Source organism: Aulonocara sp. 'chitande type north' Nkhata Bay, linkage group LG5 (assembly GCF_057382095.1).
Source record: "Aulonocara sp. 'chitande type north' Nkhata Bay isolate Kocher_YH1m ecotype deep benthic linkage group LG5, A_spYH_male_GT1.1, whole genome shotgun sequence".
NCBI classification, from domain to species: domain Eukaryota; kingdom Metazoa; phylum Chordata; class Actinopteri; order Cichliformes; family Cichlidae; genus Aulonocara; species Aulonocara sp. 'chitande type north' Nkhata Bay.
Genome location: NC_141348.1, coordinates 39,917,809 through 40,206,166, shown reverse-complemented (window position 1 = coordinate 40,206,166; position 288,358 = coordinate 39,917,809). Strand labels below are relative to the sequence as shown.

At 40.4% G+C, this 288,358-nt stretch overlaps 14 protein-coding genes across 28 annotated transcripts in view; 8 read left to right on the top strand and 6 right to left on the bottom strand.

Annotated features, from left to right (window-relative positions):
- Window positions 1-11,819: 11,819 nt before the first annotated feature.
- LOC147331299 (uncharacterized) lies at window positions 11,820-20,501 on the bottom strand. Of its 4 annotated transcripts, none has more exons than XM_086293535.1 (6): window positions 20,323-20,501; window positions 19,588-19,660; window positions 15,553-15,729; window positions 15,315-15,470; window positions 14,196-14,288; window positions 11,820-13,187 (listed from the first exon to the last, which is right to left on the bottom strand). In XM_086293535.1, exons 1-6 carry the CDS (start codon window positions 20,406-20,408, stop codon window positions 12,870-12,872), a joined length of 903 nt encoding a protein of 300 aa, XP_086149661.1. In that variant the 5' UTR covers window positions 20,409-20,501; the 3' UTR covers window positions 11,820-12,869. The 4 variants fall into 4 exon arrangements, with proteins under 4 accessions (XP_086149661.1, XP_086149660.1, XP_086149658.1 ...); XM_086293532.1 differs by having other exon boundaries at window positions 11,821-13,187; window positions 15,553-16,613; window positions 20,323-20,382; XM_086293534.1 differs by lacking the exon at window positions 14,196-14,288 and having other exon boundaries at window positions 15,553-16,613; window positions 20,323-20,382.
- Window positions 20,502-27,258: 6,757 nt separating this feature from the next.
- On the top strand, window positions 27,259-52,295 carry LOC147331298 (rho GTPase-activating protein 40-like). 4 transcript variants are annotated; one of them, XM_086293528.1, is made up of 17 exons: window positions 27,259-27,453; window positions 29,994-30,074; window positions 30,770-32,409; window positions 37,219-37,445; window positions 38,355-38,560; window positions 39,161-39,239; window positions 40,000-40,148; window positions 41,179-41,344; window positions 41,843-41,934; window positions 42,227-42,304; window positions 43,595-43,754; window positions 44,554-44,636; window positions 47,141-47,347; window positions 48,116-48,256; window positions 48,660-48,811; window positions 48,949-49,004; window positions 49,501-52,295. In XM_086293528.1, exons 3-17 carry the CDS (start codon window positions 32,336-32,338, stop codon window positions 49,605-49,607), a joined length of 1,977 nt encoding a protein of 658 aa, XP_086149654.1. In that variant the 5' UTR covers window positions 27,259-27,453; window positions 29,994-30,074; window positions 30,770-32,335; the 3' UTR covers window positions 49,608-52,295. The 4 variants fall into 4 exon arrangements, with proteins under 4 accessions (XP_086149654.1, XP_086149653.1, XP_086149657.1 ...); XM_086293527.1 differs by lacking the exons at window positions 29,994-30,074; window positions 30,770-32,409 and adding an exon at window positions 34,495-34,659; XM_086293531.1 differs by lacking the exon at window positions 30,770-32,409.
- Window positions 52,296-79,731: 27,436 nt separating this feature from the next.
- LOC147331297 (vesicular inhibitory amino acid transporter) lies at window positions 79,732-84,521 on the top strand. Its single transcript, XM_086293525.1, has 2 exons — window positions 79,732-80,700; window positions 81,850-84,521. The coding sequence occupies exons 1-2, from the start codon at window positions 80,308-80,310 to the stop codon at window positions 83,035-83,037; spliced, it is 1,581 nt and encodes a 526-aa protein (XP_086149651.1). The 5' UTR covers window positions 79,732-80,307; the 3' UTR covers window positions 83,038-84,521.
- Window positions 84,522-87,730: 3,209 nt separating this feature from the next.
- On the bottom strand, window positions 87,731-94,231 carry LOC147331296 (aurora kinase C-like). Its single transcript, XM_086293526.1, has 9 exons — window positions 93,648-94,231; window positions 93,142-93,207; window positions 91,574-91,913; window positions 91,445-91,487; window positions 91,153-91,344; window positions 88,974-89,112; window positions 88,642-88,790; window positions 88,338-88,512; window positions 87,731-88,251 (listed from the first exon to the last, which is right to left on the bottom strand). Exons 2-9 carry the CDS (start codon window positions 93,202-93,204, stop codon window positions 88,069-88,071), a joined length of 1,284 nt encoding a protein of 427 aa, XP_086149652.1. The 5' UTR covers window positions 93,205-93,207; window positions 93,648-94,231; the 3' UTR covers window positions 87,731-88,068.
- Window positions 94,232-96,353: 2,122 nt separating this feature from the next.
- On the top strand, window positions 96,354-152,543 carry LOC147331293 (guanine nucleotide-binding protein G(s) subunit alpha-like). Of its 4 annotated transcripts, XM_086293521.1 has the most exons (13): window positions 96,354-96,468; window positions 96,984-97,093; window positions 117,535-117,607; window positions 124,150-124,204; window positions 124,841-124,960; window positions 132,275-132,372; window positions 144,790-144,844; window positions 146,130-146,203; window positions 146,331-146,389; window positions 146,632-146,752; window positions 147,618-147,748; window positions 150,231-150,298; window positions 150,921-152,543. In XM_086293521.1, exons 2-13 carry the CDS (start codon window positions 97,021-97,023, stop codon window positions 151,065-151,067), a joined length of 1,074 nt encoding a protein of 357 aa, XP_086149647.1. In that variant the 5' UTR covers window positions 96,354-96,468; window positions 96,984-97,020; the 3' UTR covers window positions 151,068-152,543. The 4 variants fall into 4 exon arrangements, with proteins under 4 accessions (XP_086149647.1, XP_086149648.1, XP_086149646.1 ...); XM_086293522.1 differs by lacking the exon at window positions 96,984-97,093 and having other exon boundaries at window positions 96,385-96,468; XM_086293520.1 differs by lacking the exons at window positions 96,354-96,468; window positions 96,984-97,093 and adding an exon at window positions 113,814-115,562.
- LOC147331295 (PRELI domain containing protein 3B-like) lies at window positions 97,041-102,711 on the bottom strand. Its single transcript, XM_086293524.1, has 6 exons — window positions 102,536-102,711; window positions 101,259-101,427; window positions 100,045-100,134; window positions 99,251-99,321; window positions 99,039-99,141; window positions 97,041-98,640 (listed from the first exon to the last, which is right to left on the bottom strand). Exons 1-6 carry the CDS (start codon window positions 102,565-102,567, stop codon window positions 98,524-98,526), a joined length of 582 nt encoding a protein of 193 aa, XP_086149650.1. The 5' UTR covers window positions 102,568-102,711; the 3' UTR covers window positions 97,041-98,523.
- Window positions 104,236-108,040, bottom strand: LOC147331294 (tubulin beta-6 chain). The gene is made up of 4 exons (XM_086293519.1): window positions 107,907-108,040; window positions 106,462-106,570; window positions 106,211-106,321; window positions 104,236-105,739 (listed from the first exon to the last, which is right to left on the bottom strand). The coding sequence occupies exons 1-4, from the start codon at window positions 107,961-107,963 to the stop codon at window positions 104,592-104,594; spliced, it is 1,425 nt and encodes a 474-aa protein (XP_086149645.1). The 5' UTR covers window positions 107,964-108,040; the 3' UTR covers window positions 104,236-104,591.
- Window positions 152,544-155,902: 3,359 nt separating the features above from the next.
- LOC147331292 (importin-9) lies at window positions 155,903-171,828 on the top strand. The gene is made up of 24 exons (XM_086293518.1): window positions 155,903-156,213; window positions 157,878-157,939; window positions 158,050-158,136; window positions 158,731-158,932; window positions 159,166-159,254; window positions 159,442-159,528; window positions 159,688-159,807; window positions 159,949-160,049; window positions 160,457-160,515; window positions 160,606-160,757; window positions 160,850-160,948; window positions 163,610-163,716; window positions 163,799-163,938; window positions 164,216-164,378; window positions 166,491-166,717; window positions 166,878-167,026; window positions 167,436-167,564; window positions 167,680-167,955; window positions 168,076-168,242; window positions 168,599-168,732; window positions 168,824-168,943; window positions 169,227-169,340; window positions 169,454-169,530; window positions 171,014-171,828. Exons 1-24 carry the CDS (start codon window positions 156,066-156,068, stop codon window positions 171,122-171,124), a joined length of 3,120 nt encoding a protein of 1,039 aa, XP_086149644.1. The 5' UTR covers window positions 155,903-156,065; the 3' UTR covers window positions 171,125-171,828.
- A 2,137-nt stretch (window positions 171,829-173,965) lies between these two features.
- Window positions 173,966-181,899, top strand: LOC147331291 (protein shisa-4-like). The gene is made up of 5 exons (XM_086293511.1): window positions 173,966-174,280; window positions 177,396-177,573; window positions 180,011-180,147; window positions 180,240-180,431; window positions 181,240-181,899. The coding sequence occupies exons 1-5, from the start codon at window positions 174,202-174,204 to the stop codon at window positions 181,278-181,280; spliced, it is 627 nt and encodes a 208-aa protein (XP_086149637.1). The 5' UTR covers window positions 173,966-174,201; the 3' UTR covers window positions 181,281-181,899.
- Window positions 181,900-182,047: 148 nt separating this feature from the next.
- On the top strand, window positions 182,048-194,463 carry LOC147331290 (uncharacterized). 2 transcript variants are annotated; one of them, XM_086293509.1, is made up of 4 exons: window positions 182,048-187,924; window positions 188,017-188,292; window positions 189,612-191,300; window positions 191,379-194,463. In XM_086293509.1, the coding sequence occupies exons 2-4, from the start codon at window positions 188,017-188,019 to the stop codon at window positions 191,403-191,405; spliced, it is 1,992 nt and encodes a 663-aa protein (XP_086149635.1). In that variant the 5' UTR covers window positions 182,048-187,924; the 3' UTR covers window positions 191,406-194,463. The 2 variants fall into 2 exon arrangements, with proteins under 2 accessions (XP_086149635.1, XP_086149636.1); XM_086293510.1 differs by having other exon boundaries at window positions 182,048-188,292.
- An 82-nt stretch (window positions 194,464-194,545) lies between these two features.
- Window positions 194,546-199,843, top strand: LOC147331289 (mitochondrial import inner membrane translocase subunit Tim17-A). Its single transcript, XM_086293516.1, has 6 exons — window positions 194,546-194,635; window positions 196,570-196,669; window positions 196,950-197,013; window positions 197,368-197,496; window positions 198,163-198,273; window positions 198,961-199,843. The coding sequence occupies exons 1-6, from the start codon at window positions 194,610-194,612 to the stop codon at window positions 199,035-199,037; spliced, it is 507 nt and encodes a 168-aa protein (XP_086149642.1). The 5' UTR covers window positions 194,546-194,609; the 3' UTR covers window positions 199,038-199,843.
- A 1,082-nt stretch (window positions 199,844-200,925) lies between these two features.
- LOC147331288 (ras-related protein Rap-1A-like) lies at window positions 200,926-222,484 on the top strand. 4 transcript variants are annotated; one of them, XM_086293512.1, is made up of 8 exons: window positions 200,926-201,057; window positions 208,209-208,297; window positions 210,334-210,402; window positions 210,714-210,770; window positions 211,910-212,050; window positions 216,196-216,339; window positions 216,665-216,795; window positions 221,411-222,484. In XM_086293512.1, the coding sequence occupies exons 2-7, from the start codon at window positions 208,241-208,243 to the stop codon at window positions 216,752-216,754; spliced, it is 558 nt and encodes a 185-aa protein (XP_086149638.1). In that variant the 5' UTR covers window positions 200,926-201,057; window positions 208,209-208,240; the 3' UTR covers window positions 216,755-216,795; window positions 221,411-222,484. The 4 variants fall into 4 exon arrangements, with proteins under 4 accessions (XP_086149638.1, XP_086149639.1, XP_086149641.1 ...); XM_086293513.1 differs by having other exon boundaries at window positions 200,994-201,057; window positions 208,204-208,297; XM_086293515.1 differs by lacking the exon at window positions 200,926-201,057 and adding an exon at window positions 201,118-201,294.
- Window positions 222,485-261,399: 38,915 nt separating this feature from the next.
- Window positions 261,400-275,070, bottom strand: LOC147331287 (PAK4-inhibitor INKA2-like). Of its 2 annotated transcripts, none has more exons than XM_086293506.1 (2): window positions 274,653-275,070; window positions 261,400-264,620 (listed from the first exon to the last, which is right to left on the bottom strand). In XM_086293506.1, exons 1-2 carry the CDS (start codon window positions 274,722-274,724, stop codon window positions 263,367-263,369), a joined length of 1,326 nt encoding a protein of 441 aa, XP_086149632.1. In that variant the 5' UTR covers window positions 274,725-275,070; the 3' UTR covers window positions 261,400-263,366. The 2 variants fall into 2 exon arrangements, with proteins under 2 accessions (XP_086149632.1, XP_086149633.1); XM_086293507.1 differs by lacking the exon at window positions 274,653-275,070 and adding an exon at window positions 265,640-265,695.
- Window positions 275,071-283,528: 8,458 nt separating this feature from the next.
- The window catches only part of LOC147331286 (A-type voltage-gated potassium channel KCND3-like), a 110,793-nt gene continuing 105,963 nt past the window's right edge, over window positions 283,529-288,358 (bottom strand). The window contains exon 9 of the mRNA XM_086293505.1: window positions 283,529-287,797. Coding sequence (XP_086149631.1) covers window positions 287,560-287,797 — 238 coding nt within the window. The 3' untranslated portion in view covers window positions 283,529-287,559. The remainder of the gene's footprint in view (window positions 287,798-288,358) is intronic.

Sequence of the window (288,358 nt, the reverse complement as noted above, 5' to 3'; positions counted from 1 at the left end):
GTGAGGGATTTCAGGAGTTTCAGAGTTCAATCAGAACGCAAGGGAACACTGCAAAGGCTGCAAAAGCAAGGAGAGAGGGCTGGCAGAAAGTTGCTGACAAATTAAACTCGTAAGTAATTTAATAATAACAATAATAATGGATTGGGTTTATATAGCGCTTTTCAAGGCACCCAAAGCGCTTTACAATGCCACTATTCAGTCACTCTCACATTCACACACTGGTGGAGGCAGCTACAGTTGTAGCCACAGCTGCCCTGGGGCAGACTGACAGAAGCCAGGCTGCCATATCGCGCCATCGGCCCCTCTGGCCAACACCAGTAGGCGGTAGGGTAAATTTATCATATCACACTATATTATCCAATATTATATTACATTATATTATATTATAATATGTTATATTATATCCCCTTTCACATTAGAGCCACAACAGGACCCACTAGAACATGGGAACAGGTAAAAGTGACATATAAGAATATTCTACAGAATGGTAATATTTATCACTTATATTGCTTTTCGTCTCTTGGAAAGAGACCCTGAAATAATCTGTTTGTTTCTAACAGCAACCAAGAAAAGGGCAGAGCAAAAAAAAGACAGGTGGTGGTCCTGCACCCCCTCGTCAACAAGTTGGTTAAGTAAATAATATCCTCACGGGATAATCGATATCTCTCTATGAGCACACTGTCGCGCTGAGCTAAAGGATCCTGTCTGTCCCGCAATATACGCTGAATTCTGAAAACTCTCCTTATCAATCTTGCACCTTCCGCAATGGGTGGCTCGCGTATACGGACAGGACATGGCTGCGACAGACTTCCCAAATCCACCTTCGCTTTTATAGCCGTGGTCTCTCATCTTGATTACACAAAGTAATTTGCAATTGCTACTCTGAAATATGAATTAAATCTGTAATAATCACATACATGTAATAGAATGTTAATAGTACATTTCCCTTTTTAAGGAAATGACCTGTATGTATCTGTGTGAAATCAATAAATGGATCAGGTGCTGCATTGTCTTTAGTTACATTGATGTTATTTATTTATGGTGAAACAGTGGTGCAATATCGCTGTTGCTTTCGTATGAATGACGCGGGCATACCTGCGTGGCCGCGATCTAATCCTGTTTACATAAAGTAAACCTGCTCCCCAGCAGGTTTACGCTTACGGCTCTGTTGCTATGACAGCAAGTCCCGGATGGGCTTCGGGGAACCGAACGATCCAGGATCACGCGAAATCGTCAACAATCTCATCCAGCTAACTCACTTAGCGCGGTACGAAGAACAGGCCCCAGATCTGTGAGTGATGATAATTTGTGCACCAATTCCTCTGACATCGTCTTATTAATCGTTAGCTTACTATGCAAACATGACAAGTGAAATCTCCCGCAGCTTAAACATGTGAGAGGTTGATCGCGCAGAGAATCGCTGAGCTTATGTGAGTCCGTGTGTAAAAGCATTTCAGTTCTGCTGAGCCAAATAAGACAGGTCAGGGAGAAGAAGTGACAGCCAAAGAAAAGCTTACCACAAAACGGAGAAGTTATGACAAATCAGACTATAAGGCAAAAAGAAAGTGCAGCTTTATGGTTTCATGGACAAAAGAATTTCTGTGGCTGCAATATGACGAGCTAAATAACCAGGGCTGCACATAAGTGGTCCGCAGGTGCGCATTCGCTGTCAAAATAAAAAACACGCACAAGGGTTAGGGTTAAATTTAAAAACTGTACTTTTGAGTTAAAATATATATTTATAATTTTAATAAATGCCAAATTAAAAAGGCATGAACATTTTTTTTGTATCGAAAAAATATCGAACCGTGACACCAAAGTATCGAACCGAACCGAACCGTGAATTTTGTGTATCGTTGCACCCCTAATATATATATATATATATATATATATATATATATATATATATATATATATATATATATATATATTAGATAGATAGATAGATAGATAGATAGATAGATAGATCACTCTTTTCCAGGCAAATGTAGAGTGCACAGTAGGTGTATAGCACGTTAATGCAAATATCTAACCAGCCAATCAAATTTCAGGAACCCAGTGCATCTAGGCATGTAGACATGGTCAAGATGACCTGCTGAATGGACTCAAAGGCAGAGCTCACAAAGGCAGACTGAAGTTTTTATTTACAGGTAGATCAGTATAATGAAAATGCACAGAGTGGCGTGGGGGATATCCAGGAAGGGGAAGGCTCCAAGGGGACTCAGGGGTGTCCACACAGGAGGGAGTCCAACTTGCAAACCAAGCCAGCAGCCATTCCACACAATCCAGATCAATGTTCCAGTGATGATTGGCCGTCTACCCACGCCTTAAGTAGGAGCCCCTAATTGCTCATCTTCCACATGTGGGGAACCAGCCACAGGTGAGTTGGGTGGAGACTCAAGAGGAGCCCTGCCTATGGACAATCTTGAACACAAAGCACAGAGAGACACACACACACACACACACACACACGCACACACACACAGAAACAGAGAATGCACTGGGGTGCCCGGGTCCTGACATGTTGAATTATGTCATGTTTTAGATTTGTTTGATCGCCCTCTCCTAGTGATGAATTCTATTTTCTTTAATTACCCGTTTTTCCTTTTTTCTCCCTTTTGTCTTTTTGTCACGCCAGAATTTCTATACCTTATTTATTGTTTCACTTTGATCTCTTAAATGTTTCATTTATTGTTTGTTTCTGATCTTGTCCTGTGAAGCATCATCATCATCATTATTATTATTATTATTATTATTATTATTATTATAATTATCATCATTATACCCAATAAACCCACCACACACTAAGACAGTTGACTACAGTTATTCGACTATTCGACTTTACACATGTGGTTCTATAAAAATGGGACAGTCTTCATACAGGAAGTTGCAAGCGTGACGTCAATGATGTGTTAGTAACAGCTGGAAACTGTAGACTGTTGTGAGTTCCATTTATGTAAATGCTGACAGGCAACAATTTAATCACAACACAAGTGTGTTCAAAGGTGGATTCCGAAGAACTAAATCTTTCACAAGCCAAGCTGCTGTGATAATTCATGTAAAATATGCTTTTCTTTTTTTTTTTAACTTCTTTCTTTAAGGGCCATTCTTAGATTGGAGATGTGTTTAATCACATAAATGGACACAAAATCCAAAAACATATATCTACATACAGATAATCAGTAGTATTCATCTTCATATACTGAATATTTATTTGGTGGGTGGCTGACAGACAGACAGACCAACTGAACTGAATTGAACTATATTGCTTCCTGTTCACAATAGCAGGTGGCACGATGGTCCCCGCAGAGCTCAAAATTGGACACATTTAAAGTGCTAGTAGCTTAAATTATCTCGTGATTCGATGTGACGTAAAACAATGTAACACTCTGCAGTCTGACACAGCCCTCTGGTTGCCTGTTGACTCAAACGTCTCACACATATGCCTAACAGGTTTTTGTTTTTTGTTTTAATTTTTTTAATGAGACCAGAGACGTTTTTTACCACACGATTTCATGCGTTGATTTAGGCCTTTAGAAAAGGCTTCTAATGAGTGTCCCAGATTTCAGCCTGAGCTTTCCCACATTAAGAACTGTGCACCATCTTTTAGCACTATGGCTGCAATTTCTTCTCTGTGTGTCTGCGCATCTGCTTTTTCAGATATGATTAGAGAAAAACCTCAAAGATTTCAGAATGGTCTTGGGTGCAGATTATGTTATAGGCTATTTACTTTTCTCTATGACATTAAATCACTACATTTAGAGGTACGCATAAAATTATGTTATCTATATTCTTGGATTCACTCATTTGCACTACTTTTGCAGCCTGTAAACCTGAAATAACTACATGAAAGCTACTTTTGGTGGCTTTGCTCCCTTATTCACAGGAGTCACCACAGCGAGTATCATACCATACAACTCTAATTATAAAGCACTTTAAAACAGCCACAGGAATACCCTTTTTCTGTACAAAGAAAGGGAATAAATACATTGAAAATGATAAAAAAAAAATAAAATAAAAACAACACTGATAGAAAGAACTACAATATAAAAATAACAAGTAAGATCAGTGCCTGTGTCACGGTCTCGCTGGCAGACCGTGGGGATGTGGGGAAAGGAGGACCCAAAATGCAGGACTCTACAGTGCAACAGTGTTTATTTACAGTGGTGACAATCCGAACAACAATAAATCCCCCCGTGCGATCCCAACTCCTGTTCCGTGTCTTCTCCTTTATCCCGTGCTCCGTGCTCTGTCTCCGTTCCCTGTGTACTCTCCGTGTGCTGCCTCCTGGTCGCCACAATTCCTCCTGAGGAAACACGTATACCAAAGGCAGCCGTGAGTACAAAACCTAACAGTAGACTTGCACTAACCTTGCACAATACACTTAAGACTGACGGGAAGTCGCTCAACGATCCAGCGTCGAGGAGCTCTCAGCCACACTGTTTTGAAGCTCCTCTGACGAGGCTTGATCGGCGCCAGGTGTGTGTGGATTCCTGGGTGGGACCGGTCAGCTGGCAGGGCCACACCCACCAGGCCTAAAAGTGCCTGCCACGACCGCACCCTCACACACACACAAGCACACACCCCTAAACACCTGACAGTACACCAACACGGAAAAACAGGACAGCAGACACAACCATAATAACAACAACCACAATAATAATAATAATAATAATAATAATAATAACTACAATAGTAGTCCACACTGCTCACGGACCCCGAATCCCTGGAACTGGGTCCGTGACAGCCTGATTCTGGATCAAAAGCCCAAGAGTATAAATGCATTTTAAGATGAGTTTTCAAAATGGACATTGTAGACCGATGTCTAACATTTAAACAAAATTAATCCACAACTTAGGGACAACCATGGAGAATGCTCTGTGGTTTTTGTATATGTAGGAGCAACTGGTCAGACGTCCTGAGAGCTCAGACAGTTCAATTCAGTTGAATGCAATTCTATTTATATAAAACCAAATCACAACAACAGTCGCCTGAAGCAGCTTTACCCAATAAGAGTGTAGGGGTAACGCAGCAGAGGTAAGCCTTTTCAGCGCTGCATTACCCTTCCTACCCTTCCTCATGTAACCCCAGAGAGATTTGTATTTCTTCCTGGGATTAAACTGAGGATGTTTCATTTATTAGGTGAATGTGTAAACCACTACTGGTCTTTATCTTTATTGCAGTCAAAAAATTTGACCAATAAAGCTGTTTCTAATTCTAGCTTTTCCCCCCCTACACATCAGCCTTGTTGCTCTAATAACACTGTTTGTTTTCCAGCTACGTTTAATTTAAATTTAAACCTTTTATCCCAATGAGAGAATATTTATTGTAAGCTTTACATTACATTTATTAATTGCCAGTATTCTTACTCATCTTAAGGCTCAGGAGTTGTCAGTAACAGTCTGAAGCTGAATAGGAAATTGACTTTGTCTTCGCCACCTCGTCTCTCTACTCAAAAAGTCGACCTTGGATCAGATGTGATGCATATGAAAAAGGAAACGAGCCACTGTGATTCCTGTATCACTCTTTTTATTTCTGTATCTTCGATTCTTGCACATATCTTTTCTCTCTCCTCTGTCTCATATCTATCTCTGGTTATACACCTCAAACAATCTCTCGCAGACTGAAGTGGGTTTTCAAATTTTTAACGTCTTTCATGGAAATATGTGTATATAAAAGCAACAATATAACCAAACAGGACGCTACACTGTATGATTTACTTACCAGCACACTTGTAATTAGAAAACACTTAAATGTCACATTTGAAATGCTCAGCATCCATCACTAAATCCATGGCAAACCATTTTTTTAATCATTATGCAGCCACATTAAATTGATTGCAGCTTCATCGAACTGCATTGCTAGGATAAGCTGTACTTAAAATTTACTGAGAAACGTGGCCTGTGCTTCGCTGAGGCTCCTTTTTCATTCTCAGTGGCAGGGGGGCAACTGCAGCGATCACTCTTTTCCAGGCAAAGTCTAAATGGTTTATTTTTTTATGAGTGTCGTTGCACAAAATGAGGCCTTCCACAAATATGTGAAGCCATTCTTCACCCATGCTTCTCTGTGCAATCTGAAAGGGAAAATTAAAAAAAAATGGTGATAATTTTACTATTCTTTTACTATTGCTACCCAACTGGCTTCTATGGACAGTACTGTCAAACAAGTTGTATTATTTCAGCGAGATGTTTCACCTGATGAAAAATGAAATGATCTCAGTATTACGGTAAGAACTTCTAACAAGCAGTTACATATATAATGTGAAATTAATTTGCATCTTCGCAATCATGATAATCTAAAGACTTTATTGATACATCTGTGCCTAAAGATGTAAACTGTAAAAGTGTTAACACCACACACCCTAGCTGAGAATCTGGGTCAGCAACGGCTGATGGAGTTAAGTATTTGCTCATACCTATGTGCCCCCCTTTTGCCTCTTAACCCCAATCTTCCAGGTCCCATGGTGGCTGTAAATGGTGTGCAAGCTTAAGACTTTACATATTTAATGGATTTGCACTTGGCCCACTTCTCCCAAGGAACAGAAAGGGGTAGTTGTTTTGTTGATAACTCAAAAAACAAAGCCCACAAGTATCAGCAGAGAAAGAGGTTTCGTTCCCCCCTGTTTTAAGCGTCCGTGCTAAGCTAGGCTCACCATCTTCTGGCTCCAGCTTTAAGTTCAGTGGACAGACATGAAAGTCATGTGGAGCTGATTTCTTTAACCTTGTTCAGGAGAGCATGGAGCTGCTTATGGTGACGTGTTTAAAAATGATTAATCTGATCATTAAGCAATGGAACTGAAAGTAAGTTTGCACTCAGAAGCGCTCCATCGTCATTGGTTTCATAGTTTAAAAAAGCAGGCAGAGGACAAAAAAGACAAACTGCTTGACTGATGAAACCAGAAGACAGACAGATAATACCCAATGCTATGGCTGAACTCTTCTTGGAAGAGCAACTCGGGCAAGATCATTTTTCTTTGTGTGATGCTATTAAAAATGTATTATAAATCAGCACACAGCACGTCTTTCTGCCCCGCAGTGATCCACCCTCTCTTTTATGCATCTCCATATCTTTGTCTTCTCGCTCTGTTGTGAAGACTGGATTGGCGCCAAGAAGCTGCCACGAGCAATGAGTCCATATTGTTAACTCCCACATTAAGATATTAATACATCAGTGAGGATCGAGTGTGCTCTTATTATCAACCACTTAATTTTTTTCAATCAATTGTATATGAATCAGACTGTTATTAATCATAATGTAATGTATACAGTCACATACTTTCTTGCGGAGCGCTGCTGCATATATTATCGAGCTGCTTCGTGTGGTTTACAACAGAGTGAAGGACTGTCAGTGTCATAATGGGCTTTACACTAAGTATTGAAGTGAATGTAATATTTCTGAAAGTGTTCTCAAGGTACTGCTTTTCTCTACCGGAGCCTGTCCCAGCTATCATAGGCTGAGAGGCAGGGCAAACCATGGACAGGCTGATGGCCAACCATTTACACTCACACCTACAGCCAATTTAGAATGACTAAACCTAACGACATGCATGTGTCTGGACTGTGGGAGGAAGCTGGAGTAGTGGAGAGAACATACAAGTTCTTAGACCAGGAACCCAGGACCTTTCTGCTGTCCGGCCGAAGGCGCTAACCACTGTGCCACCCAAAAGATTATTACACATAATGGCACTGTTACGGCCGGGACCGTTTCAGACGCGTGACAGGACTCAAACGCAAGACGCCGAACAGCTCGTAAATATATTTTAAGAATAATGTTTAATGTGCACACAAAATATTCATAAACAAAAGGTGAGCGTAGACGTTAACTAAATAATGATCTGGTCCGGGTCCGGGGATTGGACTGGAAAGCAAGTCACAAAAGGTCCAGGAAAAGGTCGGGGTCACTGTAACAGAATGCAAATGTTCAAAACATAGATAAGGAGGCATATGAATATGTTGTTTGGCTCAAAATCCTCCTTCGTACTGTGTACTTGCCAACGGAGGTCGGAGATGACATAGAGGGGGAGTAATCCGGGTGTGTAAATCCAAAAACTCCTGGCGTGGAGGCAGAGAGGCAGGTAGGTAGTTTTGGTAGTAGCCTGAGGGACTGCCAGAAGGTCCAGCATCCAAGTAGAAGCTCTTCGCCAGGGGTTTAACAGTTAGGTGTAGTGATGTTTAGCAGAGAATCTGGCGAAGAGAGATTGAGAACGCTGGCCTTATGAGTCCCCCGGCTAATTACCCACAGATGTCAACGATCAGCAAAAACACTGAGGCCCCTCCCAGGGGTGGAGACGCCGGCTCGGAGGGAGACACACTGGCACACACCCGGACCATGACAGGCACAACATATCAAATTCTTACTTTGTATTTGTATGTACATCCATCCATTTTCTTCCACTTGTCCAATTCAGAGTTGGAGAGTGTGCTGGAACCTATCACAGCTGTCACAGCTGGTGAGAGGCAGGCTACACCCTGGACAGGTTGTCAGTGTGTCTCTGGGAGAACACACAAAGACAGGCAACCTTTCAAGCTCACATTTACTCCTACAGCCAACTCAGAATCTCCAATTAACCTACCCCAATGTACGTCTCTTGGTCTGCGAGAGGAAGCTGAAGTACTCAGAGAGAACGCGCACTGACTCCACACAGAAAAGCCTCAGTTTGGATTTGAACCCAGGACCTTCTTGTTGTGAGGTAACAGTGTGCACCACTGCCCCACCCTGGTACCCTACGCTTGTGTTCTTCTGTTTAAGTAAGATTTTGATTGCACATATCGCAGCATGAACATCTCTATGCTTCTTGCATCTTTGGAAGAAGGTACATTTTGGCTATAATTGTCATAATTGACCTGATTATCCTTTATAAAATAAGATAACTTTTGAAAGATCCTTTGGAAGAACATAACCTAGCAAGGTCAATAAAGACTTCTTTTTTTGACCCAGCTACATTGCTTGATCCATATCCAAGTATCAACCGTGCTAATTATTTTTGCAACTTAAACTAATGTAATCTCTTTGTAAATATATTTGTAGCTGAAAGAGAGTTTTCATCAACATTCGATTCTTGCTTATTTTGTGATCTTAAACTGATAAATAATGAGGGGAAACACATTAAGAAAGACATGTAAAGCCAAGGTGGTTTTTAAAACAATTTTTAAACAACATTTCAGACAGTAAATATCATCCCATGCTGAGGTTTAAATGTACCATCATTAAGCATGACTGCAGAGGTGGAGTGCAAAAAGTACTTGTTGTCGTTCTCTTCTTTCTGTATTGTCTTGAGTAAAATTACAAATCCAGAATCGGTGTCTGAGTGCTGCCAGCTTTAATGTAGCATGTGTCTGAGCTGTGTGAGTATGATTGAATCACCCCAAACCACCCCTCACCCAGATTCAGCCACCCCTCATCTCTGTCATGATAAGTGTGCTTATGAGAATGTCATCTAATCTCTGTCTGCTACCTGATCAATAACTTCAGCATACAAAGTGTTTTGTTAACGCTATTAGTCACAGGCTTTAAAATCATACTATAGTTTTTTACAGTTTAAATATGCAACAATACTTTAGGCAAGACATCTTCTTCTTCACTGACAAGTTAGATTTCCAAACTAGTCATTATGTCACAAAATTATGCTCATATACACATTTTGAAATTCAGATTCAGCGTCTGGTGTCAAACTCTGCACATGCATCATTCTGCACATTGAAGCTAAAACATCGAGATGAAGTAACAGTATGCAAAGCACTTAAAAAAATCTAAGAGGGGACTTCTACAGCCTGCATAGAGTCTCAAAGCAAAAGCAAGAGTGTGTGAGTGACAGCTGCAAATGACACATGTTGTCCCTTAGCGCCAAAGGAGGGGAACATCTCCTGCAGGCAGAGACTTTTAAAGGTGAAATGAACTGTGAATGCACCAAATTAAGCTATGGATGGAGATTAATGAACAGAGAAATGACTGCACACAATTGACCTTATATTTATGGTTACTTTCACAAACTTTTTTATTACCGCTCAAGTACAGACAAACAGGACTTTAATATCACCAACCATTCCTATGTTATTACGGTGTATCCATATAAATGGCCCACCCTGTAGAAAAATTACAACTCGTACACCCATGACTTTTTTCTTTTTTTGTTAGAAATACCAGGACTTTTTTTCTGCAGAAATTATGCTGTACCAGCGATTCTTCTGAGTACAGAAAACAGTGTCATTATTATGGCCCCAGGAAAGAGAATTCACACAAGACTGTATTTCCTGAGTGCACTTATACTATGGCTATTTGCATATTGCTGATGTGTAACATCGACTTAAGCAAACAAAACAAAGACTTCCAAGCACAAGGAAAGTGGTGCATTGGTTTTGGATAGATAGCTTTTTTTTTATCTGGTTTTGTTGTTTTTGCTGTTGTTGTAATATACTGTAAGACCTTATTGTCATCCACAGATTTAGAATGGCTTAAAATTTGTTCATTAAGTTCCAATATAGTTAAAAAATGACAATCATATCAAACTGCAGGATTTTGCATTCGGAGACATAGTTCATTCCTCGACCTCCCCACCCTTCCATGCACAAATGTGGAAAGCATGAGTTCAGGAGGTGAGCAGCAAGACCCCTGTATCAGTGCAATCAGTGATAACAGACGTGACACTGATTTAAGTAGACACAATATGAAAGGTGGAGGTGCTGTTGAGGTCGAGTTCCAAAGTGGCTTGGAGATATATGTATCTAATGTGCACTATGTGCGATGTATGATAAGGTGAGCTAAGACCAACCTTTATTAGTCCCACACGTGGGAAATTTTTTGGTCACGGCAGAAAGTACAAGATGAGAGCAGTAAAAATTAAGAAAAGGAAAAAACCCAATAGAATGGAATAGTATGGAAAGGACGCTTAGCAGGACCAGTGCTGAGAGCAGCTGATCTACTGGGAACTGCCAGTGAGAAATTAGACAGGTTGTGAGCTGATTGAGCTGATTAATGATGTATGAAAAGAGAAAAAAAATGAGATCGCCAATGCCTAAAAATTTACTTTGAAGGGTCTCTTTGGTAGTACTGCTAAGAACACACAGACAAGTGAAATATAACAACAGACCTCAATGAAAAAGTGTTTTTATAAGGAATTGAGGCGGAGAGGCCCAGGATTGTTCTTTAACAACATTTTACACTTTATTGGCTCAGGATGGGGCTTTTCAATGTAAAACCATGATGTTAACTATATCTAGTAGCCATGATTGTTAGATAAATGTAGTAGGGGTAAAATGTATGATATTTCACCCTTTAATATAGTGAAGTAGAGGTGGTGGCATAAAATTAAGATAAGTGAAGTACTTGCTGCCCACCACTGGCTGCAGGCTCCATCTTCACTCTGTGTTAGATTCTGGCACTTGAACTGAATATTGAGCTCCTCTCCACCCTGCCAATGCAATCAGTGATCATCACGCACACACTCAAAAAAAATAAAACATTAGATTTACTTAAAAAAGTTATGTCAAGTGGTTCCACACAACTGCTTTAAGTAACTTTTAAGAAATGTTGTTACTTAGTTTGAACTCAATACTGTTAAGTTAGATTTACGTAAGTGTATTGGCTAAATGTAACTTAATTGCAATGCTTAGCTGATACTTATCTTTGTTGCTTTAAGCCTACATAACTTGTTTAGGCAATATCTTTGTAATACTGTTACTTAGCTGGTACATAACTTTTCTGCTTTAGAAGGACATAACCTGGTTAGGTAGTATCTTTGTAAAACTGTTATGTAGCTGCTACATAACTTTGTTACTTTTGAATTATATAAAATTGTTAAGTAATTTCTATTCAATACAATTACAAATAAATCATTTACACTGGTTACTTCCATACAAAATAGCAAAGTTTCTTAAAAGTTACTTAAAGCAGTTATGTGGAACCACTTGACATAACATTTTTAAGTAAATCTTAGGGAGATCTTTTAGGAAGAAATGAAGACAGCACCCAAATTATCAAACACAATCCTGCCTTTAATAAGCACATTCAGTGCATATAAAATACTTTTTTCCAAGCACAACAGCTTAACACAAAGTGCAATCAATGCAACTTGTTACAAATTCCAAGTGAATATTTTGTGCAGAAAATGTAGATCAGTATAAAGTGCTAACCAACTTGTCGTCAAACTAAAATGATTTAAAAAAAATGATCCAACAAAGTCCTGTCTTTACTAAGCACATTCAGTGCATATTAAATACTTGTTGACAGACCGAAAAGACTGTAGAGCCGTAGCTTAACACAAAGTGCAATCAATGCAGACAACTTGTTACAACTTTAACTAAATACTTTGTGCATAAAACAATATTTTACTTCAAAGATCAGTGAAGTGCTAACCAACTTGTCTTTCAACTGGTCCAGAAAGCATCCAAATTATCAAAAAAAATCCTACATTTTACAGGACGTTTCAGGAATTATTTTCAAACACTGATAAGCATGAAAGAGCAAACTAAACTCATTTAAAACAGTGAAAATTGGCTGTTTTGTTCAAAAACTGTACTGTAAAACAGTGCTACTCAGTTTTTCAAGTTATGGTTACATCCCAAGTTGCAGACAGCTGCCAAATGTCACATTCTTTGAAATATCAAATCACAGCGGCCTAACCGCTAGAACTTTTTAAAATGTCTGTCATTTTCTGTATGTTGTCAAGTAGCAGTAGAAGAAGTGCAACACCAATTTTTTAAGTAACAATATTTTGCTAAAATGCAAATGAACATATTGTTCTCTAAAACTGGTGAATGTTCCCAAGAAACAGTACTGACAATGAAAAAAAGTGTTTATGAACAACTTAACTATACCTGAACGTAAAGCATTCAAACTAAGTTAAGCAATAAGGGCCTCCCGCTTCCTCCTCTTTATTCAAGGAGTTTGTTTCTGAGCACTTGAACTTTGTTTGATAGCTTCTTAGCATCAAGTCCCATCAGTACTTTCTGAAAAAACTCAAAAGTGTACCTGAGGTTGGATGGGTAGCTCATGTTTAAAGTGTAGATCAGGCCGAACAACAACACAACAGCAGTGGCAACATCAGGAAGATCTCTGAGCACAGCGACACCCTCAATTATGATACCAATGTCTTCTGCCGGGTCAAGGTCACGCTCTCCTTCTGGTTTGATGACGTAGATGCCAATGAGCGTCTTCTCCATTTCACTTTCGGCCTCATGGAAGTCCACATCCTAAAAAAATTAACAAGTAAATAAACATAATAATACAAGTTGCAGGGTTTCATATCAATTAAAGGGATATTCCACCCAAAGTGGAAATTTGTCTATTACCATAAATTGCCAAGAGTTAGATAAGTGAGAAAAAAGCATTTTGTAACCAGCACAGTACATTTCTGATCTTATACCCATTGTTCCTGGTGAGCTCAATAATCATGTCGACTGCAAATGAAAAGTAAAAAGTAACACGACGGATTTGCAGGAGGAGGCGATTTAGACTTGGGCCTACATTACGGTTACGCCAAAGCACCCTGTAACCCGCCATGGCATAGCACTTGGATACAACAACAGTGGTTGAAAAAGCCTCTGGTTTCCATAAATAAACACATATTCGAATATCCATGCACCATGCAGCGGCGGCTTACAGTGTTGTATGTGGTAACCATAATGTATTCCCAAGTCTAAATCTACTCCTCCAAATCCTTCAAGTTACTTATTACTTTTCATTTAAAGTCGACATGATTATTGAGCTCACCAGGAATAATTCGTACCATTAAAGAGTCATTTGCAACCAAAATGCTTATAGTTCCCATTCACTCTATTTTTTAAATGCTAGGCAAAAGCAAATAGACTGCTGCCGGATCAGGAGAATTATTGCACTGGTTACAAAATTATTTTTTCTCACTTATCTTACTCTGGGTAATATGGTAATAGACCAATTTTCACTTTGGGGTGGAATATCCCTTTAAGCTGCAAAACAGTAGACAGCTCAGAGCGAGATGAGAGGTGTTGGTCCATCATCTAGATTACACGGCAGAACAACAAAGCAGAAAGACAGTACACTCAGCCCACATTACACCCCAACTGTAATGGCAAGGGTCACTCCCGCATAAGCTTGTGCTTTTATATCTCCAATAATGTTCTAATTTTAACTTTTTGTTATAATCTAATGAATGTGTGTGAGGAAAAATTACCGTCAGTTAAATTTTTATTACTGGAAATTGTTTCTATTTGATTACTTGCCTGATATTCTTTGATCAAGCTGTTCGGATCTTCATTGAGGTAGACTGCAAGTCCTTTCAGCGTACACACTCTTCTCATTGCAACTGTGTCGTTCTGTAAAACATAAAAGCAAATTTTACTTAGCTGAACTTTAAAGACATTTTCAGTTAACTTCAGCAAAATAAATGTATATAATGCTTTGAGAAGAAAAGTCCATGACACACTACAGAAGAACAACAAAATTTAAAATAAAAAAAATTAAGGAAAGAAGGAACATTATCATTTGAAAAAATGTGACGAGCAAAAAAAGGTAACCACAGGATCCCAAAAAAAAAAAAACAGAAACCCGACCAAAAACAGCAGCATGAAGAATCCAGTGAGGAAGAGGATGAACAAGAGGTCACACCAAAGCCAGCCTGAACAGAGGATTTTTTTTTTAAAGTAAACCACTGAGTCCACTGATCTAAGGCTTAGGAGGAGAGTTCCAGAGTTTGGGGGCCACAGCAGCAATGATCTGTCACTTTTGGTCTTTAGACTGTTGTGCACTACCAGGCTTTGATCACTGGACCTCAGGGACCTGCTGGGGGTGTTGGGACTGAGAAGATCTCCATTGTATGATGGTGCTTGTCCATGTAAGGCCCTAAGGACCAGAACCAGGATCTTGAAATGAACCTTGAAGTTGACCAGCAGCCAGTGACGCTGGAAGAGAAGCGGGGTGACGTGGGTGTGTTTGGAGGACTTGAACAGGAGGTTTTGCAAGGACAAATGAAAAAACAGTTGTAGTACTAAGCTCAGAGACCTCCCTTTATCCCGTCTTGGTTTGAAAGGTGCCTGATGGCAGTTTATTCTAGCTTCAGCTTTTCTACTGTAAATGCCAAAATTCTCCCCAGGGAGCCGCGGCAAATCCCGTTTTGGAAACGCTACTGTCCTGTAAAAACAGCTTTTAATTCTGGCAATTTTTTTTATAAAGTATCCAAATCAACTTAAAACTTTATTACTGTGACAACACTATCATGAAAAGGACAAAGAATAAACAATCCCATAATACCAACATTAAACTTTACCTTACAATAGAAGGAGACAACAAAATCATATGTATTAAAAGAGGGAATGAAGCATTGAAAAAAATTAATTCCAAACCTCATCAATTGCAGCCATGATTTCTGTGATCTTGCGTCCAGATGTTCCTCCCTTGTTTCTGAAGACTTTGGTCAGTTTGGTTGTGTTGTTGTCCAGCTGTGCCATAAATGTGGATGTTAGCGGGATCGTAGTGATGCGCTGGAATTCAGCATTTATCTGTAAAATAAACAAATGTTTAGCGTGATGGGTTTAAAATATTGCATGTGGAGTGCATTTGCAGATCAACTGATTCAGTTACCTCACGTGGAGAAAAAAGAGCTGGCCATCGGCTTTTAAAGTCAGCTACGAAGGGCATGTCCTGAAGAATTTCTTGCCTCCGGTGAGGAAAGGTTTGGGCCATTTTTGCTTTGATGGTTTCATTGTTGTTCTTCTTCTTGAACTCTGAAAGCAGCACCAACCTTTCTTCTTCCTGACTCTCTCGGGTTTCTCCAGCTGGATAATCAGGGCAGAAATTCACCTCTGCTCTCCTGGGTTTCTTGACTTGGTTGGGATGCACATTACTGTTCCCTCTTCTTTTGAGAGAATTGATGACCAACTCACTACACCCTAAGTTCTTCAGTTTTCCACGATAGTTTGACATTTTATACTTCAAACTGATCTTCCATGCAGAAAATCCAGTTTCTGAACCCTTCTCTTTCAAGCATGGATGCTTTACAACCAAAGCTTGGCAAACATCACTAAGATTGCTGTCTGAAGGGTAAGCTTTGTACTTCATAATTTCTGAAGACAAGCTCTCTAAAATGTCAGACTTGAGCTTTGGTTTTAGGGTTAAAAGTGTTCCATTGGCTTGGAATTCCTGGTTGCCTTTTGTCAATTGCAGCTCTACATCGAAGCTAAACTCAGGTATGCGAAAGTCCAGTGGCCAGGCTTCTGATCGCAGCGTGGAGTTTGCTGAGCTCGAGGAGCTTGATGACCTGGATTCTGGCGATGACAGTATATCTGTGTCATAATCAGGGTTGTGGCCAGAGCAGGGGCTACCCAAGTTAAATGAGGACACACTGCTTTCATTACTACCAGTGGATGTTTCTGGAACACCTGTTTTAATCACTTTTATTTTGTCCATGTCTTTTAGATCAAATGTGGATGTCATGTTAAGGAACTGATTAAAATCTGTGTCCATGTACTGCAATCTGAACTGTTCAGAAACTCCGCACTGATTTTCAATCTCCGCTTTGAGCTCGTTAACATTCTTTGGTATCCCCAAAGGAAGGGTTAACTTGAGTGCGTTGTTCTCCCCCAGGATTATCAGAAGCTTTGTTGGGGCTGTCATTTCTGATGTCCCAATCTCCAACTGTTACTCTAAAAAATAAGTGCAAGAACATGAGCAGGTGGTTCCCAAACTTCAGTACATGTTACATTTTTTTAGTGGTATTCAGAATTTTGCAGCACAATTTTTTTTCTAGTATTTTTACAAGGCTTGAAACATATCCGAGTAGATTTAAGTTCTGGTCCAACTATTTTTAAGAACCAAACTTTGAGAAGAACTGCTATACAGCACAAAAATTAAATCGGCAACATGGACATTAAAATTACCTGAACAGTGTATGTATCTCTTTAATGTAACCATGCGAGAAGCTCCGACTTGGTAGTCACAAAGTGGATAACAATCCATGCAACAAGAACCAAGAACATATATAACTGCACAAACGTGTAACATAACTGATGCCTAGTTCTGAGTTTTATGTAATAAATAATGCAAAAGTATTGGGCTGTTCACATTTAAAAAATCTTCCATGAGAGATTTTTATTGTAATTATGCACATTTTTGGTTTCAATGTGCAACAAGAGAAATTTCCTTTGGAGATGGGTCAATTTTGAAGGATCCATAGTGTTCAGTGTACCACGAGCTCAGTTTTTTTACTATAAACACCAACGAATCTGCCAAAATACACATCTGCAGGATTTCAGCAAACTCTGGCAGACCCCCCAGTGATCCATGTACTATTAACATGCCCTTCCTGTAGTAGATGCCTGCAACAGACACACTCTGGGCAAGGCTAACTACAGCTGTGTCAGGGTACTTTTCAGCAAGACAATGTGCAATTTCACGTTTGAGAAGTTCTACTGGGACTGCCGAGACTCGTGAAACCTCAAAAGTGGCTTTGCTACAGCCTGATGAATGCATGTAATGGCCAATCATGAGCTGGTGTTTGGTTGACAAAGACAGGGTTATGTTTTTGAAGCAGTTTGTGTGTCTAGCAACTTTTTTAAAAAATGTGTGCTTTGCCTCGAATCTGATTGTCCATAATAAGGCAAGTGGACCAAAATGGCGAATTATTGAGGGATAATGAGCCAGAAAGTGATGTTTTGGCAATGGTCTTCTATCTGGGCATACTTCTTTGTACCTTTGATGGTGGTCTAAAATCTTACTCTCCAGGTATGCAACTGAGTCACTGTTATGAACAGGACACACAACAAGCTCAACAATATCCTTCAAATCTAGTAGAAGTTCCCAAGCTGGTTCGTTTTCAGGTATGTGTTGTCCAATAATAAGTGGCAGAAGTCTTAGTAAACACCAATTTTCATGTGCATTGCCACCAACAGTTTTTTTACTAAGAAAATTGTGAGGCAATTTCTGAGGGCGATTAGTCTGATCCCCTCCTTTGTAGGGAAATGACTGAACAAGTCTATTTAGATTTTCAAAAGTGATGTACTTCTTGCCTATTAGTATTCGAAGGCACTCAGCTATCTCAAAAGGCACAATACCTTCAAAAAGGTCATGTGCAAGATCAGGGGGGAATCCTGTAGTGACCTTGAAGAAAGACAGACTGTCTGCTAAGACACACGAGCTTTTCACACCACAACAAGCTACCCCTGTCTCACGTGCAGTTGCTATGTACACGATGGAGCTCCTCAGTTCTCAGAGAAAAGTCACTATTTGTAGCTTTTGATTCAATTTCTGAGCGTGTAGCAGTACAAAACCTGCAAAAGTAATCTCCAGAAAAACTTTCCACAAAACCGGCCAATCCATGAGCTCCGAGGCTGTCTGCCACTACATATTGGACAGTGCCTTTAAAGTTGACCCCTAAATTGTCAATGAACACTCCCTGCTGCTCTAAAATGACAAGGTCTTGCAAAAGTGGCTCAAATATTTTTGAATAGCCAAAGGTCCTAAGGTCCTCACTTTTGCACAAGAGAGCCAAATAAATAGAAGAGAGGGATGAATGACTACCTGGTGGCAAGTTACCTAAAATCCAGTAAACTGAGCAAAGTTTATGCTTTTTCCGTGATGTCCCCAATGGATTGCAAATTTCGAAATCATCAACATAAAGACAAATAGAGATTCTTAGTTCACCGCCTGAGAAAAACTCATTATTTTTGAAAATGTAGACCATCTTTATATGATGTATACTTTTCCTTATTTACAAAAGGATTCTGATTGTGGCTAGTGACAAATTTGTTCAGTATGTTTTCTTGTTTAAATATCTGCTGTAATGATTTTAGAATAGGAATATACTGAAAGGTCCTCTTGCTTTGGGAGTCGAGAATGTATTCAATTGGATCAATTACTTCAAAATGTTTTCTGTAATACTGTCTGCGTTTGAAGGCAGTGGCAAGTGTGCCGTCCTTTTCTATGGCTTTTAACAAAGGGTTAAAAGAAACTGCCTTTGTCAGTTCTTCAATAACAGGCTGGTCTAGACAAAGGTTATGATTCTTGAGTATGTCTACAATTACTTGATTTGTCAAAGGCACTGATGCACAGCTTATCAGGTAGTGCAATTCTGAAAGCAACTCGTCAATTGCTATGCTGGGAACATGAAAATAGTTTTCCAACTTAAGTAAAAGAGATGCAAAATTAAGTTCTATTACATTTGCCAAATCTTCAGTCTCACTTGTAGTTGTATCGTGATCAATATTTGCACTTATGTCCTCTTCTACAATAGTGTCTGTACTGTCATCAGCTGATGTTTGGCCTACAATAGTGTTAGCAATACCGATTTTAAAGTCTTTTAAGGTATAAGGATTGTGTTTCCTATTTCGATGAGACTTGAATGTACCATAGATATTTGTTTTGAAAGAACAACCCTCAAACATGCAATGCACAGTCTCGTTACATTTTAGATGGTTGTTAATGTGAGAAAAATACTCCTGCTCCGAAGCTATGTTGCAGCAGGAACACAAATGGCAGTTAAATGTTGCCAAACTCACAGACTTGTCTAGAGTTCTTTGGGTATGTGATCTGCTTAAGTGGCTATGTAGAGCATTCCATGTTTTGAAAACACAGACACAATCAGAATAGGCACATGGATACTGCTGTCTACTATGAACTAACCTGTAGTGTTTTAATAACAGAGCTCGTGATGACACCACTTTTTTGCACAATTTGCACTGCCACATCAACGTATCTGGGGGAGAAGCACAAAAGACATTTTCATTACACTGTCCCTGAAAAAACTAAATAATTTGCACATTGTTAATGTTTCATATTAATCAGTTTTATTTTTAATATTGTATGCTACAACAATGAATTTATTGATCTACATCATCACCACTGCATATTGTGTAAATGTGTGTGTAATCTGACATTAAAAGTCGAGTGAGAAATCCCATGGACATTGTACAACATTAATGCAGTTCATCTTACACCAGCTTACTAAATGCTTTCTGCAAGCTACATCAAAACGTAAGCTGAAATATTAGACAGAAAATACACCCTAACCTGTCTGCTAGCGAGGAGCGCTTCTCCACTGTTGTTGGCTAAAGTGCAACGCAGTCAGGCGTCCGAGTATAAACTTGGCGCGAAAGTGCGTGCCGGACCGAATGCGCTGCCTGTACCGACGCATACCGACGCTAGCGCTACACTACATTTGGGCTGAAAACAGAGCTTTGCTATTGCAATGGAGTCCCCTCCAAAATCATTTGGAAACTCACGTGCAGCAAGTCCACGTTAGCAAACCTTTACCGGGCAAAACCCTGCCTGTAGTCTTTTCTTAGTAGCACTTGCGACATTAACTGACGTGTGAACATATATATGTAGACGGGCTTTACAAGAAAAATGACTTCTTACCTGATTTTTGGACAAAAATGCGGCTGAACCAGTCCACATGGCGAAGAAATAGCAAGCTTGAGAAAGAGGGTGGTGCGCATGCGCATTGGCCCTTATTTAGGCGGGCTCTGCACGCAGCAGTATGTGCAGAGGGACAAACCTGTGAATTTACTCAACAATGTTACGTTGACACAGTTCAATGACTTTGTGTAACAACAAAAAGTAACAACATTTCATTAAATTTGCACAAACACTTTAAGGATTTTTGCAAAATCGAGTTTATTAAGAACAAACAACAAAATCTACTTTAGTAAAAGCAGAGATAGGCTGAGTTCATTTTTTTGAGTGCATGCTGAGAGGAACAATATTCCGTCTCTGAAGAAAGATCTGAAGGTCTAAGCATTCTTTTGGCAGATTTGACACTTAACCAGATTATGTTGTGATTCAACATTGTGTCATTCTCTCTCATCTGCATTGGCAACAATAAAAACAATTTCTCCTCTGGCTTCTTTTTCTTCTCGGCTTTGTATTGCTGTTCCTTGTAGGCTATGCCAGTAACTGTTAAAGCTTTAAATGTAAACCTATGTTTAGAATTTGGCCGAGACGTCCTTTCATTTCTGGCAATGACTGTACGAAAGCTGCTCTTCCTGTTTGAACAGGCACAAAAATGACATAGCACCTTTCCAAATCTTAAAACACATAACAGCAATAACAGCAGAGGGGTAATTTTCTCTCAGCTGGAGCCGTGCTGCTGTCCGCCCTGCAGTAAAGCTTTCTTTGGAGATTCTGACTGAAATTTAACACCTGTGAACACAGTTAACCGGATCATATACAAAGGTTACAAAGTAAAAGTGTGCAGTAAAAGAAAGAATCCCTGCTTATTCCCTGGACAACTGACTCTTCAACCAAAACAGATACTCTGCTCCTTTGCTTTACATATATTACTGCTATTCACAGCTCAATAGTGACAGTTCTTCAGGGAACTGCCAGCAATTAGTAAAAAGGAATGATGAAAGCGTTCCTTTCACCCTCAATTGCTCTTTGATTGCAGCCTGCGGCTTTATGTAGAGATACAGAAAGGTAAGGGCTCCTTCTAGTGGCTTGTTCAAGAAGTTACATGTAGAAGCAATTCAATAATTATTGTCACGCTGCTAAAAGAAGCACAAAAATACTCATGTTACCAATATGTGAGAAATGGAATATAACTTTCACACGCTGTGTATCTGTATGCCCTCGGAGAACCTTTTAAGTGTAGAAGGATATCACATTTTAATTATGATTCAACTGTAGTGCCCACATTGTGACACAGAGGGGTGCTGGTGTGGTGTTGCACTGCATTTCCCGAACGGCAAAGTGATGCTGATGGAAGCAATGCCTCCCTACACTTTCTACTTACCTCAGCAACTGCGCAATAGTTTTACAAGCTTCTGAATAAGTAGTTGGTGTAGGAATGAGATGGCGCTGCAGTAATGCATTAAAATTTGCGTGTATACTAACTGAAGATTGAAACGTGAACATAAATAACACTTTATCATTCCATTTGTGAACAAAGTGGGGAAAAGAGATGCTAAAGTTACAAGCAGACGACTTAATATTGATCTTGTGGTCTCGTGACTGAATAGCATAAAACCTACAAAATAATTTTATTAGTTAATTATGATTATTACCATCATCGTTATTATTAGCAACTGCTATTTAATCAGTAAATCACGTGGCAGCAGTTGAAATGCCTCCATGTGATGCTGTACTCACAATGCATTTAGGCACGTAGACATTGTCAAACTGACCTGCTGAAGTTCCAACTGAGCCAGAATAGATTAGAATAGAACAGCCCTTTATTGTCATTGTACATGTACAGCAACAATTGTGGGAGTTAAGTTAAATGACTTTGAAAATGGCATGGTTGTTGGTGCCAGGCAGGCTGGTCTGAGTACTTCAGGTCTGTTGATAGGTGCCACTGCTGTTGAATATGAATGGAAAATTTGTAGAGTCGGATTTTGGCATGAACAACATGGAAGAACGAAGCCAGAGTGCCGTGTAGCATCAGTTCAGGCTGATGGCGGTGGTGTAATGGTGTGGGCGATGTTTTCTCAGCACACTTTGTGGCCCAAGTTGAGCACTGTTAAACACCAAAGCCTACCTGAGTATTCTTGCTCACCGTGTCCTTCCAATGTCACGAAGCTCAAATCATTTCAAAGTTGTGTCTTGAACATGAAAATGGGTTCACTCCATAATCACCAGATTTCAGTCTAATAAAACATCTTTGGAATACGGGAGATTCACATCGTAGATCTACAGCCAACAAATTTACAGTAAGTGAATGATGCTATCATGTCAGTGTCAACAAAATCTCTGAGGAATGTTTCCAGCACTTTGTTGAACCCATGCCAGAAAGAATAACATGGGTCTAAAGGTAAAAGAAGATCCAGCTGAACACTAATAAAGTGTAAATAATAAAGTGATAAGAGAGAATATGTACTTTTTACTAAATATTTTTGAATCATCTAAGTGTCTATTCATGAGGTCAATGTGTGAAAAGGAGAGCAACAGACAGACTGGTCATCACTTTTCCCATTCCACTGAATTTCCACTGAGTTCATTCTGAGCTGTAACTTCAGAAGAACAAAGCACACTTTTATTTGCTTGTTATTTCCTCTCCCCATCCCCTTTGACATATTTAATTCCCCTGTCAAATTACACTGCAACTTGCTGCTGAGCTCACATTTCACCAAGGCTACTTTGTTCAAAGTGTTCAAGTGAGGGTTAATCCCAAAGCAGGATATTAATCTGAATGAAAGGCGAGTTGGTTAAATATATCAAGTGCAGCCCAGCTTGAATAGTTTCTATTGTCTGAAAATTTATGTAATCTCCACACTCCTGCTAAATCTCTCACTTGTAAAGTAACAACAGAAAAAGTCCATAATTTTATGCAAATGAAAGTCTGATATGTCTGAGCACATTAAACCACGTTCATGACATTAAAGCATGACTGTGATAAATAAAGTGAGAAATTGATGAATTACTTTAAATTTTTTTGGCATAACATTATTATTTTCCTAAAAAAGCACACTGCATTAGATTTGGCAAAGAGAAATTTGTTATTAAAGATCATTTCATTACTTCAATATTAATATGCAATGTGAAAACCAAGTTCATACACTTGATAAAAATCCACAAATTGTCCCTTCACACCAAGAATCAGGAGATTTTGCAAGTCATTCACACGAAAATCCATTGTACAGCATACCACATAAGAAGGGCAGGCTTCACGTGCTTGACGTGAGCTAGGCAGCAGATGTCTGGCCCTTTTCCCAGGTCTACTACGGTAAAGCTGAAGGCCCGAGGGATTTAGCAATCCAGCTTAATGCACACATGTCAGTGTAAGCTAATGAAAATCCCGTGCATCAACAGTTTCCCTATCAATAAGTCTTTTTTGTTAGCATAAACCAAGTAACAACATCGAATGTGACGCATGGCTCAGTGAAGGAAATTTGGCAGCTAAAGAATGCAAACCTGATCGTCAGCACAGGTAGAGTTCCTCACTCCAGATCGAGTTTCAGTCGTTGGCCTTGCTTGTTATGAGGTCATGGGTGCATACACCCAACAAGAAAGGGAATTTAAACGTGCAAAGTAATAAAAATGCACACTTCTGGAGTTCTAACATGTAAATGAGCTTTCACTCCCTCACACACAGACACATCAATGCACACACAACCCTGATGCAGTGTATTAGCAGATCTGCAGGGCTTTAGTTAGTCAGCTCAAGCAAATGGAAGCATGCTTAAAGAATTAGCCCAATATTTTTTCTAATTTTGTATGATTTTTAAATGTATTAATAAATGTTTACCAATCGTCAGTGAAACAGTAAAGTCAAAGGGTTTGTTTTACAGTTTTATCTGTGACTTTTACAGTTCACTTTCCAAATGGAAGGACAATTTGTTTGCATCTCAAATGGAAAAGAAAAACTTCTAAATCAGAAGTGCTTGACTCCCTGGTGTAACCCAAAAATGCGCATGGCTGCCCATTCCTAAGCCTGGTTCTGCCAGAGGTTGCTTCCTGTTAAAAGAGAGTTTTTCCTTCCCCCTATTGCCAAGTGTTTGCTCACAGGAGTTGTCTTATTTTTGGGGTTTCTCTATATTATTGTAGGAGCTTTACCTTACAGTCCAAAACACCTTGAGGGGATTTGGTTCTATATTAATGAAATGAAATTGAAATATATAATAGGCCATAATGTTTTTTGAGTCCATGCTCACAACACTTGCTCCCTGATGTGTTGCACCACTGAACCTGGTGAGATTGTTGTAATTTATGAGCAAAGATATTGAACAAATGCCATATTTTTAATTAATCATAGTGAAAAGTCAAAAAACCCAAAGTGTTGCTATGGATCAAATGCTAATTTAATCTTAGTTCATACATGACATATTGGCCTGAAATATATTTAATGTTATGGATATGAGAAAATGTAACATATTTAGGATCCATCCTCTGGGCACCATAGATGCCTATATGCATTTCTAGGAAATCCATATGTAGTTATATGCAATTTGTATGCTGAGATATTTCAGTTTGGACACAGAGGAGGACAAGAAGGAGGAGATGGAAGGAAACTACAATTACCATACCCATGTGATTATCACAGCTAAAAACAAACACGGAAACAAACAAAAACCCTCAGTATTATCAAATAAATCACATAAATGCATTTCTTTTTATGAGTTGCCACTGACGTTTTCTTGTGTTTTTTTAATGGGCAGATTTTAAATTTCAGGTTAGATTATTGTTTATTACTGTCTGCAATTTGCCTTTCAGCAGGTGATGCAGTCATCTGCAGCCAAATTCTCAATCTCCATGGAAACGCACAGCAGCCGTAGGAGGAGCGTGCCAACAGGAGGGTTAGCAAGCTGATGTCCAGGAGGCGTAACCTTGCATAGTCTCATCTGGGTCCTTGAAACAATAGCAGGAAGAGAGCAGACAGCTCTACTGGCCCTCCGTGCCCTCTGTTGCTGTGGGGCGCTCTCTGCCAGCTTTTTTTCCTCAGTATATCTGAAATACACGCACACACAAGCAGAAAAACAAAGAGAGGGAGACTTGCAATGATCCAGACTGTCTGTAGGAAAGCTGAGAGGTCAGTAAAAACAATAACAGGATGTCACAAGGAATTTATCTGTCCAGGAGGATGGATCCTTTCCACCTAAATGCTGTGAGCAGACTGCTGCAGGGTTGGAGTGAATGAGTCATACCGGGCTTCACAGTATGTTTGAAATGAGATATCTGCAAGTAAGTCATTCCTTGTGCCTTAGTGTGTGCACGAAGCATGATGCATTTCACATAAGATTGCAGTGAGAGGGCAGAATGAAAGATAGGCTTAGTCACAGTGGTGCTTTGAGCTAAACAAAAGCAGATCAGTTAGCACCCAAAACCCAGGTGAGAAAGATGGAAATGTCATTAGTCCAATGGGTGCTTGCTCATAAACCAGTCATCCTTCGGGCAGTATGGATGCCTGTACAAATTTTCATCTCAGCTCACGCAGCAGGTGTTCAGATATTACAGTCTTGACCAGCTGAAGCTGAAAATAACCCATAATGTAGCATTTTCACACAGCTGTGAATGTATCTCAGGAAGTAGTGGTCAAACTTTTAGACAGATGGGACTTTGGATGTGAACGTGCCATTTTACACAGCTGATTCATTGTTTAATGTGAGCATGAAGGTTGGTTATTGACCTCGCAAATGGCAGTCTGGCAAAAACTGGTGGCATAAGTAACACTTACCGGAAATGCTTATATTTTTAGCTGCATCTTATGGCCTTCAACAGGGAAAGAGGGCTGAAATGTCCAGTAAGCGGATGCTTGTGAGATTTATTTCAACATTGCTTTGTTGCTTAGTCATTCAGAGTCAGGCTCTTCATATTCAATGCTGCTATTCATTGTGACAGCTGCAGAAGTTCAGCTGTTTACAATCTTATGAGACTTATTTTTTGTGAGTACTATAGCCATGTGGGTATGGTACACTGACAAGTAAAAAGGATTTATTGTAAATCTGAAAATATGATATACTTTATCTATGCAGAGTTTGCATATAGTCACACAACTTTTCATAGTCAGAGGGGCCAGTATAGTCATCTTTATGGGTTGCTTTTTACCCTAGAGACTAATAATAAACTATTAGAGGTTAGGCTGCTCTCCAAACGTACTGCATCATAAAAGCTTAGACAAATGGTGCCTTAGCTATAAAAGCCCTATATTCTTTTTAATAGCTAAGGTCATTTGGGCGGATACCAGCAGAATCTCCCCTCCAGAGCTTAATAAAAGTTGAACCAAGGTGACAGAAACAATATATTTATTTTATAATATGATACAGTTTTACAAAGAAACACTACACTATTGTAAGAATCCACATGAATAAAGGGGATGAAAGAGCAAAAGGTTACTTTACATAAAAACATATATATCCTTTATCTGATAAGCTTCATTATTTGGAGAGAGTTAAATAAAAAGATGGGAAAAGCTGAAATCTAACATTCATTGTTGTAATAATTAAAACAATGACTGGACAACATTTTTTTTCCTGGTAGTCAGGAGGCTATCTGTCTACTATGCGATATAAAATCTTGAAGTTTCCTCACGTGTGAGCAATCAGTAAAGAAAATATTTGTTTTCTTAATATAAATTTATATTTTATATGTATGTCAAGTACGCAAATGGTTATATGTATAAATATTTTTCCCCTAACTTGTTTATCTTGATATTCATGCTAACATTTCACTTAAAATAATAATAATTATTATTATTATCATCCTTTTACAGAGAAACAGCAAAAAACTGCACCTTTCCCTGGTGTTTTTGATGTTAACGCTAGGTTTTGAGGTTTAAGCTAAAAAGCGCCAGAGGAGCAGATTGAGGTACAACTGCACATCATGTGGTTGCTGCTGATGAGCCCGGCGGAGTGACGTCAGCCGCAAGGTGAGAAGGATAACGTGGACTGAAAGCGGAGGAGAGTGTAGCCTCGGTCATCTCATCCCGTCCCATCTGCTTGTTGTCATTATCACTCACAGAAAGACTCGCTGCTGCTGCTGGACTACATGGAAACACATTCTTTCCACGCTCGGTCGAGCCTTCGGACACCGGGGGCGTCGACAGCATTTTCACAGGTAAGGAAACCGGTTTTATTTGTTGGACGCGACGCTTTGTTTCCACTTAGCCACCTACCCTCCTTTTTTCTAGTTTGGCAAGCACGGTGATATTTTTTTTCTGGTTAAAACACAAGTCTTATCCTACACAAAAAGGCTGTCTTTATTGAAAATATTTCTAGAGCTTTGTGCAATTTTTCTATTGCATTCGCTTATAAAGGTTTCTGGTTGCTAGGGTCTCTGAACCTGTTACTATGGGCGTTTTCCGCCTCACGTGCAGCTGAGAGCCTGAGCCTATACAAAGCGTTGATTCCCCTAATTTTAATCGCTGCATATTATGGTAGCAGTATGCATTTGTTCATGTTTTAAGCCTATACTCTTTTTAGACAGTTTATAAAATCTAATATTGGAATATATTGATATGTGTTGAGGAGGATATTTTAGGCTTCATCTAAAAACTGCAGGTTCTGTGTTCAGTTATAGATAAACTATGTAGACACTTTCCAAATCACCTCAAACACATCCTTGGTGCTTCAGTAGTATTTGTTTATTTATTATGAGCCCGATTAGTAGTCCCATAAACCTGTCCTAGTTTTCCTGGATTTTAGTTAAAACAGCATTACATTACTTTAGGACACAACAAACCACAACAACATGAGCAGTTCCAGCAAAAACAATTTTTAAAAAGTTACTTGTTTACATTTTAAATATTGATTTCAGTGTTAATTTAGTCATTAAGGGTGGATCAGTGTTTTCATTGCTTTACACAGTATTACTTTGGCTCTACTTAATGCAGCTGCATTGTAAATGTTTGTAGTGATAGGCCATTTAATAACAAGCCTAACAAGTTCTTTTTTGGGGGGCGGGGTAGTAGAGTCTATCCCCCTTCAAAAAAAGGACATAGTTGGTTAATTACCTGTTCCGTGAATTCCCTTGTTGTAGCAGTTAGCAATTATGTTAAGCATTCCCTATCACAAAATACCTTAAATAAGTAGAATACAGCTCAGTAAAGTGTAACACAATATGTTAAAACAAGTATGTAGAAACTAATTTGAAATCAGTACAGTGAAATATATTAAATTTAACAAACCAAAATAAAACAGGATTAATGCTTTTTGCTGTTGGTTTTCAAGTTAAGAAAAAAAAAATCTCTTTCAATCCATTGCTTTAGACTGGCATGTGTCTACAGTTTTGTGTACTGTAGTGGTAGACCCTTTAATATCCTGGGTTTTATGATTGCTATTCACATGGATAAAAAGATGTGGCCACTGTGAATGTTCTCTGTAAACAGGAACAATTTTTGCTGCACTGGTAAGAGATAATACCTGCAAAAGCTTGGCCAGTCGGTGTTTGCTTCCAGGTCCAAAGGGTAAGGGTAAGAGTCAGTGCAAAATACCTCTGTCTTGTAATCCACTTTAGCTCCATATGGCAGAGGAGAACGTATTCTAGCTTTCATTGCCATTAGACTAAGCCCTGCTCTGCTCAGCGAACACATCTATGTTCTGGCAGCCTGTCTGTTTTCAATAGAGAGAATATAATGATGTCAACGACTTGATATAGCTCAGTAGGTAGAGTGGTGGCCCCATGATCGGAAGGTGGGGGGTTCGATTCCCCTGAACAGCTACCCTGAGGTACCCCTGAGCAAGGTACCGTCCCTACACACTGCTCCCCGGGCGCCCAATGGCTGCCCACTGCCTCACTGAGTGAATGGGTTAAATGCAGAGAGGGATTTTCCCCACGGGGACCAATAAAGTACACTTTCTTTCTTTCTTAAATATTAAGACTTAACCTGTGACATCTCATCGCTTCAGTCGTTGCCCTTTTCCAGCACCAGAGATGACAGTGTGTGTTTGTGAAAATGCTCAGTGAACGAAATGCAGTCACTGAAATTGTTTTTCTTTTTTAACCTGGTCAGAAGAGATCTGGTTACATGCTGCAGATCATGTTCCTGATCATTTATTGTGGTTATGATCGTGTAAGTGTAGGGTTTCAGGAAAACAATATCATTGTATGCTTTGTTGCCCTTTCACTGCCAATTTATGAAGTAGAACTGAAAGTCAACAATGAAATACCTTGAGCCTGATCTTCTGTGTAGGGTGGGGAAAGAAGGAATCTTTTCTAAGAATGCAAGCTGTTATCATAAGCCTTAAGGTGATTATTATTTCTTATGAACCAACCGGGCTTGTGCGTCTTTCATGCCAAGCATAGTCTCTTGAAGTTGTAAACACAGCAGAACTCGCCATAGTTAGTCCATGTAAGCCCAGCTTGCCTAAAATAAATCTTTCTAAAACCTCAATGAGCCAAATTGGAAATGCTTTACTAATTAACTGAAGCTGAACTGTTTCAGGTAACCTACTTTGAGTTCAATCATGTCATGAGAAGCAAAATAGAACAGCAAAGTAGTGCATGAGCCTCTGTACAGTTTTAGTCGGACTTTTAAGGTTTTTACATTTGGTTCAGTCTCAGAGCTTCACCCAGGGACGCTGAGTGATGCATCGCTATGTTCATATGAGCAGATAATGAAAGCTTTTCCCCAACTCACTTCCCGTCTGTGCTTTCAGAAGGTCAACCACACGGCCCCGATGACTTAGTGTGCCGAGCTAGTGTGGAATTCGATTGCTGCAGCTCAATTCTGCCCGTCTGTATGTATACAGTGAAAAAAGCATGTGCATGACTCATTTTTTTCCCCATCCAAGAAAGTGTTTTGTACATGTTCACCAAATGTTTGCCTCAGTGGTTTCTGTGGAATTGTACTGGTTATGGTTGCTCTAATAAAAACATGCTAGCATGGGCTGCATGGTTATTTGATGATGCAGTTCACCACATCGCTTTGTTTCTGTGAGCTTCTGTGTCAGTAAATAAGCGAGCATGCATCTGATACACGGCCAGGTTTTTGACTGTGTGTGAATATGAGCTGTTGCCACTCACACTGTGTCATCATTTGCTTGGATCTGGAGGTGTGGATGAGTCTGCCTCAGTCTGAGCTGCATGGCTATTTTAGTTTACATTTTTTAGAATCTCTTAGCGAGACAGTTTCCTTTAAGAGAATCTGAGCAGGACTTTGAAACTGATGTATTTTAATGGGAAAAGTCTTCTTAAATGGTCCAAATTCTTCCCTTGTATATTAATTGATGAGACCAGTCTGCTGAAAATTTGTGTTCAGGATATGAAAACTTTTGTCCAGAAACACAAAACTGTGGAAACTGTGAGGCTTTGTGGCTCTATAACCACATTTTATCCTAATCTGTCATCTTTTATCTTTGAATGTTTTTCTTCCCCACCTGTTTTCTCCTTCACTTCCCTGTCTTACTCCTCCCTTTCCCTCCGCTCCGCAAAGGCTCAGTGGTCTGTTTGCCAAGAGTAGAAGAGAGCAGGGCATGAGGCTGAGCTGGCTGTCACATGCCATCTGCGGGGTCACATGAAGACACGCCATCACGTTCTCTACTCTCCTTTTTTCCCTGGCGTATCTCTGAGCCAAGGAGGATTGGCAGATAAGGTGTGAAAGGGGCTTGAGTTCAGAGGAAAGCCAGTCAGCAGTCAAAGTCAAAGAAGACAGCCTGATTCTAACTTGCAATTTAGTGTCTACATAATTTTATTATTGCCTTACAATATAAAGCGCCTTGAGATGACTGTTGTTGTGATTTAGTGTTATATTGTTATTGAATTGAATTTAAATAGTTTAGGAAATCAAATACAGAAACAGGGACCTCAGAGACTTCAGGTTGGTGTATTAAAATAAACAAAGAAAAATAAGGAGTGTGTTAGTGTCAGCACAGAGCGGATGAGAAAGCTAGAATCTGAAGAGGTGTCCCTGCGGCCTTCAATTTGTTTTTGTCTTGTTAAACACAAATTGAGTTTTGAGAGTCACTGGGACCACTGCCAAGCGCTGAGATGCCAGTAACACAGAACGTGTATCAGGCTCGCCAGGTAAACTGTCAACAGGAGGACGCCGTGTGTTGAGTGACTGCCGTGACTTGACATGTTTATTGGAGTAGACACGGAAGCTGTTCGGTGGGGGAACATTCTTGTACAGGAACTAAAATAAGATTTACAAACAGAGTTTTTTTCATTGCGTTAGTTTTGATACTCTTTCTTTTTACAAAAATCTAAATGAGCACCTATTTCATTATTTTTACACCACACCTCACTTTTATGTAGGCTAAATGTTGATGGATGGGACAGTGATGTAGTGGTTAGCACTGTCCACTCACAGCATAACAATTGCAAGTCCAAAGAAATGCATGTTAGTTAGATATGCAGGAAGTTAGTTTTCTGGAAGATTCTTCTATGTTTAACATAACTGAAGCATATAGGAGTCCCACGTTATGTCATAGCCGTCTCTACGTTTCTCAGAAGACACCATTAAATGACGAGCATCTATGTCTCTAATTGTTTTTCGTGCTCAGGGCTAAAGGACAAGTTAAAGACACAGTTTTGCAGATTCCTATGCTTGGGTTTAAGTAAATCAGTAAGTGAATATTGTAAAGGATGTTTCACATTTTTCTTTGTTCCAGTAAATGATGTATCTCCAGCACAAGTTAATCCAAAACTTAATTCCAGCCATAGGGCTATTAAGACAAACATGTTACTTTCTGTGCTCCATCCATTTGTTCAGCCCACCAGCTCGAGTGCCGTCCCTAAAAACCATTCATATGGTATCTCTCCTCTGTTTGTCCCAGCCTCGTCAGCTATTCAACCAGTCAGCTTCTAGCCTTGCCGAGCCCCCCATGGCGACCTCCTTTCCTGCCTCAGGATGCGAAGTAGTGACGTTTCTGCCAGCACAGTCAGACTGTCCTTGTTCTAATGTGTTTGTGCATTGAGGAGATTACAAGGAAACAGCTTGCCAGGGGCAGGCAGCTGCTGTTTCCTACAGCTTGCAGCAGTTTCGGGGGACAACAGCAGGATGCCATGGGGGAGAAGCGGCTCGGCGGCCCTGCTGCTGTTCTCTGGCAGGGTTATTGGACGATACAAGGCCAGGTAGGATTAGGCTGTCGGGGTCTGCTGAGGCTTGCGGCTCAACTCTAAGCCAGCTGAAATGTGGTGTCACTTTTGTTTGTGTGTCTTTGATTGAAAATTTTGTTTTGCTTTTCTTTATTTTTCCCTTTTTGAAGAAGTTAAAACATATAACTTTATTGATGGATTCATATTTATTATTTGGACGAATAATATATAAAAATTTGTTTCTTTATGCTCTTCTCTGTGCACCTTGGTGGTAGGTGAATCTCTATTCTGGTGCGCTTTTTTGTAAGATTTCGGTGCTTTATAGATCTGCTACATGCGTTTGTGATTTTCCATGTCACAGATCTTACATGCTGGGATGACTTAGGAAAAAAAGCATTTGCTCAAGGCTGTGTGAGCTAATTGTCGCATTCTCTGTACTCTAAGAGGCTTTCAGTAGAATTCAGCTATAAGGAAGAAACGCTGTGTTACTACACAGACCTCTTTTTCAGTGGATTGCAGTATTCCTTCACCAGAGTTGTTGATGGGGTTACTTTGTGTTTCCCACCGTGCTGAGCATGAAGGTAGACAACAGGGTCACGTTTTGTCCATTCTTCTCTCAGAGTGGATGGCTTCCTGTTGATACTCTGTCTTAATAGGAGGTCTATTCAACAAAGAACAATTACAGCTGCATGACATTTTCAGTATTCCTTTTTTAGCATTAGTATGAAGCATGTTCTTTGTTTTGTGGCCAAGCTACGTGGCTTGCTGGCAAGCTGAGGAGTATTATTACCCGATTTAAAATTAAACAATGATTCTTTTCCTCCTGGTTCTTGAGTCAGCGTGGGAGAAAATTCAAAGCTAGCTTTATTCCTCTTTATAATCCCTCATCTGAGGGGAGTTAGAGGTATTTTTAGCTTGAGTCCTGCAGTATTTTCAGTTTGTATGAGTCTTTGCACAAATTCAGAACACAGCAGGCATGCCACCTTTAATGTATGAGGATATTTCTTCAAGATTTTATTAAAACAAACAAATATATAATCTATCAGTAGACAATATAAAAATGTTTTAGGCCCCTTCCCCCTCATTTACCAGGTGTTTGTGTATTCACGTCCCCAGCTGATATGTAGGACATCAGCATGACAATAGAGTATTGAGAGAGCGAGGATGAGTCACTGATTGAGTGAGGCCTTTGGGGGTTACATACTCACAGGCAATGTTGACAGACCTGTTGCACTTGAGAAACTTTCACTTTATGTTCCTCTTACTCTGTTGTGCGCACATACAGCACACACATCATATCCTCTGGTCACATTACAGTCATTCTTTTTCTAATCTTTACCCGTGCCCAAGTATGCAGTTGAACGAATGCGTCTTTCTTCTACATATAAGGTATGATTTGATGCAACCTACTGCATCATTAGCTGTCTGACCGCACGTTTGTGCAATTTGTCAACACTTTAAAGCTGGGTTTTTTGTTGTTGTTTTTTTAAAAGGGGGAAAAACTCATCATTAGAAACATTTGATTTAATTATTTCTGGTCACATACATTGAAGAGGGGATTAAAGTGCTTCATCTGGCCATCTAAGAATCCTTGATTAATGAGCTTAACAAATGTCGTCAGGCTCATGCTCAAAGGTCAGTAAAGTGTCTGAAGTGCTATAAACATGTGATACAACATAAAACAAGTAAGCTTTTGCTCAAGGGTTCATTGTTTCTGTCCACTTAGGCTACTACTGTCCTAAAACAATGACTGTTTTGTGTTTCAGGGTAAGCATTTTAAGCCAGGTTTTGAAATGTGACAGGTCATAGATGTCAGTTTGAACCAGTAGGGAAGAAGATGGCAGTCAGGCGTATAAGGCAGGGCGCGTCACCTCGGAGTAACATGGGAGGGGACAGGTGTGAGTGATGTCTAGATGCTCACGGAAGTCGTCACTCCCTCTTGCATTCCTGCTCGAGCTTAGAAACATGCCACACAGCCTGAGCCACACTAAAGACGCTTCCTGTCACCTTACAAGAAACTAGAGCTGCGGACAGATTCGCTTCGCTCTCACACAGTGTTCATCAACCGGGACTGGATAAAGCTAGATTTTGTGCAAGACTCTAATTCCTGGATTTCTTTAGGAATGTGGATATGGGAGGTAGAGCGGAGGTAGTGGTGAACACGCTCATGTCCAGCATGCCCAGTACGCATTTTTCACGCTCCACACCGAGCCGCTTAAGGCTCCGTCCACAGACTCAATGGAAGGGCAAGCGCGTGAAGATATCCTTTCACAAGATGAAAGCCAGGTAGGTGTGAGAGTTAGAGACGGAGCTGGCTCACAAGAGCTTTGGTGAAGGTTTGGAGTGCTTTCTGTTCTTGAAGAGAAGTGGTGCAAATGACAGGTTCTGCGGTAAAAAGAACAAAAGGTTCTGCGAGGTTACGGTAGATTTACTTTTCGTTGAGAAGTCTGTACTTACAGAAGAGTTTTAAAAGGGTGACTCTCTTTAGATTTTTATCCCAACATTTATCACATGTGCTAACTGTCTCACAGTTTACAGACAGTCATTGGTGAGATATAAAAGAGTTTCACCTGGGTCACATATGAACTGCCAGGTTCGTATGTGATGGTTTTCATAGCTGCATGTGAGTAATATAATGAAGCAGCTTTTGTGTGAACAATAGCCTTTATTACATCACTGATTATTTATTTCATGGATGTATCATTATTCGCTTTATGGTCAAACTAACATTCATACTCCTATTGGCTGGAGAGTTTTGATCAGCTTCTATAAAGTATCTTTAATTATTAATTTATTCATTTAAATCTGAGTGGAGCTGGTAGAGGTAGGTGTTACCAAGATGGTGTTTATTATATAACTCTCGAACAACTGAAAATTAGTCATCAGAGGAGACGGGAATATGTAACTGTCAAAGTTAACACATATGCCAGACATCTGCTTCTCAAGCACTTGCAAACTGCATAAAACAGTTGGTCTCTGGCATGCCTTGTGGTATTTTCCATTGTTTTCTGATCGTTATCAGCAGACAAACGCATTATTGAAGGCTTGTTGCCAGGATCATTGCAACTATAAAACTGTTGGGTTAGGGGCGATCGTTGCTCAAGAGTTGGCAGTTCGACTTGTAATCGGAAGGTTGCCGGTTCGAGCCCCGGCTCCGACAGTCTCGATCGTTGTGTCCTTGGGCAAGACACTTCACCCGTTGCCTACTGGTGGTGGTCAGAGGGCCCGGTGGCACTGGTGTCCGGCAGCCTCGCCTCTGTCAGTGCGCCCCAGGGCAGCTGTGGCTACAATGTAGCTGCCATCACCAGTGTGTGAATGTGTGGATGACTGGATGTGTAAAGCACTTTGGGGTCCATAGGGACTAAGAAAAGGGCTATACAAATACAGGCCATTTTACCATTTACTATCAATCTGTGAAGGTGGATTTATGCATCATTTTTTGCAGTTAATTTAATGTCTGTTGTAAATAATTCATGATCTGGATTCTTCACGGTTGTGATATATTTTGGGAAGAAACATTGTTTGAAATGTTCCTAAAATTGCTGAAATATTTGAGATTTTCCATTGAAATTCATTGGATTGGGGTAGGTACTGTCAGCTAGTCTGTATCCTAGAGTACTGCATGTGTGTTGGAATGTAGCCTCACTAGTTTCGAGATCAGAAAACAAATGGCAAGAGGCCATTTGGTTCACAAATCTCTGTGGAGCTGTTACTTAATACAATTTGACAGTTACGAAAAATAATTTTTATTTTAATTCAGTAGAACCACTTCTATTGTTAATAATAATCTGTTTTAATAATCTGGTAACTGATGTATTCATGTTTAATGGTGATGGATCTTGGAGTACAAAGTGCAATATCAGTGAAGAACAAACTTATATAAACTTTTGTGTCTCTGTTTCTCCGTGCTGTTACTTTGCAAGAAAAGAACCGATCATTGAAAATCTGTTGAAACTCACACCTCTGCCACCACCACCCGTGCCCCGCCTCCTCTGAAACTGGTTAGGAACACTACAGCACAATATGGAATAAAACTAACCAGACCTTGCTTTTGTTGACTGGTGGCTGATGTGGGCATCTGTGAGGAACATTTCGATAAGCTCACCAGAATTACAGCTGAAAGTATGACGAGTATTTTCTGATAAATATTACTTAATGATAAGCCACCAGGCATTCCACAGAAATTCCCCAGCATGCTTTGGTATGAGTTTTAACATTTGGTGACTTGGAGAATGTGACCAGGCTGCACACCAATGGAGTGAATCATTGATGTGCAGTCAGGCTACTTCCTGTGTCTGAGATCGCTGGGTCACATTTAATACTGGAGGGTGCAAGTGCATCTGCCAGCGGAGTGTGTCCTATTGTTGGCACAGAGCAGAAACCCTTGTTTTTCAGTTCTGTGCAGGAAATACAGGCTGCTTTTCCTTGCATGTGTACGGAAAGGAGACTCCGATCAGATTTATTCATTATAGAGCTGCATATTTTGTCTTCCATTGTTAGTATGTGACATTCACAGAAGGGCGTAACCCTGAGGAAAACAGATTTCACATTGTTACAGTGACATCTAGTGGATTTGTGGGGTACTTTGCCTCCGGGCCACATTTCACAAGAACAATAGAGACCCCCCTTTGTGTCCATTTGCGCCGTCTCTCTCCACACTCCTGCCCTCCCTCCATCCCACTCCTTTTGTCTCTCCATCTCTCTGGGCTCTTCCGGAGGATTCACCCTCCCTGCACCACCCCAGTCTTTGCCATTCATCCTGCGTTTGTATGTGCCTTTGTGTTTCTATCCATTTGTTTGCATGCATGCGTGTGATTTCTTTACGTGTGTATATGTCTGCACCAGAGATCCCAGCCCCACCGAGATGAGCGTGGAGCCTTGGGCCAGCCCGCAGGACCAGGCAGCCGCTGAACTCTCTCACAGCGAACACACGGACACGCCGCCCTCTCAGGATCAGGAGCAGCACCCTGATAAACTCTGCCTGGACTCGTTCTGGAGTGAGGTTGAGAATATCCAACAGGGGAGTGGCTACGCAGACGACTGCAGCAGGAGAGATTCGAAACACTCCGAAGGTAAATACTGCAGATCCTGCACTGATTGAGGAGTAATGTAAAGAAAGAGCTGAAAAAGACACTCGCTTTAGTTTATGTGATAGCATTATAAACATTTAGTGCTTAAAGCAGCTGCTAGTGAAGAGTCTCCATGAAATGATGCATTAGCCATGGCAACATATCAGGTTTCTCTCATGCAGCAAAGTAGTGCTTGTCACCATGACAACACCATCAAACAGTCTGTGGCAGAGACTGTTTTATATGCAGGAGCCAAATAGCCATTCATGAATACTGACTTCTAATAGGAGTGCTTTTTTGTTATGCCCATTCAGATGATCTGATTGTGTTAATTCAGTGGATCCTTTTCATGTCACTTTGTAACAGGGGTGCTCTTTTAATTTTGCTACTAATGAATAGTGAGTGAGTGAGTGTTCAGTTTTATGTTTCTTATGGCTGAACATTCACTAACTGCTGTATTAAGTGTTGAAGAGCAATTGTTTTAAACTTCGCACTCAGCCCAAGTTATCATTTTAAAGCCTTTGGACCACCTACAGTTGTTTATACTTCAAGTTTAGTTATTATAGATCACTTAGACTGCAGCCAACTGAGTGAACTGTTGGCCTTGTAATATGTTCCCTATTTAGAATTATGGATATAAAGAGAAGTTTCATTAAAGGTTTTTTTTTTAATCTATTGGATTGGTTTCCTGGTTCCCAATTTACATGTTACTTTACATTTTTAAGCAAATATTACCAAATAGTGTTCTAGTAAAGCTACATAGTTAGTTGTAGTAATTTAGTATTATTTGAAATACACAAAACTACTTCAGAGTTAATAGGGTTGAGTCATTCTGCATGTTTAAATGCATTTTATACAGATCATGTCGTTGTTGGTGTTTTTACATCCCAGCGTTATATTTATGTGTTTCAGAAGGAGAGCAGGAGGAACAGTGGTTGGCCGATGCTGGCTTGTCAACCCTCATCAGTGAGGACACTGAGACAGTAGACAAAACTGCCCTGCTGTCCACTCTGACCAAGACGCAGGCTGAAGCCGTTAAGCGTCGAGTAGAGACCTACACGCTCCGCAAACGGAACAAACCGCCACCGCGTGACGTTCGCGACATATTCAGCTCACAGGTCAGGATGCTCAAATACTGAACCCTTGACTGTATCTGAAGAAGGAAATTGTGCAGTAATGATTGTTTTACATTGTAGAATATCAGCCACTAATTAAAGGAAAGCAGGTAATTTGTATGCAGCTTTTCTTGATACACGCACATCAGCTGGTTTCCCGGGTTTCCGGTTTCAGCACTGCTGCAGAAACTGTGTGAAGGTTAACGCAAGTGCAGAATATCTGTTTCTCATGCGTTAGATTATACAGTAAAATGTAAGAGACTCAGTTCCCAGGTAACTGTCGTGACACATTCAGGGTCTTCTATTGTTCCAGCGATGCTGTCTTGTTTGATGGAAGAACTGATCTGTCACAATGAAGGCAAATCACATGTAAAGGCCATGCTTTGTCCTCAGAGACAGCCTTAGAGGGGAACAGAGACACTGTTCTTCTGATCCTAATCAGTGCTGTATCAAAGGAAACACCCTGCACAGACCATGTCCCTTCACTTAGTGGACACAGTTAAACACACACTTAATTCCCAGGGGTAGAGAACACACATAAAGCTGATATTTATTAGTGTGACTTATTGTGGAAACTAACATGTCCGTGATCTTCCTCTACAGACCCTCGTGTCCGAGTCTCAGCATAGTGAAGACCCAGCACAAAACAGCATGGCATCGGTAGCCAAGTCACCTTTATCAGGTAAGAGCTGCTCACCTTACTTAAAAAAATTACTAAAGGGAATAATAAGTGGTGGAGGCACTTTTTAGTCTATTCTAAAACACTGGCTGAAGTCATTTCAGTAAAATAATTTAATCAAACTTTTCTTTGAGTACCTGACTCAAACCAACCCTTTGTTTGGATTTTCCATCACTATTGTGTCATTTTGATAATGACTCACATGTTTAACTGCAGTAGATGATGAAATCAGGTGAGCTTCGGATTTCTGGGGGCCTGATGAAGGTAGCTCAGGCCATGGCTGCGTCATCTGTTTTCTCATTGGTTCATATTAATCCCTGGATAACCACTGGCCTCTGCTTAATGCTGCCTGTGTGTATTTTTTTTGCCAACTTGACAATCCTGTTTCTCATTTTCATTTTTTCAAAAGTATTGAACACATGCAGACATCTGATAGCGAGGAACAGTCATGATTAACACAATAGCATACTTGTCTTACAGATGAACTTTTGGCACAGTTAAAGGTGTTGTGACGTCAGTATTCTTGTTTTTATGTGCTTATGCAATGATTTGTTTCCCTGATTTAGCAGATAAGACACAAAGTCTGTTCACAGAAAATTTCCTCATATCAGGGCTTCCTGTACATTTTTGTCCTTATCGTTCTTTTCTTCATATTATACATTCCCTTTTTATTTTGGAGGTTAGTTTTGTGACATTTCTACAGTAGTCTTGCCTGATTGAACTAATAGGCCGGTGTTTGTTTATGGAAATGTTTTCTGCTCAGCTGTGACCCCAGAGCATCAGCGAGGTACTCCCAAAGATGAATACTTCATCACTGATGTGGCTTATTGTGAACAGGCCGTCATCCTCATCAAACAAGCCAAACTGCCACAGAATAACAGCCAGCGCAGGAAGGAGGACGGCACCCTGCCCGTAAGCACCCAAACAGTTTTCACCTCTCACACTCATTTTCTAGGACAGCTGCAGCTTTCAGAAGACTTCTGGGGTTTAAATATGTTGCTTTCTGCTTTATAAATGTTCTGGTGATAAAATATATCTACTTGTACATTTATTTCTTTTGTTAAGAAAAACTGTTGGCAGAAAAGATTTCAAAAGAATAAGAGAGTGCTAGTAACAGCGTGATTTGCGCATCAAGTGGGCAGTTTAGTTCAATTTAAGCTTAGCTGTAAAAGAACTTACTGTCACTGCGCTGATGAGCGGCTTGTTTCACTCAAACCTTCATGAAGATAAATGACAAGAACAGATTTTTTCTAAATGTTACAGCATGTTTTGCCGAAAGCTTTTAAGTCTTACAACATCTTGAGGCCTCAAATATTCAACAGCATCACCAACCGGCAGGCTGTTATCAGAAAAAAAACAGTAATTACAGCTATATAAGGAAAAAAATCAAGGGGTGAGGGCCACACTAACAGAAACCAGTGTACGTTTCAGTCGCTGATTGGATTAAGACTTTCATGTAAAACCACATGCGCACAAACACACACACACATAAATGTTATTATAAGCCATTTGCAACAATCAGCGCTCTGCTGTTGCTTAGATAACAGGGTTAAGGAGATAAGGAATGATGGAATTAGCCAGAAACAAAAGGAGAGTTGTTGTGTCACAGAGTCCAGCAGCTTTATTTTTCTATTTCAGGCTGAATAAGTTTGCTCTGAAAAAGGGCAGAATTAGTGGTTTTAATTAGTGAGGTTACATGTACTAACACACTACATAGAGATAAACTTATGTAAAGTACATTATAATTACTTTATTATTTACAGAAATTAATTTGCATGTCATGCTTGTTCTTTTTCTTTTTCCACTTTCCTTTTCTTTCATTCTTTTTTCTCCCTCTTTGTACATTTTCTGTATTCTCTCCCTCTTCACCTCCACTTTCTAACTTTCAACTGCACTCTGGCCCCCTTCTGCTTTTCCTCTCCTTCCACTATCGCCTCCCCAGCGGGTCATCTGCCCCAAGTGCCGTCTTGGAGTGACTCGTATTCAAGATCTCTCCCACGCTGACATGAAGAAGGTGCGTCAGTTGGCTCTCATCGACATGACGGCGCTGTGCGACCTCCTAGAGCTGGAGGTCAAAAGGCACAAAACTGGCAAGAGGAAAAACCCAGGTGTGATTTCATTCACCATCAGGTCGTTACAGGAAAAGCACACATAGAAATGTTTGAGGCATACTGTGAGGGTAGTAGCTTTAAAAATAAACACACTGGAGAGAAAATGATGATTTTAACTGTATGTTGTGTGTTTAGATTTTGCCATCTATATAAACCTGACAGCTTTTTCACTTCCGCCAACTATTCCTGTTGTTTAACCGATAGTTAACTAGTTTAACAGTGGTCATGTCCGGTGTACAGACGAGTTGAGTATATTCAAAATCTTTTTTACATGCGTATTCTCCACACAGAATAGCACGAAAAACTAGACTAAACTGTGGTTACATATTCTTTAGAAACAATCAGTCATAAATAACCTTCAAAAATGTGGGTTAGCAACAGTATAGCAAAAGCAGTGACCCGTCTCACACAAAACATTGAGACTTTGCCCCGTATTCTGTTCGGGCCAGATGTTTATATGAGGGCAGGCATGACTGACTCTTTGGTCTTTCACAGAGAGCCCGCTCTTTGGAGTCCCACTGGCCACGCTGCTGGAGAACGATCAGAAACTGAAGCCCAGCGCTTCGATTCCTCTCTTGCTGCAGGAAGTAAGAACTCTGAAAAATATCTGTGTCATGTGTCCTAAACAACATACATACTGTTTGTGCATATTGTGTTCTATATATGATGTTTATGATTCAAATCTGTTGATCGCACAAACTTCACAAACGTCTTCGAATCAAAATCAGAAAACAGGCCCCGTGTCCTCTGCATCTGAAACACTTTGACCACACCCTGTTTGTAGCAGCAGTTACTGAGTATAACCAGCAGAGGTGATCGAGAGATTCTTATCTAACGATGCTCAACTCTGCTGACGTCTTTCTCTCTCTCTCTCTGCAGTTGTTGTCATTTCTGGAGAAAAAGGGAATCGATTCGGAGGGGATCCTGCGTGTCCCAGGATCTCAGTCCAGAATCAAGGTACAAGAGCAGGGTCTACACACCTCATTACTGTAATAAATAACTGGATGTTTAAAGCAAAAAAAAATAAAAAAAATTTCAAACCAGCCAAAATATTGACACTGTAAAATGTCAGAAATTCCAGATCAATACAGAGGAAAATCAAATGGCTTCTGCCAACTTTAACTACAGCTGACATTTAGAAAAACAAGGTCCAATGAGACAAAATCAATACAGCTTTTGCAGCTGCTGGTGTAAAGCAGCGCTCACGATAAAGTATTTAATTTCTTACACACTCAGGTGACGGTGAATCAATTAAATATCAGCAGCCACTAGAGGGTGCCAGTTAGCTCTAAAGAAGGAAAAACAGCTAGAACAGATGCTGGGGTTGATGACAGCAATTACACAGAGAGATGTAACTGGATTGGTATTTGTTGAGTTTATTGTTTTGACAGCAAATCAAACAGTTAAAATTTATTAATGCATTTAATGCTTACACAGCGTGACCCACCGGCATCCACTGGCATTTGGTGTTTTGATTTCTGCTCAGGAAGACTGAAATGCTAACACATGAGTCCAAAATGCAAAAAGTACAGGAACAAAGACCATCTGACTAAGATGAAGAGAGGAATATATACTTGATGACTGGAAACAAGGCACAGGTGGGAATGATTAAACAGGTGAAACTAATGAGGGCGAAGCAGACAGTCATAAAGGAGGAACAGGAACAAAAACAGAAATGAGAAACCTTCAGAGTAGAACAGGAAGTAACCAAAAAGAGTAACTTACAGTGAAACATGAAGACAGAGACGGGGAACACAGATTAAGATGAACAAAATGAGCACAAACATTATTCTATGAAAGTTTAACAAAATTAATTTGATTGAAACTATAAATAGATTTTAGTTTAAGTCTAGTCATCCAGTTGGTCCTGTTACATATTTTCTGCATGACTTTTCAAACACAATTAGAGCTAATAATAGAAAAATGTTTGCAGCCTTACACAAGGCACAAATAAAGACTGTTGTCAGTTAAATTTGCACATATACAGATGCACTTGAGATGAAGTATGTGAAAGTACATGAAACACCTTTGATACCTTTGTCCTGAGGTCCATCATCATGAATACATAATTTATTACTGTAAAGGTTTTAAATGCATACAGGTCAATGTGCTTTCAAATTGTCAACGCTGAGTTATGCTGAAAATTTTAAACGATGACTGATCCTTGACATTATCTGTGCCGGGTCGATAGTTTGAATCAACATTTATGTCACGTAGCTCTTAAACCGCCATCTTTTGTGTCTGCAGCTGCTGCAGCAGAACTTGGAGGCCAACTTCTACTCACGGCATGTCAGATGGGATGAAGTGAGTCCGAACGACGCCGCTGCACTGCTCAAGAAGTTCATCCGTGAGCTGCCCGCTCCTCTGCTCACCGCGGAGTACCTCAACAACTTTAGCGCCGTCAGGGGTCAGTCAAGACTAAGTGACAGCTCTTGCTGGATAAAACATCTTTTGTATTTGTGTTATATTTGTGGCACAGTGTTGTAGCACACTGTTGTATAACTAAGTATTTTGGATTGGACGAGAACTGTGTCTGATGTTTGTATTAATCCTTAAAGGTTTTCATTTTTAGGACAAGGCTTTATATTTACAGTGCAGCCATACAGTCAATCAGCATTTCACCGCTAAAGTACCCGAGTATAACTTTGGATCATTCATTCATTGTTGCCAGGTTGTATCAAATTACTGTACAGAGCATCAGCTCTTCTTCCCCTCCTCTTCGCACTAATCTGCTGCCCACTTTCACAGACAGCTCAGCAGGATTCACATCATAATTATAATTATATTAATTATAATAAGTCTCTTCACCTCGACGGCAGCGCCGTGTGACACTTATCTATTCTACTCTGGCTGAAAAATTAAAATTAAGATGAACAAGTTGATACCATTTTAAGAAGTATCCCTGCACTGCCACAAATACATGTGCAGTGACACAGCTGTACTGTAGATCAGTGCATTTACATTAGTTTCACTTTAATAAAAATACAGATTGATATTAATAGAATCTAGCTGGTGTGTAGCTTGCGAGGAGGATCACTGCGATGATGAATGATGTGCGACCGCAGAGACATAAGCTAACAAAGCTAATGGCCACCTGTCACACTGTCATTAATCCTTAGACATACCATTATTCTTTGTCAAACAGAGGAAATGAATTATGTGTGCGTGTGTGTGTGTTTGTCTTACCTAGTTGTTTCTTCTTTTAGAAATCACAGAGCTGAAACAGAAACTCCACATGCTGAACCTGCTCATCCTGCTGCTGCCCGAGCCCAACAGAAACACACTAAAGGTAAAGACAACACAACACAGACACAAACAGTGAGTCGTGCTCTCAGACGCAGTAAAGCCTTTTTGTTCTGGCAGAAATCCGTGCAGCTCCTTATTGTGGGCTTGTTCGATAATGGAATATGACTTTTCTGTTCACATACCACCTTTGTGCTTTTTATTTACTATATTTACTCACTTTAATTTGTTATGATTTCGTTTAGGAGCACAGCTAAAACAGGTCATTTTAATACATGTTAAGTCAAAGTCAAACGTTGTCTTTACTCAAAAACAAGAAAAGTTCTTTTGACGGCATAAATATTAATAACTTTATATTGTTTTGTGCTAAAGGACTCACATACTTTTAATGCTTTAGTCACATTTTTTTTAATACTTGCAAAAAGTTGTAATGCTGCCTAACATGTAAATAAAATAACAGCAACAATGATTTAATCATTTCGTACTATATTTTAAACAGAAAATGTTCATCACAGCAAATTTCATCAAAGCATTTAGAGATTCAGTGGCTTTCTTTAAAGAAAATAAAATGCTGTAATCTTCATGCAGTACTGCATTAAAAACAGACACAAGTCTGTCCTGGAAGTCGGTGCGTGGGCTCAGGAATACTTAGTAAGTGAACGCTGTCTGATAACTTGATATCCAACAAGTCCAGTTAAACCTCTGGATCAGAGCTCATGTAAGATGTGCTTTGGAAGAACATCAGGAAGAACACTAGCTTATTATTAGCACTCAGTTCAAAGGCCAGAATGTGTGAAAGCTTCACATCTGTCTCATTAATGCTGAACAGTAGTGTTGGTCAAGTTACTTGAAAAAAGCAATCTTCCCCAAAAAAGTAATCTTGTTACTCTACTGATTGCTTATTTTCAAAAGTAATTAGTTACTTAGTTACTTTAAAAAAAAATTACAACCTGAATAGGTGATAAAGCGATAGATCTTTCAGCCCAATTCTATTTTTTCTGCATAATCCATCATATAAAATGTAATGAAAGTCTCTTTTTGAAACTAGTTTTATTAGTTTTAATCTTTTAAATTTACGCATGAAGCAAACATTAAATTATATGCAACATTCTCTGACTGGAAGAAATTTGTTTAACATTTACATTAACTTTTTTCTGCATATTCCAGCATATAAAATAAAATAGTTTTTTGTGTTTACACTCTTTCAAATAAATGCACGTAAAACACAGCAGAAAAGAAATAAAATCAAACACTCAGCAGTCCTGTTGCTCTATTTTCACCTGTATAGCAGGAGTGGGGCAGGCGGAGGTTTGTCCTGGTGCAGGTGTGTCCTAGCGGTCAGTGGAAGGATCTGGGAGTTTCATATTCCCGTGGCAGCGTACTGTCGGTGCTTGAGCGGAAGTTTAGGGGTTTTTTCGCTGTAAAAAGAAGTTTCCTTCCCACGCAGTGAGCAGCGAAATCTTTACTTTTTACGAAATCAAACTTAAAGTAAGGTCAGTACTTCCACGCTTTAAACGCTGCACGTCATACTCTCTGCCGCATTTGTTACCGTATATTATCCGTTGTTGATCTGCACACAGCTGTTGCCACGAACGTCGCACTCGCTTACGTCATTGTCATGAGACACTCGCAAAAAACTCCAGTTTTTAGTAACGCGGCGTGCTTACAGGAAAGTAACAGTAATCTAATTAGCTTTTTTGCAATAGTAATCCCTTCTTTTACTCGTTACTTGATAAAAGTAATTGGATTACAGTAACGCGTTACTTGTAACCCGTTACTGCCCATCTCTACTGAACAGTAAATACATTTAAGGATTCTCTCTTTCTCGGGAAAAGCCTTTTTTATTTATTTTTTATCAAGATGATACTAAACCACCTTCTGCATTGTATTAATCTTTCAATGTTAATTTAATGTCAAATTTCTAGTATTTTGTAGTGTTACATTGTTCCTTTCACTTGCATGCACATGAAGAAAATCTCCAAGTTTCAGAGCCAAGTTCAAAGTGTAAAACGCTACATGAATGTTACAGAATGTGTGAATGACCCCACGTGTTAAAACTGTACTTGTGAACAACAGGCTCTGCCACGTTTGATGTCACACTCTACAGACTCTACTTAGATTTTCCACAAATGTATCCAGGATGACACTTGACCAAAAGCACTGTTTCATAACACATTACTGTATTGCTCTGCTCCTATTCCACATTTTAAACACTCTGCTCTGTTATATAACCGCTTGCATTAACCATGACTCATTTTCACTAAACACAAGTATGCAGTCATCTCCATTTATAGCAACCAGGAGCTTAAAAGCCACCTGAACTAATTACTTTGACTCCAGCGTCACAGCTGAAACTTTCTGTGCATTAGCATACTTCTCAGCAGAGGTGTTGCAGATGATTCATTCACTGTAATTATTCACTTCATCGTATTTTGTCCTGCATCTAAGTGCTCTCTTTTCTTTTTGAAAGACATTTAGCTATAGATCAGTGCATTAAAGCTCCAAGCTTTAACAAAAGGAAACCTGTATCTGCATCCGTGTTTGCTTTAGGCTCTGCTGGAGTTCCTCAGTAAGGTGGTCTCCAAGGAAAAGAAGAACAGGATGAACTTGTGGGCCGTCGCAACCATCATGGCTCCCAACCTGTTCCTGCATAAGGCTGTCCCAAGCAGACTAACTGAGGGTGGAGAGAAAGGACAGGCGGAGAAGGCGGCGGATGTTATGAGGCTCCTCATCCGCTACCAGGACCTGCTCTGGACGGTAGGACAGAGATCTGAACCTGCAGCTCCTGAGCCACATGCAACTCCTTTTGTCGATCTCCATAAACATTTACATTTTTGATTTATTGTTGTTGCACGTGATTCTTTACATTCTCAAAATGTAGTAATATGCAGCCTATACACCAATAAGCTAATAGTATCGTAATAAACTAGTATTCTGCAAACTAAAATGTGCATCAAAGCTTAGGTTACTGCTGGCCTACTGGCCTGCTTGGTCTGCTGCTGGAGTGGAGTCCGAATCAACCAAAAATCTGATTTTGCAGCTGGTACACTTCTAAAGTGTTGTATTCATTATCATTGTGGGCTAATTTTAATTTAAATCACTGCACAAACACAGGCAGGACTCAGAGCCGACGTAACTTTCTAGCTGGTCAGTTTTAAGCAGTAGCTATTTTTCCTCAACTTCTAAAGAAAATTATTGTATTTTGTATTTTCACCCCCTGCAGAGTAGTCATGTGGTAAAATAGTTTAATTATTTGCCCCTTTTGGGCTCATTTGTACCTAATAGACGTGTTACGTCCCTTTATAAGTCCCAAATGTATTTTGAAGCTCCACGCAGATATTTTTGTAGGGATAGGTTGCCAACTCCTGCTGTATTTACTTCACAAGTTTAATTGGTTTGACAAGGTCACTATAGAAACTTCCAGAGTGAGGCTGTGTTTTTGTTTTTGTTTTTTTTCCTGCCAAACAGTGTGTGAACATTTCTTGGCATGAGACAAACATTGTGTCATGTTGCTCCTCTCTCCAGATCCCTAATTTCCTCATGAGCCAGGTGCGTAGGCTGAACGAGAACAGTAACCGGCGTTACCAGTTATACGATCGTCGCTTCAAGAACCTGCTGAGAAAGATTCACACGGACAGCAGGGAAAAACCGGAGAAAAACTCCGAGGTGAGCTGGTGTCACAACACTGTACTGCTTCTTTCACTAGAGACGCTGCATGCCAGGCCCGAAGGACCATTTTATTAGAGTATTAGAAACTTTCAGTTGGTTTTTAAGACAACACAGTAGGTTTCAGCTGGTGGTGGAGCCGGACAGATTTCTGACATAAGCCGGTTAGGGATGAACAAGTGCACCATGTTTGTGGGAACTTCTACAGTGAACTGTTTTAGCAGTTCCCTAAATTCCCTTTGTAGAAAGAAAGGCATAAGTGTTCAGCTACCGAGAAATCAATTTCAAATACAATAACTGTGAGATTTTATACTATATAAGTATCGATGCGTTTGATATTCAAAGTTATTCCAGATGATGACCAAACAGGAAGAATAAATTGTGCTCTTTTTGTGTCCTGCAGCCACATCGTACAGTGAAAATCCAGGTTGGAGAACTGGAAAGCAGCACGATGGATTATCAGCTTAACTTAAATTCAAGAGCCTCCGACCTTCTCGCCCAGTTTTACCGCCAGTTCCTCAGAAGCCCTGAAAATGGAAAGGGCAAAATGCGGAGGTACGATATCACAATATTAAAAAAAATGTTTTTAATGCATCCAGCTGTGTTGCACGAATCTGTCTGCTCATACATGTGATTAGTTAAAAACAAAAACAGACCCTCATGCATGGTGTCGCGTGCGTGTCTCTCAACAGGAACGGCTCGGTGGCGTATTCGGACTGCGCCCTGTACGAAGTGGGCGGGAATATCGGTGAGTGAAAGTGTTCTCCGACCGGTGCAGCACTGACATTTGCGTGTCTTTCTGCTCACTGAGCCCACGAGTGTAGCAAGGTCTTACATAATGAAGTGTACAAGCGCCAAAGAGACACGAGCAGTGCATCTGCAGTTATCAGAGCAGACAAATGCTTATTACACACATGTCTGCGCGCTCACATGAGAGCTGACACAGTACAACCGAAACTTTTTGTAATCTGCACTACTTTTGTGGTCGAAAAACTCTAATCTTTATGCTTTAATACAAGTACAAGGATTAGAATTGATTAACAGTCAGCACATTCATAATCAGCTGACAGAAAAATGGGTAGAAACCATAGAGATGATATAAACAAGTTCATATTCTTTTATTGTTAAAGGAAAAACAAAATCATTATGAACATTTTTGTAATGATCCTTGCCATAATTGTTTGATCCATAAATTAATTAATTGATATGTCTTGAAGTTCACTTTTTGTGTGTTATTTCTGCAGGTGAGCACTGCCTAGATCCAGACACACACCTTCTAGATTTGTACAACAGCAATCCTGGAGGAGAGTGGATCATCAAAAGGAGACCCAGCGGCAGCAGGGGGCTGTGATGGATGGACTGAACGAAAACTCAGTTTCAGACTAAACATAAAGGCATCAAGGTCTACGGAAAAATCAAATCCACACAGCCATCACTTCTTCATATCCTGTTCATCCCGTGAGCAACAAGCGAGAGGGAGACAGATGGAGGAAGCGGGAATGGATAGATGGAGAATCTGCCTGGAGCAGAGCCTAAAAACTGTCTGCGATCACACGAACACACACTACCCTCTGTCTTTCTCTTCCTGCCTCTCTCCATCTTCTTCTTTTCCCTTCACTACATCATTTCTCTCCTGCGTTGCAACGCTGAGAGCCTAAAGCTGCCGACGCGACTCATTACTTCCAACAGAGAACCTGCTGCACAGAAAAGAGGAGAGCGACCGGCTGGACAGTTTGCTTCGCCATCTTTTCTCTCAAGCAATCGTATCCAACCATGAGCGAGCAGATGGGGATGCAGAGCACCTCTGGCTATAGAGAGCTCACGCCCTCTGTCAGGCCAGCATCTGCTCCACAAAATTTTTTTTCTATCATGATTTATCAGGGCTTTGTAAAAAGCTCAAACGTGATACAAGAGTTTTATGTGCATATTTGAAGAAAATTTATTGTCTAATGCTAAAAGTCAGCAGAATACAAGATTTCATTTGTAAATATTTGCCCGCCTGCATCTCCAGTGATTAAGCTATTATTACATCATCAGTCTCCAGTGTTACCACTGCTCAGTCACTTATACAGCCAGTTCATACAGATAACCCTGGATATTCAAGTATTCAGTGAACAAGGACACATGTAGCAGGTCAACTTTCAGTCTTATTATGAAATTCTGGATTTCTCAACTTTTGTCAGAAAAAAATAGTTGACCATGAAGTAATACATGAGGTGCTCCATACCTTGATTTCTTTGTTCACCCACCAGTGTTACTTTACCATAAATCAGGAGAAACACAGCTTTTAAAAGCTGATTTCTTTATTCTTCTATCCTGACTTAAGCAGCAAGTTTTCCTATTTACACATTCTCTTTACATCTAGAGCTACTCGTAACCTCGTGTAAACAAATTTGAACATAAAACCCTTGGATCATTTTTTTGAAACAAAAATAATGAGAAAACAGCAGCATGACAGAAGACACTGGGCACTTAAGCTGCTGGAGCAGAAGCTAACCTGGAAACAGACAGTTGATCCAGATCGATCCAGATTGATTTTGCAGCTTTGATGACTTAAGTAAACAAAGACTGGGGTTTGTCAGTGTCAACTCCCTTCTTCACCTGTGCCATTCAATGAGGGAAAGAGACCCTGATGAACTGATATCCCTTTATCTGTGAAACCCTGCGATCTCCTGGGCATTAAAATAAAAAAAAAATCCTCGGACTTCCTGAGCTGCACAGAGCAGCGCTCAAAGAGACTCTCTTGGACACCACGAGATTTGGTGTTGTGACCTCAAGGACAGTGACTGTACCTCTAAAGGGAGTTGTAAAGGACACACAGTGAAGCTGGTCTTCTCGTCTTTTTTTAAAAAACACACGAATGAAGGCGAAAACGAGCAAAGTGACTCATGGGGTGTACTGGGATTATTATTATTATTATTATTGTTATTATTTATATGAATGTAATACCGTTGTTGCTTCTTATTCAGTGAGTATTGTGTAGGATAGCGAGACTCAGTGTAACAGTATGATGTGTTAAGCTGCCCATACTCGGTGTGGGAGTTTGCAGTGTTTGTGTTCATAATTGTTCGTATGCTGGCATTTTTTTAATGGATCTCTTTACATCTGTTAGTAGGAGAAGTTGTATAAATATGGCTCATTCATACACACTTTAAGGATAACCCTCTGCAGTAGGACTGTTTGTTGTGAGGCTACTCAAAGCTTTTTCCGAACGCAGTCGAGCAGCAGATGAATGTATTTAATATTTTGTACCGATCGCCAGATGTGAATCGTTTGCTCCTCGCAGACGGAGCCATGTTGGTGCGCCGCGGCCATTTTGTGGGAAGCGTTTCACACACTCCACTCGATAGACGGGGTAATGACAGCCGGCCCGCACCCGACATCTATCAACACCCTCCCCTCCATCTCTGTCACTTCCCTGTAATGGACCATAATGGCAGCGCAGCATCAGAAATGCACACGGAGGAATCGCATTTCTTTGATAAAGCAGAACGTAATAAATGGGCGTTATAAATTCTGCTGCCCTGGACCTGATGACAGCAGTGTGTGTGTGTGTGTGAGTGTGTGTGCATGCACGTGTGTGATCAGCTTCATTACACAAGTCCAATTGGCCCGTCCCAGGGTCCCAGGCACAGTTCAGTGCCTTGGCACAAAGCGAGCTGATGAAACTGCCTTCTGCTGACAATCAGGAGAACTAGGTCACCTCTGAAGCAGCATCCCGGAGGGCGAGCACCCTGAGGAGCAGAGCACGTGGACACGCATTGTCTAAACCCACACGCTGAACAACAGCGTAAACAGGGGCACAGGTTCACACTGCAGCAGCTTTCTATGATCTATGTTTGTATGTGAATGTATTTGTGTGTGTGTGTGAGTGTGAGAGAGAGAGAGGACGTTTCCTCTCTGAAACAGTGTTATCTGTGTGATTACCCAGGGACTCTCACACAACTACATGAAGGACATTTACAGTTTTTAATATATCTGTGAAAATATTTCTTTTCTGTAGAAAGAAAAACTTTTGAAAAATGTTCCTTTTTTTTTGTCAATAAATGTGAATCTCATGTTGTGTGAAGCATGATTTATTTTTTCAATATGAGTTAATGGCTGTTGGAAAGATTGCATCAACAAACGCATCATTCATCAGCACTACAGTTACAACTGCCACCTCTCATCCATTCCCTGTGTGCTTATGCACCAGCAGAAAACGGAAACCATAGACACGTGTGTGAAAACAGAGAAAATCTGGTGGTGAAGCATTAGTTTAATCTGCTGCAATAATCAATAGAGAGATTAACCTGGTAATGTGGGCGCGCGAAGAGGCCAGAGCTGCTCTGTTCCTTGATTAATCATCACCAACTCGCCTAGAAAAACCATTTACAACTAAGTGCCTCATCAACTTCAATTATTCAAGGTCTCAGCGTGTCCAAAAGGGCGCTTGGAAGACAAAAAGAGCAAAACTGATGTATCATATACTGTTCGATCATTCATTCTTTCAGTTTTGGTTTGCAGAAAATTTGATTTTAGAGATGCATTTGATATTTTTGGAGTTAAATATTAAGCTTCCGCAACAGCAGATGGAGTTCGTTGTCTTATTACTGTATAAGTTTGTAATGCCAATGTAAGTGTGTAGAATATATCTTGACAATTGTGATTTTTAAAACAAAATCTAAAAGAAAATGACAAATATTTCACACATAATCCCAGATTCCCCTTCAGACCCTACTTTTCTGAGAATGTGCTGTGTGTTTGGTTCCTTTTCAAGCCCCATTCACTCATTTCTGACAACAAGAAGAAAAAAAATCAGACACAGCAGCCAGCCTGCCAGACGTAGGCCCCTTTGGCCTGCTCCAGATCTAAATTACTGTAATCAGCGGATGAATAGCAATCAGCAGCCTTGTATGAGCTGCTGGCAGAACGCCTGACCCCCGGCTCTCTGCACCAATCAGACCGCCACATCCCATTCACATCTAATCATGACGTGCGCTCAGAGCTCGCCACTTCCCTCACAGTTGATGGAGGAAGCACTCTTCTCCTCCTTTTTATCTTTTTGTGTCAGGTTGACCGGATTGAAGAGGGGATGACAGTTTTAAATGAAGCTCCTTCCTGTGCTTACGTGGTGGCAGCCACGGTTTCCCTCCTGGCACTGGCTGTAGAGGAGCCACCACCAATGACAGCTGACAATTTGCACAAAAAAGTAAAAGTTTTTTTCAAATTCCTGCTAATGATGAGTTCAAGTGAAGCAGGAAACAGCATTGCTCTAAAATTAACAGGTTTACGGGACTGCAGCTCGTCCTGATTGGAACAGGATGAGCGAGCGGAGAGTTTGAGCCAGAAGAAAACCTCACGGTCCTGATTACAGGTTTAAACCGGCTGAGTTAGAGTCAAGTATTGCTCGCTGTGAGTCAGGGCCTTAAACACCACTGTGTTGCCTTCGGTAATGCGGGGGCTTTATTGAATTGAGGAGGACGTTTTATGTGACAAATTACACATTTAAAAAACGCAGCTGAAAGATTTCTGGAGCTCAAATTAAGGCCTTTTAATCATTTCTATATTTAAACAAACAAAAGCAAAGAACAGATGTTACTCAAATGCCTCCCAAAGAGAAAAGCAAATATTATTATTATATTGAAGCCAGTATTTCTCTTATATGTCATATATTTGCATGGCAGCATGTTTAGCCTTCAACAGCAGAGCTTTTTTTCAAAAAATGACTGAACAAATTTTATTTTGGTAAAACCAGAACCACAATAATCAGACTTCACTTCATTTTACAGCTCTGAAAAATTCAGCATGTGCAACAAGGCACTCAGATGAAGGTTTTAAAGTCAAGATCGCCTTCATTAACTCCAGTAGTTTAGACCTGATACAACAGTTACTTCAGTTGGATGTTTGAGCTTTGATGTCCAATATGACGTGTGCAGAGTCTAGTTTGTTGACTTGTGCTGTGTAGTTGAGCATTAAAAAGCTTTTTCTTTTTAAAAAAAGGTTTGAAATACATATTTTTTAAAACATTTTTCTTCATAGGGGCTTATGCCACTTAGATCAAATGCCTAAAACAAGTGTTCTAAACAGGATTTGCCAAACTGCTGGGTGACGTCATAGTGTTCAAGCTTGCATTAATACAAAGTGCAGTGTACAAGTTAGGTGCAGCAGGACCAGGTCGGGTATTTGGCTCTGCAGTGAGCACCTGAAGGCTCCCTCGAGAGGTGCTGCTACATTATTGCACTAAAACTCTATGGGAAATAAATGCTGAGTAATGGAGACTAAATTAAATATTTGAAACAATGAATTTGCTGATTTAAAGATTCTGAGTTTTTTTAATAAGGAAGATGGAGTAGATACAATATGTTTTTTGGGGAGGAAAACTGTATCTGGCACAGACGATTAGGTTTCTAGGTGTCTGAGTGGAGGGGATGAGTTTTTACTGATTAACAAACAAGAAGACAAGAAAACAAGAGAGGTAATAAAGGGGGGTAATGGAGGGAGAACAGGGAAGCTTATCTGCCGTGAACAAAAATGCCTCTGTCTCTATCACACGACTCACACCCTCCACTCTCTCTTTCTTACCCTCTGCCTCCCCCGACTCTATCCCACCCCTCCGCTTGCTGCCAGGGGTGGATCCAAGCGTTTATCTCCACCATCCAGCCCCGATGTTTCCTAGCAACAGAGCATGGATCATTTAACTGCCCCTGCATCCTGTGTTTCATCCATCCAGTTGTTACATGCAGTATGCCAACTGCCTTTATTCACATTTTCTCTGCTTTTCTTTCCACCTCTGAGGCCTTTAAACTCTCATCAGGTTCTTGGTGGGCTTTTTCCCCCCCTACTACGTCTCTCAGGTTTGCAGCACTCGAACAATATCAGTGCCACACTTGAGGCAGACAGACAGGCAGGAGAGGCTTTTCTGTCAGGATGTGTCACTCCAGGATCCAGCAGGTGCACACACACACACACACACACACACACACACACACACACACACACACACACACACACACACATGCACAATCAATGTGAGAAGACAGGGCTTGGCCCTCGGTCTGAAAGGCCCTCGCAGAATCAATTAGCATTTAAATTAATGAAGCGCGTAATGAAGAGAGTGCTATCACTCCTGCAGACAGCCGACAGACAGGCGGAAGGCTGATTGTGAATCTGCATCAGGAAGACGCACTGAAAGGAACATCAAAGATATTCAAATGGACACTTTGGCCCTTATTTTTTGAAGGAAATGTGCCAAATTAAAAGAAGAGCGGCTTTAAATAAACCTGCACTATGTATGCAGTGGTAATATAATCGCATTTCCATATAAAAAGTGCCATTAATAAAACACATAATTAAAGATGAAATGATTACATGGAAAAGCCCATTTTTATCTTTCAATATTCATCAGTGCAAATATGCTTAAAGGAGGCTGCCTCCGGTGAAGATAATGCTGACTGATTTATTCAGGCAGACAGGAATGTGAGTTCATTCTGTTTGAAACGTGTTCTTCTATGGGAATATATTCAAGTTTTAAAAAATTTAAAATAAAAACCCCACAATATTAATAGAATAACAGGTGAGGCACTACAAAATAGCAAAAGGTTAGAAAATAGGCCAAGATTATGATTTTCAAATTACATTCACATAAAAAATAATACATTTAATTAAACAAAGGAAGCTTTTCCAAGATCTCTGTTCAGATAGAGAAGAAAAATGTGGTTTGCAGAGAAACCTCTGAAAACTGCAGTTCCTCTACTGGCCTCTTGAGGCTGGCTCCAAAAGGGAGTAAATCCCCATAGACTGTCCAACTTTATAGCATTGAAGCGCATATTTCCACCCTGGCACTAAAAACATTTTTAGACTTGATGCATAGATTTTCCCTATATAACAACTCTGAGTGGGGTCAGATGTTTTCATCTTTGCACCATAAGTAATGCAAAAGCACAGACCCAAAACTAAGTAAATACATAAGCCTGCAATGTGCCATGTTGCAGTTGTTGAGCCTTTGTACTGATGAGTCAGATTCAGAGTTTCAAGCCGATTTGGGACATAAAAGTCTTCCAGCTTTAAGTCACAGAACATGGCCCACAAAGAAAATAAATGGGAGTTTTATTAGCAGAAACAGGGGCACAATAAATCTTCCCTCCCACTTTGCAACTATATGTGAAAGCAAGGAAACGTTGTGAGGTAAATGGGGGAAAATAATTACATGCTAAGGAAAATGAACCAAGAAGAATTTGACTTGAAAAATAAAACAAATAGAGTTGAATTATTTACATCAGCTGAATGTTTATCGCTCATATAGCCTGTGATCAGTGTTGGGAAGGTTACTTTTAAAATGTATTCCATTACAGAATACAGAATACATGCCCCAAAATGTATTCTGTAACGTATTCCGTTACGTTACTCAATGACAGTAACGTATTCTGAATACTTTGGATTACTTAATATATTATCATGCTTTTTACAACAACGTGAATGTGCTATTGCTGTGTGATTTATTACTATTACTGAAGGTCCGCGACTCCGAACTGTAGTAAAGGGACCTCTGACTAATACGGCGGGGTCCCTGTCGGCTCGTAGCCGAAAAATAGCTTTACTTTGTTGTGTGGGTCAACTTTTATTGCGAGAGACAGAGAGAGGCGTTGAAAGGCTGCTCCAACGGAACTTATTGTTTCGGAGGAAAACACGAACACGGTGTACAGTCGAGTCTTAATAGCTTACTTACAACTGGGCTCGTCAGGCACTCTTCTTGGCTGAAGTGGTTATTATTATATTTACATGCTTCCAGCTCCCGTTTTTCCTCGATGACAGCTCGTACCTTTCCACTCCCCTTTTTCTCTCTCCCTCCTCGCGCTCACAGACCCATAACGTGTATGGCAGTCCATTCTCCCTGCAACACGGACTACACTGCCCATGATGCTACATTCTTTAGAGCTATGCTTGTAGCATTCTGCCTGTTAGCTTAGCACAACAACAACAACGAAAAGGCGCTCTCTCACCCAGGAAACACACAGTCGCAGAGAGAGAGAGAGAGCGTCGCCCTGTAACCATGGAAACCGTAGCGCTGCCGCCTGGAACAACAGAACGTAGCTGTCAAACAAAACCCAAACAGTCCTGACCCGCGACAAATTGAAACAGGAAAGTACCGCAGTGTAATCCATTTATTTCAACAAAGTAACTATATTCTGAATACCACCTTTTTAAACAGTAACTGTAACGGAATACAGTTACTCATATTTTGTATTTTAAATACGTAACGGCGGTACATGTATTCCGTTACTCCCCAACACTGCCTGTGATTCATAGATGCCATTATTACCTCCATTAGCTGTTTGTTTAACCTGGAGCTTGGCTCATCTTTTGAAGTCAATCCCAGATCTATGAATTTTTTGTAGGAGGTTTTTTTTTCTAGACCAAGACTGGACAATTTGAGTCTTTGCAAATGCCACAATACCATCAACATGTCCAGTTAAAATTATCCAGAAGACTCCAAAGCAAGTAAAATAGTTTGGAGAAGAGTCAGCACATCACTCCGGGCTCCCCAGCGTGTGTGTTAAATAAAGATAAACAGACTGGTACTTACATAGCGCTTTTCTACTCTGAGCACCCAAAGTGCTTTCTTACTACAACCCTCATTCACCCACTCACACACACATTCACATAAGCGCTTTTTTTCACGATGTCTAAGTGCTTTTAGCTTAACATTCACAAATTCCCACTCAGATGGATGCACAAACTCAGAGTTGAGTATTAAGTATCTTTGATATGCAGATTAGAGGAGCCGGGGATGGACCCACTCCAACCCATTCTACCATCTTGAGCCGTAGAAAGGACAAGAGTACACTGGGATGAATTGATTGAAGTCCCAGGTCTAAAAAAAGTGTGTTGAACAGACAATTTTTTTTGAATAGAGGTTAATGCCTCATATATCTGTTTTCACATTACAGCTCATCTGTGTTAAAATTGCCAAAACATAAAAAGGGGTTTATAAAACAGCTTAATTTACAGATCAGTGTGTTTCAGTTTGTGGCCTTTACTGGGGTTACTGGGGCCATTTTTACACATCTGATAACCTTTCACTGCCTCCAATGGACACACACACAAACACATGTACACCACAAACCACATTTTTAGCCTCAAAAATGCCTTCAAACTCGTGGGGACGGGCATTTTGTCCCTATAAGTGACTGCTGGTCTGGTAAAGTAGCATGCTAATTTTCTGTCCTCACAAAGATGTCTAAACATGTACACACCACACACACACACACACCACACACGCACAGGGAGACACACAGTGACACTTCAGACTGGCAGCACTTCTCAATCTGAACAAATCGTACTGTATGTATACATGAGCTCATGCATTCACACTTCAAAGAATAAAAGGAGGGCTTCTGCATGTCTTTGCATAGGCTGGCACACACACACACACACACACACACACACACACACACACACACACACACACACACCTTATCGGTACAGCACAGTAACAATAGAGAGCTTTCACCCTGAAGCATGATGTTGGTGCATCGTTCCTCATTTCCAAAACCCCACGAGAGAGGAGGGGGGGCTGTGCTTCTCCTCCTCAACATGACTCATGACTCATGACCACCACACCCTCCACCCCCGACACACACACACACACAATGTGTCACTACCATCACATATAAATATACACATCAAATGCCCCCACACTTCAAATACTGTACCCTTGACATTGAAAGGAAAGGAAAGGAAAGGAAAGGAAAGAGCGTTTAGGAAAATGGATGAATAGACTGTAGAAATGAAAGAAAATACAAGTTTTAAAAGCAAGCAGAAGTGGAACAGCTGAACATGCAGCTCTGTCCTTCAGGTTTGCCCTCAAATGTCCAGCACCTCCTTGCACCACAGTCGTGATCGTGCAACGCAAATCCGTCATCCAGTGAAAAACCACAACCTCAACACGCACCTACCACGTCATCGCCTCATTGTCCCGGCTGTCACTTCACTTTATGCTGCATGTGTAGAGTAGAGAAGCACCCACGCTGCACGACTCCCTCCAGGGGGCTTTTCCTGGCCACGGCATGGGGAAGGAGGGGAGAGGGGAAGACATGTGGGTGGACAGTAGTAATGATGACAGCTGGATGCCGGAGGTTAACAAACCAGTCTCAAATATGTGTGTGTGTGTGTGGGGGGGGGGGGAAACACCCCTGTGATGACAGTGTGTGAGAGGATGATGTTGTGCTGTTCTGTTATGACAGAGAGACGGGACAGAGCGCTTCATTCAGCTGCAGACTGACTGTGGCAAGCCTGATAACAGCCATACAGAGAGGGTTACACACAATGCTGAGAGGCACAGCCAGAAAACACAGCTGGAGGATTTCAGTTTTTACACAATCTCAAGCTAACGCAAAAGTAGCGAGAGGCCAAAACACCAATGAGGACTTGGAGCACACATATTTAAAAATATGATGTTTATACACCAGATACAGACACCAATAAAGAATACAGGGCCCGAGGGTGGGTGTAACGTCTGGGCTCTATACTCTCTACTCATGGGTCAGACTCCACGCCTCTTTGGTTTCAACCTTCATGCTGGTCTCATCCACAATCCAAAGGTTTTAACTTGCACTACTGGGTTAACCAAATCAGACAGACAGACATATAAACACCTGTCAACAAAGCTGTTTGTGGCAGCTCCTGTAGCAGCAGGCATCCTCAGGACCACATTGTAGTGCGATGTTTCACACACACTGGAAGAAACTTAGACAACAAAAAAAAATCAGCCACCGTTTCAAAGATATTTTAGCTTCAGAGTCAGGCAGCTCAAGACATATGTGTATTAATGTTCAGCTTATACACATTGTGGCAGCATCAGTCTCTACTCCACAGCTCTGTGGGAGCATCAGCAAGGAGGTCCTGGGAGACTTTTGGTTTTCAGGTGGTACAAGGGTGGAGTGTTTCTGCATGGAGTTGGCGTGTTCTTTCCAGGTCCTCCAGTTTCTGTTAGGCTAACTGGCAATTTCAAATTGGCTGAGGATTTAAGGTAGATAAAGTGCTTGAAATGTATTTAATAAAGTGTTTTTTAAATGCTATTAAAATGTGACTTGTCAAAGGTGATTGTGATGAGATTCGAAAAGCACCACATAAATGTGAGAACACTGTATCCCAGTGAGCAGTATTAAAACATGTAATCTTTTAATATTCTTATCATACACAGTTTTAAAAACTGACGTAACCATTGTGAGACTGAAAACAATTTTTTTTGCTATTTCCATATTTAAATTTTAGCTTAATAACTCCAGCTGTCCATTTTTCTTCATTTCTCTTATTCACAGTGGCAGAAGAACTAGAGCCTATCCCAGCTGCCATAGTGTTGGAGTCAGAGTACACCCAGACAGGTCACCAGTCTGTTGCCGAGGACTAACACAGAGAGACCCACGCAGACAAAGGAAGAACATGTAAAAGAAACACACAGCCTGGCCAGATGCTGGATTTTAATCCAGGACCTTCTTGCTGTGAGGCAACAGTGCTAACCACCACGCCACCATGCTGTGCTTAGTAGTGAAAAAAAATTGTCACAATTGCTAATTTTGTGTCATTTTTTCAGCATTTTGTGTTAAATTTTAAAAAGATTAACCTAAAGTTTTGACTTACGGGGATTAAGAAACAAGCATCCGTACATCGAGCTGGATATATGTGTTAAATTTAGAGTCAGACTCATTGGGTGAAGGGCGTGGTCTATTTGATGCATTTACATGACATCATCACCATGAGGCCAAATTAATATTTAAACTTTCCAGTTCTTGGCCTAAATGTGAATTTTCTGGCTCGTTCCTGCTTATTTTGAGGCAAAAAACAATAATTATTAATAGATACAAGATTCACAGGTTTCTAATCTTTTTGGGATTTGAACTTTAATCAGTTCTAATATCAACATAGACAGGACTTGAAAACCAACAGCACATTTTTAAATCTTTTTGAAGTTTGTCATCTTTCTGGCTGTCAGGGCAGATTTAGGCTATAACCGGTGGACTTCTACTGAATTACAATACAATTATATTGTATTGTATAACTGTACAGTGTGTCTTTATCAGCACTCATCAGCAGCTAATGTAGTACCATGTCTTGCTGCTAGTCTGCAGTGTTGCCTCAAGCCTCTTTTTCTTAAAGTCAATTGTTGTCACTCTCTTTTTTTTTCTTTGTCTTTCCCTCTGTCTGAAGACATAACGAAAACATCACACACACACACACACACACACACACACACACACACACACACACACACACACACACACACACGGTCCTCTCTCTCATTGCTCTGCTTCCCAATTATTGTGACCATGGCAACTATCTTGGAATATGGCCTGTGGATACATTCACTATTACCAGGTCACTGCCTTGCAGCCTATCTGCCGTCCTATTGACACACACACACACACACACACACACACACACACACACACACACACACACACACACACACACACACACAAACTCCTTCTAGCTGCTGTCGGCTCCAATCATTGGCCACCGAGGAGGCACAAAGCTTAAAAGAGAGAGGAGAGAAAAATAACCATGGCAACAAATTTGAGGCAATTTCAGTAATAATATGAATTAGACGCCAGGCTGAATTATGTCGGGGAGGAAAGAAAAAGCTCTCAGCTCTTCTTTTGAAGCAATAGGAATAAGAAGATGCTGCAGAGGCCGTGTTTGTACGGTTGCAGCTTTATTTGAGAAAACGAGTTTTAATTTGTTTTCAGAGACGGTCTGATGATAACGCTCTGCTGTGATGATGACACTGTTTCTATTTTAATCTGGATGCTACATTATACTGGCCAAAATAGGACACACACACACACACACATGAACGCACACACACACTGTCACTCATACAGAATGAATGTCTGAACATAAATGGCAGCTGGCAAAACAGGCTTAGCCAAGCATGAAAATCAACATGAATTCCCACTCGGCTGGAGCTCGATGCCCTGATGTGGTGCTGCCTGCGACCCGTGTCCACGTCCCCAGACACCCCTTCACACAGTGGAGTGGAGAGCCACGCCACTTCATGGGGCGGAAATAATCTCAGATTGTTTGAGAACAGAACAGATCTCAGATGATGCAAAGAGCAGCACGGCAGTGTAACTGAGATAAATTATACTTAACCAGACATGGAAGTTATTTATTAATCTTAAAAAAGCATTTTGGTTTGGGGTTTTTCATGGTACGTGATTCCTTTGTGGGGAAAAAAAGAAAAGTTCAGAATTCTGGGAATATTGGAGAGTGAGATTCAAAAAAATTCAAAAAATTGAAGGCTGCAAGGGAATTTTTTTGTGCGTATTTGTCTGACATGGTTTCAAAGACATGCTGCCTTTATTAGTTCAGGTTCAGGTTACTTACAGCAAGCCTCTGTAACTGGATTCAGCTGTGACTCACCAATCAGCCTGTTCGACCTTTTAACAATTCTATTAACTGATTTTTCTGTGCTTTACACATAAATATCCAAACCACAACACAGAAAAAGGATAAACTCAGCACAGATTGCTTCAAGATATCAGGCTGAACCACCATCTGACCATTAATGCATGTGATGTCTTGTGTATGACTTCATTTCCTAAAATCAATGTCATCAAATCAATTTATGAGGCCGAGTTATATTTTTGCAACTTTCTGTCAAGGGAAAATCTCAGTTAGCTTTGTATCTTAAAATTGGGCAGCAACTGTTTTTTTTTTTTCTCATTTATGAAACCAAACCTGTGAAATAAATCTGCCACACTGACTCAGTTTCTGTGACTGAGTGAGAAGAGAATAACTGGCAGCTTTAGACTGTGTGCACGCTGCAAACAGACCTCATTCACACCTCCTTCCGCTCTCTTGTTGAGTGATGCAGGTGCAATATGGAGGGCAAACTGATTCCCATGAGCACGAATTCAACCATCAGATGTTACACATTTAGTCAGGAGCAGAAGAAAATCACACAACAGTTGTGTAATCATTTCACATCAGTGAGTCATCTGCTGTTCCCCCCCCCCCCCCCCCCCCCTCTGACTGCAGACAGGAGCGACAGCACTGTAATCTGAACACAATGAGAGGCACTGTGTTGTTGGATGGGGACTGACACATTTAACGTACTTTGAGGAGAAAAGCAAAAAACTGCGGGGCATATGCTACACAGACCATTATTCAATTATTAGTTGAATAAATAATTAGCCTACACACAGAGAGAATAATCAGCACCTACATTTTAAGACTAAAATCTTACAATTTTTTGCTTCTTGAATATAACTTTTATCTGGTTTATTTCATAAGTAAATATCTGTTTGTATCCTTTCAGTATCCAAATCACAAGGAGCTTTACAGACATAAGACCAAGATTTAAATGACACCAGGACAGCAAAATACAGGTGAAATAAGACAGAAACAAAATAAAATGCTACATGAATCTGAGTTTGAAAAGGTGAGTCTTCCACTGAGATTTCACACTGAAGGCCAGAGAGCAAATATGTTTTGAATTTTGGGATCTGAACATCTAAGATTCCTGCTGATGGCATAATGCAGCAAAAGTTCACTGATGTAGGCATGTGATTCACCATGCAGACTGTGATCTGAAAACTTTAAATTGAATTTTCTATTTAGTGGGAAGCTGGTTCAGTGAGATCAACAGAGATGTGAGGCAGGAAATATTTGCAGCAGCATTTTTTAACAGTTGTAGATGATGTAGGGCGGGATTACTGAGCCAGGCGAAGACTGAGTTACAACAGCCCAGGTGAGATGAGATAAAAGCCTGAACAAAAATGTCCAGATGAGATTTTACTGATTTTTCTCAACTGATGAAAACAGAACAGAAGCAGTTCTTTGATATGCAAAACAGAGTAACAGTTCCCCCGTGAAGTTTCTCTCCCAGGTTTCTAAAAGTTGTTTTGATATAGAAGAGCGCAAACCCAGATTTGAAGCGGGCTGGGACACAAATAAGGACTTCAGCTTTATCCACTTTCAACCAGAGAAAGTTATCTGAAAACAAGGATTTTATGCAGTCCAGTTTTGTAGAATCAAACATTTAGAAACCCACTAAGGTTAAAAGCAATCATTTGATGGCGGATTTGGAGAAGGAACTCCATTTAAACAGGAAGAAGCCATCATTCAAACGGTCTCGGTGAGGAGCAACAACACTGATTAATTATTAGTTTCATTTTTGAGTAAAGAGGGTCTTTAAGCATGTACACTTAGGACAGGAGAATAAAATGAATTTATTTAAATTTTCCTAAAAGGAAAAGATTGAGGTACAACGTAACACACTGATGGCAGATTTTCATCAGGGTGCTGCGATTTTCGTATACCAAGCTTTGGCAAAAAATAAATACGTTTTTAAAGAAATTTGCATTGTTTTTAGGGTTTAGAAGAGGAAAAATCAAAAAGATGAAGCTCCAGTATGACGTTTATAGAAAAGGACAGGGAGTCAGTGCAGGTTGTAGCCCGGATCTGTTCCGTCTCCCCTCTCGTCTCAGCCGCAGCAAAGTGTTTTTGTTCAACCTGCCAGTGTGCCATTTACACAGAGCTCTGCAAACCACTCCTCCCCTCTGCCATTTAAATCACACTGGGCTATGCTGCCTTGGGTCAAAATTGTCCTTTTTCTAATTGCAAGAGCAAACGAGTCTTTTAATAGCACCTCCCTTCTCCCTCCATCATTTAAACTGGCTTTGATGATAAGTCACTTTAATTTCCCTGTAAACAAACTTATTTAAACTAAATAGTTAATAGAAGTTAAAATGTTATGAAATGTGTTCCTATATGTAAAAAACGAGGAGGGGATATTTCTACTTTCATAATGTGCAACTTCATGTGTGACATGATCATCATCTCCTCCTACAAAAGCCCATAATTTACAGCTGCTGTGCAGCAAATTCAAAATGGGGCATTCAAATGAAGCTGGGTCTTTTCACCCTTCAGAAAGCACCAGCTGTAGGAGAAAGCACTGACTGAAAGTGGAGGAAAGGAGGGGGAAAAAGGGAGAGATGGAGAGAGTGAGGGGGTGCTATTAATCTCTGTCATTCACAATTCTACAATGAATTGCAGCTGTGGCTGCAGATAAAAACTGAGCTTTTCTCTTTCTTCTTCTTGGGTGATTATCTGCAGTCAGGTGCCTGGATGGAGGTATGATCACAACAAAGAAAGAGAAAGAGAGCGCTTGCACGAAGGGAGGAGAGGGACAGGAGCAAGGGCAAGTGAGGGATAAGGGAGGATAAAGATGAAATAATAAGACAATGAACGAGGAAAACGAAAGGCTTGTAGAGAGGAAAGCAGGAGATATGAAGGAAACAAAGAGAAGGCAGAACTGTTAATGACGACCAATAACAAAGAGACAGACACAGTCAAACATACTCAACAATTTCAGAGCTTTAAACAATTATTATTGTGTTAGTGGCTAATAAGAAACCCAATTTCCAAATGAACCACCAAACAATTTGGTCCAAAAACATCAGCTAAATTTGAAAGTGATGATTTGAACTTTCATATAACCAGAGAGCATTAGACATTTTGAGTCAAAGATTCAATTATAATGCTCCAATGTTACAAGTAATTATAATACTTTTATTACTATTGAGGACAAGACGTGGGAGAATATTGACCCTATATCTTGATACATTTACTTCAAAGGTAGCACCTTGTGATGCAGTCTGTGACTCCTCTAATTAAATGGAATTTGAATGTATTGAATTATATGTACCTTTAAATTCTTAAAGGTATGCACACGAGGAAGTAACAAGTCATTTTTACACGACACGAAGAAATAATTATACTGTAACTTTTGTTTTAGAGAAAAAGAGACACAAATGATACTGTAGTTTATCTGGGAGCATTTTATAATAAACAAATTGTGCAGAACTGAAGGACTGAAGTTTGTCCCAGGTGCCATAGGTGAGAGGCAGGGTACACCGTGTCCAGTTCAGAGTCCCTAGCTGTGACTCACCAATCAGCCTGTTCGACCTTTTAACAATTCTATTAACTGAGTTTTCTGTGCTTTACGCATAAATATAATAAAGGATAAACTCAGCACAGATTGCTTCAATCACGGATTGCCCTGTGTGTTGGGCTGCACCCCATCAACGTGTTAGCACAGTTAGCTCGTTAATGTGTTAGCGCCATCAAGCCCCACGCATGGGGCGATCCGCCCTAACTTGCTAACAGAGATTTGCCGCGTTAATGCGGTTATGGCGTTAACGTCATTTTAACAACATTTTAACGCAGACAGCACTACTATTTATATATTTCACTTACCAGACCAAGGTGTTAAAGCCGCTACAGAAGATCTGGAAACAGGCTGAACACACAACCATTGAGCATAGTGCTAATCCAGCCAGGCCATGAAGTGAAGTTCAACCACAATCCTGGCAGATCAGCTGATTTCAGGTCTAGTCCACTTTAGCTGATGGCTGAGCTGACACCCTTTTGTATATAAAGTGAGTAAATGTCATAAAGGACTGACTACATTACATAAGCTGCTTAAGCCTGCTCACAGTTGTTTCATATTTGCAAGCCTCTTTGCAACCCACCTTCACATAGTTCCTCCTTCTCCACTGTTTCTCTCTTAAACGGGGCCATTTCTGTTGATATTGATGTCCGTTTCTCTTCTGCATCCAGTCTACATATGTACACAGAAAGGCATGCAGGTCTCCCAGCAAAGCCATAACATCTAACATAAATAAGTGCAGACACAAATGGCAATCTTCTTTTGACTATAAGTGGTCCTGGCTCAACTACACTAATGGTGGTGGTGTTGAGACTAATACATTCAGAAGAGGTGGGGGTGAGGGGGCATTAGAGGACAATACAGAGAGTGGTGAGATTGAAATGCAATAAGTCAGCAGTGAGAGTCATATCTGGATCGTGTGAGAAGAGGGAACGGGTAAGGAGGAGATATGGAGCTGTTTAATATTGTTTGCTGTTTATCTCAACTAAACAGAAGCGCACGATCGAGATGGTATCACGTCCACCTGAGGGTGAAAAACGGTGGAACCGTGATATGCCACATTCAAGATTGAATTAGGGAGAGGTGGATGCTGATAGTCTGAATTCTGTTGCTGCATAAATGGCCAGATCTTGTTTTTATAGGAATGTAAACCACAGGATTAAATAATGTGGGAGCATCAGGTCCTTGTGGTTATGCAAATGGATTCAACTTTCCAGTCCTGTGACTGAATATGTGGTTACCTCAGATAATGTCTGCTACTTTTTTAGTAGCTATTTTGGCCGCATGAAGTGTGTCACGGAAGTGGGATAGGGACCAAAAATGGCAAGACATAGAGTCAGGACAATGCACAACAAGCAAAATAACCAAGAAAGAAAACGATCATGTCACTAAAACAAAACAAGAATCCAAATATTTAAGCACCGGAAATGTGAGGAACCATGGGATTAGGGTTTGGAGTACAATTGGAGCACAATTGGATAATGCTCACACTGGCTGATGAAACTAACAAGGGAGAGACAAAAAGCCACAAATGAGGGGAAAAGAAGCAAAGCAGGAAGTAAGAACACAACAAAACACATGAGAACATTACCCTTGAAAGTAAAAACCTAACACTGCCACATGAACAGTGTCTGTCATGGAAATGAAGACAACTGGACTTCTTGAAGATATTTCACATCTCATTGAAGAGGCTTCTTCTAAAATCTGATATTTAAACCCAGTGACATTTTCCTCTTGGGTCACATGCTGAGGTAACCTGGGCTCATGTCACCCTGTAATCATGTAGGTCAATAACTTTGCAGTACCTCGAACATCGGTTTTTAGAATCTCTAATTTCCTGGTTAGAAATAAAATTGAGGTTATTTTACTCTATCTTAAAAATCTTTGACTACATGCTTAATCTGGATGGTATTACCTTTGCCTCCAGTAGCATCTTGGAGTCTAGGGCATGTCTTTCAGTGAGACCATGAACAAATATGTAGGACTGCCTTCATTCATTTACGCAATATCCCTAAAATTAGAAGCATCCTATTTCAGAGTGATGGTGAAAAACTAGTTCATGCATTTATTACTTCTAGGCTGGACTTAAATGGACTCCTCACATAGAAAATCCTGAGTAATCAGACCCCATCGTATCTTAAAGGCCTCATAGTATCATCCCAGTAGAGCACTTCACTCTCAGACTGGTTTATCAGTGGTTCTTAGAGTGTTTAAAAGTAGAATGGGAGGCTGAGCCTTCAGCTTTCGGGCCCCTCTTCTGTGGAACCAGCTCAAGGGTTTGGATTGGGGGAACAAACACATTCGCTTCTTTTAAGATTAAACTTAAAACTTTCCTTTTTAAAAAAAAAAATAGTTAGGGCTAGATCAGGTGACCCTGTATCCTCTCTTAGTTACGTTGGCTGCTCGGGGTTTCCCATGATCCATTGAGTGTTTCTTCTTCAATCACCTCTTTTCACTCACTATGTGTTTAATAATAATTAGTTATTAATAATCTCTGGCTCTCTTCCAGACGGTGTCTTTTGTCCTGTCTCCTTCCTCTCACCTTCTCACAGCAGATGGTCGCCCCTCCCCAAGCCTGGTTCTGCTGGTCGTTTCTTCCTGTTAAAAGGGAGTTTTTCCTTCCCGCTGTTGCCTAGTGGTTCATAGAGGGTCCTGTGATTTTTGGGGTATCTTTCAATGTAAAGCACCTTAAGGTGACTCCTGTTGTAAATCCATCCATTCGCTTCCCCTTGTCCTTTTCAAGGCCGCGGGGGGCGCTGGAGCCTATCCCAGCTATCATAAGGCGAGAGGTGGGGTACACCCTGGACAAGTCGCCAGTCTGTTGCAGGGCTAACACACAGGGGCAGACAACCATTCGCGCTCACACTCACACTCACACCAATGGACAATTTGGATTAATCAATTAACCTATCCCCACAAACTGCATGTCTTTGGACGGTGGGAGGAAGCCGGAGTAACCGGAGGGAACCCACGCAAACACAGGGAGAACATGCAAACTCCACACAGAAAGACCCCAGAATGATGAACTCAGGGCCTTCTTGCTGTGCGGCAACAGTGCTAACCACCATGCCACCGTGCTGCCCCTGTTGTAAATCGGTGCTATATAAATGAATAGGACAGAGAAGCCTTTGGTATGAGAGCTGAAATGTCTTCACGGACCAAAAAGGAAGTCTAGTTTGGCTCCAATCTAGTCTAGTTAGCCTTCACATGAAGGCTAACCTTAAAAATGACAACAGAGACGGGATTATCCAGAATGCTGGAGAAACTAGATATACAAAGACACACAACGTCAACAAATTTGGGATTAACCCTTTAAAGCCTAAACCATTAAATAATCACCATAAAATTCAATTTCTTTGAAAATTTAGTGTTTATTGAAATTGTCCAAGCGCTCCAGCGCCCCCCGTGACCCTGAAAAGGATAAGCAGAAGCGAATGGATGTGTAGCCGGATGGGCTATTTGCTTACATTTGCTTACAGTTTGTTGCTTTAAAATGTATTGTGCTATTTATTGATGTTTTTCAGGTGGGGGAAAAAATCACACTGATGATGTAGCGCTCTTAAAAACTCTAATATCTGAAATATGATACACTGGGCATTAAAGGGTTCAGATGCAAAACATACACAACAAAAACCTGGGATTGTAACATCGTGTTTGTTAGACATGAACAAAATGTCCACTTCACATGAAAACAAGAAGCCGTGGTCAGACGGCAGGGAGAGAGACTGCTGACAGGACCTGATTTGTGTTGCTGTCAAAACACAAAGGTTAATGAATTTGGGAATGTAAACCAACCAAAGAGAAAAGATAGTATTACATGCACGACTGCAGAGGGCAAATAGACACAGAACAAGCACACAATTTCACATATTATAGGCTTTTCAATACCTTAGAATGGTTCTCCACGTTCTGTGTCTATTTGCCCTCTGCAGTCGTGCATGTGCTCCTTTATGTTCTGCTCAAACAGGACAAGAGGGAGATCAAAAAGCAATCGGCGGTGAAATGTAGAGACACAGGACGAGGGAGCCTGAGGGTCAGCGTGAAGCGGGGTCGGAGAAGTTGGGCTTATTGACAGGTTTGTATGAGATGTGTTACTGCAGTCACCCTCGGGGATGCAGCTCACTATAGAACAAGTAAGGCAGAAACCAACTGGAGAGATTAACCTCTGTGTGTCGATGAAAGTGAATGAAAGATGGACTCGAGGGAATAATAGAAACATACTTGAGTGACTTGCGGATCGGTACCGTTTTTACAGTCTTTTGATTGCACTCTCAGTCAGCTGCTTACATTAAATGATGTTTAAATCGATAAATCAACGTTTTTTACGTTATTTTTGCACTGCCTTGACTGCTTTGGTCACTGTCACATTTAAAATCTGATCGGATGACACCCAAAGAGTCATGAAGAGCAGATTATCTGAATCATCTTAAATCCTGCCCAATCACAGCTATTTTTTTTACTTTAAGAACTTTGATTTAAAGCCACTTTTTAGGACTCAGAGACAGCTTGTATACTGGATTATTATGTTTGAATAAACAAACCTTTGGTTTTATATATTTCAGTTGCTTACTGACAGAAAATACCACAAAAACACTAAACAAGTGTTAGATTAGACAGTTGTGCACGGTAATTTTTTGCAAATGTTACTGAATTTTTCGAGGCTAGCATCAACTGGAAATTAGTAGATATTTAACATATCAAAAATGTTCATTCCTACTAGACTCTACTTGTGTAGCTTAGCATAATTCACAACAATCCTTATTCAATTTCGGCAGGCCCGAAATTCATCCTCTGTTTGAAACAAGATGCTTTATCTCCACCTTAAACCAACTTTCTCCTCATTGGCTGACCTTTGCAAACAGAAGGTTTAAATAGCAGAGGGGTGGGGCTGGTGTGTTCCCATCCACAGATGGCCATATTAAGCATGGCCGCTCTCACTGACATGATACAGATCCAAGGGTAGAAAACTAAATTTAGAGCAGTCTGAACTCTGGGCTATTTGGAGCTTTCTTGAATTTGCGATTGTTTTTTAAAAATATTTAAGCTGCCACTTATCTCTATAAGAAGGTGAAAGTGGCTGAGATCGGACTGAAGATTGAAGCAGTCCACAGCTTTACTGACCTAAAGTCTAAACATAGCTCAGTCATTGGCCTGGTGTCGCAGAACAATCATAGCTCTCGAAAGACAAAACACCTTTTGTAGCCCGGCCTCAGTATTTGTGCGATGTCTCGCACATCAGCGCAGAAATCAATAGTAACACCCATTCTCCTGCTGTGTGTTGTGCATTTTTGTGTGTTCCTGTATGTGCGTGACTCCTGTGGCTGAGCTCATGATAAGTGCTGGAGTATTTTTTTTTTTTTTTTGCTCCTGCACTTGATTGTGCTGCTGACAATAGCAGTTAATGACAGCCCAGAGTGGCTGCACGGTTCGACTGCTGGGGGAGGGGAGGACACGGAGGGGAAAAACCCATTTTCAAAAGCATACATGGTTTTTGTTCCTAAACCTGTATGCAACATGGCCAGCGGTTGCCTCTATTAGACTGCAAGCACTCTCCACGAGCACGGCGAGTTTCAATTAAATCAAAGCTGTTTGAAGGCCTGCCGACATCACAGGGGCTGAACAAAAAGCTTTCAGCAGGTTGTGAATGTAGTCAATTGCAAACAAGATGTGCATTTCAATGACTCATTCAGAGTGGATGGGAGAGGAAATGGAGGGGTTACGCTAATAAAAACACTGGGATGCATTAGAATAAACAAAGCATCGCTGCTAATTTAAAAATAAGGGATTCCCTGTATCACTCACCTGAATTTGTTTCATCTAATCTTTTGATCCAGTCTCTTGTTAAAAGAAATATAGCAATTTACGCTATCAGAAGAAGCACTTGGCATATTTTTTTTAAAACATAAAGGTTAGCAAATGCAAATAACTTCAGGACAAAAGAAATAACAAAATATTCCAGTGGGGTTTTTTTGTTCGTTTTTTTTGCTTATGGATACAAAACCTACAATTCATGTTTTTCTTCTGTACAATCTTAGCTGATTTTAAGATGCTTCTGTACTGAATAAACTATGGTTACATTAATTACTAGAAGAGATCACATCCTCTGTTAGATGGACAGTGTTTCTTGAATGGCAGATGGAGTAAAGTTAGCTTTTTGCCTGCGACTACGGTTTAGTGAAAGGCCTAGCAGCAGCTCTTGAGCTCGGCAAAGCCCTGGGTACTAATGAGAGGCTTGAAAACTGAAAAAGGTGGAAGGTAGGGTACAAAAATGAGAAAGAAAACCTATGTCTCAGGAAGTCAAATCTAGTCATGGAACCAGAAGAAGGTATATGGGTTGTGAAAATCTGATTGAAGTACACCTTGAATAAACATTTTGAGTCCATCTGGGTCCAACGACTTTTTAGCGATAATGTTTAACTAAAATAACATACGGTACATGACTTTAGAGAATGTTAATCAAAAATAGCATTATTGGGAAGGAAATATTATCTGCTGACAAAAAAAAAGTCTTTGTCTGACTAGACGGTCACAATGATTTGTCAGCTACAGCCTTACTTGTGCTTTTTTGTGTGTGTAACATATTTTGATAACGAAATCAAAATCTGAAAAGTACTCTTATGATTTCTGTACCCACAGTTAAACAAGTGACCTGGTGATGCTGTCTGTGTGATAAACAGGAATCTGTAGTTAGCATATCTTAGCTTAGTTTAGCATAAATATTGACATCAGAGAAACTATCAAAAGCTTCCTGCGCATACTTGATAAGGGAACCTATGAGCAAACTATCTGTTAATTTACAGCTGGTTTAAAAGTAGCGTGTACTCTATGCTGTCACAAGTGACTTCACAGCTGCTGGCACGACTGTGTTGCACTTTCCCGCCATTTCAGTGACGATTATACAGCGGGAGATGCTAACAGTTTTTAAAGATGAGGCTTTCAAGAGAAAACTCGGAGATGTCCTGTGACATGATAGTTGTCGCCACTCAGTTAGAACTTCCACATCAGTGCTGGTGTGAGTTTGTGTTGTTTGTTTGTTTGTGTGGGGTTTTTGCAGTTTCTTTAGAAAGTCTCTTCTTTTCACATCATTGCAGCATCTCCCTCTGTATAATTTGGAAATATCTGAACTTGTGTTCTTCTGGCAGACGGTACAGAAGCCTGCAGACCAGGACCAACCGACATAGGAACAGTTTCTTTCCCCTCGCCATCTCCCTTCTAAGAACCAAATTCCTTGTATGTGTCTGCACATATACTTGGCCAATAAACACGATTCCGATTCTGATATATGATTAAAATGGAAGAAAACTTTTTGTACAATTGCATCTTCTACCCAGCAACCCCACCTAAGCCACCTTAGCCAGGTTACAAGCTGAACCAAATCAAAGCCTGGCTAGCACCAGGAGTAGTGACATCACTTTTGCTGTGTGCTGCTGTTGGTGAAGGTAGCATCGGGTATAAACAGGCCTTTGTGGGACTGTGGTGATGATACAGTCACCACACACAATAACCAACTATAATCTATGCCTTAACATTCAGGTATTGGCTATTTGGAGGAATTTCTGTTATAGCGAGTAATCATTTATGGAAGAAGGTATGTTTTAAAATTCTAATAAAAAAATAAAGACTGTCTCCAGCCAATAAATTTAATTTAATTTCTGTTTTCTTCTCCATATAAAGTGTTGAACCTGCACACGACCAAAGCTTGCTCAGATATGATTTGTATTTTTATATGCCAATATTTGTTTAGATTGGTTCACACCTAAAGTTCACTGAGTACATAACTAAGTAACAAAGTTTAGAGGGTTGGTTGGACATTCAGACTGTGTTTAAATAGTGTTTATGCTAAGGTAGCCATGCTATAGTTCATATTTAATGTATGTTTATATAATAATGTGACGATTTCAATAAAAAGCCAACATAAAGTGTCTTAGTAAACCACCAGAACAGCTATAATTATTTACGTTTCTACAAATCAAAGGAAGAAGTGAACACCAATCTTGCTACAGATGTTCCCTGATTTGGTCTTTTGGTGATGATGGTTGAGACGACTAATACGCTTATCAATAAGTGTTTAGCTGAGTTGAGATCTGGTGATACGCTTCACATATTTTTTACTCATCAAACCATTCAGTGACCACTTTTTTATATAAACAGAGACCATGGGATAAAAATGATCATTTAGAATAACTATTGATTGTGAGTGAATCTTTCCTCCAGTAAGACAAGTGGACACCAGCTGTATCCCTCCAAGCCACCAGATCCCATCTCTGACATCAGAAGGTGAGACTCTTAAACCAGATACCCTGTTTTTCTATAAGGTGGCTACATGAAGCCATGTACATTATAAGTGCTTTAAAAGATGAACAGAAAGCTTGACATGCACTGAGCTTATCAGGCTCTCACTCAGGGAGTGTGTTGTGCTTCAGTATGAAACACGTGTGAGCCTTTCAGCTCTCTCAGTCAAAGTGCAGCCTGATTCAAGCGTGGGAATCCCTGTGAGAGCGACAAGACGTCGCTGCTTTCATGGCATAAAACTTTAATGAGAACAAAACTGTTACACATCCGTTAAGCAGCCACTGAGGTCTGCTCCTTTATTGACTTGACTCTGGGTGACAAGACCACACACACACACACTGTTAGACAACAAACACACACGAGTAGGAGTTCTAACTGTGTTGGAGGTTGGAGATTAGGTGAGATAGATATTTATGGTTCTTGCTGTGCTATTCACCTTCATACAAACATTATGTCTGACAAAAATGGAAATGAATGGCTAGAATCATTTTTAACTGATTAATGGAGCATTTTAAAATAATAATTAGCTCTGTTAATAGACTACTCATGTATTTTACCCGAGGGCAAAATACATGATCTCAAGTGTCAGATATACACCAGATACCCTACATCATTTGAGCTGAGAGAAAAACACGCATGCCCAGGTCAGAACTGTGTCTGGTGATGGCTGAGATTTTTTTTTTTTTTTTTTTTTTTTTTTTTTTTTTATGCTGGCAGTGTGTGAAAAATCGATGGTATAGCTTTGTGCCAGCCCCGGGCCGTGCAGGTCCCAGCGGATTGGCTCCGTTTATTGTGCTCAAAAAAAGGCAATTACAATGTTAATGTGTCACAGCAGGAGAGTGAACCCGAGCCGATCCAGCAAGGGGGACGTCAGAAGGTGATGGAGAGAGCGGAGTCACTGTGGGTTAACAGCAAAACAGCGTCTGGGGAGCGTTTTATATCAAATACACAAGCAGGAGGAGAAGGAGTACACTCACCAATGCTTTCAGTTTATATTAATGATATAATATAATATAATATAATAGATAGATAGATAGATAGATAGATAGATAGATAGATAGATAGATAGATAGATAGATAGATAGATAGATAGATAGATAGATAGATAGATAGATAGATAGATAGATAGATAGATAGATAGATAGATAGATAGATAGAGTAGAAGAATTCCTCTTGCTATTTGTCATTGTTGTCGTGCAGACAGAAGCCACCAAGCAGGACTAATACAAACCCATCAATGTGGAAGTCTCACGGGAGCCCATAATAAGCCATTAAACAGGCGCATTAGGAGTAATGAAAAGGCTCTTAGTGGTTTACCACTGCAGGCCACCTGGATTACTCTTCGTGGAAGTGGGCGGCGGCTGTGGTTGTCTAACGGCTCGGCTGCAGCACAGTGAGGTCAGAAAAAATATGATAATGTGAGCTCTACTCTGCATATCTATACAAGCTTTAAATGCTTGATTTGTAATTAAAATGTTTAAACTAGGGAAATTACGCACAGACGACGTGGCTGATACGGCAAAATTACGCATTCATATGAACACATTTTGACGAGGACCTCCTCCTACAGAAGGCACCGGTAGCCCACTTTGAGGGACACCTGTCTCAGCTGTGCTGACTGCTGGTGTCAGTTTGACTTAAGTGTTTTTTTGTAATGCGAGGTTTAAGCGGTAATACCCATAAAGTTAATCTCACGCTTTTTTCTGGCCTAATCTAAAGTTTAGATTTCAGGTATAACTTATAATAAAGTTCCCTGAACCCAAATCCTGCAGGAATATATATAAAAAAGACAAAAACACTCGGCTGAAAGTGATGCGTGGTTCACGTGGCACAGAGAAATATTCTTTTCTCTCTGCTTTCCAAACGATTCACAGCAGACAACACACAATCCAGTCGATAGCACAGGCAAAGCGCTACCTGTGATTGTGATGCAAATGTTAATGGACTCTGAGGTCCTCTGATTAGCCTGATGTGGGCTAATTTCCCTGCTCTAATCCCCAGAGAGCGAAGAGTGCCATTTCACCGTCCCTTATTAATTGAGGAGTGTTGGGGTGGTATTTTCTGCCTCGCTGAGCAGGCGCAGCAGCCGGACAGTCGTGGGTTAAATGGAAGGTAATATGGCACAGGATCCAGAAATCTTAACCAAAAACCCCCACATTAAAACGGCCGCATGTGCGCGTTTTGTTGGCATCGCTGTCTCGTGTCGGCTCGGCTTGGTTCGTGCGCCAAACACACAAACACACAAATAGTGGCACAGTGCCATATCTTTCTATTGTTTCATTGAAAACATTCATGGCTGAACTGCAGACGCTGCAAAAGCAAAAGTTGACTATAATTGTATTCAGCGATGCCATGGTAACATAAAACCACTGTTAATCTTTGACACTGCACCGGCGTAAAGACGTCAGAAGCCCAACATTAGCCTAAGTATAATTTTCCTTTTGATCCAATAGTCTGGTTTATGGTGGCCAACAAAAGCAAACTGCCGCCCCGGTTTATTGGTTATTTATTTGTTCGGCCTTGTTCTCGGAATGATCTTTCTGAGAGAAAATGTTTCCTGCAATTGAAAATTATTTTATGAATCGAGAAATGGGGAGGGGCGGGGTGGGTGGGGGTCTTGTGCCAGCTCACCCATGTGTGTAATGCGAAATTTTTAAAGAAAAAAAAAATGTAGGGCCGGGAGGGGGCTGAGACACTGAGGAGAGAGATGGGAGGGAGGGAAAGCTGTGCATGCGGTGGGGGTGCGTGGGCTGAAATACTGAAATAAAATGAATCTGAGGACAAACTGAGATCACGATGCAATTTTGGATTCTTCCACCACAAAAAAGGCCGAATGGCAACGTAGATGACTCGAACATGTGAGTCAACATACAAAAGCAGCGCAAACTAGACAAAGAGCTTTGATCGGCCATATCTGTGTCGACAGAGATGTGGATCCTCCTGGGACGTGGCACCCTGACCCTCTGACGACTCTCGGGATGGGTGATAAACTGGGGGGTGGGGGGGGGGGATCACTTTCTTGCAAGGATATCACAGCAGCGTGCTCGGATACAAACACAACGAATACTAGCTCATTCTGCCAGTTTATCATTTTATTATTAATAATAATAACAATAATAACAATAATAACAATAATAACAATAATAACAATAATAACAATAATAACAACAACAACAACAATAATAATAATAATAATAATAATAATAATAATAATAACAATAATAATAATGTGACATGACAGAAAAAGGGCTCTTATTTGTTTGAAAGTTGTTTGTTATCCTTGTGCACGATTTTGCGTCCCCATGCATGTGTGGGACTCATCACATGACCATAAAACCAAACTTTTACTGCAGAGTCAGACCAAATATCCACAAATTTATTATTATTATTATTATTATTATTATTATTATTATTATTATTATTATTATTATTATTATTATTATTATTATTATTATTATGTGTACAGCAGGTCGTGAGGAGGTCTGCAGCCGCTGTAACCTGCTGGCTGGTGGTGTCACGGCTGCTCTTTTCATCTCGCAGCACACTTCATCAGACAGTGCGGAGCGCAGATCAGAGGAGGGCTGCAGCCCGCTGATAACAGCCTCTGTCATTAACTCCTTCATTCAGGCCAAGGGAAAGCGGCCATTTTCGTTCCCACAGCTGGAAGTTTAAAGGGAAAAAAGGCACACAAAGGCGCGTTTGCCTCGTATTTTCTGATTCAAACGCACTGATTTAAGCTTTTAATGCTGATGCACAGGCCCGATAAAGAGCAGGCCTGCACTCCAGTCTGAGCCAGTCAGCGCGATCGTCGTGATGCAGTTTGGCTCCGGGGTGGATTTGGCTTGACACCGTTCAATTCTGCTACAGAGAGAAGAAAAATACATCTTTCTAGCTATTTTGCTAAAAGGTTTACATCACGCGTTTCATTTGAAGCAAAATGGTTAATTATAGTTTAATATAATGGCTCTTAATAGTTATGGAGTGTTAAAAAATACTGGGAAAAAACAGTTTGATATTGTCTGATTTTGTGGTTGCTGTTTGCTGATGGCCAACTGGAGATGAGTCAGCTGTATTTCTAGGGAGATGCATTTCTGGTCTTATCGGGTTACAAGCTATTGAAGAACCCAACGTGAAAGCTTTTAATAGGCCGCATTATTTATTCTCAGGTCCAAGTAAATACTCTCCCAATGGAACTCACACAGACAGCAATGCAGCACACTGTCTGTTAGTTCAGGCTTCTTTTTGCTTTTTTCTCGTACCGAGCAAGGCCCCGGCTTTGTGTTACGGCGATGAACTCTGATACTGCAGCCTGGGGAAACACTGAGCATGGTGTGCACATCGCACAAAGTGCTAGTGACAAGGCAATGTCAACAAACCGTTTACAGCAATTTGAGCCTTTGTTACCGCCTCACTTAACCTACATTTACAAAAACAAATAAAAGCCGAAGGATTTCAAGCATTTTTTGTAAAGATGAGGAGAACTCAGATCAGCCAAAAGTTAAAATAAGGATATTTATTAATTCTACTTACGGTATGTTTAGAAGATAGTTTGTTGGCACCCAAATAAAATATCAGACCCAATCATCTGGGTTTAATTCAGGCTGACATATCACTAATCCCCTGTCACGTTTTTTATGTTCAAACTACGTATTTTATTTTCTTAATGAATAAATCTCGCAGCGAAATATAGTTTTCTTAAAGGGAGCATCGCCACGGGTCAGACTGTAACATCACAGATGCAAAATCATGAATGAGTGAATGTGAGTGAATGAATGAGTATGCTGAATGAAGGCTTCAGCCTGCAATAGAGCCACTAAATGAGCTGCGGGTTTCAAACACAAGCTCAAATTCTACGTCTTACCACCTTTTAGCAAAGACAAAACGCGCGAGATCACATCCCCTGATCAATTAATCAACCCCAAAGCGATGTTTGAAACCCCGATCCAGGTAATCCCAGAAACAATTAAGTTAACTATTACGCTGCTCCGCGTCCTCTTCTTCTTAAAAAGAAATGACATTTGATAAAAGAAGAAATAATTACACCTTTTATTCCTACATCATACAATCTGGTCCGGAGAGCTTGGGGTTTCGTCAAATTTCAGCTTCCTTTTATATGGGTAAAGTTATGCAAGGTTTGAGGCCCCCGGAATGCCATTGGTTGTTGGGATGAGGTATTATAGATTATGGGTTGGGGGTGGTGGGGGTACTGCAAGCACCTCCCCTAGAAATGCAGCAAATCTCTCCCGTTTTCTCCTGGTGGGGCACTGGGAGGGCTGGAGACGTGCTTTGCATTGGCAGGCTGGTGAGGACACGTGTCTCCTCCCTGCCTCCCCCCCGGGCTCCACGGTACCGCATTGGCATCAGTAAAGGCACCTGAAAGACGAGAAGTAACTCCTGGAAGCGCTGCCTGCCACCTTATAACCCAAAAGAAAGCGATCTTACAGGCCTGCAATAACCTGTGGCTCGCCTTTTGTCGTGCGTAAAGCTTTTGCGCACGCCGCTGAACTGCCTCAGAGACTGAGAAGGTGCGCTACGCGTCGAGCATCAGAGCGCAGTGCCAAGATGCAGAAACGGAGCAGCGACGTCTGAAGGTGACATGAACCTGGGGATAACGACAGGCTGCAGACGAGCAGTGACTAAAAAGTGGAGATAGCAACTGAAAACCGACGGTGTCTTCAACCAACATTTGCGCTTTCCTTCGTGGCTTTATCTAATGCAGAGAATCAAGAGCTGCAATCCAAAGTAGCCTCATTTTTTTTACTGACTGGAGGAGACAAACACTAATTAAGCTGCAGACAGTTCGGAATCCGGAGAGGTTCGAAAAATGGCGACGTTAATCAGAAGCAAGCTTTCCAATAAACTGACAAATGCAGCCACGGCTGTGTCCAACAAATCCCAGGCAAAGGTGAGCGGGATGTTCGCCAGGATGGGGTTTCAGGCCGCCACCGACGAAGAGGCTCTGGGTTTCGCCGCCTGCGATGACCTGGACTACGACCACCGGCAAGGCATGCAGATGGACATTTTAACATCCGATGAAATGGGGGGAGAGGGGAGCGGAGATGGAGGCGCACTGGATGGGGACAGCCACTACCAGAGGGACGGCACCGGTCCACCGCACTCTGCCTCAAAGGACGGAGATCCGACGAACGAGTTGACCGAAGTCAGACCAAAAATCACCGCTTGGGAGGCGGGCTGGAACGTCACGAACGCAATCCAGGTAAAAACGCACCCCCTCCACGGATTGTTCTGGGTTCCAAATGGTTGAGCCGCTTCCGAAGCATCCGAGAAATTCGAGATAAATAAATATCTACGAACACATCAAAATAATTATACACAAAGAAAAAAAATCAGCAGGCTTTTCCCTTTGAAGCAACTTTGTGAAGTGGCTGGTTTTTAAATTAAAGTCTGGCAAATATCCACTTTCTTTAAACCTTTTAAGTGCGTTCTCATGATCTCTGATCACAACAGTGCAGAGATTTTTTAGACGTTTATGCGCTATAAAGGGGGGGGATAGTTGATGCCCTGGCCCCCTCCTTTTCTCGACATGCACATTCTTTGTCTGGAGTAATGTGCTGTGTAGCTGATGCACGTCCCCGATAAATGCTCTCACAATACTCCGCGTGGGAATAAATAAGTGGATGGAGGAATTTTTGTGTAGACTCTAGAATAAAAAGAAAACCAAAACCTGCATTTTAAAAATGTTTTATAATTTTGTTTATATTAAAATCTAAATCCAGCTAAGTTAAAAGTAAGAATAACACTGTAGTTATGCAGGAAAATTGGTTTTATGATCAAGTCCAAGTGACATTTTAGACTAAAACCATAAAGACGCGGCTGAAAAATATGAAATTTCAAATTACAGAGATCAGTGTGTGTGCAAAAAGCTGCATTTCGAAAAAGTATTTATTTTTTATTTTATCTTTTCATGTGGGGAAAAAAAATCCCCACTTTAAAGTGGAGCATTTACTCGAGAGAGCCTGTGTGTACGCGTGCGCGCGTGTGTGTGTGTGGAGGCTATGCGACAAAAATCCCTCTAGACGCAATCCTTTTTATGCTTTATCGGGGCTGTGGTCGCGGCAGTCACCCTGACGTCAGAGTGTGTCTCCTCCAGCTCGTGATGACGTCAGAAGCGGGCAGATGCGCTCAAAGCCAAGTGGAAAACCCACAACATGAAAAGGGGAGTGAGATTCACTGAAGGGTCGGGCAGAGCAGCCTCAAAGCACACATTAAAACATCATCTAGTTACACGAATAAAAAATACTATGATAAGAAAAATAATTAATGATTAAATTAATACTTTTCATTTAACAACTTAATATAGCGCACAGCCTAATATTAGCGATGCTTTATTTGTCTGTGTTTGTAGGGGATGTTCGTTCTGGGCCTGCCCTACGCCATCCTGCACGGAGGATACCTCGGACTCTTTCTCATTATTTTCGCCGCTGTGGTGTGCTGCTACACGGGGAAAATCCTCATTGCCTGCCTGTACGAGGAGGACGAAGACGGACAGCTCGTCCGTGTGAGGGATTCTTATGTGGACATTGCCAACGCTTGCTGCGCGCCCAGATTCCCGTCTCTAGGTGGCCATATCGTGAATGTAGCCCAAATCATAGAGCTAGTGATGACTTGCATCCTGTACGTGGTGGTCAGCGGTAATCTCATGTACAACAGCTTCCCCAACATGCCAATTTCCCAGAAGTCCTGGGCCATCATCGCCACCGCTGCTCTCCTCCCCTGCGCCTTTCTCAAGAACCTGAAAGCCGTCTCCAAGTTCAGCTTGCTTTGCACGTTAGCCCACTTTGTCATTAACGTCCTCGTTATAGCGTACTGCCTCTCCAGAGCGAGGGACTGGGCCTGGGACAAGGTGAAGTTTTACATCGATGTCAAGAAATTCCCCATCTCCATTGGGATTATTGTGTTCAGCTACACCTCGCAGATCTTCCTGCCGTCTCTGGAGGGGAACATGCAGAAACCGAGCGAGTTTCACTGCATGATGAACTGGACTCACATCGCTGCCTGCATCCTCAAGGGTCTATTCGCCCTGGTGGCCTACCTGACCTGGGCTGATGAAACCAAGGAGGTCATCACAGACAACCTGCCCCCAACCATCCGAGCTGTCGTCAACCTCTTCCTCGTGTCCAAAGCTTTGCTGTCGTATCCGCTGCCGTTTTTCGCTGCTGTCGAGGTATTAGAGAAAACATTTTTCAACGAAGGGGGACGCGCCTACTTTCCAGATTGCTACGGAGGCGATGGACGCCTAAAGTCCTGGGGACTCACTCTCCGATGTAGCCTTGTTGTGTTCACCCTGCTCATGGCGATCTATGTGCCACATTTCGCCCTCCTCATGGGCCTCACCGGCAGCCTGACGGGCGCAGGCCTTTGCTTTCTGCTTCCCAGTCTCTTCCACCTCAAGCTTTTATGGAGAAAGCTGCTATGGCACCAGGTTTTCTTTGATGTCGCCATCTTTGTAATAGGAGGTATATGCAGCATATCTGGTTTCATCCACTCAATGGAGGGGCTCATAGAGGCTTTTAGATATAACATACAAGAATAATTGCAAGCCATTGCTGGAACTAGATGTTAACTGCAAGTCTCCATTTAGTGAAAAAAATAAAATAAAATAAAATAAAATTTAAAAAACACATGACTTCCTGGCGAGCGCAGTCCCTTCTGCTTAATTCATGCGTAAAAGTGCGCACAGAGCACACGCGGACATTTTCGCACTCATACAGTGCTTGCATCAGTCCACCCACACACACACACACACACACACACACACACACACACACACACACACACACACACACACACACACACACACACACACACACACACAGTTGGTGGCAGTGAGGGAATCTAATGCATCCACGACACACTTTAGCCTACGGACAATACATGTTGTATAAATATGCCAACAAGAGTACATATACATATTTTCCAGTGGAGTGAACGTTTACAATATCGACCTTAAAACAAAATTGCAAAAAGGGCAGTTCGCCTTTTCGTCGCTCTTGTGGTGCTTCCCCACACGAGACTTCACTTCATGTAACGCTCGAGTTTGTGATGGACGGACTTGTTGTGATTTAATGATGTTTAAGATGTTTTAAAGGGATTAAAACACACGCGCGCGCACACACGCAACACCACTTCTTTTTTTTTAGGTGATTCGCAATTTGACTGCGGGCTTTGAGTGTGGCATTAAACCCAAAATCGAACGCCTGTGCATCTAAAAGATAAAATAAGACAACGGCAATAAGAGATAGAAACACACGACGGCGTAAAGACGATAAAAAGTAATTGTGAAGTTTCCTGAGAAATACGCAAAAATTGACTTTCCCCGATTATTTAATATTCTGGCAATGCAAAATATCAGAGAGTACACAGCAGCTAAACAAACTATGCATTGAATGTATGATATTTTAGACACAAATACATTGAAACTGGGAAGTGGAAATTTAAGAATCCTTTAATTTTCGGTTCATCCTCGTGTAATAGTAACGCTTTGTTGATAGGCCTGGTTTGTTTTTTTTCTTCGATATTTACTTTAATTCACTTTTCAATCGGCAATAACGTCCAGCCCCACAGATCTCAGCAACACGGGGAGTATTAAATGAAATAATACACACACATAAGAAATAGAACGAAAACACGCACATGCACGCACACACACGCGGCCTGTTCGTTTTTTATTTCTAATTAATTTTGAAAATCTCATGTCTCGGAAAAAAAAATTCGGTGTCTGAAAATCTAAAAGAGAAAGATCGTTAAAGAGGAAAATGTGCATACAGACATTTTTCATTCTGTGCAATCCAATGGGTCCTGTGGAAATGTTATAAAACCGTATGTGTAGTGTGTTATTGTGGTTTCAAAAAGATGGAATGTATATCTCAAAGTCGTTATCATATATCGTGAAAATTAATATTAAAGAATAAAGAAATAAGTGAAATTATATTGTAAAAATGTGTGTGGTTTTATGTAAAACGAGAATCGGTCAGAACATGTATTTTTTTTCTCTATAATAAAAGATAGAAAACGATGGTTAGTCGCATTCATATTTGTTAAATTCAAACTGAGGTTCAACGCGCAGAGTTAAGACTGCGCAGGCCCGTGACTTAGAAAAATAACCATATAATGTGTGTGCGAGTGAGTGAGAGGAGGGTATGTGGTCATACTACTACTACTACACAATCCGATTACCGTTTCAGCTCCACCCGTCATAGACCTGAGTCTGCAGAGACATCCACAGCGCGCACGTTTTCTACCAGGCCTCACATTCCTGCGTGTTCACATAAAATGTCGACAGATTTTCTGCTGCAGGCACTCATCAGGGCCTCATGGCCGACCTGTTTATCCACTCTGTTGATTTTATCCCGCCTCCTCTCAAGCTGTCAAGTTTCAACTTTACCAAGTGCGCCATACTAGTCAGTCAGGTATGGATTTTCCTTATAGCGCGGAACCCATCAAAATGAGTGCGCATTTAAAGGCGGGGTTACTGCAGAAAACAGGTTTTACAAAGCTCACTAGCTTGAATGTGATTTACGGCTCTCAAAAGGTGGAGATGCTTCACAGGTTTAACTGCAGACAAAAACAAAAATGAAAAAAAAAAGGCTTAGTTTGGTTTCAAGGTGTAATAGAAAACAAACAAAACTCCATCACGCATCAGTATTTTAAGTGAGCCACCCTAGAGAGCATGACATTATAGAACCAGAATTTACGGAATGTATGGGTTGAAAATATTAACGAAAACAACGAATTTTGTTACTAAAAATGAGTCTGATCGTCCCGTGATGATCTCAGTGACACATGGCAGGGGAGCCCCCTAGTGGACACAAACTGAAAATACTAGCTGGAAGCAGAGAGACTTATTGACGCCATTTCTTAAAATCTTTTCACAATAGCACGAGTTCTTTCGTGACCATTCCGGGACAAAACTACATTATTTTTACTGTAAACATTAAAAGACAGCAGGTCACAGTTGTTCTTGATGCTTTATTAAATACAACTTTGAAATAAGCTGTATAACCATGCTGAGGCACTCCATCCACAGCTGTGGCTCAGGAGGCAAATTATCTACAGATTCAGTCCCAGCTCTTACATTATGCTTGTCAGATGGTCTTTGGCCAAAAGTACAGTGGGGCAAAAAAGTATTTAGTCAGCCACCGATTGTGCAAGTTCCCCCCACCTAAAATGATGACAGAGGTCAGTAATTTGCACCAGAGGTACACTTCAACTGTGAGAGACAGAATGTGAAAAAAAAAAATCCATGAATCCACATGGTAGGATTTGTAAAGAATTTATTCGTAAATCAGGGTGGAAAATAAGTATTTGGTCAATAACAAAAATACAACTCAATACTTTGTAACATAACCTTTGTTGGCAATAACAGAGGTCAAATGTTTACTATAGGTCTTTACCAGGTTTGCACACACAGTAGCTGGTATTTTGGCCCATTCCTCCATGCAGATCTTCTCGAGAGCAGTCGCCGAGCAACACGGACTTTCAACTCCCGCCACAGATTTTCTATGGGGTTGAGGTCTGGAGACTGGCTAGGCCACTCCAGGACTTTCAAATGCTTCTTACGGAGCCACTCCTTTGTTGCCCGGGCGGTGTGTTTTGGATCATTGTCATGTTGGAAGACCCAGCCTCGTTTCATCTTCAAAGTTCTCACTGATGGAAGGAGGTTTTGGCTCAAAATCTCATGATACATGGCCCCATTCATTCTGTCCTTAACACGGATCAGTCATCCTGTCCCCTTGGCAGAAAAACAGCCCCATAGCATGATGTTTCCACCCCCATGCTTCACAGTAGGTATGGTGTTCTTGGGATGCAACTCCGTATTCTTCTTCCTCCAAACACGACGAGTTGAGTTTATACCACAAAGTTCTACTTTGGTTTCATCTGACCACATGACATTCTCCCAATCCTCTGCTGTATCATCCATGTGCTCTCTGGCAAACTTCAGACGGGCCTGGACATGCACTGGCTTCAGCAGCGGAACACGTCTGGCACTGCGGGATTTGATTCCCTGCCGTTGTAGTGTGTTACTGATGGTGACCTTTGTTACTTTGGTCCCAGCTCTCTGCAGGTCATTCACCAGGTCCCCCCGTGTGGTTCTGGGATCTTTGCTCACCGTTCTCATGATCATTTTGACCCCACGGGATGAGATCTTGCGTGGAGCCCCAGATCGAGGGAGATTATCAGTGGTCTTGTATGTCTTCCATTTTCTGATGATTGCTCCCACAGTTGATTTTTTCACACCAAGCTGCTTGCCTATTGTAGATTCACTCTTCCCAGTCTGGTGCAGGTCTACAATACTTTTCCTGGTGTCCTTCGAAAGCTCTTTGGTCTTGGCCATGGCGGAGTTTGGAGTCTGACTGTTTGAGGCTGTGGACAGGTGTCTTTTATACAGATGATGAGTTCAAACAGGTGCCATTCATACAGGTAACGAGTGGGGGACAGAAAAGCTTCTTACAGAAGACGTTACAGGTCTGTGAGAGCCAGAGATTTTCCATGTTTGAGGTGACCAAATACTTATTTTCCACCCTGATTTACGAATAAATTCTTTACAAATCCTACCATGTGAATTCATGGATTTTTTTTTTTTCCACATTCTGTCTCTCACAGTTGAAGTGTACCTCTGGTGCAAATTACTGACCTCTGTCATCATTTTAGGTGGGGGGAACTTGCACAATCGGTGGCTGACTAAATACTTTTTTGCCCCACTGTATAACTGAATTCCAAATTGCTTGCAGGCCCACTGAAGGCAGCATGTAGTAAAAAGTTGGTTGCTTATTGAGTAGAAAAGCTCTACAGACTGTGTCAGAGAATCCTAAATAAAAGTGTGAATTTCACAACAGGAAAGAACAAAACATCATGGTCAAGACAGGTCAGCAAACCTTTAACATGTTTTTCATATTTGGCACATGCAGTTTTAATCTGTGACTTATTGAAATTAAAGTCAATTCCACTTATTTAGGACTCACACACACTCCCTCAAAACAAATATCTAACCAATCCAGTTACCACAGACCCACAAGTCACACTTACATTACAAATAAATGAAACAGGAACTTTTCATAAATGACAAATTCTTCTACCAGCTCCCTGTGCAGCCTGGACACAGCTGGAGGTGTATGAAGTCGATGAGAGCGCCTCACTCAAACGTCAGTGTGAAGACAGGTTACTGAGTAAAATAACTGAGCCTGAAACACAAAAACTGTTAAATACACACTGGACAAATTCCAGAGTGAGAGTCTTTGATGATAATTTATTTTTCAATTTCAAGTAACGACGTTTTAGAAAAGCTCAGTAAAACTCTCATAATTCTGCAGACAGTAAAATATTTACAGGAAACAGAATGCCACAGAAAGAAAGTTCAGGTAAGACAGAAAACATTAAGTTTAAAAAAAAAAAAAAAAAAAGATAACAAATATAGCTAAGTGGCTCAAAATATTTGCAAACCAAAATACTGTTCCACCAAGTGGTTTTAAAGTCAGAGATAGAAGCAGATTTTCATACATCAGCTACACCCTCGTGTTTATCTTGTACAGTCTCCATCAGACGTGCGGTCGTACATAGAGACCAGTCACTGGCTGGGCTCTTCACTGTTTAAGGTTGTTGGCTTCTTGGTCGAGTACTCGACCACCCAGGGGTGGGACAGGACTCCCTGGATGGGCAGTCTGTGCATAGGGTTGTGCTTCAGCAGCCTGGCAACCAAGTCTTTAGCTCCAGCACTGATAGTGGCCTGTGGTGGGTAAGAGTACTCCACCTGGAGGTCAAAGACAGAAAATGGGAATAAATATTCAACTTTTGAGAGAAGCCGTAGAGCATTTCTGTACTGTGGTGGTGTCATACCCTTGAAATCCTGCGGTAGGTCTCCTCGTGGGTTTTTGCTTCAAATGGGGGTTTTCCAACCAGGAACTCGTAGCAAAGGACCCCGAGACTCCACAGGTCCACTTTCTCGTCATGAGTTTTCCCCTCAATCATCTCTGGAGGTAAGTAGTCCAGTGTCCCACACAGAGTGGACCTCCTGAAGAAAAGAGAAAAAAAAAATGTTTGTTCTCTTTAATGATATACAATTTCTTACCTGTGTAGGCTAAATCATTTCCATAGTTTCACCTTCAACATGATTAAAAGCGAAAAAGTTGCATGAACATACCTGGAGGACGGGGTGTGAACAGACCAGCCGAAATCCGCGATCTTGAGCTCCCCATTGGCCCCCAGTAACAGGTTCTCTGGTTTGATGTCCCTGTGGATCACCTTTTTGGTGTGGCAATAGTTGAGGGCATCTGCTAACTCCATGATGTACTAGAACAACACATTAAGCACACAAGTATTAAGCACACAACACGCATCACAGAAGAGATGCTTTAAGTGAACGTAAAACATCCTGGAAACAGGATTCTCTACAAATAAAGGGTAAAACTAGGGAAGCTCCTTAGATTATAGAACAACAAGAGTGCCGAAAAGGTCTTAACTCTGCACTCTTACCGTGGCGCTTATGTTCTCGGGAAAATGCCCACAGCGCTGGAGCTCGCTGTACAGCTCTCCCCTGGGTGCAAACTCCAGGATGAGGTACACACGAGAGGCATCGTGGAAGTAGCCATAGAGTCGCAGGATGTTCGGATGCCTGTAGGAAAATCAGGACCATTAGATATTTTGACAATCATCATTTCCAATATGTATGGACTCCCCAAACTAAACTGCTATTCATTACTATGGTAAGGGGTAATTTTACTGAAGGGAATGTGTAGTTGGCATATTTTAGTGCCATTTTTCTGTAAATGAATCCATGTGGTCATATTAAAAAAAAAAGTTGGGCATATGGAAGTCCACAGAGTCTCACACTCGCCGTCTGATGATCAGATTTGTTGAGATTCAGAAACCATAGCGTGCCTGTGACGTTCTCCATATCTGAAGTAAAAGCCAATCACTGAGGGAAAAGGTTTTAAACCTGACAGTGTTAACATTTAGATAAACGTGAAAACCCCACAGCATCTGAACATTTGTCTGACAGTGACATGAAGAAGAGTCTGATTTCCACAGATTAAAATAAATAAAAAATATATAATAATCAAAAAAATAAGTTATCATACTAACACAGGTCTTCCCAGCCGTACAGCAGGAGCATACCAACACAGCCAAACAGAACACAAACCACATTTACACACTTTCATATGTGATGAGCCACATTAAAGCGATGGACCCATTCATACAAGAGACAAAAGGCATTCACAGGTTAAACTCTAAAACCATACGCTGTTGCTCGTAAAGACTTAAAATCATCAATCAGCAACATAAAACCAAGCAGATATTAGTTATGGGCTAATAATGTTTACTTTGAGGTGTTCACCTCATCTGCCCACTTCTTCTGGGCTCACTTATTTGCATTTTTACCAGTCGTAAAAAAAATAAAAAAAAAATTCCTGCAATTGAGATTCAAACGACATTTTAATACTTTATTTTCCCAAATTTAAAATTTAAAGGTCTGAATATTTGAGCAAGAACCCCACAGACACATTTACAGTCATTACAATTACGAAGAAACTAATTCAATGCAGTTATATCTAATATGAACAATGAGCACAAGCCACAGATAATCTTCCATTTTGGAACAGACTTTATTATTTTTGACCCAAAACGAGTGTCTGAGCCCGTGCACAAACTCAGAAGCAGCATTTAAAGAGTTGGAGTCAGAAAGCTGTTTTTCCATAGACTTCTAAAGGACTTTTTGCAACCACATCCATCACAGTCTGCTGGCCTTCAGGAGTGCAGGGTTTGTAGGTACTTCTACATCTGCTTAATTTTTCTGACCTGGAATCTATGACTGTTTTATACCATTTGTATGAGACTCAAGACCAGGACTGGGCATCGTCACCAACATCTACAACTGATTCTATTCTGATTCGCAAGGTCCCGACTCCATTCAATTCAATTCAACTTAGAGTCAGAAATATTATAATCATTTATCTTTGATTCGTACTGTCCAAAGAATGCTCTAAAAATGGTAAATTAAAAATATTTCATTTCAAATTACTTGAAAATATCTCTGCAATTACAAACTCAGTGTAAATTATCTAGGCATAAAAACAAAGCTGACACCTGTGAAACTTCATCAGAAGTGCAAGCCTCACAGCTGATGCCTTTGTGTCAAAGTAGCTAATGATTAATCACAGAAAAATATGAAGGAGAATTTCCTGGCCTGGCTTTTTATAGCAGAAAGCCACTGCTGGCTGATTTTGTGGTGTGATTTTGTTGTGGTGGAAGCAAAACAGCCAAAGTAAGAGGGAACATATTAAAATATATTGGACCAGAAAATAGATTTTTTTAAAACTCACTCCTACTCAAGACAGTTTTGAAAAATCAGACAAGGATCCAAGATAATTTGAGTAGAATAATGCTGTTGTGCTGACTACCAAAGTCATTTTTGCTTACTTTCCCTACAACAATCAGTCACTTCAGTTTGACCCCATCTCTTTTCCCTCATCTGTAGCTCGCCTGCAGTGGGTCTATTCAATTTTCTCAATTCAATTTTATTTATATAGCGCCAAATCACAACAAAAGTCACCTCAAGGCGCTTTATATTGTCTACTCACCACAGTTTGAGAAACGCTAGTCTGGGGAGTAGTTAATTACAATTAACAGTAAAATATAATTCGACAGATGTTACCTGAGGTGAGACTGGATCTCCACTTCTCTCCTCAGCTGGTGCTCCACCCCAGCCTTCTCCAGCTGCTTTTTGAAGAGCACCTTCAGGGCCAGGATGAACTTAGTCTGTCGCTCCCTGGCGAGGTAGACATTCCCGAACTTCCCCTTTCCCAAAGGACGACCAATGTCAAAATTTTCCAGACTCCATCGTGTCCTGTGTGAGCAAACCAGCACACGGTTACAGCAAGAGCGACATAAACTTTAACCTGTCATAAAAGTATATGGATGAGACAAGGAACTACTCTTAAACGTACTTTGATGTAGAGGTTTGTGCATGATCGTTCTTGGCAGGTTTGTCTGGACAAAGAAAGAGGAGGATACATTTTAGCACCCAAAACACAGACACAAACACCATTGTTTTCCCAGTTTAGTATTACACTTACCCTGTGGCTTCTCTGGCTTTTGTGGTTCCAACTGGGGTTTGGTCAGGTTTGGTTTAGGAGCTTGTGTTTTCAGCTGCTTTTGCTGGGTGCTGGGTTTGAGCTGTGTTGCTGCATTTACATTCTGAGTAGCGGGGTTCACATTCTGATCAGCAGGGTGTGTCGACTTGACAGTAGCGGGCAGGTTTGACACTGGTTTCTGGTGACTCATAGGCCTCTGAACGCGCTGAGGTCCATTTGATACACCTAGAACTCGCTGATGCGGGGTTGGTGTGACTACAGCCTTCTGAATGGGCTGTGACTGCTGCAATACAGGAATCCGCTTGGGCCCATCACTGGTTGACTGCAAACAAACAAGATAAACAATAATAATAATTGAAAAAAGCTTCAAGCTTTTTACTTTTTTTTTAAAAGTATTATAAATTAGCTTTACCTTGAAAAAAAAAAATAAACCATCTATTCAACCTAGTCTCTCACTGAGCACATCCTGGACAGGTCGCTGGTGTGTCACATGGCTAACAGAGACGGAGACAACCATATGCTCTTGCCAACGTCCAATTTAAGGTCATCAATTCTGCTCATATTATCAAGATTAACAATGCTTTTTGTGGTGTAGTCAATATGGTCAGTTTAGTTTATTTATAAGCTCATTTAAAAAAAATAACTGCTGGCTACCATCCCGTACAACTGGACGGGTAAAATACATAGGTAATAAAAAGAAAATAGATTTTAAAAAGAAAAAATGAGAACATGAGTAAAGCAAGATTGAGAAAAAGTAATCCAATTAGAGTTAAAAGCCAATGATGAAAACAGGTTTTGAAAATGTCTAATGCTGGAGGGGTCCAGATGTGCAGATGCAGTTTGTTCCACTATTTAGGAGCAAAAACCCTGATCAGCTGTTTTAATCTAGGAGAACCTGCTAAGCAGATCTCAGTGATTTAATGGAAGTAGGCAAAGTTATATGGAAGCAAGAAGGTGCAAACGCATGCAATGCCTTAAAAATGATATGTGGTCTGTCTTGCACATGCCAGTTAAAAGTCAAGCTGCAGCATTTTGGACCAGTTGCAGTCAGGGTAATAGTGACAGACTGTCACCTGAAAAGTCAGGACTCTAAAAATCTGAAACTTTGAAATCTGTTTACCTTTGTGAGTTCCCTAATCTGAAGAAAAAAAAAACCCCCAAACAAACAAGTTTTAACAACAGCATTTATCTTTTACCTCAAAAGACAAGGTTATCTAAATTAACAAACACCAATTCTATTTTAATCAGTGGATCAATACTCCTATGATCACATACAAGTGCTTAGTTCTGGCCATGTTCATTTTCACCCATCCAGCTTTGTGGGTAAATTCTCTCTTAGGTCCGTTTTTGGTGATGCATATGCCGAGTCTCTATATACACTAGATCTTCTTAATAAGCCATATAGAAAAGTGTCCAAAGACACTGGTATGCTTGGAAGCGCAAATCTAATGCCATACACAGTAATCAAGGATATTTAGCAAAACAAAACAAGAAACAAAAACACACATTTAATAAAATTTTTAACCAGCCCCGGGTTTATGATGAGTTACCTTAATTTCAGGCCTTTGAAGTTTCGTGCCTTTTGGCATCTTGTGCATAGCAGTAGAGTCCATAATCTAATAAAGAAGTAAACGGAGACAGGTTTTATTCAAAGAAATTGTTAAAAACGTGATTGGAATTAAGAAAAACATGCAGTTTGTTTAACTCTTTAGTCTGTCACATTTCTTCTAGCTAAGGAGGTTGGAAGAGACGCTTTTCTTTTCAACCTCCTTAGACTACGATGACCGAGAACCTTCAAGACATTTCTTCTAGCTTAAAAAAAACCAAACAAACCCAATAACAATCCTGTTTGGATATAGACGCTCTTGTATTCATGTCTGAAATAACTGTTTAAAAATGTATATACAATTTACAATGTTTATTCTGTCAGGAAGATTAACAGTAGCCATCATCGTCACGTTGTTGCCGATCAGGTAAAGTTAAATTAGCATCCACACCATAACACCACGTTAAACATCACCTTTTTGCAACAAGCTAGTTGTATAAAACCACTTACCTAAATATATTATTGCAATGACCCGATTCAGCGCTAAACGATAATTTTTCTAGAACATAAACAGGTCGAAAACAGCTCCAAGGGAGGCTAGCTAACAGCTACATCGGCCAGTAGACCACAGCTGGCGTTTGTGGCTCGCTACAAACATAAGGACTATCCACGAAGACGTTACGACGAGTCTACCTTAGTATCACTTCTTTTTTCTGAAAAATACTACATGAGTGCTAATAAAACAATAAAGTCGAAACACAAAGCTGTAGCAGTACAGAGACTGACTGAGATTGGCTAACTCTCCGAACACTGCTCGTTTAATTTCAAACGGCCCTCGGTTTAAAACCTTTAAATACAACACAGGCTGCTATTGGCTGAGGGAATGCTCAGTACTCACTCTCCATTGGCTGAGGCTATCGCGGCGGCCGGTGGAGAGTGACGTACTAACGTCGAAGTGAATCTTCCAAAACACTAGGGGGCAGTCCACAGACACTGTCAGTACAGGAACTCTTCCATACCACATGCTATTACACTTAATGATTTTATTATTACTTCAGCTGCTTGAAAAAAAAGTTTCTTCCCAAATATAAACTCAGAAAAACAAGAGTTAATCATAGTTTCATAGTATTTTCTTTCTTTTTATTACTATCAATGATATCGCTTTTGAAATCTATTTAAATTTATTATTTTTGATTCCCAGTAGATCAGAAATTACAAAACGCATTTATTTGTCTTTATATTATTATAATTATTATTGGACGACTTTCTTTAAAAAGAAAAAAAGTTAAATCAGCAACAAATATAAGGAATAAATGCAATGCTTAAGTAAATAAAAAATGCAAATTACATAATCAACTGCAAATTATAAAGCGAGTTTAGAGCCCTCCTTTTATTTGTTTGTGTTGTCTAAATAACACAAACAAATAAAGCCTTTTATTTATTTTATGTTTCTTTTTGTTTTTGCTAGTTTTAAAACTTTGGCTGGAAAATGTAAGAAAAACAACTTCTGACCCCCTCACAGATAATTATTACACAAACTAAAGGCTTATATAACCGAAAGGCTTATATAACCGAACAGCAAATGATTTATTAGAAAACTACGTGGAATTTTTTTTAATTACATGTCTTCAAACCTTTGCTAAGATGTGTATTACTAATATATGAGAAACTACATCCAGGGAGAAATAAACATTAATTAAGTGATTTCCTTTGCAAGATATCTTTGGGCATCTCTTGGTGGGTAATTAATCTAATTACGTGGTGATGAATCCAGTTTTATCAGTACCGTAGGGTCAGATATATCCAGCAAAACAGGCTTCCAAGAGATTCAGAATAATCATAGGATACTGTTATGATTTTTGTGGATTAAGAAAAGAACTTATATCCCATTTGTGGTGTTTTATTGAATTGTGCTAATGACTCAGACACAGACGATAAGGACATTTTCTCTGTTTTCAAAGATACTATGAGAATTTTATGTTGTGCAAGGGCAGCTTACATTCTTCAATATCACTGTTGCACTTCAGTGACCATTAACTATCTAACCATTAGCAGCTAACTGGCCAGAAAATGTATTGAAAGAAATCTCATTATGTCCCTGGAAGTATATGTAAATAAGAGAGCAGGGGCATGCAGATGTGATGGGTGTGAGGTTAGATCAGCCGAGGTTAAATATGATTTATTGCAGTAATCGGGGCTGCAAGACAAGTGACACCAAAGTGCACCATGCACCTGCAGTGGTGATGCCATTTTTGGTGTGCATCACCTTTTGTAAGGATAACACTGAGAATAAACTGTTTATTCCGTTTGAACTGAAGAGCTTTTTATATGCTATTTATGTATTTATATGCTTAATTAGAATAAAAAGTAATACATTATAAAAGAAGAACAACTACAAGAAAACAATGTATACTGAAAAATAATATGTAAAAATCTATCAAAAAAATTGCACCATGTTGAGAAAAAAATACTAAAAACGTAATAAAACAGTACTTAATTAAACAATTTCAGTGACTTGCATACGTTTCCATTCACACTGTTCAAACTGGTTTGGTATAAAAATGTGTGTATGATGGTGTAAAACTGTTCCTTAGAACAGTATTTCTCAAACCACATGAGTGTGTGACCCATAGCCAAGGGGAGCTCAAGTAATTTTTGAAAATTTCAACACCTGTAAGAGATCTCAGCTAAGTTTGAGAGCAGGTGTTCTGGGAATCCATCCTACCTGGCAAACCATAAGGCCCATGCTTCTTTGAAGTGTATTTGCTTTTTTATTATTGTGTACTTTTTCCATACCAGATATACAGTGTTGGAAGGGGAGTAACGGAATACATGTACCGCCGTTACGTATTTAAAATACAAAATATGAGTAACTGTATTCCGTTACAGTTACCGTTTAAAAAGGTGGTATTTAGAATACAGATACTGTGTTGAAATAAATGGATTACACGGTGGTATTTGCCTGATTCATATTGTCACGGGTCAGGACGGTTTTGTTTGACAGCTATGTTCTGTTGTTCCAGCGTTATGGTGGCAGCGTTACGGTTGCCATGGTTACAGGGTGTCGCTCTCTCTGCGACTGTGTGTTTCCTGGGTGAGAGAGCGCCTTTTTGTTGTTGTTGTTGTGCTAAGCTGAATGCTACAGAATGTAGCCTCATGGGCAGTGTAGTCCGTGCTGCGGGGAGAATGGACTGCCATATCCGTTATGTGTCTGTGAGCGCGAGGAGGGAGAAAAAAAGTGCGAGCTGTCACCGAGCAGAAACGGGAGCTGGAAGCATGTTAATATAATAATAACCACTGCAGCCAAGAAGAGTGCCTGATGAGCCCAGTTGTAAGTAAGCGATTAAGACTCGACTGTACACTGTGTTCGTGTTTTCCTCTGAAACAATAAGTTCCTTGGAGCAGCCTTTCTCGGTCTCTCGCTAGCAAACCTGACCCAGACAACAAAGTAAAGCTAGTTTTCGGCTATGAGCCGCGGACCTTCAGTAATAGTAATAAATCACATTCATGTAGTTATAAGCAGCATGATAATATATTAAGTAATCCAAAGTATTCAGAATGCGTTACTCACGGAATACGTTACAAAATACATTTTGGGGCATGTATTCTGTAATGGAATACATTTTAAAAGTAACCTTCCCAACACTGCAGATATGTAACACAGCTGCTCATACACTGGTTCAAAATAAATAAGTCTGACTTGGGGTTCAGTATTTTTAAAATTTCAATAGTCCTGTAGAAATATGTCACCCAAAATATATAAAATATGAATCATTTCCTCTTCCACAAACATTTTAAATAATTCTTTTTAATTAGCATCATTTCATTTCCTTCATTTTTTCCCAGAAATTGTAACTGTGACATTTGTCCACTACGTGGCAGCATGTGGCGCCTGCATGATGAAGTCAGAACTTCAATCATCCTGTCAAATGTGCAGCGTTTCCCGTTTATGTCAGGTAACTCCCTCTGTGTTTAAAATATACAACCATTGCCTCCAGCAAGAAACCAGAAAACAAGAAAGAATATCTGACAAAAGCTCTTAAATAAAAAGGGTTCAAATATTTTATTCACACATTCTGCATTTGGTGAGAATCTTTTACACAATAACCCATTCAGAAAACAAAAATTATTACGTGAACATGTTGTTTTCCTTTAAAAATCAACCAAACTCATAGTTTGCTCTTCCAAATTGTTCTTTTTCCAAAAATAAATATCCCTGACATAGATAAAAAATATTTATAAATATGTTATAGACAGAAAGTTGTGCGTTTACCATCGCCACACAGATTCCCACTATGAGACTATCTCAAACACAGAGTATCCACTGAAACAGTTTTATCAAAAAGCTTGCTTAGCACATGTAGCAGCTTTTACTGGTAATAATTGTGAAGCTTTCGGCCCCGGCATTCAGTGATCATGCTTACAGGATTATGCACGTGCTGATAAAACTACTTCAGTTGAAACGACCTCATGTTTAGTATGTAAAAAGAAGTCTGACCCTTGTTTCTACACAGTAAACAGATTCATGTTTATGTTACATTAAAGCAGCATTTGAGAAGGTCTACTATACCTTTTTAAAAGTATAAATATGGCAAGTACTTTGATCCCTTCATTTCACTTAAATACCTCAATGACATAAGTTATTACATTACATCAGTACAGTTTAGTATCAGGCTTGCATTCGTACCTAGTACAGTCTGTTGTTGTAACTGAGGTCCCATACGAAAACACTGTTGAGGTGGCTCTCTTACACAAATAAACCTTACTGTGGTCACTGTGGATAACCCAAACCGTTTAATCTGACCTGCTTGCATGCATTTGTGACATTCAGTGCGCTTGACATGCCGCCTCCATGGCTAATATCAGCCATCATTTCTCAGTGTACGCATTTGTTACAGTCACTCCTATACGTCTCACCATGACCTGTTTTTCTGCTGTAAACGTGAAGCTCGGACCAGAGACGATATGCTGGCATTCTGACACATTTCTGCCAGATGAATACACACCTGGAGAAGGCATTTGTAAAGACAAACAGCAGCGTCTGCATTGGCACATTTCTTGTGTTTCCAGTCCTTCCACATTGCACCTTTTTTCAAAGACACAAATGGCAGTAGTGTTTAAATGTCCCTGAGTGAGCCACCAACTTTTCAGCGCCCTATCAAAGCAGTCCCGCCAGGCCGCATCACTAGAAACCACTCAGACCTCCTTTAGGCAGCAGTCTCCGGCTTAGAATATAACTGGTAAAAGTACACAACATGCCAAATTGTACCCTTAAATAATACAAAAATCCCCAAAGCACCAAACAGGACCAGAGTATCATAGAAGGAGGCTGGCTGTTCTGCTGTGCAGTCCAATCTGAAACTTAGCTGAACACCAGAGTTGGGTGTCATTTCTCTGTGACTGCAGCAGCCATCGGGGTGCGTATGGTCCCACGTGCTGTGGCTGCCAGCTCCTCGATTTCTGTATTCAGTCGCCTGATAACCCACTCCACGGCCTCACGGCCCTGTTCGAGAACAAAGTGAAATGTTAGTTCACGGGAAAATGAGTTGCATCAAGTAGAATACAAGAACAGAAGAGACGGCGTGCCTGAAACACGTAAACCCACTTCATGCAGCGACTGGTCTGGAGAGAACGTTAAACTGTTGACTAGTCATCTCGTAGTTTTTAAAGATTTTTCCACACAAGTACTTTTGGACGTACAAGTGAAATGCCACAAACCTGCTGCTACTGCCCCAGCATAACAGTTATCATCTCCCTTCTTTTCTTGCGATTTGCAATGGCTATAAACACTTCTGCCTATATGTAATTACAGCTAGGTTTTAGTTATTTAACCAACACTAGTCACATGCAAAACTACTTAAAACTTTACCAATCTCAGTACAGTTTGAAGGAACCTCTTACCTTTCCAGCATTAGTAGAGATGGTGCTGGCCATAACTCCCTCCAGGTAGCTGCTGAGACTGACCCCTTTCACAGAGATGATAGCCTCCTGGGTCAATATTGTTCTAAAAAAATCGTGAAATCAAAGTTATGGTGTGCATTGAACAATCTGACACTTCAAGCTCAGAGTGTTTATAACACATGTTACATCAGTGTAACAGTGTTAAAACTTACTTTTCTGGATCTTCAGGGTGTGGTTTATATGTTAATTTTTCATCCACAGATACCATGTTTGTGAATGTGATCTGGAGAGAGGGAAATGCAAATTGTGAGATTATGGAGAGATCATGCCTTACAGCAATAGGACAATAACCATAAGTCAATTGTTAAAACACCAGAAAAGGCATTAACAAAAAGAAAAAAAGAAAGAACTCAAATTCTTCCATTATTGCAGGTGCGGTGAAGCAAGTTCACAACAGACTAGTTACAAATCAGAATACTTATTAATCCATTAAAAAAAATTATGTGCAGATTATATGGTGTCTCCAAGACAATAAGAACAGTAAGAGACTGAACTAAATCAAAAACGTATCAGACTTGAAGATTTTCATGCTCTTAACGAGTTGATTGAATCACAAAGTTGAAGTTCTTTTTTAGTTCCAAAATACTCTACATGTGCCTCTAAAGTTAAAATGCACTCTGCTAAGAAGTGACTTCTCACGCAGTTTAACAAGTTGGACTTGATTCCAGGATTAAGTCACAGAAACTCTTCAGATGTGTGCATGTCAAACAGGTCTCATAAGAACATGTAAGAAAAATTCTCCCATTCTTAGCAGTCAGAAATGAAATCAGATTTGCTCCTGCTTGCCAGCATCATGGTCTATATTCAGCTGGCAGCACAACGAGGTACGACTGTAAAAGTGTGCTTTGATCCGTGCTCGGTAATCTGGTTTTTCACCCACTGTGAGCCAAAAAACAGGAGGTGTTTATACAATATTTGTAATTTTTTAAAACTTTTTAGTACTCACATTTGAAGACTGAAGTTCAAAAGTCTGCTCTTTGGGATCAATAACTGATTGTTCCTGAACATAAGTGTATGTTCGTGCGTTACCAACGAGCTGAGGACAAAGAGAGAGATACATTTTACACAAACCTTAAAAGATATTTCAGAAATGGAGCAGATAATTCAAAGATAATTCAAAAAAGTGAGGTTAGAAATCATAATTGACCTTCTAATGACTCTAAAGTTCATGTGAAGAAGTGTTACTTAATCTGTGTTTTAAGTAGAAACATGAAGGCTGCAGCTGAGTAAACACTTTGTGTTTTCACTAAATTACTACTTCCATGGATTACTTCCAAAAGAGGCTTTTTGATACCACGACACCTTAATGCGAGTTAAATTATCACATGGTGCAAATGTTAACTTCTTGTAACTCATATGCCATATTTTCCAGAGTACAAGAGGCAAAATAGACTGCAGTAAGAAAAGGCTGATTCCACTTGCTTGAGCTTCAAATTGATGATTTAGTTTGCCACAACTACAACTCTCCTAGGAGACCTTTGTCACAGGGCATTATCCATAAGATGGATCTAGTTCATACGCAGAGACTGAGGCAATCTGATTAAAGATTACATTAATACACTATCAATCACCGGGTCATAGTCTGTCCTTGGAATTACAGAGGCTAGTCATAGATGTAGTGAGTGAGCATTCCTTCACCCGAAGAAATCCAAGCAAAGGTCAGTGCTGACGAACAGCACCTGATTTCCTAATATTTAAACAGTTAAACAGTATGTAGCATATCAGCTTTCTGCAGTCTTATCATTACTGGCTTCAAAAAGTGAGGGTCAGAAGGAAAAGTTCAATGACATGACAGATATTCAGAGGCTTCCGTCACTGCTCCGATTCAGGAGACTGCTAGTTTTAACTGGGCTGACATACAAAGACGGAAAGTTACATCACATGGCGTAAAGGGTTACATCTGAGCAATGACAGAAATGTCACTACGGTGTCCTGTACAGCACGAGTCATGGCACGCAGCCATGAACCCGCCTGGGCAGACAGGTCAGCTGTTGCTACTATTCCTGGACAGAAATAGCCTGATAACCTGTTAGGTTATTGCTGCACTTGTTGAACGGAAAGCCTTAACCTCTCACCATTGCCACGCTTCTATCTGCTTTTTCTATCATTTGATAAGATTGTGCGTTTGTCAGTGATGCACAGCTGGGTTTTGATACTCACAGATTTCACTATAGATGGAAGCCCCCACTCTGTGCTGAGCAGTCTTTTACTGTGGAGGCATCCTTGTGTGTCAATTTTTCTGTCCAGAACATCCACCCCAACCACACTGGGGTTCATGGGGTTTGGGTACTTCTGCATAGCAGCTTTAATCACCATCTCCCAAGGGTGGCTGTTGAAGCAAAGAAAAATATTAATATTGTAACAAATAAAAACTGCCAAATACACATTTTTATGTCTTATACATTATATTTACACAAACTGAATACAGAGCTAAAATAATTCTTTATAAATCACCATTTTATGTTGGCTATCAACATTAAATCCAATATCAGCACTCATTTTATCTCACATCTATTAATTTATTCTCTTTCCTTTGTATAATATCTCAAACTAGTCCTTTGCGTTACATTTTGGTAGCTATTCTATTTCATTTAAGCAATTTGTGTCATGTTTTTCTTCTTTTTTGGCTGTATGAATATATTTTCCAACACTGCTAAAGCGAGTTTGCTAACAATACACACATTTAACAATTAAATGACTAGTGAATTAACCACTACTTAGTAACAAAAAAATGTTTTGTTATGTGATCATTTAAAAAAAAAAAAAAGATTCGAACTTGTGTTTAAAGCATTTAATGTGTCAAAATATTTTAATGAGTCTAAACAATTTCCCACTTTCCAATTTTTCAAAATATCCATCCAAAGTTAGTTAAGTAGATATATAATGTTTGAACAAAACATCAGTAAAGAGCGCTCATTGAGTAAAAATGTTGTTTTGAGTGGTTGCCATGCACTGGCCCGTTGCGTAGTGACGCACACGGAGATGTAGGGGAAAGGTTACGCACCAAGGGCTTGACCTGGCTGGCTGATTATGCAATGACAAAAGCATCTGTAACCAGAAACCGGCAGTTCCGCACACACCATGGCTATGTTAATACTTTTACAATCACCTATGAACTTGCGTGACTTCTTTTAAGCATTACATTGTTTTTAAAATTACACACAGACTGACAACGAATAGAATACGTCTGGTACTTCTCCTTAGCATGTCATTTTAGCATACAAGCTAGCGACAGTAAAGTTATACCGTAGACAGGTTATATTTCACTTACATAGTCCGTTAGTTATAGTTAGGAACATCGTCTGGTTACAGTTTTGTGTTATAAACCCTACGTGTGTTGTTCAGCGGATTAAAACTAGCGTTACTTAAGTGCTGAACCACACACCGAGCTCCTGCAGGCCGGACATAAAAACGCTTTGCAGGGGTAATTTACTCACTTGAATATGTGCTCTGAGGTCCAGATCTTCATGGTTTAGGTAGCTGATCGCTGCTGGTGAAAGGGGGGTAATTTAAAGAGCCGGTAGACTGGCACAGACGCACTGACAGACCGGGGTGAACCACGTTCAAAGACAACCGCATGTCTCCTCCCTTCATACCAGAGCAAGTCACGGGTGCGTGACGCACTTCCGCTACTGTGGCACATGCCGTACAAGTCCGCTGACCCTGGAATAGAAGGATAAGAAATAGTTTATCGTAAATGTCCATGGACAATTCACTTAACCGATGTAACAAAAGCGTGATTATAACATATCACCTTAAGTATGCATAATACGTTTTTTCCCATCAGGCTTGGCAGGCTCTGTGAATATCGCCCTTGTCTGTTACACAACTCAGCTGAAGGTTAAGACCTACTCAGCTGATGCAACAGGACGGAGTCACAGATCAAATCTTCATGTAATGGTCCAGCACTTGGTTATAAGTGTGCAGGCTCTGTAGATCCCGAGTCTTTATTACGTTCTTAATTTTCTCTGCGCAATTATGAAGTGACAGACTTGTTTTACTGAGTGAAAACAGGATTTATTTTCACTTTCCCCCCCTTTTGCTCAGTTTTCAGTTAGGTTTAGTTTAGTTTATATAGCAAAAAAAAGTTACCCCCACCCCTCAAAAAACAAATCTTTATTGACAGATCTTTAAAAAAATTGTTTTAATATATATACAACTGTGGGCGGTATTTTTCAGGAGCAATATTTTAGAAAATTTGCAATATGCGTTACAAAGAAAACAGCAATACTCACATTTCCTTTAAAAAATATATTTTAGTTTTTTTGTGTGCAGTGTTTTTTCAGTCAAGTTTTGCTTCTTCAAAAGTGTTCTTTGAAAGTGTTTTGTCATACCTAGTTCTGGCTCAGAGTAACAACCTTGGGGTAAATGGTCGTCCTTGTCAATGGGAAGATGAGCTACTGGACGAGTTTGGGAACTGCTAGTACTGTGAGTGCTGTGTCAAGTAAAAACTGGTGTCCTTATCTCTTCCAGTGCAAGACAGTTCCAAGTAATTTTTTCAAGCTGAGTGTGATATCTTGTGGTTAATTACATAATTATTCAATAAAATTACAATAAATGTTAATGCTGCTGGACAGGATTATGTGAAATAAAGTTATTTTTTTAACATTTACATAGCTTTTGAGTTATTACTGAATACTCAAACTATTGAGAATGAGAAGTAATATCTCTCTTTAGTCAGTCCTTTTCTTTTTTGAGTGATATTAACCCTGCTTGCTTTTTGGTAAACATGACAGCTGTTTTTCCTTCCTAGCTTTGTTGCTACATTGTAGAATTTGTCCTCTGTGGGGCAATACTGCACTTGTCACCATAACCTATACCCCCGTGTGATTTACAGGCTTTTCTTTAATCCCAGTGCAGTGTGGCTTTATTGCGGTTGAACTTGGACATCTTGGCAGCATGTGTACTTATCTCAGAGTGCAGCTAGTTTGTTCGAGTTATGAGTAATCTCTATACCCCAGGCTCGTGAAAGTGGGAGGAAACTGTGCGACAGCCTTAGCCGGTATCAGTGTCAGTGTGCTGTCAGAGGAACGTCCATCAGTAGAGCTGAGTTTAGTCCAGTTTAGCTTAAAATTGTGTCACTGAATTAAAAGTAAAAATATGGTTTTCCTTTTTCATTGTTGGAACAAAATTTCACTCTTGTTTTACTGTTTTTAATTGCTATCACAACTTATGCAAAATGCAAACGATACTGGTCAAGCAGTGTAAAGGTGACACTTCATGTTTAAAGCTGATGGATATATATTGCTGCCAAAACATTACTTTTCATATATACATGCAAAAATAGTATTTAACAAATTTACTGTGAAATTAAAAAAAAATTGAAAACGCACATTCAAGCACATGATCAGTTTAAGAATACAAAGCAGACAATCACCATTATTGTTGCAAATATGTTGCAGCACCTTTTATCACTTACACCAACAACAGATGCGACAAACTACAGAGTAAGAGTTCATTTTAATACCAATATTCCAACATTTCTTCTATCTTCTACTCATCTTTGGCTTCTTTGCTCATTTCAGTCACTGTTTCCAACGTAACCTCCACCTTAGACTGTGCCTTTCTTGTTGCTGATGGTGAGGGTCCTTCCTCCTCTTCTTCCTCTTCTGGTTCCCAATCTAGATCAGCAGTGGCATCTTGGTACTGCTGGTACTCTGAGACCAGATCATTGAGGTTGCTCTCTGCCTCCGTAAACTCCAATTCATCCATACCTTCCCCCGTATACCAGTGGAGAAACGCCTTCCGTCTGAACATCATGACGAACTGCTCGCCCACTCTTCGAAACACTTCCTGAATGGCTGTGTTGTTGCCAATGAACGTGGAGGCCATTCTGAGGCCTCTAGGTGGGATGTCACACACGGCGACCTTCACGTTATGGGGGATCCAATCCACAAAGTAGTTGCTGTTTTTCTGCTGGATGGCAAGCATTTGCTCATCCACTTCTTTGGTGGACATCCTACCACGGAAGACGCCAGCGACCGTGAGGTAGCGGCCTCTCCTCGGGTCGCACGCTGTCATCATGTTGCGGGCGTCAAACATCTGCTGGGTGAGCTCCGGTACAGTGAGAGCTCTGTACTGTTGGCTGCCACGTGGCGTCAGAGGGGCAAAGCCTGGCATGAAGAAATGAAGGCGAGGGAAGGGCACCATGTTGACGGCGAGCTTCCTCAAGTCGGCGTTGAGCTGTCCAGGGAATCTCAGAGAAGTCGTGACCCCGCTCATGGTCATGGAAACCAAGTGGTTGAGGTCCCCGTAAGTCGGCGTGGTCAGTTTTAACGTGCGGAAACAGATGTCATAGAGGGCCTCGTTGTCAATGCAGAAGGTCTCGTCAGTGTTCTCCAGAAGTTGGTGGACTGACAGCGTAGCGTTGTAGGGCTCCACCACCGTGTCAGAGACTTTAGGCGACGGCATGACACTGAAGCTGTTCATGATGCGGTCGGGGTACTCCTCACGGATTTTGTTGATGATGAGGGTTCCCATTCCAGAACCAGTGCCGCCCCCGAGTGAGTGAACCAGCTGGAATCCCTGCAGGCAGTCGCAGCTTTCACTCTCGTGCCTCACCCTGTCGATCACCTGCTCCACCAGCTCTGCGCCCTCTGTATAGTGGCCTTTTGCCCAGTTGTTCCCAGCTCCTGAGTTTCCTGTAATGCCAGAATAAATGTATGTAGGTCAAGGATACTGATAACATGCATCACAATTTTAAAAAGAAAAGAAATTGTGACATTTTTCAGTTCTAGGGCAGTAAATGTATCAACTTTTCACAGGTTAAATGCTTAGCACAGCTATTTTGCAATAATTTTTTATCAGTTTTACCAGTTTTACTTTCTGAAATTCAATAAGTCAAATTCAGTTGGGTTTTTTTTTTTTTAATAAAGCCAAGATGGAAACCTTATTATTTTCTTACTGCAAGGCTAATATTATAAAAATAATATAGCATTTACACTGTACAACTCTATCCAAGAGCTTTCTAAATCCAAAGCACAACATGTAGTGTATAATATAGTAAACTGCATATAGCCTCCTTTCTCAAAAAGTCATGAAAATCAAAAGCAGTGAAATGTGAGACAGAAAGTTTCAGAGTTTCAGAGTTTGCATATTATTGATTATCTCACCATGGATGAAGTTGTCTGGTCTAAAAAGGGCCCCAATGCGGCTTCCTCTTACACTGTCCATGGTGCCAGGCTCCAGGTCCACCAGTAGGGCCCTGGGGACATATTTACCACCTGCAAACACAGTTGAAGTTTTAAAAAAGACTTAATAAATTTTAATATTGTTTATTTGTAAATTTGTAAACAGCTGGAATTTATAAATAAAAATTTGAAATTTATCAAGCCAGATAAAGCAGCTCAAGTTAATAACGCACCGTGCGCCTCGTTGAAGTAGACGTTGACCCTCTCCAGTTGGATGTTGCTGTCTCCTTCATAAATGCCTGTTGCGTTGATCCCATGTTCTTCACTTATCACTTCCCAAAACTGCCAAGAAATAAAAGCATCAGTATAACATAAGCAGAAGCAAAAATGTTTGCAGATGCAGAAAATTAATACTTCATTTAACACTTTTGATGTTAAGGTCTTTAAATGGTTTCTTTAAAAATATATTTTGATCACTGTTTGCAGTATTTACAACCCTAATGACCATTAAAACAAAAAGGTGTAGGCTAAAATATCAGGCTGTTAAATCTACTGTTTTTTTCTAAATAACAAGAAATTTATAACATCTCACCAAATTAATAGATAATAAAAAAAATGAAAACCATACATCAGCACTAAAGTTGGTTACCACATTACTTTTAAACATTTATTTTACATTTTCATATTGAATGTTCCACCAGTTAATCCCTCAATATTTGTCCGGACCCCTACTTTTCCGCCCTGAGTTCAAACTGTTACTCTCTAATTTCAAACAGCCTCTGAATACACTTTAGATTTAGATTATTTTGTGCTTTGTGTTTTGTGAGTATAGCATTAAGATTAATAAAAAAATTTAGGGTGTGTAGTTTAACAAATAAGGAAGTGGTTGGTTCATTTATGATTTTTAAAGCTTTCTTCTGTTGCATGTAAATTGGATTAAACTGGAGTTTATTTACACACACGATGTGCAGAATTTGCTATTGGACATAAAATTAGATTTTTTTTAAAAATTGTCTCAACTGCAAAAATCAACAAGTTTGTTTAACTTCCCACGTATGCAATATATTCGAAATGACTTTAATTAAGTTGCGCTGACTGCTACAATAATTGACTTTATCTTTTAACATTTTTTTAGTTTTACGTATTAGACACATCAGGTTGTACAAATGGAAATCTTTACATAAACAATACAGAATTAATAACAGATTCCTCAAGCTCAGATCTCGAGTTGTACAAATGGTAAAGTTATTTAAAGTCAGCATCTTGAGTCAACTTTAAAAGTATCTAAAAGTGTTATGTTTTCAGCTTTATTATCTTGTAGTTTCACTCTCTTTTTTGTGTCAGCGACGATAAAAATGTCACACCCAGTGCTCGCACTGCAGTTCTCATTTTAGCTCTTATCTTTAGCCTGAATGCCTGACAGGGAACACCCTGTGTCACTCAAAACTGTTTTTGATATGCAAAGAAAAATTGCATGTGACAATATACACCGAAATAGAAAAAAGCAAAATAATGCGGCCAGTAAAGAAAAGTATTTTCTGTCATTTTATCTCAACCACAATTAGAGTAAAAAGTGGTTTATAGTCAAACTGACACATCTTTAAATAATCTTTTTAAGAATTACATAGGAAGTTTTAACGATGCTAATGCATTTGTCTATATATTTTATTTATTTTACCTTTGAGCCGATCTGGTTGCCACACTGTCCAATTTGCAGATGTACAATTTCACGCATGATGGTCGGGCTACAGTACGCAGAACAGCTGGTGGTCTGTGATAGTCTTCAGTCCTCCTGTCAGCTTTTATAGTACAAGAAATGATGTCACCAGCAGTGTCGGGGAGTCACCCCTGCTGATAATATGTGAGAGACCCATGATACACAATGGAAACTGTGCACAGAATAGCAGCGTTTACCATTCATTGTTTATGCTTCCATTAGTAAGTAGACATAGCATGTCTGCTTTAGATTTGTTTTTATATCTGTATGTTTCACATATGCAAATATAAATAGCTAATTATGAAAAAGGCATGGCATATTTCCTTTTGTATAAAACTTTGTAGACTTGCAAAACACCTCTACACTGAAAAAAGGCCAAGTTGGATTTATTTATTTCAATAGTGGACATTGGCAGAAACTTAAACAACTGAGTTAAATCAACACAACTTATTCATATTCAATAAACCTGTGCATTTTGTGTTGATAAAAGGCAATTGAAACATGTTTAGATGAAGTAAGGTGAGCTCTTGGAATATTTTAATACTTTGCAATATTGTCGTACTAATGCAAAACACGACATTTTATTGGATATAAAAAGAACATCTGAGCTGTGCAGCTGGGCAAAAGAAGGAAGGAAGTGAACCAGAAATTAATGGAAGCTGATGTGTTTCTCTGGTCAGCGTCAGATAACACTCAATAAGCATGCTCGTTTATATATAAGAAGAAAATAATGTTAACACTGTAGATACATCTGTTTGCAGTGAATGTTATATGTGTGAGAGATGCTACCATCTAGAGGATTTATGTAAGTATAACATGATATAACTGAATAAAGTTATGTCACCCAAATGCAAATGTGGGTGACAAATTGGTTTAAACAGAATTAAACCATCATTATTGTTACTATAGTTGAGAGAAGTGATTTAGAGATAACAAAAAGGACAAATGTTATTCTCCTGTCATAGCTTTTAACTTACTTTATTAGTTAGTGTGCACAGAAAATATCATAATTATTTAAGTGTAAGTTTTCTCCTTGACTGTACCTTCAGTACAGGTCAGCATAAGGACAAAGGCTCTATTGCTCACACCTACAGAAATGCCACATATGGTCAAATCATTTGCGTTTGTTGAGATTTTTACTGTCATAGTTCATGCTACCACCCACTTTGACAGTTAGCAGATGACTGTACAAAGTTCCTGTCAGTATACTGGCAAAACCTTATAAGCGAAGTGCACGTGGTTTGCGACGACAAAAACGCCGTTGAACTGAGAAAAGTTTTGTTTACAGAGATTTTGCATTTATATTGCTTCTGAAATTGAAGTTATTAGTCTTTTTTCACTCGTCTGTGGGCATTCATTAGTGAGCCACAGCAGCATTTAGTTGTCATTGATGACCTTTATGTGTTTTGCCCTGAGCTTGTTTCTCTTGCTGTTTGACACATTTATGGAGGGAGGTGTGTGTGTGTGTGTGTGTGTTTTACATGCATCCGTCTGTGATCTAAAGGCCAAAGAGCCACTTGCATATCTAAATCGCCAGGAGGTGAGTGAAGATGACAGGACGTCCTTTTTTTGAATGGCTCTCAGTGTCTGTTTAATTACTTTAAATAATTGTTTTTATTGCTTTTTGCAGCTCGTCAGTAAGTTTAGGGTAGAACCATTATGAAGTGTTATGTTTTTCCAGATTTTCTGTCACATATATGCTCTTACAATGGTAAATGTACATAGTAAAGACGGCAAAAAATGGATGTTAATAAGGTCACCGGATGTATAAGGAATAAGTCCAAAGTTCAGGCTTCAGACTGCTCTTAATACTCTGTTAAGACTGTTAAGACTCCAGGATCTGTACGACGTCAGTGATATAGCCCTCAAAGCAAACACAGTGTGATCTCACCCACTAGCTACTGACGACCTGTTACCTCAAAATTTCTGATGTACCTTTTACCTCATGTTTAGCATTATTGTTGTCATCATTTTGGTGTTTTGAAACCAGATGTGATGAGCGAGGGGGTGGGATGGGGGTGACTGTGAAACCACACACTCACGGATGGTCATTAGCTAGTGAGCGTATCTCGGATAATCCTTTTGAACTCTAATAATGAGCAAAATTTACCAAATAAAGTATTTGGTAAATTAAATATTAAAGTATTTATTACAAGTACATGTCCATGCAACAGTAATGTTAGGCTTGTTAATGCTGCTGGCAAACCTATATACTTAATCAGAGTGAGAAAAGTGAATAAATAAATAAAACATATGTGTGGTAGATGCTATTTATATGCTAGGTGTAAAATATCACGCATATTTAAACTTTTGTGGATATAAATGATAAATTGTTGTCCAACAATAAAATGATACTGAGCTTTTTAAAGGTTGTTTTGCATGAATAACAACTAAAAACTGGTCATTTTAGCACGTTGCTAGGTGGTTCCTTGGCAACATGATGACATTGTAATATCTGATATAGATAAGAACCTCCGGGGGCCTATGATGTACCTGTGTGCCAAGATTGGTTGTTTAGCTCCTGATGCTCTAGGAGGATAAACAAATAATCATGCAAACAGAGATTTTGTGTGTTATTATAGAAGTTTGTTTCCAGCAGTGGAAAAAAAACAATCAAACATACAAACAATTTTTTCAGCCATATGTGGCTATATCAGAATTTTGACTAACTCAAACATCTGAGGAAAAAAAGGCTTGAATTTCTGAAATAATAATTCCAATTTTGACTTATAGATGACAAAAATAATTGTTCTTTCATTTGAAATAAACTTCCGTTATATCAAAGTAAAGATGGCATGGAACTATTTATTGAGTACCTAACGTCGAGGTGGAGACTTCTAAGTTTCGCTCATGACTAACAATGACAGCACAATATTCATTGTTAGAAAGACAAAATTTTTAATATTATTACATCTTGTTTTTGCTGGATGCTAAATTCACATTTCAGCTTCATGATTTTTTTGTATTTTTTATAGACATAAGATATATATATATATATATATATATATATATATATATATATATATATATATATATATATATATATATATATATATAAAGGTCTATCCTAGTCTTAGCATTAACCATAGCATACCCTAAAAAGTGTTGGTAGTCTCTCAATGCCAGATTAATAAAAACCATGAGTTACTAAAGCAATGTGACCTCAGTGGTCTTTGGCAAAGCCCTGTAAACGCTGTTTCAGAAGCTCCATTAGGTGTTGAATTGGTTTGCAGACTGTGAAAGGCAGGACATGATTTATAGATATCCTTCTCCTCCTGAAGTCCTCTATCAGAGTCTCAGCATTTGTTTTGCATTCACTGTTGTAGTCTTTTGTAATTTAATGAAAGTTTCTTCGCAGCTTTTAAAATGCGATTCCAACAGGGCATCGCTACTTTCTTTTTCGTTCTCAAATAACTGACAGCGCTAATTTGACTTTTATAATCACCGTTTAGTTTGGAATGAAGTGACAATAATAATGTTATAAACGGAGAGCTTACGTTTACTTTTTCTATCAGATGTGACAACATGCCATTAAAGTAGTAATTTGTAACAAACCATGTGATACATTTGCTTTGAAAGGCTGCAAGTTTTATCACTTACTTTTTACACGGACTTTTTTTTTCCATTTTTGCCACCAGAAGAATTTGGTAAACAAGATTGTTGCCCTTCACTTATTAACTGTTGATAGTCGTATTAGCATATTCCTGTTATTAGTAACCTAGCGGTGTTACTGCGATTGAATGTATATGGAAGCATTAATCTCTTTATGAGCCGATATTTGAATAACTTGATGTAAAGTTTGTCAGAGGTGTTGAATGAGGCGGCGGACAGGATAATAATCATTTTGCTTCAAAGAGGGCGCCTCTCCCCTTCTGTACCTCTGCTTCATGACGCTCCGGGCAATCATGTGATCCGACCCTGCTTCATTCCAGATGCGTCAAGTGGCATGCAGGCGGAAACGAGCGTTACTCTCACATTACCCTCAAAATAAAAGCCAAAAGTACCTTCTCGGCCTTAAGATTTGGTGGGTGGGTTAAATGTATTGATGTTTGTTCTGTTTTCGCAGTTCAGGTGAAACGTTATACTTTAACACACACACACACACACACACACACACACACACACACACACACACACACACACACACACACACACACACACACACACTAAAAAAATTAATGTATTTACTAAATATATTTTAAAAATAATTAAAACTCCACTTGTGTGGCTGTAAGTTTTGTGCAGTTCAGAGAGAGGATTTTAAAGCCAGTTTTAGAAGAACTGCAAAAATCTGTGAAAAGAATAAATGTTTCACATAGCAAAAGTTTCAAAGGCTGTTGTTTTTTTTTTTCTTCAATTAATGCTTGGATGCCTGATTTTTATTTTAAGCTTTTTCTGGGATTTTCTGTTGCTGCAGGGCTATATTTATCAGGAACCCTTTGCCCTGAGCTCCACATAGATTTGCATTAGTGAATCAATGTCAAATGTCACATGTTAAATAAGTAAATAAAATAAAATATTGAAAATATTTCCCCTTTTTCTTACACTTATAGGAGTACTGGGGTTTCGTTGGGACCTCTGGTCAAATTAGCCAAGGCTCAAATCTAAGCCTGTTGACGTTCCCTTTTATTAAATGCATGGTTTAGAATTCTAAAAGACCCCGACCCCTGTATATTTAATGGTTAAACAAAACAACATAAATTGTCTTAGTAAGGTCTTATACCACCATGTGCCACCAGATAATCCCTCAAAACCCAGATGTTCAAAAGATTTTCTTGGATTTGGTGGTAACAGTGGTGGAAAGTGCTGTCTAAAATTGGAAGTCTAAAATTCCAGTGTTGGATGGGGCTGAGAGCACATTACTGTGGAGGCCATTTATGACACATCACTGTGAGGACCTTTGCTATCAAAACAAATCACAAGCTATTTGCATTTTTTAACCCAAAAAATTATGACGGCTGATGTGATTTTTGTACTCAAATCATTTAATGACTCATTGCTACCTATAAATGGGGACATTGTAGAGCACCATCATTGAGGTAGAAATGTATAATCATAGGATAAAGGTCATCATTCAGCCCAACTTCCTATTTGTGCCACTTCCCTCAAAGGCAACTGTTCTGAAATGTCAGGTGCAGCCGGTGTATGATGGTGAAGTTTAAAAATATAAGGTGAAAAAAAAATTATGACCTTTTTTTTCCTTTTGCAGGGGAAATAACCCCTATCACTATTACGTTACCTCCATTGTAATTACCGTTTTATGTTATTATTACTGATTATACACATCAGTCCACAAGTTTTTTGTGTCTGAAGAAGGCCACAACAGAGAGATTTTGTAAATTATTATGGAAGCTTGTTTTCAGGCCACGGAAAGAAATAAACAAAACAACCAAAACTATTTTATTTTTGCCAGCCATAGGCCAAACATGTGGGATAATATGTAATTTTCAACTTACTCAAACTTTTGGAAAAAGAAGTTTCAAGTTATGAAGTCTAAAATTTGAAATGAGAACCAGTAATTTTGACTTGGATGGCATCTTTTTTATTTATTTATTTATTTTTCAGTCAAAATAAACTCTCATATATAATAGTAAGAAATGACCTCGAATTAGTGAACTGTGAACTGAGGGATTGCACAAAGGTCCAGTATACAATCAGGCAATGTCTTGTAGAGTGCAAGAATACAAATAAAATGAAAACACAGAAAAACATTAAATCAAAGACGTGTGACCTAACTGTATACACACCCTGTATTTGTTTTTGTGTGTGTCAGCAAAAAATACTTAAAAAGGACGAAAACATCTATTTTTAAGAGATTAGTTCCGCTTATGCGTCCTTTCGGCTTTTATTGTGAAAGCTTCCAGCGGAAGTCGAGTTTCTCCGTCCCGGAAAACTTGACCACGGTTCTTCGTTCCCAGGGTTCCGTGAGAGCCGTTTGCCCCACCCCGCCTCTACAACGCTATCTATCTCAATGTTCAATTCTCAGAGAAAAAAAAAGGTGGGCAAAAATAATTCAGGGTAACACAGCAAAGAAACGAGTCTCACCTCCCCGACCGGTTCATCGGAGCAACCGCGGCCTGTCGGCGGTTAAAAATGACAGCGTCGCCGTTGGACCAGTGATTGAAAACACCGCGGTATGTTCATGTATCATGCACATGTAACCATAATCTACCATACGGATTCAAAGGGAATACAAAAATCCGAGAGACTTGACAGCGCCTTGTACCTGCGCCAAACGGGAAAATAACGGAGGATTTTCCACGAATATCACCTGGATATCGCGCTATATTCAAGGACATCCAGCTGCCAAACACCGCCTTAGCTCGGCCCCGGAGAAGCTTTCTGATGTGAGGAGAAATATAAATTGACGTTACGGAGAGAAAAAGGACGGAGAAGGGGCCTTGTTTCTTTCCCCCCCTTTTTTTCTTTTCTTTTTTCCTTTTTTCTTTTCTTTGGGGGGTGGGGGGGTTCTCGTGAAACCTCAGGAAAAAAAAGCCAAGCACCAGCATCTACTTACGGGGGAGAGGAAATAATTTGGACATCGGCTAAAAACGGGATCTTATTGATAAGGCTCCTATATATAATGTGACTGTTGTGGTGGAGACAGAAGCCCGGGTTGTAGCCTGATGATTCACATGCCGTCATTTTAAGAGGAAATATTAATTTTTTAATTTCTCCCCATCCGCCCTGTTAATGTGCTTTTTTTCCTGGCCAGCCTGAGATAGGATTTCAAATAATAACCTGAAATTATATTTAAAGGGAGAGTCGATGGAAAAAAAGAAAACGGGGCTCTTTTTGGTTGTGAGTGGAAATGAATTGAACGGCAGAGTAGTGAGGCATCTGCCAAAGATGGGCTCCGGAGGAGACATTTGCTGAGGAAGATTTAACATCAAAGCTTGAGAAAATATACATACGTGTATATTTAAAACAAAGGAGGAAAAGAAGGGGGGGTAAAAAAAAATACACCTTTAAGGAATCTGGACCCCACCACCAGCACCATCGCCATCCCTAGACACTCATTCATGTGCAGCCAGAAGCTGGAAATTTTACATCCACTCTCATATCAATGTTGATGACTTCATTGCGGATTTACAGTGGGGGAAAAAACTACAGGAATCAAGCATCTGAGAAGGGCGGCATCGTAGCTCTGCTCCTTTCTGACTGATCTGTTGCTGATAAATTGCCAGTAAATATCCACACCCCCCACCCCATCCCCTCCTCCACACATACACATTTTGCCAAAGCCTGGTGAAGCTCACTGTCTACTACCTGGCGTCTACTTCTTCTGCATCTGGCAAGATACATGTCACCCATTTGGAGCCAGGTGTTCCTCTCTTGGGCCAGTCTAGGAATTTGGGATTGATTTAAAAAAAGATCCTCTCTTTTCTGACCATCACCCTCTTCTTTCACCCACCTACCCCAACCATATCAACCGCCCTGCCTCCAAACCCTGAACCTGCAACTGGGTTTTTGGGAAGATGGGCTGCCTTGGCAATAGTAAGACTGAAGACCAACGAAATGAGGAGAAGGCACAGAGGGAAGCCAACAAAAAGATTGAGAAGCAGCTCCAAAAAGACAAACAGATATACCGGGCAACTCACCGGCTACTGCTGTTGGGTAGGTTTTGTGAAATTTAACATTACTGTTTCCATTTTGTTCCTACAAAACAGCATTTTCACCTGTTTAACTCATGTTGGTGCCACTGTAGCAGACTGTACCCATGAAAAGTGTGTAAGGACCACTGTTACAGCAAGGCATCAAGAACTGATGCAACGCCATGAAGTCCCGACTAATTCGCTTCAAGCGTCTTGGCACAGGACAGTTGAAAAAGCAGGCCTGTCTGCATTCATGGGATATTATGGAGCATGATTGCAGAACATGTGAGAGAGAGGGGGGCAGACAGACACCACCATCTGTGTGAGGGAACCACACACACACACACACACACACACACACACACACACACACACACACACACACACACACACACACACACACACACACACACAGGCACCACGCAGAGGCCGGGAGGCCACTCGCGGGCGTTTGTGCATGGCTCTTTCTCACCTCCACACATGTAAAAAAAACCAAAAAAAACCAAACTTGTGATCTGGTTCATTTGTGGCTGCTGCGTACATCCTGGTTGAGCCTAGTTTTCATACTGCATATGACATACTTTTTTTTTTTCTCTCTCTCTCTTTTTGCATAATCCGTCCACACCACCCACTCTGGAAATTAATATCCTCTAATTAGCCATTATTTGGTAAAGCTATTTTTGGCCTCATCACGAGAGCCTTCCTGACATGATGCAGTGTGAACCTTAAGGCCAGCCCTTGTGCTGGACTACAGAGTGCAAATTAGGATTACTAGTTTGCCTTGAATGCCTGTTTCTCTCGCTCTACGCCTTCTCTGAAAAGCAGGCCTGTAGCCTGGCTGGCTCCTGGTGCTTGGGGATGGAGATGTGATGGCCGGGCTCCTTTCACACTCAGTTTTGCAAGGACACGTTGAAGGCTGTTCTTATCCAGAAATTTATTTTCTTAATTATTAACATCAGGGTTCAGGGTCTAGCAGTTTTTCTCCTGAATGACATGCTCGGGGAGAGAATAGTTGTCTACATGTTGGAGCTTTTTTTTTTTTTTCCTTGGTCCTTGTCGCCTCTGGAAGAAGGGGCAGACTTTGGTGAAAGTGCACGTGTCGTGCATCAGCCTCCCTATGTAAAACTACACAAGCTAAATGTATTTACGATTCAGTGTTGCATAAAATGCGTAGTACAAGTTAAAAGTAGTATCCTAGTGTTTAGTGCTTTGCCAAGGTGAGGTAGAACAATTCATGAAGTTACCTGTGGTTCCCAAGATAAGGGTTTGGGTCACAGGAGAAATCTAAGGGGTCATGAGGTTTGCTTTTCTGGTCTGTGTGTGTTGCTTTGTGACATAATGGGTCTCAAAATTGTTCTTTAAATGAGACGTTTAAAGGGGAAATCTCTCTTTGGAGGAACTGCCTTTGGAAGAGGTCACTAGCCAGAAGTGGCAGGAACCACCGGTTTAATCTTTAACAATGCAGTGTGTATAATACGCTGACCTTTTTGTTTTTTTTAATGTAAAATCAGAAACTGCAAAGTAACAAATACATGAAGTAATGTTTTAAAAAAGGATATTTCCTTCTTAAACACAGTGAAGTAAAATGCACTGTTGAAATGGGAATACTCAAGTAAAACTCAAGTTTCTTCATACATAAGATAAGAGCAGTCAATGATAAGAGCAGTAAAAAGAGATAAGAAAAGTAAAAGGTTCTTGACTCTTAGGTTGGGTACATCGAGGTCTCGCCTTTTGGCTTTTGTGTAACATGCACTGTTTAAAAGTAGGTAAGGCCTGTGACAGGGCAATGTCTGTGCACAATGGACAGGACTTCTCTGCTAAGGTGCAACATTGTTGTAGTTCAAATCATTAAAGGCATCGCTGTTTAGTGCTTCCAGGACTCGTCTAACCTTGGAACATCAAAATGCCTTCCATCTCTGCTCCTTCCTGGATATTTTAGTTGCTTGTACAACTTCATGAAACTCTTGTCTGACTTGTTGTTTCTCTGCTTTCAGGGGCTGGTGAATCCGGGAAAAGTACGATAGTCAAACAGATGCGAATATTGCACGTTAATGGCTTCAACGCAGAGTAAGTTTCGCTGGTTCCCCCTCAGTTCACTATTCACTAAACACTCCCACAGTTTCTCTTTAGAGTAAAGGAACCCATTTAGATGGATATCTGCTCAGGTACTGACATATTTGTTGACCAAATACCTAAATTATGTAATGATGTTTTGGAGAGGAGTAATGGGGCATTAAGAAGATACCACTGATACAAAATACCTTTCCCACCAGTCTTCAAGTTTTCAGGTAGAGCAGGAGACTTGGTTAGTTATTACTTTTAAAATCACCTTAAATACAGAAGTAAAAAGAAGCATTGGATGTTACTGTTCTTGCCTATAAATAATTTCTTTAACCATATATTTAGAAGTGATGAATTAGCAGCTGTTTCCAGCTTGTTTTTATATTATAGCTAATAGAAATACTGTATTTGAAGTGTTAGTTGGACAATGAAAGAAAAAACAAAATGTTATTGGATTCATTGTGAAAATGGTAAATCAGATTGAAAGCCTTTTATGCTAACTGTTTAAAAAAATATTCTATACATGTCTATACACCAACAAATTCCATATATATATCTTAGTATTTTATCATAGTGGGTTAAACAATATGCATCAAGTGCAGTATTTTAAGAGGCATTTACCTTTTTATAAAACCTCGTAATGCAGCGAGTGTAAACTGTTTTTAGATTGCAGAAGCACTGCTGCAGTAGTTCCTTACTTTGTATTAACTTCATGCACAGCAGGATCTTCTGGTTTTTACCTTTTCTAAAATCAGTAGGGATGCATGCTGGTTAAATATACTCCACATTGTTTATAAGAATTAAAACAGACTTCCAGGTCCTTATGTCACAGCCCGGCTCGACGCAACATAAAGTGTAGACTGAGTCCAGAGTTTGCAGAAACATTGGTTTTATTTTAAATTACTTAACCTCAGCTAAAGACGACAGCCCGGAGAGCATGAAGGTAAGAAGTGGCATCTTTCCCTGAGCCAACCTGAGGCATGCCTTTATCCACGCCTCGTCAGGTGTAGACAATTGGGAATTAAGCCTCTGCAACACCCAGAGACTCTTTCTTCCAGAAAACCATTGTTAGTAATGACACCTGTCGTTAAGTGCACTGAAGTCAACGTGACGTCGGCAGAGCACGTACTCGCGTTCTATCTACAATTAGCATCAACCAAATCAGTGAGGAGACAAACTCCAGTTTGTCCTGACCTGTTATGCTTGTCATTTATATGCAGTCTACAGTGGCTGAAAGATAAATGTACACCTTGGTGTCAGTATAAGGATAAAAAAGTTTATTTAATAAGACTACCAATGCCGGATGAATATTTGCTAGCCGAGTTGCATCAGACGGTCTTTCTTCTGGCTAATGTTAGCTAACATTAGCCTAACTGCTGGTATGGACTGATTACTGCCCAACATAACAGGTGGACATCCTTCTAACCAACCACTTCCTGTCTAACTTTGTCACTGGTACAATAGAGCTTGATTTAAACATTTCCATGGTAACACTGATCTCCTGTCAATCACACTGGTAGAAGATCGCTGCCATTTGATTGGTTATAGTTTTTTTTTCTGCAACATGGTGAATATAATGTCTTTAAGGAAGGTTGATATCATACCATCGTTTCACAATATCAAACCTCGTATTATGTTCACTTTGGATCGCTACAGTATTATGGCTCATAATCAAAATCCCTATGGAGAACTCTGCTGAACTGTGTACCATCTGAAGTAACATGAGTTTGTCTTTTTTTGTACTTACTGCAAGTTTGCGTTGGTGTCTGGGTTGTGCTGTGAGCCAGCTGTTTGTTAACATTACTGATAAATAGACGCAGTGACTGAAAAAGGTTGCTTAGAGAAAGTTTAAGCAGCAAAATGCCTTTTAAAGGTAATTACACAGCTTTAGATGTGCTTTATGTTGTCTCGCATTTATAACAAAGAAGTAAAAGGTTTTTCCTTTTGGTAAACTGTAAAATTTACTAAACATATTCTCACTTTTTCAACCCGATGTTCTTAACAGAGGGGAGGAGCTCCTGTCATTCCTGTGAGTCAGGAAAATAAAGTTGTTGGGGCTTTTTTGTATTGTTGTGGAGCAAATTAGTGAAAAGTTGTGTGGCACAGGAGGAAGGCTTTGTCCTTGTCAGCTTTTCATGTGGAAACATGGCTTTGGGTGCTTTTAGCCACCCTGTCTTGTGAATTTCCTAAAACTCCTTCCCAACTTGATGCAGTGGAAATAAAAGTCACATTTTTCTATTCTTAATCATCAGTTTCCTTGAAAGGGGTTTTGGGCTAGAAGAATCATCATGTGCTTATTTTTGGGTCGCATCAAACAGACGCTTCTCACAGACCCAGGCGCCCCGGTGCAGTGATGAATTCCCAGTCTTTGTTAGGGTTCCTTTTCACTCTGTGGGTTTCCCCCTCTGCATGCAAGGCTTTGCCATTCAAGGTAAGGTCAGGCACAGGTATTTGTAAGGAGCCGGTAGTGGGATGATGATGATGGTGGTGTTTAGTGACACACCAGGAAATGGGTGGGGGACACGAGAGATGACTGAGCAGGACAGCTCCTTTTAATAGAGGTGATCTGTTATTTACTTATTTATCTTGTGGAGGTCCTAGTGTGAGGAATATAGCATTTGAGTGAGTTTCATTACATTCACATGGAGCCTCAATTCCCTCACTCATGTTGCTTCCTCACATCCTGGCTCCTCCCAGCTAGGATGGAGGTGAAGCTGCCGTGTGCTGCGTTGTTTGCTGCTTTCTTGTATACTTTTGATTGGCTGGGATTTCTTTATGGGTAGGGTTATATCACCACATGCTACTTTGGCATGTTCTTAACAATGCTTTCAATCACTTTGTTGTATTTTCAGGCGAGTGGGAGTGTTCACATAGATGTAGCCAAAAAGCATCAGGACAATATTTTTTTATTTTATTTTATTATTTGTTTTTTTAGACAGGCTACAACTGTTGAGTCAACCAATAAGCCAACTGGAAGAAAATATAAACAAGTTAGACAAAGAGAATGAAACACATGACAAGGTTGGGTCGCCAGGTAAACCTATAGACTAACATCAAATTGAGTATTTGTGCCATCACCATTTTATTTGTTTTTTTAAAATAAATCGAGACATTATGAGTGAGAGATGGATCTGACTGTGAAGCAGAGGGACGCGAGTCATAGGCTAGCAACTTGCTTTTTAAGCTCACTTTAAAGCATACCGTGGTAATATAGAATGATGTTAATAATTTGATATAAAAGCTGTAGCCTTATGAATTACAGCCTGTTATCTAGGAGATTTGATTTAAAGCAGCTGAGTTTAGAAACTCACATCATTTCTTTTAGATTAATGACAGTTTAACTGGGAGAAAGGACTGACTCTGTTGGACTTGGTAGGTCAACAGTGGTCAACAGAGTGCACTCATGGTTGTACTCGAGTGTTACCTGAGCAAAGCTTCCTTTAGACCAGGGGTGTCAAACTCAAATACACAGTGGGCCAAAATTCAAAACTGGAACAAAGTCGTGGGCTAACATTAATATTTATTGAAAAAAAAAATCTTCCTCCAGATATGAGAATGAATCTTTTCTTATGGACTCAAACAAGTTTTGCTGAAAAACTGAATATGGAACAAGCAAAGCTTAATACTAAACAATATATATATTAGCTGTATAATACCAGTAGGCCAGCTCTAATAGTAATTTGGTGTGGCTTCGCGGGCCAAATGTAATTAGGCTGCGGGCCAGAGTTTGACACTTATGCTTTAGACCGTAGAGAGATCACAAACTCAAACACAGTCAGGTTTTATTTGACCTTTTATCAAGTTATTCACAGACTTGCTGTTAGTTAGTGATTACTGACTGTGACACATATGTTCATAGCAGGAAAAGTACCTGAAGCTGCTTACTGCATGTGTTTTGGTGAATTTTGTCACATAGAGTCAGCGACTGGTTTGACCAGCAATCAGAAAGGAATCGATTAATATTTGCCTTGAAAAAACAAAACAGGGATGTGTGCAAAAATCCTGTGAAAGCAATTTTCTGAATGGATTTTTGTACTTGGGGTGGATTTCTCTTTTTAGCCTGATTGCGTTTCATGTCATTAGGTCAGTTGCAGTGCGTGTTCAGGTCTTCTGTGCTTTTTTGACTTGTTTTTTTTCACCAGTCAGGAATATATCCTACTGCCATGAATTTAAATGGCAATTATTTAGAGAAATTGGGTGCTTTTTAAAAATATTTGTAAATATGCAGACGAAAGAAATCTGTACAGCTGTGTTGGTCTCTGTATGGAGAAATAGTCATAGGTGAGAATGAGGATCACTGCAAAAATTCACATCTGGAATAAGGCAGAAAGTGCTCAGAATAAGTGACACGGGGTTGTTTTGGAGAATTTGTGCTGCTGTTGTGTTGCCTGTTCTGATATAATTGTTCTTAATCCACCTTATTATCAACAACGCTTTAAAAGATTCGAATATCAATTAGAAATGACCAGCATTCATCCCAGAAATATTATATTTTTGGTTAAAATATTGACATATTTTACTATTTCAGTGCCAGCTAGCGATGGTAGCTGATTAAAATGCCCACATGTGCTTTTATATTAACATGTGAAGTGGCTACAACTGGGAAGTATTGTTTACATTTTACATAGGACGCATGAGCGAGAGATATCCACCCATGCCTTTAATTTAAAATCTTTCCCCTCAGCACAAGTTGTATACGCTTAATTTTAGGGTTTGTATTCTTGCTGTAAGGTTAAGTAGCCCATTGTTGAGATATTTGTGGAATTCATTATCAAATCTGAATTTCAACAACCAGACTTTTGTGTTTTGTCAGGACACATTTGAAGGAATCCAGCACTTATGTTTCTGTGTGACGTCAGTGCTTCGCGATATCAGCAAAGCTCACAGATTGCATGAACTGCCATGTTGTGAAATTCTGTTTATCTCTACAACGACAAGGAAGGACAAAATGTGGACCGTATTATTTAATTTAGCAGTACTTTGGGCTCCTTGGTGTTCATGACTTCTCAAACTATAGTACAAAAATGTACTATAACAATCAACTAGCTGTGTGGTTTAGTGCTTAATGAATAGGGATGGGTATCGTTTAGGTTTTATCCAATACTAGTACCAAACCGGTACTTTTGAAACGGTGCCGGTGCTCAAACGGTGCTCAAACGGGTGCTTAAAGAATGGAGAACACAAAATTGGTCCAAAAACCTCTCATGGTCAGCTTGTTTTTTGTAAAAAGATAACAATGTTAGCCTTTTCTGCAGCTATAGGGCATATATGGTATCACTCTTGGCTGGAAGCAGTGCTTAAACACTGGAAAAAAACACAAACTTTGTCCAAAAACCTCTCATGTTTAACTGTTTCCCTCTTTTTCTTTGGTCATTTTAGCCTTTTTGGCCAGGGTGAAGGGAGTATCTGCCATCAAACAAGAAGACAGCCGCATGTAACTACGACGGTGTTTGCTAGTTCACCTTACGTGCATTAATGTAATAACGTGGTTAGCCTACTCAACGTAAATCACACACGAACAACATTAAGTTACTCACGCAGAGAAGAATGGCTGCTGCTGCCATCATCATCCGTCATCATTTCTGCTACACTGGCAGGGCTAGGGGCCAGGACGCTCCTCTCCGGGTTTTTGGGGGATGTTGCATAACAGGCAACCCACCCGCAGTAGATGTGCTCGGTGTGAGGTCTCGCAGCAAGCTATCAAATACGGCGCATTTCTGGGCTTTTAAAAAAAACGCTATGCGTCGCCAGGTGTTTCATCGGATTCAAGGTGTTACTTCCTTTGACAGTATCACAGTATCAGCTTAAAGCACTTGTTGCTGCTGAGTTTGCATATTTTGCTGTGAAGTACAGCCAGACTTTTGACCGCTTCGCCTTGGGCATTTTTAATCTGTAGCTCTGCTCTAAAAGAACGTACCTACCTGGACCCGCCTACTATCCTCGGAAACGTAAAATGATTGGCTAGAAGTGTATCTCAGCTCAGGAAAAAAAAGCACCGAAATAAAGCACCGAAATGTGCGCTGCTTTTCGGTCTGGTTACTACCGTTTATGTCAGAACCGGTGCCATCATGGCACCGGATACCGGTACCCATCCCTATTAATGAATGTCTTTGTCAAAATTAAGACAAGCTGTTCTGTTCTTCTTTGGTATCAGCAAAATTCAGTGGTTGCACTTGGTCAGCAAATAAACAAAATATCTGTGTATGTGGGGCAGTCGTAATACTGATGTCAGATATAATTTAGCTCTAGGCTGACAAATACATCCTGGAGAAGTTAATATTACACAGCACATTTCCACTGGAATCCACTGGGACTGACACTGAAGAAACAAAACATCTCTGTGTAATTACAGTTTTTATTTAAAAATATTGTTTCCTGTCCCTGTTGCACTGCGATGGCCATATTTGGATTTATAGCTGTACATGAATATTTCTTTAAATGTCATCATTCACTGTTAACCTTTGTAGCTTAGGTCAATTAAAGCTAGTTGCCATCTATGCTTTTAAGTGATAAATAAATAAAGCACATGCGAACTCTTCTCTTCACAGGGAGAAAAAACAGAAAATTCATGATATTAAAAACAACATTAAAGAAGCTATAGAGGTAAGACACTGTTCTTTTTTCCTTTGATAGATGAATGATGTTTCTTTGTAATGTTCTGTCTGATATGCAGGTTTTTGGCTAAAAGAGGAAAAAACATGGATTATAGCTTCTTAAAAAAATAAATAAAAAAATCCAAAACTCAATGCTGTATTCTAAGCGAGGAGGCTTTCAGTCACACATTGCTTCAGACCGGTCAGCGACCCCATGTGCGCTCCCAACCAGCTGGGAGTCGTTACAAAAATTTGCTGCACCACAACTCTCCTTGCTGTTACTTTGGGCAGTACCACATTGTCACAGTCACTTGTAGTTTGCATCATCTCGTCTACAAACACCCACTACCCACTCGCTGGGTGGTGGAGAAATTTCAAAAAGTGCAGAAGCAACCTGCTAGCGACCAAAGCAATCAGATGGAGGCTTGCGGTGCAGTCTCGAATACCTCCAACCACATGGGGAATACAGATTTATCACTAGCAGGTGGTGGTTGTTGGCGATGGCTAAACAGCCTCTAGGCGTGGGTGACTGAGGGGCTAAGATGATGAAAATTTGTATCTAAAGCCGTTTTGAGGCAGTGTAAACACATTTATGAATAATATTAATGAATGAGGCTTTTTGTGTTTGTGTGTTCTTTTCATACAGACGATTGTGGCGGCCATGAATACGCTCACACCTCCTTGCCAGTTAGCCTGTCCTGAGAACCAGTCTCGGATTGATTATGTCCTGAACCTAGTAAACCAGAAGGATTTTGATTTTCCTACAGTAAGTTCAACTGTACTTCATCTCAGATCTCTGACTTTTAAATGCAGTTTGTTTCCTTCTGCTTTCATTCGAACCTCTTGATCTGTGTGTAAAGAAAATAATGAATGTCGTGACACAATGAAACATGTGATCAGACAATAAAACAAAATTGAACAGCACAATTTTTGAAGAGCAATTTGGTTTTAAACAAAGCTGCTGCAAGTTAATAAATCAAATCTCTTTTTCCCCAGTGGGTGTTTTTTGTTGTAAAATCGCTCCTGCTATTTTGCACTAACAGGTGTAAATGTGTCAGATTCTCATTACTAGCCTGCTGAATCTTACAGGTGTTCTGGCTAGTTGTGCTAGAGGTGAGTAAGGTATCACGCGACAGCCTGTATGAGTCCGCCTGGTGTGTTTGCGTGGTGATTCAGTAATTAGCAAGTGTGCTTCCGCTTCGGAGGTTGTCAATTGAATGAGCCTCTCACCTGAGAGTACCACACCGCCGATTAACTCTAATTGTCTGTAATAAACCTAAATGTGTCCAGAGGGACATGTCTTCCATAAACGCGTAGACCAGTCTGCTCCCAGCGGCCTGGGAGGAAGTCGATGAAGGTCCCACCACTGATCTGGAGATTGATTCATTGATTTATTTGCTCATGTCTTTCTGTTATTAAGACTGGTGTTCCAGATTAGTTGATCAATCATATTTTACAAAGTAATGTTCACCCTTCACTTGACGCCCCTTGGGGTTGAAATCTGCGGCCACAGAATCAGTTTGTGTGTTAAGTATTCTGGCTTTAAATTTGTGTTTCGCTACTGAACAATCTCCAATATTTCAGTAAGTACACAATGACCGCAAAATTCAAGCTTTTTTTTGTTAACTATCTAACAGTGGGCAGTTAATTAAATTTTAATTTCAATTACAATTTTGCATCCAATGATTATTTAAAAAAATAGATTTTTTTTAAATTACATTGATCTTTAATTGAATGTGGCACATTGATTACTTTTTTGCATTTTTACTATAGCGAATCAGATGTTGAATGTGTTTCCTCCACCCTAAAAGCCCAATCGCTTACTTTAGCTTAGCTAGAGCCAAGATCATGCAAAAGAAGCAAAAGTTGAAAATGTTTCAATAGATGAGCTTATGTTGGGAACAGTTTGTTGCAGCTATGGATGAGGTGGTCTCTCACCTGGTCCACTTTTGGGGACAGAGGGGTCAGGAGATGTTGGCTCTCCGTTTCTCTGTGCGTCGCTGCGATGCCGGTGTTCTGTCCAGTCAGCTTACGTTCTCAAATCAGCATACACTTTATGACACCCTGACTTGCCAATTTACAGTTTGGCATACAGACCTTTTGTCGTCTGTATGCCGAACTGACGGCTCCTGTTCACATGGTGGAATTATGTATGTATGCTACTCTGATTTGTCTGCTGAGATGATGGAACGACCGGTTTCCTGAGGTGGGTTAGTGTATGAAGGTGCGCTAATACTGAAAAACACACCATTATCTCTACACCAGATCAGCCTGTGTCCTGCCCTGCATCCATCTCCCTTTCTTCATTTATCTGGTTGTTTTTCATTTAAATTATGTACTAATTTAAAATTTAAGGAAATCATACATTCAAAAAAAGTGTTGTTGTTTTTTTTGTTTTTGTTTTTAACACATTCAGTAAATGCATGTTTAAAGTGAATGAATATTTTGTTTTGGCCCTATAACTATCCCCATTATCTGCTGACAAATCTGACAATAAGATTATGATCATGCAACCACACACAGTGAAAAACACGTCCTTTGCGTTTGGGACGCCATCTGTGAGAAGCTGACAATCACTGTTAAAGCAGGGATTCAAACAACCGGGTCTTTAATAGTGATAGTTTCTGATAAACGGGAGGAAAAAAATCCCTAACTTTAGTTTCCCAAATGTGAGTTTGCAGCTTTTCTTTTTTGTGATCTTATACTTTCTATGTTTATTGTATATAGGTCAAATTAACTGATGAGTAAATCTCTATAAGCAGAAAATAAATGAAACTCCTGAGTGCAGCATTACTCAGTTGTTGTCTAACAGGGGAGCGGTTACATAGAGGGAAAAGAACACAGAGTCTGTGTTTTTCCAGCATGGTGGCCTTAGTGTTTAAACTGGTTGCTCCTTTCGTGTACATTTGTCTTGTACATTTGTCGTTTACAGCTGAGTTTCCAGTAAAGAGTGAGCGTATTTGTGTGTAAGCAAAAGGAAGTCTCCTGATATTGTCTCTGTTACGTCATGGCAAATTTATTATGTGGGCCTATCTCGAGCTGACCCTTCCCTCGGGCTGTCCGTCCGTCACTAGACTTCCACTGCAGGAGGGAAAAACCAGAACTCTTTTTAATTTTAGGGTGTTGAGGATTACAGTAAATCCAAACGTGAAGGCAGTGCTGTTAGTGAAGTACTGCTGTGATTTTTGAAAAGTTCACAGTGATAGCTGGTTATTTAAAGCAGTGTTTAAAGAGCATCAAAAATTGAACAGTTTGTCCATCTGAACGCGTATTTGTTAAGGAAAGAGAAATGATGGGGTCGGCTCCTCCTCAGCTGCCTCCTCTTCCCGCTCCCCCTTGCCTGGCCTTAGGGTCTACTGGAAACCAGTTTGACTGGTTGACGCTGCCTTTCACTGTAGACAGACAATAAGCATAGGGCTTGTGTTGAATATCCACAGGCTTTTTGTGAATTTCCCCTCGAAGCTTTATGTCTAATCAACAATCCTCATAATTATTATTCACTAAAATTACTTTTTCTTTGTAAACATTAAGCACTGAACTTTTTTTTCTATTTTAAAAGAAAAACTTTTGTACTAACTTAGTCTTTGTAGACTGATTTTTGCATACCTGTGCTCAGCTGTTTGCAGCACACAGCATACCCTATCCTTAAAAGCCTTTCGATGGTAAAAAGAAAAGGAACGTTCAGGGAGAGGAGCAAAGGAGTGATCCCTCTTTCAGGACAGACAGGTGGGGTGTGTGTGTTTACAAATTCACCAACCCCTTCACTTTCGTTTTACAGTAACAAATATGCAGGAAGTCTTTAAATGAAAGTGACCATGAAAAAGTAAATAAGGCCGAGATGCATCAAAAAAGGATGGGAAATAAATAAAGGTCATCTGTGGATTTGGCATAAAGATTTATCTGTGTTTTATTTTATGCTCTTATCATTTTTCATTGTCTAAGTGTATTGATTTGCAATTAAAAATAATATATAAAAATAAAAGACTTAGTCATTCACACAGACACCCCTGCCTTAATAAACACATACACTTCTAAAACATATAAATGATACTTTAATTCTAATTCTGTAGGAACCCTTTTAAATATAATTAAATGATAACTGCAGCACAGCATCTCAGATTGGGTCTATAAGCAAGCTCCAGTTCTTAACATGAAAACTTTGCATAGCTATTGTAGCTTTTTATACAGCAGGAAGTTTACAGTCCTGCATAAACTGTAAGGGAAAGAAACTGGTAATAAAATAACAAATTTATTGGTAAAGCCATATTTACATATTACTGGTTACTGTATTATTTAACAAAATAAAGTTAAAAAAGAGAATAAGTGAGTTAGTTGTTACTCCTAACTGAAACACTTCTTTTCTTCTTAAAGCCAACATTGTTAGCTGATTTACAAGCTGGTCTGACAAAACAACCAATGGATACAGATTTCACCCAGATTTAAACTTTCCCACTTTTTTATGTTATTTTAATTATTAGATTCTTTTGGCCTTTTCTTTTTGTAGTTGAGCTGATCATGATAACAAATTACATCCTTTGTAGTTGTTGGGTTTTTGTTTTTTGGCAGGGTAAACAAATTATTAAACGAAATTATATTTAGCAATATTTATAAAAAGTTTTTGTGTGCACTTTTTTTTCTTTGCTGCAATTTATTTCAAATGGTGCTTATTGCTTTCGATTGATCATTTATTCTGAAAAATGTTCATCTGCTTCTATTTTCTTAACTGTTTATCCAGTTTAGGGTTGGAGGAGCATTAGAGCGTTTCCCAGCTGACACAGCTTTTAGCTATCCTAAACTATAAATTCAAAGCCCTTAAATCCAGGATGCAATTACAGTCTCACTTGTTTTTACGTCATTACATTCAGTTTTTCTAAGTTGGTTCAGAAGGAAGTTAATGTCATTGTCACGATCATTAGACCTTCTGAATTCCAGCACGTCCAAAACGTTGCTCTGAGCTCTTCCCACAGTCTACAGGGATAAATTAAAATAACAATAATGAATAAGACTGTGTGTGTAAAGACAACAAGTAAGTGCATACAGTTCACCTGTATGCATGCACTTTGGGGACGATCAATCAATCGGATACAGCGAAACGTTAAAGTTAAAATCCACATGCGTAAAATAAAATAAATTCTAAAAACTGCAGTGGCGGATACATGACCAGTTAGTTCTTCTGTTAAGTAACAACTGTTTCCTGAGTTGAGCAGTGCCTTTTGAAAAAGTGTGACAGCACCTTAATGCCAAACATTTATGTCATGTGCAAAATCTCACTTTGTGCAACATGTCAGAAGATAAAAAGTTCCCAGGGTTAACTTTTCAGATGAGTGTACTATGAAGCAAGATTACCGGTAGTGGGTTTCTGTGGAATGCCGAGCTGAAAGCCAAAGTTTTGTGCGCTAATTGAACTTAGCTAGATCACCACAGTCGTTTCAGAATCACCGCGTTTAGAGCGTGCTCTAAGAGCGATAAAGATTTTCTGCAGAAGGAATGTGTTTTATACATGTAACCTGTTGATCCATACCTTTAGGAAGCAGACTCGTTGGGAACATGCGAACATGCAAAAGGCCCTGTGCTGCCAACCTTTCCCAAGTTTGTTTTATACTCTGCGAACTGCAGCTAATTGTGTTTTTAGCCTATGAGTAAAATCGTGTTCACTTTGATCTGGTGACGAATTAAACTTATTTCTACAACTCATGCATTAGGTCATGTGACCCACCTGAATGAACTGAGTAGCCTATAATATGTTTTATAGTTTCACACTTTGCACCTTTTGTAGTCATCAAGTTAGAAACACACAGCAGCTTCTGATAGCGTACCATAATTAAAAAAAAAAAACCCCAATCCCATGTCCTCTTTATTTGTTGCATTTTTGTTTAATTTCTTATATCCTGTATGTATCTTAATCACCTATCCCTCTGTCAGAAGTAGGCAACATTCAGTCTTTAAATTCTGTTTGTAGGAATAGTCAAGGGATACATCAAATGCCCCCTTTTTACATGAGCATGCGCAGAGCCTAAAAAAAGAATGGGTTAACAAAGAGAGCTAGTTACCCACCCTCCCCAGCTAATGTAGATGAAGCCTAGCTATACTGGACTTGCTACATAGCAAGTTATATCTCTCAGAGTGTTTTGATTCTAGCCCAGCTCATAGCCTTTAACTAGTCTTTACTTGTCGGACCAACTCTGCAGTGATAGGTGGAAAACACAGTGCCCAGCATTTGGTTAACAATTACACTGAAGCTGGTAACACTTTTATGGCGATTTTCAGTAACTTTGTCTATGTTACTTTCCACACACTAACAATAGATTGCCACTCATATACAGAACGTACAAATTACCCAAAAGGCCACTTCTCTAAAGTGAAAGGCTCAGCTGATAACCCATGACTTCTACTCATTCCATTATCCTACTTAATCCTTCCTGATTTTTTTTAATAGTATACAGTTTAACTCTATGTCTCATAATGGCTTATTTGTGCCTGTCTCCATTGTATGTGACAATTCTAGATCACAGTGAAGATAGGCCCCTGCGTAGTGACAGTGTAGCCTTGTGTTGGTACAAAGCTCTCCGTTTCTACATGAACTCTGTGAACTGCTCTGTTTCCTGCTTATATCAGTTTGCTCATCTGCTGCTCCTCGGCGAGCCGGCCTTTAACTCCAAACTAAGCTGGGGTGTATCACTGCCCCCCTCGGCTGTCCTTAAACGGTTTCAGCCATCGAGAACCAGATGAAAAATACAGCTGTAAGAAAGGGACACAGGCCTGTCCAAGATCACACTCAACTTTTTCATGTATAACTAGTCACTAATATTAAGAGCAGATCGTTAGTTTGTCGGTCCTTCTGTATCCCGCCTTGTAAACGCTACATTTCTTGAACACTTTTCAGGCGATTTCATGAAACTGAACTCGGTTAAACTGATTACACTATAGTGATCAGGGTCACAGTGACATCACAGGAAATATAAACAAATGCTTAATCCAATAAAATAATTATGCGATGGCATTTTATATTTAAAAGGTCAAAGGTAAACTTCACTGTGACATCAGAATGTCCTGCAAAAGCTGACTAAATGCGACAGCAGTAAGTGTTAGTCACATTTGACCAACTTTAACTGCTTTCCCTTTATTATTGTAGGGTCTTTACCTTACAGTATAAAGCGCCTTGAGGCAGCGGTTGTTATGATTTTCCGGTATATAAATATAACTGAACTGAATTGAAGTGAACATTTGTGTGACGAATAGAACGTGTATACGCTACATGTGGTTGCAAACAATTATGTGTTAAGGCTAGCTTAGCACATATTTTGGACTGTTTGCTCAACTTTTGGAGGTCAACACAGCACATGTTGCTTCCTGTGTGAAAGGCCCTGTAAGTTAATGATATCCAACATCTGTAATGCATAATGCGTGGCCCAAAAGGCCCCCAAAAATCCAAAAACATGCGCTGTTGAGAGAGAGAAAGTGAGGAACATACAGACTAGGAGTTTATCACTTCCAGCACAAAGAAACATCTGACATACAACACTGGGTGATTTAGCCAATTGTAACTGGGTAACATAAGTTGACAGATGTAAGCTGAATTGCTAAAACGGTATGAAGTCTTAACTTTTACTGGCTCTACTTTGTTTAAAATGTCTAACCTGTCTGTCCGGCGCCCTTCATGGTCCCCTCGCCTCACAGTGAACAAAAATGGGGAAAAGTTGGAGATAAGCGTCTCTGCAAATTAGATCACGTTGCAGTTATTTAAAAATCAGGACATCAGAAATATTTTGTCTCATTTGATAATAATGATGTCTGGCTGTAGTTTCTCCACACACCTGCCGAAATCTGGGCGTGCACTTCTCCAACCACGCCCGTGCATTCCCAGAAACCTTGTGGATATGTGACGCATGACTATAGGGAGGGAGATTTGATTTATTGTAAATCGTAATTGAAATTAATTAATGCAACTTCAGGTGTTGGTGGAGGTTAACAACCATAAGGTGGTAATTCTTGTTTTTACAATCAGTTACCCTGTTTCCAGTCGCAGAAAGCCGCAGATCTCAGATGTGTTGCTGATCCAAACAAGCTTTTGTCTTTTCAGGAGTTTTATGACCACGCAAAGATCCTCTGGCAGGACGAAGGTGTGCGGGCATGCTGGGAAAGGTCCAACGAATATCAACTCATCGACTGCGCACAATAGTGAGTCTTTGCTTTTCTTATACTATTTTCACCTCTGTACGTACACTAGCAGTTAAATACGGGCACATTTCTAAGAACTTCCTTCTTCGGGTTTTGACACTCAAAGGTGAGACATATAAACCATTTAATGTGTGCTCTGGGGGGGGGTTGGGTTGGGTTGTTTCCCTGTGGTTTATGTGAGCTCAATGTGTGAAGATAAATGGTGATAATGAATGCAGTGCTACTTTGTCAAGTGTATTTATTTTGGCTAGTTTATTTTAGTAGTTTTGTAGATCATTTCTTTAGGCTGGAAATAATGATGTGTTGTCTCTTTTTTCTTTTCTTTTTTCTTTTTTTTTTTAAAGGATTTGTGGACTTTGTTATGGTGTTGGTATTTTGTTAGTTGGTCCACCACTTTAGTATTGACTGAAATATTTGAGCTACCATTAAATTGGTTAATATGAAACCTCTGACTCACGTTAGTTGTCCCCAGTGGATAGTTCCCTTGTGGGGACACCAGGGGATTCCCTTTGTAGTTTGGACTAAAACCTTTCTATAAAGGTTAAAGCCACTTTCAGTATGAAATGTTGCAGGCAGTCTATACTTGCAGTTGTGGCTTGTGTATGCCAAAAATGGCATCACAGCTGCTGGTGTGCAGTGTCCTTTGGTGACGTTTTGGTTTGCCATGCACCTTCTAGCTTTTGTAACCTGAAGCCTGCGATTATATGTTCTGCAAAAAAAAAACCTGCTTAAAACTTAGCAATCGCTTTGTTTGCATACTATTATGACCATTTAAATTTTCTTCTCAGTTTTGACACTTACCCATGCACGTGTTGACATAGCTTATTTATTAAAACATGGATTTTCCACATGGTAACGAGTGCTGTTGAGAGCATGCCAGAGCAACAGGTAGCAATAGACCCCAGCACATAGAAAACTTTATAGAAATATTGAATCCTACAGACAATAACTTTGTGCACATGAAAAACTGAAAATGAAGGCACGCACAGCATGTGGGCAAAGGCTTGATATTCAAGTGTTTATCATTGAAAAGTACACTGCTACTTCTTGTGCTCACATTTATGACTATGGTGCTGTGTTGACGTCACAGTTCCCTCAAGCAGCCACTAATGTGTCAGGCCAAACTGTGGCATAATTAGTAAAAATGTGTTCATTGCATTGGTTCAACTATTGTTCCTATTTTGTGCTAATTAGCAAATATTAGCTTAAATGTTAAGCTAAGGTAGTAAAAACGGTAAATGTTAGTGTCATAGCGTCAGCATTTAGCTTAGAGCACCTCAATGCCTCCATAAAGCCTCAAAGAGCTGCTAGCATGGGTGTAAAGAAGCATCACAGATGGCCGGTGTTGGTCGCACCAATTAATTGCGATTTTGGTCATTTTCTGACTAAAATTTGTGCTCACCCAATCTAAAGTTTCCATGATGCTTGGTTACAGATGTTCCTGCTGTGAATTGGACTGTTGAAAGGTTTCGTTTCCATGTGCTGGCAATTGGTTTTTTTCTGTCAGGTGGATTTCTGGTTAGTCTTTGCTAAACAAAGTGCAGACCTTTTGGATGGTGATAGTGTGTGTGTTTTCACTGATGGGGAATTGGTTAATCTTCCTGGAACATCTTTTTGTGTTTTCTGCATTGAAATTTGGAACATATTTAGAGGAACATTAGCTTGAACTTCCCCAACCCGTGCCGCCTGACTCTCCCTCTGCTGTTCCAAGCACGTTATCTTTCCCTTTGGTCTTTGGTCAGTCTGGCTTCATTATAAGACACAAAACGATCACATGTGTCAGTATGGGACGTGTGCTGACTGTTTCATTTGTCGTTGTGTGTTTAAAGCAAGTATCAAATATAAAAGCTCTCATAGCATTATATTCGTCATTTATTGCATGGTCATAGCATGCAATAAATGACTAGATATAACGGTGATGCATGAATTCAAATGGCATATTTTACTGTAGCAGCCGGTTAAGGGGGAACTATTTTTAAACTGCTTCACATATAATTAGTTATCGAGTTTCTAACCTTTGGGTTTAGATCAAAAGAGGAAGGAGTGAAGCAAAAAGTAAAGTTGTACTGCACAAATTCATGTTCAAATTGTAAGACTTTTGATATGTTACAAATAGTTAAATCAACTATTTGATGAAACGCTTAATGAATGACTTTGCCTCCCAGGATTTACTGTTAATCTGTAGGGACTACATGCCACCAAGTCCACCTTCAGCTCTGTGTGGCATGTTTTACATAAAATCTCACTGTAGTAACTCAAGCAATCAAATGAATGAGGAGTGAATTCTGTATACATTTCCAAAAAGTAGAATTATAAGTTCTACTGCATGTGAAGTTGTACTTTGTGCCGTATTTTTGATGAGTGTACTCAGTTACTTTAGTTACTCAGTTACTGTCTTTGTGAGCGTATGTTGTCATTGGGGGGTGTGTATGCATGTCATTTCCATGTTGCAAATGCGACCACAGTTGTTTGTCGCAGTCACAGTTGCGTGTGTGTGGCACTCTTATGTTTTGTGGGAGGCGGGTGGGCTGACAGCACAGGCTGTCAGTGAGATGATCATGAAAAACCATCACTGTAAGAAGTGTGATTGAACACATGCGGCGTTTCACGCATCTGAGGAGAGACAGCGATTGAAAATGACAAAAGATCGAAAAGAGAGATTGAAATTGAATGAGGGTTTTCCTCTGTTGCAGGAACCCTCTCCTCCCTTCTCCTCTCCTCTGTCCTCTCTTCTCCTCTCCTCTCCTCTTCTCCACACCCAGCAGCCCCAGTGTTATGATGGATCAGATGTTGGGCTGGGTGGCCAGACCGGAAGTGCTCCCCTCCCCCCTCTGTGTGCTTATGTAAACGGAGAAGCAGAGAAAGAGAGAGGGGAGAGCTATTTTTAACCCAGGCAGGCTGCAGAAGGAGAAAGAATGAGCGACTGTGTTAGAAGAGAGAGACAACTTCAGCATTATTGATGAAGGTTGTTAGCATTAAATGAAAATGTCAACCCTGGATCAGCACAGGAAAAGTGAGGCCCACCATGTACACCTCCTGCCTCTCTCTTTGCAAAGATCACCTGACCCGTGTCATGATCGGGGGGGGGGGGGGGGGGGGGGATAAAATCAGGAAAAAAAAGGGAAGAAGAAGTTGACATGGCACTGATGCTTTGTCTCTGTGTGATTAGAAGGAAGTCACTGAAGCTTCACCGGTTCTCTTTTTGCTCCGTCATGCTCCGCCGTGATGCATCATTATTGTTGCTGTTTTTCCCCTATGCATTGAGGATGCACTCTAACTGTAAGATGTTCAAATGCAAAGTCCACTCAGTGCCTCGTTGCCCCCTCTGCCCAACAGGGCTGAGGCGAAGGGTTTGTCAGGTTTCTATTGTCTCATCATATACAGTATAGCAGTGTGTAAGTGTCGCTGTAAGTGTAAGAATTTTCAAGATAAGTGGAAAAGAGAAAAAAATCGTAATTTTTATTTATTTATTTTTTCAAATTGCTTTACTCATCACTTCACAGACTCTGTTACCTCATACACATAACAAAGGCGAATCCAAGCTTCTTTTGGGCGCTCCCTTGCTAACAAACAGCATGCCACAGTGGATGGCTTCCCATACTTGATTTATGATTTTTATGCTGGTTATCCTTCCTGACCTAATCTCCGAGGGTTTTTTGTCTCCTGCTCGTCTTGAACCAGGGATCTTTTGCATGTCAGACAAATGCATAAATCACAAATCTATGGGCATAGTACAGCCAGGGGTATTATTCTAAGTTTCTTATATTATTTGTATAATATTCCTAACCTTGCAAATATCCAGGCTTGCAGTGGTAAAATTTGCAAGACAAAAATGGTACATATATCCAGAAAATAAGAGGGATTCTTTGAGATTTAAGACACAAATTTATAAGAAACAGATGTTTAAAAGAAAGAAAAGTTGCTTTTATTTTTGCCGAGCTTCCACATCATGTCAAAGTGGGACGTTAGAGGTTTTGTAGGCCTTATTTGGCGAGTCACAAATACACAACAGTGGTAGTACAGACTGCACTTTCTACAGTTTTACTGCTGCTGCCATGTTGGATTCCAAAGTTGGAGTTGGTGTGACTTTGCTGACTTTCCGAGTGGGAAGTCCAACTGGAGGGGGCGTTTGAGCTGAAAATCCAGTGGAATTCTGACTTTCCACTTCAAATGGCATGCAGCATCATTCCTAATATAAGATGGACTATTCAAATATAGTCTTTTTTGCAGTTGGGGTTAGCAACAAGTGTTTATTTTATAATAACCCTTACATTTCTTATCATCATAAGAAATGTAAAGCATTTTTAAAAACCTCTGTGAAAGGGGAATATCACCTGTCCAAAGCTTCAGTATGGTGAGCGCAAATTATATTATTATTTTAAGAAAGATTTAATTGGATCAAAGATCAAGTTGAAACGTATCTGACTGCTGTTCCCAATTTTATAAACTTTAGGAAATATAAGGTTTGCTTTATTTTTTTTCCCCTAAGGGCATGCTGGGTAATCTGGCCAGGTAGTATGGCAGTGTGGAGGAGGCTCTGTGGCTACAGGACACTCAACAAGATGCCATAAAAAAGAGAGGGATTAAAAAGAGAGACTTGTTTAAGTGTTAGATACTTGTTAACTCAGAGAGGGTTAAATATTTGTGTGGTTTCTTTTATTTATGTGGTATTTATTGTATGACAACATGCAATTGTAAAAAGTGCAGCATGGCTAATCTTTTGAAAATACTGCCATATTGCTCAAAAATATTCCCAAACTTTTTCAATAATATCATAAATTTCACGCATTTTTCTTGAGATTTTATTTTTTTACCTAAACCTCTGTAAATTTCAGGATTTTTCCTCATTAATTTACCAAATTAAGAGAAATCACAATTAATTGTTGAATAAGTACCTGATTTTAAATATGTCGAGTCTTGCACATATTTTTGCAAATATTTATTTATAATACACCTCTTTTATTTTATTTTTATTTTTGATATTATTATGGCTTATTGGAGGATCAACTAACTGTTTTAAAGTCATGTCCTTAGTTGTAGCTTCTTGTCATCTCAGTGAAACATCTAAAGGTTACACCTTTTTTCCATGTTTTGTAAGACTTTAGTGTGGGTGGTAAGCAGATTTCATCTTTGGACAGAGACAGATATGCTTCTAAGCTAAGTGGCAGCTTGCTTTTTGTCTGCAGAGGCATCGTCTCCTCCATCTCTAAAAAGCAGATTGCCACCAAATCTGAGCCCTTCCTTCAAATGAGAAGTAGAAAGACGCTTGTACTTGTGGCCTAAAGACAAAGAAATAATGCAAACATGTGGCCAAAAGGAAGTTATGGAAAACTAAGCCAATAATGAGATGTTGCTGACCAGTTGGAGACAACTGCATATTTGGAAACAGTGAACAAAACTGTACATACTTTAGCACAAGTCCTTTGTAAGCTTTACACAGTCTTCACCTTTTGTGGATTTTTTGAAAATACCATGAATCATTTTGTGTTTGTTTATGATCATTGCTGATCATATGAAGATTGTTTTCCTGTAAGCTCTGTTCCTCACACCGAGAGGAAAAAATTGACTGGAGATCATTCTTTTAACTTTAAGGCAACATCAGCCTGAACTTAAACATTTGCTTCCCTGACTTTGTAACATGTAACAAACTGTACATCCAAAAATAAGTACATTATTCATGTAATTCCTCCGCAGGGGTCTTGTTTCATCTGTCTGACCCTGCTGTCATTTACACCGTCATTCTTCTTTACCTACCCTCTTTCTTCCTGTCTCACCTCCTTACACACACCTTCAGTGTGGAGTGGAGCTGTCAGGAAACAGATAATAAGTGAAATAACGTTAATTGAGTTCACGAGAACACATTACGTAGCTGCTTTTATTCTCAATCTGTGAAAAATATAAATGAAAGCTAATTTGAGAGAAAATGTTTTTTAAGCATTTGCTGAAGCTGTCAGACCGACTTTTATTTCTTTTTTTAAACGATTGATAAAAATGATTTGATGCAGAGCGTGAACTTTCTTCCAGGATATGCACAAGCATGTAAGGCAAGCATAATTGTTTGAGCTTTTCAGCCATGTCGACACACTGAGGTCAAGTAAAAAAAAACAAAAAAAACAAAAAACTGCTGTAATCAGACACGGACAAGTTGCTGGTATAGTAGCCGGTGCACAGCTCCTGGTATGTGGCTTAGTAAACACGGAACAACGTAAAATTGGATAAATTAATTATTTAGTCTCTTGAACCAGAACGATATTGATGTTGTATATTGTTTAGGTCTCCTGTTACCTTATTGTCTGACTGCTTTTTTATTTTTAAATGACAGTATAGAGGTACCCGTTGTGTTAAAATATGACGAGGAGTACCTGACCTGAAGCTGGGAGTGAAGATGTTTTGTTTTTACAGGCTTTTATTTTGAAGGACTCTTGCGAAACAGACTTTTTTATGCATTATTTTATGAAGCATTCCTTCCATATGCAACACTTTACTAACAAAAAAAATACATAGAATCTTAAACATGAGCCCCAATGAAATGCTAATGTTCCATTTGTTCATATATTAAAGTGGATAAAGTAATAATGTATTTGGGGGGGAAAGTAATTTTCTATTACTTTGTTAAAAATTAGTTGTGCCATCTATAATGCAAAATAACGTCAGGATTTTGCATAAAATAATATAAACAGCGCCACGCCATAGATTTGCAACACCAGATGTAGTGGATTTTTAATCTCTGCTATATATTTTGTTTGGTTTTCTTCTTCTCAAATGTTAGGAGTGTCTTTTTTTTAAATTGGGGGTGTTTGTAACTGTAGGAGAAGTCACTCAGAGACGTTACGTTTGTGCCGCCTGGCCATGATACCGGCCGAGAGTTACCACCGTGTTTATTAATTGTGGATTCTTTGAAACGTTATCCCAGCGATAATGTGCCAGAGTCCCCCTAAAGTACTTCTTTGGCACCCTCGTACTCCTCTTCTCTCCCCCCGTCCTTCCTCTGCTCTCGCCTCTCTCTGTCTCTCCGTGATGTGTGGCGGTGTTTGTGCAGGGACAGAAAATGGTTGAGATTGAGTCTCTGACTCATCCTGAAGGAGGAGGGAGGGGAGATGAGGGATGGGGGCAAAGACGAACTGATTTTTTTTGTGTTTTGATGGGGTGGCAGTGTCACTGTGTGTTATCCTGAAGATGTTTAAATGAAATTTCCAGGTGTGTGCAAGCTGCAGATGTTAAATGTGTAAATGTGTTTGGAGACGGGCAGCTGTGGGAAACTTTGCTGCTGCTGCTGCTGTAATCTCGCCGTCTTGTGATTTTTCTGAATGCTGTTTAGATGTCTCGTGTTTACTTAGTTACTTTTCCTTTATTTTTCTTCTTGTCGTTGTCTTTCTTTCATTGAGTTTTGTATTCTTTTTTACTTTACTGTACGGGATTTGTATTTTCCTTTCTGGTCCTTTGGGGGGTTTTCTTCATTTTTATGCCTCATTTAAGGTTTCTTCGTGACTTTTCTCTGGGCTTTGTCTCGCTTTAAAAAGTTTTCTTCATGCTCTTGTTTGTTTCTTTTTTGCTTTCTTTTATTCTTTGATTTCTGATCATTTGTTCATCAATTAATTTCATTTTTTGTCACGTTTCTTTCCCATCTTTGTCAGTTTCTTTAAAGTTTTTATGCTCTCCTTTTACTTTTCTCTTTATGTTCTTTTTTTCCTCTAAACTTTCCATTCTTTTATTAATGTTTCACTATCCTGTTCATTTTTTTTATTTTTATCTTTGATTCTTCTCTTTCGTTCTCTTTTTGTCTTTCTCTTTCACTCTGTTCTCGTCTCCTCCTACCTTTCCTACTCTTATAATCTGTTCACTTTTCTCTGTTTTCCTCGTGTGTTAGTTCTTTAATTGCCTTCCTTATTTTTTTGTCGTTTTCTTCTCTCGCGCACTTTTCCCTCTGTTTCCTCTAACCCACTCCATTCCCTGAATTTCTTTCTTTCTGTCTCTTTGTTGCTCGCTCCATTCCTCTCTGTCCCCTTCTTCTGCCTTTCTTCCCTTCTTTTCCCTCTCCTCTCTCTGTCTGTCTCTCCCTCTCTCTGGCCTCTCTCCAGCAGCACAAGATTTGGAGCCGATTGTCTATTTATAGCGCCTGTGGTTCTGTCGCCATGACAACCAAGCTGGAGGCCAGGGCGCCAGGGAGCTATTTTTGGAGCAGCTCTGTAATGTCAGACATAGCCTTCTCTCTCTTTCTTCCCTCTCTCTCTGGATGTGGTGTGTGTTTGATTAAGGATCGGCTGGCGAAGCCTTCGGTTTGGTCAGCTCGTCGCAGTGTGAAGCGCTAACGTACAAAGAAGCGGTAACCCCCTCAAGTCTTGCACCGTCCCCCTCCCCCCACCTACCTATTACCTCCACCTTGAGGAAGCACCGAGACCATTTTTTTGTTGGGTTTTTTTGTATTTATTTTTTTGAGTGGGCTCGGTGCTTCAGAGGCTTGTAAAGCTTCAGTTTTCTCTCGTGCAGCTGAGATTGATTTCAGGCGCCTTAAGTGACACGTTTGAGTGTCTGCAGTGAGATTTGCAGCAACAATAAAGACACAATTTAAAGCCCTGTTAACGTAAAAAAAAATACTAAACTGCATTTTTTGTAAATCTGAAAAAACAAATTTAAGTGTTAATAAATGGCCAAATTATTGTCAGTAAAATTGACACTAAACTATATTTAAGGATTTAATACTTAAATTTACAATTTTAAAATGTATCCTTTTTTTTGTAAACTTCTAATAATCTTTTAATTTGTTTTCACAGTTTTCCTGTTTTACAGTTTTACTGTTAATCAGCTTCTCGGGAATGTGCATTTTCTGTATTTGTAAAGGTTTTTGAGCGTCTTCATTTTTTACTTTTGTGTAAAGACATGGTGGTTGAACTTCTGAAAACTTGCTTGGACATGAATAGATTTGAGGAGATGTGGAAAGAGGCGCTTTTTAGGGACGCAATCCTGCTCGCTGATTTGTGTGTGTCTGCGTGTGTGTTGTCACACAGCGGAGCTGCTCGGACGCGGTGGGGCAAAGTTTTCCAGATGCTGTGTGTTTGTATCTTGTTATACTACAAACCCTGATACAGGTTAAAATACTTTAATTATTACTCTGGTACTATTAAACTGTTAACACAGTTAATGTGTTCTTTGATCAAATACTGGCTTTTTTTTTTTTTTAAAGAGACATTTCATAACTGTTTCTCATATGAAGGTAATTTAAAATTAAAGTACTATGATCTGAAAATTTGGCTCCCTAAAAACATAAAAACCTGCTCCGTCCTGTTACGTTTGATCTGTTTCTGTTTTATCCTTACCAGCTGTAAGGTTGCAGGCCGGACGACACAGTTGTGTATCAGAGTAATCTAATACTGAGTAGAGATGAGGACGTATGAAAGCTCATAATCTGAGTAATCCTTTGTTCTAATACTGCCACTTTTACAAGATAAATGCATTATGGGAGTGTTGTCAGCTATGTTGGGACAGTGCGCCGCTGCTGTTACGTTTTTTTTGTTTGTTTGTTTTTCAACACATGAAAAAAACAAAAACAACTTCATCATGTTCAAAATTACACGTGCAAAGCAGATCCAGTTAAAAGGTGTTTTCATAGCAGTCCAATAGGCTTTAATTATTGTAGCAATAATATAGAAGAAATTTGGTAATTGAACTTTTGTTAAAAAAAAGTCTATTTTTAAAAATATAATTGATAAAACATGTGATTTTTATTTTATACATTTGAACAAGCATATTTAAATATCCTTCAGGGTTGTTTGTGTGGCAATAAAACAATGAATCCAAATAAAGAATTGAAGTAAATATGACATTTTAAAAATATGTAAATGCTAGAGTATTTATTTTTCATTTTTCCACAATCGTGGCCTACATTTATTGTATCTGCAAAAAAGAAGAAGAAAAGAAACCCAAAGAAAACAGAAGAATGAATTTTAGCTTTTCTTGTAAATACTGGGTCATTTTTAGCTACCAGACAAGTGACCTGTGTATATTTCCAGAGTTTAAGTCACCCTGTCTGCTACCCAGAATAACCCTGTGGATATACATAACACCGTAGACCTCTCTGTTACTGGGGCAGCCACTATTATTTAGTTCATCTTAGTAGGCATGGTTATTATTGGCACTTCTCCTATTAATAGGGAGAAGTGCTAAAAATTGAGCAGTGTGTTTGTCCTGGGCGTGTTGATGCCTCAGACCGGAGCTGTAGATAAACAAGATTTTGGCCTCAGCAGATGTTGGGGGCAGGCATGTTAACTCTCATCATTAGAGCTGTAGCTTTCACCTTCACCCAAAATGAAAGTTTTGTTGTTGAGGTGCTCACTAATAATGTAATGTTATGGGCTGAAGTTTGACTCGAAGGTGCTGAGGTGTGGGAGCACCTGAGCCACTTGGCCCCTGCAGAGAGCGGCTGGTACCAGACCGGCTGACTGCCTAATGGTCTTTCTGTGTGTTTTACATGAATATCTGTGTCAGTGCGCATTTGTGCAGAGAAATGCGCATGGCCCGCTCTTTGTCTCTGCGAACCCTTTCTCCTCCCTCTCCTTCCTGGCTCAGGGGTCTTTTTGTCCGTTTGTCCAGCACTGTAGCGCCTGCAGACGCAGCCCCCCGTTCCTCTCAGTGTGTTACCTGCAGCCCTTCTGTCACATTTCACCCCTGCCCGCAACATTCCTAGTTATCTCAGAGGGGGCTGCATACCTGTTCTCTGAGAGGCGGCTGCAGGCCAGTGTCTTGCCTTGCTAGTTGTAAGAATAGAGCGTAGACAATTATTCAAAGCAGACAGCCGGGCGGGCCGGGGAACAGAGTGGGAACGCAGTATGTTAGCAACTACTCTGTAACAAGCAGTCAGGGATTACTTAAAGCATTTTGGTTGGTGAAGCTTTGCAGAGATTTAAAATAAAATTGGTTAGATGAAGTTGCAAGCAGTGCTTTAACACATCAAAGCCATGTCTGTTCATTTTTTTTTTAAATTAGCAAGCATTAACTGTGTGGCTACACTTTAACACTACTGCACTATAACCCTCATCCCTGCTTAAAACATGCTGCTCAGGGGAAAGCTTTAATATTTAAATATTGTTCCGGAATTTTGTGAAGTAGAAATGCATCAGAATAAGGTACATTAAAGTACATTAAGGTTAAAGTACAATAAGGTACAATAAAGTACATTTAGCATATTTGGTGTTTTATTTTAACAATTTGTATGGAGGTAATTTTCAAGTTTCTTTCTACAGAAAGACTCCCATTGCATTTCAAGCTATATCTGTTGGAGACCCTGTAATTATTTGTACTGCATTTCACGTCCATTCAGTATTTACTTGAGATCTTGTTGTTTAATATAACATGGTAACACACACGAGGAAGGGCTAAAGTTTAATATGCAAATGTTTAAGTTTGAGAGCAGAATCCGTGATTGAAACATTTGCATGATATTAAAGCTGCGATTGTGAAGTTTTCAGCTCAGTTTCTGTAGGAAAACTGCAGCACTTGTGCTCGATCAGTGCAGGCGAGTGCGACACTGCTGCTTAAAGATAATCACCAAATTCCTTTCGGTATAACTGGCCTGAATTCAGCTCACTCCTCTTTCCATGCCACAGCTGAGCAACTCTTCTTTGATAATGTTTACCTCTTTACATCTGAAAGTCCCGTCTGGACAGCTTGGAAGTTTAATTTTCCACCTTCATTTTATTTACATGCATGTGCAGTGGCTCGAAGGGAGATGATAGGGAAGTTGTTTTTTTTTCCTGTGTGAAAATCTTATTAATGCTGGTGTGCATGTACACGACGGGTACTAGTGTAAAAGTGTCTGTGGTCCAGACAACTCCGAAAGAGTCGTCAGGCTGCCTCACACACCTTGAAAGCATACACCCGTTCACACAGACCATTAACATGCATTTGGGTAGGCGCTCTTCAAAATATGAACGCGCTGTAGGCCTGCATACCCACCCACGCACACACACACACACACACTTCTCCTTCTGTGCAAGTACTACTACAGCAGCTCCATTGACGAGGCTTCTTCAGTCTGACAGAGCAAACGGCTGCCGGTGACTCAGACTGGCTGCCTCTGATCTCGCTGCGATTTCAAACACTCGCCCCCTCGTGGCCATTCAGGGACTCATATCCTCCATGTTTCCCGAGCTCTCATTGCTGTGCTCGGCAGCAGCGCTCGGCCTGTGTTTGTGTGCGTTTTTGAAGCCAAACTCTTCCAGTCTGATAGGTTGGTGAGTTAAGGAGGATTTTAAGTTGCGTTTACAGTTCAGTAGGTTTTATTTTGAAGATTACTGTGGTTAGTTAAAATGGACTGATTTACTGTGAAAGTAAGCAATACATTAGTTTTATTGTAATATTGTATATATATTTTTTCTATACAGTTCCAGCTGAGATTTAAAAGCTTTTGTGTTGTCTTTGCAGCTTCCTAGACCGGATTGATGTGGTCAGGCAGAACGACTACACACCCACTGATCAGGTGAGGCAGTCAGCACTCAAACACCAGTTATAACAGTTTTTATCATTTTTATTTAGTTTTGTAAGTTTCAGTTATATTCTGTTATTTTATTGTTTAAAAATGTTCACCAGTGTTTAGTATATTCTATAATGTTCAAATTGAGCAAAAACGAAAATGGAGAGTAGTTTTTGTTTTCTATTCCAGTTAATCAAAATGTTTTTTTCTCTTGTAGCTTTCATTTTTTGAGTTTTAGTTCACTGTAATAACACAAACAGGATTGAAGGTGATGAACCACCAGAGCAACGCCTGCCAGACATTTGCATTTATTCACCAAACTCAAATAATATTGCAATAACAACCTGTAAGCAGATTTTCAGGTTCCCATCATGACACACTCATGCTCTGTGTATATTATTTGGAGGCACCTGTGCCTTCCCTTCTGTGACGTGTCAAAGTTTAATCTTGGGGAAACTCGAGAAGAAGTAAAAAGTGTGAGTGTGTTTAACTGTGTAGCCGGAACCAGACAAAGGATGTGAACTGCAGTACACGTCATATCATACGTGAAACGAGCGTGTGCAGATGGAGATGTTCACGTCCCAACGACCCGTGTGGACGTGGAAAGCATGAAGAGACCTTCATGACGGCATTGTAATTACGCATCACCACTGAGGGCAGCAGAGCCGTGCACAGGGCATGTTTGCATATAGAAAATGTGTGTCGTTGTGTTTGCAGAAAATTATAATTACCACATTTGTGGCAGTTTTTAAAATCATAGTTGGTGAATACTTTCTAGATTTTTATGTACAATCAGCTGTGATTAGCGTAGAAGCGAGTAAGAACAGTGCCGTGGGAAATGGAAAGTGAATATAGAAAAATTAAAAGTAAAATGAGTGTGGAATTTATCTGCTTTTATTTGATTTAGATAGCCAGATAAAACTTTGAATTTGATTGTTTTTGACCTGTTTTTACAAAAGATCTACTCATCTACAAACACTATTCATTATTAGGTGTTATTATTCAGTATGTCTTATTGAAAATGGACTATATGCACAGCTTCTTTTTAAAATTATTTTATTTATAATGTGTATCAATACGGATAAGTGCATAATATGAACTGTGTCACACATCCCGGCATTTAAGTTTAAATGCTGTTCCCTAGATGGACTTTCAAGACGCACGCATCAGTTATCTTTATTTGTTTTATTTCCTCACGAAAGTCGACTTCTTGCCCATTTACTGCCATTTTATGCTTCATTGTCCACTTGTGCTTCCTTTAACCCTCCTACTCCTTTTTTTTTTTTTTCAGGACCTGCTAAGATGCAGAGTACTGACATCTGGGATCTTCGAGACAAGATTTCAAATAGACAAAGTTAATTTCCAGTGAGCAACCTCAATGTTTATTTATCACGATGTGTGCGATAGAGCGAAAGTAAAAAAGTCAAATAAAAGGATTAATACTGTTTTAAAAGTGTAAATATAAAACTTTTTAACTTCCTCTGTCTCTCAGTATGTTCGACGTTGGAGGTCAGAGGGATGAACGGCGAAAGTGGATCCAGTGTTTTAATGGTAGGAGATGATCCTGAATTATTTCTGAAGTATCTAACACTCACTTTGCTGCTTTTTTCATGTCATTGGGTTTATAAAGTTACTAAAGCAGATATATATGTAGTGTTCAGCAATCCGTAACTGGATTGAAGCATGTGCGTTCATTTAAAGTCCAAGTTGAGAACAAGGTTGTGTATCTTGAGTTTTTGGGTATTTTTATTCATAGTGGTTTTATTAATCCTGCTCTGTGTTGTGTGCCGCAGATGTGACAGCTATCATCTTTGTGGTGGCGAGTAGCAGCTACAACATGGTGATCAGAGAAGATAATCAGACTAACAGACTACAGGAAGCCCTCAATCTTTTCAAGAACATTTGGAACAACAGGTCGGAGACAAATTTTTCTTTGGACACATTTCTTTCTTTTCTGTTTTTGTCTTTTTTTGTTTGAAGGTGAGGAGACAAAAGGGAGTCATAAAAGCCAAGAAATGTTGCTAAAAAGACTATAGAAACTAAATGCTGTGACACTTTGGTCCCTTTCTAGCTCCCTTTATGTAGAAGGTAAAGGGAGCAGACATAAGAGCAACTTAAGAGTGAAGTATATGATTACTGTGACTGGTAGTTTTCCATTGTTTGGGCTAAAAGAAAGTCATATACAACAATACAATACAATAATAAAACTTTTACTTTGAGTTGAGAGGAATGCCTAGTTACAAGCCATCTTGCACACAGCAGGGAAATACGGGGGAAAAAACAAAGATAAAATAGGATCAAAAGAACATGAGACATGATGTGAGCTTTCTGTTAGCTGTGCAAATGAAAACACAAATCAAGCTGGGAAGGTTTGTCATCTGAGGGGCTGCTGCTTTTGCTAGTTTGGTAAGAGAAGTCATTTCTTTTCAGAGATAAGTACAGTAAATTTAAACAAAGCGCTCGATACGTTTACGTGAACGGTGCACTAAAAAATTCTTCTGAAAATCAAGAAAATGTGAAATTTCTGATTCAGGGTGTATATGTAGAGGGACAAAGCTCTGAGCAGACACCATGTCCGCCTTTGACTCCATATGGGCTGTTTATGGCAGAAGCTCTAAGACCTTTTTAACCCAGAACTCCAGAGAGTAAATTATTGCCGTGTTCTCCAGCCAAAGTCTATTAAAATGTAATTTCTACTTTTAAAACAGTGACTCTCCAGCAACACATGTTTTGGGTCTGAAACTAACCTTGGTCTGAACTTGCTCACTTCCCTCCGCAGGTGGCTACGGACCATTTCTGTAATCCTCTTCCTGAACAAACAGGACCTGCTTGCTGAGAAGGTTTTGGCAGGAAAATCTAAAATTGAGGAGTATTTCCCAGAGTTTGCACGCTACACTACGCCTGATGATGGTAAGGCTGGCGCTCTTAGATCTGCTCATCTTCATCTTGCTGTCAGTCTTTTTTTCCCCCCAAACATTATCCCTGATGATATAACATCCCCAGAACTGTCCACTTTAATACAATAATATTTATATAGCTCCTGTTAACAACTTTCATCTCAAGGAACAAGTTAGAGAGCGTACAACATCAGAGGGAGAAGCTGTATTATCCAAAAGTTCACTATGAACAGGCACTCCAGAGAGACCACCAGCAGACCGAGACTCAAAGAGGGGAAACAATCCAGAGATGACAAAGAAACGGAAGCGTGGCTACAGCATGAACAAAAAACTGGAGAGTACACTTTATGATGTGCAGATGTTGCATATAAACCGACCAGAGCCAAAGCCAGAATAACAAAGGGATGGTTCATGATCACCTAATACAGTCCTCCCTGGGAGCTGGTTCCACAGCAAAGCAGCCTGATAACTGAAGGCTCTGCCTCCTGTTATCCAGTTAGATCGTGTGTCCGTGTGACTTCACGGCCGGAGCTCTTGGTTAGTTTGAGTTCTGAGTGCTCCATCGAAATGTCACACATGCTAACGCCCGCAGTGCACTGACATGTTAATATTAGGGGTGCAACGATATTCGTATCGATATTGAACCGTTCGATACAGTGCTTTCGGTTCGGTACGCATATGTATCGAACAATACAACATTTGTAATTTATTTTATCAATTTTCCTTCTGACGATGCTGTCTGTGTTGAGCGCTCAGTGAATCTGTGTTCGACTACTCCGCCTAGGCTGCACTGTCGAGCGCAGATCCACTGAGCGCTCAACACAGACAGCATAGTCAGAAGGAAGAGCGCAGGGCAAGCTAGCGAGACAGAAGTTAAGCTCTACTTGCAACAGGCAAATTGAACCTCATTCAGATCTGGCGTTTGGAATTATTTTGGTTTTCATGTGACGTATGACCCTGAAGGTAAGCGAGTCATGGACTAAAGTAAAACAGTATGTTGGATGTGCCACGCAATGCTCAATTACATTGGTGTGAACTAGTGTGTTAGCGCAGTTAGCTCGTTAACGTGTTGGCCGTCTAGCCCCATGCACGGAGTGATCGGTGGTAGCTCGTTAACGGAGATTTGCCGTGTTGTGGCGTTAAGGTCATTTCAACGAGATTAACCTGAAAGCACTAGTGGGAACACAACGAATATGACTGCACATTTACGCCGACATCATCCTAGTGCAAAGACAAGTGGAAGCAGACAAAAAAAAGCAAGCATGCTACTAACTTTAGCCGAGTCATTTAGACAGCTGTTAGCACATGATTCTCCTTATGCTGCTGAGAATATAGCCCAGAAGAAGCGGATAGTATAGCTTTTATTTTGGAAAGAGCCATTTCTCTGTAATAAACTCTCTTTTCCAAAGATGAGTGATTCCTCAATCAGATACAGGGCTTGCAATATCGCTAGCCCGACGTCCTGGAGCTAGCGATTTTTTTCAGTCGGGCTACCAAAATCTATCTCTTCCCTGCCCGTCGGGCTATTGTAGGAAAAATATATGTCAATGCTTTTGCATTCTTTCAGAAATGTAGCTGGGTAATTATGTCATTGGCATCGGTGAGCCACTGTCAATATGTGACATATTGAAGTCGCGTTTGAATTTGCGCTTGTTTTTTTGTTTTCACTTTGCAATCGTGCGAACTGTGTATAGAGAGCGACAGCACTGATCTGTGAGTGATGATAATTTGTGCACCAATTCCTCTGACATCGTCTTATTAATCGTTAGCTTACTATGCAAACATGACAAGTGAAATCTCCCGCAGCTTACACATGTGAGAGGTTGATCGCGCAGAGAATCGCTGAGCTTATGTGAGTGAGCGTGTAAAAGCATTTCAGTTCTGCTGAGCCAAATAAGACAGGTCAGGGTGAAGAAGTGACAGCCAAAGAAAAGCTTACCACAAAACGGAGAAGTTATGACAAATCAGACTATAAGGCAAAAAGAAAGTGCAGCTTTATGGTTTCATGGACAAAATCATTTCTGTGGCTGCAATATGACGAGCTAAATAACCAGGGCTGCACATAAGTGGTCCGCAGGTGCGCATTCGCTGTCAAAATAAAAAACACGCACAAGGGTTAGGGTTAAATTTAAAAACTGTACTTTTGAGTTAAAATATATATTTATAATTTTAATAAATGACAAATTAAGAAGGCATGAACATTTTTTTTGTATCGAAAAAATATCGAACCGTGACACCAAAGTATCGAACCGAACCGAACCGTGAATTTTGTGTATCGTTGCACCCCTAGTTAATATGTAAACATGCTGAGGTTTTTCTCCTCACGCTCAGTGAGAATCAGTAGTTACGGTCCTGAGATCAAGTAAAGTATTGGCCATTTTTACCAGTTTAACTCTAATGTGGTTTATTCTGTGGTAACAGTGCTGCACCGTGTGACTATTTAATGCTGCAGCGTGAAGGTGACTCGAATGTGACCAGATTTCTTCTTCCAACAGCAATACCAGAGCCAGGTGAAGATCCCCGTGTTACCAGGGCAAAGTACTTCATACGGGATGAATTTCTGGTGTGTACAAAAGTCAAAGAGGCAAAACCTGTTTTGCCTCTTTGACTTTAGTTTCCCTTTTTTCTATTCTTTATATGACATAAAAGACTAATATGAGGTTTGAGTTATATTCCTGACAAAATTCCTTTAGAGGCTGATTTACATGGGATGTGGTTTCCAAATTGGCTTGAACTCCACTCAGTCTCTCTACTCTGGCACTGCTGAAGGAGCTGAACATAGTTTCAGTGTTTTTGAGCATTTGATGGACCGCTTATGTCCCAGAGATGTAGATTTTGTCACTACACCAGAGTACATAAACTATCAATGTGTATCAGTGGGTGAGTATAATACCTGCCACTGGAAAAAAGTTCTCCCTCAGTTTGGTGTTAGAATAATTATATTTTAATGAGTATACTGCATATATAAGTGTTCTCTGATTTTCGCCCATAAGGTTTTTTTTAACTTTGGATATTAGGAATGTATGACAGCTCAATAGTTACATTAAAAAAATACATGATAATATAGAAACGATAATATACAGATACTCCCTTCTATATAATAAAAAGTGGTAGACAAGTTTAGATCAGCGTTACTCTGCGGGCATCGTCAGTACCAACTAGTCTTTGTGTGTCTCTTTTCTCAGAGGATCAGCACAGCCAGCGGAGACGGGCGGCATTACTGTTATCCCCACTTCACCTGTGCGGTTGACACAGAAAACATCCGCCGCGTCTTCAATGACTGTCGCGACATCATACAGAGGATGCACCTACGGCAGTATGAGCTCTTGTGATTGGCAGCGGCGTCCAATCTTACCAAACTACCTATCATCATACCTAGCTAAACACCCCCTCCCGACCAGTTAGCCAATCACTCATCCACTTCCACCAACTTCACCTAACATCTGAGCAAGCAACTGAGCGCCTTGCCCTCCCCTCCACTCCGATACAGCTTCTCCCGATAAACACAACTGCAGAAAAGCTGAACAGCGGAAAGACTCTTTTCAAAACAAAGGAAACGTTGTTACAGATACACCACATCATCAACTATCAGCCTGGACTGACTGCTGTACTCAGCCACACTTTGACCCAGGAAAGAGGGTCAGGACTGGAATCCCTGAGTGTAGGCGAACTCTCCTTTTAGCTCTCTCTCAGTTAAATGAACACACATGCTCACAGGTACACAAACACACACAGATATGAGAGACGACTTCAGATAGGTTTTAATACAGCAGTAAGACGCATACACTCTCACAGAGCCTTTCAAAAGTCAAGTTCTACTGCTTTCCAAAGTCGGCAGAGGCTAAATTGAATAATGCCTTCTGAGAGGGACGAGTTTATTCACCTAGTGCTGAACACGAAGGAAGGGAACGGCAGACAGCGAGGGTGGCAAAATGATACAGAGGAGGGCTGTTTTGTGCCCAGAGATGGACAGATGGACTAATTGACTAATGGCTGCCTGCGGACGTGAGCGTGACTCTAACAGAAGACCACACGGCTCTTCAAGAATCCAACCAAGGAGGGATGCAGAAAACAACAACAGAAAAAAAGAAAAAAAAATAAACAAGATGAATATCATACAATGCATAAACTCATGCATACCAGTGAACTTCATGCAGTGCAAAAAATCCAAGCTATATATATAGATATTTATATATGTGTGTATATAAATATGTATATATATATATATAAATATATAAATATAAATATTATATATTCCTGTAATAACGCAATTCAACTTTTAAGTTTTTGTTAGTTTTTACCCCATGTTGTGTGTGGGTGTACACTGTGTGTGTGAGATCTGCCTTTGTGCACCATTTAAACCTCCAACAGCCACACACACACATACACACATATATAAAATATATACATCCTCGCCCCCTTTGCTCCTGCTGCTATTTGACAACTATTGAATATGTGGAATTTTTATTTAACAAGGAAAGCATGACGACGCAAAAGGAACGTACGAAGTTGAAGAAACGACTCGTCGGGGCTGGATGCGACATTCTGACCTGGCAGCACACACGGACACACTAACACACACACCCGTGCACATGCACTCACAGGCCTCCTTGTCCACACTATGACCCACCTCCACACCGTTTACCTTTCGTCTTGTTCTCTCACTTCTCCCATTCCCACCTCCTCCCTTCCTGGCTTTAAGTACGTCTGTCTTTATTTTACTGCTGGACTATTATTCCTGTACAGACTGTAAAATGTATTATTTTGTACAACTTTATTGAAAAAAAAAAAAAAAAACTTGTAGAAGATCCCTGTGCCTTGATCACGACTGTACGTGTAAAAATGAGCTAATATGTAAGTTATGTTTCACTGCGCTGTACAGCTGGACGGGTCTGTCCCACCTCGTCCGGGCTAGCTCACCCCTCCCGCTGGGGAGGGTGGTTGTGGGGTGGAGGGGGACGGGGAACGGGCATCGGATCGGGCGGAGGCCTTTCGTCTGTTGCTTAGTTTCCATTTTATTCCCACATTTGTTTGTTCGTTGATTCATTTGTTTTGTTTTGACTCTCCTCTGGTTTATATGATAGCGTTGGAAAAAAGAAAAATGAAGGAAAAAAGATAAGAAGACACACCACTTTAATGCTGTGTAGTGAACGATACTGAATCCTAACACAATTTAATATATATATATAAAATATATGTCAGATTTTATATTTTATATATATGTACTGTACACTTACCTCCCCATCACCCTTGTGAGCTGTCGCCCGGGTTTCCTTTGCTTTCTGTCCGTAACCTGCAAATATTTTCAGGTGGTGGCAATTCTGGGTGCAGCGGGGTGGGTGTTCATTTCTCTTTTTTTTATTTTTAGCTTTAACTCTTTTGGAGAGGAGGGAAATATCCAGTTGCAAAACATTGCTTGTTTCTACATAAACCAAATTCTTTTTGCTCAAACAAGAGGAAACGGTTGTTTTAGTCTTTGGTTTGTTCTTAGAAATCGGTATATTAGATCAACATTACACGAGCTGAAGCAGTCGCTGTCTAACACCTCAGCCACGCAGTGAATCCAGTCCTTAATGATTAGTGGGGGGATTCATATTTTATTAACCTTATTTTCTTTTCTTTTTTTTTTTATCACAAGTGGTAACTGTTCAGAGTATATCATGTTTTATTCATATAGAGAAAGAACAAAGAGTGCATAACAAATTAAAAAATAAAAACAAAGTCACATATACACTCACCAGCCACTATATTAGGTACATCTTGCCTGTACTGGGTTGGACCTCCTTTGGCTTCAGAACTGTCTTAATTCTTCATGAAGAAGGTGCTGGAAAAAGATTCCTCAGAGATTTCAGTTTATAGTCATATGACAAAATCGCACAGTTGCTGCACATCCATGATGCAAATTTCTCATTCCACCACATCCTAAAAGTCCTCTGTTGGGTTGAAATCTGGTGGCTGTGGAGGCCCTTTGAGTACAGTCAATATTTTAAACACGTTGAAGAAACTAGTTTGAGATTATTCAAATTCTGTGAAATTGTGCTTTATATAAAGGAGATGGTTCAACTGTGATCATAAAGGAATGGATATGGTCAGCAACAATACTTGCTGTTTAAAGTTTGGTACTAAAGGGCCAAGAGTGTGCCAAAAAAAGTCCCCACACAATTAGACCACCAGCAGCCTCAAGACACTCACACACAGCAGGATTTATCCGTGCTCTCATGTTGTTTAACCCAACGTCTGACGTCTGCAGAAAACAAGACTCATCAAGACGGAACATTTTTCTGCATACCTTTGTTGTAATGAGTTATTTGGGTTATCGTCTTACCTGTCTTGCCTTCCTATCAACTTGAAGCAGACTGGCTATTATGCAGAGCACCTCTGCTCAGTGGATATTTTCTGTTTTTCAGACTAGTAGTAGTAGTCATTTTAATTTAAAAAAACTCAAGGTAAAAATTATTAAAAGAAAATCAATTCTACAAATACGAAAATATAGAACAAGTGAAAGAGCAGCATGTTCACAATGGACTTGACAGAAACTACGAGGCACCTCAGACTTGACTAAAAGGTGAATTTCAAGAAATGATTGCTGCTTTCTGGATGAGCCCTGCAAAGTCTTGTCAACTTTGGTTCTTAGTCAAGAGCTGGGGTCTGAAAGAAGTTTGGAGGAGGACCTCAGTGACCTAGAGCCACAGTATGGTATTAGAACTATTGTTCTATATTGTGGTGCTGGCTGATCCATGGAGTTCTTTAAAAGCAAATGATAAATAAATTAAATCTGTGATTTGCGATCATCCCAAAAAGTCAAAGATTTTCTTCATACAGCATAAGTCAAACGTTTCATGGCATTATCGACTAATGTGGCAGCGTGGCAGATCCACATGTTGGCAATAATAAATATTCTCTTTTTGAGAGATGTAGCCAAAGAGTAACATGTAACGAGAGAGAAAAGGGAATAAAAGAGGACCTAAGATGGAGCCTTGAGGAGCACCACATTTAATGGATTTTCTGTAAGTATATAATTATAGGCCTGGAAACCAATGTCCCTTCTTTAGTTTGGGACATTGGTTTCCAGGTCCATGGACTATTGCTTTTACCAAGGTATACCTCATAACTGGCAACAGAGCGTATGGTTAGTTTTGATACTTTTTTTATGCTTTTTATATTTACATATTTGCCAAAGTCACATACGAGTGGGGATTTTACAAGAAAAAAATTATATTTTGTAATTGAGTTTCTACAATATTTGCTAGTTTTCCATAAGTCATTTTTCCTGTATGTTGTACATCTTAGAGCAGTGAATAATAACACAAGATTTTTATATTCAGACATCCAAACCGCCACACATTTTATGATTAACAGTGTGAAGGGAAAGTATTAGGGATGTAAATGTAACAGCCTTGCAAATTGCACACACTGTTTCGCTGTAGGATTATATGGTGAAGCTGGTAGCTCAGATTCCTCCAAGATTTTGCAAGTTGTTCACACTTAAGGTTAGGCTACGGTTACTTTGACCTCTTTATATGGCGAGACAAATATAAATATATATAACTCCATCCATCCATTTCCACTTCTGTCATGGGGCCAGGTGGGGTACACCCAGGACATGTTACCAGTCTTCTGGAGAGCTACATATGCCGTATAGCGCATAGAAACTGTTATGCCACAGCAGATCATCTGCCTCTGGCTCTCACCCCAACTTTCCTCTGCATGTCCTTCTCGACTCTGTCCACTATCCCTCCTCAGCACATGTCCAAACTAACTTTGTCTCCAAACTGTTCAACCTGAACTATCAATCTGATTAACTCATCTAATTATCCTGGCCACTCCCAATGAAATTGTCAACATCTTCAACTGGCACCTCCAGCCTCCTGTCTTCATGTTAGTGTGCCACCGTCTCCTTACCATACATCACAGTGGATCTCACTATCTAAGTTTCCATGAACCATGCCTGCAATAACACAAAATCTTTAATATAGCCTTTACTATGAGAGCTCTACTATACGCAATACTACAACTAGTATAATAATAATAATAATTATTATTATTATAATTATAATTATTATTATTATTATTTACCTGAGCTCAAAATCATAAATTTCCTCCGCTCCACCAGAGGGCGCTAAAATATAAAAACAAAAACAAAGGGAGAAAAACACGTGGGCCTAACCGGACGACAAACACACTTCCTCCCGCAAAAACCCCGCCTCCGCGTTTCCATGCATTGGCGCGCTTCGCCTCTGTGGCCGTGGCTCGTCGCTCCTCCCCGGGTGGTGGTGCTACAGCTGCTGGTAGACTGACTGTAGCGGGCTGCGGGTGAAAACACAGCAGGCATGAGTGCAGCGGGTAGCGTTCGGCCCGGTTCGGTCCAGCAGGGACTTAAAGAGGCTCTGATCGAGACGCTGACGGCCATCCTGTCCCCGGTCCAAGAAGTGCGCGCCGCCGCGGAGGAGCAGATCAAAGTGCTGGAAGTGACAGAGGGTGAGTGGCAGCCGGGGTCTGAACAGCGCTTTGAGAAGTTAACCGGGGTGTTGTCGCTTATTAACAGCACGGGGGCCTCCGCTTCGCGCCCAGTGCGCGAACAGCTGACGGCCGCCGTTATTGGGGCTAACTTTGTGACTAAGCTAGCAGTCATTACGTTAGCTGAGCGACTGTCCTGGCTCCCCGGAGCAAACATTAGGCCACATTTCCAGGAGTTGGTGATGATTAAGATAATAATGATGATGATCTTCGATTGGGGTTCGAGACTGGCCGGTTGCTTTGCTCAGGCGATCGGTTCGGACAGCCGGATGTGTCACAAGTGTGGTCAGTAGCTCGGACCTAGTTACCAAGTTTGATGAAGCACATGGGAGCTGTGTGCACCCCGGCCTCAGCAGCACGGCGGCGGGATCGACTCTGGGTTCAACATCTGCGTCAGTAAACCAAAGGGAAAGACAAGAGTCGCGTGGTCTTTTCAGCCAGGTGCGCGTGAACATCTTGATAAAAAATATTACCACTTTTTTCTGTCTCTCTCCTTTTTTGAGAGCAGCTACTTTGGTCACGTTCACGCAAACTCCAAAATCCGCTGTTTGACCGCCCGGACAATAGCGGATTCGCCGCCTGCCTAATATTAAACATTCATTAATTGCGCCGTCACTATGCTAACAATTGAATGCCTTACTGACAGATTGTTTTTTTTCCCCCGCAAAGATGTGTCCCCGGGGGGCAGGGGCTTCTCCCAGACTTCCAGCTTCCTGCACCATCAGGACCAGCAGGGAGGGCAGTACACACAGGATGGCCAATGAAAGAGCTGTTAGTGTTTCATATGGAGTGGGAAAAGTCTGAGGCTTCAGTGTAGGAGGAAACCATCAAAGTCACAGAATGTGTGTCAGAATTGTATTAATGAGGGGGGAAAAGAAAGTAGTAGTGATGCTTGTACTTAGAACATGTTAACGTAGATCCTGAAGTAATCTTGTGGTGTTGCTTTATGCAGTTCATCTGTTGGCAAAATTTTAAGACTTGATTACTTTTCTTCTTTTTTTGATAGAGAAATAAAAAGACACTTTCTGTCTGATTTTTAGTAAAATTTGGACAGATGGATACTGTAGCCAGGGGGGTGTAGCTCTGACTCTGCTAGACCTCCCATTGTTTGTCCTGCAGTCCTCGTGCTGCTGGTGAAAGGCTAATTGTGCGCACTGATGTCGGCTGTACTGCAGTATCGCAGCGAGCCGACCCTTTCCGCTGGCCCCGCTCTAAGGCAGCCGCGCTATGGGATTGTCAGCACTAACATTGTCTTCTGGCGCCTGATGTCACCCTGATGTCTTTGGCACCCTGCATGCCATGTTCAGACTAAAGCATGCTCCGCTCGAGTTTTTTCCCTCTGCCTGTATGGTGTGTCTCATGTCTCTTACTTAATGTCACACACTGATCCCTTGTCATCCTGTTGCTGCTGAAGGATGCATATTTTCATATTTTGCCAGGCTCTTTAAACCATAGTGAAAATTAATAATGGAAATGTGTAGGATTAGCAAAAACCTCATTTATAAATTCAGTATTTATACATCCACATTTGGCTTTTTCTATATTCATCATGCTCTAAGCGAGCTGATATGCATTTAGTTGTGTATTTATATCCTGTTGTCCTTGCTGATTTGTTCACATTGCAGAGTTTGGCGTCCACCTGGCAGAACTCACAGTCGACCCTCAGGGAGCACTTGCCATTCGTCAGGTGAGCAGGAGAGAAACTGAAAAAGAAAAAAAATGAACCTTTACAACAAACACCACTTTTTCTGTTGTTCCTCATCATTTTCTTGTTTGTGTGGTTGGCTGTGTTTACAGTTGGCATCCGTCATCCTGAAGCAGTATGTGGAGACTCACTGGTGTTCCCAATCGGAGAAGTTCAGGCCTCCTGAAACCACAGATCAGGTAAACCCTGCTTCATCCTCAGTCTCAGGAAGCATGTTCAGGCATCTCAAACACTTTTAATTATGTTGCAAATTCAAACTTTAGCTACATCATTTCTCACGCATTATGACAGTGAAGAAAAACCATGTTTTAGGCCTGCTTTCAGATGTATTAAAAACCAAAAACGCTCTGCTTCAGGCACTGCTAGTATTGTTCCAACAGTGCAATGGCAAAAGGATGATTCATCATTACTGAGGGGGGTAAAGACATTGTCACTTACAGCAGGGACTCACTCTGTAGGCCACATGGTGCTGTAGTATCTGAGAGGTGGCTGCCCGCTCAGAGAAGTATAATAACTTATCCATAATTGAGAAGAAGTAACAGCAATGCTTATAAATCCTGCAGTGGTATTTAATTTGCCCTTTTTAAGAACAGCCTTCGGTATCCAGCCTCGTCTCAAAGAAGGAAAGTAATTGTAAAAGTGACCTATGTCTGATTATTAGTAAGTATAATCAGTGGTCAGAGTGAGGGAGCGGAGGGGCAGATCACCCAACTCTACACCCCTGTTACACGATTGAAGCCAAAGCGAGTCGGACTTTTGTTGTTCCCCTCCAGGCGAAAGCCGCCATTAGGGAGCTGCTGCCCAGCGGTCTGCGGGAGTCCATCAGCAAAGTCCGCTCCAGTGTTGCGTACGCCGTGTCGGCCATCGCCCACTGGGACTGGCCTGAGGCGTGGCCGCAGCTCTTCACCCTCCTGATGGAGATGCTGGTCAGCGGAGACGTTAATGCCGTGCACGGGGCCATGAGGGTGCTCACGGGTATGTAGTAACATATAAATAACACAATAAGTCTATCTGCTTGGGGAATTTTAAAGGTTGCACAAACATTTGATCCGTTTTGGAAGTCAACGCTTAAAGTGACTGTGATCTCAGGAGCAGTTGAGTTTTTTTGTTGTTTTTTTAGCTTAGACTACAGCTAAGTTCTTGAAGATTAGCTTTATGCATTTCCATTTTTCAGAGTCTTTAGTTTACAACTTCTTTTTTTTTTGCAGAGTTTACTCGAGAGGTGACAGACACCCAGATGCCGCTAGTGGCTCCAGTCATCTTACCAGAGATGTATAAGATCTTTTCCATGGCAGAGGTACTCCTATATCTCCTTATGTGCTCCTTATCTCTATCAGTATTGAGCCTCTGTGGATGCAGGCACACATTTTACAGCTGTCAGTCTGAACAGTCCTGTTTTCTGTGACTGCCATTAATGACTGCACATTGCATTTGTGTGATACACCGGCATGGATCGCCTCCCTGAACTGTTTTCACTTTTGCAGGTTTACAGTATTCGTACTCGCTCCAGAGCAGTGGAGATATTCACCACCTGTGCCAACCTGATCTGTGCTATTGAAGAGCTTGAAAAGGTGAGGCGGGGTCAGCAAACGTTTCAGTTTTAAGTTGATGGCCTTTCAAAAAGGCTTCTACTCATGCATCACTTTTATATCTGCATTAAAGTGGAAGGCATAGACCTGAGTCGCTGTTGCTGTGTTTTTTAATAATCGTTCTTATTGACCTGGGTGTAGGGTGCAGCCAAAGCGTTGATCTTCCCTGTGGTGCAGCAGTTCACAGAAGCGTTTGTCCAAGCCCTGCAGATGCCCGATGGGCCCACGTCTGATAGCGGCCTCAAGATGGAAGTCCTCAAGGTGAGAAACTCTGTGCACTTGGACCCTTTTGTCGGACTGATTATGATCTGCAAACGTTAAGTCAGTCTTTTAGTTTTCTTTTTGTCTGTGGCTACTTTCCAGGGTTCAAATCCTTGTTTTCTTTGCTTATTCGTCTCACAGGCAGTGACAGCATTGGTAAAGAACTTCCCCAAACCCATGGTGTCCTCCATGCAGCAGATATTACCCATTGTGTGGAATACACTGACTGAAAGCGCAGCTTTATATCCTGTCATCTGTGTATTAGCTGTTTCCTCGCTCCCAGCAATCGTTTGAAGAGCATTTGTTTTGGGGCTGAACACTTCTTACCTCGAGGTTTGACTTCCTTTTGGGCATCTTGCAGACAGACAGGTCATTTGCTGTGACTTGTGATCTCTTGTTTATTTGACAGTTTCTCTAAACCACTAATCCACATTACTGTCGCAGTTTTTAATGTATGGAAATCACCTGCTTACTCAGCAGGATCAAAACCTCCTTTTACATACTTAAAGAAGCACTGGGGTGTGACAAGGTAATGGACTTCACAGACAAGCTGTCTGTATAGGGTCATCTCATATAATAATTAAATTTACAGCCATTAATGAGAGAAAAACGTTTTTGTGAGTGCATTGATCCTTAACCAGATCTTCACTTATGTGAGAACAGAAGTGAACTACACAGAGGAAGTGGACGACCCAGTAGACTCAGACGGTGAGCAGAATTCAAGTCTTGCTGTGTTACACATGGTTATTAATATTGTTATCCACTTATTTATTTATTTGGTTGCTTGTGTTTTTGCAGGTGAGGTTTTGGGCTTTGAGAATTTGGTGTTCAGCATCTTTGAGTTTGTCCACACGCTGCTGGAGAACAACAAGTTGAAGAGCACGGTGAGGAAGGCGCTGCCTGAACTCATCTATTACATCATCCTGTACATGCAGATCACTGAGGACCAGGTGAGAAACGACTGCAACATCTGGTAGAAGATGCACGTGTAGGTGGAAGTAAAAAAGAAAAAACTAAGTATATTTGTGTTGTTTCTCTTCAGATCAAAGTGTGGACAGCTAACCCGCAGCAGTTTGTGGAGGACGAGGATGATGACACCTTCTCCTACTCTGTCAGGATCTCTGCTCAGGACCTGCTGCTGGTGAGAGAACAACAAAAAAAAGTATCACTGCTTAGTAGGAGTGCAACGATACACAAAATTCCCGGTTTGGTTCAATACTTTGGTGTCACGGTTCGATATTTTTTTCGATGCAAAAAAAATGTTCATGCCTTTTAAATTTGTAATTTATTAAAATTATAAATATATATTTTAACTCAAAAGTACAGTTTTTAAATTTAATGTTGCTGAAACAACAAAATAAAAAAAATAAATCTATCTGATCGAGAAATCATTCGTCTTTGGAAAAGAGAGTTTATTACAGAGAAATGGCTCTTTCCAAAATAAAAGCTATACTATACGCTTCTTCTGGGCTATATTCTCAGCAGCATATTAAACATATCAGGTCCCCATAAGGAGAATCATGTGCTAATGGCTGTCTAAATGACTCGGGTAAAGTTTGTAGCATGTGTGCTTGTTGTTTTTCTCTGCTTCCACTTGTCTTTGCACTAGGATGCTGTCGGCGTAAATCTACAGTCATATTCGTTGTGTTCCCACTAGTGCTGTCAGCGTTAATCTCGTTGAAATGACGTTAACGCCATAACGCGGCAGATCTCCGTTAACGAGCTACCGCGGATCGCCCCGTGCATGGGGCTGGACGGCGTCAATACGTTAACAAGCTAACTGCGCTAACACACTAGTTCCCAACAATTGAGCATTGTGTGGCACATCCAACATACTGTTTTATTTTTGTCCATGACACGCTTACCATCAGCAGTGTTGGGAAGGTTACTTTTAAAATGTATTCCATTACAGAATACAGAATACATGCCCCAAAATGTATTCTGTAACGTATTCCGTTACGTTACTCAATGACAGTAACGTATTCTGAATACTTTGGAATACTTAATATATTATCATGCTGTTTACAACTACGTGAATGTACTATTGCTGTGATTTATTACTGTTACTGAAGGTCCGCGGCTCCGAACCCGTAGTAAAGGGACCTCTGACTAATACGGCGGGGTCCCTGTCGGCTCGTAGCCGAAAAATAGCTTTACTTTGTTGTCTGGGTCAATTTTTCTTGCGAGAGACAGAGAGAGGCGTTGAAAGGCTGCTCCAACGGAACTTATTGTTTCGGAGGAAAACACGAACACGGTGTACAGTCGAGTCTTAATAGCTTACTTACAACTGGGCTCGTCAGGCACTCTTCTTGGCTGAAGTGGTTATTATTATATTTACATGCTTCCAGCTCCCGTTTTTGCTCGATGACAACTCGTACCTTTCCACTCGCTTTTTTTCTCCCTCCTCGCGCTCACAGACACATAACGTGTATGGCAGTCCATTCTCCCTGCAGCACGGACTACACTGCCCATGATGCTACATTCTTTAGAGCTATGCTTGTAGCATTCTGCCTGTTAGCTTAGCACAACAACAACAACAAAAGGCGCTCTCTCACCCAGGAAACACGCAGAGAGAGAGCGTCACCCTGTAACCATGGCAACCGTAACGCTGCCACCTGGAACAACAGAACATAGCTGTCAAACAAAACCCAAACAGTCCTGACCCGCCACGATATGAAACAGGAAAGTACTGCCGTGTAATCCATTTATTTCAACAAAGTAACTGTATTCTAAATACCACCTTTTTAAACGGTAACTGTAACGGAATACAGTTACTCATATTTTGTATTTTAAATACGTAACGGCGGTACATGTATTCCGTTACTCCCCAACACTGACCTTCAGGGTCATACTTCACATGAAAACCAAAATAGTTCCAAAGGCCAGATCTGAATGAGGGTGGGGGAGGTTCAATTTGCCATGTTGCAACGAGCTTAGCTTCTGTCTTGCTAGCTTGCGCTGCGCTCAGTGGATCTGCACTCGACAGTGCAGCCTAGGCGGAGTAGTGGAACGCAGATCCACTTAGCGCTCAACACAGACAGCATCGTCAGATGAAAAGTTGATAAAATAAATAAAAAAAATTGTATTGTTCATACATATGCATACGACCGAAAGCACTGTATCGAACGGTTCAATATCAATACGAGTATTGTTGCACCCCTACTGCTTAGGTAAAGCAATCTTATTGGATAAAGGTCTCAGGTATGAGAGCTGTTATTTAATTGGCTGACAGATGACGCCTGCTTTTAAACACAGAGGCACTTTTTTTTGTAAATTAACAGCCTCCTTGATCTAGTTTAGTTTGACTGACTTGAGCCATTTCAGTTCCAAGATGGTTATAGAGAGGTATTTCAATAAGTTTGCAGGTTTTATCTTACAACTTTCAGTTATTATTTATATAAAATGAAAAAGAATTACAAGAAGTCGAACTTATCTGAGGCTGTAAAGCAGAGAACATGAGGATGTGCGTGTCTGCCAGGCAGCTGTATTTAGACTGAGGGAAATAATCCTCTTGGCTCTGCTTTTTCTTCTCCTACACACACACACACACACAACCTCCACGGACACTGGAGGCAGATTTTAAAGCTGTGAAAGAAATGGGAACAGTTTTGTTTTTGTTTTCACTATACACTGTGTGTGTTTCATGCAGTGTTATGATAGAAGAGGTTAGATCTGTGCAGTCAAACACATCCAGAAGTTTGTTGTGGTGTCAAAGTCGTACTTGCTCATGATCTCGCTTTTCAGCCTGGGGTTCGCCCTGATCAGGTGTATCATGACGGTAACCTTTGACCTCTTTTTGCAGGCCGTCGCTGCAGAGTTTCAGAATGAGAGCGCAGCAGCGCTGGCAGCAGCTGCAACCAGACACTTCCAGGAGGCAGAGCAGGCTAAAAACGGTGGCAATGAGCACTGGTGAGGGCAGACTCGGTCACAGCCAGTCTGGCTTTCTATGTTTTCGCTTTCTGTTCCTTATGTTGCTTTTATTTTAAAACAGGTGGAAGATCCACGAGGCCTGTATGTTGGCCCTCGGCTCAGTCAAGACCATCATCACAGAGAACGTGAAAAATGGCCGCATCCAGTTTGACATGCACGGTTTTTTGGCCGGCGTTGTCCTGGGTGATCTCAACCTGACGGGTGAGTCCGGTCAGCAGAAAAACAGGAACAAAGCTCCTGAGTTTTTTCTGCAAGAGCGTGGAACTTCTGACGAGAACTAACTTTGAGTCCTTTGTTATATCTCTGACCTCGAATGATCTAACAAGCCGTGAAATTCCCCCATAAACTATAAAAGACTGCATTTTAATATTTTAGGTTTTTTTAACAAGTCAAAGCCGTCAAACTGCAATAAAACGTGAAAACGGTTATTTCAATTTTTATGTTTCTCACCTCATCTTGCTTGTTTTTTCTTTCCCAGCGGCGTCTCCCTTCCTTCTCGGTCGTGCTCTGTGGGCGGCCAGTCGCTTTACAGCCGCCATGTCTCCCGAGGTCATCCAGCAGTTTCTCCAGGTCACAGTCAGCGCCCTCCATGACTGCCGGCCGCCTTCTCTCCGCATCTCCGCGGTCAGGGCCATCTGGGGGTGAGCTAGCCGTTCATAATTGTAACCAGGTCACCGCCAAAAGAAAACCATCCTTTTATTTTGTGATTGAGCAACTTTGTCTTGGTCCACGGTACAGGTTGTAGCCTGTTACATTCGGGAGCTGTTTAAAAAAGCAGGCAGGTATCTCAGATTTGCACAAAACCTGGGAACAGAAGGAAAACCACTATCCTAGACTTGTCCGAATCTCATAAAAGATTTCTAAAGGAACCTCTAAATGTCCACTTTCAAGTAGAGCAGGGCGATATGGCCAAAAATATTTATCACGATATATATTTGAAAATTTGCGATAACGATATAACTGACGATATAATTGATGCGAGACAAAATACAACTCCACAACATTACTAGCGCAAAAAGACAACCTTCCATTTATTTTCACTTAAACAAGAAGCTGGTTTTTATGTACATTAAAGCTTTATAAAAATGTAACAGTGCAAATGCAAATTCCTTGCTGAAAATTTAACCAAAAGGCATTTCCAGTAGAAATGGGCTGACATATCCTGAGCATAACCATATATAATATCCACTGAAGTTAAAAAGAGGTGCTTTGCAACATTAAACTGCAGTGTGCAGTACGCATTTTTCGGACCATAAGGTGCACGGGATTATAAGGCACATTAAGCGAAACAAAGCAGTCAGATAAATCAAACTTTATTAAACTCATTCTTCTTGCTTCCTCCATTTCTGTACCATTGATTCATTAATGTTGAATTCTCTGGCAGCTGCTCTATTCCCATGTTGTTGCAGTATATTAATGACTAACCTTCTATTGTGGATGGATTATCTCAGTTGTTCTCCTGACTGAAGTTTGGTCCGTTTACAGCATCCTGCCATGCGATTGCATTTGTCTCTAACCATGAAGAACCTTCACGTTAACTTTTATAAGTGGAAAAGTGTTAGTGTTCGTCCTCCAGCTTCACTGTTTATGTTATGCTAACATAGCTGTGTCGCTAGCGATCACGTAGCACATCATTATATATCAGCTAGCCCAACTTCAGTAACCCTACAAACGTCACTGCTGTTTAGTTTCCTGTCTTCATTTATGTTGGAAGTGATAGCAGAGCTGTACGTTTGAATTTTTTCAGAAATCTCTGAACATGCTATATCATGCTTAGGTAACTAGCGAAACTAGCGAGCTAACTTCCGCTAGCTTCCTGCTAACTTCTAACTCCATTAAATGTAATAAATTTTGTTTTCATGGATGCCTGGAAGTTAAACTTCATAGTTACACCTGGTAAAGCAGCAATGCTGATCGTTTTATTAAAGATGAAAGAATTTAGACAGTTAACTCTCAGTGATGCTGCAGTGTTCGTTTGACCTGAAGTATACGGAGTTTAGGACCCAGATTACTCCCAGATTTAAGAGCATCTTAGTCCGACAAATACGACAATAACGACGGTCGCTTGCATGTTCTGCAAAAAAATGTGCTTTGTCGTGTATCTGACAGACAAACACCAAACCAGTTCCACATCACGGAAGTTGCACCATTTTTACAAACCAGTTCTGGTTCATCTGTTTCACTCAACAATCGGCCATGTGCGTATGAAAACAAAGGCACTGCGCATGCGCGTTTTACTCCCATTCTATCGCGATATTTCATTTTCCTATCGTTGCCTAACATTATACCGGTATTACCGTGAACGGTATAATATGGCCCAGCCCTACTTTCAAGCATCTTGCTCTGTGTGGGTCTCCCATGCCATCATCAGTGACTTCAGGAAGTTACTCAGCCACAACATAAATTAGTTAAACTATTTAAGTGATATTAAGATAACCGACTAGTGGCTGTATGCTTAACTTTACCAAACACATTGATTTCTCGTCTAAATTTCAACAGGTAATCAGATAAGTTAATTTCTTTCAGCAGCTGTGCAGTTGGGTTTTATGTTTCGTAGGTTTTTCGCATCATATCCTTTCCTCGTCTGAACTTGAGTTGTTTCATGGTTTCTGTGCTTGTTAGTTTTGTCCATCACTAAAATATGAAACAGATCATGAAGTAGAGCCAACAGTCCCACATGAAAAGGTGTTACCTCAAAGCAGTGACTATAAAGTTATAAAAATATTAAGGATGCTGCGTGTTCATGTCTCCAGGTACTGTGATCAGCTGAAACTGTCGGAGAGCACACATGTCATTCAGCCCTTCCTCCCCAGCATCCTAGATGGACTGGTTCAACTGGCCGCCCAGTTCAGCTCTGAAGTGCTGACGCTTGTCATGGAGACGCTGTGCATCGTCTGCACCGTTGACCCGGCGTTCACCACCAGTGCCGAGAATAAGATCTGCCCCCTCACCATTGCCATTTTCCTTAAATATAACAACGGTACTTGACTCACACCTTCTTTGACTGTTGAACTAAATTCCCAGCATGCTCTGGTCATCAGCACCTGATTGCAAAATCTTAAGTTGTACCACCTTTTCCAAGCAAAGTGCTTCCCGGATGAGGACATGGTGTGATAAGATTTGTGTCCTCGTGTCCTCAGACCCTGTGGTGGCATCCCTGGCTCAGGACATCTTTAAGGAACTGGCACAGATTGAAGGCTGTCAGGGCCCCATGCAGATGCGTCTCATCCCCACGCTTATCAGCATCATGCAGGCTCCACATGACAAGATCCCCACCGGACTGTGCGCTGTAAGTACCAGGTGGCATATACAAAGCTGTTCAGAGAATTACGAGGTGCAATAATGTGTGTCAGTCTGCTTTTAAAAAATAATTTATTATGTTAGTTCAAAATAACTTATTTGAAATGATTGCACAGTGACATTTGCCACATTTAAAGAAGAAAAAGTATACAAGTAAGAGTCTTCATGTAACAGTGGGCATAAGTATTGCTTCAGTCAGCGTGCAGACCAACAAAAACAAGAACTGGCCCAAGAAATGTGGATCAGTGGAAGCCAAAAATGCCCTTTGTGGGGGTTTTTGTGTTTTAAATATGTAATACTTGACATTTTCTGCATCCAGCTGAGACGATTGCTGAGGATAGATCATGATTCTTTCTGAAAACATCGGTTTCTCTTTCTGTTCTCCTGCTCTGTCGCAGACGTCCATTGACATCCTGACCACAGTTGTCAGAAACACCAAACCCCCTCTGTCAGAGCTGTTGGTGTGCCAAGCGTTTCCTGTGGTGGCACAGTGCACCCTGCGCACTGATGACAATGCGATAATGCAGGTAAACAAAACAAAGACGAAAAGGTCCAGAAATAATTATGTCACACGTGGTCACTTTAACTGTGTAAAATGTAGCATGTGGTGTAACACATTGATCACTTCGCTCCTCTCTCCAGAACGGCGGTGAGTGTCTGCGGGCGTACGTCTCCATCGCCCTCGAGCAGGTTGTCCAGTGGCGGGACGACCAGGGAAACAGCGGCCTTTGGTACGTCATGCAGGTGGTCAACCAGCTGCTGGATCCCCGGACGTCCGAGTTCACTGCCGCCTTCGTGGGCAGGTTGGTGTCCACTTTAATCTCTCGGGCTGGAACTGAGCTCGGTGAGCAGCTGGATCAGATCCTCCGAGCGATTCTGAGCAAGATGCAGCAAGCCGAGACCCTCAGTGTCATGCAGGTAGGAAGGAAAGATGGTTGATGGCTTTGCCGAAGGGCCGCAGGCTGAATTTCTTTATTTTAATTGAGTTCCACTGGATGCCGGTATCTGAACCACCTCCTGTTTCTCCTCCCTCTCCAGTCTCTGATCATGGTGTTTGCCCACCTGGTTCACTCTCAGCTGGAACCTCTGCTGGAGTTTTTGTGCAGCCTGCCTGGACCGACAGGGAAACCTGCCCTGGAGTTCGTCATGACCGAGTGGATGAGCAGGCAGCACCTTTTCTACGGGCAGTACGAGGGGAAGGTCAGGTAAGAAAACTACAACGATTTTACTTTGGCCTACAGTGAAAGAAGATCTGAAAGGAAGAACATGCGTCATGTCAGAACATGAAAACCTTCAGCTTTGAGTTCAGGCTGTGTTGTTTTAAAAGTGATTGGGATGAGTGAAAGGTGGATCTGACTAAGAACCTGAATACACAAACTCTCAGCTTTGTCTATTATGGACTGTATCTGAAGAAGTGAACACCATGGTGAAAGCACTCGTGCATTTAAAAAAAAGTGCTTGTATGAATGGGTGAACAAGGCATGTTGTATAAAGCATTTTCAGAGTGTAAAAGCGATGTATAAGAACGTGTCCATTCAAATGTACTCTTGAATTCCTGCAGCACGGTGGCTCTCTGCAAGCTGCTGCAGCACAGTCTCAACACTGATGATAAACGTCTCCAGGACATTGTGGTGAAAGGTGAAGAAATCTACAGTCCAGACGACGGCATCCGCACACGCTCCAAATCTGCAAAGAGTAAGACACTAAATGATTTTGAACTTGAACAGAGAGACTGCTGAAAGCAGAAGTTTTATCATGAGAAAATGCAAATGTTTCGATTGAACAGATCCAGAGCGTTGGACCAACATTCCTTTGCTGGTGAAGATCTTTAAGTTGATCATTAACGAGCTTTCGACTGTAGTCGAGGCAAATGCCAGCAGGACGAACGCCGCAGACTGGAGCCAAGGTGAGTCAGTATGTACTCGTGGACCCCAGTACACCGTCACCAGAAGTCAGAAACTCCACACAGGCCTGTTGGGGGAGATCCAGTCCTTTTACAAATGCACTCGTTTATTCAATTATATTTGTAGTTCCTAAATGTGATGTTGACTCAGGTCTCTAGAAGTGCATCATGTTGGGCAGGTGAAGCCTTCTGACTTACTGAAAAATCGCAGTTTGTTCAGTTGTTCTATTGAATTGCTGGGACAGCAGACCTTTCAGTAACCAGCTGTTATTTCTGCTCATCTTAGATTCCAGTGGTATGTGGGAGGACCAGGGGGAGGACGAGGTGGAGGATGATGATGACGAGGACGAAGGGCTGGCGGGGCAGCTCCTTTCTGATCTCATTGCCGCTAACAAATACGGTACCAGTATCTCCTCACTGGATTTCATCTTAATTTCTTCTAAGAGCAGCTCCCTCTCTGTGTTCATGACAGAACGTTGTTTCACCTCAGCGAATAAAATGTTATTTTTATAGATGATGATTATTACGAGGACGACGATGAGGATGATCCAGATGCCTTGAAAGACCCCATATATCAGATTGACCTGCAGGTAAGTGTCTTACTTCAGATCTAAGCGTGGGTGGGACACACTGGTTGGAGCTGTGGAGCGACAGAGAATAATAATATGAAAGCCAGCTTCTGTGTTTTTACTGCTGGAGCTGGTTTCCTCTGACATTTTATTGGCCTCTCTGTTGTCTTTCACTTAGTCAAACACAAGTCAAAGACTTCTGCTGGTTCCCTTTGAATGAGTAACAATAATTTAGATATTTATGCCAAATATCATGTAGATTGAACATTTAGTCTTCATTGATAAACTATCAATGAAGACTAAATGTTCAATCGACTTGCTCAGATTAATCTTCACTGGTTGATGCATAAGCATAAAAACATGGATCTTTGCTATTTCATAAATGAAAATGTCTGCTTGAGATAATTAAACCTCATTTAACACAACTCTATTTACAGTGCTGTACTTTTCTTTTGGCCGTAGCTGAAATCTACTTAAGTGATGCCAACAGTATATCTGTGTATGTATAGATTTTTAGCAGTTGCACATAAGTAAACCTCCTCACGAACTACCTTTCTGTTACCCATCTTTCAACCCGTGTAGATATTCTGCTCACGTGTTTGTAGCTTGTACTGCCATCTTGAGTATCAATAGTGAGCTATTCAAAGTATTAACAAGGGAAATATGTATTGACTGTATTATGCACTTAACAGCCACTTTATTAGGTCACCTTGCTAGTACTGGGTTGTACCCATTATGCCAGCAGACATACTGTAATACATTATGTTCATATATAAGCTGCCCGGGAGGCTGCAGCCCTTAAGAGTGGCCAAGGTCATTGCTGCGAGTTTACCAGCGTTTTCTGCCCTAGAATGTCAAATCAGATGAGAAGACGCTCTAATTATAACAGAGCTTTAGGATAAAATGGCCTGCTGGATTAATGTTGGAGACGAGACACGCAATTTGCACTTTCATCTGCTGGTAAACAAGCATTTTTCAGGATGCATGGCATTGGGTCGAGTTGTGTACTATTGAGGAACCGAGCCATTAATAATGTTAGTCGGAACAACGGTGTTTACCGGCTGGTTCGTGTTGAACTGCTGCTGTAAACGGGGTAAATTGAGATGAGGCTGATAAGCCCTGTGAGTGCTGACTAAAACTGAATTCCATGAAAAAGTGCATTATTGGTTCCGGCTTTTTAAAATATGCTAATGTGCTGCTTTTCCTGTCAGTGATTACGATAAGTTCAAGGTTTGGGTTGTACAAAGAGTCACTGTGACAGCTCTGAGACCATCTTCTGAATCCTTAAATACAAACCATCCATTTATTTTTAGGTGGGTACAAAGACCGGCCGGAACCATTCATGCTTTGAATCGCGGGTGTAAAGTCACAACACCAAAAACTGATCGCTTTATCCTCGAATCCAACTGAATGTTTGAGCTAAAGCTGAAGAAATGTTTAAGTTGTTTTCCCCACAGGATTTACCACCTGATTACCTCCACTGTATCCTCTGTCTCCTCTTCAGGCTTACCTTACAGACTTCCTGACACAGTTCGCCCAGCAGCCGTGCTACAGCATGTTCTCAGGCCACCTCAACCAAGCCGAGAGACAAACCCTTCAGTCTATAGGCCTCTAGCCCCGCCGTCTGCAGCTCCAGCACATCATCTTCCATCATCAGCCCCGTCACATGACCCTCACAATGAATTTACAGCAAAAGAAAAAGAGAAGTTGATAAAAGAGGAGGGGGATGGGGTGGGAAGAGACTCATGCACGTGTCCATAGCTCTCCTGTTACTACATTCTTGTGATGGGATGAAGGACTCTGTTAAAACGAGCAGCGTGGCGAGGTGAGCGACTGCACCGGTCAGTTCCCGAAGAGAGTCTCACCATTTTGAAGGAACTTCAAACTGGACGAGAAGGTTGAACCTTGATGTATGTACGGACTTTTTCGCCACGTGTTGTTTGTAATTTAGCCCGTTTATTTTTGTGTGTGTTTCTGTACAAACGAAACGAGTGAGGTGCAAGACAGAGAAACACTTCCAGGAGAACTTCACATGGACTGAAGGAAAACAAAACACCGGGATGTTCGAGAGGGAGAGAAACATTGGCGGCCTTATATTCCATAAAACAGACTGTTGACAACAGGAAATGAAGCGCTTTCAGACCCGCTGACGTGTATCTGGGTACGGTGGGTATTTGGGAATTAACACTGTTGCCATGGTGATTCACAGCCTTGTCATTTCCTTGTACCCATTGGCGTTTGGGATGAAAACATTTCTAAATAAAAGTCCCAGCAGGACAACATTTTCAGAATGATCACCAGATTCCTGTCTTTGTGTCCGACTTCAACTGAAACAGAAAAACGCTTCACCTACTCGGACTCTGATTGCTGACATGTCTGTTTTGACCTTTACTTGGAGTCCAGGGTGGAACAGAAAGCAACAAAATTATTATTAAACTACAGAATTAACAACTAATCACTGATTCAAAGAAAACAAATACAGGACTTAAGATCTTGCAGGTTTGCCACAAACATAAAAGCATCGTCCACTCAGCAGAGTGCAGTGTCTCAACAGGGCTATGTCCTGAGGCTTAAAATGCAAAATCTAAGAAGTCGGTGCTTTTCAGCTGTGGCAGATCTGGAAGCCCAAGAGGTAAAAAGAGAAAAGCAGTTCTAGTCAAAAAAAAGAGGCCAAAAGGTTGTGGATATAATGCCAATATGCAAACAGATTCTTTGAAAATGAGTTTCCTGTAGATTGGTTTCTATTTTAATAGAACTCATGACTAAATTTTCCAAGAAAATCTAAAAGGATGTGATGTTTATGCTCGCTCCTGAGCTCCTTACCCCAATGGACCTTTGTGGGCAACACAAGCTAATGTGGATTTAAAAACAGAATCTGCTAATCATGAATGTCAACATGCCAAACAGCTCAGACTGTTTGGCATGTTGCAATTTTGGTCCACTGTTCTTTGCAGAGGTGCTTTGATTCAGCCGTATTGGAGATTTTTCTAGCATGAATGAACTGTTTAAGGTCACACTAAAGCATCTGTCCTCCTGGGAAGGTTCACCACTGTTCCAAGTTTTTTCCATTTGTGCATAATGGGCTTTGCCGTGGTTCACTGGAGTCCCAAACCCTTAGAAATGGCCTTTTTAACCCTTTCCAGACTGATACATGTCATTGAATGTGTTTCTCGTCAGTTCTCGACTTCCTTCAGATTGTGCCATGTGTTTTTGAGATCTTTTAGCTTACTTCACTTTGTCAAACAGCTTCTGTTTAAACGAGAAGATGGAATAACGTTTTTCGCATAGGGCCAGCTGTGTTTGGATAACTTATTTCCCTTAATAAATGAAATCATAAATTAAAAACTTAATTTTGTATCTACTCAGATTATCTTTATCTATTGTTTATTTATTTTTAATGATCTGAACCATCTAAAAGTTTGTTAATATATAACACTACTTAGATGACTATAAAACACCACAAAAAATGTCCATAACACACATTATCGTTAAGCGTGTTTGGTGTGTGCAGAGTGGAGTGCTTCTCCTTTCAAATGTGTCATGTCTCCCAGCTTAACAGATTGTAGCAAAGCTACTAAGAAGGTCAAACAGGTGAGCAGGATCAGCTGTGTGGGCAGAGAGAGTATTTAAAAAGTTTTTCGTATCTCTATGTTTTTTCCTTCCACTTAATGAAACTTCATACAAATGAGGTTCATAGTTGCATATTTTCACAGAAAAAATAATGAACCCGGGCTTATATGGCTTAGTTAGGTGGTTTATTTTAATCTCCTATAAATAACAGGTTTTTCAAACATGTGGTCATTCCACGGTTTCAGGATATTTAGCAACAGTGTGACATTAAAGAAAGCAGTTTTTTTCAGGTACTTGCTAAAATCCAGACAGTGCAGGCTGGGGGTAGGAAGACTCATTCAAGGCGGCTCGACAACGCGAGCTCTTAACGAGACATCCTGCAATATACTAAGCATTCAAAACGATGTTCACGTCAGTTATGGAACGCCAGGGTTGACATAATGAATTGATTAAATACACCATTAAATAATTATTTAAATGTGTCAATAATTGATTAATTAAATATGTCAAAAATATTCATTTAATTAGTTCCCATTTAAGTTAATTCTTACCAATTTTAATTAATTATTGCCACATTTAATAAATTATTTAATGGTGTATTTAATTCATTCATTACGTCAGTCCTGGCGACCCATAGTCAGTGATTATGCTTTTTGATATACTGCGCATCATGCAGATAAAGACCACTGTGCATAATGAGTACCTTTGATATGTTTATTGCTAATAATAATTATCTTTTTGTTAAATGTGAAAGGCTTACTGTGTATTTGCGTACTTGAGTAAAAAGATGTATTTCCGTTCCATTATGATTTGTAATTATACTGGTGACGCGGTTTGGTTTTTGTTGTTGGTAACTGTCGACGGCCGAGTGATGGGGCATAATTCTAACGTTTCAGTCGTTCCGTGAAGGCAGCACACCCCTCGTCCCGGGTGAGCGGCGTCACAGCAGCGCTCTGTCATTTCCACGGATAAATTACGGACTGTCAGAGCCGTCCCGTCCCCCGTGCTGTTCCCTGGCCAGGATAATGCACGAGAACGACCGTTAGCGCGCCTCTTTCTGCTCGTGCACACCGATGAGAACACCTGCTCTTTAAAATTACTCGGTTTTAAATCCAAACGGGAATGATCTTTCCGGGGGGAAACATGCCCCTCATCTCGGTGACTTTGGCGGTGCTCGCCGTCGTCCTCAGCACTTCTCAGGGTAAGATTGTAGCTTTCCATCCAGGCCCCGCCGCTAGCTAACGGCAACGGAGTAACGGTTGATCCCTGCCTCCGTTTTTTTTCCTTTTCTATTTCCCCTTTCTTTTCTGCGGCACTGCTGCTTATTTATCCCGCACACCGAGCCGCAGTCACCGTGATCTCAAAGCGCTTTTGGCTGTTTAATTGTTGGCCCGGAGCCTCGGTGTTTATTTTAGGCCTAAATCACTGGAACTAAACGCTGTTCAGCGGACACGTTTAGCTTTCACTGGCTCCTTTATGACGGGAACTATCGTGCAGCAGTTCATGTTTAAATGAACTGAACTGCCGTTGCTCGTTAAATCTACTATAGTTAGCGGAGAACCGGGAGCTAGCTAGTTTTGACTCGTGCTTTACCGTTAAGATACCTGTTCAGGTGAAAATCTGATTTATCTTCATGTAACTCATGGCTGATACCGCGCTAAGGGACTCAGACGTGTTTGTACATACTGGAGCAAAATTAGAAGTGTGTTAAAGCTTAATATATCAATAGAAATAAAAAAAAAAGCTTTATTTCATATTTAAAAATAATAATTAATATTAAGCATTCATATAGAAAAATGCATATATGACCTTTTAGTGGAGTTGGGTGACGTATAAGTTGGCTGATAATATACAAGCTTTTTGCATTTAAGCAAGAGTTGTCCACATGTAGTCGATGCAAAGAGTCTTTTCCAAGTCTTTATATATTTTATACGCAGGAAATAACCTGGTATATCGCTATTGTTATATATAGTGTCTAATATGTGGTAACACAAAGCAAAAAAAGATGTTTTCTCCAGCAGAACTGCTCAGACTAGAGTTTAAAGACAGTGCTGGAAGGCTAATACTTAAAACTACTTTTTAATATAACTTAAAAAAAACTGTATGAATGCACAGATAATACCAGGTAGTATATATATCAAGATCTGAATCATTTTTGCGCTTTTAGATCTGCATCAGCTGCTGCCTGGACTCTGTGTAGCATAGCAGATTCAGTGAGCAGTATACATCCCTGTGCACTTTATGATCTGGCTTCCTGGCCCTTTAGACAGCCTAAGGGGACTACAGCATTGACATATTTTTATATATAAAGCTACAATGCTCCCTGCTTATCTGTGAAATCTCCCTATCACTTGCAAACAGCTGTTCTGTTTGATTTTCGCTTGTCTTCACGGCACCCAGGATTTCTGCAGAACCTGGTAGATCTTAAAAAAATGTCAGATAAAGCTGAATTACGATCTATCTCTGTGATACGGTTTAAAGCACTGGTGAAATAAAGATTAAATATATATGTGGTTTATTTTTCAATCCCCAAGTTTGCATAATATGTGACGTCACGGTGGCCACGTCTGTCTTTTTATACAGTCTGTGACTCAAACTCGGGCTTAAATTTAAAAGTTTAAATGTTTATTGCCGTAGTAATTGCAGTTTGTAGAATGAACTACACTGTATTGTACAGACCACGCTGGTTTAAATGGCGTGGACTGATTAATACAATCAAGTAAAACTCCTGCCAGTATGATGTGTTAAACTTTGGCTCATAAAGTTAAATTAAAACCTCTTTAAATGGTTTCAAGTACAGAATATTGTAATAGAGGTAGGATTCACTGCAGCCGGGCTGCTTCTGTTACTCAGCAAGTTAAGCTGTGTCGCAGTTGGCCCAGTGGTGCTTTAGAGACGGGCCATTTAGATGAAAGCATCTAAATGATGCTAACAGCAAACAGTAATAGATTTTTTTTTTTTTTTTTTTAAATGAAAGCTTGTATAAAGCTGGACAACTTGCATTGTCAGGGCTAACACTCAAAGGTCATGAACCAAATTTAGTGTCAGCTAGTTCAGGAGCCAAGTCTATACAAGTCTTGGCTCGATACTGTGGCCTAGACGGCCTTTGTGAAGTTTCCATCAGTTTAATGTGCTCTGCTCAGTATGGAAAAGCAGCTCTCTCGGGCTAAATGTGTCATCTTATTTACATACGGGCTGCAGCTCGGGTTGGATGACCTAGTGTAATGTTTCTGTGTGGAAAACAAAATCACCAGTACTGTAGTAAAGTTATGTTTTTTTTAAAATGTGAACACAGTTTTATTAAAATGCCTTTCATTTATTTAAGCGTAGCACACATTGGTTGTGTTGTAAAACTCTTGGTTTTGCAGTATGTGAACCAGTCGTGTGTAGTCAACCCCCCAAAAGCCAAATGTGAAGCAGAAAAACCCAGAGTGTGTCGGTTTTCTCCCAGGCTCCACATGAAAACTGATGGATAAAAAAGCAGTGAAGCCTTCACAAACACACTGTGACCTGTAATTTAGCGCTGCCTTAAATTATACGATGTGGAAAGGATAATCATGCGTTCGTTTTTCAGCTTAATTAAGGGCTTATAATGTGTTTATTCTTTGAGGAGACAGCATGTGTTTCGCAGGTTTGTGTGAATCATCATTTTTTTGTAAGCCTGTCGACTGCAGAAAATAAACTGAGTTTTCTTTCATCCAGATTTTGTGGTGGCTGTGTGTGGATCTTCCTTAATAATGGCAAAAATTAAGGCCTTAAATTAACCGTTAAGGTCAGTTTTCACTCAAAAATGCCAAATATTTAATACGTACTTCATATTCAGATGAAGGACTTTGGTGCTTTACCTCGTCTTTTAATAGAAGAGGTAACTGTCAGATTTACTGAGAGTGAAAGTGATCTTTAGTTGCAGTCATTCAGGTCCTTTAAATCTCCTGGGTACCTTCCAGTACTGGAGCCCGAATCAGTTTTCAGCCTCTGCCACAGGGAACTGCTGAATAATGCATTGTGACTGTCTGGTCTGGAATAAGAAAAATATAAGAAAGAAGTGCCAGGAAATGTTCAAAATACATATTTATGATTTGCTCGAGGCAACCCTGAGCCGGATCTGTAAATTAACAGTCAGGACTTTGATACAAACAAACAACGGCGTGTCAAAAAGGAGAGATAAAAAGGAAGATAATCACTTTAAAGAGCCATGTGAAGTAGCGCTTGCTGTTTTCCTCATTTCTCTGCTTCCTTCCATAGCCAGTTATTTGATCACTTCCCCTGTTGTGTCATCCTCCCTTTCACTTTGTGTTGCTCTTGTTGTTTTGCAGTCAGTGGGAACGAGCAGTGTCTGTGGTATGTGGATAAAAATGGCACCTGGCACAACGGCTTCGACTGCCCTCTCATCACGTTCTGCTGTGGGAACTGCAACCGACGCTACTGCTGCCTGGACGCCTTCAAGATGATCACGGAGAGAGAGCAGAAACGCTGCATGCTCTTCCAGTTCAGGTGGGTGTAGACGCAGCAGCAGGGGCTTCAGGTTTATTACTTATTTATTCATTTACTTGACACCAAGCGTCACGGTTTGTGTTCTCGAGTCAAGGCAATCACTGCAGGAGCTTTTTATCCCCTCGAAGCATGGTTTTCCACAAAGCTCCAACTTAGATTCCAGACCTTAAGCATCGACGCTCAGCTTCTGGGCAACTCTCAGAAAGTCTGTGAAATGTCATTATTTCCAAATAATTTGTGACACTTGGTTAAATAAACTGAGAAAGGAGGATTTGCAGATTGTTAGCTTTAGTGCAAACCTATAAAATGTTGAAAGTGAGAAACAGTATTACTGAAAGGATTGGGATGGGGCCTTAAAGACCGGAAAGGTTGTGTAAAGCCACGAAAACAGCTAATGGATCGATCAAAGTTTAGGATAATTAGCAATGGACAGTTATCCTAGAAAAGCTGAAACTGTATACTCATCCATCTTCTTAGATGCTTATCAAACTTAGGGTTATAGTGGGGGCTGAAGCTGATGGCTGCTGACATAGGGTGAAAGTCCATGTGCACCGTCACACGCTAATGAGTTAAATCTATGCTGTAGGTCAGGGGTGCCCAATCCCGGTCCTCGAGAGCTACCGTCCTGCAGCTTTTAGATGCATCCCTACTCCAACACAGCTGAATCAAATGGTTTGATCTCTTCAGCATGCCATCATGTTTGGCAAAGGCCTGATAACAAGCCATTCATTTGATTCAGGTGTGTGGGAACAAGGATGCATCTGAAAGCTGCAGGACGGTAGCTCTCGAGGACCGGGATTGGGCACCCCTGCTGTAGGTGCATCGTAACCACAAACTTCTCTGACATCCCACTTTGTAACCTACGCTGTGAACCTCTCTGGAAATGTAACAGCCCACAGTGATTATGATTGGCCGGTTCTGTACTGTCGTCGACTCCTGTGCATTTCTGGCTAATTCTTCACTGCAGTTTTTCAACATGAATCGTCACATTGGTATAAGGAATAATAATCATAGCCACAATATAAGGATTCACAGATGTCAGGAAATTCTTGGAGGTAGATGGCTGAAACCATCAGAATGAAGTTGAAGAAATCTACGCAGAAGTGGAAAAACTTGAGGGAGAAATACTTTCAACTCTGGAGGGAACAAAAAACTGACCTCAGCCAAGAGAGGAAACCCAGGACGGTAAAAGAACCGTGACAGTTTATTTGTTTATGTCATGGCTGGCACCGCATATTAAACACTGTGACACAACCACAAGGTAATCAACACATAAAACACCACGCAAATGCACAAGGGCTGGACATGGCGTCGGCCACTTATGTGGATTACATCGTAGTGAGAGACAGACAGCCACGCAGTCTCACATCCACATCTATAGGCCGATTTAAACCTACAAATTAACCTAACGTATCTTTGGACTCTGAGAACACACAGGAACCGTAGAGGAAGCATCTACTTATACGCTCTCATGGCACTGCAAACAAAAGGATATTGAAAATGGATGTTAGCTGTAGATTCATAACTAAAGCCAAATGATAACACTTGTTAAAAATGGTAAAATGTAGGACACAATAATTGTAAAACATGTTTTCTGTGTGTTGCAGTGAAATGGAGTAAAGTCATTACACCTTAACTCTACTTAGTTACTTATTTGGAGCATTTAGCTTCCTCCCCTGGTTTTCAATCAGGAAGTAAAAAATGTAGTTTAGAAGAAAATTAACAAGTAGACCTTTGAGTTTGTTTTTCACACAAACCATAACAGAGTCAAGAATGCGCAAGTAAAAGTCCTGCCACAAACACGAAATGACAAAGGGGTTAGACTTTGTTACAAATGTCACTGTGTCCCCTCTTGTTGTGTTATGTTGGGAACAGCTGGATGAGGTTTATGATCATGCACAGACTTGTGCACGGCCTGTTCTGTTGACTATAATATCTGGTCAGTGGTGGCTCATCTTTCTGTGAGTCTCCTGTAATGAGAGAAATCATTTAGCTGGGAAAAATACTGATGCTAGTCTAAGCATGTTTGTATCTGAGGCTGCAGCATGACAGTTTTTCTCCACTGCATTTTAAACCATTCGGCACTGTTCAGCACCCAGCAGATAACGTGTGGCTTATTGAGCCTGGTGGGAGATCAGATCAGTGGGCAGAGGAGGCTAAGATAAAATGGAGGGCTTTGTTGCTTCTCTGAGATCATGAGGTGGTGGAATCGGGTCGAGACAGAGAGGTGGAGAGTTTGAGGCATTTGCTGGGATGCGACGTTGGGGTCAGTCTTTGCTAAATCGAAAGCTTCACATCACAGCCACCTCGGCTTTAATTCCCTCCAGAGTGAGTCATAATTAGCAGCACAGAGGGGGGAGGAACAACATGAGGCTGAATGATCAAAGGAAGAAATGAATCCTTTTTAACTTACATCCTCCACTCTTCTTCTCCTCAGCCCCACCACTTTAGCTGGAATTGCGTCTTCCATCCTCCTCTTTGTGGCCATCATTGCGACCATGGTCTGCTGCTTTATGTGTTCCTGCTGTTACCTTTACCAGAGAAGGCAGCAGAGGGGCAGGACACCTTATGATGGTGAGACCTCTCGTTGTCATGTCGATGTCTATGCAGACGACCATGAAGTATGGATTTTCCTTCGTAACTGTGCGATCTTCTTCAACCCACAGCTCAGCAGATCCCCATGGCCAGCTACCCGGTTGAGCCCATGTACGACGCTTATGGTAAACCAATTTGCCCCTCAGAGTATCCACCCGTTGGTTACCCTATGGCGCCCCAGTATCCTGGCATGCCTCCACAGTACCCAATGATGCAGCCTGGACCGTACGTACCACGCCCCATGGATCCTGCATACAGCCAGGGTAAGACCTGCATAACTTCCCTCAGAGTGAGCTCACATGGCTGCAGGGTTTCCTGGTCATGTCAGTATATGTCAAATCACAATCAAGAACAAAAACTGCTTTTGCATGTAAAGCAAAAAATGATGTGCCAACATACTGTGTACGTGGTTCTTTGGGTGATCACCTGATAATGTTTTTTTTAAATATTAGAGACTTTAGTGCAGTTCACCCCAGCATGTGTTGAATTTTGTTCTGTCCAATGGTTGGACATTGTCCTCTCTGATTAGGAACATTTCCTCCCTCAGAGGAGAACTGTATAGTCTCTTCACTAGTTTCACATCTTTGCTACTTTCACAACATTGTGTCATATTTTAATAGTGAGTCTTGCTAAATTTGAGGACTTTTCCCCTAATGCTCCCAGCCGATTAAAACTTTCACTAATCCTTTGAACAGATTGGGACAATTTTCCAGCTGACTTGTGTTTAATCATGTTTTTTTTATTCTCCAGCAACTGTTCCCATAAACTGTAAAATTTAGCATGGATGTTTTTCGTGCCCTCAGTATGAATATTTATAACTTTGTTTTCATCAGCTTCATTAAATCACCAAATACATAAATGTCAGTGACATTTAAAACTCTCTCTCACTCTTACCCTGTCACTATTTTGGTTTCCCAGCCATGTGTATTCTGTGTAGTTGTAGTCTGTTTCATGAACATGCCTAGCTCTGAGCTAAAATACTGGTATAATCTGGGCAAAAACTTCTAGATTTACAGTGAAAGGCTGACTGTGTGTGTGCATGTGTGTCTTCTTTTTCTACTTGTTTTTCAGCCCCACCACCGTACTCTCCACCTCAGTATCCTGGTCACTGATGGGCTCCTCTTCACGCACACAGCGAGACACTACTGCAGCTGAGCAAAGGGACTGTTTCAAAAGAAGGCAGCAGCACTTTCTCCCACACACAGACACACACACACATGCACACACACGCAGATGCAGTTAAGCACACAGTCACACGCTAAAATAACCGCTACGGCTCGATTAGCAGTGGGTTGCCTGTGAAAGAAAACAGGAGGCACTTTAAGTTCTGTTTTAGTTGTTCATTTGCAGCGTCGTCCTACTTTTCCACAGTATTAATGTAAATCAAAGTCTGTCCTGCAACCTGACGCCTGACTCCTGGGCAGGCGTCACATGATCCTGAAAGCGAGGCGACTTCTGCGTCTTGGCGCTGTTTCATCAGCCTCGTGATCTGAAACACTCACCTCAGTGACAGGTTGTCGCCAAAAGAGAGTGCTTGTTACCTTCTAGAAAAGAATGCTGTCCCTCTTTATTTGGTAAAAGAAAAAAAAATGTTTTACCTCCTCCCCCTTGTTAAGTTTGAATAAATTGATAACTGCCTGTGGTTCCATTCCAGGTAATCTCTGCCACTGATCCACTTTCTCCGGTTATCATAGCATCACGTGCTTCTTCTTTGTCTTTGATGTTTCTAACCAGAGGTGTGGACTCGAGTCACATGACTTGGACTCGAGTCAGACTCGAGTCATTAATTTTATGACTTTAGACTTGACTTGAAATAATGTTCTAAGACTTGTGACTTGACTTGGACTTTTACACCAATGACTTGGGACTTGAATTGGACTTGAACCGGTTTACTTGAAAAGACTTGATATTTTACCCCAAATATAAAATTTAACATGCATATTATATAGAGATTGAAAATGTGACGTCATTCACGGGTAGAACCGCAAAGGATTCTGGGAACTCGTGGCAAGCGGTACTAGCGCACGCAGGCTTTCAATTAAAATCAGTCACACAGCGATAAAAAGAAACACAAAAATGTCAAGAAGCTGTTGTATTATTAACTACAATAGCCGGTCGCATGACAGCCACGGGAAGCCGACGGGTAAAGAGATCGGTTGTTTTCGGATTATGTCGTTGAAGAGAAATTGTTTGAGCCATGTTTCCGAAGTAACAAAGATGCGACTGGATTGCAGCCATTCAAAGACCAATTATAACGTCCCAGAACCCTCCAGCTCACAGGTTAGTCTGCTCCAAGCATTTACACAAAGGTCAGTCTGCTGTTGTAGTTAATGCGTCATTTTTCTTAACATAATTGGTGATATAGGTTACAAGCAAGTCTGGCGCTGAACAGAAATTTATTGTGCATAAATAGTGAATTGTCCTGACACAATATTGCGTTTCGCTTCTGTTATTATGGTACATTGACAAAAACATATACTTTTATTCACAGGATAAAACAGGTTTTTTGTATCACTAATTGCCCAGTACGATTACAGCATACAATAGTATTGTCACTGCTACATTTCTGTGATGCTACCAGAAATTATTTCCACTGCTAATTAATTACCGTTGAGCTCAAAGGTCCTATTAATAAACGGTTAACGAATGTGTATTTATGACGACGATTTGTGAGACTGGTAAACTTATGATACGTACGATGGTCTTTACTTTCTACACAGTGCATTTCAAGGTCCTGTACCCATCCGGCGGTAAACTGTACCTGGGCTTGTTGCAGTGACCAGAAGTTACTAAACTTCATGAGTGTATGCACTCACTCCAAGAAGCGTATAATTATAAATATGCATATAAATATGCTACGATGAGATAGCTGACTTCATCTAACTAGCAAATGTTTTCCAGGCTACGTTGGTGATGCAGTTTTTTTTTAAATTATATTTTTTTAAAAATATCATTTATTTATGTATGATATTTTTGTCATGCGATTTTAAAGCCGGTCCTACAAGCGCATCCAAGAATAACATGCAGCTTATCTCAGAACTGTCGGTGAAAATTATTCTTGGAGCTAGGTTTAATTGAGCTGCATTTTAAAGAGGTGCAATTTCACAATTTGTGTATATTTTCTAAGTTCACTATTTTGTCATGTGTTGAGAAAAACACAGATTTAAAAATTACATGGTCTAATATTTACATTTAGCATAACTGCAACATTATTTTTTTCGTTTTTTTTTTTTTAAAGACTCGAAAGGACTTGAAATTCAAAATTTCAGACTTGTGACTTTACTTGGACTTTTACACCAGTGACTTGAGACTCGACTCTGACTTGCCTGACATTACTTGAGACTTGACTTGAGACTTGAGGATAAAGACTTGAGACTTACTTGAGACTTGCAAAACAATGACTTGGTCCCACCTCTGTTTCTAACTAAGCAAAAAAATAAATAAACTGGAAAAAAGGGATCCACGTTTGATTGCAAAAGTGATGTTTGGATCTAAGGCAGGTGGCTTTATAGATCTAAACGGTTCTCCCAGTTCTTTGTAAGAAGCCCTTTGTCAACTGTTGGTTTGAACTTTGTCTCGTCTTTCTAATATCTGACACAAGTAATTACTTTGAAGTAGTTTATTAGTGGCACCCTTTTTTACGATCTCAACATCAGCATGCTTCCTGGTCAAAGATACCTGTCCGCTTCTGCTTCTTTTCTGATTTTAAAATAAATTAGAAATTAGTCTTGATTAATTCCATAGTGACAGGTAGGGTGTTTCACAGTGAAATCCGTGTTAACGTCTATTCCTTCTAACATATCAGGACAGGGGAGTTGCAGGTCACGCTGTTTGATTAAAATAAAATATCCCGCCTTACAGTAACTAACCATGGGAAAAAAGAGATTAACTATTTAAATGAATATTTTGTAAATCTGTTCTTCAACTAAATATTTTATGATATTGTAATGAGTTATTTTAAAACCGTGTATTTTTATTGTACCATGAGATATGACGTTTGGCATCTTTCCATTTACTATTTATTACTATTTAAGTTACCTTTAACTGTGAATGGGTTCTCACCATCTGGACTAAGCTACGAAGCCAAAAACGACTACTGCTGAAAGATCCCCCCTCTTTAAAGGACTCGTTTGACATTTTGGAGAAGGTGTTTGCTTTCTTGTTGACGGGTGCACATTTTGTTTTTGTTTTTTGTTTTTTTGTTTTTTTTTTGTTGCTTTCCCCCCTTTATTGGCACATTTGATATATTGGCAAAATGTAGTTATTGTCTGTAATCCTCTGCTTAAAAACAAAACAAAATTCTACATTGAATCAAGCAGTAACATTTTCTGTAGTTGTATTAATTTTGTGCTGCATAAATACATGCAAAAATAATTAAACCTAAAAGACTTTTTAATAAAGACTTTTTGGCTTCCTTAACACAGGTGTTGCAGCTCATAATGGTGTTGCTCATCGTAACTGCTTCCTGGGTACGTCAGTTTATTTGAATAAACTTGTACACTGATTATGTTTTAAAAATGTGAAACAGTTGCCATCAAGCCGCAACAAAAAAAAAAAGTAGTAAAAAGTACATTTATCTTGAAATTTCGAGGCCTTGTAGTTGCAGTAAACGGTTGAGCTGTTGGGAAATGCACTCATGTGGTACCCACCACACTCTGCTATCAGGTCAGTCCCTTTCTGCACATGTGTGGTTAATTATAGGAGAAGCAAGTGGCCGATAGCCTACCTCAGCATCAGACTAGAAGCAGGGTAAAGGTCTTGGTTTAAAAAAGAAACTTCCTACCGAAACTTTTAAAAAAATCTGAATGCTAGCACAGGGTGTTGCACAGAATAAACATATGTTAATAAGTGTCAGGCACTGTTTCCAGGCCTTGAGATTCGATTCTGGGGGAGGTGAAGTCTGTTTTCCTCTGTCAGCGTGAATTTCTCCTGATCATAACCTCAACATGTTCCCATCCGTAACCCCAGCCAGTCGTCCTCTAGCCGTCCACCTGCCAGCTCCTGGCTCTAACAGCCTTCTCATCTGGCTTTAAGTCGGCAAGAAAGCAGACGGTGGATTTCCCAAAATGTCAAACTGTCCTTTTCAATTTGTCCTTGCAGGTTTGGGCTCCAGTGAGGTCAGGGCCCGTAACCTGTAATCTCCTTTAGCTTCGAGGGCATCCCTGATCCTTCTTTAAAAGGTTCGAATTGGAAAAACACGATGCCTCCTAATAGGTGATCCCTGGATTGTCTTTTCAGGTGTAGTGTATTAAGCAGCTCAAACATAATGTTAATGCCTGAGAGCTAATATTACTGTCACAGCTAGTCTGCAGCATAAATTACTCACTCCGATGCCGACGTCCAAGTGTACAGATTTGTCGAGCCTTTGTAAAGCACAAGGAAGACGCTGGGATTTTCTTTGTAAAGATGCTTTCATAAGTAGTTTGATATAACATCAGTGATGTTTCTGTTCATTTGTGCTTCTAAACCAACCAACTCCATGAGTGTGTTTTAATGACTTACATCAGGTTCAGAGTCTAGGTATGGCTTCATGTCTGTCGTCATATGGATGGTATGACACTGTAAAATAAAGTGACTGGAAAATGTTTATTTCTTTTAACATAAAATTTAACTTTGGAATGTAACAAATTGCTGTCTGTGTTTCTTTCTGAGTTTAAAGAAAGAAGTGTGATTTTTATCTACAACACTGGCCACTAGATGTCTGCATTCACCCCCAAAACAGCTTAAATGTGGCGTTTGAAAGTGTTTTATATATTAACAGGGAACTTACACACTGGATGAGTTCATACCAGCAATACAGTGTGATTCAAAATACAATCATAATTCTAAAAAACATTATTTAATTGTTTTTTATCACAACTTTATTAAAGTAACCCCCCTTTTTAAATTGTTTTTTTTTAAATATATGTACTTATTTTGCCTGTAAATATTTGCATGTAAATATTGGGAGGAAAGAAATGAGAAAACAATGTAGGATCACAGGATTACTCACTGGAGGCAGAAGTTACAGCTTTTTATACATGACATAAGTTATGTTAAGTAATAATAATTTTTAAAAAGTCCCAATATTTCTACTCTTCACATGCTCTCTGGATTAAACAGTTTCATTATTGTCCATTCTGTTATTCATGGCTTTTAGTTTAAATAAATTCTTCTCCAAACAAAATTACTTTTTTTCACATAACTTTGTTTTTGAAGTTTTTAATACAATGCAAAACAAAATAAGCTGAAGTTAAGTAGACTTGGTCAAGACGACCTGCTGAGGTTCAAATTAAGCATCAGAATGAGGAAGAGAGGGGATTTAAGTAACCTTGAATGCGGCACGGTTGTTTGTCCCAGACGGGCTGGTATGAGTAGTTCAGAAAATGCTGACCAGCTGGGATTTTCCCACACAACCATCTCTACTGTTTACAGAGAGTGGTCCAAAAAAGAGAAAATATCCAGTGAGCAGCAGTTCTCTGGGGTGAGAGGAGAGTGACCAGACTACTTCAGGGTGACAGGAAGGCGACAGTAACTCAAATTTGTAGAATATTAGAAAAATGTGCCTTGATTTCTGTTGTGACATTCAGACGGTCGATCATAATTTGGTAAAAACATCATCAACAAATGGATCCGCCCTGCCCTGCATCAGCAGTTCGCCCTGGTCGTGGAATAATAGTGTTAGGGGTAATTTCTTGGCACATTTTGGACCCCTTTGTACCAACTTTGTGTCTTTTAAACACCACAGCTTACCTGAATATTGTTGCTGACCACATCTATCCCTTTATGATAACAGTGTACTTGTCTTCTGATGGCCACTTCCAGCAGGATAATGCGCCATGTGAAAAGTCTCTCATCTCAAACTGGTGTCTTGATCTTGACAGTGAGTCCATTGTACTCAAATGGCCTCCACAGTCACTAGATCTCAGTCCAATAGAGCACTCTCGGGATGTGGTGTAACAGAAGATTCATATCATGGATGTGCAACCAAGAGATCTGCAGCAGCTGTGTGATGCCTTCACGTCAATATGGACCAAAATCTTAGAGGCACGTTTCAAGCACCTTCTTGAATCAAAGCAGTTGTGCAGACAAAAGGAGGTCTGACCCCAGAATGAGCAAGGTGTGCCTAATGAAGTGTCTGTCGAGTGCACAATACCATAAAGTGTCTTTAAAAAGTAAAAAAGCTCAAATTAAGTATAGTAAATATACAGTGAAACACTAATGCAGTGTCACATCTTTGTATTAAATAATTAAATATATGTTTAATATATTATGGGAATATTTAGTATCATATATACAGTATGCATATTTTAAACATATATTCATTATATTTGTATTTATTTTTATTCCATACAATATTTTATTAACCATACACTGGCCTTTGTATTACAGCAAAACGTTATTGACTGTGTGACTACAATAGAGTAGCGATCCCCACTGGTTTAAAAGCGAGCTCTTATAAAACTTTTTTATTTGCGAGCGACTGTATAAACATCACTGAACTGGGCTCCAATATAAATACAGATTGTGTAATAGGAAGTCTGTGTAAGCCTGCTCTGGCATCTCTGTAAACTTCAGCCCTTCCCATTACCTTTAAAGGAGTGTGTACCCTGAACTAAATATGGACATGCACTTTCACAGGATTTCGAAGAATGTCCCAGCCTCACAGTCCACTTTGATGATGCGAGCCTCTCACAGTTCGTCACTTGTAACCCTCACTGCAAGACTCTGAGACCAGCCTCTTTGCACCAGGATTGATGCCTCTGGTGGCTTTTTGGTGAGTGGGACACGACACAACAGCAGGACATCAGCACATAGGAATAGTCAGCTTATAATTTGAATTTAAATCGTGGGATTTGCTTGAGCTAGATGTCCAGACGAAAGATGAAAGGCCTGACCTGTATAGGTCGCCAGGTCAGCGAGGACCCAGACCTGGACAACCTGCTGTCCACCCTCTCCCCCGAGGAAATAGAGGAGCTGAAGATGGACATGATGAAGGTGCCAGACATTAACCCCGAGGAGGGGCTCATCATTGCAGAGGAGAACCAACCTGCGCAGCCACCTATGAGCAACAATGTCTGGGATGCAACGACGAAACAGAGAGACACCAAAGGGAGGCTCAGCCAGAGGGAACGATCATTTGAGGTTTGTGAGGAAATATGCTTTGGCTTTGACTCATGAGTGTTTTATGATGAAGTATGATCCTCATCTCTCTCTTCATATGTTTATATTCGACTTCCCTTTGCCAGTTTTGAGCGATCGTGGCTCAAGAGTTGGCAGTTCGTCTTGTAACCGGAAGGTTGCCGGTTCGAGCCCTGGCTCGGACAGTCTCGGTCGTTGTGTCCTTGGGCAAGACGCTTTACCTACTGGTGATGGCCAGAGGGGCCGATGGCGCGATATGGCAGCCTCGCTTCTGTCAGTCTGCCCCAGGGCAGCTGTGGCTACAACTGTAGCTGCCTCCACCAGTGTGTGAATGTGAGAGTGAATGAATAGTGGAATTGTAAAGTGCTTTGAGGGCCCCGAAAAGCGCTATTAAAAATGCAATCCATTATTATTATTCATTATTATTATAACCAGATTTAAAAGGAGCTATGAAATCAAACTGACTGATAGGCTACAGCATTGCATAATACCCACAGCCCCCTGGATAGCTTTCATGTCTATTTTTCATTTCACTTGAAGCAACTGGACCTCATGCACCCCGAGTCCCATCAGCTTAAAAATAGTAGTCCCCAGAGTTGACTCCTGTGCCAGGAAAAGCAGTGAGTCCCCATCTATGACCCGCCTACATCCACTCCTTACCCTTAATTGTCATCTGCCAAACAAGCAAAGCACAAACATCTTCTCCAAGAGGCATTTGTGTAATTCATTGGAGATGCTACACAAATTTATTGCCATTAGTATTAGCATGATTTCAATCAGTTTGTGTGCTTAGAAGAGAGACACTTAAGTGGTTGGAGCAGCGGCTCTGCGGAGCTTCTTAATCCCGGCCTGGTGGAATTCCTTGGTTGATTGCTCCTACGCTCACTGCCTTTTAAGGATGCATCTGCCAGGGCCACGGCCTCACGAAGCAAAACAGATGGAGGCTCACAAATCAAACACTTAGCGAGCTCCTCACTGCAAATGTATCCCTGTGCTAAAAAAAATGGATAGTGTCCTTTTGCTGACTGTAAACACACATGCCCTATTGTGAGACGCTGTTGTACAATAAAAGACAGCACATCTGCACGATCAGATGTCTTATCATACTTTACATGTCATGCAATATTTGCTGTAATTCTGTGATACTACTTTTTCTGTGCTCTGTAGCTAATAAATTGAGACTCTGCTGTGATTTATTGTGCTTAGAGCGCTGCATCATTTGACATGCTGCTTTTCACAGACGTTAAATGACCCATGTAATTTTTTGTTTTGTCATACTGATGAGGAAAAATTTCCTTATCACACTCCTCATCTTCTTGCAGGGAGAGCCGAAGAAAGAGAGCCGGAAGCAGGAGTACCTGAGGAAGATGGGTCTCAGCCAGGAGGGAAATGACGATATGAAAGTGGGAATGCAAAGACAAGCTAGTGTCTCAAATGAAAGAGATATCAAGGCGGAGGACAGAAACAGCAAAGGTCCTGAAAGTTCAAAAGAAGACGGGAGCTGGTGTTCAAGTCGAAACAGGAAGCTGGATAGCAGAGAGAGCGACACGAAAGAGGAGGCCCGTGACAAAGAGAAATATGAGGACAACAGGCTGAGAGACAGAAGAGAAAACAGAGTGAGCACAGGCAGCAAAACACAAGACATGATCTCAAAGTTACAGGAGAAAAGGGATGAGAGCAAAGAGAAAGAAAGGAGGGAAGACTGCAGGAGACGAGATGACAGCAAAACCAAAGACATTATCTCAAAGCTACGAGAAAAAAGCGAGAAAGATGTGGGCAAGGAAAAGGAAAGAAAAACGGAGAGTATCAAGACACAGGGGCTTGTCTCTAAAATGGTGAAGCAGAGCAAGGCATCGGAGAGCCAGCTTCAAGAGTGTAAACCAGAAGAGAAGAAGGCTAAAGCAGAGGAGAAGAAATCTGAATACAAAAACAAACCTGATGTCAAACTCGAACGACAACCTTCTGAGAAAGACGAGGTGAAACGTGACAAGATGGAGAAAAGAACAGACAGAGAAGAGTTGGTTAACCACAGTGACCATGTGAAAGAGAAGTTTAATGCTGAGCGGAAACCAGAGGAGAAGGTGCAAAGAGAGGACGGTAAGGTTAAGAAAGCTGAGGAGAGTGGGAAACTTGCTAACTGTGCTTCTAAAAACAGCCCTAACAGCAAGGCGAAGGAGGCAGAGGAGGAAGACGAAGACTCGAGCATGTTTGATGAGCTCATGCAGCAGGTGCGAAGCAACAACCCCTCCCTCACTGAGCTCAACGTCAACAACTCAGAGGTCATCAAGACGAAAACGCTCATCGAGTTTGCAGAAGCTTTGCACAACAACACCCACATCAAGACGTTCGCTCTCGCTAACTGCCGTGCAGACGACCATGTCGCTTATGCCATTGCCGGCACGATCCGCAGCAACAAGACTATCACCAGCATTAACCTCGACTCCAACCATCTCACCGGGAAGGGCATCCTGTCTCTCATCCAGGCGTTGCAGCACAACTCCACGCTGACCGAGCTGCGCTTTCAGAACCAGCGGCACATCTGCGGAGGGAAAACCGAGATGGAGATGGTCAAGATCCTGAAAGACAACACCACCTTGCTCAAGCTGGGCTACCACTTTGAGTTAGCAGGACCAAGAATGACCACGACAAACATACTGAGTCGCAACATGGACAGGCAGAGGCAGAAGCGCCTGCAGGAGCAGAAGCAGGCCCAGGCCAATGGAGAGAAGAAGGGAACACTTGAGGTGCCCAAGAGCGGAGGTGGAGGATCTCTGAGGAGTTCTCCCAAAGCTTCGCCTAAACCTTCACCCATCCCTTCACCTGTGCCTTCGCCAAAGCTTACTCCAAGAAAAGGAGCTGGAGGTCCGGCTCCACCTCCGCCTCCTCCTGGGGGTGGACCACCACCTCCTCCACCTCCTATGCTGGATGCAAACCGCCCAGGTGGTACGAAGAACTCAAGGGACCAACTGCTTGCCTCTATCAGAGGAACCAATAAGAAACAGCTGAAGAAGGTACATCAGAAGGGTTGACGAAGAGGTTAGCTCACCGATGCTGTGTTTGGATTCACTAACGTTTTATTTTTCTCACAGGTGCCGGTGCCAAAGTGGCTGCAGTGATATTTCCTGCTGGAATATAAAGTGAAGAAGAAGAAGAGCAAGGGAGGGAGAACAGACATCTCACCAGAGGGTTTCTAGGGGATAACCTTTATAAATTCCCCTGGCCGGTTAAAGTGCAGTGGGGCAGATGAAGACAGTGAAACATGAGACGTTTGGAAGAACAGCCATCACTATGAGTTCTCCCAACAACACTGGACCAAAAAGACTCTGTGGAGAATGAGTGATGAAGGCCTCTCTGCAGAGAGTGCCATGGGTTTGAGGCTGTTTGTCTTCCATTCATACTGACGCTTGGCTGGTTATTTGCACTAGATAATACGAGGCCGATCATATAACATGTTGGCTTGTATATGCATCTGAATGTGAGTGTGTGGGAGAGTGTGTGATGAGCTTAACAAGAGATTCAAACAACTCTATAAAACTCTAATATTCAACAGTATGTAATTGAGATTAATTTGAAAAGTTATTTATTTGTGGAGAGGAAATCCATCCTATCAGCTGTAAATCTGTAAATCAAACTGGGAATATCAGGGAATTAACAAACATGGCGGCCTGACTTAAGAAAATCTGGGTGGGTGGAGAAAACAAAAAGGTCAAGGTGGTCTTTGATTGTGTGTCTCAAATCTCAAGACATCTCAGGCAGGTTTCGAAAGCAGCCCATTGTCCCAGGAGTCCTGAGACATAACGAATGAGTCTTAGCATGGAAATAATTACATCGTGCATTTTATCAGGAAGTGCAGGGAGATAAGTTTCAGCATCTGATGTTGCGTTTTGTGCAGAATCATTCTAGCCTGGGTTTTACATCAAAATGTCAGAAACGCCATTAAATCAACACTACTGTTGGTTAATGTGCTATTTAAAAGTGAATATCAGTTCTAAAGGAAATTTAATGTGATTAGCAAAAACCTGAGTGTTGTAATGAAGCACATACATTATTACATGTTTTTCTTACAGAGCCTGTATGTTTTCAATAAAAGATTCTGCTATGTTTGCAAGTTTAATGTTACCCGTCTGATAGAAGTGATTGGAATCTGTTATTATATTATAATTTTTAGCTACAATAAATGAAATTATGTATATGATAATCTTGTTAATTCTCTATATATGTGCATATGATTATATTTGTACAAGTAAAGATGTGCTCAGACGTTTACATCACTGATCATGGGCATGTTTCAGGCTTTTAATGTTTTCTTTTAACTGTTCTTTATCCATGATGCAATGACTGTACAGCACACAGCTTTAATTACTTTGAAAAACAAGAACTTGAAAGGCTCACCTCTAATCTTTCAAATATAACTCTTGTCAGTGTAGCACAATTGGTCAATCTTTTTCCTTGTCTGACCATAAAACATTTCTCCAGAAGGCATTTGGTTTGTCCATGGGGTCAGCAGGGAAGTTTAGTTGTGCTTTAAGGTGTTGATTTTGGAGCAGGGACCCTCTCAGACAATTGTGATGGCATGCTTAGAAATGGTTCCATGAAATGTTCCCAACTTGTATAAATCTACAATTCTCCTCAACTTCATTGAGTTCTTTGGACTTTGCCATTATTCCTAGAATTGGGGAATTCAGTGGTTGCTGTCTAACAAATGCTTTTTATGGAGACAAAGAGGATCTACCAATTGTAATCTCTCGTGATCGTTAACAAGAAGCAAATAGGCCTCGGCCTTGTCGAATTAAAAGACACTTTAAAACCTTCAGCAGCGCTTATTAAAAGGTTCGAGTCTGTGTCTGTTTTCAGCCTGTGTGTATAATTTTGACCCTGTGTGGATAGGAAAAAATCCAAAAGAAATGCAAACCCAATTCTTGCATTTTAAAGTAAATAAATATGTATGCTGTACAATCCTTCCACCCTGGAAAAGGAGCAGCTCGAAGAAATCCTTATGAGCCCCAAATGATCATCACATTCATCCCTATGATGAGTGTATGGAAGCTTCTGACCACAGCTGTATATACATTCAAAAATGCAATGGCTTGTACTCGCAGCAGGATTTTACGACATCACTATGACTTTTGTGGCTAGTTGGGGTCCCATGACTTACTTAGACTAAGGTGGAAACTTGCGGTGTCCGTATGCCAAAAAATACCTTTCCAGGAAAGCAGGAGGCCTCTCGTGTCTCGTACTTTAACTACTGAAATAAACATGGATTCACATTTTTTAAATTTATGTATCTGCATTTCTTGATGGATTAATTTTAAAAACCGCACGGCAGAACCTTTACCAGACACAAAACATTATATCAACTAGTGAATGTTTTCGTAGCATGCATATCTGTGCTTCTGCAGTGGACCATGAAGAACTTTTCTTCTATCTGTTGCTCTTTACATAATGTGTTTAAAGCTACGTGGAAACATTGGGAGCTGTCTAGTGTCCACCCACCAGCTGGAAAGGTAGCCATCATCCAGAGAAAAAAGAGAGCAGCAGCAGCAGGCCAGTTTATCTCTCTGCAGCCTTGCCTCAGTCTCTGCATCCACAAAATGCCTATATTTGGTCATTTCTCAATGAGGGCTTGCTCTGTAAGTCATTCCTTTCTTGTTCCTAATAATGGGCAGTGAGCCAGCCTTCTGTCTTTTAGCTGTAGCTGCTACTCTGACCAATAGTCTCAGAAGGAAGAAAAAGAGGGGAAGGAATGAAATGTTGAGATTACTGGTTTTCAGTGCCATCAGAAGGCCTCTAAGTACATTGCATTGCTATTACTAAGAAAACACTAGGAGCACAGCAGAGTGTGATTATTTTGCTATGAAGAGTTCTATTTGTGTTGCAGAAATGTGAAAAAAAAAGTTTATTAAGGGGTGTTCTTTTGTTTTTCTACCTGCTTCTTAACCTTTGTCACTGTAAATAAGACTTTATGTGATCAGTGTGACATTGCTTCTGTTGATAGAAATGTCAAAACTCTCTTATACCTGTCTGGCTGTCCTTTAATTTGCTTCATGTTATGTGAATTAGCAAACACTCAAGTATAATACAAGTCTATAGTGCTTGAACAGTTCTACTTTTTTACTTTACACTATTCATTACAAGATCTTTTTTTGTATTTCTGTGGATAGGTTTAAGAAATAGGCTGTAATAAACTCTCAGGACAGCAGCCTGAAGCTCATCCTTCGTCCCTGCATGCTCTGTTCCTTTAATAAATGACGTTGTCTCTATAGTGTCGTTACGTCAGGTGTTCGATAATCGTTACGTCAGGCGGAACAGCAAAGAACAAAATGGAGGAGTATGCCAGAGAGCCGTGGTGAGTCCTAAAATTAAAATTAATCCGTTTCCCACACCGTTTCAGCGTGTACTGCAGTGGGCTGCGTTTTGAATACATGCCATGTTAGTTGTGTTTAATGTTTTTATTTTATATCACGTGACACGACCGAAACACCTCGAAACCGGCCGGCTAGCTGCCGTTAGCAGAAATGCTAACTTCGCATACACAAGTGAAGGTAGTTTGAGCGAGCACTGCGTCGGGACGGCTAAGTCACGTTGTGACCTTGTCGGTTTTATTGCCACATGTCATTGCTTTAAATTTACTGACCCCACAAACCGGTGCTTAAAAAAGGCATATAACATCTATTGTAACCGCATACTGGTAGCCATTCGGGAAAAGTTGGAGTAGTTATTTTAGTATTATTTTGCTTTGGCGCACAAGTAAGCTAGCTGGATTAGCTACTTGTGCGCTATCTAGACTGCAGCCTGATGGCTTCAGCTAGCTTGAGACATGTCCTGTTCAAATAGTTTATGAACTTTTAACAGCGTCACTGAGGATTTAAAATAAATGTTTTTACAAATACATACATTTTTTCTCGGTGGCTGTCCTCGTGTATGCTTATTTTGGTTTAGGTTTAATTTATAAGAACCGTGAACTAAATAAACTTCTTAAAAGTTCAAAAAGGTTGGCCTGGTTCGCTGTTTTTCTCCCACTTGTGTTTTTAAGTATTTTGGCCAGCTTTTAATAACAATTTAAGATCGCATACTAATGGTCAGAAACACGAGACACAAGGTTACTGTCCTTCAATATCACTGCAAAATGTTCGTTTCGTGATTTAAGATGTAGTGTATCTGTTTACGTAAACGAATGGCTATGAGTAAATAGAAGATCCAGTTTTACATACATTATTTAAAACGGTTACATTTTCCTGATTTTGACCAGAAGTCATATTACATTGTATGCAACCATCTAACCATGTAAACCCTTTCTAATAAAGTCGTATGTGAGAAGTAAACGTGCAGTCTGTTTGTTTAAATTTGAGATGCGGTCATGTGAAGTATAATCCTTACTGCTCAAACAAACAAAATGTTGTAATGCTGTAATACTTCATGTTTTACGCTGGTTCAGAGGTGGTTATTAACATAGGACACAGAGAGAGTGACCCTGTGAGTTTGTGTGCGTTCACGCGTACGTGTGTTTTTCTTCGTCTGCCTCCATTTCACCCTATCCCTAGCATCGTTTTCTGTCACACCAACCCTCTGCATGTCCTCCTCCACTACATTGCCCCTCTCTGAGGGCTTCTGCTTCTGCTCATGTCTGGCAGGTCCATATTCAGCATCTTTTTTTTGTCAAATATATACACACTAACCGTCCGCAGCACACGTTCAGACCATCTCAGCCTTGCCTCTCAAACTTAGTTTCTGTTTAAACTGAGCTTTCTAATCCCGTCCATTCTCTCTTAGTTCACTGCCAGTGGAAATCTTAACATCTTCAGCTCAGCCTCCTGTCTTTTTGTTAGTGCCATTGTCTGCTCATCATACATCTCAGCAGGTCTCATTACTATTCTTTTGTAAACCTTCCCTTTCACTCTTGCTTCTGTCATAAATCAGCGCTGACACTAGTCTCCATCACCACCACCCTGCTGAATCTCTTCTTCACTTCTCTTGTGCACTGTCGGTTGCTTTTGGATATATTTAAACTCCTCTGACTACTCTTCACAGCTTCACTGTTACACCGGTCTCCTTCTCAAAGGCCAAGTCTGTGTGTGTGTATAGTTAGATTTTAGAGTTTTCAGATGACCTATATCTTATTGTCATATTACCAGTAATAAACTAGTTCTTCTTCCTTTACCTTTGGATTAATTTAGACTTACAGGGAACATTAAGAGATTGTTATGAACATGCAATGAGAGATCTCAAATGTCATGACATTATTAACTTAAACAAACTAAAATGTCTGTGTTCTGCTTTTAGCCCCTGGAGGATTGTGGATGACTGTGGGGGAGCTTTCACCATGGGAGCTATTGGAGGAGGAATATTTCAGGCAGTGAAAGGCTTCAGAAATGCACCCTCGGTAAGTTCAAGGACTGTTTTCTGGCCTCAGTCAAAGCTGACATTCAAGGTACTGTCCTTGGGGTCAGTGTCACACTCAAAGACACTCGATGATAAAGCAGTGTTTCTGTTCCTGTAAACAGGAAATTTTCTTTTTAATCCAACCTGAATTTCAAAGACCCACAATTTTTTCAACTTATGTTATTAGTCATAATCTGAAAATTCTGAATCTTTGGTCTCAGAAATCCTGACCTGACAGTGAATTTCCACTGATGCATGTTTTTTGTCTCTCTTTTTTGTAGGGGATGAGCCACAGAATGAGGGGTAGCTTAACTGCTATCAAGACCAGAGCCCCACAGCTCGGGGGTAAGAACAATTGCTGAACTGTTTCAAAGGTCATTTCTCTTCCTTTGTAAAGAACATGGGCTGTAGTCAGCAGCATGTTGTACATCGTCTGCAGTTCCGATGGTGACAAATTAATCTTGGGAAATATTTCAACTTTGTATATTAAAGTAATTATCGTTTAATTAAATAAGCTGCTATTGGAGCCTGAAGGCATAATCTGTGTGCAGAATTATTAATACTTTATTTGCTGTTGAAGTGTGTTAGTGGTAGAAGTCACTTATGTAAATATGTGACGCGGGTGATTGCTTGACAAAGTGACAAGCGTATCTTCAATGATAACTTCTTCAGCTGATGCAAATCTTTGGCGTGTTGCAGGTAGCTTCGCAGTATGGGGAGGCCTCTTCTCCATGATTGACTGTGGTTTAGTAAAAGTGCGAGGGAAGGAGGATCCATGGAACTCAATAACAAGTGGGGCCATGACAGGAGCTATTCTTGCTGCAAGAAGTGAGTAGTCAACAGAAAGCTTGCATACCTCATACAAACAGCAAATGTGCTTTCACATGCATGTCCACATTTATTACAACCCCTCCTGAGTGTGAGATTTTCAGGCTTTTTTCTTCAGTGGCTTCTTGTGGGAGTTTCTTAAAAAAGAAACAAAACCTGCAACAGCTGGTCCAGTAAACCCAGTTTTCAGACTTTCCTGCAATCAGTATGAGGAAATGGAGTTGTTGATTCTTGTAACTGGTCTGCATGTTTTCATTTTTGTCTACTTCTATTTATAGATTCGTTTTTGCATCACTTTCTGGTCATTTTGCTTACTTTACTGGAGCAGAAAAACTTGAAGCTTATTTGTACAGGGACTGTGGGGTCCTCATATAATTCTGAACAACTTTAACAAAAGATTGAATAGACAGAAGTGGTTTACACATTTGCCCGACAATGGTGAGCAGCCGAAAGTAGTTTGAAAACACTTGTGCTATATACCTTTCATTGAAATGGATTATAATAAGTTGTATCCAAAAATAGTGGAATAAAACTGATACAAAAATTGATGGTGGGAACATTTTCTAACAAACAGTACCATCTCAGTCTTGTTGAATATACCTTTTAAGTGCAGAAATGAATGTTTTATGTGATTTTAGTCAATTAATGCCCTTGGTTTGTCCATAGATGGACCGGTAGCCATGTTTGGCTCTGCCGCCATGGGGGGTATCCTGCTGGCATTGATAGAGGGCGCTGGAATCCTGCTTACTAGGTTTGCCTCTTCACAGCTTCCAACTGGTGAGTAATACTTTGGTGATCTTTTTATAAATTCAGTGAAAGAGACTGAAGAGTGTTTTATGTAACGAGCACCCATTGTGATAAATTACTGTACATAAAAGTCTACCTAACCACCAGAAGCCATCAGGCATGAAAGAATACTTAGATGAAAGATGACATGACTGCGGCAAAGAAAAAAAACACTGAATGTACTGCGACTTCACCTCTTGTTGCCCAGCACCTGATATGTTTATCTTTGTTGACTGTACTTTAGGAGTGTTAGTCAACCCCCAGCTTGCTCACATGCTTTGCCGAAAACAGTATTCAGTCACCACACAGTAGCATGGATTATAAACATCAGGTCTAATATGTGTGATAAATCTCATCTGATTCTTCTGCAAATTTTCTAAATTTTACTGCTTGTGTTTGAATTGTGGGACAAAAATGATCAAATTATAAAATTTATTCTGAAACAGTGTTTATCAGTGATGATACTACAGTTATGGCAAAATGCGAATATTTGAAGATTGAGTCAGCTTTCTGAAGAAACTGACTATTTTAATTTGTGACTGTTTTTAAATAATTGGAAAAAAACACTCAGTCGTCATATGTCAGTGAGGACCTTTGGGAAGTCTTTTTGATTCATCAGTTTGCTCTTTTAGACTTTTGGCACCGATCTCACTCTGAGTTTTATTTTTTCCTCCTTAGGACCTCAGTTTGCAGAGGAACCTGCCCCTGCTCCCATGCCCACCTCTCCCTTTGGAGACTACAGACAATATCAGTGAGAGGAAGTCCTCACCTCTTTATCCTCTAGGCCTTTTGTGAATTCCTTGCTGAAGTTAAAAAGAAGAAATGGCGGTGCAGAGTACCACACATCAAACGGTAGAAAGTGCACCCAACTTTATGGACTGTCGGAGAAGCGAACGACAAAACACGTCACCATTTTCCTTCTTTCAGGAGCCATGTACACATCTGCCTTTTGCCATTGTCAGGCTTGTCGTGTGCATCTGTTTCACCTAGCTGTGGTAAAATACAGACAGCTGAGAGTTGTTGTGAGGATGAGATGTGCTTTTCTATTTTGTTTACATACAGTATAAACTGCATGTATCTTGATAGAGAATCTGAGATGTTGAATCTATCAAAAATATGTCACACATGGAACATAATTAATTATATGTACATACAGTAAAGCTTTCACTTATGTTAATCTATATTTGCCTTTTTTGTCATGCTTGGGTTGGCCAGCAACACTTGGTTGGCCTTTTTTTTTTTTTTTTTAATTTTTTGACTTTATTCAGAGTTGTGAAGGCAAGCATCTTACCACAGACACACAGATGCCATTCCTGGAATATTTTAGTTTGTTTTACAGTGATTTATTTATTTTTCAATGGTAAGGAGTTGTGTCAGATTGTTCTATTTTATGTGATGGTGGTTTTTACATTCAGCACAAGTGAGAAAAAGACTGCTAATGACAAACTGAGGCAGACATTTAATATTAAATGGAGAACTCAAGCAAGGGATTGATGTATTCTGTATTAAATCTGTATGACAGATTGTACTCTGGTACATTAAAGAAATAAGTTGTAAAGTATGTCTTTTGGAGCTTTATGAATACATTTATGGACTGTAGATTACAAGCTAGAGCAGGATTTTGCTTCTCCACTAGAGGGAACTCCTTGCAAAACAAACAAAAAAACCCACTTTTGCCCTCTTTGCCTGCCCAGCTTGGTGCAGCTGACTCTTTAAAGATGTATTTACAAAGGACACATAAGGAAGCATTTTCCTCTCACATTCTTGCATGTGCGTGTCACGCACCAGTTATCTCTTCTAGAGCCAGTGCTTCAAATTTACAGGTGGACACCGGATGAGAAACTGGACATTAAAGGGGACAATTATGCAGCTCGCACGGCAAGTGGGCTGTTTGATTTTTAGAACCGTACTCGTGGCAAAGTTTCAGACTTTACTTCTGAAGCTGATAAAATCCCAGAACAATAAATAAAGATAGGGAAAGCAACAGCAGCTTCCCCTAAAAATATTTAATTATAAATGGTCAGGAAATTGTGTAAAATACCCATCATAAGCAACCTTCCCAACCATAATGTTTAGTTTTGGGAAGCCAAAACACATTTTTAACACAGTCACACACAAAGCATGCTTAATCAGTCCCAAAACTTGTTGGTGATTAGTTTACTGTTAATTTGTTGTGTCAGCTGTCAGCTCTACTTTGGCTCAATCATTAAAGGGAGTAGGTCATTTTTATATTAACTGCTTTCAAGGACCTTTTTCCCCTATAAAGTCATCAATAATCATTAAAGTCTTATAATTGATGGCTGGTAAAGTTTTAAGAATCAGCTTTGACTGCTTTTCAATTAAAATAAATTTTAAGTGTCTTCGTGGGGCTCTTGAGACTTGATTTAGACTTTATCTCACACAATTTATAATCTTAGTGAAAAGAAATTATTTTGTACACAAACTTTGTTTTTTATGTTTTGTTTTTTTACATTTGTTTGCATTTTTCACATAACTCACAACCAGAAAGTGCTTGACTTTGAGCACTGCTTAATTGTACAACAAAGGTTATTTGCTATAAAACAGTTATAATGCATGAATCCAGGTTACGTGAGTGTGTTAGTACTTAGCGTTACTGTGCAGTCCGTTATCATGCAAATGACGCGGGGCGCGCGGCCGATGTGTCATGCCCTTTTAAGAAAAATGAGAATCAGCGGGGAGTGACGTCTGCTGCGCGCACGGGCCCGAGGCAAACTGACACTTGCGGAGCGGCGAGGAGACAGCGAGCAAGATACGGTAAGTGCAGAAAGCCAAACTTTACTACGTGCTGAATGCGGTCGAATAATAAGTCATTTGCACGGGACTACGTAGCGCCGACGCTTGCGTGGCCATTAGCGAATTCATCATCACACGCCGTGTGTGTCTGTGTGTGTATGCGTGTGTGTTTTTTCGCCGAATAAAGGAGAGGAATTGCCCGCAAGTACATACCGGAGTGTGCACTCCCATTTTAGTCAAGGCCAGACGGAAGGGCAGGTAACGTTAGCTGTGGCTTTCCCGAGAAAATACACTGCAGTGTGGCTTGATTTAGTGCTTGCCACGTCTGGTTTGGTCGGGAATAGTAAGGTAGGGTTGTTTGAGGCGGGCTTCTGACAGGGTGGTTGTGTTTTGATAGTGCGCAGAGGTCGGGAATGTGTCGGCTAGTTAGCTCGCTTGCTAACGAGCCGCGGCTAGCGGTTTGTGAAGTGTCGGCGGCCCGCAGCAGGCAGTTAAAGCTAGCTAGTTAGCGGCATTTTGCTAACAAGCTTGATAACGGGACTTAGGCTAGTTGCTGGTTTGAAACTAGACTGCTTGCGGACACATGCCGGCCTCACTCGCGTGGATTATAGATTATGCCATTTTAAGGGTTTATCTGTAAGCGGGCTTATGATTTGACCAGAATTTGATTAATGTTGCTGGAGCTCATGTTGTAATAATCACACATCGACAGTGTTGTGCTGTGTGGTTTAGTCCGAGCCACAGATTGCAGGGACTTGGCATGACCTGAAGTGATAAGCATATGCCGCTGCCTTAAGCAAATTAGGTAGATTCACAGTGAGATAACCAAAGAGCTCAAATTACTTTCTCTTGTCTGACTCCAAGCTTCGTGACAGCCTATCGCATATTATTTCTGCTTCAGGGGGAGAGATGTGAAGCAGGAAAGGTGTGTGCCCCATCCTTGAAACTGTAAACACACAGCAGGTCACTTTCCCAGTTAATCGGCCCTTTTTACAAAGAGGCTCACTGCCTCAAGGGTACTTTATTTCACTTTTTCTTTGTTGAAATTACACACTTCCCCGAACCTGACTTTAAAGATGCCATCTATGCCAATAACCCCTACCCTCCCTCTTAGTAAGCAAGCCAGCCTGCTGTCAGGATTCTTGAACAGGAACAGAGACTGGAAGAGGTTATTTTAGTAGGTAGCTACTCCTTTTCCATCCTATCAGCATGAAGCCTTTTTGCGCTTAGGAAAGAGGATGTGGTTACAGGTCAGGGCCCCAGTAACACAGATGCATTCAGCTGACAAGGCTTGTCAGTTACGGGTCTTTGTCATAATTAAGTCACAGAGTTTGTGTGCCTGGCTGCAGTTTAGCTCTGACTCATGGGGGCATTTAAGGTTGTAGGAGATAAGAAAAAAAAGAGAGTTGTATAACTTGATTATTGGATTATTGGGTTATTTTATGTTAGTTCATGTTTTTGTAAGAGAAGAGTGATCGGCGAGTGCACCTAAAAACTCTTTGACACCTGTCTTTATTTCTTGAATGAAGTTAGTTTAATTGATAACACAAAACAATTTCTTCAGAAAGTATTTTACTCTAGTTACCTGTGAAAACATGGAATTCCCCTTTATTGTAACTCTGGTGGTAAGCGTTTATTTTACAAGCTTGTAAATTCCTAATTTCCTAGCGAGGTTTGTAATTTGGTAGTAATTGCAGGAAATTACAGACAAGTTTAAGTTGATACACTTCAAATTAATTAGTTACAATTAATTGCCAAGCTACTTATACAGCAGGACTTGAAAATCTGTTACAGGTGAAATTTCATGTAAAGACAAACTTAGACCCAACTAAACTAAGATCAAAGGAATGTTTGTAGATATTTTTTGTCAGCAGCCTCTAAAGTTAGTACTTTTTTTTTTTTTCTTCTTTTTTCTTTCTTATGTGTAGTGAACTGCGGTTTTTAGTCGAGGTAACATAGGAGCAAGCACTTTTGAACACATAAAAACACCTATTAGCAGAAACTGTTGGAGCAACTGTTATCTCACCCTAAACCACAAGTAGGTTTTTTTTTTTTTTTGACAGCGTAGCTCATCAACATGTAGTTTGTCAAGCAAGCGAAAACCCACAAGAGTTGGTATTGTGCTGCTAGCGTAACCAGCGGATGTGTGCATGTTCACCATCCGCACTGGGTGGAGGATACGGAGGGCAGCTGTCAGTCATCCCATCCTGCTGAGTCAGTTTGTGTGACAGCTTCGTTGCTGTTGGATTAATCTCAGTAGACCAGGAAATTGTGGATCCTGGGAGGTTGTACTTTAGCTGAACAGCCTCCTGTTCACTAAATTAAGTTTTGCAGTTTATCCAGACTTGCATTCGTTGCATGCTCTTGCTACCGGCGCCACCTAATCCAATTCCCAGCCTTAGATGGATACATACCTTTGGCTGTAGAGGGTGAGTGATGCAGTGATGTCACAGAGGAGCATGTTTTCTGTGGCATGTGGCCTTCTCCCGCTCCTTATTTGCTGGGGTTACTACGAAAGCAGATTAACAGCAGTGGTGTGTTTGTTTTCTTGGGAATGACAGTGTGTAGTTGAGGGCAGTGGAAAGAGACTGGTTTGGTTTTAAAAGCTGATGTCCTTAAATGGCCCTACGTGTATTTTTGCGGGTATTGTGACTGTGTTTGCAGGCTTGTGCTGTGTGTAGTTTCCCTGATATCATGCAGGCAAGGTGTCAGAACGAGAGTATTCTTTTCACTCACTTTAGTACCTTTTTGCAGAACAGGCTGCAGGTAGCTGCAAGTTCAAGGAAAACTCAAAAAGAAACAAAAATTGTGTTGCTGGCAAATTAAACATGAAGCAGAGTCTCTTTGAGCTGTAATCAATATGTTCATTTGGGGTGTGAAAGATGGCACCAAGTCCAGTGATTCTAGCATCAATTAAGACACTCTGAGCTAAGAAATTTGGTCTGTTTCTCAATACTTTATTAGTAGCAGTATTTCTTTTTTTTTTTTTTTTTTTTTTTAGTGGTTTTTTGCTCTTCATTTGTATTTGAGCTTCCGTGTTAGTTCACCAGCACTTTGACTCATTGTTTTCATACATAGACTGCCATATGAAAATTTGGGAAAGCAATCAGATTTGAGATTTAAGACCTTTTTATATTTATTTTGGCACAAGTGCAACAAAAGGACAACTACTGATGGTGCACGTGCATAAGTAGCAACACAACTGTAAAATTATTAAATAAATAAAAAATGCGGCACATACATTACTTTACACTAAGATTATTGATATGTTATTGACAGGCTGTGTTCATCAATGTCACGGGTAAAAGCTGTGTTTCAGCTTGTTTGTTTGTGCATGCATGGATGGTTGTGAAGCTCCTGCCTGAAGGTAGGAACTGAAACAAAAAAATATATCAGTGCTGCCAACAGTGCTAATTGGTGAGAAAGTGCCGGCTGGGTGACTGTCACCTATGTTTAGCAGCTGCAGTAGTTTGTCTGGTACTGTTTTCACTGTGAGAATCTCTGTGCGCGAGTCATAATGCTAAAGAAATGTGCTCCCAGTGACAGGTCATGTAGGGGGAACTACCACCAAAACGGTTTTAGGTTCTTTGCCTGGTGTTCAGGACAGGATTTGTCAGTGTGACAGTATCACAACTGTACAAGAAATAGCCACAAAACTTTACAGGTGTGTACACGGTTTTCCCCTGGCTAGAAAAATGAGGTGTCTTTTATTTGTGGCCATTATTTCAAGATAGAGTAAATTGAAATGTTGAAAAATAATTTTATCAGTATGGCATTGAATAATGGAGAAAACCTTTTGATGGGACACTGCAATATTGTATACGAGGGGGAAATCCCTGGTCTGACTAAGATCAAAATGAAGGTTAGGTTTGACGGTTATGGTTTGACCTATATAATATTTAGTAAGAGAGGCCCATGAGGTTGCATTTCATTCTCAGCATGCTTGCCTCTGTTCTGTATTATTTTTATTAATTTGAAATTATGTAAAATAATTTTTTTAGAAGTTGGGTGTGGTCTCAGTACTTATTGGCAGTTCAGTTACTTTTATTTCCAGCACATGATGGCCTGTGACTTTTTTTTTCTTTTTAAATATATATTTGTTTATATGCTGTGGTAAGCACCCATAATTGCAATAAGGGAAACCATACCCTGTCAGATTTGCTTACAGTTAGGTAGGTGATTACAAAACTCCTTTAAATGTCAGTAACTTTAAACTTAACTTCTTTCCAGTATCAGAGAGACTGTGAAAAACCCTGAAACACGGATTGTAGGGCTTAATTTCCATTTTGTTCTGAAAATAGCATCACATTTGTGTGAAAAAGGGGATATGAGATCGGAACTAATGCTAAACTAGTCCAGTAAATGAAAAGATTATTTTTAACTTGCTGAACAGCAAACTCTTAGAGGAAACAAAATTTTGGCGACATCTCCATCTCTTGTGAAATGAGGAATCTCTCTGCTAACGTCAGAAGTAATTCTTACAGTGCTGAAAACTCCAGATGTACATGACAGATTTGGATTCTTTTTTTTGTGCTTTTACTTTCTAATTTGACTTTTGTCTCAACCAGCAGTCCTTGTTCTGCTGTGCAGCCTTGGAGTTCTTGGTGTAGTGGCTCTTGGTCGTGTTGTCCCCCTTCTTGTTAGGGGTCCCTCCAGCTTACAGCACCTCTAAAGAGCAGAAAAAGGACTGCTGTCACCAGCTGCAATTCATAAAGGCAGAGTTGGAGTTTTTTGGAGTTTCTGATTGTGGAAAGAGCTTCTCTTTGGAAAGGCAGATGAATGATATTGAACATCAACCTGTTTACCGAGCCAGGGATTAGTGAGACTTGAGACAAGAAGGGCCAAGGATGGCTAGTTACTAGTAACTGATCCTTCGAAATAAGTCTGGACTGGCTCTTATTCTGGTTTATCTTTTTTTTTTTTGAGGGTGATCCACACAGACCTTGTTTTGTTGTCATATTCGGCTTTGCACACTTCTTTTTTTTTTTTTTTTTTTTTTTTTGTACAGTAGTTAATCTGCCTGGTAGTTTGTGGTGCTTTCTTTCCTATTGTCATCTTAATTTTTGTTGGCAGACAGTTTGTAGGTGCATTCCTCCTAACATTTTCGTATCCTACCCGGTGCTGATAATAACATGTTAAATATCCTTGCTAGGCAGCCTGTCCAAATAAAGAAAACTGTCTTTTTAAACCTTTCTACACCTTTTTAAAAACATGTAGTTACTTTATTTGTTGACACATGCGAGGAATGGACCCTTAGAAACAATTGCTTCATATGCACAGGCTGCAAACTGAGGTTTGAAATGGTAAAGATGGGAGCTGGAATTTGACTGCACTTTTTTTGGAGGAACACTCATCCTCCATAATGACCTTTGAAGCTGGCACATAATAATCTGACTGCCTCTGTCACAGAGCGAGCCCCTGACGTCATCCGTCTTAGCAAGGGTCAGTCCACAGCATTCACAGTGGAATTGTGATGTGCACATAGCTGACAAGTGAAGTGTAGCCTAAATCTTAGTGTGACATTGTCTGTACCACATTGTATATGTGACACACTGCATGCACTTGACTTTGTGCTTGAATGTTTACATGAGCATACAGGGGCGCACGTTTGGATAGCACTCGTGCATCCCTGTTCTTTTTCTTCACCGCCCATTGGCTCCTCTCCCTTAATCATGCAAGGAGAACTTCTCTTTGAGTGCAGAGGATTAGAGAATATGAATTATGCACACTCTGGCCTTCATGTCCCACATGGTCCCTGCTTGTGATTGAAGCTGGAGGTCCTTCGTCCTTTGACCACTCCCCCTGAGAGTTTGTTTAGCGTGTGCTATTTAAAAAAAAGCAGTGCAGAAGAGGATCATCTGCTTCCAGAGTAGCTGATGATTGGGCTTTTGATGTTTGCAAAAGAGTTGATGATTAATCGAGGCTATATAGTTGTCCTTGGGACCTAATTTCAGCATGCGCTACTATCTTATTTTTATTTATTTTTTTCGTTACAGCCTTGATGTCAACAAGCGGCACTTTTTAGCCCTTGATCCAAAAGCGCTTGGTTCATTAAAACATAAGCTGGCAGTCAGCTGCCGTGTCTTTGAAGAAAACCGATATTAAAATGTTTTAGTGTTCTCTAAATACATCCCTACCACATTTTGTGGTTGTATCAGTAATTTAGAATATTGTTTATATTTCAAGTTGAATGTCTTTTTTTGACTGCAGCTTTGACAATTACTGGAAAATCTCCTCCTATTTAAAATATTGTTTTTTCTAAACCAGCTTTGTTAATGGGGGTTTAATTTCCTCAACTATAATAGACATGTTTGTGTATAAAATGTTGAGAAGTAACAAAGATTTCAGCCAAATAAGGTACCAGACTGATTGCTTTTAAAGTACACAGTTTATTCTTATTGCTGTGCGTAGACACTCATCACAGGCCTGTTCTGAGCCAGGAAAAACCCTGAGACACTGCTTGATATGAAGTTAGATCAGTAGATAAGGAATCAGAAATCCCCGCATTGCTTAGCTACATCTAAACCCCTTCTGAGTCTGTAGCCCAGCTTGTAGTGACCCAGTTGGCTACCCAATCTGACTTTACGCCACAGTGTGTGCCAGTGATTCGTAACCTCCTTGTTTCTTAAAGGGATATTTTTACTTCACAATTTCCTTCCATCACATTTTCCACTTCCCTCAGCTGTTTTCTGTCATAAGCGAAGGAGACCGCCACCATATTGCTGTTTTATAAAACCAAAAATTGACTCAGTGACTAACAAATCTGTAAGCAGGGTGTGTTTTGTGTGTGAAAGCCAAATGATTGTGTCATTACGAGGAATATCTGCCAGATCAATGTATCATCTCCTCTCTCCTTCAGTTCCCCCCTACACATACACATCACAGCTGGTTTTTGTTAGAGAGGGGGTCACATACTCTTCACCTCCTCCACCCTGAAGCAGCTCCACTTATGGGTGTTCCCTCCATTGTTGTCCTGCTTCTCCTCTATATCCTCCAGGAATGACTAGAATCCTTTCTTTCTGGAGTGGGAAAAACTCAAAGACCAGACAGGAAAAAAATCCCTTTGATTTGCCTGAAAAGAGATTTCTTTTTTGCTTTTTCCCCACTGTTTTTTCACACCTTTGCTCATTTTGTTTGTCCAATTTTTATTTTTCCCTGTTTGTCCAGTGCAGACTGTTGGGCTGTCCAGTGAAGCAATCCCGCCATGCGTGAATACAAGCTAGTGGTGTTAGGCTCTGGAGGTGTGGGCAAGTCTGCTTTGGTGAGTATGGCCTTCCAATCCTCTTCCTGCATCTGCTGCCTCTATTACTCCTGCCATGTGTTCCCTAAAGACTTTGTAGATAATTGTCAATAAAACAGCAAGAGGCTTTGCTAGCTTTTGAAGGGAAGCATGCGGTGAAACATTTTTAATTATGGAGGTTTATAGAGCACAGATGAAACTGTCTTTTGACTGTTTAAATTTTTTCCTAAAGGATTTATTGAGAACATGCTTGTTTGCTGACAAGGGTTTAATCTATCTCCAAGGCCTGTGTTATCGAAACTAGCTGCCTGTATACATATAATGCATATAATGGTTTTATTGTTAGGGTTTTTGAAATGTTCAAAGAGTGCCAGTCCTAAGCTCATCTGTGTTTACATGTATAGACATCGTAATCTGTTTTTTTTTACTTTTCTTAAGGTTGATAGAGAACAGAACCAGAGCAGTGATGTATTTTATTGTCAGGAGACCTCAGATGCCTGTGAAATGTGTCGTATGCTTTGCTCAGCTAATTTCAACCAGGTGTCAGATTAATCCCTCAAACAGGCAGGATTAAGATGTTATCAGGTGAACTTGGTCTACCCCACTAATGTAAATCTGCCGCTCAGCACAGCACTTTTATCACAATCCAAAATTGGACATTGCTGTTTATTTGGAGAGTGACACATTTATCATAATTTAGGCTCTATGTACCATATGAGATTTGAAATAAAGCAACTGATATGCTGATTGAAGATCAGAAACATTGGCATTATAACCATTTTTATGCACAGGCCTAACATGTACTTGGAAAAACTAATATAATTATATATAAAATGTTCATTTTTTTAATACTGCCCAAGTCTGGAAGCCATGCACATCACCACAGATGGCTTTCCTTCTTTGTGATGCTTTGCCAGGCCTTTGGTGCAGCTGACTGTAGTTGCTTGTTTGTGGGGCTTTCTGCCTTTAGTTTTGTCTTCATGTAAATTCCTTTCTTGATTGAGATCAGCTGATTACCTTGACCATTGGAGAATATTTCTGTGTTTTTGTTTTGTTTTTTCAACCTCCAAAACTTCTGGGTTGGTTTTGCAGTGTGGTTAAGATTTCTGGCCATCTGTACTCTGAAACACTGGCCTGTCAATGATCTGAGCTGACAGTATATTCCTATATGCTTCAGAGTTAGCTGCCTCTGTCTTTTGTCATATCACTGGTAAATGGTGAGTGCTATTGGAAGCTACACATCCTAATGTAGTCCTATTGACATCAGCATGTTTTTACAGATGGAGATGTGTGCCTCATTCCAAGCCTTCTCCATATTTATTTCTTCACATTATTCTCTTACTGAGTGATTAATTTCATTGGTCTAAAAAATGCTGTTTCCACACTGAACTGGCACCTCTGCATTTCTAGGTCTAATCTGGCCTAAACTACTGGATACTATATTCAACATTTTTGAGGCTAAATTGTTTTTACCTTGTTTGCCCTCTGTTTGCTGTCTTGAAGTCTTCTCATTGTGGTAGACTTGGATAATAGACATCTAGAAGAGTTTTAGTACATCCAGCCAAGTGAAGAAAAGGATTGTTTACCATGAAAAGGATCCTGTCTTCCACTATTGTTTTATGTGAATGTGCAGGCCGTTTTTTGTTTTTTACATTCAAGTAGCAAAGTGTTGATTTGGCCACTCTATTTTATTTTTTTTGTGCCACTCAATTTTTCTTGCACTGAAAGCTCTTAACTCTCTGCATCTTCTGGGTTCACAGCAATGATTAAACAAGTACAAATCCTAAACTGGGGATCAGCCCTTGTATTTTCTACATTTTACTATTCTAACTGAATATTTTTTGATAAATAAAAAAGTTCAAACAAATGCAGATTTAGAAGTGTGCCAGTAGAATAATTATGTTGTGCTTTTGGTCACAGCTGGGCTTCATGAACATCCTCATTCCTGTCTAGTTGTGATGATCGTAGGTGGACAAAGTGTTAGATGATATGGCACTTTGGCTGCATGCGCTACTCCAGCAGTTTGATGTTGGCTTTCTGTGTGTCTCCCCTTACAGACAGTTCAGTTTGTACAAGGAATCTTTGTGGAAAAATATGACCCTACAATAGAAGACTCATACAGAAAGGTGAGTGTCCCGTGAGAGGCAGAGTGCTGGCTTGAAATGAGCTGATTGTTACCAGCTGCTCCTCAGGTTCACATATTATTGTGCTCGGAAATTTTCTCATTCAACTGCTTCTACTCTGTTACCCTCTCATTCCTAGTTTTCATTCTTTATATTTTCCTGTGACTTCATACTACTGGTGTGGTTGCTTTCATGTTTCCCCTCAGTGTTAGCTGTCTCTTTCAGTCTTCAGTGTATGACCTATGAATATAACCTATGAATTTTGTTTGCTCAGTGACCTGAAATTAAAGATGCTCTTACATGTTTTCTTACAGCAAGTGGAGGTAGATGGACAGCAATGTATGCTTGAAATTCTTGACACAGCCGGCACAGTAAGTAAACTCACTGCCACTGAAATCTTCAAATGCTCAGCTTTGCTGGGCATATGCACTCCTGAATATATATTTTAGTAAATCTAGAGGCGTTTCAGATCGGACAATGCGTTAGGTAGTGTTTGGTAATTTGGCCTCTAGGGAAAACAGCCTTATTTATTTAAAGCTAAATTGTAGTCAGAAAGCAGTCGATTCTCTCTGCACACACTGTTTACCTGCATTCGACCGTGACCTGCTCAGATGCTATTAGTCAACGCTACTCGGGCTCAATCTGGGAGAAAAGAAACAGACTCCTGGCACCAGAAATCTTTTTCCTCGCCTGCAGTTTTTACATATTCATAAATGATATTTGATACAAGGTGTGACGGTCTCCCACACTGTGAAACATTAAAACAAGTTGTATTTCACAGATACATTGGGCAATGAGATCTTTAGTAGCTGAAATGACATCCAGTTATGAGCTGACACTGTGATGCCTTTTTATGGTATATCTATGATTGTTTTAGAATATTTTGTACACCAATCTAACATTAGTCTTATTCTGCCCCCCCACTGGTGTCCTTGTGCAAGAACATTTCTGAAACATTTGTCTGTGTGGGAACTGGCGACTGAGAAACACATCATCTCTTATCCTAGAGATGTGCAGAAACTGTTTTAAGTGTGCGTTTGTCGGTAACAGACCACGTTGCATTGCACTGTGTGTGTGTCTTTGCTGAAAAACCTGACAGACATCCAAGAATTGTAATCCTGCACAATACTGTTTCTTTATCCACTGGGATTTCAACCAATCCACTGTGATTATTCAGTTGATAATAAAATGGTGTTCAGTTTCATCGACGTACACTGGCCTGAAATTGCTTATTTTCTTTTTTTTTTTCTGTTTCAATTCTGACAAATGGACCAGTCAAAACAAAAGGGACAATCTAGAGCCAACACATCTATGCTTGACAAATGATTTAATGATTATTTAGACTTAACCATCCAGCAAAGTTTGTAATCTTGTCACAGATATGCAATGTAATCGTCAAACTGGTGCAGCGAATAAAAGAGTAAAAAAAGAAAAAACAATAAGTAAAAGTTGGAAGCTTTAGGACAGCGCTCATAGTCTCTCCATCTTTTTTTTTTCCCCCCTTGTGTAGGAACAGTTCACAGCTATGAGGGACTTGTACATGAAGAATGGCCAAGGCTTTGCCCTGGTATACTCCATCACAGCACAGTCCACCTTCAACGACCTCCAAGACCTGAGAGAACAGATTCTACGAGTAAAGGACACAGAGGATGTAAGTATACTGGCATAAGCGTACAAGCGTTTTATAATTTTATCAGTTTGTGGCTAAAATTTTCTTTAATCACGTAGGCTGTGGAAAGCAGAGTAGTGGCAACGAGTACAGTTAGACCTAAACGCCCTGTGTCCGTGGGCTCAGCCGCCTACATTTTTCAGGGGCCTGATCAGACTGTTGCTATAGATACCATTCAACACTATAATCACTCTGTGTTATGCAATTAATTGCAGATTTGTATTATCTGAACATAACACAATCAGTGTCACGGTGTTATGTTTATAGAGTATAAACAGTGGCAAACTTGTGTACTCTGCATAACTGAGCACTGATTAATATTAACGTTGTGTGGGTATGTCCCTGCGGTTTCATCAGTGTTTGTTGCAGACACCGAGCACTCGTGCTCACGGGGATTTTTCTGTATACTGTGTGGTTTTCTCCATCAGGCCTACCTCACATCGACGCTGCAAATAAGAGCATGTGTCATCTCCTTATTTTCCAAGCTTGTTGTTTGTCACCAGCACATTTCCAGTTTTCTATATATCTGCTAAATTGTGGGACTGCTGGAGCGAGTAAGCCCTCTATCCCCTCTCTGGTCGAGTCGATAGTGCGTCAGCAGGATCTAAGATGCCCTTTTTTGGTGATCTCTTGAGGGAATGAATGTTACCATAACCCACCCTCTTGGTTTTGCTTCCTTACGTCTCTCTGTTCCCCGTCAGCCATCTGCAAAGCCTCTCTCTAGCCTGGAGCAGAATTACCTCTCTTTTCTCTTTTTCTTGCTCCCCTTACTCTATATTTGTGCAATTATTGTGCTGCTTTTATTTGAACTGGCCTTTTCAGCTTCTGTTGCATTCTTCCCCCCCTCTGTTTGATGGCCAACCTTGTGGTGTTGATGTGGTCTGGCACTCTATGTGGGTGATTGGACTGTCAGGCATGAAGTGCAAGGAGAGCCTCAGCTCATCAAAAACTGGGTTGTGAGACTGTGGTTCTTCATTAGGCTCTCCATGGTTTGGGAGCTGAGGTTAGCCTCAGGCTAACAGATGGATTGCAGGACCAGTGGCTTCTCGACACGCAAGGAAAGAGTTGTTTCTTTTCTTCTGGAAATCTGTTCCCTTTGAAAACATCTTTTAGTTTAAACAGTTCAGCTTATCTGGCTATTATGGCCACTCTGCCAGCTATCAGTCCACTGGTCATTTGTGCCCTTACCTTTGATAGCCATGATATCTGTTTATCCTTTTTTGCCCCTTGCAAGAATGCATGACCAAAGGAAATGCTGGGCATGTTTTCCCTTTTTCTTCCAAGAAGGCAGATTTCTTAGTTTGAGAAATCTTTCAAGTGACTGCAGAGCTAAAGCAGAAACCGTTGATGCTGCTACAGCTGTTCTTATTCTCAGCTCTGACATGCACCATTTACTGCAAAGCGGGTATAATGTACAGATGCACCTAATATCACCAGGCTCAATTAAAAGGGCTTTTAATGGTTGTACATTCATTGAACACAGTAGGGTCAAATTCCATCTCTTTAGAAGAGCCATTAGTGGCAAAAATAAAGTAAGTGAGCAGACACTAGTGAATTAAAAGCTCACTTCCTTCATTTCCTTTCACACTTCTTATGTAAGAGAGGTCTTATGACTTTTCCGGGCCACCTCAGTCTCTGCCCGTGTGACTAGGATGGTAGTAATGCCTGACTCCAATGCTTGTGACTCACTGCTCCATTTTAAAGAACTAACTCCATTCATTTTTGTCGTTCTGTACCCGCCTGTTCACTGTTACCCACAATCCAATCTTCGGCGTGCCATTGTGGGCGGGATACGACCTGTCTGTAGCATGTTAATAAAGTCTGAACAGATTCTGTGGGTTGTGTGGATTCTTCAAGTAGGCTAATGCTGCCTTGTGTTCTGCTGACGCTGAACATTTTTTTTCCTTTTTCCCTGCATACCTCCATCCTTTCAGCCATCTCACCATTCTTTTTATCCCAGCTTGACTCAAGAGTTTGTTAGGAGGGCATACCACTGGTTCTCCCGGGACCTGTGGGAGAAGTGTCATTCAGCAGTTCAGCTTGAGGATTTGTTTAGATATCAAACATCAACCACCAACTTCTGTGGGGTTAATCTAAACATCTCAGTTTCCTGTCGTCTGCCCCATAGAAAGGGCACAAAATACTCACCCTATATCTTACTTTGTCTCAAGAAGCCTGACGGTAGTGCTCCAACAGCAACCTCTGAAAAGAAGACTTACTGGGGGGGAAAGAGTATGGACAAGTGAGCACATGTCAGGATACTGGTATTTTTCTTAAAAATATGTAGCTTTTCCACATCCACAAGACATGTCTGGGGGGCATTTGTAGGTCCTCAGAAGAGAGTGAAGGCAGGATTTCCCATGCATAAATTTATTTGGCGCCACAAATAGACTTTCCTGGCTGATATATTATTGGCGCCTCTTTTGTTGCATGCAGAATTTTTCCATCAGTTGATTCCTAAGCTGTATCACAAACGCAGATATCCCGTGAACGAACCCTGTGACAACATCTTAAAGTCTTCCTCACATCTGAGACGTTTTCTAACATCATACAGTTTTACAGTGATTAGTTTATTAAGCCAAGTTTCAATGTGGAAATGCAGCCCAGGCTGAATGAACACATCCACACACAGACCTCTCTGTGTCATATAATTCCAGAGAGCAGCTGGAGCATGGAATCCAGCTGAAACATTTGAAAATATTCAGGAAGGAAAGCGATGTTATCCCGGTTGGGCGGGGCTGTCATAACTTCCTCCGGGCCAGCATTCTCCCTAGATAGCCGGGCAGGAAACAGCAGGCAGGATGAGACTCATCCCGACACCCTGACTGCCCAGCTCTGCCTACTTTGACAGTTGAGGCTGAAGTTTTGCCCAGAATACTGTCCTCCTCAGGCTTTCTTTTTTTTTTTTTTTTTTTTCTGTTTTCTTTTCTTTTTGAGGGGACCTTTGGTTATTAAAACATTTGAGAGAACAAAAGAAGCAGCATTGCTGGTTTTAGGAGGTTCCAAAACTGGCTGCACTTAATCTCAGTGACTGTCCCCTCAGCTTTGCTTTTAATTTATTTCCCTTTTAAAGAAACAAAAGTTAAAAATAAACCACCTTCCTCGTCAGTTCCTATTGATTCTTTAATCTCTCTGGACACAGTTGTGTAACCTAAATGATTTTCTTTACTTTCCCACCGGGAAGGAGATCGTTTTTTTATTGATCATCTTTGTGACCCTCCAATTCAGGCCTCAGAGAAAAGCACACTCATTGACTGTTAATACTCATCTCTTCAGTCTTTTACTTGGGTTGTACATTTGTTTGCAGATATTGCTTTTTCACTACCTTTCACTCCAAGAGATTTAACCCCTTTGTTTATATGTGTGTGTGTGGCTGGTGTGTTCAATAAAAAAGCCTGGGCCTTTATACTGTTAACCGTTCCCTGAGGTAGAGTTAAAGGGTGACAAATGGATTAAAACAATCTTGATAATGTTTGTTTTCTAACATTCCCAGCTGCACCTCCCAAAGAAGGGTCCTTTTCTCCCTGCAAGATGGCATTTAAAGGTTTATGGTTAAGTTTACAAAAAGTAAAGTTTTTGTATTAAAATTTTGTATTTAAAGTCTAAAAGAAAAGTTACTGAAGCCTTTTAATGCAAACGTGTTTATAGGAAACACGTTTGCTTTTCTCCTATATCTAATTTCCTCTCTGTAGGGGAAAAATGGCAAAAAGGTATGAACGAAGAAGTTATACAAAGTCAAAAGTAAAAGGAAGGTTCTTCTCCTTCATGAGGAGACTTTGATTCATGGCTCATTATGTACGGTCTTGTGATTCAAGCTGTATACGTGTATCCTGTATACTTCTAATTTATCTGTGTTGGATGTGAACCTGGACTACAGCCTCAGCTGTGAATAATACAAATTGTAGGATTTATATTAAATCCTAAAACAGCCTGCTGACATACAGAGTGGAGTCTAGGTTGTAAGGACAAATGGATTTAGAGGAATCTGAACAGTTTTTCTGAATAAAATGTTAAGTTTTACATTAAAATAAATTTTAAAAATGCATGAACAAGGAATATGTGACCAGACAATGGGGGATAAATCATGTGGGCACAAACAGAACCTGCTTGCTCTTACCTGTCCTCAGGTGCCGATGATCCTTGTAGGGAACAAGTGCGACCTGGAGGATGAGCGTGTGGTGGGGAAGGAGCAGGGCCAGAACCTGGCCAGACAGTGGAACCACTGTGCCTTTTTAGAGTCCTCTGCTAAGTCAAAGATCAACGTCCTTGATGTGAGTACAAACGTCCCCTCCAAAAATGCAACTCTGTATATTTTCAGTTTGTTTTCCATCTCAGTCACAGATGGATGTGTGTACTGCAATCATCAGTAGAATTGTATTTATTTAAGACACATAATTAAGGTTTCTCTGACATGTAGGTAATAATGAGCTTAGATGGATTATACTTCATTCTCTGGGCTACATCCTGTTAAACCTTCTGTCTGCAAACTGTCACACAAATCCATTTAGTGACGAGGCTATGTGTGGGTACTTAAAGGTATAAGGTTTAGAGCTTTATTAACATTTTATCTGTGTTGTCTCTCTCTCTCTCTCTTAGATCTTCTATGACTTGGTCAGACAGATAAATAGGAAAACGCCAGTGGAAAAGAAGAAGGCAAAAAAGAAATCCAACTGTGTCCTGCTTTAAAGACCTTTCTCCCTTCAGCCCCTGCAGCAGCTCTGAGCCAGGTGTGTGTGTGTGTGTGTGTGTGTGTGTGTGTGTGTGTGTTTGTGTCTACAGTTTCAAAACACATTAGTCTTAAATACCCATGCAGCCGGCATCTTCACAACTTCATGATTCATAGACAAGCTGTCAGATTAATTGTTATGTAATGGCTTTGATCTTCCTGCTGTCTCCGATGGTACTGCATACATCAGTTGTCGTTTTAGTCATGTGGGTTTGTTTGCGTGCGGTTAAGTCGAAACAACTTTAACTTTATAGTCTAAATAAACTGTTCACAGTGGTTATTGTACCTGTATAAACTCAAAACATGCAGTTTAGAGATGGAGCCCCCCCTCCAAGTAGCTGGAGGTATAACTGAGGGTTTAAGTAGAGACAATAGATTACACAATTATAGTGTGTGTATTAGCAAGCAACATGAGGTAATGCCTGACCTGGCTCCCTGTGATTCATTTAACTGGTTACAAGAGAGGTTCTTGGTTTAAAACGGTCTGAAGAGGAACTTTTCAACCTAACAGCAGATACACAACACTGATCTGTCGTTAGCTCTCTTACAGTCTACAAACAACTTCACTCGTCATTCAGTGAATATTATTTCATTGATACTGATGACGCATAGGCCCCGTGAATGTCTAGAAATGAAAGCATCCGTGAATTACCCTTCAGACCTGTGAAATGCTTTTTAAATCTTCATTCCTGTAATATGAATGAGTCAGTCTGCGATAACTGGAGATAAATTTCAGACCTCAGCAAGCTGCAGCAGCTCGTTACGTCTGGGAAATCCTGATCTGTCAGCATGTTGTTTCCCAGACGAAGAGCTGCTTCTTTTGAAATCTTTTTCACAGGATTTAAAAAAAACAAAACAACCCATGTTGAGTGGTGTTACGACCCGTCTAGGGCCAGGCAATAACATGAGTGAGGCACCTGCCCCCCAATGACCCAAGCAGCCACAGGAAACAAATCCGTTCTTTATAATGTGATTTATTTATAAAGTGGTAAAGACGGACAACAAAACGGGAGTGTCAACACTTCAGGGTGAGCCGAGGCCAAAATAATAAACAAAAACAAATCAACACAAATCCTGCACCCCTGACCTTACCAAAACAAAGTCAAAAATAAAGACTGAGTCTGACCTCCTTAACTGGAGAAAACTGGTGATCAAAAGAAACGGCAGCTCAACCCTACCCACTCCACTTCCACAACTTTCAAAACAGCACTGCAGCCAGTGGCTGCCACAGGTATACTGCTGGGTCATGAGGAGAAACGCGAGGACCTCTCCCGCCGCGGCGCTCCAGCCTCCTTTTAACAGTGGTAATGAGGAAGTCTGAAAACTGTCACGCTAAGTGCTTATTTCTGTGAATCCTTCCAAACAGACAATCTTGTCTGTTAATTTTAGAACGACCGCAGGCAATAATTAAAGTCAATTCGTCAAAGTCTGGACTGCAACATGAGAGCAGATTGGAGCTGCAAAGCATTTTCTGTAAACACTAATGACATGTTTCCTTGTTTCTTCTACAGTTGTATAAATCTTATATGAGATTTTAATAGATGGCCAGCACATTGAGTAAGCTGTTAGCTACTTGCTTTTGCTTCATTGTTAATCAGAATCTGCAAAAACTACTAATTAAGTAAAACTGCGGTCAGAGAGCAGCCATCCTTTTTGTCATATTGCATATTGTCATCTTCAGTAACCTAAAATAAGTCAAAATTTTCATTATGTCCCGATGGAACTGTGCCCATTTAACCCACCTCTCACCAGTTTCAAAAGTTTCCACTACATATGTAGAACGTTTCCTTCAGGTGAAACTCAATCTATTCAGTTGAGGAAATCTTGTAAGAACTTAGGATGTGCAGCCACCCTCACATGGAGATTACTGAATTGGGCCTCATTGTTTCCAAACTTTGAAGGTAGTGAAGCGTAAACTGTTCAGAATACTTCAAACAAACTAGTTTGCATGATGTGTCATTTGACCTTCTGTCAAAGGCTAAACCTGTTTGCTGAAGTAGCTGTGTGAAAGGTTGAATCTGGATCAGACGCTGTACAAAGGAGATGTAACTGTTAGCTTTTGTGAATTTGCAAATGATGTAACACTCTGCATGAGCTGTTTGGTCTGTGCCGACAGCACAGGAGCCTATTTTTGAAGCAGTAAATGCCCAAATATTTGCCAGCGTTTGGTTTGGGCTTGGGGACTAAATCTGCTGGTGATCGAAGGGCTGCAGGATGGAACATGAGTGGGTTTTAGGACTAAAGCCTGGGTGTCAGTGAAGCTGATGTGTCCTTGAGCAGGACTCTGACCCTTAACATTTTTTTAGGGATCTGTGCTTTTTTTTTCTAAGTAGACAAATAAGTTCTTCACAGTCGGTCAATACATTTCCCTGTCAGTAATAAAGTGGCATTGCATTTCCGCAATAATAAACAGCTGACTTTAATATAATCTCCAAACATGAACTACTTCTCCCGAGTCTGCTTTAATGTTTCCAGATCAGTAGTTGGCTATGTTTTTTTTTTTTTTTTTTTTTTTTTTTTTTTTTTTAATAAGTATACTGAACCCACAAATAAGGAGTACACATCCATAAAGCCTACAGATAAATAATAAAGGACTGACAAGCCTATGGGATATTTTGCCATAAGGATTGGAGCAAAAAACGAATCTAATTGTGAGCAAGAATAAAAAGCTTAAACAGTTTATTCGCTGTTAATTGGTGAATGATATTGTGAAAACAATCAAATGTCATTAAAAGAGCAAAATGGAGCTCATATGGCCTCTTTGTTGTTTGAAATTAAAAAGGGTGTAGCTGAACAAGCGACAGTTTGCACAACTTTTTTTTTTTTTTTCTTCCTCCCTCCAGTATTTTGGTTAGAGTGCAGTCGCTTTTAGAAGCTCTTACAATCTGTTAGCTGGTATTTTGAGCTCTGTTGTCAGAACAAAACCCCAGTGTTGCCAGACCTGACAGGTTCACACAGCCAACAGAGAGATCTTACGTCTTCAGTTACTTTTAACTTCCAGGGTGGAGGAATAAAACTTTGATTTTGCAGATAAAACTGGATTAGTGAAACAGACAGTGCCATTGTAGCCAGCCCAGACAGCAGGGTCGCTGAACCACCCACTGCGTTCCTCCTCTGAACCCATCTGTGTTGGTCAGTTAGAGCTCCAGTGTGTGAGAGCGGGGGCCTCTGTTAGCATGCCCCAGGGTGGCGTCAGCACTCCCAGCACCCCCCACCTCCACCCTACCCGACTCTCACGCCGGCCAGCCCAATGAACCAGCACTAACGGGATTTCAACCTCGCTGTTCCACTGCTCACAGCCCACCAGCTCATACGCTGCGAGAGGGAGAGAGGGGATACAGTGCCAGGCACAGACGGGACGCAGAGAGTTAATGGGACATGTCAGTTTGTGGCTTCCAGCATGTTGACCTGATGAGCTCATGAACTTTGAGTCTCTGGTTTTATCTGTCACTGTATTCACTGGGAGAGGGATATATTTAGGGAGCTGTTAGCTTGCATGGCCCTAGATTCCAAACACCTTAATGAAATAAAACTATCATTAATATTCTTGAAGGAGCTCTACTATGTGTCTGAAGAGGTCTGTTAATGAATACTTCATCAGAAACCGAGCAACAACATATGGAAGTTATGAAAGCTAACTGTAAGACTAATAAGAAAAACAAGATTTGCTGTAGCCAGAATGTGATTATAGCAACATGAGAGTAGACCGCATGAACACTTGAAATAAGAATGGTTACTGCAGGGCATCTGTTATTGCGCTCATTACCAACTTATTGTCACTGCCTCTCTGAAAGGTAGCTTGGCCTGCAAATGAATCACGAGCCTGCTAGTTGCACTTGTAGCATCATGCATATACTCCTATTATGTTATTTGTGTTCTGTTCTCATTTTGGTGTTTGTGAGTTGAACACCAGCGGCTCTCGGTGTTCGCCCAGACAGACGTTCATTTAATTGCAGCAGCTACACTTAAGCACAGGGCGAGCATGAGCTAAGAGCTCAGACTGTTAATGGAAAGATGGCACCTGAGCAGTGTTTAAACATCCCAAGCAGAAACTCGGCAGACCTCATCACATGACTTTTGGCACACGGACTGATTGAAGTTTTGCTCAGCTGAGAGAAGCCACAAAATGCTGATCACTCGGCTTCCTAAAGCCTTTGGCACTGAAAGTGCCTCTGAGGAACATAGTGCAGGAGTACTTCTCTGTGCTCCCTGTTGGACTGCTGGCTTCACTTTCTGCTCTGAGGTGTGATTTTCCCCTGAGGCTTTGTGTTAGACATTTGATCTCTTTTCCAAGGTCTGGTTAAGATGTAAGAAAAGCGCTAAGAAGTTTAAGAATGAAAAACTTTGTATTAAGGGTCCAAAAAGCAGGTTATAAGTTTTTAATTTTATTTTTAAGCCTTAAAATCCCAGGTTTATACACATCATTCTTGTAATCATTAATGCTTTTACTTTAAAGTGGTATAATATATGCTATATGCCCGTGTATTTTTTTTCTAATGAAATTGCAACACTTGCAATGCTGCTCAGCAGCCAGTAGAGGGCACTGCCGCCTTAATTTTCTTTCAGAGGGTGATTTGAGTTGGCTATGGAAGGACTGACAGTGTGCTGTCTTGCAGAAATGCTGTAATGAAGAACTGTTGCCCTGATTGGAACGTGCCAGCATTCCAACAGCCCTGACCCTACCCTTCCTCCATCAGCCATAAACGGTGAATCAGCTGACTGAACTGCTCCTATCAAAGATGAGGATGATCTACACCAGAGAGAATGAAAAGAGAAAGACAGTAAGAGAGAGTAGACTCTGGTCTCTCGCCTCCGAGGACCTTCCTCTGTCTCAGTTTGAGTGTGAACGCTGAACGGGAAGCGTCCACCTCTGCACCAACAACAGCACCACAAACTGACGATGTTCTGATTAAAATGCAGCAAAGCCTCTGAAAGTTAAAAAAAAAAACAAAAAAAAGTCCACGAGCTGCCTACATGGCCAGCCCCTTATTTTTATTTTTTGACAGCTTAACATAAAGAAATAACAGCATTTAAGAAGGAAAACAAAGTTAGAACTTGGATTCAGTATTTTTCATCTTTTTCAATATTGTATTTGAAAGACATGGAAGTTGACCTCTTTAGTTGTATGATTATAAATATTCTTCAAAAACGAGCATGAATAAAGCATCAGTTATTACGTGTAGATGTTTTCAAGTGAAATCAAAGTGGAAAAGTGAGAATTTTTTTTTTATAGCCATACACCTATTCTCCATGCCTGTCATGTCAGTGATGGTAGATCGAGGTCTATGATATGTATTATTATTTTTTTTTTATTACATTTTTTTTCTTTGTTTGCCCTCTTGTTCATGGACTTCTCTTCTGCAGATATCTCTCTCTGATGTGACTTAATTTTATACTCAGTCACCGGGATTTCATAGCTCCCATAATATATTCTAATGCCATTTTTCTTTTTGCATAACAATGCTTCAGAAAAAATGGGTCTTTTATAGAAGAAATATGGGGAAAAATAAGGATTGATTTCTATGTCTCTCGAAGCTGAAATATATTATACTAAACCAACTCTAATAATGCTTCTTGTGTTTTTCTGTCAATAATGTTCCAGCTTTTATGGATTATTAAAGTACATTTTAGTACATTTTCATTATACTGGTCAATGTATTTTTGTGAATTAAACTTTTATTCAAAGTGGATTTGACTTATTTGGGATGAAATATGAGATCACAAGATTTTCTTGTTTTCTGGAATTTCACATTGAACAAAAATAGGAATTGTATGGGAATGTAATGTTGGTGGGAATCAGTTACCCAGTGATTTTGAATGGAGAAACTGTTCAGTGCACTGTTATTCCACATGCTTTGCTGTACTCTCGATGGCCATTAGGTGTCAGTATATGAACAAGAATAACACATGGACACGCTACCTCCTAGAAGCTCTCACAGTAAACCAATGCAAAGCCAGCAGTTCATTTTTAACGTATAATGCTGCTTTTAATCGGATAATGAAACTGCACACAGTGCATCTTCAACATCCTGCTTCACACCAAACACTGTGAGCATTTTTCACACCTTGTACTCTGAGCCTGCTTTTTAATCCCACTTTCTCACCTGAAAGACGGGATTTTCTGTAATCTCTTCCCTCTGATTTCCAGAGCAAAGGAAAGAGCAGAGATATAAATACAACAAACGATGAAAGGTTAAATCGTGCATTGCGTGGAGGTGAAGCAGCATACATGTAGGTTTTTCTAACCTCAAGAAAATAAGTGCGTGCTTGTACTCTTTTGTAATGCTAAGTCATGATTAAATAGTTAACATATAAAATTACAGCCTGACCTGTTTTAACCACAACATGCAACTGTGATCATAATTTTTCAACCATATATATATATATATATATATATATATATATATATATATAAAATATGGAATACAGTATACTTATTTTGACCTACTTTTATATTTGGTCTTTACTTGAGTTGCTTTAACTCTCTTCACTATAAGGCCACTGCCCCATTGTTTGATTGGATGGCCCTCTTAAACAGAAGGCTTAAACATCAGGTGTGTCGGCCGTCTGTGCTCACACCCAGAACCGAGTCCTTAAGATGACTGTATTAAGTTCAACTCCTCTTCGACCAAGCACTTAGAGCAGTCTTAATGTTGGGCTTTTGGTTCAGATTTGTCATGTTTAATAAAAACATCCATTCACTTATAACAGTGGAATGAGGAAAACCAAATAGCATATGATTTCTTAATTATTCTGTAGTGAAAATAGTTGATAAACTAATTTGGTTAGCATTCACTGTGGTACAGTGATTTCTTTCTCCTTAGGCAGATTCTTCATGTTAAATGCTTGACAAGTCAACAAGAAGCAGCCAGCTTGCTATTAGTGCAAGTCTCCTTCAAGTTTTTCTTGTAGGAGGGAGGAAAAAAAATGCTGCATCATCTAAGCTCCTTATGCCTCCGAGGGGGATGTCTGTGTCACGCAGAGGAGGATGCTAAAAATCTGCTGGTGAGGACTGTGGTGAAAGGATCAGAGCGTATGACTCACTTCTTCTTGTTTTTGACTCTTATCACCAACACCCCAGCCTTCATCAGGCTCCTAATCCCTTTAGCGGCTGAGAAGCGGAGTAATATCAAAAAAACCACTTTTGCATTCATTACACTCTTATTGAAAGAATGCCCGCTGCCATCCGCCTGACTCTAAACTCTGAGCTTCCTTCAGCTTCTCCGACTCCCCTCGGAAAAGTAAGAAAGACTCGTTGGTACCAAGTGGGCTTGAGTAAAATCAAAGCACACCCATGCAAAATGTGATCGTCCTCACAATGTATTACTTTCAGAACCTGGATCAAACGTGGTAACACACCAGTCATTTCATTTAATCTTTGTTCTTTGTAGTATGAGCCACGTGAAGGCTGTACAAAGTGCATTATCTGCTTATGAAACCAGTTGTACCTGCACTTTTATCCTAGAAGGCAACAGCATGGACCACATGCATACAGAGTATAAAAACACTGAAATAGAAATGTTGGAATGTCCTTATTTATCTGAAAAGAACAGCTTTAAAGGTCCTTTAAAGGCGTTAACACGATGCTGACCGCTTTAAATGAGTCAATGTACGTTTGGCCAATCGGCTGGCACGATTCCTGGCACTGCTCTAATATTTCCTTTAAACACTGCTGCATTTGTAAAGCAACGCTTGATGACATTTTCTGCTGCATATTATTGACCGTCGTCTTTTGACTGAAATGATCAGAGTCATTAGTGTCGTTCTTTCACTCCAGTATCATCTCCTGGAGGTCCAAGTTTGCATTTACTGGATGAAGTATGTCAATATGTAGCCTACTTTAGAGATACGCTGAAAGCTTTTAGACATGCACACTCGTCGGATTCTCCCCATTTTATTATTCGTGTTATTTTTACATCAGGTTAACATTTGAGTTTTTAAAAGACGTTATTCCCATAACCATCGACCTTTTTCACATTTGAGATTTGACTTTTCACAGTAGGGAAAGCCCAGGTAAAATTAGCAATGGCCCTGCAAGCATGACCTCCCTTACTTATAATGCAGCACCATAAACACACCTGTACTGTGAATGAGGGCAGTGTGGCATGTAAAGACATCTGCGCCGAATAAGATGTAATTGTGGGGTTTCCATTTTGATAAAAGGTTTAGTGTTTCAGCAAATCTCATGTAAACTACCATAAATAAAAGGAAATAAAGCTATAATTGAGTTAAAAAATTCTCCACTTTTGACTGGATTAAGCAAATAGAGGCAATTCTAGCCTAAGCAGTTCTAGCCTTCTGCACTTATTTACCAAATACTTACATGCTGTACATTTATCCTCGGGTGGGTAATGTTTGCAACACTTTGTGTGTTAATGTTTTAAGTCAGACATACCAAACAGAGAGTCCCACATTATCCTACATAAGCATGATCTTCTCCTACGTTTTACTGGAATCTCGTCACTGATGTATGCACACATATTTATTTAGAGGGAAATCTTTCTATATTGTTTCTGGTCTTAGCTGTAGGCTGCCAACAACAAACAGGTTTGGATGAATCCTTAAAGGGGGACTCCAAACAAAAGCAAGCTCTCATCCACTCAAGGTCCCTGAACCCATTATAAAAGATTATATATTTATTCAGTCGTGTCATCCCTCAGCACCGTATCCCCCACACATGCACACAACACACACACTTTTCCTTTCCCCTTGCCAGATCAATTAACAGATTAGTGGTTGTGTGTGATAGATTGAAGGCGCGAGTCCAGGATATCGTCTCTGTCTAATGCATTTTCTGTAGAGAGAGTGAGCATGAGCTTTACTCTCGGGGGAATATTGACAGGTTGGAGTGCAAGGTTATGTCTGCCCTCCAAGGATTCATCATCTGCCATTTCCTGTCTGTAATATATTTATTTTGATAATGCATATTGATGCTGTTCTGATGTTCAGATAATTCTCTTATATGCCACATGATTTACTGAGAATAAGCCCTTTTATAGCTGTTTTTTTTAAAATTGTAAGGTTTATTATTTTGCAATGATGCACACAAAAGATTGTGCAGAAAACTCATAATTTTTTCTTTTTTCTTTACTGATTTGGCGATTATACTTCAGTTACATTGGTTTGCTTCATTCCCTTCCACGCACTGTTAAATGTATAATATTTTCATTAGCACGGGCAGTCTGCCTCACTGTGATTGCAATCACACGGTTTTGTAATTAAATTGAAGGCCTCCAGTTGTCATTATCAGCTGTTTACATAAGAAACAAGAGCCCATGTTTTTACACTGAATTCCTCATGTATTTACACAGGCAGCCGTGCAGCACAGTCACTGTCTTTGTTTACACACACGCTCACAAAAAAATACAGCAGTATATATTTAGCAGCTTTGTGGTATGACTGTTTTGACAGAAGTTTGCCTCTTTTTATTTTGATGCTACTTTTAGTCCAGAGCAGATCACTGGGAGTAGTGTAGGGACTCTGTTGGTGTGAATATTTTATTTAATATTCACATCATCAAAGTAAAAGGCAGAAAGTCCCACGTAATATATCAATCCTCTTCTACTCTCGCGGGGGGCGGAGCCTATCCCATCTGCCTTTGGGCGAGAGGCAGGGTACACCCAGGACAGGTCGCCAGTCTGTCGCAGGTCTAACACATAGAGACAGACAACCATTTGCACTCACAATCACAACTATGGGCTTACCAAGTTACCAGTTAACCTAACCCCACTAACTACATGTCTTTGGACTGTGGGAGGAAGCCAGAGTAGTGGGTGAGAATCCATGCAGACACGGGGAGACCATGCAAACTCCACACAGAAAGACCCTGGCCTGATGGTCAGGAACGTCTTGCTGTGAGGCAACACCGTGTTTTACAGATGAATTGCGCCTCTCTCCTGACCTTCTCTGTACATATTGATGATGATTTGAACCAAAAATGTTCAATTTAGGTTCTGTAAGACCTGTTATCACTGATTTTAAGTCCAGTTTTTGTATAATTTATAATTTGACTTCTTTACCCTTCCACTGACACCATCCTTGAAGAGCCTTTGTCGAACAGTAGACCTGTGTGAGGTTTTTGCAGTTTTTTTCTTATTTCTTCAAGACCTTCAGATAGTGTTCATCTGCTGTAGTTTTTCAGGCCTGCCACTTGTTCAAGAATGCACTGCACACCACGCTGAAATATGCAATGTTTTTGGCTAACAACTCTTTAGGAATCTTGATGTTGGTTCAAAAATGTTATCTTATGCCTGAGAAACTGTGACTTTGACATTTTTCATAGATTCACCTAAAGAAATGGGAACAAAATGTATTATTGTGACAAGCTGCGGGTAAAAAAGGCCTAAAGATGCCATTTAAAATTGGTTCTTTGCTAAGTTATCTGTTGTGTATAGTACCAACATTGGTTCATCCCTTGAATGATTCATAGGTGAGTGAGTTAGTTACAGCAAGTGGCTTAAATAACAAAAAATAATCCTATAAAAATGGTCAGATACAAGGACTGGAATGAAAGTGAGTGAAAAAGCAGCCGATGCACAAAGAAAAACTTGTAAAAGAGCTCCAGAAAGCCTTGGAAACAAAATATATATAAATGTGGTGGCTCGAGACTTTTGCACAGCACTGTTTGTATATCAGAAATTCTCCCTCCTGGTCCAGTACCTAAAGTGTATTCTGATCCATGACCTGAACAGTATGTGATGACAAGAGCACAGTGAAAAAAAAAAATCAATGTCAATGTATTTAAGGAGCAGAGCGGCAGCCGATCTTCGGGGACCTTCCTGTGCCCGTTGGCTTGAGTTCCAGTCAATTACTCTTTGGTCTCAGCAGTGCTATGTGTCTGACTGGAGACTGAGCTGATGCATCACTGTTGGACTGACAGTGAATGAAAAATGACTCACATTATGCCACCTTTGAAAAGTAGTTTTATCACATGCAACAGACAGACAGATGGCTGGATTAGTTGACGGCAAAAATCCAGCACCCTATTTAGAGTGTTAACATCTTTCGGGGTTTCTTCTTCTTTTAAGACACAATGTTTTGTACAAATGTTTAACAGTGAGAGTGAAATCATTCACAAAAGCATCCACAACAGGTTTTCCATCAACACAAGCAAGAATCAGCTTCTTGTCTTTCCAGCTAGGCCTTTCGCTTCGTCTTGAAAAAGCTCTTACTCATGCTATAAATGTTTTCATTGCTATTGCTTCCTTCCTCCGCTATGAGTAGACTGCGACATGTCCAGGCAACATTTGTGACTGTTTATTACAGATATTCAAAGAAATGAGGAGCGCTAGGAAATGCAAGCATATGGCTGTAGCAAATGATGAAATTACAGGCCTTGACGGAAAAAGAATAACCACAAATAATTGTGGTCACAAAAGCAAACCCACAACAAGCCTCACAGAGTCGCTGTGTCAGCAGTTCTCTGAGGCTCTACTTGGACACAACAAATCTTTGAGCTAAAGTCTAATGCCAGCATACCAACACGATGAAGATAAATCTTTAACCCCATATTTCAGCATGTTAGCATAGTATTGTTTGCCTCTTTGTTTTTATTAATTAGCTTAAAACAAAAGTGGAGTATGTGTTCATAAACCAAAATACTGGGCACATTAAAAGAGCAGTCATTAAAAAGCCTACTGGGGCTTTGTGGGTGAGCCAGGATGATTTGAATTTCCACTTTCCACTTCTGTAGTGAAAACTCTGGAAAAGAGCAATGAAGAAAACGTGTGTTTAGTTAGGGTTGTCTATTTTTTTTAAAGAGCTGATTTGAGTTCAAGCCTTTTACCTCAGTATAGGAAATTTGTGCTATTCCTTGTTTGCTCATATGCATTATATGGACAACAGTATTGCAGCCACCTATACACTTCAAATAGAGGACTAGCTTGAGCATAGAAACCTGTGTCATGAAGCTCCCTGTGCACAGGTTTTGTGCTGATGTTAATTGTAGAAAAGGTTTGGGACTCTGCAGAACATTGGAGAGCATTGGAGACTGTCATACCCCAGCGCTCTGTAACTTTATTTGGTGGTCATCCACCTGGTGTCTGAGCTGCTTTGATTGATAAGCTTTTTTTTTAACAGCTGAACATGGAATATCTAAGAGGGAAGAAATTTCACCAAAGGAGGCGCTGATACCAGTAGCACACTCAGATTTACTACGCTCTTTGGAGTGATCCAGTATTTGACAAATGTTTATGAAGGCAGGCTGAAAGTGCTTTATTTTACACACCTGTGGCAACCAAAGACTAAAAACACCCACATTCAAAGTTTAAGAGGTGTGGTCCAACACTATACCATATAGATATGATGCATCTATACTGGAGCAGAGAGTGTAATGCTGGTTTTAACCTTAGACCCAGAATAGACACAATAATGGAAATACGGTAGATGTTAATGCCAAAGGAATGGCAACCAAAACAGAACCATTTATCTAATAACAGGCTAGCAAATACATATATGTCCTGTAAATATGATTATATGCAGTTCATCCGACTCATAAAACTATGTTGTTTTAAAAAAAGACGACAAATAAAGCCATGTTGTAATAAAAATGTGTGTGTGATGGGTTCAGTGTAACTTTCTTCATTAACATAAATTACACAGTCAGTAGGGCCTGTATGCAGAATGCGTGATTATTCAGGACAAGCTGACCCTCATACTATAAAACACATTTGCCTTATGAGACTTCATATCACTCTGCAGTTATTTTTTATGCTTCTTAACTGTTTACAATTTGTATCTTAATTCATGTCAAGTTTATTATATTATCTTTGACTTTTCCCCATGACGTTATATTTATTTATTTATCCATAATTTAATTTGAGTTATGAGGGTTTTTTCCCTCTTTGTCTAAAATTTCTATTGTTACATAAAATCTATTATTTCTTTTCTCTGCTGTATTTTTTCATTTGAGTGTTTGGGCCATCTTTTTTAGCTTTAAACGTTAATCATTACTATTTTCTCCACGGCACATCTCGTGTTTTTCAATCCAGCAGCTAAGTACATCTCCCCTAACTCATCATCTGAAAATGTCAATAGCTCATTAGAGGAGGCTCTCTTCTCTTCTGGCTTTTTCATCATTACCTCATTCTCCCTCCTGGTCACTAGCTCCCACATGTCTGCAACACAATGAGTGTGTGTGTGTTTGTGTGTAAGTGCTGATATGGCTGTGTGTTTGTGTCTCTGTGCCTGGTCTTTAGAGAGGGGTTGATGGCTGCAGAGGTGTTAGTGATGTTTCAATATCAATTTACTCCAAAGCCCGAGTCTCGGATGGTCTCCCTCTTTGCTAATCTAACCCCGTCCTCACCCCCCTGTGATATTTTAGCAGGTCAGTGACCTGAATATGTTTCATGGAGGTGATGCTGAAGAGGCTTTATGCATATCTGTCACCACATTTATGCAGGGTCTCTAATCAGGAGTGTTTCCCATCCTTTTTAAAAGTATTTTATATTTCCATCTATATCTATCTATATGCTCTGCAGGAAGAATAAGATTTATTCTTATATGTTATATACATAATATGTATCAGTGAAGAATTAATTTGACTACTATCTTAGAGAAACAAAGGCAAACAAAGTGTGTAGTTATGTTGCACATCATTTTTTTTGCTTTTTTCTATGTTACTGTTGGAGCACACCAGGTAGGCAATGTGATCTTTAATTGTGATGCTCAAAGCAGAGACACGAAGCAGCTGCTTGTGTTCTTTGTACACAAAAGGCTTAAAAACTGAGGTGACACACCGTGATGGCGACCTAGCAATGTACGCTGGAGAAAAACCGGTGCACAACAAACCGTACTCATTGACTCTTGATGCCATTATCCACCTTGAATTGGAGTCAAGGCTGCAGAGCACTATGCCGCTGATTTAAAATCCCTAGAGAGCAGAGGGGAGCTCATATTATCACATGACTTTATATTATGGGGATAGAGGAGCATTTTTCCTCATGGATGAAAACACATTAAGGGCACACGCTGGCCAATAAAGCCTCTCATCCAGTAATGAAACCTTATCCCAGCCCTCTTGGCATCGCATGTAGGATAGGTTTACCCTCCTGAGTGCGATGGCCAGTTGCTGCCTCCAGTCACGATTGTGGGCCGACATTGAGGGGAAAAATGGTGGGACAATGAAAAAATAAAAGTGGGGGTTTAGAGGAATGGGTTTCTGCAGCCATGGAAATGCAACACAGAGCATGAAATCAGAGCCACTGGAGATTGCTGCTCGCTCAATTGTGTCCTCCTCTTTTTCTGCTGACTTGGAGGTTTGTGGGTGTAATGAATACCTTGCCAGGGATTGTGGAGGCTTCCCCGGGCTACTCTGTATTCACATACAGCTCAACACAAGGTAGACTCTTTGACTGTACAGATGGATGTTTGGATATTTTTTCTGTTCTCCTGCTCTGCTATTTGATGAAATTCATTGCTTGTGGAAAATGAGTTTTATTGAGAGCTGGCTTGGTTTCATAATCTGCCCACATTGCACAGTGGAGATAAATCAGCTCAGAGAAAACCAGTTTCTTAGACTTCCAGTGCACACCTTGGTTACACCGTGCCTTTGGTGAAACAAGAACAAAAACACCAGCAAATACACAATTCAGTAATTAATTATCCACTTACACTGTAGCTTCTCCTGATGTGTCTATCAAGGACATCACAAAATGGATTTATAATTTCTCTTTTTCACAATAGCCTTCATTAACAAGCTGTGTATAATCCTACCAGCTCTTCCATTTCTAACACTCAGCAACATACTCGAATTACAAATAATACCTTCTAGTGTTTGGAGAACTTGTATATTAAACTGTATAACTGCATGTAAAGTAGTTAAACTGGTCTTGGACTACTCATCATCTCCCTTAGTTTTTGCGAAGCAGTACTGATCATATTTGGAAACGAGCTGTAGTAAAGCAGCCTACATCCACAAACTTTGACACACATCACTGAATTAGTGCTAAACAACAAGAGTAATACAACAGAAGAACTTCTCTCACCAAAACTTGAAAATACATTTCTGGTTAAAAATATTATATAATTCCCCAACAGCTTGTGTTAGAACAAATGACCAGACATCCTCCAGCTTCTGTCTCTTGAGGGGCACCAGGCAGGGATGTCCACTCTCCCCTTCACTATTTGCAATTTTTATTGAACCACTAGCAGCAGCAATTAGACAGAATTCAGTAATTAAGGGCATAAAATGCAAGAACGTGGAACATAAAATCAGCCTTTATGCGGATGATGTGTTACTCTTTCTCCAAAATTCACAAACCAATATCTCTGGGGTGATTGAATTGATAAACTCTTTTGCAAGAATATCAGATTACTCAATTAACTGGTCAAAATCTACAGTCCTACCGATTAATTGCTCCTTCCATAATTCCTCTTCTACACCACTGCAATCAGGAAATATAAAATATTTAGGTATTAATGTTTCTCCCAAGCTTGCAGATCTAACTAAATTAAACCATATCCCACTTTTAAAGAAGGTAGAAGATGATCTGGCTAGATGGAAATGTCTACCCATATCACTCATGGGAAGGGTTGCCGCTATAAAAATGATGGTCTTACCAAAAATAAATTATTTATTCTCAATGATCCCAACTAAACCGCCACAAGATTGGTTCAGATCTCTAGATTCATGTATGTCCAAATTCCTTTGGAAAAATAAACCCCCACGTATAAGCTTAAAAACACTACAAAAGACCAAGGATAAAGGAGGACTAGAACTGCCTAACTTTCAGCACTACTTCTTAGCCAACAGGCTTCAGTTTATCTCAGGATGGCTAAAACACACCCTCTTAGATGAACCTTGGCTAGATGTAGAACAAGCACTTTGCAATAATCTAGAGATCTCAGACCTACCATTTATCAGCTCAAACATCCAACGACATGAATGCTTTAAAAGCATCAACATCAGCTCTTCTCTGACAGCATGGTGGGAGTTTCTAAAATTGACGGCGTCTTCATTAATCCCATGCAAACGTACACCTATCTGGAACAACCCTGACATATTACAAAACAATAATATGATAAACTTTTCAGATTGGAGTGGTAAAGGAATCAAATATTTAGAACATATACTAGAAGGAACAGAATTTATTTCATTTGACGGACTAGTTACACAATATGGGATCAACAAGAAAAGATTTTTAGAATATCAACAAATTAAATCCATAGTAAAAAAAGAAATTTAAACCGGGTCAAGTTGAACTACAAACACCACCAAGTGTGGTTCAATTTCTTACTCTTAAACCCCCCAAATTACTATCCAAAATTTACAGAATGCTTTCTAAAACAGATGAATCAATATCACTTCCTATTGCAAAATGGGAAGCGGATTTATCAGTTAACTTAGACCTAAACTTCTGGTCTCAGATTTGCTTAAAAACCTTTCATCTAATTAGAAATCCCAGTCTTCAATTAATTCAATACAAAATATTACATAGAGTACACTATACAGGTCATCGGATGTTCAAGATGGGCTTTACGTCTACCAACAACTGCTCACACTGCCAAACCAATTCACCGGACAATTATATCCACGCTCTTTGGTTCTGTCCACCAGTTCAGAAGTTTTGGCGCGAGATATGTGAAGACTTATCGAAGTGTCTGAAATGTAACATTCCAACTTCCCCCTTAGTGTGTTTGTTGGGCAGCTTAGATAATGTCACTTCAGAAAAGAATATCGCCCATATGGTTTTCACTGCCCTATGCATAGCCAAGAAAACAGTCCTCATGAACTGGAAAAATAAAAATAATCTTAATTCTAACCAATATAGAAATTATCTATTAGATTACATTAGTCTTGATACAGCCTCTGCCACCACATCAGATCAATTGCTCTGGGCTCCTTTGATCAGCTCCATCACCTAGTGGGGGTGGAGGGTCATAGTTTGGTCCCGCCTTCACTGTTGTGATTGGTGTGGGGGTAGGGACAGGCTTAGGGCGTCGGGGGGTTCCCCGGAGGCATCTTCCTTGGGGGGCTCAACCCGGGGTAGCGGTCATGTCCGGTTAGGGGCTCTGTTGGCTCTCAGGTGACTGTTTCCTCGCGGCTGCGTGCAGCGGGACTAGGGGAGGGTCTGTGCTGACGGACGTGGGTTACTGACCTGGTAGCCTGGCTGCCCCTGGGTGGGTCCGGGATGGGCGTGAGGTTCTGGGGGCGCTCCGTCTCTGGGCTGGGACCCGGACCGGGCCTCGGGGGCTTGGGTCCTGGTTGGTGTGTTGCCGGGGTTGTGGGCGGGTGGGTGCATGGGGGCCCAGCCCTGGAGCAGGGTGCCGCCGGTGCGTCGAGCCACCTGGGGGGCTCTTCAACTGGTGGGGGAGATTGTCACATCTTGCAGGAGCTTTCCTCTCCTCAGGAGCTGCCTCTGCAGGAGGGGGAGATACAGGAGAGGTGGAGGAAGATCTCAGCCTGGGTGTTTATTCTCTTATGTAGTCTGGAAGATGAGTGGATGGTGGGGTGGGTGCAGTTTTCTCTGTGGTGGGGTTGGGTGGACTGTCCCGGGCTCTGTGGGGCCGGGCGGCGCTGCTGCACTGGGCCCGGTCTGGATGGGCCTGGGCCCCCTTTCCCTGGCGGGTCGCGGAGTATGGGGGTGCCTTCCCGCTCCACCACAACCACCCACACATGCAGGGCCTTGGAGTAGGGGTATGTCACCAGGGTGCAGAGGAGGCTACCCCCCCTCTGTCCCCTTCTGGCTGCCTCTGCCTCAATTTTATCCCACAACTTAGACATTCACATTACTCACACTCTCATTACACATACATATAGGATCTTGGGGGTGGGCACGATACACGGAGTCCAAAGTACCATCAGGGTGTACACCCCACCCCTGGCATCGTTGCCCACCTCTCAATTTTAAATACACGTAGACATTGAGGGCTAGCAGGAGGGACCATGCGCTTACCTGCTGCTCTCTGGCAGGTAGCTCCAAGCCCTCCTGGGTTTTAAATGCACCTTAGAACACACATGCATCAACACTACAATGAGCGGGTGGAGGGAGGTTCAGAGTCTTCTCTCACCCCCGTTCTCTGCGACCTGCTGGAGCAGGGGGGCTAGGACTAGGAGGAGGAGTTGGCCGTCCGACTGCGGTCTGGAGTGTGGAGCCTTCCTGCTGCTGCGGAGTCGGGGCGGTCTGCCTCCCCCCACCGCAGGGAAAAGGGAAACACCACCTGGGTCTGGGTGCAGTTCCCCCCTCCAGGGGCGGGGGCACCTAGACCCGGTTTGTAGAGTACGCTTGGGGAGTGTGATCGTGTGTACAATGTCTCTTTATGTCTGTCTCCACGTTGGTTGAGTGTGGAGTAAGTGCATATGAGAGCATGAGGGTGGGAATGGATGTTTGTATCTGTGTGTGCCTGTATGTCTGTGTCTATATGTCAGGTTGGGTGTCAGGCGCCACCTCTCTGGGGACATCTCAGGCCCTCCAAGGTTTGGAGGCCTATCTCCCCCTACCACCACTTCCCCTGCCAGTGGCGGACCCCCTCAGACATCGGTGCGTTGGTGGTTCTTTGTGTCCGGGGATGGGCGTTCAGGTACACACCGGCTCACTCCTTGGCGGCCGCTTATCGGGGCCTGGAGCCTGGGGCTCGCTCGGGCCACTTCGGAGGTGGGGTGCCCCCGGCCTCTCGGCCTGGGGCTCGGTCACTCAGGCGCAGCTGGCTGCCGGCGGAGCTCACGGGCGCGTCACTGCAACTCCCCCTGGCTTCTGCTCCGCGGCTGCTGAGTGAGCCCTCATCTGGGACTCTCCTCAGCTCTTTCCGGGACAGTGGCGCAGCTGCCCCTCTGTTGGTCTTCCTTGGTCTCTTGTGTTCTGGGGGCCTCTGGATGTCTGGAGTTTTGATCTCCTCCACACCTGCTTCACGCCCTGGAGGACGGGGCTGTGGCCCCCCCACACCCTCTAGCAGATTATTACATGAAGGAACCTTTTAAAAAAACAAAAAACAAGCGCGTCCATGCTCACAGGTGTACACACGGGTGATCACACCCACAAACTACACCCTTTTTGGCTCCTACCTCAAAGCACACTGTGTTCTGTTGATCTTATGTGCTGCACAATAATGTTTAACATTTAGTATTTACTGTCATATTCCCATATATCATTGTGATGTTGTTTATTCTATTACTCTTGTTCTCTTCTGCTTGCTTTCTTTTTTCTTTCTCAGCAGGTGATCCAGGTGATTGATATATGCATTTTTTTTCTCTGCCCGTTCTGTTGGTTTTTGTCTTTTGCCCTTCTCCCCCGTCCCTCTTCTCAGCTGTTTCTCTTTCCCTCTTTCTTTCTCCCCTTCTTTCCCCCAGTCAAGTCTGTCCCGTATTCAGCAAGTGAAAATAAAATAAACAATAAAAGGTGAATCAAATGGACCATTACGGCGAAGGCTGGGATGGTCAGTTTGGTAAAGTAAATCCGTTGGGCATCTTTCTTTGCCTTTAGACAACAATTCTGATGGCAAAAGAGCCAAACGGGACAGGCAAAAAAAAAAGAAAAGAAAAAAAAAGAAAAAAAAGAAAATACATTTCTTGGATAGTCTCTACCCACTTATATGTAAAATAATAATATTAGGTCCTGGCAGAGAAACGTTTTCCCACAGACTTCTAGTCTTTTTGCAGGTTCCTGTCTTCATGTGGGTCTTTTAAAAGAATGCAGGTTTAAGGCATTTCCACATTGGCTTTACTTTTCAGACCTGGAATCTACATCCATCTTTTATATTGTCTGTGAAGCAACTTCAAGTAGCCACTCCAAGAACTGTTTTTGCACTTCTGCACTGGCTTCAGTTTTCAGCCCCGAAGGGTGCTGCTTGAGCCCACGACCTGCTCCAATTTCATGTGCTGATGGTAACCGAGATCAGAAGAGAAAAACTCAAACTGTAAATGTAATAGTGAATAGCTTCAATGCTGCTATGATGTTAAATGCCAGTATTTTATGCAATCTTTCAACGAGATATTAAATTACTTTTGTAAAAAATAAAAACAGACCAATAAAAACAGATTTTATTATTAATATTTTGATTCATGACCACACTGAAGAAATCCATTTACCCTAAATCCATCTCCAGACTCATGTGCCTCATGTCAAAGGGTGGGAGGAAGAGGAGGTTGCGGCCAACTGGCTTCTCATCACAGAGTTCTCATCACCACTCCTCCACACACACAATAATAACTGTGTCGTAGTCCTCATGTGGCTCTCTACACACAGAAAGATGACTGCTCTGAATACTGAACGGCTTATTGGAGCATGATTACACACTAAAAGACCCGCAGCTAAATATCACCCACATGAACAGCCATTTTCCCCCCAACAATAGCTAATTGAACACAGTATGCAGCTTTTCAAAGGCGGCGCTGGGGCCTATTGAAACGGCGCAGGTTGATATTTCATTCAAAAGGGGCTCTCAAGAACTGAGTATTCACAGCTGTTGTGCGCGTTAAGTGGTCTGAATGGCTCTAATTTCCTGTAGTACAGTGAGGACTGGGTACAATGCTCCTGGTATGTTACTTAGGAGCTCCAAACTGCGAAAGATTTCAACAGATGATCCTGCAGAGTCACAAGGATACACAGTGTTGTATAAACAAAGCACGTGAGGCACATCATGGTCAAATTCTGCATCAAAAGAAAAACAATTGCATAAAAGTAAAGCCATCGCCTCTGAGAGCCTATTAGTGTCCAGACATGAGTCAAGAGAAGATGATCATACACCAACTGAGCACTTAAAAGCTTGATTTTTGAGTAAGAAACAACAGGAGCTAACACCAGACAACAGCACACTTTTGTCCTTTACCATGAAAACACCAAAGTTGTCCTTGATAAAACAGAACACACAAAGAAGCACCAATTAAATGAAATATTTTTTAAGACCACAAATCACCAAGAGGCTCATATCCTCTCTGGCACAACAAATATTCACCAGGATAAGCCTTATCTTTGAAGTACTTGTTGCAGAGCTGTTGCACTGAATTGCATAACTTCTCACTGTGCCGTAGTGTCTTACTGTAGCTCTCACTTACTAATAACCACCCAGCTTTTTGGTACAACAGCCCAGCATGGAGTCTGAATATTTGAAGAATCCGCATTGAAATTCAACAAATCTGCTTCTATGGCGCCAATCAGCCAAAACTGGGATCCTTCTCCAAGTGTGTAATATCTCTGTAGAGCCCTGCTGCACAGAGTGTGTGTTTGTGTACACAACAGCTTTTAAACTGCATGTGTGTGTATGTGCTCTGAACAAAACCTTTAATGGTTACATTGCGCAGTCATGCATACTGATTATCATGGATAAATTGCTGAGCCTACAGACATATGGAAATGGCTTCAAAAATGGCATCTATCTCTTGTGATTTGATAAAAATGAAAAATGTAGACAGATTGGCAGTAAGATACTTGTTCATGATAGCTTTATGTAACTACCTGCTCAACTTCTATTAAAGCTTAGAATTATGCATAATCAGTGGCCAGGCGACAGATGGATTTTCATTTCATATTAGTTGGATTGTTGTGTTAGATTGTACTAAAAGATGCTCTGTGGAGGTGGATATTCAGTCTCTTCAGTTATTGTACTTTGTTTTGAATCTCTTTTTTAAAACAATTATCCAATGGTAACAATGTATTTAAAATATAATACAACAAATGATGTTAGGTGGAGGTTCCAGCCTCACCGCGACCTTGATAAGGGTAAGTGGAAAAGAACGACTACATGAATAGAAATCAGTACCCTCAACTTGAAATCTTAAAATATGTATTGGGACAAATGTCCAACAATAAATAAGTAGAATACCTACCAGTAAGTTCTGGTTTACTGTTTGTTTTTAGCTTCCCATTTAATATTAAAGTGAATTACAGATGGAGTTGATAAGTTAGCTAGCTAGCTAGTGCTAGCTAAAAATTCCTCAGTTCTGTCCTTTTGTCCAAATATGGTCACGTCCAGTCTAAAAACAACGACAAAAACATGAGTATGGTAAAAAATGCAAACTTGGTAGCAATGTCCATCTGATACATACATCCTATAATTCATAGGAGTTTGGTGCTCCTCCTGCTTGAAGGTCGATGGAAGCTGATTTTAGCTTCTAGGGGTTTCTGTCAGTCTGTCTGCTCCTATCATGTTTTCATTTCTACAATGATACGATATGGGCTTTGTGCAGGCTGTAGAGGCTCTAATGTATTCACTAACTATGGCAGAGAGGCACTGACAGCAGCTTATTTTAATAGTGGATATTTTACTGAGACATTTAAAATTTGAACAGCTAGCTAAACATTGAGATTTAGTCATTCTCATGGTTCTTATCACAGTTATTCTACCTGAATGCTTAAGTACTAATAGCTGCAGTTGTTACTACACGGAGCTTCTGCTGTCAGTTACTACATTAATATGCACATTAGTTTTCCTAAACTTTGATGACATCTGGTACATCTGAAACATGCTTATTTGATGTTTATTTCTGATTTCCTGCGTTGGTGCAGGTTTATCTTTGGTTCTTCTACATCCAACAAATATCGTATAAACCAGGCAACAGGTGGAGATTAATGTGATTTTTTTCTGTGTTTAAAATCTCATTTTACAATGAAAGTTCAAAGAGAGCTGCTCTTTAAAAATGAAAGATGACAGAGGTAGCACAGCATTCTCTTTGTGTTGAGTAACTACCGGCGACTATTGATTGGAAACATTGAGGTTACGTTTTTAAAAATATGTTGCTTTTTGTAAAACTACCCTGTCACATGCTAAAAGTCTATAGCCATGCTGTGATGCACAAGGTTACATCATCATGCTAACATTATAACATAACTACTGTGGGCATGCTGATGCCACTGTCTGACATGTTCATCTGTATAGTGAAATTTTCTGGGACATTTCATGCCGAAACACAAAACACTCCACAATTGTCTGTACCGTGCAACCTTTCAATGCATTTTTAGGGTGAGTCTTATTACTGTTTCATGAACAAAATACATGCCAAGCTAAAAGCAAGATGATGGTAAGTTTTAGTGAGATGTCTGTTAAGATTGGGGACATACTGAGGGGAGTTTAAGGGGACATGGGCATTTTCCGGTTCACACAGTTCAGTTGTGAGGACAGCTCGTTTGGATGTCAAAGAACAAAGCAGCTCTAGTTTCTGCTGGGGGGAAATCCTTGATTAGTGGCTGCACTGTGGCTTCGCAACGAGTGGGCTGTTCATGTTCACAAAGGCAAATTGGCTAAGATGGCCATGAAAGAAGACTTAATTTCTCTCCTTGGATGGATTTTCCTTTTGGCTTTTGTGGCCCAGATAAGCATATGAAAGCTTCTGTTCCTTTCAGTGTGCACACGTGTTTCTGCTGAAGATGCACTGATGTTTGAAACTGTGTCATCTGCTAACATCATCAGAGCACAGCGAAACTCCATTGGGAACATCACACCGCCAACAGAGTTTAAACTCAGTGCTTAGACGAGAGCAATGCTGCATCCAGCTCCACTAAAATAATCGAGTCTTTGCTTGAATTACCACCTTCGTTTGGTATTTACCTCATTAAAGACTAATTTGAGTGAACTTGAAAGTGGTTTGGATGAAAAACAAAGAGGTACACCATCCCCTCATCATTTTCTCTGGGCCTCTGGGCATTGGGTTTATGGTCTGAGTTCCTGCTTTGTAAATAAACAGCCACTGTTCTGCTTTTACTTCACCAAAGGGAATATTTTCATCGAGTTTAATGAATGTGAATCTGCGCTTGTACATGTGTGTTTGGGATTTTATGTGGGTCTAATTAATGTTTTAGTTGACTTATGTGTCTACTAGAGTGTTTGTGTACATGCAGGCATTTTGGGTGTGCTGTGCGAATGAGCCCGTGCGGTTGTCTGGTTTCCCTGCAAATAATAGCAGTCATTTTTCAGACAGCCACCAAAAATACATTCAGTCACTTTTTAAAAGGACTTGTCATGTTTAACACACCGTGCTGCTTTTTTCAAAGACGAGAACTGTTAATAGCAACAATTGCATCTGTCAGTGTGTTATTATTATTAACAACATATACGAGGCTTAATTGTTTAGGTGCTGAAAATGGTAAAATGACACAACATTTCTGCAAGAGTGTATGCACAATAGGGAGCACTGTGGGTGAGGAACAATACGTGTGTCTGTCACTCATTTTGCAGTGTTACAGCTCAGTCACAGCTGCGAGAATGAAGACGGGCCCCATTAAATTCAGACAAGCAAGGCTGGAGGAGCTTGGAGGGGGGGATGGTAGCAGCTACAGGGTTTTTTTTAATAACCCACTGTCACATGTCCTTTCTGCACCTTGTGCTGCCATCGCCTCTCTCTCCTCCAGTGTTGCTGGAGATGCGGTGAGCACTGAGAGCACTCCATCTGCCACCGCATCCAAATATGATCCACACATGCTATCAGACAGTTTTATCAATGATAAATAGGGTATTTAAAAAAAACAAAACAACCCACAATGAAGCCGTGGGAAGGATAACAAACAAAAGCATTATCAATCATACAGTAGGAGGGCATAATTTCTCGTGATGAGGCGTCCTGTTTTGTAAATGTTGGCTAATGTGAGGCTCGATGAAAATATTCCCTTTGGTGAAGTAAAAGCAGAACAGTGGCTGTTTATTTACAAAGCAGGAACTCTGACCATAAACCCAAAGCCCACAAGCCCAGAGAAAATAACCTTTGAGCCACTGTGTTAAAATACACCACACTCATCTACTAGTAAGAGCCCTGCATTAAATTAGAAATATCATTATAATAGAATAACATAAGGCAGAAATAGAGTTTTTACTACTCTAATGAGCTTGAAAATCAATATTCTGTGGGACCACCTTTATTCTTCAACACAGCCTTAAGCAAATTTCTGTGTAATTCCTTTCTGTAGTCTTCAGGAATAGTTCTCCAGGCTTCTGGAAGAAGATTCAAAGCTCTTTATTGGATGTTGTCTGCCTCTATTTCTGTTCTCTATCATTCTCTCTATCAGTAACGTTGATGTTTGAGCTCTGCGAGGACCATCCATGACTGATATTGTTCCAGTGTGTTTTTCTATTCAGGTATGGTTTTACTGCATTGGAATTGGGTTTGGAGTCACAGGCATAATGAAAAAGCTGCTTTAAATCAGATGCTTCCCACATGTTACTGCGTGATGGATCAAAATACTTTTCTTCATTTATAATGTGTTCCTATTTTTACAAGATCCCACTGTCTCAAATGGAGACCAGGACATACTGCACACCACACTGAGATATGCTAGGCTGTCAGAAGGTTTTTGGGAATCACCTTAGTGGTGCAAAGGGCTCTTTTGTGCCTGTCAAACTGTGTTATCTTTGGTGTTTTTATAGATTATTAAAAAAAAAAGAAAAGAAATAGGAACAAGTTATGGGATTCTGCAATTGGCTGCTAGTGACAAAATGCCTAAAGACACAATTAAAAAATTGCTAAGCTATCTGTAATGTGTAGACACAACACTGATTGATCCCTTGAGTTAGAAGTCTTTTATGCCTAAAGGATAGGTGAGTGTCAAGTGGTTTAATAAACCCAAAAAGAAATCAGTTACAGTATACAAAGCTCACTGCAGTTTGTTATAAAAAGTACAATAATGTTACAGTAACATAAATATTTACATATGTACAGAAATTCTACTTGGATACTTGAGGGAATGTACTTACTCCACTGCAAAGAAAAAGGCTCTTTATAAAGGCAGGTGTATGTGCCAGACATGTGAAAAATAAAGTTTTGATATGAATACCTCTTTTTGTTGAGTATGGAGACAGACTGAGAGATTATTTGAACCAGAGTAACCCAGGAGAGCGACGACACTGCGAAGCTCTGTCTGCTGAACACACGTTGAGCTATGTTTTCATGTTGCCCCGAGCAGCAACTGGTTAATAAAGCCAGTAGGACAGTCTGTAACACTATGAGCCCTCTGGGGACAGGCTGACTGCACAGACACGCATACCGACATGGGCATGCAGTAAACACACAATCACACACACTTACAGGTTCATGTGCGTGCACATAAAGGACAGGCGTGCACTCAAGCGAAGGGCTTTCGTGTGTGTGTGTGTGTGTGTGTGTGTGTGTGTGTGTGTGTGTGTGCATATGCATACAGGCATGCATAGGTATGGCAGCTGAGAGCATCTCAGGCCATGCAAAGCTTTAATATTTCAATTTTACACCTGACTGCAGTGATGCATAAAGAGTTTGGTGGATCTTGCTTAGGAAAACGAATATCCATTGTGACTATGAGCTATTTTTATGTGACCTTTGTGGTTTGTTGGAGCCTCATGTTGCTATTTTCTGCTCACTGAGGGTCTCAGTACTGCATAAAACATTCCCCTAAAACAATCAATATCAATCACCTCACCCTGCAGCTTTCTCACAACTGATAAAATTTCAGGTAAACTTCAGACCTGATGTCTCGCTTATTTTGTCATGTGGCATTGAACACTTTATTATGTATCTCCAAACTGGTGGCAAATAAATACACAGCACTTTAAATTTTGCATATTCAATTAAATTCAGCCATAAGCGAGAGTACCGATTTCCTGACTCATTTTCTTCTTCAAATAGGGCAGTGAAAGCCTAAAGGTTAGAAAAAAGTGTGTTTGTGACGTGTGTGTGTGTGTGTGCCAACTGGAAATAAATGGGGGATCGTACGAATGAGTAACTCTCCCCCATAGCACAGTGGTGCCTTTGAGCAAGTCACACAATGGTACAGCGTTGTGATGTTCATGGCCAGTGCCTTTGGTTCCTGTTTGTAGCTGGCCTTCATTTTTCTGTTTTTAGTAGAGTTTTGCAGAGGTGTGGACTCGAGTCACATGACTTGGACTCGAGTCAGACTCGAGTCATTAATTTTATGACTTTAGACTTGACTTGAAAAAATGTTCTAAGACTTGTGACTTGACTTGGACTTTTACACCAATGACTTGGGACTTGAATTGGACTTGAACCGGTTTACTTGAAAAGACTTGATATTTTACCCCAAATATAAAATTTAACATGCATATTATATAGAGATTGAAAATGTGACGTCATTCACGGGTAGAACCGCAAAGGATTCTGGGAACTCGTGGCAAGCGGTACTAGCGCACGCAGGCTTTCAATTGAAATCAGTCACACAGCGATAAAAAGAAACACAAAAATGTCAAGAAGCTGTTGTATTATTAACTGCAATAGCTGGTCGCATGACAGCCACGGGAAGCCGACGGGTAAAGAGATCGGTTGTTATCGGATTACGTCGTTGAAGAGAAATTGTTCGAGCCATGTTTCCGAAGTAACAAAGATGCGACTGGATTGCAGCCATTCAAAGACCAATTATAACGTCCCAGAACCCTCCAGCTCACAGGTTAGTCTGCTCCAAGCATTTCCACAAAGGTCAGTCTGCTGTTGTAGTTAATGCGTCATTTTTCTTAACATAATTGGTGATATAGGTTACAAGCAAGTGTGGCGCTGAACAGAAATTGTCGCGCTATGCTCCTTTATTTATTGTGCATAAATAGTGAATTGTCCTGACACAATATTGCGTTTCGCTTCTGTTATTATGGTACATTGACAAAAACATATACTTTTATTCACAGGGTAAAACAGTTGTTTTGTATCACTAATTGTCCAGTGCGATTACAGCATACAATATTATTGTCACTGCTACATTTCTGTGATGCTACCAGAAATTATTTCCACTACTAATTAATTACCGTTGAGCTCAAAGGTCCTATTAATAAACGGTTAACGAATGTGTATTTATGACGACGATTTGTGAGACTGGTAAACTTATGATACGTACGATGGTCTTTACTTTCTACACGGTGCATTTCAAGGTCCTGCACCCATCCGTCGGTAAACTGTACCTGGGCTTGTTGCAGTGACCGGAAGTTACTAAACTTCATGAGTGTGTGCACTCACTCCAAGAACCATATGATTATAAATATGCATATAAATATGCTACGATGAGATAGCTGACTTCATCTAACTAGCAAATGTTTTCCAGGCTACGTTGGTGATGCAGTTTTTTTTTAAATTATATATTTTTTTAAATATCATTTATTTATGTATGATATTTTTGTCATGCGATTTTAAAGCCGGTCCTACAAGCGCATCCAAGAATAACATGCAGCTTATCTCAGAACTGTCGGTGAAAATTATTCTTGGAGCTAGGTTTAATTGAGCTGCATTTTAAAGAGGTGCAATTTCACAATTTGTGTATATTTTCTAAGTTCACTATTTTGTCATGTGTTGAGAAAAACACAGATTTAAAAATTACATGGTCTAATATTTACATTTAGCATAACTGCAACATGCTTTTTTTCGTTTTTTTTTTAAAGACTCGAAAGGACTTGAAATTCAAAGTTTCAGACTTGTGACTTTACTTGGACTTTTACACCAGTGACTTGAGACTCGACTCTGACTTGCCTGACATTACTTGAGACTTGACTTGAGACTTGAGGATAAAGACTTGAGACTTACTTGAGACTTGCAAAACAATGACTTGGTCCCACCTCTGGAGTTTTGTGGATTTCTATTAGAGTTGTTTGTTGTTTTTCACTCATTTGTACTCATTACAGGATTGTGGCTGATGTTTTTCAAGGATCAGTTGAGGTATTGATCCTCTGCTATACAGACCATACACACCATTTGATAAACTGCAGGGTTTTCACTTTGTCGATGTCAAGCACATAAATCACTTAACTATGCAGTGTATACAGTGTGTTTCTGCCAGCTGCATTACGCCAGCTGCAGTTGCTGTCCACAGCACTGATTATGTTAGCATGATGATATAATCTTGTAAAGAACCAAAACTAGCTTGTATCAGAATGAAGGAAAGAAAAAAATATGGAGAAGGATAAAAACAAGTCATGATCCATGACTCGTGTTTAGTGACGATGTGCCTGCTGATTGAAGTAGCCGCATGAAATCTGAAGTGTTCAAGGGCAAAGTTTGCTCAGAATCTGAAAAATGCTGCTGAACTGATCAGGCAGTGATTCACAGTACAAATTATAATGATCCAAAGCTTTCTGCAAAAGCAACCAGAGTTTCTTAAGGCAGTGAAACTGGATTACCAAGTCAGTCACCTGATCTCAGATCATCAGTTCGTGCTGGTCAGTTACTCAGGATAAAACTAAGAACAGAGAGATCCGCAAATAATTAGCCACTGAGGGTAGCTGCTGTAAAGGTCTTGCAGAGCATCTGAAAAGAGGAAATGCAGTATTTGGGTTCTATAGGCTTCAGATTGACTGCAAAGGAATTGCACCCAAGTATTAAAAGCAATTCTGTTTTTTAAAGATTATGTTAGTTGTTAAATAATTCTCTGAAAATGTTTAAGAGTTACTGCAATGCTTTGGTAAACATATTAAATTAAAGCTAAAAGTCTGCAATTCAATCACAATTTGATTGTTTGTCATAAATTAGTTAAATTAATTAAATTTATTGATTAATTTAATGAATTCCTGGAACCGGTTGTCTTTTTATTTTTTTACATCAACATGTCATATTTTAGATTTGCTAAATAGCCATGAATAGATTCTTGAGCAGTAAATATCCATCCAACAATGGCTATGAAGAATTACTTTTGTAGTCTATTAATAAGGAACAACATACGTCTAAGTATCCTACAGCTACAGCTAAAAAAAATTAAAAAAAATTATACCACATAGAGAATTGTGAATTGAATTAAAATCAAACAAAGAAATCCAAAAACCAAGCCGACCAAACCCCTGCCTTTTTTGTGCATAATATAGAGTTATTTTCTCAAAATTTCAAATAATTTTCTCGGATGTTTGAGTGAGTAAATCTAAATTTTGAGATAATGACCCAAAAGTTTGACTTATGTAAGTCAAATCTGTTTTTCTTTCAGTGGTGGACAAAAGCATCTATACAGCCTATCGTGGAGAATGTAGGTGAATGCATTTCAGATGTAGCTCCTGTTTGGATCCATTGCTACCACTCTGCCCACCTCCTATACAAAACTAGCAAACAAGAGTGGGGAGGGAGGTGGGCGGGGTCATCCCTATGAGACCCCTCTTAGAAAATGTGGATTTTTATTTATAGACATTCATTTAACTTTCATAGTCCTACCCAACAAAAAATTCAACCCCTGCAACACTCTGGAGAAACCACAGACACGGCAAACCTGCTGACAACTCCACAGAGCCATTAGCATGGCCGTTCTCTTCTTACATGCTTACAGCAGTGAGATGTGAGCAATGTGGATTAACTATTTAAATGCAGCGAAATGGTTTCAGACAAGCAGGGCAACGTTAGATCTACATTTCACTTAAAGCAAATATTTTTTGACGTTACAAAAATATTCTGAGAAGGCAGGAAAATAAATGTGGTAAAATACATCTATCGGTCACTGGGTCACCTACTTAGAGGAGCTGTTTGGAAAATCCTGTCACAGTTGCAGAGTGTTGGACTTTTGACTTCTTCTACAGTCATGACACATAAATGAATTTCTCTGGGTGCAAGTCAAGAGACTCCCCCATTTGGGGATAACCACATGAATTTCAGCTGTGATGACACAGAAAAGAAAGCCATGACACAGAAAACCCCCCAGCTGAGATTGTAGCCTAATGGGTTAGTGTTCCAGTGATGTGCCTTTCTGCACCAGGAGATGATGTGATGTAAGGCTACACAACAGCAGCTCTCAGCCAGCAGTGTAATAGTGCCCTGGTCTGCCTTCATATTGCTCCAGCAAAGACAGCCTTCTTGCATATTCATGTGCAGAGGGAAAAGGATTTTGTTGCACTGAGAAAATAGTAAAAGTCTGATGCTAAATGTTTAATGGCTGCTGCTTTGCTGAATTTTCAGGATGAACCATGAGGAGATGAAGGTCCAGATGGAAGAAGTGCAAGTTTCCCCAGGGAACCCCTTCCTCCTCTAAAGCATGACACAAATAGTCTTTGTAAGATACCCAGCAACACCACAAACAGATAATGTTTCTGTCCCCAATTTTGCAATAAGGAAGCTCTCGTTCCTGTCACTTTGAAACATGACAGAGTTCCCTGCTGTCTGATGAGACAAATGGCAGAATGTCATCCACAGGAAGTGCTAAAATTATTCCTTTAAACTCCTGATCCACATTTTTCCTGTTTCAAGTGCTTCCCGGAGGATTGCACTTGTAGCTCATGTCATGTTACATGAGTTCTGGGTAATTAAGTTAATCAAAAATTCATGTACAACTTGGTACAACTGTGCAAGTTGTACAACTTATGTGACAAATTGTGATTTAAGGATATAAGAATAAAGCTGGTTTCATTTGAAAATTCTTTACATGGGTTATCTTTAGCATTTACTTTGAAACTCCATTAGTTTTATAAGCCATAAGCAGACAAACATCACCCAGTGTGGACATCAGAACTCACCCCAGAAAAAATGTGAATGTCAGAAATGATCCTGTGTGACAAACTGACCTTTAGTGAACATTTCTGTTTAGTCCTTAAGACCATCTCGTAATGACTTTCTAATTAAAAGTGGCCACATTCTTATTTTTTCTTACACATTTATTTATTATTATTAAAAAAGGACACTTTTATTTAAAACTCATAACAAAAGATGTAAATTTGATAAGAGATTAAACACACCTAAAATTGTGTTTTCTGAGTTTCTCTTTTTCTTTTCTTTGTGTGAAGATACAGCTCTACTCTTCAGGGAGGGTCACCATGAGTGTGAGAGGATATTTTGGGGGTCCTTGGCAGCTGTATTCTCCTCTGACTTTAGTCTTAGCTTCACCACTCTGGGTTTGCTCCAGATCAAACTGAAGTGCCCTGTAATCGCTACCCGCAGCAGCTGCACTGGCTCTGGGCAGGGCTCTGTCGCACTGTGCTGAACCGCTCCACAAAGTTAAAAAGCCATATGTTTAATTTGGGAAGTATGTGGGGACGTTGATCACAGGGCTGGGCAGCGTTGAGGTAAACTGGGGGTCATTCATTACCCTGTGCTTTGCACACATGCTGCATACCCACACACACGCACATACAGGGACACACTCACATCCTCTGCCCTCACTTCTCATCAGGCTTCAGCATGTACTGCTGTTCCTCCTCAGGGGTAGTAGTGAATGTCTCATCTCATCCTGTCATCATCCTCCTCCTCCTCCTCCTCTTCTTCTTGCTCTCCCACCTCATATTTAGATTAAAATAAAGGGCAGATATGCTTCTCCTTCTTTCCCTTGAGTCCTCTTTCACCTTTGCTTCTTCTTACAGGGTGTATTTCTCATTTTCAGAGCAGGATTCAATAAAAACAAAGATAAAATCTTACTATGTTTCATTTATGGTACTAACCACATGATGGTCACTGTATTTATCTTCCTCAGGCCATCTGCCTGCTTCTTTTGACATCTTATGTGCAACAAGGATTGAAAGTATCCCAGTATATTATAGAGTTTACAATCACCCTAACGTAAGACTGCAACCAGCAATACATTCTAGCTACAAGTTAGCTTGTTATTATGAATTCATTATGTTTCTATTAAAATCCAGCTAGACAAGCCAAATAAGTCCAGCATAGTTTCATATACAGTAGCTTCTCTCTTTACCTGAGGCATCTCTATGTTTACAACCGTGGCCACACTTCCTGCCCCATCTTCCCTGCAGCGGTCTCTCAGACCTGCAGGCTAACAGCTTCACCTTAACTGACAGAATTCAAAAAGTCCCAGAAATGTCATCATCGCCATAAAAGATGTTTTTCTAACTGCATTTTAATTGTTGGCAAAAAGCTTGACATTACCTTTGCAAGAAGAAAAGTGAAGACAAGGTGTACAGACATGCATGCCAGGTATCTGCATACACCTTGCCTGTGCTGGTAAGTATACCCCTGCATGTTTCCTGGAATAACAGAAGTGATTTTTCCACCAGGTTTAACCCTGCCAGTTGAACATTTTTGAAATTAACATTTAGAAAAGTTGGACAATACATTATGACAGATGAATAAATTGTCAAGCAAATAAATATAATATGAAAAATAGAGAGGTGTGATGGTTCACAGCTAGAAGGTTCCCCAGCTGACCTCCCGGTGTTGCACAGTTTGCACATTCTGCCTGTGCCTGCGTGGGGGTTTCAGTTTCCTCCCACACTCCAAAGACATGCTTGTTAGGTTATTTGGCGATGCTGTAGGCGAGGATGAAGTGTGAATGGTTGTCTTTCTCTCTGTATGAGTGAAGTGTTTCACTGGGCCAGAGTTTATGCTACCATTTGCTGATTGTCAGGAAGATTTTTTCGATTCTTGCCTTATGTCTGTACTTTTAGAGAAGACTAGGTTGTTTGTTTCACTCAATTTGAAGAATTCACTTCTTTGTGTGAAATAAACATCACCTCAATACCATCAAGAAACTTTGGTATGTTATTTTCCCTACAAGAATCAGAATCAGTCACTTCATTTCATATTTATCACCTATTCATCTGCACCCCACCTGCAATGGCTCTTTGCCCTTCCCAATGGTTTAAGGACTACTGTGCTAAGATAAGGTAACTAGCTTTGATTCTAAGTTTGAAAAGAAGTACATTACTTTTTTCTTTAAGTTGCATTTCAGTTTGACTTATGCCTACAGACTGTGCTTTCAAATATATCAGCATAAGGGATATGAAAAATTAGTTAAGTCATCCTCACCATCTTCTTCTACTTCTTTTGTTAGCCATTATTTTTAGACCAATCTTGAGATTTCTATACATTTTAGAGCAGAGGTGTCAAACTCCAGCCCTCACGGGCCAGTGTCGTGAAACTTTTCCATGCGTCCCTGCTGCAACACACCTAATTAAAATTAGTAGGTCATTAGCAACTATAGAACCTGACTGCATGCTGAGGTGGCACTTCAGCCATTTGATTCATGTTACAGCAGCTCGTGAGTGAATGAACATGGTGCAATAAAGTAGTTTTAGAAGTAAATGTTTCCAAAAACTTACATTTATTTAAAGTTACCTGAGTAGGTTAGGGGTTGCTACCTCAGTATGTAGTCAAGTTCGATAGTCTTGCTAATGACCTACTAATTTTATTCAGCTGTGTCCCAGAAGGGGCACATTTAAAAGTTTCAAGACACCAGCCCTCGAGGACTGGCGTTTGACACCCCTGATTTAGAGTCATATATAAGAAATTTGACGATACAGGCTTTAGCCAGAAATTTACCCTTGACATAGAAAGTTTCCATATTTCTATCCTGCAGGTAACTGAACTGCAAGGAACTACACAAATGCAGTTATGTTTTTGTCGTATTTATGCTTGTTTCTTATTTATAGATGCTCCCTTAACAGACAACATTTGAAATTTTCTAATCTAATGCATATTCAGCATTGTTCACAGACGAAGCCTTCTTGGGAGCACGAAAGAAATTTCATTAAACTCTAATTTCAGCATCATTTACATGGAAATACACAGATGTAACAGACGCTGCAGTGCTCACACTTCGTTCTGCAGCAGAGCTGATACTCTACATGAAATTTTATTTTCTATTCAGCATCAAGTGCAGAAGAATAGATCTGTTAAGAGATAGCAGCAGCAGGCTACCGGTGACATTTCAGCTGTGACTATCGGTGTTCATCAGGCTGCTGGAGAGACATTTCATGTGGTTTGTTTTTGACTCCAGGCGACTGTGTTACTGAGCACAATGGTGTGTCAGAGAGAAAAATCACAAAGAAGAGAAACAGCCAAACAGCCAAAGCAGACAGAAATGAGTAAAAGAAGCAAGGGGGGGGGGGGGGAATACAAAAAAAAGGAGATGAAATGTAAGAGGGGAGTTGGCAAAAGTAAATGAAGGATGGTAAAGGAAATAAGTTAGGGAAATGGGTCAGCTGCAGTGCTTCAGAGCAGGAAAAGGACACTGAATTTTTCTGAGGATGCTGTTAAAATCAGGCCACCCTTTCGTTATTTATCCAGGTGAGAGAAGGAACTTTAAAACTCAAATTCTTTCTTCCGCTTCCATTAATTATTAACCCGCCATCTCCAGTAGAGGCCAGAGAGCATGAATAAACCTGATACAAAAGGTTGCAAACTGGGTCACAGGGACTCAGACTGCTGAGTCACATTAACGGTAAGAAACAGACCAAATACAGAGACCTATACTGAACCACACCTCTGTAAATTCACGCCCCCATGAAACAATAAACGTGCCCTGTGGCTCTCTTGTCTGCTGCCCACAATGTGGATGTCCATCCAACTTTCTTATGACTTAAAAAATAGCATCACAAAGGAATCCATCCTGAACATCTTCCTTTGCGTCTGTGTCTCCCGTCTCATCATTCAGCATCCCTCTCTATGTAGAGATTCACTCATGCAGAACGAATGTTCCAGCATGGACGATGGAGAGGATTTTAGATTTTGTGGGCCACACATTGCTGGGAATAGGCTGTGGTTGTGATACCAGACAGAAGAGGGTGTAGTATTCAGTGAGTCCTTCCCTTGAGGCCACATGCTGAGCGAGGAAGAGATGATGGGAAGAAGCAGATAAGCGGTTAGAAAAATGATGCCTTCCGTGTTCAGCTCTGTTGGCTATGAATTATCTTCACGTGTAACATTTAGTCCTGGAAGTGCACAAAGTCCTTTGATGTTCAAGAAGAAATGTGTATGGTGGTGTGACAGGTACAGTGCTGTGTTCAACATCTTTCTATAAATGTTTAAACATTAATTGTAGGAAAATTGTAGCAATAACTAAAATACACTGTATATCAAAGATGGACAACGCTTCCACGCTGATGTTTCTTTAATCTACAGTTAGGAGAAAATTCTCTGGTTGCAGAAGAAGTTCAGTTGTTTAGCAGTATGAGAAACCTGCCCCTCTCATTTATTACCTTTGCACTCTTAACACTTCTCTATTGTTACTTTGAAGTCTTCTTCAGTGGACCCGAATCCCTATTTAGTATATTATGGTCCCATTTAGACTAAAATAAATGATAAAACATGGTATGCTTTAGGGTGTGGCTACCCTAATTGGCAAGGCCCTGGCTTTGTTCAGTGTTTAGCTGTTTTAAAAGACTCTCTAAGGAACTGGACAGTCTACATTTTATTTTAAGCCTGTTTTCGTGGGTCAGAACTTGCAGTTCATTCAGTTTCACAGTAAACAGGAAAACAGATAAACCGTGATGACTAAGGTAAGCTTAGTCATCAAAGCTCTCATCCAAACATGTTCTGTACACGGGTTAAAACAAAACAAAAACACAAAAACAACAAAAAATACCAAACCCAAATCAAATGGAAAACAAGGACAAGCCTCAAAACCGCTCCTGTATGAAAACTAGAGAAGAGTTGTAAGGCTTGTCAGACTTTCCAACTGCTTCACCAACACTGAGAATGTAGCCTAAACCGGATTTGACGGTTACAGTTAAGAGGAGCTTTCAGCCACCAACACAACTTACAGTTTATTAAATACTTGTAGCTTCACACAGTACAAGAAAACTGTACACGTTTCTGCAATTAACACAACAGCAGTGACTTGGTCAGTTATTTATAGTCATCTGTCATAGCTAGAAAAAATCAGTGGTGTTGCAGATCTTGTCAAAATTGACAGCGTTCAGATCAATAATGTGTTGTGAATTACTTTTCCTCTAATTGGAGATTTGAGAGCTAGATAATGGGTTTCTCGCCTACAGCGTATTTGTTGTCACTTTTACCCTTTCTCCACACACTTCAAATTCAACCAAGTGTAAAAGCAGAAAAATAACTTGATTCTGACAGACTGCTTCCCTTTTCTTATTATCATGCTACACTCAGGATGTCCGTCCTTCAGCTGTTATCATGTAGAAATGTCAAACATGTCTCACTGGTTGGAAATCATTTCGCTGAGCAAAAAGGTTTTATATTCCTGTAGAAGACATGTACAGTCTCACTCATTAACCAGCCATAATGAAGAACATTAGAAAATGCCTAGATTTAAAATCCATGTGCTTAAAGTATCAAAGATACTGGCTGATATATAGTTGCAGCTATATTTAGGATCTTATGGTTTAGTTAACCTAGATTACTCACGAAACAGCCAGCTTGTTCTGGGGCATGAGGCAAAAGGGTCAGAACGGTCACAAGATAAACCTGAGCAGTTGTGACAACCCTTTTCCGATTTGTTGACATTTTTCAGATCTTCGCCTTTCTGTGTGAACACAAAACGTTAGCTCTTTGACCTCAAACTGATGTGACCATGTGAGAAGTTTAGAGGGGATTGTCTCCTTTGTGGAACTGCAGTCATGAAATGTGACACGTGAAGTGCTAAACTTACAGACTGGAGGCTGCTGATTTAAAGTATTAAATATAATTCAAAATCCTAATATGTGAGTATCTGGAGATATATGTAGATGTGAGGGTTCTGCAGTGGATGTATAAAGGACAAAAAAGAAGTAGAAGTATTTGATAATTTCTCTGTACACTTCCCATCTTTTCCACTTTAATGAACTGTACCACAGATCCTTCTGTCCTTTATAAGCATATGGTTTTTTCATGTGTATGAAAGGCATGATTATTAATTCCGCTTGAATGTGAAGCTCCTATTTGTCTTCTTCAAGGCCGAGGTGTTGCGTCTAACTGCTGAACTTCAGTTAGATAGCTGTGTCACCATTTGCCCTTCTCTATATTTTATATTTGTCGTCTCTTGTGGAAAATAAACTCCGACCCTTTGGTTTGCTTTTATTGATACCCCCGAAGAGACTGTGCTTACTGTTCTTCTTGCAACACTCACCTTTGGCCTGGATACTATATTCTCTCATACAGAAAATTATGTTTCGGGAAAAATGTCTTCTGCCATTGATTCAGACATGGAGGAAAATGTGGGGAGACAGCAGGGGCAGTGAGTGGAGTCTGGGGACTGCCACTGCCACCACTGCTGCTTTACGTTAAGTAACATGAAGCGGTGTTAGATAACTCTGTGGGCATGAGTCAAAACTGGAGATTTGTGTTTAATCTGGATTAATGATTAATGCATTGGTTTGCAGTGTATGACTTAATGAAAGCAAGACCCCCTGGGGTGATGTGGGTGCCTGAGTGTGTGTTTGTGTGCAGGAATGACAGAAATAAAGGGGAAATTAATAGAGCAAAGGGTGGAGGAAGGTGGAAGCGGGCATGCCCGTCTGTGTGTGGAGTCTATTGGTGTTTAACGAGTACGAGTGCAAACAGCCACTTCATGAGAGCAACACCCTGCAGAGATAAGACCGGCTAAGTACGAGGCTCAATTATCCGCTGTTTGAGGGGTTTAAGGGGCTTCATGAAAATTGATGCTTTTATTGTTAGGAGGGTGGTGAAGTTTAAATGGAGGCCGCTGAGCTATTAGCAGGGGTCACCTTTAATCTGAGTGCATGGTGGCCATGTTGGTGGTGGAAGAGTCTTTCCTTCTGACTGCGGAGCGACTGCCATGGAAGCCAGCTCCTGTGTAATGATGAAGACAGATCTGCACTCATGAAAGGGAAACAAAGCTCCACGCTGCGACTCTGCAGGTTCTCAGATCTGAGGCTGCAGCAAAGGGATGATCTCTTAAATTGTCAGTGAGGAGCAGTGAATAGAAAGTGCACCTAATGATATGTTGTGATGTTGTTGGTGTGGGAGGCAGCAGCTTTCATGCTGCTTCTGTTGACAGAACAAACTGATTGAACAAACAACTCATTGTCCTGTCCTGGTTTAAAGATGGATGATAGGTGTGGTTTTATTAGGTTTTCAAGCAAAGTGATGTGCTGGTTTGCATATTTCCTAAACATATGATTGACTAAGTCTAAAAAGCTCTGTTTAGTTCATTGTTATTCAGTTAGGAAAATAGGATTCTGGAGATTTGCTTTTTGTGAGAGGTCAGTCAACTTTGGTTATGTATTACATCACTTAAGGTTTTTGGTTTGGATTTATTAACTTATTGTTGGACTCAAACAAGCAATAAAAGGGCATAATGAATTGTTGCCCACATTCCTCGGTTCACAATGTCTTCAAAAATAATAAAAAATTTCTCAACCTTTTATGCTTTTTGGAAAAACAATTTGCGCCTTATATTGTAAAGTAGACCCTACAATAATACATACAGAGAAAAAACCCATCAATCATATGACCCCCTATGAGGAAGCACTTTGGCGACAGGGGGAAGGAAAAACTCCCTTTTAACAGGAAGAAACCTCCGGCAGAACCAGGCTCAGGGAGGGGCGGGGCCATGTGCTGCAACCTTCTCTGCGGAGAAGGAAGACAGGATAAAAGACCAGGGTAAAAATGAGTGTAAAATGCACGTATTTAGTTCTTATAAAAGAGAAAAACATCAAATGTGTGGCCACCATGTGTCATCTGATTCAGGACAGCTTGGCACCGATTCTCTGGAACTCAAGTGGAGGGAAGAACACTATCCATCCATTTTTTTTTAAATTATGGGTCACACGGCGAGTGAAGCCTATCTCTATGTCACTGAGCAGGAAGCAGGGCACACCCTGGACAGGTTGCAAGTCTATTGCAGTGATAATGTGGAGCGAGAGTTTAGAATCACCAACTTAACCTAATAAGCATCTCTTTGGGTTGTGGGAAGAAGCCAGATTACTTGGTTAAACTCACACAGCCGTGGGACGAACATGCAGGCCCCAGCTGAGTGGAGGGTTCAACCCATCTTCCTGTGAGGTGACAGTTATAACTTCAATTTAACAGTTCCAGTGCTACATAAATCAAAACAGCCATATCCTCACATTTTGCAAATCAAGGTCACTGTGTTTTCTTTATAAGACATTTTGGACACAGTATTTCACAACTGTCAGAGTTTTCCAAATTATGTGGTGGAAATTTCTGTTTTTTAATGGTATCACAACCTAAAAAATAAAGAAAGAAAAGTCATGCATGAACTGGTAAATGGCACCCAGCAAGTAGGTCAGCAACTTTTAATTGTTTTATATTTTTGGTTATTCAGATATTTCTTATTCTTTCCCAAATTATTCTCTTCTAAAATGTCAGTAAGCAACCCAGGATGATGTTTTCTGGAATAAATCCCAGATGTATATTGAGGCGCAGGATGAAACCATCAGCGTGTCTTAGCTGACCCCCCAAGTAGATTACATGTGCAGGACACAGCAGGAGTCAGAGTCGAGAGCCCTGAAACAACAGCCGTGACGGCACATCTGCCAATCTGTGGTAGAGCTAGAGCAACGTCAGACTACATTTGTACAAGCACACTTGAATTCCTGAGACTTTAAAAATGACTGAAAGTCAGTAGGAAGATCAAAGCATTGGAACATTCCTGCGCATTAGGTTCACCTGTCAGAGCACCTAAAGATATCATCCATGGCTTCAGAGGAGGGTGGTCTGCTGGGAGCTTCATGGTGCTGTCTAACCCCCACCCCCCAAAAAGTTCTCCATGTGTCATGCTGAAATATTCAGCATTTCTGGGATCATTTGGATGAGTTCTCAAACTTTTCCAGCCTTAGTCACTTAATCACATGAGCATGTGCACTGCTGAGTAATCAAACTAATATATTAAAATTAAAAGTCTGAACAATAATTCTAATATTTGAATAAATGGTAAGTTTGAATGTTGAGACTGTACAATACACACATGTAATATTTACCTGCAAAAATATGTGTTTAATGTATATATATCACTTCCACTGCATGTTATGTACATATGTAAAGTTCTTTGAGTGTATTTATAATACATAGGAACATAGTCATTAGTAGAAAGTGCTTTGTATACTTGTAACTTGTGAATTCACCCACTAACTGTGCATGTACAATGAAACTGTAGGTGTAGCAGTGTTCTGTGAACTATCTTGGAAAAAGTGGGGGATTAATAAAGTCTATGTCCACGCCTCCGGTTATTCCACATTAAAAGGTGTCAAAATTAATTTTGAACCAGTCTTTGCATCTAATAAATATTAATATTTGACATTTTTGAGCAGTGACTAAAACGTCAAACTATAGACATTGTTTCTACAACATCTGCTAAAATGAATACTTCTCATTTCAAACTTACTTGATCACCCTATATTCTTAACAATAACTTTATATGTATCTACTTGAACATGTACTTGAAAGGAGAAGATTGAAAGCATATGCTCATTTGCACATTTAAGTGCTATCTTCTGAAGTGTTATGAATGCACTTTTTGAGTAATATGGTTCCTCTAGCACAAGCCCGTGTTAATAATGTTTAATGCAACATCATTTCATGCCTGTGAAGTTCCACTTTGCATGCATTAGCAGACTAAGAGAGGGCAAGACTTATCTTCAGCTATAAGCGCTGCACTGCAAAGGGGCCAGATGTTAAATCCCTAATAATTCGCCCTAGATTTAACTCTTGCATTTATCTCTCTGCCAAATCTGGCTCTGCTTTGTGGTTTTAAGATGTAGTCTTTCATTTCCAAAAGTTCGGGGTGTTTATGTGCTACTACAAATGACCGAGGGTTTCACTAGCTTCAGCATGTGTGACTGTGTATATAAAGAAGTCTCGTGTTTCTTGTGGGAACCTGCGGATAGCTGCACTGAGTGACGATTCTGGACTTTTAGTTGCTGACGATTATAAAAAGTGAAACATGAGCGCATTCCTGAGGGTCGAGGTAGAGCTGTGGGGCTGCACAGCTGAGGGGTTATTGAAAGACAAGTGCTCAGCAGGAAATTAGCCTGCAGTAGGATGCAGAGAGGTCACAGAAACAAGCATGCACACGCTAAAGTTCATGGTCCACACTGCCTTCCCAGTTCACTTCTCCCACTCATAACACCATCCACTTATCTCAAAATGTGATCATCATGCACGTCATTATATTGAAGCATTAAATCACAGTTGACTGTTGAGTTGTAACATGACCCTGTCTTTGTGTTCAGACCTCTCCTGAATCTAAGCGCTGCACACTCTCTGATTTGTAACGTTACAACGTTACTGTGCTGCACTGCATTGCGTGCCCCAGATTTGGGGTAGGAGCTGTGTTGTGAGGCAGTGAAAGAGCGACAGCTGACTATCTGGGACCAGAAATAAGGGGGGGGGGGGGGGGGGGGGGGGGGGGGTGAGTGGGGCTTGGACAAGAGGAGGAGGAGGTGGTCAGATAATAAGCATCCACTGCTGGGATCCCTGAGGAAGAGACGGACTACATCTGCAGCTGTTGCATGAGCACATGCACACGTGTTTGTGCACGCACACGCTAACACACAGAGTTTATTCTTTTATTTCAAATGTACCTTTTTTTAATCTATGATGCTCACTGACCTGTTCGCAGAGTGTTGTGTAATGTTCTAATGTGTTTTGGGAGATGGCACTAAAAGAAGAGAGAGATAATATTTATTTAAATTTCAATCAGACATAAAGATCAGAGAATAGCTTTTTTTTATTAAGAAAAAACGTGATGAGAAGTAATTTCAAATGGAAAAAAAATCATTTTAGTGCTACATATTAATTTAAATTAAAGCAAGGATTAATTTAGTAAATTGTGTCATAAAATTAACAAAGAAATTGGTGAAAATGCCGACAACCAATGACGATTTCTTGAAATAGGTTTTGACCAGTTCAAAAATAAGCACAGTTAATTCAATTTAATTCAATTCAATTCAGCTTATTTATCTAGCACCAAATCACAGCAACAGCTGCCTCAAGACACTTTATATTGTAAGGTGAAGACCCTACAGCAGGGGTCCAACTCCAGGCCCCGAGGGTCGGTGTCCTGCAGGTTTTAGATCTCACCCTGGGTCAACACACCTGAATCAAATTACTAGTTTATCACCAGGCTTCTGGAGAACCTCAAGACATGTTGAGGAGGTAATTTAGCCATTTAAATCAGCTGTGTTGGATCAAGCACACATCTTAAACTTGCAGGACATTGGTACTTGAGGTCTGGAGTTGGACACCCCTGCCGTACAGTAATACAGAGAAAACCCCTACAATCAGATGACCTCCCTATGAGCAAGCACATTGCCAACAGCTGTGTAAAAAGCTAAAAGTGTCATATTTAAGAAGGTGTAACTAGTAACAATTTTGCCATTTTAGTTTTAGATTTGACTCATTTAAAACTTTCAGTGATTAAATCCGTTCTGCTCTGTGCTCGTAATGGTACATCAGGGCTATTACGACACTTTCTCAGTTTTCTAGGATTACAGTGAGGAAAAATGTAATGTCCTATAAGATAATAAAGTGTGGAAAATGCTTAATAAAACAGAAGCGGTCATTTGCTTGGCTTGAATCAACAGAATAATGTTCAGCCACAGAATATCATGTAAGAGAGTTATACTATAAATAGGATATAAAAGCCCAGGACCGCAGTCGCAGTAAGAACTGCTTTCTTTTCTTGGACAGAGTGCTCGGGGACTGAAAGATAAACTGATTGATGCAGTTTGATGTGCGTCTCATAAAAAGCATCTCAGGGATTGAGCGTCGTGAAGTGCAGAGCAGCAGAGTTCATGTTAACTTTGCTTATTTATTGAACAGGCTGATGGAGTTATGGTCCGAATTTAGAATCAGTTTGGTGAAGAGTTGATGCTCTGGCTGGAAGTGACTTGCCGGCTTTCCCCTTGGTGAACCTGTTAGACACACAGCACCAACTTACTGTAGTGCAGATGTAGAGGTAAATAAAACCAAATCCCAGAAAATCTGTTCTGTTAATCTTAATGTACCATTTTCAGTGGGAGAAACATTTCACCGCTCATATGACGTCTTCAGCCTACATTTTCAGACTCTGGGATTTCCTTACTCGGATTATTGAACATGCATCAAGAACTGTTTTCTTCAGAAAATGGACATATAGATAAAATAAAATAAACATATATTTTAATGGTAGCAACAACCAGAGTTAAAATGATGCTGTTAGAACTCACTCAGGTGAGCAGACAAAGCATATCCCAAAAGGCCATTGCAGGGACCCGTGTTTGAGTCAAGCATTTACAGAAATATAAAGAATGCTAACTATTTTTTTTTTATTGGAAGGTTGCCGGTTCGAGCCCCGCCTCCGACAGGCTCGGTTGTTGTGTCCTTGGGCAAGGCACTTCACCCGTTGCCTACTGGTGGTGGTCAGAGGGCCCGGTGGCGCCAGTGTCCGGCAGCCTCGCCTCTGTTCCCAGGGCAGCTGTGGCTACAATGTAGCTTGCCATCACGAGTGTGTGAATGGGTGGATGACTGAATGTAGTGTAAAGCTATACAAATACAGGCCATTTACCATTTTGTTAACCTTTGATGTCCAGTTTCTATGTGTGTTAAAGTTGTAATTTTACTTTAAATCTGATTGTGTGAGTTTTAGTTTATTTTGCCTCCCCGTGTTTCCTTATTGTTAACTTTCTGTCTTTGTGGAAGTGGTTTCCTGTTTTTATTTTGGTAGTCATTTTTCTCTCGTGTCTTCTATTTTAGTTTTTATTGTGTGCCATTTCCCTAATTAATTTCAGCTGTATCTAGTTTCCAAGTTGTCTCCGCTTCCATTGTTGCCTATTGTGTCTTTCCAGATTGAGCTGGTTAGTGTTCTTGTGCAGAATGTCTGTGAACTTGATCATGTTTACCTTTCATTAGTTTGATTTCTGCTGTTTGCTTTATGTTTTGGACAAATTAATGCCTCTTGAATCTTCCATTTGTTTCCTCTTCCTGCGACACACCCTTTCATTAATTGCCTTGAATATATTATAACTACTGTGTCATAATGTATTAGTTAGCATTACCAGAAAAGATTTACATGGACTGTAATTATATTTCCCAAACATGTCTAGTTTCCGTGTCAGTTCTACAGTAGAGAAAGATGTTGCACAAACGAACACACTGATGCACAAAAGCAGCATTTCATTCTGAAAACAGATTTAATTTACAAAGAGTCAGTGACAGTTTTACAGTGCACATGACACAAGATCACCACTGAAGGTTCGCAGAACCTCGATGAAAAATATCAACAACAGTGCTGAGAATTACACTTAGAAGACAGCTTTAATAGGAAGAAATAAATGTTACAGTTACATATATGTACTACGTGTCATGACATCTCAGACTGCACTTTCTGGCAGAAGAAACTGTCTGTGTGTGTTGAACCCTCAGACTGTGCAGTATATGTATTGACCTGATTACTGAAACAGAGACAGCACCATATGGATCAACTGGCCAAGACACTCAAAACCACCTCTGAGGCCTAATCCCTGCTGGCTAAGATTATTGGTCTGGTATCACATCAAAAACTGAGTGAAAATAATGTTTTTTTCCTTTAATATTAAGTTAAGAATATCAGATTGTCCTTGCGTATCAGTGGTCCCTTAATAATAATAACAATAAAAAAACACGAATCAATAGTGGGCAGTGTCGTCTGTGACCTGAGGGAGTTTGTGAAGGAAGCTATAGTTTGATTTGAACTGTTATGGTTCTGCTTGAAATGAAAAATACTGAAACTGTTTATTATGGTACAATAGAATAAATAATGTAGATTAAATATGACCTCACTGGTTTGTAGTTTAAGTACAAGAGCTGTAGCAATGTTTACACAATCAGCTGTTATGGTGACATTTATCTGCGCAGAATAATGAAAATCATGCGATGGGATATTACAGTAAATGAGTCTTATTGCTGCTGTTTGATGACAAATATGTACAATGTTCTGTACATTTAGCCTGTTCAGTTTGTTGTACCTTTCACAGATTATGGGTCCTATATCTGTTACAGCCCTGTAATGCATTCGCCTGCATATATACAGTATATAACACAGTCAGTTAATTCACAAAGCTCTGGGATTAAAGAAGCCCATTTTGCATCTTTAAGCTTGTGGCGAACATACTTTACATAATGTCTGAGTACCAGATGGCTGTCAGTTAGTCAGTACTTGGGGTTGGCTGTGCCATCTTTACCCCCTCCTCTCTCTGCATAGCAGCCCACGAGGACTTTGGTTGACTCAACATTTGCCATGTCTACATAGCAGAGAACTAAAGAGAGTGCTTCCAACATGACAGCAACCACAGCATTTCTGATTACGAGGGACAGATCTCAAAGTTTAATGTACAAAGTTTGAACTAGTCATGCACCGTATTGCTGTTATGCTTTTAAAGCAAGACAAAAAAATATATATACTGGAAACCCATTCTGAATGTGGCAGTGCTTTCTCCTGTGTGGCATTCGCTCCCTGAGCAAAGGTGAACAAGACGAGTTCATGTAGTCATGAGTTTCCAGGTTGTTACAGCCGTTTTGGAAATAAAAGGGAAGCTGAGGACTCTATAGTGGCAGTGCGTTCAGTAACAGCTGTTTGTAGCATCATTTATAAAAACAGTAACCATGCAATTCAACAGTTGGTGTTGCTATTTATAGATGCAAAGAAGTGCAAAGAAGTGTGTCCTGTAGAGCAGAAGTGGAAAAAGTCTGCATTAAAAAGATTTAAATTGATAGTGACATTCTGAGAATGGTGTACCGTCTTTTAGGAGAACATGAAAATCCAGTCATACATGCACACGTGTGAAGGAGTTTGAATAATACAAAAGTTGCAGCATAAACCCTAAAAAAGTCTCATTCTTTCTCAGATGCATCGCAGCATACACTCACACGGACACATCAAGCGAGGTCTGGGTTTTTGGATTGTCAGACGAAATGTTGCCCTGATAATCTCTCAGTCGCAGGAGAAACACGATGTGGGTGTGAATTTAGCGGTTCATTTTTGGAAGTTAACTGTGTCCAAGCCTCTCGTTCATTCACGCTCCTTTATCACAGCCAAAATCCTACAGCACCTGTCACACGCTCAATCTGGCGTCACTGGCAGTCTGTTGGCCAGAGACTCGCTGTCAGACCCACACAGCTGTGTTGTAGTCAAACAAGGGCTGCATTTTCTCCAGACCAGTCTCTGGCTGCCTTCTGTCTAAATAAATCCCTGCAAATGGCTGCTGGTAAAACTGGTGCAAGTGTTGGTGGTGGTTCCTCTCTGTCTCTGGAAGATGCATACATGTGCTGCTTTTGCCCTGCTGTCCATTCGCCCAGAACGGCAGGTAAAAGCTGCCTTTTGAACTTTTGGGAAGCAATTTCTTCGGCCTTTTATAGAGGTCACCCTCTGGAAGCTCAGGAGCCACCCAGCCTGGCCTCTCCTTGAGCAGCTTGTCCCGGTCAGGCCGGACGCTTCGCAGGAACTTCTTGAAGATGTTTGTGGTGAATGAGAACTTTTTGCAGATCTCCTGTGAGCGGCTGAGGCGTAGAGGGTGAGCTGGGGTGTCTGGTCTTTCTGTCCCACCATCCATTCTCTCCTCTCTCCTCTTTGCCCTTTCTTCTTCTTCTCCTTCCTCCTTGTCCACCTCAGGCAGGTCTAGCCAGTTGCCCACAAGGTCTGCAAATACATTGTCCCCCAGAACTAATGGTTGACGGTTGCGACAGCGGCTCATGAGCGAAGAAGTCCAGTCACTGGCGTCATCTGTGCTGTCTTGGGAGTAGTCGCTATCTAAGGAAGGACCCTCTCTTGAGAGACTGTACAGGATTCCAGGCAGGTCCACTATCTGTGCACGACGGGGACGGGGATGGCTAGGGTAGGCCTCTGGTGGAGGATTTCCCACAACTGGTCCACAGAAGTCCACTTGAGGGGCAGTATATCCTGACCACCTTCTCGGTATAGACTCCAGGTCAGTTTCACTTCTTGCATTTCTTGCATTTCTTGAGCTCCGTGCACTTCTTTGACTTCTTTCACTCTCGCTCTCTAGGCTGGATGACGAGGAGGATGAGGTTTCCAGACTGCTTCTGTTTTCTGATAGACTAGTCGAGTTTCTGCTTTCCAAAGACTGCCTTGAACTCGGCATGTGATTCGGGCTGGGCTCCTCAGACATGGTTTCTCTGATACAGCGGCTCTGATCCTCTCCTGAAGCTGATGCTGCTGCAGCTGGTGGTTCAGCAGCAGCAGTTGAAGCCGTGTGGGGCATTCCCCGGTTAATAGGCCGCCCTGAAATGTCAAGATTTTCTAGTGCCGTCTGGACCTGAAGGAGCTTGAGTTCCTGAAGGGCTCCCATCATTGAATTCATCTGAGCATGGAGGCCATCTCCAGCTTCTTTCATGGATAACTGCAGAAAGACAGAGAGAAAAATAAAGATAAAGGACTGATAGCGGTATTCACATTTACATTTGTGTTTCACACACACAGACAAAAAAATCTCATTGCACAAGAGCAACTGACAACAGTCATTCATTCCAGCAAATATTAACAGTTATTATCCCTGGTAAAAAATTTGCTAAATTCAACATGGATCTATCTACTGCGATGACCCCCTTATGAATAATGGAGCAGGCTAAAGAAACTTATTAAAAAGATAAGTTATTGTACTAAGCCTGTTTTTTATCTCTTCACTTGTGGGTTTTAGGGTATGTTTAATTATGTGGTCATGTGACCTAGTTTTGGATGACAGGCTGGGGTCCCATATGGCCAGCGTATGAGCGAGAATCCAACTAGTGACAGCTGTAGAACACACTTGCTTTCATTTAAAAAAAAAAAAAACATCTATAATTTCCTTTTTACTTCCTTTCATTTGATTTATCATATCTGCTTTCTCCTCTGAGCCCATTGTATTCGTGTGTTCTACTCTCTGTGCAGCAGTAATCATCCTCTCTGCTTTTAACCTCCTCCGCCTCTCTTCCTGTTCTCATCTGTTTGAAAGCCTGCGTCATGTGACCTGGACTAACTGTCTTCTCCTGAAGGCAGCCACACAACCCAGAGCCAGCATCCTAACCCGTGTCTTAACTTCCAGCCTTGAATCACTGCATGCCCTCTGAATAACTGTCTTAGATATTATAGGTTTCTCTGCTATGATTTCATAACATGCTACTGATTGATGAATGAAAAATAAAGCATCTGTGAAAAGACACGAGGAAGCATGCAAGGAATTTTGAAAAATTAGTTCACGGGAAATTTTGGTGAAAATCTTGCAGAGCACACCTTCAGATGAACATGACTACACTTCCATAGAAGATGCTCTTAGTCAACCAACAAAAACAAATACCTTTAAACTAAACTTTAAGCCTTCAAATAAAATAAATTGCTACTATGAGAATAAACAGGCAGCTGTAATAAAAACCTACACCTTACCTTAAAATAAAATTTAAAAAAAGCAGCAGGTTTTGATCCTCCTGGCTGCACCTCAGTCAGCCCGTCACTGTCTCTCACCTTTCAAATGGATCAGTCTGACTGCCTCTATATGTATCCCCCTCCAATGGAGGGACACCACTGGGAGTGACAGCCAATCACCACTGCCCATCTAGACTATAATCCCCAAATACAATGTGTGTGTGTGAGGGGGTGGATGGGGGGACTCACTCAGGCGGAAACGGAATAACAATGAAAGGAGCGAGAGGGGTGGTGAGAGTCAGCCATATGAGCAGAGATGGAAAGGGTGGGGGCAAACAGGGGGGAATCCTTTGCCATATGTTTAGATGTCGAAGAGAAAACTGTTGATGGATTTAATTATGAATGACACCATTAGAACATAAGAAGGGGATGCAGAGGGCAGGAGGTTGGATGTAGGTGCAACAAAATTAGGCTGCGATACTTAGATCTCCAGGGAACAGTGATTATGCTGATCCTGGGTGGGAAAAGTTGCTGCATAGTGCAGTTGGCATTACAGCATCGTAATCAAAGCTTCTTATTACTGTGTGAGAAGGGATATGAGTTTTTTTTTAATGTGGGAAAATTGACAAATGTGACAAATTCTTAGACAACATTTTGATTTAAAAAGTAAAACACAAGGCATAAAAATGTGTGAAATGTATGGAAAAGTCAGAATTGCTAGCTCAAAATATGCTAAAGTTAGTCCTCACTTTGTTAGTCCACTACTTCATCCCAGAATGTGACATCAATTCCTGGCCATTCCTCTGGCACCATGTTTACATTTAGAGAAATGTCTCAGCAACTATTGGATTGATTGTCATTAAATCTGGCACATCATTTACTTCACAGGATGAAGTTAATTACTTGCAGAGCTACCAACATGTCAAATTTTTAATATGTCCTGATTTTATAACCAACCATGCCACGCTGTTCACATCAGCCTCAGCCTTATAGAGTATGTTCACTGTTAATTAAAAGCTTCAGAAAACGTTTTGAATGCGATTAACATTTAAACCTACTGAACATCAGCATGTTGTCACGGAGAGCCTGTCCGCATGCCCCATTTAGCTTAGACACCACTGTGTCCAAGTGCAGCATCTTGGAGTTCCAGTGACCGTGCAGACCCTTAAAGGAAGTTCATGGTTTCTGCATGTCTGTAAATGTCTGCAACACAGGAATTTTGCTGTCTGCTCAAGCAGAAAGGGAGCAAGTTCACCAAAAGTGCATGTGCTAGACATTTTTCATGCACAGAATAAATACAGGGCAGCATGGTGGCATGGGGGTCAGCACTGTTGCCTAACAGTAAGAGGGAGCTGGGTTCGAATCTACCATCTGGCTGGGCCCTTTGTGTCTCCACGAGTTCTCTCCGAGCCCTCCAGTAATTTTAAATTAGACCTATGTGTGAATGTGAGTCTGAGTTAAGCCTGCGACAGATTGGCGACCTGTCCAGGGTGTACCCCACCTCTATAATCAGAAGAAAATGAATGGATGGATTATAAATATGACAACATCTGCTCTGCTTTCATTTAGCACTTGCACAACTTCAATAATGAATTTACAAAATTTAACCATATCAAAACATTTTTGGAGAAACAGAGTCACACAGATGCAGTGATTTAATTATTGCAAACTATTCTGCATATTATGTTCTTAAATTATTAATGAATATATAAAATAGACCAACTTTCCTTTTCTTTCTTTTCTAATATAGAAAAGAAAGAAAATAATATTTCTATATATATAATATATAGAAATATTAGCTCACAGTGTCATAAAGTTTAAAGAGCAAAAAAAAAATCTCTTCATTGAAACACTGGTTTATTACATGTTTGTCATTCATCCAATTTGGACTGTCTACATACACTTGAAGCACAGTGACCTGGCTTTGACACCAATACACTATCCTTTACCATCAGCAGTAAATCTCTGCATTAAAACACTTGGCTTATCACGACATATGGCTGAGTAGATGCACGCGGGCGTGAATAACCTCTAAGATCAGATAATAGGCCTATCAATGCACATGCGGGGATGACAGGCCTCTGAGCTTCCCACTGGCTCGCTAAATTAGGAAGTGAAGGTACATGTAATTAGCACAATAAGGTTGTCTCTTGTCTTTGTGCCTTTCACATATGGCTGACTTCATTAGCTGTAATTGTCTGCGTCCTGGGAAAGGCTGGGAAAGGGTGCATAATTACGGTTTACTTTCTTACACAAGAAAAGTCAACAAGACTTGAGGCAAAAGGGGAGTTATGTATTTATCATTGCATTTTTGGAGCCTTCAGTAAAGTTTATCCCAGGATCAGGATTGCTTTAATGTATTAAATTTGCTTTTGTAATATCATCTTCTAGGTATGCAGACTCAAAGAGCTGCACCTGTTTACACACGCTAACCTCAAACACTGCAGTTTAACATTCACGTGCAACTTTTCCATTATCCCTAAAATGCAGACACTCCCCACAGTTATTTAAAAACACAGTGTTGTTTACTGGCATTTCTATTCTAAGGCGATATTAATAATTCATACTATGCTCTGGGGAACAAACAGGGGAACAGCAGTAAGCCAAACCCTATTATTCTACCTTTAACATGCCAACTAACTCCAGGCACTCCGCTGCCATTTCAAAGCTGAACTTTGTGGCCCAAATATGTCAGCCTTTTCATCCCTCATCCGATATCTTACTCAGAATGCCAAAAGTGACTTAAAAATGTTGTCCTGCGGCGGTTTCTTGTTTAGACACAGATGTTACGGAAATCCTAAGATGTCTCACTTTTACAATGTGTGAATCAGCCCAGGGCCTGGCAGACCTGAGAGGACCTACACGCGCACCTTAAGGGTTTAAGGACAAAAACGGAGATGAGAAATAATGTCTGTCTAATCTAATTTAACAAGAGAACTGGGATGAAATTGGCGCTGCAGGGAATTGTTGTACTGCCCAGAAACACTTTAATCATTAATGCAGTCTTGTGAAGTTTGGTTAAATCTTCTTTTTTCCCTTTATTTAATCGAGAGAGTATGCATTTCTTTGAGAATGTGAAAAATTTGAAAAAAATAAGACAAACATTTAATCCCCCCCAAAACCCTCTACTTTCTCTTCTGGCTGCAGTGATGTTAGCCAAGGAGACATAATTGCCAATCAAGGGCTGAATGCTTCAGAGTTTAAGAACAAAGGCTGGCAGCCTTCATCTAATACTGAATAGAGGCTTATTAAAAAGTGGTGGGCTATTTAATTAAGAGCTTTAAAAAAAAGTTTATAGGTGATTCTTTATTTCAGAGCCACATGTCAGATCTTTCTAACTGTGAAGACGCTTCTAGAAAACCATTCAATATACATGCAAGTGAATTAAATACCACAAAGTATAAATAAATCAGTGCTCCTGCTCTGCTGTCTGTCAAGATCAAGTTCTGCCTTGATCATGGTTTCGGTATTACCTCATGTCAGTTATGAAGGGAAAAATAATGCGCTGTGCAAACACACTGAGCTCACACATCCACGCAAGTCCAGACTTGCCTCAGTAGAACGAAGTCAGTGTACTTTTTTAGAGCATGGATGCTGTGTTCAGATTATTAGGAGGAAAATAAACCCAAACAAGTAATCAAAAACAAACCAGTGCTCTATTCTGCCTACAAAATGCAGGCCATTCACTGTTGTTGTTTGTTAGTAGCTGAAGGGGGGAGGCCAAGGTTATCAGACCCAAAAGGTCTTCCTGTTTGGAAGGCGCTGACCAGCAGCAGCATCTATAGTGTGTACTCCCCTTCCTCCACCTCCACCCCTAATTAAATATGAATGGTGATCTGTGTGGGTCAAGGACAGGAATGGGTTCTCTGTCTGGGGGATACACACAAGGTCTCTGTGGCTGAACTGCTGTGGATGGCCCCGAGGTCACGATAAAGAGGGTAATAAATCTGCGCAGCATTTAGTGAAAGAAATAAATTACTATGCACATGGCAATGAATGCCTCTTTGACAAAAAAAAGGTTATATGGTGACTCTGTTTGGCCCGTATGTCCTCCGGGTCGCATTCAGGAGACGAAGAAGTGTGAATGATAAACATAAAAGCCTTCTTGTACTTTAATTTTAGAAGATGTTCTCATTTTTAGGAAAATGTTTTGCTTCTCCTCCCTACTCAGATAATAGAGCTGTCTCTTTATGGTTTAGCAAAACTATCTGCAACACTTAGGGGTAAATGAAAATGGGGAACTAGGTGAACCACAACTTTTAAAATGAACCAGTCGAGAGCAAATATAACTGTTTGTAGGTCCTGCTGGCCAACAAAGACTCCCTGATGACCTTTTCAGAAAAAGGGAGGTGGTTTAATAGCTTGTTTCCTGCTTGAGCTCATTTATGCTGCCGTGGGAGATGTAGGATGATTAGGATCCATATCATCATCTTTGGCAGATGATATTTGGAGACGGTCTGGGACCCAATCTGTTGTTGTCCTGGCGGGAACTCCTCACTGGAAGCAATAATCGTCACGTAGAAGCTCGATAGCACAGGAGTTGACGTCAGCACCTCGTGTGGGGGCAGTGAAAGTGCTCATCCAATTCTCAGCCCCCCTCTAAGATCAAAAGGAGCGCTAAATCACACAAGCATTTCCTAAAGAAAATAAATGTGGTTGCTGATGCTGGGTTTTTTTTCTGTGTGCATCATCTAGTACATTTTTCAACTGATAGTGAATGGCTGTGCAAAGCCTTTAATGCAGTGTTTTTTTAAGCCATTTAAAAATGTGCAGCTTATTTACAGTTTTTCAATTTGGAATTTGAAACATTTTGGATATTTATACTTGTACTGTATTGGATTGCTAAGTCATAAATGTCGTTTTGATTTAAAGGAATTCATCTTCAGTATTTTTTATATTGTATTTTCATTTTTAAAATACTGGAAATGCTTATAATGACCGACTTCTGTAATATGAAAGTGGATCTAGAGAATTCTCCAAAAGTTGATTCTGTTCATCTGGACGTAGCGTATCCAAGTCACTTGGATGAGTGACGAAATGTTTCTCCCACAAAACGCTACGTCCAGATGAACAGAATCAACTTTTGGAGATTTACTTACCTGGATTATTGAGCATGCATCAAGAAGATCTAGAGAAGTATATCTTAAATCTTGTTTTTAGCTTTTGACCACTTTTGACCCAAAACCCTTGGATAAACTTACTCTACTGAATGACTGTCAGTGTTACTGGCTAGACAGTAAACACAGAAAGGCTAATTACTGCTGAGGGGAAGGTCAAATCCCTCAGGAGATGGTAAAGATCAAAACAGAGCTGAAAGATGAGCGAATGTATTGGAGTTACTTTTATCTGGAGGTCAGAGAAAAACATAATCTTAAATTCTAATATTGAGGTGTCAGCTGTTGTTAAGATGAACAGCTGTTTGATAATAGATGTTTCAATTTGTGGTTTGTTCTGAACCCTCAGTGCTGTATATATGTTATTTTTAAAAAGAACAAATTTATAAATATAACTTCAACAGTGTCAGACAAGATGTAATGCAAAGGTCAGAGCATAGAGAATACCGATCTATACCTCACACGTTGTTTCCAGTGAACGTATAAGGTAAGGAGGTCAGGACTTGATCTTACACTAACAGGATTGCACGTGTGGTCACAACAGCAGCATTAACTTAACTTGTTCACTCTGCATCCAAGAAAAAAAAAGGCCAAAATAAATCTGATATCTTGGGCAGTGATTTCATTTTCCATTCTGTGAACCATGAAAAAGCCGGTTACGTGTGCAGAGTCATAATGATAAACAGGCTTTGTTAAAGGTTTGTAGCTCAGTCTCAAACACAATGATCACCCACGCAAACCCCACAGCTGCCACTAAGAGTTGGTCCAATTTTAGCCGAGGGGAAGGAAGGGCAGTTTGGAGAACGGGAGCCACAGGGGGAGCCACAAAACAAACGGGCTTAAAGTTAAGCCACAACCCTGCTTTGTGTACAGCTTTCAGCTCCAACGCCCAAAAGGTAACAAAGAACTTTCCAGAAGACACAACAGGCTTGGCACTCAGGTGCACTTCTCTCAGATTTCATGACTTCATGGTTGCTGGCTTTGGTGTTGAATTCCAAGGTGACAGTCATGTTTCAAATTCGCCTCAGGTGTGAAAGAGAAAAAGGGGGCACGCTGCATGTGAAGTCGGCTTCAGCGGCGATGATATGAAACGCTCTGATTTATGTTTTAGTGTCTGACGCTGCTAACCAGGTGTGAACCCTACATTTAGACAATGTGAGTCAAAGACGTGTCACCGTTTGCATTTTCAACATCAAGTAGGCAGGAAGAGCTTATGTTTTCTTTGTCATGACTGTCTGTTTGCTGCACCAATCATGAGTCATGCATAGGTTTGAAATGATTTCATTGTTGTCATTACTGTCTATCCTCAGGATTTCAGAGGACTCGTGTATTTCTTTTAAAGAATAAAGTTAAACGACTGTTTTCAGTTTGAGTCACACAGGAAGACAGATGGTGCTATATACCTGACTGTCAGGTTTGATATTTAATGGATTTGTTGTGATGGACATGGTCAGCAGTTGAAGAAATTAGACCCCAAGCTTTTCAAGTTTGAGGGTCAAACTTTCAAGTGTGACCTGTCTGTACTTCCCACAAGGACCCACACCCTCAACCGCTGACACAGTGCCCACACTTTCATATCACACTCCTGTTGTAGAGCTGACAGGACATCAGGGTTTGGGTTTCAGTGTGTCTAACGTGAAACACTGAAGTCATGCTGGCATTCACGTGACTTTCGTATAGCCTTTGAATGCCACATTCAGGCTTCTTTGTTGCTATAGACACAAACAAACTCAACTATGTAGATTTTCTTGTTTCATTGTAACTTTTTAGTCAGGAGTATTAGAATATATCAGGTAAAGGTTTAAGGGACTATACTATTATTTTTGCTCCTTCCATTCAGTTGCCCTTGTGTGTAACGTTCACTGCATGCCATTTTTCAAGACATGCACAATCAGCTTAAGCTCTTACATGCATTTTTCTACCAGCTTGTGCCTATTTTCATTCATATCTATAAAATATGACATACAGCTAGCAGACATTTAAAACTTAGCCTGGTTCCAGCCCTCATACAACTGACATTTGAGCTCCTTACCAACTTTTTTCTTCCAATTCCAGATGGAAAGTAAGAAAAAAAAAGTAAAACGCACACAAAAGGCTGATACTGCTAAACACAACCCAACACAGAGAAAGAGAAATGGCATATTTCTTTGACTTATGTGATAAAAGTAAACTCTGCTCTGACTGGACATAATGTTGGCAAGATGGAAAAGTTACTCCCTGCTGAATGGTTGGGATAAAATCTAAACTTCTCCCAACAGAAAATAGATACCATAAACACAGAGGCTATAATTAAGTGAAAGCGATATCTGGTTTGATTGGAAAGCTACATTTCTGTGCTGTTTTTGAGAAAATAGTGTTATAATGCAGTTATATCAGTCTGCACTCATTGCGTTGCAAACAAATGACAAATGTGAATACGAACTTGATGTTGATTGTGATGGATTGTGTAGCTCGAGTTCTGTTGCTTTTATGCTGCATGGAAATGAATGAAAACACAGCAGGAAAAAACAAAACATCATGCAAAATGGTTTTTGGAATGATTTAAGGTCATGCTGTTTGTAGTAAGTGTTCCAAAACATGCGTAACTGGTATGGTCCAAAATTGCTGACTTCAAAGCCACAAATTCGCAAGAGATGTCCAGGAGCCGCTTGACTCGGCATCACAGCTGTAAGTCGACTGTTAGATGTTTGTGATCTCTGTGTTGCTGATAGAGCCGGTTTTACCGCTCTCCACTGAACACTGGATGAAAATCAGTCACAGTGGAAAGGAAAGTGACAACCTTGGCATAGACACCCCTTATTTCTGAACAACAGATTGCATCCCACATGGTCTTGAGAGCAGGGGGAGACTGCCTCAGCTTTTTAACTGGCATCTGCTCCCCGTTCTCCTGTTTGATCCTCGGCATGGCATGACACTTTTTCTATTATGTTACCAAACTGCGATGTGGCAGCCCTAACACAACATGTCCTTCTGGCATCAACGTCAACTCCCCTTAAATCTCAAGTGCCACTTCACAGACGTGTGGCTAATTTGGAGCAGCAAGTCATGAAGTCACAGAGCAGATTAAGCTGCAAAACATGCAGCCACGCAAGGCCTTTCTGCAGGCCAGTGGCTGGACAAAAAGGGGGGGGAATCAGTCGCTGCTTTGAAGATGATTCCAAATGAAATCTGTGCCAGTTAAGGCTCCTCAGAAAATGGGTCTACAGTGTGTCACTGCCAGATGATTTTGGGCACGAGGGTGAAGCTTACAGATTTTGTTTTTACATTTCAAAGAAGAGGAAAGAAATGGCAGACTAAATGTACTCACATCAAACATGGTAGATGAGAGGAGACATGAAAATATTAAATAACGGAGTCTAACAAATTCATTTAGAGCATGGAAACGTGATGAAACTCAATGTGACTGCCAATTTCACTCACTCCCCTGTGAGAGCTGGAGCTCCGAACAGTCTGTTGCAACACATGATTAAATTTACTACAAGGCACCAAGAATAGTGTGAACCTTAAATCGCTTTCTTTCAAGAATCCATAACCCAGCGCAGAGTATTTATGACAAGAAAAAACCGTCTTGAGCTCATTAAGCTTAAAACATCTGTCCCAGATGCGTGGACAGAGAGGAGGGAAATGTACACATGCCTCTGGTGTGCTCAGAGCTTTAAGCCCACACAGATTAATGCGATTTAAAAAGACACACATGCACCCTCAGCTGAAAACTAGACTCCAGAATATTAGACTTGGAAATGTAGAAATGTTTCAGGACACATAGGGCGCAATAAAGCGACATTTCTAAATTTAAAATGTGAAAATTGTTAAATATTTAATGTAAAACGCGTATAAGCGGTAAAAGTGCTCAAAATACACACGAATAAAGTAAAACAGCGGTCCAGGGTAACAACACAAGAAGATACAACGGAACCTACCAGCTCTTGCTTCAGTCGCCTCAGACACGCATCCATGTTTTTGCTTTCTTGTTTGGCGAGCCGCTGTTCCATTTTTCTTTCTTTCTTTCTTTTTTCTTGAAAGACAGGAATTCAGCTGAACCGCTTCGCCAGTCCCTGCTCGAACATGACTATTGACGCTTTAAGAAGAGCAGAAAACAATTGGCAATTGAAGATGCGCAGATCCTGCCGAGGAATGCGCGCGCGGCTCAAAATGACGCGAATCTCGTGGTTTAAATCCTGATGACGAAAATCTGTTTACTCCAAAAAAATTAATAAATAATACAAAAATGATAATGAGCTCCTTCATGTGGCTGCACCAACAGACTGGGTCCGTGTTTCTCTCTTTCAGTGGCCCCTGCTTGGCTGCTGTCAGTGTCGTGTGTGTTGCTCAGTCTGTTTTTCCCCCTGCTGCTATTTTCTCATTCAAGAGGAGCGCTTACGTTGGCCATCCAATTTCCTCCAATGAGCGAGCCTCCCAGGGCCTCTCAAGCCAGGATAAAACGCGGATCCATCATTTACTATGCGCGAGCAGAACTGTCCACAGCAGCTCAAAAGAGAGACCGACCATCTGGAAATATCCAAATAAAGGCTGAAAGATAAGATAGTTGGGTTTGCTGAAAGAGCGCATTTTCCATAAAACAGACAAATATATTCAGCAGTCCCTGTTGCATTACACTGGACTGAAAGAGGATGTGTTTAAGAGAAACCATACGCGTCCATAGGAACAGTTTCCTGGCCACCTTCGCTGCGCAGAGAGGAAACACCTGAGCTGTGGGCTTTTGTTACAAGACACGGGTATGATTAGAATAAGGGAAGGAAGTATTGCACATACAAAGAAGCAAATGGAAGTTGCTGTAAACATTCCCTGCCTCGCAGAATAGATTGGATTCATCTGAAAGTTTGCACATGCAGCTCGTGTTCAATTTGCAATCTAGAGATGCCAAGAAAACTTGATGAGGTCTCCTTTACTTCAAAATGATTTACTTTATATGACAATTACTATACCAAAGAAAGCAAAAGGAAGAAACTTTAGGTAAATTACATTAACAATAAAAAATACGATTATTTATAATCAGGAAGAATTACGTAAAATCCCAAGAGGATGCTAAATGGTGCATGGTGTCACCAGCTGTCATTAATTTTATTTTAATTCAGTATTTCCCCCTGTGTGATTTAGAGAAATACTTTCAAACAACTTCCCCCAATGAATAAATAAATAACAATTAGAGAGATACTCCGTGATTTTGAGTTTGCGTGGTTATAATGAGCCAGAATTGAAAGAAAATCACCAGTCACCCGTTTTGTTTTCTGCCAGGGATGAGCTTTGCCTGACATTCAGGAAACTTTGTGCCCCCTGACCTGCTTTCGGTCATGTTGAAGGTTCAGTGTCTTGCATGATGTTGGTGATGCTTCCCAGATGGATGCAGAGAGAAAGGGGAGGAAGCAGCTCTATCTCAGATTCCAAAAGCAATGAAACTCGGAAAATAAATAAATCATCTGAGTCTGACTCAACATCTGAGAGAAGAGCTTTAACTGACTTGTATGTTTTATTCTCATATTCTTTATAAACATTCAGTGTCTGGAAATGATAACAGAGTCTTCTTCTGTGTTTTACAGCAGATTTATTACTCTGTGTCTGTTCAGTGTCATTTTGACAGCAGATTTAGACCTGCATTGATTTTTCAATTAATAATAACAATAAAGAGCAACCTATTCCAGATACAGGATGTGATCCTCACCGCCCTCACTCTAATCTGGAGGGAGTGTTGAGAAACAGTGTTGAATCCAGTTTCTGTGAGATTACTAAAAGCCTCTTTGTGATTTCACAAACATCTATGTCTCCTTCTGACTGACATAATGCAAAATATTGTCTAGACAGTCCTGATGACTAACTTTCAAAACACTCTATTGATCTAAAAGTGAACACACGATTGTCCTAACAACACTTTCTAATTCAGTTCAATTAAATTTTATTTTACTATGCCAAATCACAACAACAGTCTCCTCAAGGTGCTATATATTGTAAGGTAGACCCTACAATAACACATACAGAGAAAAACCCAACAACCCCCTATGAGCTTTGGTGACAGTGGGGAGGAAAAACTCCCTTTTAACAGGAAGAAACCTCCGGCAGAACTGGGGTCAGGGAGGGGCGGGGCCATCTGCTATGGGAGAGAGAAGGAAGACAGGATAAAAGACGCTGTGGAAGAGAGACAGAGATTAATAACAAGTAATGATTCAATGCAGAGAGGTCTATTGACACATAGTGAGTGAGAAAGGTGACTGAATAAGAAAAACTCAATGCATCATGAGAATCCCCCAGCATTCTACACCTATTGCGGCATAACTAAGGGAAGATTCAGGATCACCTGATCCAGCCTTAACTATGTGCTTTAGCAAAAAGGAAAGTTTTAAGCCAAATCTTAAAAGTAGAGATAGTGTCTGTCTCCCGAATTCAAATTGGAAGCTGGTTCCACAGAAGAGGGGCCTGAAAACTGAAGGCTCTGCCTCCCATTCTACTTTTAAATACTCCAAGAACAACAAGTAAGTCTGCAGAACAAGAGCGAAGTGCTCTAATGGGGTGATATGTTACTAAGGTCACTAAGATAAGATGGGGCCTGATTATTTAAGACCTTGTATTTAAGGAACAGGGTATTGAATTCAAGTCTGGGTTTAACAGGAGAAGCCAATATAGGAGAAATATGGTCTCTCTTTCTAGTCCCAGTCAGTACTCTTGCTCCAGCATTTTGGATTAACTGAAGGCTTTTCAGGATCCTGATAATGACGAATTACAGTAGACCAGCCTAGAAGTAATAAATGCATGAACTAGTTTTTCAGCATCACTCTGGGACAGGATTTTTCAAATTTTAGAGATAAATTTTGCCCAAATGGAAGAAAGCAGTCATCCATATTTGTTTAATATGTGCATTGAGGGACTTTCTAAGCTTGTAATTGTTTGGCTTTGCTGTGTATTTAACATGAGCTGATAAGAGTACCAGTTTCAGGCATGTGTACAAACTTTAAATGGTAAATGGCCTGTATTTGTATAGCACTTTACTAGTCCCTAAGGACCCCAAAGCGCTTTACACATTCAGTCATCCACCCATTGGTGATGGCAGCTACATTGTAGCCACAGCCACCCTGGGGCGCACTGACAGAGGCAAGGCTGCCGAACACTGGCGCTACCGGGCCCTCTGACCACCACCAGTAGGCAACGGGTGAAGTGTCTTGCCCAACGACCCAGACTGTCCAAGAAGGGCTCAAACCAGCAACCTTCCAACTCTTGAACCACGATCGCCCTTTACTCTGAAGCCTTTTAACAATCTTGTATGTCAACAAACAATTGCAGGGACAGCACTGTTGCATCACAGCCCCAGGAAAGGAAGACCAAGAGTCACCTCTGCTGCTGAGGATAAATTAATCTGAGTCACCAGCCTCAGAAATGACAGGTAAACAGCACTTCAGATTAGAGCTCAGATAAATGCCACACAGAGTTCCAGTAACAGGGACATGTCTACATCAACTGTTCAGAGGAGACTGTGCGAATCCTTTATGGTCAGACAGCTGCTAAGAAACCACTACTAAGGAAAAGCAACAAGCAAAAGAGATTTGTTTGGGCAAAGAAACACATGGAATGGACATTAGACCAGTGCAAATCTGTGCTTTGGTCTGATGAGTCCAAATTTGAGATCTTTGGTTCCACTTGGCGTGTCTTTGTGCGACACAGAAAAAGTGAAGGGATGGTCTCTGCATACATGGTTCCCACTGTGAAGCACGGAGGAGAAGGTGGTGTGGGCTTGCTTTGCTGGTGACACTGTTGGGGATTTATTTTTCAACAGGACAATGACCCCAAGCACACCTCCAGGCTGCGTAGGGGCTATTTGTCCAAGGAGGAGAGTGATGGAGCGCTACACCTGATGGCCTGGCCTCCACAGTCACCTGACCTAAACCCAATTGAGATGGTCTGGGATGAGATGGACTACAGAGTGAAGGCAAAAGGGCCAACAAGTGCTCAGCATCTCTGGGAACTCCTTCAAGACTGTTGGAAAACCATTTCAGGTGACGATCTCATGAAGCTCATCGAGAGAATGCCAAGAGTGTGCAAAGCAGCAATCAAAGCCAAGCGTGGCTAGTTTGAAGAATCTACAATATAAAACATGTTTTGAGTTATTTCACACTTTTTGGTTTTACTTCATAATTCCAAATGTATTTATTCACATTTTTCATGCTTTCAGTAAGAATCTACAACGTAAATAGTCATGAAAATAAAGAAAAACCATTAAATGAGAAGGTGTGCCTAAACGTTTGACTAGTAGTGTATATTAGAAATAAAAAAATAAATTAAATTATCTCAACCAATAAATTTCTATATGAATGATCTGAGGGGGCAGCAGGGTGGCATGGTGGTTAGCACTGTTGTCGCACAGCAAGAAGGCCCTGAGTTCATCATTCTGGGGTCTTTCTGTGTGGAGTTTGCATGTTCTCCCCGTGTTTGCGTGGCTTCCTCCCAGAGTAAGCGAATGGATGGATGATCTGAGAACACTCATCATTAAGAGTTTTTTTTTTTTTTGCAGTACCAGATTAAAAGGGACTTTTTCTCCTGCATGCCAGCTTTAGTCAAATGTTTCAGTCACATGGAAAAAAATGACTCCATCAAACTTTCTTTGTGCCTGCAAACTAATTTTTTTTAAAGGAAACTCATATGAGAATGAGTGTACTGTCCTCCTCAGGACTGATATGATGACACATGTGTCTATTTAACATTTAGCAGGCTGGTTCGTGAGCAAGCAGATTCGTAGCAAATGTGATCCAGACCTGCAACTGTTTCTTGTTCACGAGCCTACTTCCTCCCAGCTGTCAGCATGAGCATACACTAGATAAGGCAGCGTCTCCTCAGATCACTCAGCACGGCAACACAGGCTGCACAGCGGCAACTGCCTAACTGCACATCAGCACAGAAAGTTTTATGATCCTCACTGTGACTCACTTACTGTGATGACTTGTTTTGGTTTTTGCGTTCAGGCCAAAAAGGAATTTAATCACTGAGAAAAGAAAAAGCATAACAGTATGTGGATTTATTGTCATTAAAAAAAGCAGAACAATAAGCCAATTACAGAGCTGCTCTGCTGAAAATAAGACACCAAAAGCTAAACCATGAAACTAAAACATACTGCACATCCATTCATCCATCCAGTCCAATGCAATCATGTGCATCTCTTCATTTTAAGTGGCCAGAGACTTGTTTAGCAATGAAAGCAGTGAAAGATGACTTTTGATATCTATAGTTGCTTTGCCAGCAGCTTACCACCTCAAACAGAGCACTTATGTGGAAAGCTACACAAAGGCTACTGCACATGTTACTACAAGTTGCGCCTTTGGATTGCCTTTAACCAAATGTACAACATTTGAACAAGTTTGGCTAACAAGGTCTCTACATGTGCATGCCAGTGTGCAAAATCCTGTAGGACTCAGACGTTAATCACACTAATCATCTTTTCTTTCAAATAGCTTCTGATAGTTTTTAAGAACCCCTACGCTGGTTGAAATCCCACTATTATCAAAACATAAGATGTAAAATTACTTGCTGAAGTCAATCAGTGTAAACTGAGGGTTAACTGTGCCATCAGAACCAGTAATCTCTCTTCAAAGCTCAAATAAATTATACACCTGGTCTTTTAATGGTGGTATTGTGTGTGTGAGTGCGGTTCTCTCCGTGTGTTAAGTTACTTCATTTTACTGAACTGCACAAGATGCATGCTTTCATGTTTTGCATTATAAACAGCAGGCACAGGGATGATGTAATATCTGCCAGTTACTGTGAAAACCGGTAGAAATTTAAAGCTGTTGTTCTAAAACATGTAATAAAACCACATCGGCGCTCTGAGCTGACAGGTTATTTCTTTGGACCGCGGCACACAAAGGAGCTGATGAATGATGTGTTTGTGAGAAGATTCTGTAACTTGCACAACTTCGTAATAACAGTAACAACAGTGCTTGCATAATTTTGTTAGTATGTGGTAATTGTGATGTTTTTCTTATGGATGTAGAAGACATTTTTTTTTCACAGAATAACATTTTCTTTTTCTCTTTAAGTTGATTTTATCTGTAGAAAGATTTCATTTTTCATGTTCCCAATTACTACTTTAGTTTAATATCATAGTTTGCACAAAAATGGGAACTGTTAAAATGTGAATTATGTTTTATGAACACATCAGTGTCTTAATTAGCAAAAAAAGCATGGAAGATTTATCTAGTTTAATAAAAAGGACATCAAAATGATTACATTTTATACTACATATGATCTAAATGGGTCTAAATTAAGGGCTAATATGTACTGTGATAACCAACCATTTGGTAGTGCTGCATGGTCTACCAAATATTTTAGTGCACTGCCATCTAAAGGCTCGAATGGGTAATTACAGGGCTTGCGGTAATCATGGTTAAAATTAATTAATCGTGATCTGCAAACGATTTGGTCCAAATAGTTCCACAGCTCCGTTCTCAGTTCTCCAATCCAAGCATTAAAAGGTCACTTTTCCAAAACAGCTTGATGTCAGTGCAATTTGAAATGAAACATAAATTTTTATTTTTATGTCTTAATATTTTCAAACGTTTCTATAAACTGTGCCATAGACATCATCAGTCACTGGATTAAAATAAAATAATAACATGAGAATAAATTAAGTTCTCACAGGAGCAGGGTGGTGATCAGCATTTAACAGCAGTATAACACACTGCTTAGATATTCAAAATAATTCTGCTGACTATCTCTTTTTAGTCTTCCTCCTTCTTCCTCTCCCCCCTCTCCCTCTTTATTCTTTTGTCTTAGTCTCTGTGGAGTTACCAAAGAGTGAATGTACCAGTAAAACAGATTTTATAACCCAATTAAAGGCTAATATACATCACTTTATAACAATATTCTGATATGAATATGAGATACTGCTGGCCATTGAAATGCAACATCCCTCTGACTCACTGGAGCTGTACTGTACTGTTAAAGTAATACAATTAAAGTAATAAAATACATAAGATAAAATGTGTTTAAAATTAGCCCATGAAATTACATCTTCATCCTCTTTCAGCAGCAAAACAAGTCCTATTTAACAATTTATGTTTTAATTTATGTTTACATCATGACAGCGAGAAAACTAGACATTTAGACCTGATTTCCTTGTAACCTTTACCTTCTGCAATAGACAAGTTGAGAATATATATAAAATTAGAGACATCAGTCAGAAAATAATATCAAAATACACTATTATTGCTACCATAACTTAGTTATTTTTATGGATGGTATGTTGAAATTTAGGGGTACCAGAAAATAGGGTCTAAACTCACAACAGTTGTACCTAGTGCAAAATCTTCCAAAACTAGTAATGCATAAAACTGAAGTGGCATTTACTTTAATATCTTCAAAGCGGGTTTGTAAAGATGTGTTTGTTGGGTATGTTTGTGTTTACTTCAAGCAGTGTTAGTCATTGAGTTTGAGTCATGCAGTTCTTCCATGTGCTGATGTCAGTCACACAACCACTAATGGCAAATATTAAGCTTCAAATGGTTGTCAAGACCACACCTGTGGCTGAGAGTAAGCTGACATCAAAACACTCGTGCACACATGAAAGAGGTGTTTTAGAAAAATAACATGACTCAAACAGCATTTTAACGTAATATGATATGTAATTTATGCAGCGTTTAAATTCTGTTTTTCAAAGCATTCCTATCATGTCTGCTGCTTTAAGTGATGTGCTTACTTAACTGGGCTAGTTTTATCATTGAATAATACACCATCTGATTGCTACAAATTAAATTTTGTTTCATAATGAAGCACCTTCCCTGCTAAAATCACCACATGCTGAGTAACTGGCTGTTTTATAACAAATAAATCCTAAGAAGTGCATTAAAATAAACAAACTTGTCCTCAATTACTAAAAGATTTGTTAACATGAAAAGTTTTCTGTATCTGCTAAAACTCTGCAAGATTAAAAGAACATTAAAACGTTGTTGTATTAAAATAAATGTGGTCGCATGATCTTAGATACAGCCTACAACCTTACCCATTAAATATATTGCATTAGTTTTGGTGATAAAATATTTAATGTGTGTTTGGTAATATGTTTAGTAAACACAGTGGCATCGATTCTACAAAGGCTGATTCATACTTTCATCTCGTGAGGCATTTACTAATGTGCAGACAGATTCATGTTTGTGGTTATGTAAAATATTGAAGGGTGTAACATTTTGGCAATGCTAATCCTGCTTTTGAGAATATGAAACGTACATGAACAAACATTCAGTGGTTTTTAAAGCTCTATTTTATAGTCACAAGAAGAAATGTGGTGTTTATTCACAACAAAATAAATGTAACTGACACAATAAAAGATTCTGCAGAATATTGGGTTGAATAGACTTAATGGATAAAAGTATCCGGGCACATGACGCTCTGTTTTCAGTCCTATAGCTATGCAGTCTGCTTTCACAAACATTTATGACCGAACAGGCCATTCTCACTACATTTGAGTAATACCACACTAGATATTACATGATCAGCTGTGGTATTATTGCAAAGTGGAACCACAGCAAGTCAGCCATGAAGTAGCAGACCACATAAAGTTACAGACTTTACGTGGGGTCACTGTGCCAGTGCCGAAGTGAATAGTGTGCAAAAGTCTGTGTATGTATGATGCATACATGGGCTCTGCTTGAAGTCTGTGAAATACTATGTCAGTAATTCCACTTTTATAAAGCTCGACTTGAGTTGGAGATTTAAGTGTAAAATATAAGAGATGATGTGATTTATTCCTAAATTTAAACAAGACTGGGCTCATCTTGAAATTTCAATCTGTGTAAAATGAAACAATGAAACCAAAATGAAAATGCAGATTTCTATGCAAAGATACTGGTGACGGGAGCGAGAAGAAAGACAGCGTTTGACTGTTGTGGCAGAGTTTAATTTTCTGACACTTCATAGTTCTTATAACAAACAAACTGACAGAATACCGTACACACAGCAAACAGACAGAAAAAGCTCAGTTCAAAAAATAAAAAGAATAAGAAACAACACAAACAGCAATGCCAAGACTTTTAGAACAGACCTCAACGACGCCTTTGAAGTAAAGTCCATCAGATAATCACAACAAAAATCTTCATATATGAGTCACTCTGGTGTGAGAAAGGTGATTTCTCTTAATATACATTTTTAAAAAAGGTGAACGTGGTCTATGAAGCTGCAAAAAAGCCTTAATATGTAAATACTGTTTTAATGGTAACCAAAATCCAGCTTATGAACACCACGGCCGGGCAGATGCTCAATATTTCCAACAATAACGAGACAAAAAGTGTCTAAAGGGTTTGTTTTTGTAAAGCAGCATAAATAATACCACTACTTTGTTGTTCTTACAAAGGACAGAAAAGTGACCATTTTCACACAATACTTTCACCTCGTTGTTAAAACGTGACAAAATACAGAAATGCAACACAAAAAATACCAGTACAGCAAAAAAAGACCTCACTTGGTCCCTCAGGTTCCACGTTAACAAACAAAACCAAGAGAAAAATAAACACATTGTATAATTGATACAGATAACTATAGCACACTTGGCACAAACTATTCCAAACACGCATCTACCGACTTCAAATGTGCAACAGTGTGCAGCAAGTAGGTCTAGAAATGATAATCCAGTGAGGAGTAAGGCCAGAAATCAGTCCTACGGGGCTCAGCTCATTTTGATTTAATGTTAGAAAGTATCTCTGCTGCCATCCTGTGAGCATCTCTGAGACTGACCGAATTATTAGCTGCATATTCTTTAGAATGAGTTTGTTTTTGACCTTAAAAACAGCAGTTTGACAAAACTATGCCAACTCCAGGGTCACTCACATGTGCTGTTTATCCTGCTCAGAAGCTGGTATAATATTGGTTTAACTGGCTTTCAAGATAAACACATTTAATGTAAGAAAAAAAAAACATGTTTAAGGTGGAAATCACTGAAAACATTAAGTGGATTAAGTTATTTTATTTTTCTAAACATTTGAGAAGATATGAGTTGTGCTTAGTGTCTCATGAACAGCACAAAAATATTTCAAGTCATCAGTGAAATCACATCTTTTCAGAGACATTTAGAGAAGACACAGAGGGCTACAAATATGTCAAAAAGAAAGTAAAAAATAAAAAATCAACTAAAATTTTTAAGGTAAGACAGAATACCTGAAAAAAACAAATAATTTTTTAGCTCTGGGTATTTTATCTACACTTAAAATATTTTCAAATATTCAGCGGATTTCGTTTTAGTTTTAGTTTTATAATGCCGAACTGAACACGAATACGTTACGTCCTGTAATTGTCCAGGTCGAGTGGTGCTCAACCTTCATGGCATTCAATACCCAAACATTCATGATGAACATGCACAGTATTATTTTCCATTTCAGTGTCCTGCTCAACCTTCAACGTGAGTGGCAGCAGCACAGTGGGCATAAAGCGTCAGTGTGCTATCAAATTCATACAAGCACTTAACCACAATTTATTTTTTAATATGAATTTTGTAGGTTGTTTGTCAGGATAAGCCCGGCAATATTCTCTGTTTCTGTTCCATAAGATGGCAACAATGTAACAATGAATTTAACCTAGCTCAGTAATTCTCAAAGTCTGGGCTGCAGCCCACTTGTACCCACAGTAGGTACTACAGGTGTTCTGTGAGAGGTATTTTATAATAAATAAAGTTTAACCTTATTTTTTAGTTACAAAAAATTAAGATTTTTTTATGATGGCTATTTAAATGTAAACATCCTATCAATTCATGCCATGTATGTGACCTAATTTGATCTGTAAAGTTTCCCCAATGTTGCCAATGGCAGGAAAAAAGGTGAAATGCAGTGATTTAAAACCGGCAAATCAAGAGACGATCAAAGTGAATCTGTGCAAACACAACGATTTCCAATCTTAAGTTGTGAAAAAAAAATTGAAAATAATTTTTGATATTTGAAATTAAATTGTGGTGTTATTAAGATCGGAAATTGCTACAGTGACACCAGGAAAGAGTGCTTGGAGAGCATGACACCAAAGATATTGTGAGAGTGTGCAGTTGACTTGGAATCTTGCTTCCTTCAAAATGGCTTTTTCAAAGATGGGGACCAGGTCTGCAACCCCAGTTGCTGTCTTCAGTTTGCTGTCAGTTTGTGACAGAAGGGGCTCCAGTTGGCAAATTGTGAATCTGTTGCTGTCTGTTGCAAATCTGTTGCTATCTACATACACAGAAATTTACACTCAACAGAAATTTAAATGAACTACTTACATTCAGAGTCCAGTTACAACCTCATAGACTCAAAACAGAAATTTCTCCACAAATAGCGATGTGATGGTTGCTGCAAGACAGCGAAATGATATAGATGCAGCTTTGCTTTTATTTAGGAATACAAGCAGTTGGCAACAATTTGTGTTAAAATCAACTGCAAAGAGATGAGGCACAGATGAGTCCTGCACAGACTGACTCAGATTGATTGCTACTTGTTGGCAATCTGTCTACATTTATAAATTAGACGGCAATTATTTGCAAGCTTTAACCAGTCTGTCTGAGAGTGACTGGAGTCAGTTTGAGTCAGACTGTTTGGACACAGGCTGCCACGGAGCAGGTAACCTACAAAATCACCTTAGGATCAAAATTGGGCACCCAATTAGTTTTTGAAACTACCTGCAATCGGTTGCTGAATGCAACAGTTTTACTGTAGTGTGACTGAGCCATAAACGATACTTCATTCTGGGACACTGTCGATACAATCATGTTATTCAGTATCCTGGCCTTACTAACACTTGCTGTTGTACTGAAACCAAATGTTGTAGTATTTCCCCTCCCAAAATATGCAATGTTATATACCTTTTATTATTATCACTGTTTCACTGCATGGCTTGTTTCTTCTTTACATTAACATGTCAGAACCCTCATGTACATTGTCCTTCTGCTGTACAAACTACTGCAACACATATATTAATCTGCAGGAGAAAATTATTTAAAACAAGTTATTTTCCTGTGTTTTTGTAACACAAACAGTTAAGACTAGGATGAATGAATTTCAGCTAATCAAGTGGTTGGTTTTGGTCTTTTCATGGGATGTACTGTAACCTCATCCTTCAACATTAAATTACACATTTGCTTTATAGTAATTCTCCGGTCAGCTCAAGGCTGAGAACCACTGCTCTGTTTCAATGCAGTACGACGACCGTCAGCCTTCAGTCCACATTCAGTGGGATTTTTCAAATACAACTAAAATCACAGTTTGGTTTGAGGAATCAACATAATGTATCGATACAATTATCCAACGAAAACAAAGAAACGCTGTTTCCAGTCTGCAACAAATGAAATACACATTTCAGGGATGATATTAGCAGCATCAGGCATGGCGACTTTAAACTAAAACAGTTTATGTTTCTCAAAATACTATAGACAATCACATAACACAAACATGACCAATCAGATTCAACAGCTTTGTTCTTCAGTATTTAATCCAACAAATCTTCTTTTTCACTGTGAATTCACGTCAAATTTACTGTGAATTTGTGATGGTCAACAGGGTTTGTTGATGTTTCTGCCAGTTGCACAATATCATCAGTTATTTTCCACCATCTCCACTGCTGTAGGAAACGTTTAGAAATGCAGCAGCTCTCATCGTATCTACAGTACATACACGACATGACACGAGCGTGATTCTCAGGTCACATATCTACAGTCCTCTACCTCAATAATGTCTCCATAACTGGTGAGTCCTCTGGAGTACACCTCTCTTCTCACTGACCCTGTATTAGGGAACACGGTACGTCCATGAATGTAGTGTTACCTGCTTCCTCCTCCTCTGCTTTTCTTCCCCCTGGTAGGGTGAGTTACATCTTTCAGCCACACAGTCACAGAGCCGAGACTTTGACGATGTTGGCGCCAGCTGAGCTTGTTGTGGTCTGAATGCTCAAGGGTGGTGGGTGACTTGGAGGTTGGGGCGGCCTCCGCTGTGGGGGCCCGTGGAACCCGTCTCCATCAGGGGTTAAAGCAGGGGGTGTTGGGAGGCTGATGATGGCTGTGGTGATCTGGCCACTTTTGCAGTTGATCCTGCTGCTCTCGTCAGTTTTAAGGTTGAGGTTGGAGCGGCTGTTAAGTATAATTAAATGTGGTTAATGTCTAGTACAAACATTGCATATGTAATTACATATCATTTTTAAGCAAAACATGTTCTGTAATTTCTATAATGTTTTTGTAAATTTGGGCAGGAAATGAAGATTCTGGAGAAATTTATATACCAAAGTTTTATCAGTTAACTGCACTCACAGTCAGCTTTATTATTTATGCCTAAAAAAATCTTTAAAACAACACTTTATGACTTTATGGACAGAAGTACTGGGCCACCTACACATTACACCTACAGGAGCTTTTATGACATCCCATTATAAATTCATAGGCATTAAAATGGAAATGGTCTCCCCTCTGCAGCAATAATGGCTTCTACTCTTCTGTGATGACTTTCTACAAGATTTTGAAGTGTGTCTGGGAATTCTTGCCAATTCAACCGGGAGAACATTTGTGAGGTCAGACACTGATGAGGGGTATGACTCACAATCTCCACTCTTGTTCATCCCAAAAGTGTTTAATGGGCTCTGTGTGGGTCACTCAAGGTCTTCAGCACTATCAGCTGATCATAATGTTATGGCCCAT

Coding starts and splice junctions, on each gene's coding strand:
- LOC147331287 (XM_086293506.1), bottom strand. CDS start 274,724: ATGGAACAGCGGCTCGCCAAACAAGAAAGCAAAAACATGGATGCGTGT. Junction 264,621..274,652: donor GGCGACTGAAGCAAGAGCTG/GTAGGTTCCGTT, acceptor GTCTTTCTGCAG/TTATCCATGAAAGAAGCTGG.
- LOC147331293 (XM_086293520.1), top strand. CDS start 115,424: ATGGGCTGCCTTGGCAATAGTAAGACTGAAGACCAACGAAATGAGGAG. Junction 124,205..124,840: donor ACATTAAAGAAGCTATAGAG/GTAAGACACTGT, acceptor CTTTTCATACAG/ACGATTGTGGCGGCCATGAA. Junction 146,204..146,330: donor ATAGACAAAGTTAATTTCCA/GTGAGCAACCTC, acceptor TCTGTCTCTCAG/TATGTTCGACGTTGGAGGTC.
- LOC147331288 (XM_086293512.1), top strand. CDS start 208,241: ATGCGTGAATACAAGCTAGTGGTGTTAGGCTCTGGAGGTGTGGGCAAG. Junction 208,298..210,333: donor GTGTGGGCAAGTCTGCTTTG/GTGAGTATGGCC, acceptor CTCCCCTTACAG/ACAGTTCAGTTTGTACAAGG. Junction 210,403..210,713: donor TAGAAGACTCATACAGAAAG/GTGAGTGTCCCG, acceptor GTTTTCTTACAG/CAAGTGGAGGTAGATGGACA.
- LOC147331289 (XM_086293516.1), top strand. CDS start 194,610: ATGGAGGAGTATGCCAGAGAGCCGTG. Junction 196,670..196,949: donor GCTTCAGAAATGCACCCTCG/GTAAGTTCAAGG, acceptor TCTTTTTTGTAG/GGGATGAGCCACAGAATGAG. Junction 197,014..197,367: donor CAGAGCCCCACAGCTCGGGG/GTAAGAACAATT, acceptor GGCGTGTTGCAG/GTAGCTTCGCAGTATGGGGA.
- LOC147331296 (XM_086293526.1), bottom strand. CDS start 93,204: ATGGACTCTACTGCTATGCACAAGATGCCAAAAGGCACGAAACTTCAA. Junction 91,488..91,573: donor AAAGCCAGAGAAGCCACAGG/GTAAGTGTAATA, acceptor TTCTTTGTCCAG/ACAAACCTGCCAAGAACGAT. Junction 91,345..91,444: donor GCACAAACCTCTACATCAAA/GTACGTTTAAGA, acceptor TTGCTCACACAG/GACACGATGGAGTCTGGAAA.
- LOC147331299 (XM_086293532.1), bottom strand. CDS start 16,584: ATGACAGCCCCAACAAAGCTTCTGATAATCCTGGGGGAGAACAACGCA. Junction 14,289..15,314: donor TCATGGCTGCAATTGATGAG/GTTTGGAATTAA, acceptor TATGTTTTACAG/AACGACACAGTTGCAATGAG. Junction 13,188..14,195: donor GCTTGATCAAAGAATATCAG/GCAAGTAATCAA, acceptor TAATTTTTTTAG/GATGTGGACTTCCATGAGGC.
- LOC147331297 (XM_086293525.1), top strand. CDS start 80,308: ATGGCGACGTTAATCAGAAGCAAGCTTTCCAATAAACTGACAAATGCA. Junction 80,701..81,849: donor ACGTCACGAACGCAATCCAG/GTAAAAACGCAC, acceptor CTGTGTTTGTAG/GGGATGTTCGTTCTGGGCCT.
- LOC147331292 (XM_086293518.1), top strand. CDS start 156,066: ATGAGTGCAGCGGGTAGCGTTCGGCCCGGTTCGGTCCAGCAGGGACTT. Junction 158,137..158,730: donor CTCCTGAAACCACAGATCAG/GTAAACCCTGCT, acceptor GTTCCCCTCCAG/GCGAAAGCCGCCATTAGGGA. Junction 159,255..159,441: donor AGATCTTTTCCATGGCAGAG/GTACTCCTATAT, acceptor TCACTTTTGCAG/GTTTACAGTATTCGTACTCG.
- LOC147331290 (XM_086293509.1), top strand. CDS start 188,017: ATGTCCAGACGAAAGATGAAAGGCCTGACCTGTATAGGTCGCCAGGTC. Junction 188,293..189,611: donor AGAGGGAACGATCATTTGAG/GTTTGTGAGGAA, acceptor ATCTTCTTGCAG/GGAGAGCCGAAGAAAGAGAG. Junction 191,301..191,378: donor ATAAGAAACAGCTGAAGAAG/GTACATCAGAAG, acceptor TTTTTCTCACAG/GTGCCGGTGCCAAAGTGGCT.
- LOC147331294 (XM_086293519.1), bottom strand. CDS start 107,963: ATGCGTGAAATTGTACATCTGCAAATTGGACAGTGTGGCAACCAGATC. Junction 106,571..107,906: donor GCAACCAGATCGGCTCAAAG/GTAAAATAAATA, acceptor ATTTCTTGGCAG/TTTTGGGAAGTGATAAGTGA. Junction 106,322..106,461: donor CTACTTCAACGAGGCGCACG/GTGCGTTATTAA, acceptor CTGTGTTTGCAG/GTGGTAAATATGTCCCCAGG.
- LOC147331295 (XM_086293524.1), bottom strand. CDS start 102,567: ATGAAGATCTGGACCTCAGAGCACATATTCAA. Junction 100,135..101,258: donor TTCCATCTATAGTGAAATCT/GTGAGTATCAAA, acceptor CTTTGTCCTCAG/CTCGTTGGTAACGCACGAAC. Junction 98,641..99,038: donor TCTCTACTAATGCTGGAAAG/GTAAGAGGTTCC, acceptor GTTCTCGAACAG/GGCCGTGAGGCCGTGGAGTG.
- LOC147331291 (XM_086293511.1), top strand. CDS start 174,202: ATGATCTTTCCGGGGGGAAACATGCCCCTCATCTCGGTGACTTTGGCG. Junction 174,281..177,395: donor CGTCCTCAGCACTTCTCAGG/GTAAGATTGTAG, acceptor GTTGTTTTGCAG/TCAGTGGGAACGAGCAGTGT. Junction 177,574..180,010: donor TGCATGCTCTTCCAGTTCAG/GTGGGTGTAGAC, acceptor TCTTCTCCTCAG/CCCCACCACTTTAGCTGGAA.
- LOC147331298 (XM_086293527.1), top strand. CDS start 34,505: ATGGGAGGTAGAGCGGAGGTAGTGGTGAACACGCTCATGTCCAGCATG. Junction 43,755..44,553: donor CAACTTTAGCGCCGTCAGGG/GTCAGTCAAGAC, acceptor TTCTTCTTTTAG/AAATCACAGAGCTGAAACAG. Junction 47,348..48,115: donor ACCAGGACCTGCTCTGGACG/GTAGGACAGAGA, acceptor TCCTCTCTCCAG/ATCCCTAATTTCCTCATGAG.